The sequence below is a fragment of the Salvelinus alpinus genome, chromosome 12, assembly GCF_045679555.1.
Source record: "Salvelinus alpinus chromosome 12, SLU_Salpinus.1, whole genome shotgun sequence".
NCBI lineage: Eukaryota > Metazoa > Chordata > Actinopteri > Salmoniformes > Salmonidae > Salvelinus > Salvelinus alpinus.
In genome coordinates this window covers 29,677,106-29,917,345 of record NC_092097.1, presented here as the reverse complement: position 1 = coordinate 29,917,345, position 240,240 = coordinate 29,677,106, and the positions used below count along the sequence as shown (strand labels likewise).

General features: G+C 42.3%; 3 protein-coding genes, 1 long non-coding RNA gene and 2 pseudogenes across 5 annotated transcripts; 2 read left to right on the top strand and 4 right to left on the bottom strand.

The window, feature by feature from the left end:
- Positions 1–3,613: 3,613 nt before the first annotated feature.
- On the bottom strand, positions 3,614–151,376 carry LOC139535848 (testis-expressed protein 264-like). Its single transcript, XM_071335688.1, has 4 exons — positions 150,133–151,376; positions 120,325–120,546; positions 24,502–24,694; positions 3,614–7,931 (listed from the first exon to the last, which is right to left on the bottom strand). Exons 1-4 carry the CDS (start codon positions 150,388–150,390, stop codon positions 7,561–7,563), a joined length of 1,044 nt encoding a protein of 347 aa, XP_071191789.1. The 5' UTR covers positions 150,391–151,376; the 3' UTR covers positions 3,614–7,560.
- Positions 151,377–152,016: 640 nt separating this feature from the next.
- On the bottom strand, positions 152,017–165,991 carry LOC139535275 (Fanconi anemia group D2 protein-like; annotated as a pseudogene).
- A 20,184-nt stretch (positions 165,992–186,175) lies between these two features.
- Positions 186,176–187,943, top strand: LOC139535850 (glutathione peroxidase 2-like; annotated as a pseudogene).
- A 3,448-nt stretch (positions 187,944–191,391) lies between these two features.
- On the bottom strand, positions 191,392–224,199 carry LOC139535847 (ubiquitin carboxyl-terminal hydrolase 4-like). The gene is made up of 22 exons (XM_071335687.1): positions 224,004–224,199; positions 217,206–217,333; positions 216,832–216,962; positions 216,630–216,756; positions 216,360–216,505; positions 214,799–214,860; positions 212,500–212,646; positions 210,718–210,835; positions 209,012–209,185; positions 208,605–208,763; positions 208,250–208,474; positions 206,166–206,249; positions 204,479–204,573; positions 202,680–202,862; positions 202,285–202,508; positions 201,848–202,060; positions 201,576–201,646; positions 201,322–201,437; positions 201,042–201,191; positions 198,385–198,488; positions 196,966–197,054; positions 191,392–191,911 (listed from the first exon to the last, which is right to left on the bottom strand). Exons 1-22 carry the CDS (start codon positions 224,153–224,155, stop codon positions 191,786–191,788), a joined length of 3,024 nt encoding a protein of 1,007 aa, XP_071191788.1. The 5' UTR covers positions 224,156–224,199; the 3' UTR covers positions 191,392–191,785.
- A 458-nt stretch (positions 224,200–224,657) lies between these two features.
- LOC139535849 (ER membrane protein complex subunit 3) lies at positions 224,658–228,492 on the bottom strand. The gene is made up of 9 exons (XM_071335689.1): positions 228,300–228,492; positions 227,436–227,592; positions 227,237–227,294; positions 227,023–227,116; positions 226,721–226,825; positions 226,356–226,437; positions 226,145–226,224; positions 225,644–225,726; positions 224,658–225,534 (listed from the first exon to the last, which is right to left on the bottom strand). Exons 2-9 carry the CDS (start codon positions 227,588–227,590, stop codon positions 225,406–225,408), a joined length of 786 nt encoding a protein of 261 aa, XP_071191790.1. The 5' UTR covers positions 227,591–227,592; positions 228,300–228,492; the 3' UTR covers positions 224,658–225,405.
- LOC139535851 (uncharacterized) lies at positions 228,445–239,946 on the top strand. Of its 2 annotated transcripts, XR_011667206.1 has the most exons (4): positions 228,445–228,572; positions 229,384–229,526; positions 239,049–239,122; positions 239,213–239,946. It is a non-coding gene; the product is annotated as an uncharacterized lncRNA (long non-coding RNA). The 2 variants fall into 2 exon arrangements; XR_011667205.1 differs by having other exon boundaries at positions 239,049–239,946.
- Positions 239,947–240,240: the final 294 nt, after the last annotated feature.

The window sequence follows — 240,240 nt, the reverse complement described above, 5'->3', positions numbered from 1 at the left end:
CCACTGCTTGGTAAACAGCATCACACATATCCCTATAGACCACAAAGTGGATGCCCAGAGACCAGGGGATGACTACCTACTTGAGTTTAAAATGTAAATATCCCAGACTCCAACATCACGAAAATGACAATGATAATTCCCACGGGGGGACCAGGATGAATATGTATGAACTTTCCAATTTGTAAGTCGCTCTGGATAAGAGCGTCTGCTAAATGACTTAAATGTAAATGTAATAATAGTAAACCCTCCCTTAGTCAGGGCTTTTAGTTGCCTCTCTGGCATATTTAACCTCTGAAATTGAACAAAATATTATAAATGAGTCTCAGATGTTTGGTGATTACATGCATGCTTAAAGCGCCAATCCATGTGGAAGCAAATCCACATTGATGCACCAAGTGATTGGAGCGGGACTGGACTCTGGATGGTTCTAAATGTGGCCCATAAAGGATGGAAAGCGAAGTGATTGAAACAAAGCCCAGTAATATAAAAGCGATGAGACTGATATCGAGAATTTCTTAATGATGACAGTTTCTTGGGATGGAATTCAATTATTGATTCCAGAATTGCACACCGCACTTTAAGAAATGCTGTGCATTTTCTGCATGAAGGGATTTGACAGTGTGAATTTTGGTTTGACAATAAGACTATAGACTCCAGAATTTCCAGATGTTATTTTTTGTTCAATAGAGATACGTACATGTCATATACCTTTATGTGCACTAACTAATATAATAGGCACATTCATTTGGGGTTCAACACCTGAGGAAGTGGAAACTCAAAACACATGAACTAGATTGCTAACTCTAAATATAATACCCAATGCTAGTAGCCATGTATTTATCCAACAGTAAATGTATTGTCCTAAAAAACTTAGCAGTTGTAGGCTACTTGTCACACCCTGATCTGTTTCACCTGTCCTTGTGATTGTCTCCACCCTCTCCAGGTGTCGCTTATTTTCCCCAGTGTATTTATCCCAGTGTTTCCTGTCTCTCTGTGCCAGTTCGTCTTGTATGTTTCCAAGTCAACCAGCGGTTTTTCCCGTTCTCCTGCTTTTTGTATTCTCCTTTTTCTCATCCTCCCAGTTTTGACCCTTGCCTGTTTCTGGACTTTGTACCCGCCTGCCTGACCATTCTGCCTGCCTTGACCACGAGCCTGTCTGCCACTCTGTACCTCCTGGACTCCGATCTGGTTTTGACCTTTTGCCTGTCCACGACCATTCTCTTGCCTACCCCTTTGGATTTATAAACATTGTAAGACCTCAACCATCTGCCTCCTGTGTCTGCATTTGGGTCTCGCCTTGTGCCTTGATACTACTACTACTACCCATGAGACCTATGTCCTCGCAATGGCCGGTGCACTGCTCCATATTTCAAAGCCATATCAAATATCTTGGTAAAAAAGTTGCTATTGAGATCAATAATGAGAGTTGAGAAATACAAATTATACCTACAGAGAGCTGAGACCCTCCTCTGTTCCACAGGGACAAGGGGACGAAGTTTCCAAAGCTGTGTCTTTCCCGCAATTTCATATGGACATGTTATATGTTCAGAACACATTTTTCTGTTGAGCGCATGGGGGAGAGTGGCTCGCTCATCACAGCAGCAGGCCCCAGGCACAGGGCAGACACTTTCAAGCAGGAATCCTGAAGAGATTGCACTTTACTGTTTGACCAAATCATGGTTTTAGCCGCCTAAAATAAGTTGAGTGAGGTAACAATGTTTATAGGCACCCATTCCGTTTTTTGCTGATGCAGCTTTTGACTTTGAATGTGAAATCTCAGCTCAGCCCATCAGAAAACCGGTCCATCTTGGTAGGGGGGCTGGCAGTTTCCCACTGATCAGCCAAAGGCTCATTATAGATTAGTATGAGAGTAATTGCCCCAAAATATTTACAAAAATATCTTAACAGGACCATGGGCTGCCGGCCATGTAATCTTAGATTTTTTTTGGTATAAAAAAAAATGGTCCAGCCCATCTGACATCCGCCCGTGATGGATACACTGTTGGACACACCCTGATTGAATGCATAGGTTAGCCTAATGATACAATTGTAGTTGAATGTGCAACAAGCTCTCACGCAGAATTAGAAGTTCATCCACATTCTCCAAACGTCAAATTTCGAAGTTGCTCCAAAAGTCGAATTTTGAAGTGTTTTTGTTACTGCTCTGTATTTTTTCAAATTTAGAAATTAAAGGTTAAGTATAGGCACTCATTCTGAATGGTTAAGGTAAGGGATAAGGTTTGGGATAGGGTTAAAACGAAAGATAAAAAACCAGTGTCCACAACTGGGATCAAACACACAACCTTCTCTCGAGTCAAGGGTTAAGGTTTGGGATAGGTTTAACCCCCCCCCCCCCCCCTCCACAACTGAGATGTAACACAAACTTCTGATCCAGAGTCATGGGATTACTAAAGCCTACTTGATGGTAGTGCTCACTGTTAGCCCTAGTGGCTGGTTTTGAAGACATTTCCCGATGTTCTCAGGACATGGATAGACATCCAATTTCTACTTCAATCTTGAACACTTGGCTGTAATGTGACAACTGATTCTCTGTTAATGAGACAATCAATAGTGATGATTGGCCAAGAATGTCTGCATCAGATTAAGTGTTTTAAAGAAATTAACAACAGTATTTATTTATGGCTGTGTAAAAGCTCTATTAAATGCTCTGAGGAAGTTAGGCATGCTTTCCACACAAAGCCGATATAACTAGCAGTAAACTTCCAAGACATTAGTCCCTCACCACAGACTCAGAGGGTCCTATAGACTAATGTTAAAGTGAATGTTCCAATTTCATATAATCATTAGAGTGGAAAAGGGTTTTAAGATAAGCCTTAACAGCTAATTAACTTCAGAAATTTAATTGTTAAGTTGAAATCCCACTCAATACAGAAGGCTTACTCTACATATCATAAAGGCTAAAGGGCAAAGTTTTTCCCCATAGTCACCTTAGGTCTGGCCAATTCCTGATGTGCTGACGTGTAGCACTTTGCTGCCTCTTCCCTCAGACAGAGAATGACCTGAGAAGCACTGACCATGTGGAGCTGTGAATGTAAACTTCCAAATATGGCTATGAACAGAGGCACTGGGATAATAGCTGCTAATAACTGCTCTTCACACACAGATTGTGCATATTGATTTCCTCCTCTGTCCTAAACATCTATTCCTTCAAGAGATTGCTAAGAGACATTTTTCCTTCACAAAGGGGTTGCATGGCGGTGCAAGTTATATCGCGGATATATTATACCATTAGAGATGCCATTTATTCATACTCCCTCTTTTATTCAGTCTTTTGAAATCTATTCACCAAGCCCATCTCTGAGCCTCCTTATAAAAAAAGAGAGGAAATGGTAGTCAATACAGGCCTCCAAGAAATTACAGAAAAGTATGAATGGTCATGAAAGCTGGTTGTATAAAAGAAAGTGTTAAGTTAATAGGTGCTTTGGGTCCATCTGTAATTTCCTCATATAATACCCCTCAATACTTATGTGAGGCAAGGTCTTCTTCAGAAAAGAGACAATGATAGAGACTTTCATCAATGAAAAAGCCACAAAGTCTGACATGGTGAGGTTGGACCCAGGTGCGATTAAGAGACCAGACAAGGAATCAGTGGTTAAGGATAAACATAATACTTTACTAGAAACAGTAGGCGCAGGATCACAGTACACTAGAAAAAACAACAACCACTAAGTCTCAAACTCACTCAGGAAACAAACACACACGGTAAACAATTCAAGCTTCTGCAAAGAGAAATAGAAAACACACCTCTTTTAAAGTGAAAATCATAATGAGTAATGGAACACACCTGAGTGTCATAATTGTCTCTAGGGTGGTCTCTCTGCCGCCTTCTGGTGACAGGTGGAACCATGACACAGAGGATGAGTTTTCAGAGCTGTAGCGTGAGCAATAGGGATAGAAGAATATAATTTCACTGTCTGAATTCTACAGGTATACAAACATAACATGCATACAGTATTGATTGTCTGTATAGATACAGAAAAAAAGAAAATTGCATATGATCTTTTATTGCAGACAGAAAAACACCCATGGCATTGTACATTATCTCCATCACTCAAATCCCAAGACGAGAGACCCAACAGAATAACATGTGACAACAGCAAATGGAGTGAGCCCAATGTCTAGATCATAGGATTATCATGCTATAAAGGAAGTTGTTATATCTAAAATAAGGGAAGAACTCAGTATATCCCTGATTCAAGTCAAAAAGTAAAGATTATATTGGTACACATGACAGACCAGAGTAGTTGAACAAGTTTCTACACCGGAAACACCTAGGCCAAAGGAATAGAACAGATCATCTGAAAGGTGAAGACTTCAAATATGTTCTATTGATTGGCTATATGCTTAAACTATAAGTCTTACAGATGAATACAAAATACTGTTTTAGACTGTTTCCATCTCATAGTTGCATTGTAAATCCTAGCCCTTGATGACTTTGAGTCTGAACTGACTTTCACCTAAAGCCCCTCTTACAGTTCTATGGATTAGTCTTCAACACTCCGTTTAAGCCTTGCTTTTCCCAGGCTTTTAAACCCATTTCAAATTGAGGGCAACAGCAAAATAACCTTGTTAGGCTGTTATTCATGTCAAAATGAATAAGGCAGATATTGCTTTAGATACCCTATTGTACAATACTTGCTCTGGATTTTTCTGGTCACTACGTTATGTGAAAAGTCATCATAAGAGTATTCAGAAAATATTGTAACCAAAGCAAGTAGGTAGCATCTCAATTGTTATGATATGTAGGTTGATAAAATTACAAATCCTTCACAACTAAATGCATACAATTCTTTCATATAATGGTTGTTCAACTTAATCCAGTGGTCACCAACCTTTGAGTCAAGATCACTTTCGCAGTCAAAAAGCAAGCAGCAATCTACCGCTCAGATTTCTTTTTAAACATGACTTAAAAAATGTAACGTTAACCTAATAAAAACAGTTCTGTAGGAATGAGGTTTGTGCAGTAGGCCTAATACAGTGAACTGCCAATATTGTTCTTCTCAGACCATATAGTGGCTTGCGAAAGTATTCACCCCCCTTGGCATTTTTTCTATTTTGTTGCCTTACAACCTGGAATTAAAATAGATTTTTGGGGGGGTTTGTATCATTTGATTTACACAACATGCCTACTACTTTGAAGATGCAAAATACAATAAATAAAAAAACAAGAAATAAGATAAGAAACCAGAAAACATGAGCGTGCATAACTACCCATCCAAGACATTTAAATGTTTCCCCTTAAACCACTCGAATGTTGCTTTAGCAGTAGGCTTAGGGTCATTGTCCTGCTGGAAGGTGAACCTCCATCCCAGTCTCAAATCTCTGGAAGAGTGAAACAGGTTTCCCTCAAGAATTTCCCTGTATTTAGCGCCATCCGTCATTCCTTCAATTCTGACCAGTTTCCCAGTCCCTGCCGATGAAAAACATCCCCACAGCATGATGCTGCCACCACCATGCTTCACTTTGGGGATGGTGTTCTCGGGGTGATGAGAGGTGTTGGGTTTGTGCCAGACATAGCGTTTTCCTTGATGGCCAAAAAGCTACATTTTAGTCTCATCTGACCAGAGTACCTTCTTCCATATGTTTGGGGAGTCTCCCACATGCCTTTTGGCGAACACCAAAGTGTTTTCTTTTTTTTCTTCTTTAAGCAATGGCTTTTTTCTGGCCACTCTTCCATTAAGCCCGGCTCTGTGGAGTGCACGGCTTAAAGTGGACATATACTCCCATCCCCGATGTGGAGCTTTGCAGCTCCTACAGGGTTATTTTTGGTCTCTTTGTTGCCCCCCTCATTAAAGCCCTCCTTGCCTGGTCCGTGAGTTTTGGTGGGCGGCCCTCTCTTGGCAGGTTTGTTGTGGTGCCATATTCTTTCAATTTTTTTATAATGGGTTTAATAGTGCTCTGTGGGATGTTCAAAGTTTCGGATATTTTTTTATAACCCAACCCTGATCTGTACTTCTCCACAACTTTGTCCCTGACCTGTTTGGAGAGCTCCTTGGTCTTCGTGGCGCCGCTTGCTTGGTGGTGCGCCTTGCTTAGTGGTGTTGCAGACTCTGGGGCCTTTCAGAACAGTTGTATATATACTGAGATTATGTGACAGATCATGTGATACTTAAATAAAGTCCACCTGTGTGCAATCTAACTAATTATGTGACTTCTGAAGGTAATTGGTTGCACCAGATCTTATTTAGGGGCTTCATAGCAAAGGGGGTGAATACATATGCACGCACCACTTATCTTTTTTTTCTTCTTCTTTTTTAAACAAGTTATTTTTTTCATTTAATTTCACCAATTTGGAATATTTTGTATATGTCCATTACATGAAATCGGGAAACGGGAAAACATCTTCCGCCTGATGGCAAAAGTCGAGTCACACTGCATCTGCCTCATGCACAAACTCATGTTGTTCCTATGACCAGAGAAAGTTAAATATTCCTTGATATTAAAATAGACATGATGAGATGCAAATAATAATAAAAACACAGAGCTATTGATACACTTGGCTACTCATTCATTCACTCATTCAGCTGCATTGAGAATGGAAGCAGGGAGAAGCGTGTTTTATGTTTTGTAATAGCGTTGAATAAAAACAGTGTTGACAGTGCTGAATACAAACTTGGACATGAACTCACTCATAAAAGCATCAGCTATTTGCTGTATTATTTGACAGTCTCTCTATGGTCATTGTTTTAAATTATATGAAATCTCATATAGGCTAGTATAAAACTTTACTGTGGCCGGGGTCCTGGAAGCTGTATGCACATGATTTGAGCTATCCGATTGGTCAGTCAGTAGGCACACTTGATTTAGCCACAGATCTCACGGTCCACAGGGTAGGCGGAGTTAGTCTTTTCAGACAAATGAAATGGTTAAAAATGGGAACACTTCTCCTCCCCGGTGCACAGGGCTTCTGAATCAAGTGCACCTACAGTACCACCAACAGCACAACACAAATAATAAAAAAGGAGAGGCAGCCTATGTCATAGCCTTTATCGTTGGCTTTTCAGTTAGGTGATCGACTAGGAATGCATCGATCGACCGGTTGGTGACCACTGTCTTAAACTATACTGTATTCGATTATATACAGTATATTCAATTATATATATATAAACAAATGATCTTACATAAAATGTGTGCCTACTATGATGGGAGATGATTAAACATATTGGACACAATGTTACTAATTTAAATACTTCAATCAAAAGAAATATTGACTTTCATAAGTCCCACAAGTATATTGCAACAACATTTTTGTCCACTCAAAGAGTGTATCACTTTCTACTGGTGAATCTATCATGTCCTACAACAGTTCTGTTTAATGTTGATCAACCAATCTTTGTTTTGTCATTATCTCTCACAGACATTACAGTTTAACATACAGGAAAGTTCAAAAGGTCCAGAAATAGATGGCATGTCTGTCATGATAAATAGTATGGCTACAGATCCACCAACAAGTTGACATAAAAGACAAGATTAGCTGAAGAAATATCGCTCCCACCTTAAAAGGATCAAACCCGAGGAGTTTGCTCCATCCATCCTCTTCTACTCCTCTCCATCCCCTACGGGCTCCCTCTCCTCAGCTACAGCCTCTACTGGGGCTTCCCTGGCTTCTTCCTTCACTGTGGGGCCTTCCTCCTCCCTCCCCAACTCTATCTCCAGCTCCTCCACCATCTCTTCCACCAAGTCCAGTTCCTCAAAGGAGGAGCCGCTGCCCACTGACTCGCTGGAGCCCCTGTCCCCGTGCCCCTTTTCACTTGACTCCCTGTGCTCTCCACCCGGCCCCTGTTCGACCCCGTCCCCCTGGTCCCTGTGCGACAGAGAGGAGGCGGAGGACGGGGCCAGAGACGTCTCTGTGCTCTTTGACTGCGCCTGGCTGCTCAGCTTGCTGCTGACATCACTGTGGGACTCTGCACCTGCAACCACAGGAAGAGAGGTGTTAGGTAAAACAGCGAATAGATGTCAGTTCAAAACTAACCATCTACAGAGCCAGAACGTCATGAACAAATGTGTAAGGGCTGTATTCAATCTGTATAGCTGAAGCATTACAGATTGCATGATAGAAATGTAAAGGTAATTTCCAATTAACCCATACAGTGAACGCAGTCTCCGCTAACACGTGAACATTGCCTATAAATTTCAATCACACTGGAATGCTGAACTTCCGTGATACGGATTGAATAGGGCCCTAAGTCCACACTCATTAACTGTTGTGTTTTGTGTCTTCCTACTTATTGTAATTGAAGACAAGTACACAAGAGCAACAAAGAGACAAAGAGTAAAAGAGAGAGTGAGAGAGAGAGAAAAGCTAGAGAGGGTAAATGTTAAGGAGAAAGTGAGAGCAGACAGAGGCACAGAGTTGGCATCCGGACAAGGTACTCTCCTTAATCTATCTGGTTGGGATCTTTCCAGCTTCAAACTCATGAATTACTTCAACAACTTCACAAAAAGGGAAACAGACAAAAGATACAATTTGGGTAAGCAAGCTACAGTACAAGTACAAACTTTACCCTGTAAATTGAGACAAGCTGACTACATATATTCCCACATCACTCAACAGCTCATATAGGAGTTGACTAGCTCCATTACACACAGAGACTTCATTGGTGTCAATGCCAGATCTGCCATTGTTGTCATTTTTAAAAGAGGCTGAGAAAATTGAGCCAGTTTGAACGTGGGCAGCAACAAACGACAATAACATTGTTCTCACTCACATCCTTCCAGTTGGATAGTTTTTTAAACTAATGAGTATATGCAAGACCGCATTACAGATTTCACCTCCTAAGAAGACTAGAGGATCTTAGTGGGTGGGGGAATATTTGATATGCTGCCGTGCTTCTGTACTCTACCCCTGTTCTGTGCATGGATACTGTGTGTGTGTGTGTGTGTGTGTGTGGTGTGTGGTGTGTGTGTGTGTGTGTGTGTGTGTGTGTGTGTGTATGCGTGTTGGGCCAGTTCCTTTATTCATAAACCCAGTCACTGAGATGTACTCCTCTTCTGGAATTTAAGGTGAGTAACTCATAGTAATAGTGTCACGTTCCTGACCTGTTTTCTGTTAGTTTTTGTATGTGTTAGTTGGTCAGGACGTGAGTTTGGGTGGGCAGTCTATGTTTTCTTTTTCTATGTTGGTTTTGGGTACCTGATATGGTTCTCAATTAGAGGCAGGTGGTGTTCATCTCCTCTGATTGAGAATCATATTAAGGTAGGTGTTTTCACTTTGTTTGTCGTGGGTGGTTGTCTCCTGTGTCTGTGTTTGTTTGCACCATACGGGACTGTTTCGTTCGTTCGTTGTTTTGTGTAGTCATTTTCCTGTTCGTGAGTTCTTCGTGTTATGTAAGTTCTTATGTTCAGGTTCGTCTACTCCGTTTGTTGTTTTGTTTAGTTTCAAGTGAAGTTCGTGTTTTCGTCTTTACTTAAAATAAATCATGTCATATCAAGACGCTGCATTTTGGTTTAATCCCTGCTCCTCCTCTTCGGATGAAGAGGAAGAGGAACGCTGTTACAAATAGGTTATTCTGTATGGGTCATTACAGAAAATTCTACTCCTCTCCCGAATCCTATTAAGCAATGATGAGACTGATATTATTGGTCATAAAGACAAGGCCCCATGTCGTGGAAAATTGCAAGATTATGTTATAGTGCTTGTAAGATTATATTATAATCTTTGTATTGCATTAGAATGGTTGTTTTATTCGACAGAATAGAGTATTCTGTCGACTATTGTGTGTGTGTGTTCCACTGAGGATGGGGCTCTATGATATAGCACTGACAGAGGAGATTTACGATGTCTTTGGGTAATAAAGCCTAAAGAGCATTCCAGATAGTAAAGGTAATGTTTTTGTGCTATACCGTACCAGGGTGAGACGGGTTCCAGTTTGGAGTAGGAGGGGGCAAGACACTGGTTTTTACAATGAGAACTGTTGACACAGCAGTAACTGTCTGCTATGTTTTATAGATATCTTTCATACAAATCTTAACCTTTGTGAACTGTTCCTAAGATCTGTGATTCGTCATGTAAGTTGAGAGGGGTGTATCTTGGCTATAGAATATCTTTGTATTCTTCTGTAGGGACTCTCAAAATTCATTATAGATAGTGAATTGTTGAAAGTCAAAGGCTAAAGCTTAAAGCTCATTAAAGATGAAGTTTAAGTATAACTCTGACTGGTGTGTAGTTTGTAACTCTCCTCATTTGGTAATACAGGAAAATGCCATCACACCCATTCCTACACAGCAATATAAGTCAGTCACATGATATATAATGATAGCATCCTGCTTGGTTGCTCATTTAGTATTTCTCCAACTCACTCCTTTACCAGAGGAAATAAACAATATGTGCACTCATCACCAGGATGGACTATTAACGTAATGCTTCAGAGTAATTAAGATGTGCCAAACGCGGAGCCTGATTAGTCTATGATTGCTAGTCCTTTCTGATGGAGGAATATCCACCAGTGTCTTATCATAATATCCTCCTCAGCTTGTCATGATCCAAGACATATTGGATTGGAGTGGTTTGTGTGAATGTGTGCATTTGCGTGTGTGCGCATGTGTGTAGTTATAACGGCCCTGGAATGAAGATGAATGAATAATCTTAATCTCTTTCATGGAGAGAAGCTAGCATGACCTCTGCCATCTCCCTGTCTGTATCGTTTTGGGACCGGAGAAAATAATTCCTGCCTATTGTGACTGCAATTAGCACTGTCATCTCAATTAGGCCCCAGCTCTGTGGTCATTGTGCAGAAATGGACAGGCTGAAAATAGGCACACAAATGAGACCTTTTCAGCATTGATTAATGTAAGAAAGAGACAAAGAAAGCAGTCTACAGGACACCAGTCAGTCACCTCTATCATGTGATCTCATTATGTAAACCCATGAATCCAAAGCATGTGCATCGTCCTATTGTGACAGGTGTGTGATGTAGGAGATCATTCCAGGTTATATATAGGCTACTGCTTTCACATTGGATTTACATATTTAGCCTGTAAAAAAGTGGGCAATGTTTATATGATCCTCTTACAACAGGCCCATTTTTACCACATTCTTGCCAGCATACACCTTTATACCTCCTGTTTGCAAGCCGGAGACGAGTGGTAGTAGTGATGTGCAGATGTGGGTGGGCTCTATTTTAATAAATCCATTGAGAATATACACCACCATCAAATCAGTTAGTTATTTGTTTAGGCAGATCCTAAGAAACATAAGCCTAATAAAATGTATTTTCAAAAGAATAGCATATATTTTTGTTTAACTTTTACTTGGTACTCATCCCGGATCCGGGAGCACCCCCCACAGTAAAAAAGCTGACTAGCATAGCCTAGCATAGCGTCACAAGTAAATACTAGCATCTAAATATCATTAAATCACAAGTCCAAGACACCAGATGAAAGATACAGATCTTGTGAATCCAGCCATCATTTCTGATTTTTAAAATGTTTTACAGGGAAGACACAATATGTAAATCTATTAGCTAACCACGATAGCAAAAGACAAAACTTTTTTTTCTCCACCATTTTTTTCCTGCATGGGCAGCTATCACAATTTCGACTAAATAAAGATATATATAGCCACTAACCAAGAAACAACTTCATAAGATGACAGTCTGATAACATATTTATGGTATAGCATATGTTTTTTTAGAAAAATGTGCATATTTCAGGTATAAATCACTGTTCTACATTGCAGCTGCAATCTGAAATAGCGTTGGAAGCAGCCGGAATAATTACAGAGACCGACGTCAATTACCAAAATACTCATCCTAAAACATTTCTGAAAAATACACAGCATACAGCAAATGAAAGCCCAACATCTTGTGAATCCAGCCATCATTTCTGATTTTTAAAATGTTTTACAGGGAAGACACAATATGTAAATCTATTAGCTAACCACGTTAGCAAAAGACACCACTTTTTTTACTCCACCAGTTTTTTACTCCATCAGTAGCTATCACTAATTCGACTAAATAAAGATATATATAGCCACTAACCAAGAAACAACTTCATAAGATAACAGTCTGATAACATATTTATGGTATAGCATATGTTTTTTTAGAAAAATGTGAATTTTTCAGGTATAAATCACAGTTTACCATTGCAGCCACTATCACAAAACTCACCCAAAGCGACTAGAATAACTACAGAGAGCAACGTGTATTACCTAATTACTCATCTTAAAACATTTCTGAAAAATACACAGCGTACAGCAAATGAAAGCCCAACATCTTGTGAATCCAGACAATATTTAAGATTTTCTAAGTGTTTTACAGCGAAAACACAATATATCATTATATTAGCATACCACATGAGCTAACATCACCCCAGCATTGATTCAAGGCAAAAAGCGCGATAACGTTATCACCACCAAAATATATTAATTTTTTCACTAACCTTCTCAGAATTCTTCAGATGACAGTCCTGTAACATCATATTACACAATGCATATAGAGTTTGTTCGAAAATGTGCATATTTAGCATCACAAATCGTGGTTACGCTATGTAATCAGTCAAAACATGGCATGCATTCTGGCCGGCGCCATCTTGGAAGGGCACCTAAGTTTACGATTATTTATCGATTAGATTGACTAAAAAAATACAGGTTGGACAGCTAATGAAAGATGCATTGGTTATTAATGCAACCGCTGATTTAGATTTTTAAAATTAACGTTACTAGACATACAGTGTGCGTTGCAGCCAGACTAGTGCCGCAATAATGGCCGAAAAATGCGTTTACATTTTTCCACATAAATACGGAATAAAATCATAAATAGCTCTTACTTTTGGACGAGCTTCCATCAGAATCTTGGGCAAGGTGTCCTTTTGTCCAAAATAATCGTTGCTTTGTTGTAAAACGTCCACTTCAACTTCGGAACTAGCAGCTAACAGTAGCTACGTGGCACACACATGTCCAAATCCTCAAACGCAATACTACGAAAATAGCAATATACTCGCATAAACTGATATAAATCGGTTTCAAATAACTTCGTTATGATGTTTCTAACACCTATACCGAATTAAATTACAGACGGACATATCTAAGGCCGATAACTGAGCGTTTCAAAATGCTATCCTGGGGTCTTGCGTTGCGTAATGGCGGAAGTCGAAAAGAGAGCGCACCTCGTTCCTTGCCCTTTTATAAGCTCTGAAAAATACGTAGAAACACCATTCCACTTCTCATTGGTTACTGACATCCAGGGGAAGGCGGGTGCAGTTCATTTCGATCCATAGGGCACACACAGAGCTTTAAACTGATCTGAGATCAGAGCCTAGTTCAGACCTTCGCATGTCCTGTCATGATTTTCGCTGTAGAAAGAGTTCTGGTTCACCCACAGACATAATTCAAACGGTTTTAGAAACTAGAGATTGTTTTCTATCCAATAGTAATAATAATATGCATATTGTACGAGCAAGAATTGAGTATGAGGCAGTTTAATTTGGAGACGATATTTTCCAAAGTGGAAACAGCACCCCCTGTATTGAGAAAAGGTTAATTAGGTCTATGTTAAGGGTCTGTGCTGCCATGGAGTTTAGAGTATAGTGCGTGCCAATGCCGCCTCAGCATTATGGCTGCCTTTCATACTAAGCCATAGGCAGAACTTAACAGAACTTAACCTAAATGATTACTAAGTCGTTAGGCGGACATAAAAATGTCAGCTTTGATATCGGCGATACCTTTCAGATATAAGGAAAAGGCGGGAAAAAGTTAGCGGTATGGTAAAGTTGGCGGAAAAACGTCTTGGTATGAAAGGAATAGTCACCTACATTGATGAACCAGCAAAAACTTCCACTTCCGGCGCCGACAGAGTTGGCCGCCTCGCTTCGCGTTCCTAGGAAACTATGCAGTATTTTGGTTTTTTACGTGTTATTTCTTACATTGGTACCCCAGGTATTCTTAGGTTTTATTACATACAGTCGGGAGTAACTACTGAATATAAGAGCAACGTCAACTCACCATCATTACGACCAGGAATATGACTTTCCCGAAGCGGATCCTGTGTTTTGCCTTCCACCCAGGACAATGGATCTGATCCCAGCCGGCGAACCTAAACAACACCGTAAAAGGGGCAAACGAAGCGGTCTTCTGGTCAGGCTCCGGAGACGGGCACATCGCGCACCACTCCCTAGCATACTACTCGCCAATGTCCAGTCTCTTGACAACAAGGTTGATGAAATCCGAGCAAGGGTTGCCTTCCAGAAAGACATCAGAGACTGTAACGTTCTTTGCTTCACGGAAACATGGCTCACTCGAGAGACGCTATCGGAGTCGGTGTAGACAGCTGGTTTCTTCACGCATCGCACCGATAGAAACAAGCATCTTTCTGGTAAGAAGAGGGGCGGGGGGGTATGCCTTATGATTAACGAGACGTGGTGTGATCATAACAACATACAGGAACTCAAGTCCTTCTGCTCACCTGACTTAGAATTCCTCACAATCAAATGTCGACCGCATTATCTACCAAGGGAATTCTCTTCGATTATAATCACAGCCATATATATTCCCCCCCAAGCAGACACATCGATGGCCCTGAACAAACTTTATTTGACTCTATGTAAACTGGAAACCACATATCCTGAGGCTGCTAGGGGGCAGAATTTTTATGTTTGGAAAAATAACGTTCCCATTGTAAGCTGCCTATTTCTCAGGTGCAGATGCTAGAATATGCATATAATTGACAGAGTAAGATAGAAAACACTCTAAAGTTTCCAAAACTGTCAAAATATTGTCTGTGAGTATAACAGAACTGATTTTGCAGGCGAAAACCTGAGGAAATCCAACCCGGAAGTGACTTCTATTTTGAAAGATCACTGTTCCATTGCCTGCCTTTCGTCCATTTAAAGGGATATCAACCAGATTCCCTTTCCTGTGGCTTCCTCAGGGTGTGAACAGTCTTTAGACATAGTTTCAAGCTTTTATTTTGAAAAATGAGTGACATTTATCAAAACGCGAATTTGGCGCTCTGAAATTCAGCGGTTGTTTACGAAAATGATCCCGCTAAAGGGATCCGTGTGTCAAGAAGTTAACAAGGCTAATCTGAAAACAAGACTCCCTAAATTCTATCAGCATATCGATTGCGCAACCAGGGCTGGTAAAACCCTGGATCATTGTTATTCTAACCAGGATGTCGCATATAAGGCCCTCCCCCGCCCTCCTTTCGGAAAAGCTGACCACGACTCCATTTTGTTGATTCCAGCCTACAAACAGAAACTAAAACAAGAAGCTCCCGCAGTCAGGTCTGTTCAACGCTGGTCCGACCAATCTGATTCCATGCTTCAAGACTGCTTCGATCACGTGGATTGGGATCTGTTCCGCATTGCGTCCAACAACAACATTGACGAATACGCTGATTCGGTGAGCGAGTTCATTAGAAAGTGCATCGGCGATGTCGTACCCACAACAACTATTAAAACATTCCCAAACCAGAAACCGTGGATAGATGGCAGCATTCGCGCGAAATTGAATGCGCGAACCACTGCTTTTAACCAGGGCAAGGTGACCGGAAACATGACCAAATACAAACAGTGTAGCTATTCCCTCCGCAAGGCAATCAAACAAGCTAAGCATCAGTATAGAGACAAAGTAGAGTTGCAATTCAACGGCTCAGACACAAGAGGTATGTGGCAGGGTCTACAGTCAATCACGGATTACAAAAAGAAAACCAGCCCCGTCGCAGACCAGGATGTCTTGCTCCCAGACAGACTAAATAACTTCTTTGCTCGCTTTGAGGACTATACAGTGCCACTGACACGGACCGCTACCAAAACCTGCGGACTCTCCTTCATTGCAGCCGACGTGAGTAAAACATTTAAACGTGTTAACCCTCGCAAGGCTGCAGGCCCAGAAGGCATCCCCAGCCGCGTCCTCAGAGCATGCGCAGACCAGCTGGCTGGTGTGTTTACGGACATATTCAATCAAACCTTATCTCAGTCTGCTGTTCCCACATGCTTCAAGAGGGCCACCATTGTTCCTGTTCCCAAGAAAGCTAAGGTAACTGAGCTAAACGACTACCGCCCCGTAGCACTCACTTCCGTCATCATGAAGTGCTTTGAGAGACTAGTCAAGGACCATATCACCTCCACTCTACCTGACACCCTAGACCCACTCCAATTTGCTTACCGCCCCAATAGGTCCACAGACGACGCAATCGCAACCACACTGCACACTGCCCTAACTGATCTGGACAAGAGGAATACCTATGTGAGAATGCTGTTCATCGACTACAGATCAGCATTTAACACCATAGTACCCTCCAAACTCGTCATCAAGCTCGAGACCCTGGGTCTCGACCCCGCCCTGTGCAACTGGGTACTGGACTTCCTGACGGGCCGCCCCCCAGGTGGTGAGGGTAGGTAACAACATCTCCACCCCGCTGATCCTCAACACTGGGGCCCCACAAGGGTGCGTTCTGAGCCCTCTCCTGTACTCCCTGTTCACCCACGACTGCGTGGCCATGCACGCCTCCAACTCAATCATCAAGTTTGCGGACGACACTACAGTGGTAGACTTGATTACCAACAACGACGAGACGGCCTACAGGGAGGAGGTGAGGGCCCTTGGAGTGTGGTGTCAGGAAAATAACCTCACACTCAACGTCAACAAAACAAAGGAGATGATTGTGGACTTCAGGAAACAGCAGAGGGAGCACCCCCCTATCCACATCGACGGGACAGTAGTGGAGAGGGTAGTAAGTTTTAAGTTCCTCGGCGTACACATCACGGACAAACTGAATTGGTCCACCCACACAGACAGCGTTGTGAAGAAGGCGCAGCAGCGCCTCTTCAACCTCAGGAGGCTGAAGAAATTCACTCACAAACTTCTACAGATGCACAATCGAGAGCATCCTGTCGGGCTGTATCACCGCCTGGTACGGCAACTGCTCCGCCCACAACCGTAAGGCTCTCCAGAGGGTAGTGAGGTCTGCACAACGCATCACTGGGGGCAAACTACTTGCCCTCCAGGACACCTACACCACCCGATGTCACAGGAAGGCCATAAAGATCATCAAGGACAACAACCACCCGAGCCACTGCCTGTTCACCCCGCTATCATCCAGAAGGCAAAGTCAGTACAGGTGCATCAAAGCAGGGACCGAGAGACTGAAAAACAGCTTCTATCTCAAGGCCATCAGACTGTTAAACAGCCACCACTAACATCGAGTGGCTGCTGCCAACATACTGACTCAACTCCAGCTCACTTTAATAATGGAAATTGATAAAAAAATGTATCACTAGCCACTTTAAACAATGCCACTTAATATAATGTATATGTATATACTGTGTATAAGGTAGTAGTTGTGGAATTGTTAGGTTAGATTACTCGTTGGTTATTACGGCATCGTTGGAACTAGAAGCACAAGCATTTCGCTACACTCGCATTAACATCTGCTAACCATGTGTATGTGACAAATAAAGTTTGATTTGATTTGATTTGAAAAAGTTATCTCTTGTATGGAATAATTTTCCAACAGCCTTGGAGAGGTTAATTCATTAAGGAACAATGGAGGATTAATCTCCTGTCAGTGTCCCAGGAGGGTAACAGGACACCCTGGTCCAGCCTCTCATCTCCCCTGCTGGGTTCACACCCCAAACAAACCCCATCTACACATCACACTGAGTTATGGACCATCTTATCACAGGGGACCACAGTGCAATAAACACACATGGTCTCTGAGCCCCTCACACAAGTCCCACATCCTTCAGATCTGTCCATCTCTTACCAAGCTCATTATCAGGTCCAGTGTATCTGAGCCTGTCTGTAATATGCAGAGAGACCATTTCTATATGAGAGGTGTTCTGACTCTGGGGTTCTTTACGACATTAATAAGCTGACAAACATCCCATTTACCAGCCAGCAAGTCCATACACAGCAAACCCATCATTTCTAAAAAGGGCATATTGGGCTGTGATATTCATTATGCCTGAGTTTTTCTATGAAAGGGGTAATCCTAAACCTTCTCAATGAGAGGGAGAAGATGAGGATCAGTGGGTCCATGGAGGTATTATATATGTGTTGTACAGGTAGAGTGGTTATGTTCTACCAGTTGCTGAACTAAGAAATAATTGGTCTATTTAGTATACCCCCCAGGAAGACACTTCCGACAAAACATGACTACGTTCACCCGCAAACACCTGGTAATAAGTAATGACAAAGCTCTCAAATTGAAGCAGACCATGCTTTGGAAAGTGTTTTAGATAACATTTGCCTATATTAGTTGCTAAATTGGGCCAACTGTGATTATTAGCTATAGAATCAAGGTCTTGTTCTTAAAATGGTTTCAGATCGAAGAGAGGAAAAGAGAGGAGAAGAGAGGAGAGGAAACAAGAGGAGAGGAGTGTTTAAAAGAGTAACTATCATGATTCTGGCCGCCATTTTGACAGTTTTCTAGCTCTTTTTGCCCCTAGCGGTTCAACTCTACCATTGAAATCGTGATGTAGAGGCACTTTGAGAAGGTGCCTCTATGTCCTCTCAAGGGAGGGGTTCGGCATGAAATACACTCCCTTCTAGATGTGCTGGTTAGTACCACCTCCAAGCTTACTATAAAAGCAGGTGACAGCACGCCTTATTTGGCAATGGTCTTGGTAAGTGGAGTTTGTCAATATGTGACAGACCGGCTCAAATTGGTCTTATGTAGCAAAATGCGAAATTAATTCTGTTTTGAAAGTTGATAAACTTGTAAACTCACTTTTGAGAAAATGGCCTTTGAATAGTTTGATACCTAGTGAAGAGTTCTTCTTTGTCTACACCCATTCAGCATCGTTCACATCCTCTTAAACGTCAGACCCACCCATCTCGTTTCGCTCTTGGAGCGTTCAGAGCGCACACTTGACGCTCTGGCCGATGATTTGTTTACCTCTGGATAACATGAAAACAGCCTAACCAGCTCTGTTGGCAACAATTTCATTACGCTTTTTTGCCAACATTTACTGACACCAGCCATATTCAATGAGTGTTGTGTGTTTGTAAATTCATCAGTTATTCTTCGCTCTGGCACACTCAGACTGAATTTACGAACGCACCCGAAATGGTTACTTGTATAGTGGAGTCTTTTGTTAAGACTAAAAAATTTACCTAGCTAGGTAAACAACGTGTAAGATCACATACGTCACGCAACGTTAGCTAGCAAGCCAGCCAGCTAATGTTAGCTAGTTAAACAACAATGAAGATAGTGCCAAATCATGTCGTTACTAACCTGCATGAATCTGCTGGGAGCTAACCAACCAGGTTCAATGTTAGCTAGCTAACATTAGGCTCTAACTAGCCAAGCAAACGGCTCTGGGATACGAATAATAACATCATACATGTAACGTTAGCTAGGGAGCCAGACAGCTAAAGTTAGCTAGCTAACAGTACACTTTAGCTTAAGACATGTAGCTAGCTAGCTAGGTAAACAATGAACCTAGCTCGGTAAACAACGTGTAAGATCATACAAGTCACGTAACGTTAACTAGTTAAACAACAATGAACATTGTGCCAACTCAAGACGTTACTACGCCTCGCATGAATCTGCTGGTAGTGGTAGCTAACCAACCGGGTCCATTGTTAGCTAGCTAACATTAGGCTCTAACTAGTCAAGCAAACGGCTCTGAGATACGAATAATAACATCATACACGTAACACTAGATAGCGAGCCAGTCAGCTAACCTCAGCTAGCTAGCTAACAGTACGCTTTAGCTTGAAATGAAACCACTTTGTCAAAATTAGAAATATGTTACATCTGAAAACGTAGCTAGCTAGACTATCTTACCCGTATACATCATCATGCACCATGGTTGCCCTTAGTTTGAAGATGTAATCCGTAGACAGGTGTTTTCGCCATCTCTTTAGCTATCATACTATAATTCCACTGATTTCAAAACTTGATCCTCCAGAAAGTGGAGATCAACATGTATGCAGCTCCACGACACGATACATATTTTTTTTAAAGTCACGTTGGACAGGATTACCAACACAGACTGACCAGCTCAAATAGACAGAAGCCCTCTGTATGGAAGACCAATCAGAACTCCTCTCTCGGCATGTCACCCAATCATGGCTAGTGGGAAAGTTGCTGACCAACTAGGCTCGTAATTTAACAATTGTATTCTTATTTACAGATGGCATACAAGTTTGTTATTAAGGCACATGAAAGTTCACATGTTCCAGAAGGAATTTCTGTGAAAAAACATATATTTAAAAAAAAGTTTTTTTGTTGTAGAATTTTACCCCCTTTTTCTCCCCAATTTCGTGGCATCCAATTGTTAGTAGTTACTATCTTGTCTCATCGCTACAACTCCCGTACGGGCTCGGGAGAGACGAAGGTCGAGAGCCATGCGTCCTCCGAAACACAAACCAACCAAGCCGCACTGCTTCTTAACACAACGCGCATCCAACCCGGAAGCCAGCCGTCGGAGTAAACACCGTGCACCTAGCCCGGCCAGCCCAAAAAACACTTTTTGATTTAAAAAAAAGTTTACATTCAAATGGCTCTCCTGTGAAGTAGTGACCCACGACATACGCCTAGTTTCTTGAAACGAGTCACATATATTTTGCATGATGCTTCCTTGACTCGACTACTGACATTACACACAATTCTAAAGGCAATAAGGCACAATAAGGCACATTATGACCAAACTCAACGTTTTTGCTTACCGTTTCATACACATCTATGTGCTTTTACGAAAGAAAAAAAAACATGTAGGCTATGAGGATCATACCTTTAGATTCATAGCTACCTCTATCATAACAAGAAATAGATGACAATGGTAGTCATGTCAATTTACTGTATTTTTTACCAACCACTATGACTGATTGGTGGCGCAGTCTGCTAAGATAGTTCAATGGTTGTGAATTCTAACACCACATGGGGTAGATATATTTATTTTTCAAATCCTTTATTTACAATATTCATCCCATGCCCACACACTTCTAATTCTGAAAAGTGATAGCATACCTGTGAGTGGGGTTTCCCTGGTAGTAGTTGTAGGTTATATAGCACCCATATAGTACCCAAGACCAATCTGTGAGTTCATTTTAACCATTGGAAAAAGAGCTACTGCGTAAATACTGCAATGCGGGTTCCCAACACAATACCGTAATAAATGTGAATTCACATTTCAAAGATTTTTCTTGTGCAGCATAGGAGATTCAAATTTACAGCGCAAGTGGCAATAGAGTCAGAGTCGTATTTGCTCCTGATGCACATAGATATATTATCAGAGCATGCCAGTCGACTTCTGGTAACTATACTATAGTGAGAAAGTGTTGGGATCAGGAATAACTACATTTATCCACCCCCAAAATGAATAGTTATGAGCAATTCCCCCCACCCACAACTTTAACAGTTGAAGGGGTTGGGCAAAGGCTAAATAAGAGGTTGAGAGTTACACTATAAAGAATGAGAGCAGAAGATAATTAGAGACAGACAAGACTGAGGCAAGCTGGGAGTTTGGAGAGGGGTTATAACAACACAATCATATGTAGGCCTAATTGTATAACAATTACATAGAAAATGTAGCAATTGTTCTGTAATTATACAGCAATTATAAATAAATTACATTCAGTAGGACTAAATTATACTGTAGCCATTTCTGTAATACTTCTGGAGGGTAATGATGATGTCATATAGACCCAGACCTCAGTTCAGCTCAACAAGCTCTCTGAGAACAGACTATTGTTCATCAAAGACAGATTAAGCTTATTTGGTGCTCTTCACTGCATGATCCCATAGTTTCGAAGTTGGAGCTAGGAATAGGAGGAAAACGTAATGTTCCATAACTACCCTCGACATGGTAAATATTATCTCCTGAGTTTGTGCTCTAAAATTAAACACCCAGTTGGGCTAACAATTTCTCACAATCTATCTTCTGTGAATAAGCATGCACAGTCTGCAATGTTCACGGTGTTAAAATAAATACCTTACTCGCGCAATGAAACGAATGGAGGACATGCAAAAGCACATCCTCCTCACACGGGCACACTTGGTGAAACATTTCCCCTGAGGTACAGTAGTAAGACCTGCAGAGAATACTAATCATCTCATTGGGGTGGCAGGTAGCCTAGTGGTTAGAGCGTTGGGCCAGTAACAGAAAGGTTGCTAGATCGAATCCCAGAGCTGCCAAGGTAAATATCTGTCATTCAGCCCCTGAACAAGGCAGTTAAACCCACTGTTCCTAGGCTGTCAATGTAAATAATAATTTGTTCTTAATTGACTTGCCTAGTTAAATAAAAAAATAACAATTGACAAAGAGATTTTAAAAAACAACACCTATTGTGTCTACTTGTATCCTTATTTATGTCCCTTGTGATTTATGAAATAAGCAGTTATTTACATAGCAGTGATCGTCAGATCATCATCATATGTAAAGAGCACATGATTTGTATTGTCATTTCTCTAGAGGGAGGTTGAGCACACAGTACTGCAGTGATGTGTGTACAGTACAGTACAGTACAAGTACAGCCACCCCTCAAGCCCACCCATCCAAGGCAGTGTGTTTGAGTCATAGGCTGGCTGGCCACACACAGGAAGGTCTGTGTGGAGTTTGATTTCCAGGGCTGGTCTGTCAGACACAGGAAGGTCTGTGTGGAGTTTGATTTCCAGGGCTGGTCTGTCAGACACAGGAAGGTCTGTGTGGAGTTTGATTTCCAGGGCTGGTCTGTCAGACACAGGAAGGTCTGTGTGGAGTTTGATTTCCAGGGCTGGTCTGTCAGACACAGGAAGGTCTGTGTGGAGTTTGATTTCCAGGGCTGGTCTGTCAGACACAGGAAGGTCTGTGTGGAGTTTGATTTCCAGGGCTGGTCTGTCAGACACAGGAAGGTCTGTGTGGAGTTTGATTTCCAGGGCTGGTCTGTCAGACACAGGAAGGTCTGTGTGGAGTTTGATTTCCAGGGCTGGTCTATCAGACACGGCTCAGCACCACTGATTGAGCCGTCTCTCATTATGAGAACAAACAACAAGCCAGTCTGGATCTCTCTCTAAAGAGGAGGATGAATTTCTGCTTTACTGGTGAATCCAGAGTGATTATTATCCCAAATATAGGAGCATAATGTGCAGCATCTGTAAACCACCCCCCAAAACACACACACACCTTCTGTATTACAGAACTGTGCTGACCCACTGTGTAAACTGTTTGATATAGAAAGTGCATGCTTCAACAAGATCTGCTGGGGGACTGACAGATTGATTATTGAAGCAATTTAGATTTAGTGTTTAAGTGAAAAATACTCAGGTCATGATGTCATAACAGAGTACACCAGACAAACTCCCACACCACCAGAAGTCCACACTATTTGACTGGGCCAAGCAAAGAGAGAAAGAAAGAGAGCGAGAAAAAGAGAGCGAGAGAGAGCGAGAGAGAGAGAGAGAGAGAGAGAGAAAGACAGATGAAGAGAGATGAGGGGGCAGGGAGAGAGAGAGGTGAAGGAGGAAGGAGAGAGGGAGAGTAAACTCAGAGTAAACTGTTAGTGAACTGAACTCAGTTGGGTTTTCTGAAGTCTATTGATTGAACAAATCCAAAATATTTTGTCATCCACATATTCAATTCTACCAATGAACACCATTTTGTCTCAATTCGGGGGGGGGTACAAATAAATTCAAAGCTGTGAACAACACTAACTGTCTATGTCATCAACAGACTGGCACTGCACTCCTCAGTGACCGATGGCAGAGACTAAACATGGTAATCAGTTCTGAACCCACCCAGACATCATTACATGAATGGACAGAACAAAGGAAAGATAATAACCCCCATAATACAGGGCATCTGATAAACGAAAGGTGTGTACTTTATGAGGAAGAGCGGTTAGAGACACAGCCTCTGTGAGCCCTTGTTTCCTCATACCCTCTGTGTCTCCTCCTCTCAGACGAGCCATCTCAGTCTACACCTACACCTCCAGCCCACACAGTCTTATCCGCACGCACGCACGCACGCACGCACGCACGCACACACACACACACACACCCCACTGCTTCTCTTAAAAGTATTTGTGAAAAGACAAAGTCAATATCACCGCTGTGCTAACCTAAAGGCCCTGTCAAGTTTAAAAGAGTAATGGCGGGTCTAAAAAAACATCTCACTTGAAGAAACATACTCACAGTGACAGAACAATTCCAGGGGCTGTTGGGTGGGATCAACACGGTGGGGCACAAAATATCTGCCGCCACATCCTGGCTGTCTGTTGGTTCTTTATATCTCACACACAGCCTTACCTTTGGATAGACTAGAGCTGTAGAGCTAAATCTCTACAAACTCAATCTAGCTGAAGTAATTCAAACAAACCTCTTAGTGGAACAAGCTGTTCAATGCTTTTGTCTCTCTTTCCTTTACTGGCCATCCACTGTCTTATTTTCTTGCTATGAATGAAACTAGCTAAAACGCATCTGTGGTTGGGTAGGTTGAATGAGAACTTAAAAGATATTTGGTGTTAGTGAAACTAGCCCATTACATCCCATACGGGGGAGAACACACCTGGTTGGTCAATGTCAGGGGTTGTATGGAAGGAAGAGGGGCTTAGAGTACCTGAAATATCCGTCCCTCTGTCCTGATCCAAGGACTCCTCTGTCACCGGTGTCTTGGCCGCTATCTGTGTGACGAGCTCGGGCACAACGAAGCCAGTGTGGTGGAAGCCGCTCTGGGAGGACAGCGGAGCAATGTAGTGCGTTAGGTCCCCTGTATTGATCTCAATGAATGGCCAGGCATGGAGTTGCCTCTCCTGTGGGTGAGAGAGAGCGAGACAGAGAGACAGAGAAAGAGAGTTCAAACTGCATGTTTCATTCCCATTGGCAAGAGGCAGTCTATTTTGTCAGATCTGCCCTCCACTCCTGAGCTTTTCTAAGGCTCAGCCGTTCTGTATCCAAAAAGCACTTCTCAACAATGTAGGGTGAGTTATTCTAAAGAAAGACTACGTACTTCTCTAAAGACGGCTGCTGTTGAACAGAAAGACTTGTCAGCTTGACCATGTACCACATCACTAAGCCCTGCGTTTCTCCCATAACAATAAACAGAGCTGTGAACCATTAAACTGATTTTAAGCTAATTTCTCTCCTCTCCCACTCTAGAGTGCAACACAAAACAGTCTTGAAAGAGACTCTTTCCAGGAGTAGAAGATTGCCCCCTCCTTTAAACATTTACTTCACTCTCTGCTCATTAATGTTTAAAGCTAGGCAGTTTGCTTATCCAGCACACCCTGATTAGAACAAGGCTGTGTGAGAGATGAGCGCACATGCACGCACACACACTACATTTAATGAGCCAATCTCTTTTGTCTGGAACAAAGACATCAGGAAGACACCCTTTTTTTTAAATTACAGGACTAATAAAAAAACAAAAACAAGTTACACAGCATCAATATGCTGTATAACCTCATACACTGTAGTGAGGTAGTCAACATGAGGATTGATATATACCGATATTCCACAAGTGCTATGATCCATACTGTATAGCAGCACATATTGACCTTTGATGGAGGATAAGTCTCAGCAAATGGAATCATCCTTAGAGCAGGGGCAAATTGCTGCCTTAGAGTGACAACCTCTAGACAAATTTAGAAGAACTTTACCCTTCCAAAGAAAGCAGCACATTAGGTTTCTCAAGGCAACCTATTTTGTTGTCCTTGAATTCCTAAAACCCAATGATCACCATGTTTCTGCAGGTTTAAAATCAGAGCCGTTAGCTTCTCACATTCCCACTACTGCTACATCGGGGCTCAACTATACTGTTATGTGAAAGAGTCCATTCCAATGAGAAGCTAAGTGTGTTATGCAGATGGGCAGAAGGCATCAGACAAGAAGAGAAGATCAGAGAGGAGTGACATGATGAAACGCTCCCAGTGTGCTGACATAACACTATTATACTGTATACAGTATGTGTGGTGCGTGAATAGGAATTCATGGCATGTGTGATATGTTCCTCCACATGCGAGGCACTAACATTCCATTTATATAGAGCCATATGTCTACATAGTCACTTTCCTAGGGTGAAGGGAGGCAGATCTGTGATGAAAGAGGAGTTTATACATTTAATTCCAAAACGCTATGTATGAAAATTGATATATATTAATAAATTTGCTTTTTTTTGTTTAAAGAACTTCTGAAATAGATTGGTGTGTTTTTTAAGTATCTAATTATGCCATGGGGTTGTTTAACGACAGACATGTATTTGTTTGAAACCTACCACTAGATGGTTTAATTTCAGAGAGAAACAATCACATTTCAATTTATATCCACCTCACTCTTAAAGAAAAAAGTAGCACTGCAAGGTTTTACACAGTTAAATGTGACAAATAATACAATTTGTAATGAAGAACTGTACAAATGATACATTTATTTTTTATAACAATATTTTAACAAATATATATTCAAGAGATGGAGGCAGTGGGTTGTGGAGGTGTGCTGTCCCTTCACTTTAGGAGACAAGAGGGAGAGAGAGGGGTGAAGGAGAGGGCTGGTGATACATAATTTTTTATTGGGCGAGGGTGGCAGTGTGAACGAGGGGATTGATTGGTTTTAAATTAGGGATGCACGATATTTCGGTGAACATATTGGAATCGGCCGATATTAGCTAAAAATGCCAACATCGGTATCGACCGATGTCTATTTTAACGCCGATGTGCAAAACCGATGTCAAAGCTGATGTGCATACCTATATAACGTAGGTACATGACGTAATGACGCCACGTAAAATGTTGCCCTACACGTGCAACACAGAATTCATAGCCTAGCCCACAATGTCTGCTGTGTGGATCGAGCAGTCAACAAGTCGAGCAGTCATTTGAAAGAACATTTCAGCGAGACAACTCAAAGGCGAAATCCGTTAAAGCCAAGATAATGGAATTCATTGCCCTTGACAATCAACCGTTCTCTGTCGTGGGTGATGTTGGCTTTCGCCGACTGGTCAAGCACCGGTACACACTAGCAAGTGCGCTATTTTTCAGATGTTGACCTACCGGAGTTACACAGTAATAGTGTCACTGCTATTAGCTTCAAGACATACATACTACGGAACGCCGTTTGGGTCTTTGCGTGTCAAAAAAGATACAGCAGCACTGTCAAATATGTACAAAAAAGTCTGCAAACAAGCAAACACCGGCCACGAACGATGTGTTTACAATTCCGCGTTGGAAATAAAGCCTCATTTCTTCAACCGCAACTTCTGGGGTAGCTAGCTTTAACTTGGTACCTAGCTAGCACCAATACAACCAGGCTGAAAACAATGACCAGTAGAAACTGCAGTCATTTGCATTATTCTTAGCAATGATTTAGGAATCCTTGTGAGTAAGTATTAGCTAGGTTGCCACTTGTTGTTCGCCTATTGAAATTGAACTTTAGTTCATGAAAATAATAGCTAGCCAGTTACTTAACTCTGTTGCCCAAAGATAACGTTATAAGCAGCCAGCTAGCTTAATCTGGCTAGTGACCCTCGACTGGACATGGTTATGTGATGTAAAGCTAGCCTCACACAATAATGCACTTTGGCACAATAATGGACTTTGCGGTTTGCCTTCAAAATAAAAGATGTCATTGACAGTGATGCAAAGGAATACAAATAGTAGAATTATGACATACTTTTATTAAAGTCCACTATTGTGGCTAATCCTTATTGTGGCTAGATTCACATAGATGGGTCCGAACACCATTAATCAAATAAAAACTGTCTTATAAATTAGGGTTATTTTAGATGATGACACCTAGCTATATAGTTAGCTAGCTAACTATAGCTACTGAAACAGATGTCATTTTGCTATGTTTTTGGGGAAAAACATTGTTTGCATCCATGAGCTAACTAGGATGTTTTTTTTAATGTCCAGCACTGTAGGTGCGCGAGACAACTTTACCAGCATCAATGAATCGTTGTAACATAAAATACAAGTAATAGTGTAATCAATATGTAATAACTACATAAAAAATGTATGAGCGCGTTAAATTATTATGTGACGTGCAGTCATATTCAGGTCCTGATTGGTCAACAAGCTTATTTGACACGTCAAATAGTGTTATCTACTGTTCATTGTTTTATTTTTTGACAAGCAAAGACCCAAACGGCGTTCCATAGAAATCCTGGTTGAGAATGAAATGACTGAACAAATGAACAACGAAACAGCACAGCAAGTAAGTGAAAGAAATAGGTTTTGATTATGTTTTTACTGGTAATGGGGACATACGTAAATGCCACCAAAATAACTTTTTGGTAAGTGTGGTGTGTGTGTAACCTTTATTTAACTAGGCAAGTCAGTTAATAACAAATTCTTATTTACAATGACGGCCTACCCCAGACGACGCTGGGCCAATTGTGCGTCACCCTATGGCGACGCATAGCCGGATGTGATACAGCCTGGATTCGAACCAGGGACTGTAGTGACGCCTCTTGCACTGAGATGCCATGCCTTTGACCGCTGCGTCCGTGTGTGTGTTAACTATTTAACTGTACTAGAATGATTAAAAGGCCGCAAAATGTTTTAATATCGGTTATCGGTATAGTTTTTTTTTGTTGGCAAGGAAAATATCGGATATCAGTACTGTAGGTGCTCGAGACAACTTTACCAGCATCAATGAATCGTTGTAACATAAAATACAAGTGATAGTGTAATCAAAAACTATACCAAGAATGTCATATCAGTGCATCACTAGTTTTAATCTTATCCTGGGTAAAGTACGTATGTAGTTAGCTAGTTCTGCTCCTCATGGTATGAATCACCTGCTATACATAAACCCCCCCAGCCCCCAGGGCTACTGCCAAATGCAAACTTTTATAGCGTGGGTCGGGTGAGGACACAAGGAGAAATGAGGGGCATTTCTCTTCAAACTTCAGCAACAGTCCTGTGGTATATGATAGATACTGTGGCATCACTGTAACAGGCAGAGGGAAGCGTTTACTAAGATTGATTTGACAGATAAAATAACATACTAGATAATACATATTAGCTACATTAGTGGTCTCTGATATCTCTAATAGCATTGCTCTGATAGAACAATCAAGAAGATTTCTTTCCCCAGGATGACATTAGTGTGCAGCTCAACAGCTCATTGAAACACACACTAGCAAAGCCAGTCACTGAAACACACAGCGGAGAAGCCAGTCACTGAAACACACACTAGCAAAGCCAGTCACTGAAACACACAGCGGAGAAGCCAGTCACTGAAACACACAGCGGAGAATCCAGTCACTGAAACACACACTAGCAAAGCCAGTCACTGAAACACACACCGGAGAAGCCAGTCACTGAAACACACACTAGCAAAGCCAGTCACTGAAACACACACTAGCAAAGCCAGTCACTGAAACACACACTAGCAAAGCCAGTCACTGAAACACACACTAGCAAAGCCAGTCACTGAAACACACACTAGCAAAGCCAGTCACTGAAACACACACCGGAGAAGCCAGTCACTGAAACACACACCGGAGAAGCCAGTCACTGAAACACACACCGGAGAAGCCAGTCACTGAAACACACACCGGAGAAGCCAGTCACTGAAACACACATCAGAGAAGCCAGTCCCTGTAAAATACTTGGGGATACAGTGGATTATGTTGATTACAATCTGATGGCATAATAATTTTTGACTCAACAAGTGATTATTTCCTGTGAATATAACCAGTAGAGAAGAATTTGCCACTATTGCAGGAGGTAATGGTTTGCTGAGACTCTCTGTTACAAACCGCTCTGCCGCTAGCATTATCCCGAGCCCGGTTATTGTCAAGCGGCTATTTAAAGCCTGATATGAATTACAGTCCATCTCACAAAAGTAGAAGTCATTCAAAAATCAAGGTGAATACAAATAAGGATGAATTCCATTGGTTTACCAATGGCAGGGACCAACACAGAGCAGAGGTGATTTGTAAAACCCTTAGAGGCATTTCGCAGATGTCACTACAAATCCTCTCTAAAGGCACCAATAGTGTTCAAATTATAGGACATATTTCCTGGACATATCAGGACTTGCTGTAGTGTCTGTGTGCTGGTGTTGTTGTGACTGATAAAGATGACATGAAAGCTGAGAGATATCTTCTATTGAGAAAGTAATTAACCTCCTAGACCTCCACAGCTTCAGGACACAACAGATGATCACACTAGCACACACACTGCCTTAACGGATGAACAGCTCCAATGGAATGCATCCATGAGAGAGACTGTGGATGGAAACGTGGTTTATGCTAGTAAAGTCATAACGTATAAAAAGAGATATCATGATAGCTGTGATGGAAACAGGAAGTTTCGGTACAATTCTATAAACGGTGACAGATAATATGTTCGTTCAACATAGTGGGATCTGTCGTTCCGCCCTTGCACAAGGCAGTTAACCCACTATTACCCGGTAGGCAGTCATTGTAAATAAATAAAATAAATAGGGGAGGGTCACGTAATTTGTAATTTATGATATTTCTATATTTCTCAGTGTTTTATAATGAGTTGCTTATTAGGCTATGCACTGAGTATACAAAACAATTACCTTTGTTTATGCTGCTCCATTCTATAGACTCAAATCTGCTCTTTCCATGAGAGGCTGACTAGGTGCATACAGGTGAAAGCTATGATCCCTTATTGATGTCACCTGTTAAATCCACTTCAAATCAGTGTAGATGAAGGGGAGGAGACAGGTTAATATTAGGAAGGTGTTCCTAATGTTTGGTATACTCAGTGTATATCCATGTGTGCCCGATGCTGCCCCTCATCTCTGATTCTCTGCTGGGCGTACAACATCAAGTGTACCTAAAAGGCCACATTATGGTTATGAATGTGTTTCTTCCTGTCATTTAGACAATGACTAGCCCAGTTAGCTCTAGTGTATGCTAACTTGCTACCTAGAAACTTCACTAACAGTAAATGCTACTTTATAGCCTTTTAGCTATTTTACACAGCATTCTACATTTTAAGAGAGAGCTTTTCAATTGTCATTTCTCCCCCTGTTTTCAGTCACAGGTGGGGACTGGATTAGGTGCGAGCAGTGGAGGTGGTGGGCTAATTTTACTGGGGATAGCTTTATGTGACTTACAGGTACAAATTAGAATTGTGCAATAGCATAGCATAAGAGAGTTGCCACATCAATGTTACACTGAGTTTTAACATGTTCTCAGCTATCCACTTTGTTTTAATTATTATTATGGGTATAGGGGAAGGTCACTTGTTTTTTTCTTCTTCAACAGTTCAGGGAGGGTTTAGGTAAAAATAGATTTGCTGAAGTGAGGGCCATCCATTTTCATTTCAGAGAGGTCAGATTTCCTCCATGTAACCGTTATTTTAAATAACGTTCACCCCCTAACCACTTAATCATTAAGAAAGAGCTTGTGAATAATGGATGGTAAACAGTGGCCGTTAGATTTACGGCTCATCGGCGCCCCGCCTGTTCCATTTGTCACCCACACTGATCCTGCCCTCTGCCACACCATAATTACTCCCTGATTTAACACCCACACTGATCCTGCCCTCTGCCACACCATAATTACTCCCTGATTTGTCACTCACACTGATCCTGCCCTCTGCCACACCATAATTACTCCCTGATTTAACACCCACACTGATCCTGCCCTCTGCCACACCATAATTACTCCCTGATTTAACACCCACACTGATCCTGCCCTCTGCCACACCATAATTACTCCCTGATTTGACAGCCACACTGATCCTGCCACACCATAATTACTCCCTGATTTGTCACTCACACTGATCCTGCCCTCTGCCACACCATAATTACTCCCTGATTTAACACCCACACTGATCCTGCCCTCTGCCACACCATAATTACTCCCTGATTTAACACTCACACTGATCCTGCCCTCTGCCACACCATAATTACTCCCTGATTTGACACCCACACTGATCCTGCCCTCTGCCACACCATAATTACTCCCTGATTTGACACCCACACTGATCCTGCCCTCTGCCACACCATAATTACTCCCTGATATAACACCCACACTGATCCTGCCCTCTGCCACACCATAATTACTCCCTGATTTAACACCCACACTGATCCTGCCCTCTGCCACACCATAATTACTCCCTGATTTAACACCCACACTGATCCTGCCCTCTGCCACACCATAATTACTCCCTGATTTGACACCCACACTGATCCTGCCCTCTGCCACACAATAATTACTCCCTGATTTGACACTCACACTGATCCTGCCCTCTGCCACACCATAATTACTCCCTGATTTGACACTCACACTGATCCTGCCCTCTGCCACACCATAATTACTCCCTGATTTGACACTCACACTGATCCTGCCCTCTGCCACACCATAATTACTCCCTGATTTGACACTCACACTGATCCTGCCCTCTGCCACACCATAATTACTCCCTGATTTGTCACTCACACTGATCCTGCCCTCTGCCACACCATAATTACTCCCTGATTTGTCACTCACACTGATCCTGCCCTCTGCCACACCATAATTACTCCCTGATTTGACACTCACACTGATCCTGCCCTCTGCCACACCATAATTACTCCCTGATTTGTCACCCACACTGATCCTGCCCTCTGCCACACCATAATTACTCCCTGATTTGACACTCACACTGATCCTGCCCTCTGCCACACCATAATTACTCCCTGATTTGACACTCACACTGATCCTGCCCTCTGCCACACCATAATTACTCCCTGATTTGACCCTCACACTGATCCTGCCCTCTGCCACACCCTAATTACTCCCTGATTTGACACTCACACTGATCCTGCCCTCTGCCACACCATAATTACTCCCTGATTTGACACTCACACTGATCCTGCCCTCTGCCACACCATAATTACTCCCTGATTTAACACCCACACTGATCCTGCCCTCTGCCACACCATAATTACTCCCTGATTTAACACCCACACTGATCCTGCCCTCTGCCACACCATAATTACTCCCTGATTTGACAGCCACACTGATCCTGCCCTCTGCCACGCCATAATTACTTCCTGATTTAACACCCACACTGATCCTGCCCTCTGCCACACCATAATTACTCCCTGATTTGACAGCCACACTGATCCTGCCCTCTGCCACACCATAATTACTCCCTGATTTAATACCCACACTGATCCTGCCCTCTGCCACACCATAATTACTCCCTGATTTAACACCCACACTGATCCTGCCCTCTGCCACACCATAATTACTCCCTGATTTGACACTCACACTGATCCTGCCCTCTGCCACACCATAATTACTCCCTGATTTGACACTCACACTGATCCTGCCCTCTGCCACACCATAATTACTCCCTGATTTGACAGCCACACTGATCCTGCCCTCTGCCACACCATAATTACTCCCTGATTTGTCACCCACACTGATCCTGCCCTCTGCCACACCATAATTACTCCCTGATTTGACACTCACACTGATCCTGCCCTCTGCCACACCATAATTACTCCCTGATTTGACAGCCACACTGATCCTGCCCTCTGCCACACCATAATTACTCCCTGATTTGTCACTCACACTGATCCTGCCCTCTGCCACACCATAATTACTCCCTGATTTGACAGCCACACTGATCCTGCCCTCTGCCACACCATAATTACTCCCTGATTTGTCACTCACACTGATCCTGCCCTCTGCCACACCATAATTACTCCCTGATTTGACACTCACACTGATCCTGCCCTCTGCCACACCATAATTACTCCCTGATTTAACACTCACACTGATCCTGCCCTCTGCCACACCATAATTACTCCCTGATTTGACACCCACACTGATCCTGCCCTCTGCCACACCATAATTACTCCCTGATTTGACACCCACACTGATCCTGCCCTCTGCCACACCATAATTACTCCCTGATTTAACACCCACACTGATCCTGCCCTCTGCCACACCATAATTACTCCCTGATTTAACACCCACACTGATCCTGCCCTCTGCCACACCATAATTACTCCCTGATTTGACACCCACACTGATCCTGCCCTCTGCCACACCATAATTACTCCCTGATTTGACACCCACACTGATCCTGCCCTCTGCCACACAATAATTACTCCCTGATTTGACACTCACACTGATCCTGCCCTCTGCCACACCATAATTACTCCCTGATTTGACACTCACACTGATCCTGCCCTCTGCCACACCATAATTACTCCCTGATTTGACACTCACACTGATCCTGCCCTCTGCCACACCATAATTACTCCCTGATTTGTCACTCACACTGATCCTGCCCTCTGCCACACCATAATTACTCCCTGATTTGTCACTCACACTGATCCTGCCCTCTGCCACACCATAATTACTCCCTGATTTGTCACTCACACTGATCCTGCCCTCTGCCACACCATAATTACTCCCTGATTTGACACTCACACTGATCCTGCCCTCTGCCACACCATAATTACTCCCTGATTTGTCACCCACACTGATCCTGCCCTCTGCCACACCATAATTACTCCCTGATTTGACACTCACACTGATCCTGCCCTCTGCCACACCATAATTACTCCCTGATTTGACACTCACACTGATCCTGCCCTCTGCCACACCATAATTACTCCCTGATTTGACCCTCACACTGATCCTGCCCTCTGCCACACCCTAATTACTCCCTGATTTGACACTCACACTGATCCTGCCCTCTGCCACACCATAATTACTCCCTGATTTGACACTCACACTGATCCTGCCCTCTGCCACACCATAATTACTCCCTGATTTAACACCCACACTGATCCTGCCCTCTGCCACACCATAATTACTCCCTGATTTAACACCCACACTGATCCTGCCCTCTGCCACACCATAATTACTCCCTGATTTGACACCCACACTGATCCTGCCCTCTGCCACACCATAATTACTCCCTGATTTGACACCCACACTGATCCTGCCCTCTGCCACACCATAATTACTCCCTGATTTGACACCCACACTGATCCTGCCCTCTGCCACACAATAATTACTCCCTGATTTGACACTCACACTGATCCTGCCCTCTGCCACACCATAATTACTCCCTGATTTGACACTCACACTGATCCTGCCCTCTGCCACACCATAATTACTCCCTGATTTGACACTCACACTGATCCTGCCCTCTGCCACACCATAATTACTCCCTGATTTGACACTCACACTGATCCTGCCCTCTGCCACACCATAATTACTCCCTGATTTGACAGCCAAACATAAATAAAAGTTACCACCCACATGCATTATTAATTAATGATGAATAGATTAGTACATTCTTTGTCTCCTGGTAGCTCATTTTCTCCTCGGATGCCATCCGATATCTCCCTCCCACCGCAGAGGAAATTTAAAAAAGAGATAGATTAACTGGCCTGTCATAATCAAAATGGCACTCCTGGCGTGAACGTTTTTAATTCCAATGGGAGGATGTGGGATTTCCTTCCTCCTCCCCCTGCCCTTTTCTCCACATCGCAATCCTGCATCGCTGTGTTCCTGGTTGGAGGAGATCCATTTCCATGGTCAGGAGTAAACATGCTTCCAGTTAACCTGCTCAGTCTGGGGCTGGAGGTTTAAACAGGGGCTGCTGGGACGGAGATGGGCTCTGCTCTCATATGGAGGACAGAGTGGACCTCTCTGAATCTATACAGCACAGCACAGTATAGCTTAGCATAGAACAGCACAGCACAGGAGAGCTTAGCATAGAACAGCACAGCACAGGAGAGCATAGCATAAAACAGCACAGTAGAGCACGTCTGCCTAACTGTTAACTCCTCTGTGGAGCATTGGCTAAGAATAGCCCTAACCACATGCAAAGAAGAGACTAAAAACCATTAGACAAGGATACAAGTTGGTTATCACAATTATACAATACATGTTTATTGGGTTTCTATGTATATTTCTCTGTAAATAGGCAGCCAGTGAACAGCATATTATGATGAGCAGTATGCTGATGTTGGTTACTGTATTTGGCAGTAGTAACAAAGCCTTTATAATCCTTCCAAAATAGTGCACGTGGTTGTGTTACTTTTCTCCCTGTTACATGACCCGCTCCTCAATAATTCAGGAGCTTTATAAAGCATTGATAAAAATGTAGTGTTTTTCTGAGTTAAAGACGCATTTAAGTGGCTCCTGTGCTGCACAATAATTGGTCTTATTACTTCATCAAATTATTTCATCTTGTTTCCTCATGTAAAAAGCATATGGGTCTGGGGTTAGTATAAAGTGTGGCTTTTTGCAGAGCTAAAGACACAAAGCTGATCTCAGGCTATAGAGCTAAAGACACAGAGCTGATCTCAGGCTATAGAGCTAAAGACACAAAGCTGATCTCAGGCTATAGAGCTAAAGACACAGCTGATCTCAGGCTATAGAGCTAAAGACACAAAGCTGATCTCAGGCTATAGAGCTAAAGACACAGAGCTGATCTCAGGCTATAGAGCTAAAGACACAGAGCTGATCTCAGGCTATAGAGCTAAAGACACAGAGCTGATCTCAGGCTATAGAGCTAAAGACACAGAGCTGATCTCAGGCTATAGAGCTAAAGACACAGAGCTGATCTCAGGCTATAGAGCTAAAGACAGAGCTGATCTCAGGCTATAGAGCTAAAGACACAAAGCTGATCTCAGGCTATAGAGCTAAAGACACAGCTGATCTCAGGCTATAGAGCTAAAGACACAGCTGATCTCAGGCTATAGAGCTAAAGACACAAAGCTGATCTCAGGCTATAGAGCTAAAGACACAGAGCTGATCTCAGGCTATAGAGCTAAAGACACAGAGCTGATCTCAGGCTATAGAGCTAAAGACACAGAGCTGATCTCAGGCTATAGAGCTAAAGACACAGAGCTGATCTCAGGCTATAGAGCTAAAGACAGAGCTGATCTCAGGCTATAGAGCTAAAGACAGAGCTGATCTCAGGCTATAGAGCTAAAGACACAGCTGATCTCAGGCTATAGAGCTAAAGACACAGCTGATCTCAGGCTATAGAGCTAAAGACACAGCTGATCTCAGGCTATAGAGCTAAAGACACAAAGCTGATCTCAGGCTATAGAGCTAAAGACACAGAGCTGATCTCAGGCTATAGAGCTAAAGACACAGAGCTGATCTCAGGCTATAGAGCTAAAGACACAGAGCTGATCTCAGGCTATAGAGCTAAAGACAGAGCTGATCTCAGGCTATAGAGCTAAAGACACAGCTGATCTCAGGCTATAGAGCTAAAGACACAGCTGATCTCAGGCTATAGAGCTAAAGACACAGCTGATCTCAGGCTATAGAGCTAAAGACACAAAGCTGATCTCAGGCTATAGAGCTAAAGACACAAAGCTGATCTCAGGCTATAGAGCTAAAGACACAAAGCTGATCTCAGGCTATAGAGCTAAAGACACAGCTGATCTCAGGCTATAGAGCTAAAGACACAAAGCTGATCTCGGGCTATAGAGCTAAAGACACAGCTGATCTCAGGCTATAGAGCTAAAGACACAAAGCTGATCTCAGGCTATAGAGCTAAAGACACAAAGCTGATCTCAGGCTATAGAGCTAAAGACACAGAGTTGTGTATAGGAACACAGGCTATTTGAAGATCAAACTAGGCTTTAGCTTCTAGATACACAAATCTTAATAGGAGGAAAGCTCTCTTCATATCGAGCTGTGAAGTCTGATAAGAAAATATATACTCTTCCCACACTGTGCTTATCTACCCAGCCATTCCCACTACAATTCACCCATGCGCCTTTCCGTTCTTATCTCGTCCTATGTATTATAATGAAGGAATGCTTTATAGCTTATTTAACCAACATGCTATGGTTGATATATAGGACTGACATCAACAACAACAGCCATTCAACTGAACCTGAGGCCAGAACTACCTCCCTGACAGAATACGCAGGCTACTGTACAAACCAAAGACTGGTATGCTTAGTGTGAAAACTTCCTAGTCTGGACAATGAGCCTGATCTCAAGGTGCAGTGTATCAGTGATAACTACTAACTAGTGATGCACCGATATGACATTTTTGGCCGATACAGATATTATCCTTGCCAAAACAAAAATGATACCGATGTTTATTTTTACCGGCCTTTTAACCAATTTAGTCTAAAGCACTGCATCTCAGTGCAAGAGGCGTCACTACAGTCCCTGGTTCGAATCCAGGCTGTATCACATCTGGCCATGATTGGGAGTCCCATAGGGCAGCATACAATTGGCCCAGTGTCGTCCGGGGAGTCATTGTAAATAAAAATTTGTTCTTAACTGACTTGCATAGTTAAATAAAGGTTACACACAAGAGTTATTTTGTTGGCATTTACGTATGTCCCCATCACCAGTAAAACATAATCAAAACCTATTTATTTTACTTACTTGCTGTGCTGTTTCGTTGTTCAGCAGTTTCATTCTAAACCAGGATTTCTACGGAATGCCGTTTGTCAAAAAAGATACACGACAAATAACACTATTTGACGTGTCAAATAAGCCTGTTGACCAATCAGGACCTGAAAATGACCGCACGTCACATAATAATTTAACGTGTTCATACATTATTTACGTAGTTATTACACTATCACTCATATTTTATATGTCACAATGACTCATCGATACGTATGCTATGATGCCTGTAAAGTTGTCTCGCGCACCTACAGTGCTGGTCATTAAAAAAAAGAAGCTAGCTAGTTCATGGATGCAAACAATGTTCTTCCCAAAAAACATAGCAAAACGACAATCTGTTTCAGTAGCTACAGTTAGCTAGCTAACTATATAGCTAGGTGTCATCATCTAAAATAACCCTAATTTATAAGAGTTCTTATTTGATTAATGGTGGTCGGAGCCATCTACGTGAAGCTAGCCACAATAAGGATTAGCCACAATAGTGTGCTTTTGTGGTTAGCCTTAAAAATTTAAGTATGTCATAATTGTAATATTTGTATTGATTTGCATCACTGTCAATGACATATTTTATTTTGAAGGAAAACCACAAATTCCACTATTGTGCCTAATCCTTATTGTGGCTAGCTTTACAACACATAACCCGGTACAGTCGAGTCGCACTAGCCAAGTGGCAACCTAGCAAATACTTACTCACAAGGATTCCTAAATCATTGCTAAGAATAATGAAAATGACTGCAGTTTCTACTCGTCATTGTTTTCAGGCTGGTTGTACTGATGCTAGCTAGGTACCAAGCTAAAGCTAGCTACCCCAGAAGTTGCGGTTGAACAAATGATGCTCTATTACCAACGTGTTATTGTAAACACATCGTTCGTGGCCGGTGTTTGCTTGTTTGCAGACTTTTTTGTACAGCTTTGACAGTGCTAATGTATCTTTTTTTACACTCAAGGACCAAAATGGCATTCCATAGTATGTATATCGTGAAGCTAATAGCAGTGACGCTATTACTATGTAACTCTGGTAGGGCAACATCTGAAAAATAGCGCACTTGGTAGTGTGTAGTGCTCGACCAGTCGGCAAAAGCCAACATCACCCACGACAGAGAACGGTTGTTTGTCAAGGGCAATAAATTCCATTATCGTGGCTTTAATAGATTTCGCCTTTGAGTTGTCTCACTGAAATTTTCTTACTCTTTAAAATGACTGCTCGACTTGTTGACTGCTCGATCCACACAGCAGACATTGTGGGCTAGGTTAGGAATGCTGTGTTGCACGTGTAGTGCAACATTTTATGTGGCGTCATTACGTCATGTACCTACGTTATATAGGTATGCACGGTAGCTTTGACATCGGTTTTTAACGTTGCCGTTAAACTAGACATCAGTCCATAACGGATGTTGGCATTTTTAGCTAATATCGTCCGATTCCAATATGTTCACCGATACATCGTGCATCTAACCACATGCAAACCCAGCAGCACTCACAGAGAGTGAGGAACACTTGGTTCCAACCTGTAAACTTTCTCAGATTTGATATCATTACTTCTCACTGAGTGTGCTGTATGGTGTAATAAAATAGATAATTGTGCTGGAAGCCTTCTAGACAGAGACAGACCGACATGAGAAGGGACAAGGAAGTTATCAGAGATAAAAAGACTGTGCTTTAACTATACTTCTTTTCTCCATAGTTATCTGCATCAAAACAGAGCAGAAATATCCCTGAAACACGTCAACTACATGACACACAGCCATTAGCTAGAAAGGGAAAAAAACTCACACACATCCAGCACACTGGTGATCTTGGATGCTCCACTAACAATGTAATGGATCTCACACCAACACCAACGTTTCAGTGAAAATACTATTAATCAGAGCATCCATTAGCTGCTATTGCAACAGATAATAAAAACTATCCCTACTACTGGAGAGAGAGTGAAGGTTTGGAGGATGGAGCATTTGGACACAGAGCACCACACTTGAAAACTGTCCTGCGACATTAATTAACAAGCGATTGCTTACAATGAAGGCAGATTATCATGAGAGAGCCTCAGCCTCCTCCTGGATCGATGGTGAAATCCCTGACTAATTAATTCAATCAGACCAAGACAAGACAAAGAAACCCAGAGATAGAAGAGCGAAGCAGCGGAGACAAAAAAATGGAGCAAGCACAAATTGATCGAGCAACCGCAGTCAATTGGTATACAAGGACAAGGTTCAAATCCCTCAATACAAACTGCCTAATTAGATTTTCTGTCCTCGAAAGCAAACATTTTTAAGGAAAGTGTTAGCGTCATTAAGGATAATTTGTTTAATTGGGAAGTTCATTAAGTGTTGGTGTGACTGACTGGAGGAAAGACAGGGAAAATTAGGAGGAGAGAGAGAGCGACAGAGAGCGAGAGAGAAGGGAGGGTCTCGTGGGGGTTTGTCGTGACTTTGCTCTCTCTGGCAGCTGCTCTGAGAGTAGACAGCCTCCCTCTTCATAGACACTATAGGAGTGAAGGAAACACAGGTACTGTAACACCACCCTTGGAGCATTCAAGCCACAGAAACGGTTAGCCGTAGAAGCAGTAGAGGTTGCCTATTCAACATTTATCAATAACTGTAGAGCACTGTGCAGTACAGTACATAGTCCTTACACAAACCACTGGTAATAAACTGAAAAGCAACACTACTTCTGAGTCTTTAAGACACCTTTCTCCCTCTTTCAATCACTTAGGCTAGACGCCAATACAGAAGCAGCCTTTTAATTTCCAGATGTGTGTGATGGTAGCCTTGTTTGTCCTTCACACAGGGGAGAGCGTTTCAAAAGGTCTCTGTGATAGGCTCATCATTCATTCTGCTCATTTTCATCTGCCATCTCTCTATCCTCTCTGTGACTAGCCCAGTGACAGCAGCAGAGTGAGGGAGGAAAGGAGAGAGGCGAGAGGAGGGAAAGCGGAGCAGCAGGTCACGTCTCTCAGGGGGGTCTATAGGGCCAGAACACATCAAATGTTCACAGCTCTGACTGGAGATCATCCGCTATATAGTTTAGCTGGACATTCAAACACTGGAGCAATACAGCAGGAATGTACTACAGTAACACTCAATGAATAAACCTACTGTAGCATGTAGAGGTCTTTGAACTGAATGGCTGTGCACGTCAGGAACATACAGTTCTTTGAAAGTAAAGTGCTCTAGTTTTTCAGATAAAGAAAACTGTGCAGGGTCTTCAGTACACAAGCAGCATAGTAGAAACCCAAGCACAATACTGTTATCAGAGTAAAAGACTATGAAGTTAATCCCATAGAGTTTATATTTGCTCAGCCTTTAGTGAAGGATCACCTTCTCATTCTCCCTGATCCATCTGTAGAGAACCCATCATATCCTCCTAAAGCTCTTCAGTCCCTCCCTTACACCTAATCTCCTCATTGGCTAATGAGATGTCGCCAAAGCCCACTTTTCCCTCTGTCCAAAAAAAGGTTAGGGGTCATATATGGATTGTGAAGAGGAGCTGCTGCAATACGACAACAAATACAAAATCCGTCATCCTCTCAGCTAAGGCGTGGAGAAGAGTTTATCATTCCAAATGTTAGCCAGATAGAAGACATGACAAAGATGAATGCACAAATCAAAACAAGATAAATTGGGTTTAATGGACTGCATTCTATAAATGCCCGTTCAGATAGAAAGCAGAATTTGTAACAGGTGAAAAACATAAAAAGTTGTCACACAATGTGTAAATCCCTCTCTGTCGGTCTCGGTTATGTCTCTGTGTGACCCCCCCCCCCCCCCCCGGCCCTCCCCCCAAAATGATGAGATCCCTCTCTACTCAGTCTCTGTCCCACTTTCTCTATCTAAAGTTATTAAAAATAATATCTTCATGATTCCAACTGGGTAATTATATAGAATGATCATTAGCATTAAAAGAAGTGGATTCTCAGTGTATCGTCTGCTCATCCACTGAGCTGGGGAGGTTTGGGTTCCCAGGATACTTGATGCTGTTAGATATGTGGTGGAGATGGGCTGTTCCTGTTCTGGTGGAGCTGCCAGAACAGTGTGTGTGAGGTAACAGTGTGTGTGTGTGAGGTAACAGTGTGTATGAGTGAGATATCAAGGAGACAAAACACAACAAAATACAGTAGACAGAGACGATCAAAGACCACTAGACCAGACATGGCTTTCACTAAAGAACTACACATGCTTCGGAAGACCCTGCTGCCGTGCTAGTGGAATAAGACAGGATACCACTATGGGGCAGTAGTTACAAGTTCAAGGTTTATTAGTCATATATACAGGATACAGATGGTATACACCGTCCAATGAAATGCTTACTTGCAGGTTAATTCTCGACAATGCAACAATAAGAAATAACAAAAGATAAGAATACGAACATAAAGTAAATGGCTCAGTAGAATAGAATAAACATTTCAGCATTAGTATAATACAGGAAGGCACAACTTGTAGTCCAATATTTACATGTGTTTTGGGGAAGGGGGGAGTGGGGGGGCAAGTGTTTAAATTGTGCTGCATTTAGCAATCCTAATAAGAGTCTGGTAGCAGATGTGATGTGTGCGTGTGCATCTGTGCTAAAGTGGAGAGAATCCGAGCAGGTGGTCAGTCCAGTTCAAGTGTTCAGTCTGATGGCTTGTAGATAGAAACTGTCTCTGAGCCAGTTGGTATATCTGCACAACGGTAAGGGAGTGGAACAGCTTGTGGTTGGGGTGTGTGGGGTCCTTGATGATGCTGCAGGCCATCCTCAGGCAGCGTTTCGAGTAGATGTTCTGGATGGGTGTGAGCATAGTCCCAGTGATGTACTGGGCTGTCTTCACCACCAGCTGGAGGGCCTTGCGGTCGTGGATGGCGCAATCCCGTTTCAGGCCGTGATGCAACCGGTCAGGACACTCTCAATGGTGCAGCAGTAGCATTTGGAGAAGACCCGGGGTGGCATGCCCAATTTCTTCTGCCACCTTAGGAAGTAAAGACGGGGTTGCGCCCACTTGGTGTTGTTGGTCCATGTCAAGTTCTCGGTGGATGCCGAGGAACTTAAACCTGCTGACTCTCTCTACTGCAGTCCCATTGATGTGGATCAGGACATGTTCCCTCCTCTGCTTCCTGAAGTCAACAATCAACTCCTTTGTTTTGCTGACATTCAGGGAGAGGTTGTCATCATGTCACCACAATGCCAGTTCACTGACCTCCATCTTATAGGTTGACTCGTCGTTGTTGGTTATCAGGCCAACCACCGTGGGGTTGTCAACAAACTTGATGATGGTGAGTGAACAGGGAGTACAGCAGAGGGATGAGGACACACCCCTGGGGGGGGGGGGGGCTGTGTTAAGAGTCTGTGTGGAGGAGGTGTTGTTGCCAATCCTCATAGCCTACGATCTGCCCGTCAGGAAGTCCAGGATCCAGTTGCAGAAGGTGGTGTACAGACACTCCCCAACGAATGCAGCAAATGAGAGCTGGCTAAGAAGCAGTTTGTGAATAACAGAAGAGAGATAGGAGAGAGCAGGGCCATCACCGTCCCACATTCACAGTGACCGAGTGCAGCCTAGTTAGGCCCCAAACTGTGGACAAGGGGCTGCTCATTACAGTCCATACAGAAACACACACACAGAGCTGATCAGTCTATTTATAGCTGGTCCCCGGGCAGACAGAGGAAAATTAATACAAATGCAAGGCAGGGTGACAATTGCTGAGTCCCCTGAGTCCCCTCTCTCCCCTGGCCTATTTACTCCCTTAGTACCATTAGAAAGCCAGAGTCCTTCCTCCTTATAACCCATCCACTCCCTCCTTCTCCCGCTCTCTTTCTTCTCTCTCAGTGAGGACGGACAAAAACTCTTTCACACCTCTATAGAGGTGTTCAATTGTGACTGTCCCTGCCGGTCACACACTTCCTCTGCACAGAGTATTTCTGTCCTCCTTGTGTTGCCTCTATTTTCCGCATCCTTCCAGACAAGCCCAGACAGTCACAGGGAGGACATCTGCTATCTGTGTCCTCCACCCCAGTGTGGCCAACAGCAGCCAGGCAGAGAAGCACGGAGCTGGGCATCAAGCTATGGTTCAGCTAGAGGAGGGTGGAGGATGGAGGCTGGCTGTTGGGTTCAACCTCTAGTTGCACCCAGCGATCGATGAGCAGGAAGACTTGATGAGCTGTAGTGACTGTCAGCAGCCGCTGTGGTCCTCCCAGCTCCCCCAGAATCGATGAGGCAGGCTGGGGGGAGAGGAGAGGCAATCAGGCCTGTTGCACTGACCATGGATTATTCCTCTGCCTCTCATCTCTTACTCTCTTCTCTAGGGATCAGCTCGACACTTCTTTACTCCAAACCCAATTCAGATCCAGCGAATAACAAGGCACTTAACAGAGAGACAATAACAGGAGTTTTTCTTTGCTGAGCCCAAACCTGGTCTCACTCCAATGACTCTACTGACTGACAAACCAATGACAAATTGTAGGTTCAGAACAAAACACATAGTGGGGCAAATTAGACATTTTGATTCTCTGTAAGAGCAGGTGTGTGTGTGTGTGTGTGTGTGTAAGGAGACCATACACGTGTATATGTTTAAAATGGGGTCCATATCTCATATAGGACCCCATTTTAAACAAACAATAAAAACAAATACTAGCATCAACCTTGGCTGTAAGAAATCAGCTCAGTGCACAAATTTAGCAGAAACACAGGCCATTTAGAGAGCCATTAGTGTGATTTGGGTTCAATTAGTCTTGGCCATTAAAGCTCCCTTAATCATGCAAGCATTGAATGAAAAACCAGAGAACCTCCAGAAATACATTCATATAAATGGTGAATAATTCTCAAATCGCCAACCCAACTCCCAGTTTGATTGATCTGATGTTAATCTGTGAATAATATCAGACGTATTCACATTTGTATTGTACTGAAATACAATTAGAGCGGACAATGATGGTGAAATGGGACAGGGAGACTGGTGTAGAACTGGTTTAATGAACAGGTTCAATATACAGTATGTCCTAGCCTTTATAGGTCTAATCCATACATGTCCTCTTCATCAGTTGGTTAAAGATAGCAGCAGTAGAGGTTAGGTAAAGGCAGAAAGCAGTCATTGGTGAAGGGACTCTGGCCTGGGTTGATCTAGGAAGAGTTGAAATGTAGCCTCGGTAGACAGGATTTTCTACCAGCTCAGATGTATGAAGGAGGCCTCCTCATAAAAGTGAGCTTGAGGAGAATCAACATAGTGGTACGGTATGGATGGATAAGTTATCACATCTCTCCCAGGTTTTTTTTGTGGAGAGACAAAAACGAACACGCATTTCCACTCCCTACAAACTTCTGTTCTCTGAGAGACAGATTCCATGTATGTATGCATGTGCCTTCAGAAAGTATTCACACCACTCAACTCTTTCCACATTTTGTTGTATTACAGCCTGAATTTAAAATGGATGAAATTGTCACTGGCCTACGCACAATAACCTGTCATGTCAAAGTGGAATTTTTAGAAATGTTTACAAATATTAAAAAAAATGCAATAAGTGTTCAACCCCTTTGTTATGGCAAGTCTAAATAAGTTCAGGAGTAGAAATGTGCTGAACAAGTCACATAAATTTGCATGGACTCATTGTGTGTGCAATAATAGTGTTTAACATGATTTTTAAACGACTACCTCATCTCTGTACACCACACATACAAAAATCTGGAAGGTTCCTCAGTCGAGCAGTGCATTTCAAACAGATTCAACCACAAAGACCAGGGATGTTTTCCAATGCCTCGCAAAGGGCACCGATTGGTAGATGGGTAAAAATAAAAAGATTGAATATATCTGTTTGAGCATGGTGAAGTTATTATTACACTTTGGATGGTGTGTCAATACACCCAGTCACTACAAAGATACAGGCGTCCTTCCTAACTCAGTTGCCAGAAAGGAAGGAAACTGCTCAGGGATTTCCCCATGAGGCCAGTGGTGACTTTATAACAGTTACTGAGTTTAATGGCTGTGATAGGAGAAAACTGAGGATGGATCAACAACATTGTAGTTACTCTACAATACTAGCCTAAATGACAGAGCGAAAAGAATGAAGATTGTACAGAATAAAAATATTCCAAAACATGCATCCTGTTTGCAATAAGGCACTAAAGGAAAACTGCAAAAAATGTGGCAAAGAAAATAACTTTATGTCCTGAATACAAAGCGTTATGTTTGGGGCAAATCCAACACAACACATCACTGAGTACCACTCTTCATATTTTCAAACATGAAGGTGTCTGCATCATGTTATGGGTATGCTTGTCATCAGCAAGGACTAGGGAGTTTTTTAGGATAAACTGAATTGAGCTACGCACAGGCAAAAACCTAGATGAAAACCTGGTTCAGTATGTTCTCCAACAGACACTGGGAGACAAATTCACCTTTCAGCAGGACAATAACCTAAAACACAAGGCCAGAACTACACTGGAGTTGCTTACCAAGACAACACCGTAACTAGGCCATTCAGGAACATTCAGTTTTGACTTAAATCTACTTGAAAATCAATGGCAAGACCTGAAAATGGCTGTCTAGCAATGATCAACAACCAACTTGACAGAGCATGAAGAATTTAAATAAGAATAATGTGCAAATATTGTACAATCCAGGTGTGCAAAGCTCTTAGAGAGAGACTTACCCAGAAAGACTCACAGCTGCAATCACTGCCAAAGGTGATTCTAACATGTATTGACTCAGGGGTGTAAATAGTTCTGTAAATGATACATTTCTGTATTTCATTTTCAATACATTTGCATAAATTCCTAAAAACATGTTTTCACTTTGTCATTATGGGGTATTGTGTGTAGATAGGTGAGATTTTGTTTTAATTTAATACATTTTGAATTCAGGCTGTAACAAGAAAATGTGGAATAAGTCAAGGGGTATGAATACTTTCTGAAGGCACTCCGTGTGTGGACTGTCTGTCTAAAATTGATTAAATAATTTTTTCCCCTCAACAATCTAAACACAATACCCCATAATGACAAAGCGAAAACAGGTTTTTAGAAAGAAAAAAAAAGTAGAAAAAAAAAAGACCTAATCTACTAAATAATTCAGACCCTTTGCTACGAGACTCGAAATTGAGCATCCTGTTTTCATTGATCATCCAAGATGTTTCTACAACTTGATTGGAGTCCATCTGTGGTAAATTCAATTAATTGGACAGGATTTGGAAAGGCACACACCTGTCTACATAAGGCCCCACAGTTGACAGTGCATGTCAGAGCAAAAACCAAGTCATGAGGTCGAAGGAATTGTCCGTAGAGCTCCGAGACAGGATTGTGTCGAGGCAAAGATCTGTGGAGGGTACCAAAACATTTCTGCAGCTTTGAAGGTCCCCAAGAACACAGTAGCCTCCATCATTCTTAAATAGAAGAAGTTTGGAACCACCAAGACTCTTCCTAGAGCTGGCTACCCAGACAAACTGAGCAACCGGGGGAGAAGGGCCTTGGTCAGGGAGGTGACCAAGAACCCGATGGTCACTAACAGAGCTCTAGAGTTCCTCTGTGGAGATGGGAGAACCTTCCAGAAGGATAAACATCCCTGCAGCACTCCACCAATCAGGCATTTATGGTAGAATGACCAGATGGAAACCACTCCTGAGTAAAAGGCACATGGCAGCCCGCTTGGAGTTTGCCAAAAGGCACCTAAAGGACTCTCAGACCATGAGAAACACGATTCTCTGGTCTGATGAAACCAAGATTGTCACATCTGGATGAAACATGGCCCCATCCCTACAGTGAAGCATGGTGGTGGCAGCATCATGCTGTGGGGGTGTTTTTCAGCGACAGGGACTTGCAGACTAGTCAGGATCGAGGGAAAGATGAACGGAGCAAAGTACAGAGATCCTTGATGAAAACCTGCTTCAGAGCGCTAAGGACCTCAGACTGGGGTGAAGGTTCACCTTCCAACAGGACAGCGACCCTAAGCACATAGCCAAGACAACGCAGCAGTGGCTTCGGGACAAGTCTCTGAATGTCATTGAGTGGCCCTGCCAGAGCCCGGACTTGAACTTGATCGAACATCTCTGGAGAGACCTGAAAATAGCTGTGCAGCGATGCTCCCCATCCAACCTGACAGAGCTTGAGAGGATCTGCAGAGAAGAATGGGAGAAACTCCCCAAATACAGGTCTGTCAAGCTTGTAGCGTCATAACAAAGAAGATTCGAGGCTGTAATAGCTGCCAAAGGTGCTTCAACAAAGTACTGAGTAAAGGGTCTGAATACTTTCAGTTTTCATTTTCTAAAAACCTGCTTTGCTTTGTCATTATGGTGTACTGTGTGTAGATTGATGAGTAAACAACGTTTTTTCATCGATGTAAGAATAAGGCTGTAACAGAACAAAATGTGGAAAAAGTTAAAGGGTCTGAATTTCCGAATGCACTGTACGCCATGGTCGTCTCAGTCACCAGATGCCAACCACCAAATTGAAAATGTATGGGAGATTCTGGAGCGGAATCTGAGAGCGTTTTCCATCACCATCAATAATACACCAAATTATGGATTTTCACGTGAAATAATGATGTCGCATCACTCCAATAGAGTTCCAGACACTTGTAGAATCTATGCCAAGGTGCATTGAAGCTGTTCTGGCTCATGGTGGCCCAACTCCCTATTAAGACAATACGTTGGTGTTTCCTTAATTTTGGCAGTTGTGTGTGTGTGTGCGTGTGTGTGTGTCTTCTTGCCCCTCTACACCACTCCCTCTCGACCGATATGGCACATGAAATGTCATACACTACCGGTCAAAGCTATCATCAAGGCAAAGGGTGGCTATTTGAAGAATCTCAAATATAAAATATATTTGGATTTGTTAAACACTTTTTTGATTACTACATGATTGCATATGTTATTTCATAGTTTTTATGTCTTCACTATTATTCGACAATGTAGAAAATAGTAAAAATAAAGAAAAGCCCTTGAATGATTAGGGGTTCTTAACCTTTTGAATGGCAGTGTATATTTGGGTAGAATGGCTTTTTCCAGGGCTTCCTGAGTGGCACAGTGGTCAGTGCTCTGTCGCAGCTGGCCGCAACCAGGAGACCCATGGGGCGGCGCACAATTGGCCCAGCGTCGTCCGGGTTAGGGGGGGGGATTTGGCCGGCAGGGATGTCCTTGTCACATCGCGCTCTAGCGACACCTGTGGCGGGCCGGGCGTGGCTCTGCTTGTGATTGTATTGGGGACAGCTTTGGCGTCCTGCATCCCATTTCTTCTTCTTCCTCCTCCTCCTCCACTTCCTTCTCCTCTTGTCATCTCTCCTCCAGACTGTCTGGGACTGAGCCTTGGGATAAGGAGCAGTGGGTCTCCTAGAAACCTCGAAGAGGCTATGAATGAAACTCTGCTCCATATATCCAGAAGGAGCAGCATGGTAAATACATGGATTTACATTGTGGCTCTAGAAGCCAATGTTCCCAATCGAGAAGAAGGATGATGAGGAGTGATGGAACGTGACGTTGACCTTCTGGATGCTACAGACAGCAGAGATCAGCCATCTCAGAGAGAAAAAAGCTAAAGCAGGAAACATCGACTGACTCACAAAGTAATCACACATATTTAGAAGGTACCAAATACACACATTTTCCCCAGCAACACCCCCAGGTCCTCGCCCCCGCCATCCAGCCTCTGTGACTGAGTGAGGGAGGATGTTGCTGTGTCTAGCCCTCACAGAGCCTCCTGGTGCTGGGGAAAGAGACACCAGAGCTGGGCTGACACCATGCTGCCTCCCAACCACAGGACTTTGGGCCATGGTTGAGGCCCAGATGAGCCACCCACTACTAAAGAACAGAGCTAATGGTTAGAATTAACATTCCCTTCTGCTGACAGAGTGCCTAATCTCCTTGTCCCTTCACTGCTCCTCACCCCCACTTCCCTGTTCCTGTTCAGCCTATAATGACTGTGATTGTGGGAAAGAGAGGCAATGAGGGAGAAAGAGAAACTGTGAGATAAGGCAAGAAGTAATAAAGAGAGAACAGAGGGATAGAAAAAGGAAGATCGAGAGAGGTTGAGAGAAAGAGAAGGAGATAATATGAAGAGATGAGGAGACGAGAGACAGTGAAAGAGAGAGTTTCTATAACACACTCTAGGGTCCACTAGAGTCTTCAGTGCAGTACATTATGTGATGATAATTGGGAGGTGATAGATGGATTCTATCCGAGTGTGGGCGTGGGCCCCATGGCCCCTGTACATGAGTAGGTTCAACCTTGGCCTTCTCTTATTATTCTACTAAGAAAAGTTCTGAGCCTCCACAGCTAATGTAGCTAACACTCCTAACTACATCCCTGCCCTTACCTTACCACACTCATTTTAGGAGGTTGTCAACAATGCAATGCTGGGCATGGCTGCGAAAAAGGAAATGAGTTGCCTTATGAGTGATGATAAACATGTTCAACTTCACTGCACTGTCAGTCAGATACCTTGGTCAAAGTCAGGTGAAAGTTTCCCTCAAATACATCCAGATACTGTCCAACACAGTTAGCTATACAGCCGTCTCTCTAAAGTACATATCACCTGGTCCCAGAGGGCACTTAAATCTGACCTGTCCTTCTGCCACTATAAAGCCCCATTCCAGTCTGGCCATACCTCACTGGCTCCAAATGACTCTGTGAATAGCATAGAAATCCTCATCAGATAAAGCCTGTGACGGTCTGTTAAAGAAAGTCCTTCCATTAGCATGCCATCCCTACCTAGAAGATGAGCAGGCTATTTCTGGCCATCAGGCCAAGGTGTCCGTCAGTCAGTCTAACTCCTGACACAAAGAGTGAGGTCTCTGATAGAGGAAATCATTATGGTCTGTCCTTGGGGATAACCCTCTAACAGCCCTCCTCAGTCTCCCAGGCTCTTTAGAACTCAGCATCCATCTTCATTTAACTACCTAGTGGGTTTTTTCAAAACCTCCCCACATAACGAAAACCAACCGGTGCTTTGTATTAAGAGTACACTGGTACGGCTCTCCTTCAAATTCAACTGACTTTCTGAAAGGATATGGAGAGGTTTCAAAACAGAATTTCTTATTCATATGGTAATTATGCTGCAGTACACAATGATAATTGTCCTTGGTAACAACGGGCATCTCTTGACACCCGGGCACTTTTTGTCAGCGAAGCCCCAGAGGGGGAATTAACACAAATGCCAGCCACAGCGACACAAGGGGAGTTTGCATTACTTTGTTTCTCTAGTGGTTGTTATTATCTAAAGTGCTGTGTTGTTGTGCTCAGGCAGAGGGTTTTTTGTTCTTTTTTTTTCTCCACTTGTCCCCGTTTCATGTTGCAAGTTTTGGACAGTTTGCCAACAAATTACTAATTGGGTCGCAGGCTCCCTGAGGAAAGTGTGGAGCACTGTGTCAGCAAAGAAGACTGTTTATAAAAAAAACACACCAGCCTCTGGTCGTAACAAAATGTAGATCTCTCTCCCTCTCTCCTTCTGAGAGAGCCTGACTTATTAGGGCAAACACTGCATGCCCTGGGGTCACAAGTGAAGATGCTGTCACAGAACAACACTAAAGTACACATACTTTAGATTCTGAGCCAGCAAGACTGGAGGTCCAGCTCCAAACAGAGGGGAATCAATAGGAGTTGTCTCTAAGGGGAGGTGGATTATACAGTGTGTCAGGTAAATGTCAGGCTTGCCCACTCTGGTTGAGATATCAAGTCTCCACTGAGCTAGGTAAATCTGCTTTTAGTTTTAATACAAAAAACATTTCAATCTTAATGTTCTGGTGCCGTTCGGGAAGTTTAGAGTATTGATTGGGGAATAATTTGTGGAGGAATGTAACTGTTTTTCTGGGTGATTTGTGATATTTTACTTGTGCTTCTCATGACTATTTTTTTATTTTAATGTGTATACTGTATATACATATTTTGTGTATAATCTGTATATTTGTGTTGTATTGTGAAGGGCACATTTGAAAAAGAGACCTACATCTCAATGTCTTCCCTGGTAAAATAACTGTAGAATTAAATAAGAAGATGGCTTCTCTGTTTAATAACTGCTAATCTTTCAATTGTGTCAATCAGACCAGTAAAAAGAGGTTTATGTGGTCATGATTGCACCGACCGGATGGCCTATCGCATTTGTCCTGAAAGCTAACCATTTCCAAATGTTTATGACAGGGAGGCAGTACACTACCTTGGCATATAAAGAGGAGAGTGGGTTGTTATAGAACGCCCCTTTGGCCTGAGCCCAAACACAGGGGGAGATGTGACTGTGGAGGCAGCTAAGCTATAGCTCCAGCCAGCCACAGTGAGCTCCAGCACCAGTTTTTCAGCAGGACAACCAGGCAGGATCACACAGCCAGTAGAGATGTAGACTCTACCCACCTCTCTCAATGAAGCCCACAGCACAGCTCAACCAGACAGCTCAGCTCAAATCCAAAACAAGCCTGCCTGTCTGTCTGCCAGACTGAAGAGCAGACTGAAGCATTCTGCAGCTACAGCAATCCAAACAGCTTGCCACAAAATATGTTGACTGACACAAGAGAAACGCATATGTCAGTACAGACAACAAAAATGAGAATATACGCTATTAGTTAGAATTGTTATGTCTTGTTCTTTAACAGGGTTGTCAAAAGTTCCATAGTGCATGTTGAACATTCCCAGCTTTTTTTTATTTTTAAGATGAAATTAAACCCAACACATCTGATACCACAGCTATGCGCCGGTCACAGAGCAGAACAGTCTCAGAGTAACTTTGAGGAGAGGGAGACTGACTTTCTAACTTCGTCCCTGACTAGGTTTGCAAAGGGTGGGTATATTACTGGAAACCTTCTATGTTTACCGGTAAAACTACCAGAATTTTGGTCACTTTCAAGGAATAATACACTACATGACAAAAAGTATGTGGACACCTGCTCGTCAAACATCTCATTCCAAAATCATGGGCATTAATATGGAGTTGGTCCCCCCTTTGCTTCTATTACAGCCTCCACTTTTCTGGGAAGATCCAACACCACTAGATGTTGGAACATTGTTACAGGACTTGCTTCCATTCAGCCACAAGAGCATTAGTGAGGTCAGGCACTGATGTTGGGCGATTAGGCCTGGCTCGCAGTCGGCGTTCCAATTCATCCCAAAGGTATTCGATGGCGTTGAGGTCAGGGCTCTGTGCAGGCCAGTCAATTTCTTCCACACCGATATCGACAAAACATTTCTGTATAGACCTTGCTTTGTGCACAGGGGTATTGTCATGCTTAAAAACGAAAAGGGCCTTCCCCAAACTGTTGCACAATGTTGGAAGTACAGAATCGTCTAGAATGTCATTGTATGCTGTAGCGTTAAGATCTCCCTTCACTGGAACTAAGGGGCCTAGCCTAAACCATGAAAAACATCCCCAGACCATTATTCCTCCTCCAGCAAACATTACAGTTGGCACTATGCATTGGGGCAGGTAGCGTTCTCCTGGCATCCGCCAAACTCCGACTCGTCTCTCGGACTCCCAGATGGTGAAGCGTGATTCATCACTCCAGAGAACGCGTTTCCACTGCTCCAGAGTCCAATGGCAGCGAGCTTTACACCACTCCACCCAAAGCTTGGCATTGAGCATGGTGATCTTAGGCTTGTGTACGGCTGCTCGGCCATGGAAACCCATTTCATGAAGCTCCCGACAAACAGTTCTTGTGCTGTTTGGTAGTGAGTGTTGTAATCGAGGACAGACAGGTTTTTACGCTCAATGCACATCAGCACTCGGTGAGATTGTGTGGCTGAGCTGTTGTTGCTTTCCACTTGACAATAACAGCACTTAGAGTTGACTGGGGCAGCTCTAGCAGGGCAGAAATTTGATGAACAGACTTGTTGGAAAGGTGGCATCTTATGACGGTGCCACGTTGAAAGTCACTAAGCTCTTCAGTAAGGCCATTCTACTGCCAATGTTTGTCTATGGAGAGCGCATGGCTGTGCGGTCAATTTTATACACCGGTCAGCAACGGGTGTGGCTGAAATAGCCAAATCCACTCATTTGAAGGGGCGTCCACATACTTTATATATGTGTGACTCGTTTCAGGAAACTAGGCTTATGTCGCACGTCACTACTTCACAGGAGCGCCATTTAAACATGTGAACTTTCATGTGCCTTAATAACAAACGTGTATGCCATCTGTAAATATGCAGAAAAAAAAAATAATTACAAGCCTAGTTGGTTTAGCCATGGAAAAAGTCAGCAACCTTCCCACTAGCCATGATAGGCTGAGATAATGAGTGGGCTGGACAAGCCGAGAGATGAGTTCAGATTGGTCTGCCATGTAGCGCGCTTCTGTCTATAATATGAGCTGGTCAGTATGTGTAGGTAATCCTTTCTAACGCAGCTTTAAAAATATATATATATACATAACGTAGAATAACTGCATAAGTGTTGCTCTCCACTTTCTGGAGGACCAAGTTTTGAAATCAGTGGAATGCCCGGTGGAATTCAAGTATTATAGCTAAGGAGATGGAGAACATTCTGGCGTTTGATTGTAAATATGCAGGGGGAGTTGAAAAGAGAACACACAGAAGTCAGTTGTATTCAGATTACATCTTCAAACTAAGGGCAACCATGGCAGAGAGGGAGAAGCGTCCATCCATCTATACGTGTAAGAGAATCTAGCTACCTACATTTGCAGATATTACACGTTTCTAATTTTGTCAGAAAGTTGCTTTTATTTCAAATTAAAAGTGTACTGTTAGCTAGCTAACGTTACGTGTATGATCTGTGTAGTAATATTATGCATATCTCAGTGCCATTTGCATTGCTAGTTACATCCTAATGTTGGCTAGCTAACATTGAACCTGGTCGGTTAACCTGTCTAGGCCAGGAGTTCCGCTAGCGGAACTCCTCCCACATTCCACTGAAAAGGAAGAGCGGCAAATTCAAAAAAAAAAAAAAATTGAAATATTTAACTTTCACACATTAACAAGTCCAATACAGCATTTGAAAGATAAACATCTTGTGAATTCAGCCAACATGTCCGATTTTTAAAATGTTTTACAGAGAAAACACCACATATATTTATGTTAGCTCACCACCAAATACAAAAGACAGACAGACAGTTTTTCACAGCAACGGTAGCATGCAGGTAGCATGCACAAGCCAACCTAACTAACCTAGAACCAACCTAAATAACCTAGAAAAAACTACCTCAGATGACAGTCCTATAACATGTTACACAATAAATCTATGTTTTGTTCGAAAAATGTGCATATTTTAGCTATAAATCAGTTTTACATTACTGCTACCATCATAGCTACCATCATAGCTACAGTCAGAAATCGCATGGGAGTAGCCAGAGTAAATACAGACACCAACGTCAACTACCTAATTACTCATCATAAAACATTTCAGAAAAATATATGGTGGATAGCTAATGAAAGACAAATATCTTGCGAATACAGCCAATATTTCCGATTTTTGAAGTGTTTTACAGCGAAAACACAATATATCGTTATATTAGCTTACTACAATAGCTAACACACAGCAGCATTGATTCTAGTCAAACGCTAGCGATAGCACAGTTCGACAGATATATGAAATAGTATCCCAAATTGGGTCCTTATCTTTGTTGATCTTCCATCAGAATGTTCTCCAAGGGGTCCTTTGTTCAGAACCGTCTTTATTTGGAACCAGAACGAACGATTTCCCTCTTGAATTAGCAAGCACACTGGCCGTGCTGTGCTAACCTCTCCGTCTTGACAAAATTCTTGCGTCGCATCACGTCTAAAGTCCAGAATACATTTCAATAATATAATTAAAGTATATTGAAAAAACATACTTTAGGATGATATTGTGACATGTATCAAATAAAATCGAAGCCAGAGATCATATTCACCTATAACGACGGTTTTCCAGGAGGCTACTCCAGATCCAACTTCGCGCCTTCCAAAAAAAATAAAGTGCGCACTTCTCACTCCAAGAGGTTGTATACAAGCCCTGAACGAGATAATCAACTCATTTCTGCTCTCACTTCCGCATGACACCCAGGGGAAGGTGTATGACGTGTTTCTACAGTCATAAGTGACATGCCCTTTTATAGACAAGGTCTTAAAGAGAGACTTCGCATTTGGAAATCTCACTTCCGGATAGGAAAATGTCTGTAAAAAGAGTTCTGTTTCACTTAGAGAAATAATTCAAACGCTTTTAGAAACTAGAGACTGTTTTCTATCCAATAGTAATAATAATATGCATATTGTACGAGCAAGAATTGAGTACGAGGCCGTTTAAATATCATACGATTTTCTCCAAAAGTGAAAACAGCACCCCCTTGTCCTCAACAGGTTAACTACCTGCATATTCATGCAGGGTAGTACTGTTATGAGTTGGGATTATGGTTCATTGTTTAGCTAGCTAGCTAAATGTCTAAACAAAAGACTCCATTATGCAAGTAACTATCTCAAAAGAATGTTTATGATAACACTGCGATGACTGTCAATAGACGTAGCTGGTAAATTCGCTCTGGCTAACTACTCTGATATCAGAGCACTCTCGTCTGAGTGTGCCAAAGCACAGAATAACTGACGAATTTATGAATGCTTAACACCAGTTGAATATGGCCAGTGTCAGTAAACATCAAAAAAGTGTAATTAAATTGTTGCCAGCAGCACAGTTGCAGTCACCAACGCTCTGGATAACATAAAAACAGCCTAACCAGCTCTGCTTTGGCGAGTAAAATGGTCAGAGTGAGCTGTTCTCTCATTTGTGTCTGGAAGTAGCTAGCAAGCTAGCCAACGTTAGCCAGTTAGCTTGGATGCTTGACTGCTGTTGTTGGGTCAGAACGCTCGGACCAACCCTCCTTTTCGGCCAGAGCGTCCAGTGTGCTCTCTGAACACTCAGAGAGCGAAACACTCTGAATTTACGAACGGCCAATCTGACAACGCTCTGAGGTTACGAATGCCCAGAGCACACTCTGGCACTCAAGATTAAATTCACAAACACACCCGTAGTATAAGCCATCCTTTAGTCTTGAAACTCTTTGGTTGTTTAGTACATAGTCTCACATGTGAATCCTTAAAGAGATGGGTGGGTCTAAAGCTTAAAAGGGTGTGAACGATGCTGAATGGGTGTAGACAAAGAAGTGCTCTCCAGTAGGTACCAAAACATTCAAGGGCCATTTTCTCAAAAGTGAGTTTATCAACTTTAAAAGCACAATTACTTTCCCATTGTTCCCCAACTGTAGTGGATGATATACAATTATCTAGCTCTGAGTCTCTACTTTTATCCTATGTAAAATACACAATTTAAAATTTTGCTAGATAAGACCAAATCGTGCTGGTCGGTCACATATAGTGTATATGGATTTTTTAAATATTTATATACGATGACAAAGCTGTAAAACATTACCTTAAATATAAACCATCAACTTAGTGAATACCATGGTTTTTAAAATGAGGATTTCAGCATGAAATATCCTTTATACACTGCTCAAAAAAATAAAGGGAACACTTAAACAACACAATGTAACTCCAAGTCAATCACACTTCTGTGAAATCAAACTGTCCACTTAGGAAGCACATTTGTGACCTGCTGGAGGTCATTTTGCAGGGCTCTGGCAGTGCTCCTCCTGCTCAAAGGCGGAGGTAGCGGTCCTGCTGCTGGGTTGTTGCCCTCCTACGGCCTCCTCCACGTCTCCTGATGTACTGGCCTGTCTCCTGGTAGCGCCTCCATGCTCTGGACACTACGCTGACAGACACAGCAAACCTTCTTGCCACAGCTCGCATTGATGTGCCATCCTGGATGAGCTGCACTACCTGAGCCACTTGTGTGGGTTGTAGACTCCGTCTCATGCTACCACTAGAGTGAGAGCACCACCAGCATTCAAAAGTGACCAAAACATCAGCCAGGAAGCATAGGAACTGAGAAGTGGTCTGTGGTCACCACCTGCAGAATCACTCCTTTATTGGGGGTGTCTTGCTAATTGCCTATAATTTCCACCTTTTGTCTATTCCATTTGCACAACAGCATGTGAAATTTATTGTCAATCAGTGTTGCTTCCTAAATGGACAGTTTGATTTCACAGAAGTGTGATTGACTTGGAGTTACATTGTGTTGTTTAAGTGTTCCCTTTATTTTTTTGAGCAGTGTATTTTGTTTACATACTTAAATGTATTTTACTATGTCAATATGTGTTTGTTGCAAATATTTAGGGACCAAACTTGTGGCAGTTGTGAAAAAAATCTATAGTTGTAAGAGTTGCAGAGTTAATTGAAAATAACGCCATTGTTAATTAGATGCTTTTTAAATTAATTAGGTTATTTTATCTTAAACCATATGGACTATCCACTACAAACTCATGGACACAGATATAAAAAAAATTATACACTATATTATATATTTTTTTTTATTCAAGTAGAAATTACCAAAATTACCATTACCAATTACCATTACCTGTTAATTACGTACATTTCAGAAGATTCTGGTAAATTACATGTGGCTTTGCAACCCTATCCCTGACTGAAGTGTTGTAAGAGGCAGACAGCCGTTTGCAACTAAGCAGCCATAAAGTTTCAGCACCAGTGGAACTCTCCATCTCAGCAGACACTACAACAGATCTCATGTTATGGGCTGCTCTAACACTACAGTTAGTATTGAGACTTCTCAGACCAGGAGACAACTGAGAGTCGTTCCAGTCTGTATCACACTAAAGTGCATACTAACTCCTGGTCCTCTGGTTTGTCAGTTGTGTTTTACTTCTCTCCAGGCGGCAGGCTTAAATGAGCTTGTTGTCAGGGAAACTGTCTCTGCCAAAGATCCCCCTCTCCTCTTTTCCATGGAGACGGGATACTTTGATAATCCCAGGGATTGAAATAGAGGAGGGGTGGTTGGAGTGAGGAGGGGTGGTGGGAGTGAGGAGAGCCTGGCTGGGGATCTGAAGCCCTGGGCTAAACCAGGAGACTGTCATCATGATGTGCATACAGTCACACTTACACACAGCATGCACACTCACACACTTACACACAAAGCTTTTTTCATGAAGCTCCTGGCAAACAGTTCTTATTCTGACGTTGCTTCCAGAGGCAGTTTGGAACTCAGTAGTCCAATTATGTGAGCTTGTGTGGCTTACCACTTTGCGGCTGAGCCGTTGTTGCTCCTAGACGCTTCCACTTCACAATAACAGAACTTACAGTTGACCAGGGCAGCCCTAGCAGGGCAGAAATTTGACGAACTGACTTGCTGGAAAGGTGGAATCCTATGACGGTGCCACGTTGAAAGTCACTGAGCTCTGCAGTAAGGTCATTCTACTGCCAATGTTTGTCTATGGAGATTGCATGGCTGTGTTCAATTTTATACACCTGTCAGCAACGGGTGTGGCTGAAATAGACAAATCCACTAATTTGAAGGGATGTCCACAAACCTCTCTACATATATTGTACTTCAATTAATCACAATGCTAGAGAGCAATGCAAAATTAGTTTTCCATTCTTATCAACACAATGTCACACACATTAAACTCAAGCAAAAGACAACCATTCTATTCAGTTGCTCACAGGTACAAAATATTGAAAATCTGAACAAAGGATAAGATGTAAATTCCTTCCCTGCTCTCAAAGCAAGACAAATAAACAATTTAATTTTGAACAGAATATAAAAAAGTGATCCAGGCATGAAAATCTGGAGTACAATAACATGCCAACAGGTCTCTAGGGAGGGAGTATCCATATGAAAGTATTCCTCCTATCTCAGGCTGTGCCAGTGACAGGAGAGAGAGATTAATAGCCCAACATTGGAGTGTTCTGCTTTCGCTGGCTGCAGATTGACAGCATTATCACACATTATTTATGTACAAAAGACAATGAGCAGCCCGGACTGTCAACCAACGCCTTGTTAAATCTGTCTGTGTGAGTGAGTGAGTGAGTGAGTGAGTGAGTACAAACACCTACCTGGAGGTGACAGTATTCCCTCCCAAATATGCCCCCCTAGACACAACTATGACAAAACAACCAACAAAAATGGTTCACAACTCCTGTCTCACGCTGGGTCTGTACATAGTCAATGATAGGCTTCGAGGAGACTCCTATGGTAGGTACACATACAGCTCATCCCTTGGCAGTAGTACTGTAGTTTATTTTATCACTGACCTCAACCTAGTCTCTCAGTGTTCACAGTCATCCCACTAACACCCCTATCAGATCACAGCAAAATCACAGTCTACCTGAACAGAGCAATGCTCAAATCATGAGGCTTCAAAGCCAAAGGAACTGCACAATATTAAGAAATGCTATAGATGAAAGGGAAGTAGTGTTGAAACCTACCAAATAACAATTAGGCAACAAAAACAACTTTCTGGACAAAACATTGTACTGTAATAGTGAAGGGGTAAACTTGGCAGTAGAAAGCCTAACCAGTATATTTTACATTTCAGCTTCCCTATGAAATCTACAAATTTTAAGCAGACAACCTAAGAAAATTAACAACAATGACAAATAGTTTGATGAAGAATGAAAACAGAAAGAAATTGAGAAACCTATCCAACCAAAAACATAGAGAAGTCTACGCCTTCACTATGGCGAATCACTAAAACAATACAGAAATACACTATAGAAAAAGAAGGAACAGTATGTCAGAAATCAGCTCAATGTAATTGAAGAATCCATAAAATCTAAGCACTTCTGTGAAAATTTAAACACAGTAAATAAACAACAACACGAAGAGTTATCTATCAAAACAGATGTGTGGATAAACCACTTCTCTAATCTTTTTGGCTCTATAAGAAAGAACAGCAAAAACATATACGTGATCAATTACAAATCTTAGAATCAGCTAATAAAAGACTATCAGAACCCACTGGATTCTTCAATTACATTGAATGAACTACAGGACAAAATACAAACACTCAAAGGCCTGTGGTGTTGATGGTGTTCTACATGATATAATATACAGACCACAAATTCCAATTGACTATAGTTAAACTCTTTAACATCATCCTCAGCTCTGGCATCTTCCACAATATTTGGAACCAAGGACTGATAACCCCAATCCACAAAAGTGGAGACAAATTTGACACCAATAACTACCGTGAGATATGCGTCAACAGCAACCATGGGGAAATCCTCTGCATTATCATTAACAGCATACTTGTACATTTCCTCAGTGAAAACAATGTACTGAGCAAATGTCAAATGGGCTTTTTACCAAATTACCGTAAAAGACAAACCATGTATTCACCCTGCACACTCTAATTGACAAACAAACAAACCAAAACAAAGGCAAAGTCTTCTCATGCTTTGTTGACTTCAAAAAAGCTTTTGACTCAATTTGGCATGAGGGTCTGCTAAACAAATTGAAGGAAAGTGGTGTTGAGGGAAAAACATAAATTATAAAATCCATGTACACAAACAACAAGTGTGCAGTTAAAATAGGCAAAACACACACCATTTTCCCCCTCGGGGCCGTGGGGTGAGACAGGGATGCAGCTTAAGACCCAGACATTTCAACATATATGTCAATGGATTGACAAGGGCACTAGAACAGTCTGCAGCACCCAGCTTCACCCTACTAGAATCTGAAGTCAAATGTCTTAGTGATGATCTGGTGCTTCTGTCCCCAATCTACAGCAGCACCTAGATCTTCTGCACAGATTCTGTCAGACCTGGGCACTGACAGTAAATCTCAGTAAGACAAAAATAATGATGTTCCAAAAAAGGTCCAGTTGCCAGGACCACAAATACAAATTCCATCTAGACACTTTTTCCCTAGAGCACACAAAATGTATACATACCTCGGCCTAAACATCAGCACCACGGGTAACTTCCACAAAGCTGTGAACAATCAGAAAGACAAGACAAGAAGGGCTTTCTATGCCATCAAAAGGAACATATAATGTGAAATACCTATTAGGATCTGGCTAAAAAATAGAACCCATTGCCCTTCATGGTTGTGAGGTCTGGGGTCCGCTCACCAACCAAGAACTCACAAAATGGGACAGACACCAAATTGAAAAAATATCCGGTGTACAATGTAAAACACCAAATAATACACGCAGAGCAGAATTAGGCCGATACCCGATAATTATCAAAATCCAGAAAAGAGCCATTCAATTCTACAACCACTTGAAAGGAAGCGATTCCCAAACCTTCCATAACAAAGCCATCACCTACAGAGAGATTAACCTGGAGAAGAGTCCCCTAAGCAAGCTGGTCCTGGGGCTCTGTTCACAAACAGACCCCACAGAGCCCCAGGACAGCAACACAATTAGACCCAACCAAATCATGAGAAAACAAAAAATATTATTATTTCCAATGTGTCAAGTAATTAACGAAAAAACAGAGCAAACTAGAATGCTATTTGGCCCTAAACAGACAGTACACAGTGGCAGATTACCTGACCACTGTGACTGACCCAAAATTAAGGAAAGCGTTGACTATGTACAGATTTAGTGAGCACAGCCTTGCTATTGAGAAAGGTCACCATGGGCAGACCTGGCTCTCAAGAGAAGACAGGCTATGTGCACACTGCCCAAAAAATGAGGTGGAACTCACTTCCTAAGCTCCTGCCAAATGTATGACCATATTAGAGACACATATTTCCCTCAGGTTACACAGAACTACAAAAAAACGAATCCAATTTTGATAAACTCCCATATATATTGGGTGAAATACCACAGTGTGCAATCCCAGCAGCAAGATTTGTGACCTATTGCCAGAAGAAAAGGACAACCAGTGAAGAACAAACACCATTGTAAACACAACCCATATTTCTGTTTATTTATTTTCCCTTTTGTACTTTGTATTTGTACATCGTTACAACACTGTATATAGACATAATGACATTTGAAATGTCTCTATTATTTTGGAACTTGTGTGAGTGTTATATTTACTGTTCACTTTTTACTATTTATTTTATCCATTTCACTTGCTTTGGCAATCTAAACATATATTTCCCATGCCAATAAAGCCCCTTGAATTGAATTGAGAGAAACAGGTGAGAGAGGGGGGAGAGTGGGAGGGTGAGAGGTAAAAAAACAGGAGTGGAGAGAGACAGAGACAGAAGGGGAGAGTGATGAGAGATGCACACAAGGACAAAAACACACTCCCTACTGTCCATCTGATTCACTGTCACCATGAACATGTACTGGCTCATTTACCATAATGGAAATGCGAGGAAATAGACACATATTAAATAAACCATCAATGTGATAAGATACATTACCATCAATACAGGAGAGCTAACGTGTGATTCAATTAGCTTATTACTTTATTACTTCCACATAACAAACAGGGCAATTAGTAAGCTTGAGGGAATTAGTCACTAGTACATCTTAGCGGGGGGCTAATTAAAACTGCTAGTTTAATCTTTAAAATAATGGCTATTTTAAGTTAATCCATGGGTCCTGCTAATGCACACCTCCCCTCACAGTCTCTGTCCTGCTAACCAGTGTCCTTATCTCTGGGTGTAACCTAACTAGAGAGAATAGGGACAGTCTCCTGTCAGTGTGCTAGCTCTGTCTCTCACCGTCTGTCACCACATCTCCCTCCCTCCCCATCTCTCTCCAGAGTGTCTGCCAATCTCTCGCTCTTTCTGTGTAGAACTCATTCATGCGATATACTGGTTGTCTGCTCTTTTAGGATTGAGCCGAGTCAGTCAGTCACAGTGAAGGCTGAAGAGCTGTGTACATGCTATGCACGGAGAGCTGGAGAGGACACTAACAAGTATTTGTTGTAGGTGTCCGGCAGCCCAACCATCCTCCCTTCCCACCCCTCCCTACTCCACACCCAGCCCGTGTGTTTCTGTTCATTGCACTTGGGTACACCGCTGTCATCCTCTCCTCTCCTGCTCAGTGCCACAAAAAAAAAAATCTTTAGGAACGGAGATGCTCATCGCTCACTTGGCGGTCATCAGGAAGCTTCATTACATATGGTCATTATCAAGAGCAGGGATTCAGAAACTTTTTCCACTCGGGCCACCCTTCCAGCAGTGGGGAACACCCCCCGCAGAGTGTTTTGTTGGTGAAAAATAATTTGCAGATTTAAAGAAAATTATTTTGCAATTCTATACATTTTGCCACATCTAATGTGTATTCATGTGATATTTGAGCAACTAAAAAATCACAACAATACCTATGGGCTACAAAACAAACAAACAAAAAAACATTAGCTGACATGGGCTAGTTGATCTGGACATTTCTGACAAGTTATAAATAGCTCTCTAAGATACACAGTGACTAAGATAAAAAGATAACTGATGATGCACTACTCAGTTTTGAAATTGCACTTTGTGCCTTTAACAACTTTCAAGAGTTTAACTTCTTTGGGATAGGGGGGGCGCTGTTTTCACTTTGGGATAAAATCGTGCCCAATTTAAACGGCCTCGTACTCTATTCTTGCTCGTACAATATGCATATTATTATTACTATTGGATAGAAAACACTCTCTAGTTTCTAAAACCGTTTGAATTATATCTGTGAGTAAAACAGAACTCATTTTGCAGCAAACTTCCTGTTAGGAAGTGAGAAATCTGAAATCGAGGCTCTGTTCCAGGGCCTTCCTATTCATTTGCTTGAAATCTATGGATATACATGCACTTCATACGCCTTCCACTAGATGTCAACAGGCAGTGAGAGGTGAAATGGGGTGTCTAGCTAGATCTGAGGTCGAATAAGAGCTCTTGGAATGACGTGACCCCAAATTTCCTTTGTTCAGCAAGGCGCGGGAAGGAACCCTGGATTGCCTTCTGAAAAGCTTTCGTTATAGACGGCTAATATCTCAGGCTTTGATTTTATTTGATACATGTGATAATATCATCGTAAAGTATGTTTTTTCAATATAGTTTTATCAGATTATTGAAAGTTTATCGGGAGTTTTGGCGTTTTCCGTTCTCTGCGTTTGGTGAAGATGGACAGCTTCGCGCCACTTGGCTAGCTTTGGTTGCTAATTCGACAGGAGAAAAGGACATTCTAAAACCAAACAACGATTGTTCTGGACAAAGGACCCCTTGTACAAGATTCTGATGGAAGCTCAGCAAAAGTAGGAACCATTTATGATGTTATTTCGTATTTCTGTGAAAAATGTTTAGTACTATTTTCCGCCCTCATTGCAGGCGCTGTCTCGCTATAACGTAAGCTGTATGTCGTACTAAAGTTATTTTTAGAATTCTAACACGGCGATTGCATTAAGAACTAGTGTATCTTTCATTTGCTGTACAACATGTCTTTTTTAGTAAAGTTTATGATGAGTTATTTGGTCAGATTAGGTGAGTGTCAGAAATATATCCGGAGATTCTGGGAAAAAGTTGCTACGTTTTCACAATGTATAACCACGGATTTCAGCTCTACATATGCACATTTTCGAACAAAACATAAGTGTATTGTATAACCTGATGTTATAGGACTGTCATCTGATGAAGTTTGTCAAGGTTAGTGAAAAATTATATATCTTTTGCTGTTTTTTTGCGATCGCTAACTTTTGCTGCTGATAAATGGGTTGTGTTTTTGGCTATTGTGGTAAGCTAATATAATGCTATATTGTGTTTTCGCTGTAAAACACTTAAAAGATCTGAAATATTGGCTGGATTCACAAGATGTTTATCTTTCATTTGCTGTACACCATGTATTTTTCATAAATGTTTTATGATGAGTAATTAGGTATTTCACGTTGGTCTCTGTAATTGTTCTAGCTGCTTTGGTGATATTTGTGATTGTAGCTGCAATGTAAAACTATGATTTATACCTGAAATATGCACATTTTTCAAACAAAACATAGATTTATTGTATAACATGTTATAAGACTGTCATCTGATGAAGTTGTTTCTTGGTTAGTGACTAATTCTATCTCTATTTGGGGGTTTTGTGCAAGCTACCTGTGCTGTGAAAGAAATGTCTGTGCTTTTTTGTATTTGGTGGTGAGCTAACATAAATATACGTGGTGTTTTCGCTGTAAAACATTTTAAAAAATCGGACATGTTGGCTGGATTCACAAGATGTTTATCTTTCATTTGCTGTATTGGACTTGTTAATGTGTGAAAGTTAAATATTTCAAAAAAATATTTTTTGAATTTCGCGCGCTGCCTTTTCAGTGGAATGTGGGGGGGGTTCCACGGGGCTAGACAGGTTAAAGCAAGACTGAGTTCCTTTAAAAAATTATAAAAATAAGATTTTATAATAATACATATATACAGACAGACGTGTGTATACACACACACACATATATATATATATATATAAACATATACACACACACACACACACAGTTTAAGTCGGCTACCCGGGCTGGCAAAACCCTGGATCATTGTTACTCTAACTTCCGCAACGCATATAAAGCCCTCCTTTCGGAAAATCTGACCACGACTCCATTTTGTTGCTCCCAGCCTATAGACAGAAACTAAAACAGGAAGCGCCTGTGCTTAGGTCTGTTCCACGCTGGTCCGACCAATCGGATTCCACGCTTCAAGACTGCTTCGATCACATGGACTGTGACCTGTTCCGCATAGCGGCAGACAACAACATTGATGAACACGCTGATTCGGTGAGCGAGTTAATTAGCAAGTGCATCGGTGATGTTGTACCCACAGCGTCTATTAAAACATTCCCCAACCAGAAACCGTGGATTGATGGCAGCATTCGCGCAAAACTGAAAGCGCGAGCCACTGCTTATAATCAGGGCAAGGTGACCGGAAACATGACTGAAACCAAACAGTGTAGCTATTCCCTCCGCAAGGCAATCAAACAAGCTAAGCTTCAGTATAGAGACAAAGTAGAGTCGCAATTCAACGGCTCAGACACGAAAGGTACAGTGGGGCAAAAAAGTATTTAGACAGCCACCAATTGTGCAAGTTCTCCCACTTAAAAAGATGAGAGAGGCCTGTAATTGTCATCATAGGTACACTTCAACTATGACAGACAAAATGAGAAGAAAAAAAATCCAGAAAATCCCATTGTAGGATTTTTTATGAATTTATTTGCAAATTATGGTGGAAAATAAGTATTTGGTCACCTACAAACAAGCAAGATTTCTGGCTCTCACAGACCTGTAACTCCTTCTTTAAGAGGCTCCTCTGTCCTCCACTCGTTACCTGTATTAATGGCACCTGTTTGAACTTGTTATCAGTATAAAAGACACGTGTCCACAACCTCAAACAGTCACACTCCAAACTCCACTATGGCCAAGACCAAAGAGCTGTCAAAGGACACCAGAAACAAAATTGTAGACCTGCACCAGGCTGGGAAGACTGAATCTGCAATAGGTAAGCAGCTTGGTTTGAAGAAATCAACTGTGGGAGCAATTATTAGGAAATGGAAGACATACAAGACCACTGATAATCTCCCTCGATCTGGGGCTCCATGCAAGATCTCACCCCGTGGGGTCAAAATGATCACAAGAACGGTGCGCAAAAATCCCAGAACCACACGGGGGGACCTAGTGAATGACCTGCAGAGAGCTGGGACCAAAGTAACAAAGCCTACCATCAGTAACACACTACGCCGCCAGGGACTCAAATCCTGCAGTGCCAGACGTGTCCCCCTGCGTAAGCCAGTACATGTCCAGGCCCGTCTGAAGTTTGCTAGAGAGCATTTGGATGATCCAGAAGAAGATTGGGAGAATGTCATATGGTCAGATGAAACCAAAATAGAACCTTTTGGTAAAAACTCAACTCGTCGTGTTTGGAGGACAAAGAATGCTGAGTTGCATCCAAAGAACACCATACCTACTGTGAAGCATGGGGGTGGAAACATCATGCTTTGGGGCTGTTTTTCTGCAAAGGGACCAGGACGAATGATCCGTGTAAAGGAAAGAATGAATGGGGCCATGTGTCGTGAGATTTTGAGTGAAAACCTCCTTCCATCAGCAAGGGCATTGAAGATGAAACGTGGCTGGGTCTTTCAGCATGACAATGATCCCAAACACATCGCCCGGGTAACGAAGGAGTGGCTTCGTAAGAAGCATTTCAAGGTCCTGGAGTGGCCTATCCAGTCTCCAGATCTCAACCCCATAGAAATTCTTTGGAGGGAGTTGAAAGTCCGTGTTGCCCAGCAACAGCCCCAAAACATCACTGCTCTAGAGGAGATCTGCATGGAGGAATGGGCCAAAATACCAGCAACAGTGTGTGAAAACCTTGTGAAGACTTACAGAAAATGTTTGACCTCTGTCATTGCCAACAAAGGGAATATAACAAAGTATTGAGATAAACTTTTGTGATTTACCAAATACTTATTTTCCACCATAATTTGCAAATAAATTCATTAAAAATCCTACAACGTGATTTTCTGGATTTTTTTCCCTCATTTTGTCTGTCATCATTGAAGTGTACCTATGATGAAAATTACAGGCCTCTCTCATCTTTTTAAGTGAGAGAACTTGCACAATTGGTGGCTGACTAAATACTTTTTTGCCCCACTGTATGTGGCAGGGTCTACAGTCAATCACGAACTACAAATGGAAAACCAGCACCGTCACGGACCAAGATGTCTTGCTCCCAGACTACTTTGCTCACTAAGAGGACAACACAGTGCCACTGACACGGCCCGCTACCAAAACCTGCGGGCTCTCCTTCACTGCAGCCAACGTGAGTAAAACATTTAAACGTGTTAAACGTGCTGGCCCAGACGCCAGCCGCGTCCTCAGAGCATGCGCAGACCAGCTGGCTGGTGTGTTTACGAACATATGCAATCAATCCTTATCCCAGTCTGCTGTTCCCACATGCTTCAAGAGGGCCATCATTGTTCCTGTTCCCAAGAAAGCTAAGGTAACTGAGCTAAATGACTATCGCCCCGTAGCACTCACTTCCGTCATCATGAAGTGCTTTGAGAGACTAGTCAAGGACCGTATCACCTCCACCCTACCTGACACCCTACACCCACTCCAATTTGCTTACCGCCCCAATAGATCCACAGACGACTCAATCGCAATCACACTGCTCTAACCCATCTGGACAAGTGGAATACCTATGTAAGAAAGCTGTTCATAGACTGCAGCTCAGCATTTAACACCATAGTACCCTCCAAACTCGTCATTATGCTCGAGACCCTGGGTCTCGACCCCTCCCTGTGCAACTGGGTCCTGGACTTCCTGACGGGCCGCCCCCAGGTGGTGAGGGTAGGTAACAACATCTCCACCCCGCTGATCCTCAACACTGGGGCCCCACAAGGGTGCGTTCTCAGCCCTCTCCTGTACTCCCTGTTCACCCACGACTGCGTGACCATGCACGCCTCCAACTCAATCATCAAGTTTGCAGACGACACTACAGTGGTAGGCTTGATTACCAACAACGACGAGATGGCCTACAGGGAGGAGGTGAGGGCCCTCGGAGTGTGGTGTCAGGAAAATAACCTCACACTCAATGTCAACAAAACAAAAGACATGATCGTGGACTTCAGGAAACAGCAGAGGGAGCAGCCCCCTACCCACATCGACGGGACAGTAGTGGAGAAGGGGGAAAGTTTTAAGTTTCTCGGCGTACACATCACGGACAAACTGAAATGGTCCACCCACACAGACAGCGTGGTGAAGAAGGTGCAGCAGCGCCTCTTCAATCTCAGGAGGCTGAAGGAATTTGGCTTGTCACCGAAAACACTCAAACTTTTACAGATGCACAATCGAGTGCATCCTGTCGGGCTGTATCAACGCCTGGTACGGCAACTGCTCCGCCCACAACCGTAAGGCTCTCCAGAGGGTAGTGAGGTCTGCACAACGCATCACCGGGGCAAACTACCAACCCTCCAGGACACCTACACCACCCGATGTTACAGGAACGCCAAAAAGATCATCAAGGACAACAACCACCCGAGCCACTGCCTGTTCACCCCGCTATCATCCAGAAGGCGAGGTCAGTACAGGTACATCAAAGCTGGGACCGAGAGACTGAAAAACAGCTTCTCTCTCAAGGCCATCAGACTGTTAAACAGCAATCACTAACATTGAGTGGCTGCTGCCAACATACTGACTCATCTCTAGCCACTTTAAAAATGGAAAAATTGATGTAATAAATGTATCACTAGCCACTTTAAACAATGCCACTTTATATAGTGTTTACATACCCTACATTACTCATCTCATATGTATATACTGTATTCTATACCATCTACTGCATCTTGCATTTGCCGTTCGGCCATCGCTCATTCATATAATTTTTATGTACATATTCTTATTCATTCCTTTACACTTGTGTGTATAAGGTAGTTGTTGTGAAATTGTTAGGTTAGATTACTTGTTGGATATTACTGCATGGTCGGAACTAGAAGCACAAGCATTTCGCTACTCGCATTAACATCTGCTAACCATGTGTATGTGACAAATAAAAATGTATTTGATTTGTTTACATACACCTCAGCCAAATACATTTAAACTCAATTTTTCACAATTTCTGACATTTAATCCTAGCAAAAATCCCTGTCCTAGGTCAGTTAGGATCACCACTTTATTTTAAGAGTGTGAAATGTCAGAATAATAGTAGAGAGAATAATTTATTTCAGCTTTTATTTCTTTAAATCACATTCCCAGTGGGTCAGAAGTTAACATACACTCAATTAGTATTGGGTAGTATTGCCTTGAAATTGTTTAACATGTGTCAAACGTTTCAGGTAGCCTTCCACAAGCTACCCACAATAAGTTGGGTGAATTTTGGCCCATTCCTCCTGACAGAGCTGGTGTAACTGAGTCAGGTTTGTAGGCCTCCTTGCTCACACAAGCTTTTTCAGTTCTGCCCACACATTTTCGATAGGATTAAGGTTAGGGCTTTGTGATGGCCACTCCAATACCTTGACTTTGTTGTCCTTAAGCCATTTTGACACAACTTTGGAAGTATCCGGTTTTTATCCGGGGGTAGGGGGTGCATTGAATCCATTTTAGAATAAGGCTGTAACAAAATGTGGAAAAAGCCAAGGGGTCTGAATACTTAATGCACAGAGCCAGTCCTAGCCTTTTGAGGGCCCTAAGCTAAATTTTTGTCTGTCTCCCGTTACTGCTCTCCCCAGACAGCCTCCGACACGCTCACCCCATTACGCTCTACTTCATTCTCATGCTCTCTCCCTCTCATCAACCCTCTCCTTCTCAGTCAGAGCATCCCCACTGTCCACTACTACCCATGATTCACCTACAACTCTCAATGGCGTTCTTTATCCTGACCTGGACCAATTAATATGACCACAAACACAACCCCAGATAAGCCTATCTAATAACAGTCATTTCACTGCTGGTGATTGGTCCTGCTCTAAACTTTATAATGATAAGGCCCCCCCAAGACAGTACAGTAGGTGCTGGCTAGCTGACTCAGGGCTGCTGGATGGGCTCAGACACATACATGCCTCTTTTTTGTCCCCTGTCTCAAACATGAACCTTTACCTCCTGGCTGTAACGTCTCACCCCCAGTGGAGCAGCTCATTAGGAGTGCGCAGAGGAGGGGGACTGCTGGGTCAATGAGGGTCAGGGGTAATGGCTCTCACTCAGGTCTGCTCTGTTCTGGATTGGAGGAGAGGTGTGGAGGGAGGAAGACGGAGGGGGAGCACTCAGATGGGTCTCTGACTGCCGATCCATAACCATGCTGTGAGTTAAAATACCAAATCCACACCTTCCGATCTGCCAGATCAACCCACCGCCAACCTACCTCCTGTCTTCCCTGCCTACCACAGCCTCCTGACGAAACAAGGAGTCCACAGGCAAGTGCTGCTTAATGTAGGGCTCCTATTCTCCTCAGCCTCAGGCTTTTAGGATCCACTGGGGGGGGAGTGCAACATTTCAATGGGAAAAGGACTTGCCACTCTCTCCCACCTGTGTGTTATTTGTGGTCTTCTCTTGCTCGGGGAGGCTGAGAGAGCTGGAGGAGGAGAGGAGGAAAGCAGGCTGGCAGGCTCACACCACTGGCTGAACAGCCACTAATGTAAGTCTGACCCAAGACCCTCTAATGCTTCTACACAGTCAGAGACTTGCCTGTCTTCACATTTACACACAGCTAGTCATGGCCTCGAAGTCCTATACTAAGGAAACACAAGCAGAGTTGGCAACTCAATCTGTCATAGCTGATACATTTGGTTCAGAGTCACCAATGTAATGTGACCATTTCATTGGTTCAGAGTCACCAATGTAATGTGACCATTTCCAATCAGTGCTTAGATCATAACGGTTAAATAATTACAGAGGATCCCTCTAAGAAACAGACAACACTGTCCACACTACTCGAACCAAGTAGCCTGATCTACTGGTAACTGCCAAAATAAAGGAAACGCCAACATAAAGTGTCTTAAATTGGGCGTTGGGCCACCACGAGCCGCCAGTACAGCTTTAATGCGCCTGGATGCGACACCATTCTACCACAAGAAATTCCATAATTTGTTGTTTTGTTGATGGTGGTGGAAAACACCGTCTCAGGCACCGCTCCAATATCTCCCATAAGCGTTCAATTGGGATGAGATCTGGTGACTGAGACAACCACACACATGTTTCCAGCAGCATTTTAAAATCACCGGACATTTAAGAAATGTAATGGTTGTGTAACGTGATTAGGGCATCCATCCACAGTTCTCAGAATGACATAAATTACATTTAGTTTATGGTAATTCATCTCGACATAACATGCAACTCGGATGCAATGGCGTGCGTCATTCTTACCAAATTCTGGTGAGCAATTTGAAGATGTTATAATACATAGGTGGCACGTTCATAAGGCTAGAGGAAGCCTTCCCTAAATGACATTTGATTGAATTGCCAATATTATATAGCCTAATTAGCTTACTCCTACACAGAAATAAATACAATCATTCAAAATACACTGAGTCTACAAAGCATTAGGAACACCTTCCTAATATTGAGTTGCACCCCTTTTGCTCTCAGAACAGCCTCAATTCGTTGGGGCATGGAATATACAAGGTGTCAAAAGCTTTCCACAGGGATGCTGACCCATGTTGACTCCATTGATACACAAGGGAAACTGTTGAATGTGAAAATCCCAAGTCGGGATAAAACAGTTTGGAAAACAAATGGCTATTGCTGTAAAGAGAAGACAATGAAAAGACTCCAACCTGTCTTTTAGTTATCAAAATGCTCTACTTAATTGAGTGAAAATTGGCTTACATCGGCGTACATCCAGTGGAGAACATCGGCCATATCCCTGGTGAGTGTGCATACTGGTCTTTATCATCAGCGCAACTTTTGTTTGTTTTTGGACAATAATTTCCTTCTCCAGGTTAGATGGACTTCATATTGTATGTGTCTCCCCTTTTCATAGGCCTAATATATAGATCAGACAACATCATTTTTATTGATCCGTTTGTCAGTGTCTTACATAAGTCTGCAAATGCAAATGCAGGGATAAGCTTCTCCAAACTTGAAACCCACGTGCTGACTATAATAGAATAACTGCCCACGAGTAACGAACAGCAAAATCACTAACCTATGTCAATCTACTATCCCTCATAATAGAAAAGTTGACCTATTCTATTGCTCAGCTTGTCGTTCTGTGCGAGAAAGAAATAGCCTATTCCAAACAGACTCTGGGACAGAAGTGGGACGATAGAGCCCAAATTCATACAACCAGTAGGCCTAGGCTACATCCACTTTTTTTATGTTTAGCATAAAATGTTGATAAACTATTATTTCTTTACTTTATAAAGGAAGCAATGCTCACAGGGAAGTAGGCTACTCGCGAATTTTCATTCCCTAATGCAATTAGCACAAAAACACCTTTGAAATTTAGAGACCTAAATACGCATCAACTAGCATGGGATGCTAATATGACTAGGATTGTGCCTTTGGCTAATGGACAAAGAAAAAAAAGTTGATTTGAAAACCAATAGAACATGAGAGAAAAGGCTACTGGTTTCAATGACATAAGGAAGTCTTTATAAAATAATTGCATGCATGTTTGGTTGGATTTTGGCTATACTACTTTGAAGCAAGGTAAGACATGCCTCATAATATGTAGTAACATTTTAAAGTTTCAAACAAGTATATGTTTCAAATAAGTATATGTTTTCAAAATGCATAATAACTCCAGCTCATTGCAAAGTGGTGTGTGACGCGATGAAGCCTGCCTAGCTGCCTACGCACTTGAACGGCGAATGGGAAGTGTGATTTAATTACCAGTTGAGAAATAAAAATAGTAGCTCTTTAAATCGTGGCCATTTTTTTTTTTTTATTACACAATTGCCTTTGGAATTGTTACGCAATGATTGGGCTTATTAATTATTTAGAGTCTAAAACATTGAGGAGTGGGTGCTAAGCTGACATATGGAATTGTTTTAAGACTATTGATCATTTAGCTACAGTATTTGAGTTTTAGGAACCCTTTAGGTTAAAAAAAAGTGGCCTTTACTACTAAAGCCCATAGACACACATTGAATAACACATTCATAAATGGCAAAAGGACGGTCAAAAAATGAATCATAAGAAACAAGGTTTTGAAGTGTCGGTCCTAAATCTAGCAGACATAAGAAAACTCAGGAAAAATATATGATTTTTTTTTACACATATTTAATCCCTTTTTTTGGGTAGGCACAAAACTACCTTCATACTTCCTTGATTATTTTTTATTTTTTTACCAGTACCGGTTACCTTCAGACATGTCCCGTGACACTTGTGGGGGTTGTAGAGCAAAACGGAGAACACCATCGTTTTCGTGACAATCTCCCCTTTCCACATTGGGGTCCCATTAGTAGCACAAATGGTTCGGACGCTACCAAACAGAAGTTGGCACATCGGCCGTACCGACTTCAGACGAGTCCTGACACTTGTTGGGGTCGGAGAGGAAAACAGAGACTACAATCGTGTTTGTGAGAGTCTCTCCTTTCCATAGAGGAGAGTTTGTATGTTCGGATGCAACAGACATTTTGTGGGAAGACCGATTTTTGGGATGTCTCATGGTCTGACAAACTCTGCTCTAGGTCTGCCACTTTTCACTGCAGATGCGGAAGTGCGGCTGATGCAGTGGATTGAGACGCATCCAATGCAAAAAAACATTTCTCTAGCTTAAAAAGACTGAATTTGATGGGGATCTTTTTTATTATGTAAATTAGATTGACACACTGGTGCGTCAAATCGACTCTAGGGGGTTAAAGCACATTTCACTCCAGCAGCAACAAACAGCTGTTTGAGCTTTGACAGCAGCTCTCATGCTACATCGATTGATATTTCAAATCAATTCATATTTTTTACTCCGGGACAAATTTTATTTATTGGCTTTTCATACATTTTTGGGGGGCCAAAAGCCAGCTATTAACAGCTTACAAACCCTGACACACACACACACACTTTAAACTCCTTATGCTCCTTTGAGACCCCTCTTCCAAAATGTCGCTGAAATCTCTTCTTCTAGCCAAGGTAGCCAAAATAATGGGCAACTGGGCAATTATATACATGACCCTAAGCATAATAGGATGTTAATTGCTTAAAAAATTCAGGAATCACACCTGTGTGGAAGTACCTGCTTTCAATATACTTTGTATTTCTCATTTACTCAAGTGTTTCCTTTATTTTGGCAGTTACCTGTAGATACCTGCTGTGGGTAGCAGAGGCCCTAAGGACCAAATAAACAGAATTTTCACACTGTTGAAAATTGGTTGATTTGGGGCTAGGAACAGAGAGATACGTCATCAGAGCGCGCAACAGAACATTGTACTGTCTACACTCGGTATGTTGTTTATATTAGAACATTTTCATGAAATCGATTTTAAGTCAGAACTAAAGTTTCGTTGCTAAGGATTCCACGATGCGGTTAGCCTTTACGGCTGGTACTGCAAGTTTGTGTTCCTTTTTTTGCGTGGATTCCGCAAGTGCTAGCTGGCTGTACTAGACACCTGTCGACGTCGTGAGAAAGACTCATTGTTATCTTTTCGTAAAACAACTGGTTGCAGTAAAGAGCCAACCTGGATACTAAGGAGATCCTGAGGGAAATCAACGAGTACCAACAGCTTTACGCTATGGAGGAACAACATACTCCATCATGGAAAGATCTGACTACCTCACAAAATAACTTTAACCCGACAAAAAAAAAAAGAAAAACAGATTTATCTCCAGACACGGACGATTTACTTACCGTTGAAGTAGAGGCTAATGCTCTGGCTGGAATCCATGTAACACTGGAAAAGTTGTGTGACGAGGTAGCAGAGCTGAGGGGGATTTTGGAGTTCAGCCAGAGTGAAATTCTCACTCTCCAAAGAGAAAACAAGACACTCTCAGCCAAGGTAAAAATTCCCGATTCCAACATGGATTGTCTACTCAGGGAAAACAGGGTGATGAAGGAGTCGCTACTAGACATACAAAGCTGTAGCATGCGTGAAAATAATTTTTTTCTTCTGGGATTCCTGAGGACGCATCCAATAATCCAGAAGGCCCGATCAGAGAATTCACGCAATCTGCCATGAAACGTCCTATAGAGACTGTAAACAAGGTAGCTTTCCACCGAGTACACAGACTTGGAGCGACAAGACCAAGGGTCCCCGACCAATCATTGCAAAATTTGAACACTACCAACAAAAGGAGCTGATCAAAAGCAGGGGAAGAGAGCTTAAAGGGACCAAATTCGGTCTCAATTACCAATTTCCAAGGGAGATAAACGAATGTCGTAAGAGACTGTATCCGGTACAAAGACAACAAAGGGAGAAGGGTAAGCGTGCCTTTCTCATTGTGGACAAACTCTTTATAGATGGACAGCTATTCCGAGACAGCTCCATAACACCATGGCTGTACTAAATTCTACAGGGACTTCAGGTTACAAAAAAAAGAAGTTACCGGAACTGTAAAAATATCTGAACATTATGAAGTGGATATGAACACACACGTACTCAATTACATGCCTGCTTACACATACGAACTTATATACACACACACACACACCTCTGATCTCGCTATCTTCTCTTCCTTTCTATTGTCGAGAACTGTTTTATAATTTAATGTGTATTGTTTGTCTATCTTTTTTATGTATTTGTCTACAAGTTTAAATATGTTAACAACAAGCAAGGGGAAGATATCAGAATAGGGGCATTGGGGAATAATAACATATTCTACAAAATACATTTGTACTGTAGTGAAGCCGTCTCTAGAGTAATGCAAGTTCTCTTTCATGATCATGTGAAACATCAAATGCTATGGAAATTCTGGGATGTGTTTCTCAATTATGTTAAAGGTAATTATGATGCAACTATGATGGTGATATATGGATTCCAATTATCATCATGAATATACGCACTACATGTTACACACAGACACTCAACCATGCAAATTGGCAGAGTTATTATTTATTTGGACATCACACATTATAGTCTTACTCTTGTACAGACATTGTACACACTCACTTAATCACATCCAATATCATACACTCAACCTACTCAGATTTACTACACACATAATATCTTCTCTCAATTTTCTAACATCTGTGGCATTGGCTCACAGGCAAACAGGCAAGGAAATAAAACAAATATTGCTAGAACCTATTTCTTGAATTCTGAATATCAGACATTTGAAAGCTCTAGTTTTGACTGTCATAATACCTCTGATGGTAGTAACTTTACAAGCACTAATTATGGTCAATTTAGACTACGAATAGTATCTAGTTATGGTAAGGGGTGAAATAAGTATAGCCAGTTATAATTGTAACGGTTTAGCAGATAATAAAAAAAGATCAGTCTTTACATGGCTAAAAGAAAAGGAATATAACATATACTGTTTACAGTAAACTCACTCTACATCCTTAGATGAAGTTGCGTGGAAAAAGGAATGGGGTGGTGAAATAATTTTCTGTCATGGACAAAGGAACTCATATGGTGTGATGATATTAACAAACATTTCGATCTGAATGTGCAAATAGTCAGGAATGATTCGCAAGGAAGGTGGATCCTTATGAATATGAAAGTGGACAAAAAAAGATATGGTTCATTAATCTATATTTTTTTATATTTTTTTATTTTACCGTTATTTTACCAGGTAAGTTGACTGAGAACACATTCTCATTTGCAGCAACGACCTGGGGAATAGTTACAGGGGAGAGGAGGGGGATGAATGAGCCAATTGTAAACTGGGGATTATTAGGTGACCATGATGGTTTGAGGGCCAGATTGGGAATATATGGTCCAAATCAGGATGATCCATGCTTCTTTGAAAACATTTATACCAATTTATTGAACTTACAGGTAACAAATGATCTAATCATTATGGTAGGAGACTATAACACAGTGTTAAGTACCTCAATGGACCGTAAAGGTAATCACTCTACAAACTTTCATCACCGTGCCCTTAAGGAAATCACAAATATAATGGACACATTAGAAATAGTGGATATTTGGAGACTAAAAAACCCTGACCTAGTGAGATATACATGGAGGAGACTTAATCAAGCTAGTCGTCTTGACAACTTTCTTATCTCTTTCATCAAAGGTTAAAAAAAGTTTTAATATGAGACAGAATGCGATCGGATCATGATCTAATTGGCATTCACATAACTCATAGATTTTCAACACGGATGGTGATATTGGAAATGTAATACAAGTTTACTGGAGGATAACTTATTTTTTAACTAAGACAAAATCATTTATAACTGAATTTTTCCAGTATAATATAGGTTCAGCAAATTCCCTTATTGTTTGGGATACCTTTAAAATGTAACTTCAGGGGTCGTTCAATTCAATATTCATCAATAATAAAAAAGCAGTTTCTGGCTAAAGAAACAAGACTAACAAGGGAAATACATGAACTAATAGTACAGGTAGATAGCAATAAAAACAATACTACAGAGACACAAAATAATTTAGAGGAAAAATTAAAAGAAGTTAAGGAACTTATTGAAGAACGATCTAATGTAATCTATTACAAAAATAAAGCAAACTGGATGGAATATGGAGAAAAATGCACAAAATTCTTCCTGAATCTCCAATACAGGAACGCTAACAAAAAGAATTTGCAGAAACTCGTTACTGAAGACGGAGTCATCTATGATTCTCCTAATGTTATTTTAAAACAGGAAGATAATTATTTTAGGCAGATGTTCTCTTTTCCGTCTCATCCTCTCCCACTGAATGAAGATTATGGTAAGGAATTCTTTCCAAATAATATAAAAAAAGGAAAATTAACAAATGTACAGAAAGACCAGGGTGAAGGCCAAATTACAGAGGAATAACTTTGAGGCTATTAAATCCATTCAGTCTTGAAAAACCCCCAGGGCTTGATGGCATACCGGTAGAGGTATATCAAGATTTTTTTTTATATATTAAAAGCTCCATTGTCTGATTGTTTTAACTACTCCTATAGAAATGGTAGTCTGTGAGGTACTCAGCAGGAAGGTCTGATGTCTCTATTATTAAAACAAGACCCAGATGGCAAATATAAAAGTCCCAGTCTATCTAAAAACCAGGAGGCCCCTTACACTTCAATATTGTGATGCAAAAATACTAGCTAAATGCATAGCACTCAGAATTAAAAGGGTTTTTACCAGGTATTGTTCATCCTGATCAGACAGGTTTTATACATGGACAATACATTGGAGATAATATACAACAACTACTAGAAATAATAGAACATCATGAAACATCTAAGAAGCCAGTATTGGTATTTATAGCAGATTTGGAAAAGGCATTTGAGAGAGTAAGACTGGATTTTATTTATAAATGCATGGATTTGATCAATTTCGGTAATTCTCTTATAAAATGGGTAAAAAAATTATGTATAGCAACCCCAGGTGTAAAATAGTAAATAACGGCTACTTCTCAAAGTTTTGAATTGTCAAGAGGAGTTAAAACAAGAGTCTCTGCTGTCACCATATCTATTCGTTATGGCCATCGAAATGCTACCTATTAAAATCAGATCCAATAACAACATTAGAGGATTAGAAATCCAAGGCTTAAAAACAAAGGTGTCCATGTATGCCGATGACTCAAGTTTTATAGTCCGCAAGCTAGATCCCTGCAATGTCTCATTGAAGATCTAGATAACTTTTCGGCACTAAAACCTACTTATAATAAGTGTACAATATTAGGTATTGAATCTTTAAAAAAATACAACTTTTACATTAGCGTGCAGTTTACCTATAAAATGGGCTGATGGTGAAGTAGACATACTCGGTATTCATATCACAAAAGATAAAAATAAGCTCTCCACAATGAATTTCAATAGAAAACTTGTAAAAATAGACAAGATCCTGCAACCATGGAGAGGTCTATTTGTCTATTTATGGAAGAATTGCCCTGATTAACTCCTTAGTCATATCTCAGTTTATTCACTTACTTATGGCGCTGCCTACTCCTGATGATTTGTTTTACGCTAAACCAGATAAGATAAAATAAAACGTGCCTATCTATATAATGAATATGAATTGGGTGGATTGAGATTATTAAATATAAAAGCACTAAACCTCTCTCTGAAAGCTTCACTCATTCAAAAGTTTTATTTGAACCCTAAATGGTTCTCAAGTAGATTACTAAGAAAAGCTCATCCACTGTTTAAAAATGGCCTTTTTGCCTTTGTGCAGATTGCCATGTCTCATTTTCGATTAATTGAAAATGATACTTTTTTCAAAGTATCTCTCTTTTTCAAACAAGCATTGCAGAGCTGGCTACAATTTCAATTTCCTCCCCCTGAAAAGATAGAAATATTACAACAAATATTATGGCTGAACTCAAATTTGCTGGTTGATAAAATACCTGTATTTATGGGAAAGATGTTTGAAAAGGGTATATTGTTCTTAAATTATATTGTAAATTGGAATGGTAGAGTTATGTCCTTCATGGAGTTATCAGAATTGTACGGGAAGGTCTGCTCAATCCAAGAGTACAACCAATTGATTACAGCATTACCCCAAAAAATGGAGGAGGCGGGTGGCAGCGGGAGGAGGTAGGGAACTGGTCTGTCTGCCCAATATAAAGGATCAAAACTGGCGGAGGAATAAAAATAGCATAAATAGGAAAGTATACCAGTTTCATTTGAGGACCAGGATGTTGACAACTGTGGCATACAGATGGCAAAATAGTTGGAATCGGTACATCAAAGATCTCTTCCCATGGTACAGGAGGGTGTATGAGTTGATATATAAAACAACGCAAGATTCAAGACTTCGTGCTTTTCAGCTAAATGTATTATATAGAATTCTTGCCACCAACAAAATGTTGAATATTTGGGGCATAGGATACAGATTCAATAGACCATTTATTTTGGTATTGCCCTCAGGTAGCCTGTTTCTGGTCTCAGGTTCAGGAATGGCTGAAAACACATAGCATTGATCTAAAATTAACCCTAGAAATAGTACTGTTAGGAGATCTGGAGAGACCGGGTCAGTCAATTACTAATACTCTTAGTAAATGTATTTATCATCTTCAACTCGCAATCTGTGGATTCTATTCGATTAGATAGATTGAAATTGTACGTTAAACATCACAGCATAGATGAAAGATATATGTGTTGCGTAGAAACCCGAAGTGGGTGGCCAGCAGAGATAGATGGGATGGACTGAGGGAAGCTGAGGGTTGGCATGTGGAATTGGAGACAAGTGGGAGTGGAGTTGCTGTGTGGGAGATAGAATGATGGTCAAAGATAAAAGTACATATATTTTTTTTAAAGGCAAAATAAAACATAATAAAAAGTACATTTGAATGACACTGAGGGGCAGTGTTTTTACAACTAATGCCGGTTTGCCTGAGGCTGATTTTATTTATTTATTTTATTTTATTTAACCTTTATTTAACCAGGTAGGCAAATTGAGAACACGTTCTCATTTACAATTGCGACCTGGCCAAGATAAAGCAAAGCAGTTCGACACATACAACAACACATAGTTACACATGGAGTAAAACAAACATATAGTCAATGATACAGTGAAAAAAAATAAGTCTATATACAATGTGAGCAAGTGAGGTGAGATAAGGGAGGTGAAGGCAAACAAATATATGTATAAATAAATAAAAATATAAAAAGGCCATGGTGGCGAAGTAAATACAACACAGCAAGTAAAATAAAACTAAAAACACTGGAATGGTTGGTTTGCAGTGGAAGAAAGCGCAAAGTAGAGACAGAAATAATGGGGTGCAAAGGAGCAAAATAAATAAATAAATACAGTAGGTAAAGAGGTAGTTGTTTGGGCTAAATTATAGATGGGCTATGTACAGGTGCAGTAATCTATGAGCTGCTCTGACAGCTGGTGCTTAAAGCTAGTGAGGGAGATAAGTGTTTCCAGTTTCAGAGATTTTTGTAGTTCGTTCCAGTCATTGGCAGCAGAGAACTGGAAGGAGAGGCGGCCAAAGGAAGAATTGGTTTTGGGGGTGACCAGAGAGATAAACCTGCTGGAGCGCGTGCTACAGGTAGGTGTTGCTATGGTGACCAGCGAGCTGAGATAAGGGGGGACTTTACCTAGCAGGGTCTTGTAGATGACCTGGAACCAGTGGGTTTGGCGACGAGTATGAAGCGAGGGCCAGCCAACGAGAGTGTACAGGTCGCAGTGGTGGGTAGTATATGGGGCTTTGGTGACAAAACGGATGGCACTGTGATAGACTGCATCCAATTTATTGAGTAGGGTTTTGGAGGCTATTTTGTAAATGACATCACCGAAGTCGAGGATTGGTAGGATGGTCAGTTTTACAAGGGTATGTTTGGCAGCATGAGTGAAGGATGCTTTGTTGCGGAATAGGAAGCCAATTCTAGATTTAACTTTGGATTGGAGATGTTTGATGTGAGTCTGGAAGGAGAGTTTACAGTCTAACCAGACACCTAGGTATTTGTAGTTGTCCACATATTCTAAGTCAGAGCCGTCCAGAGTAGTGATGTTGGACAGGCGGGCAGGTGCAGGCAGCGATCGGTTGAAGAGCATGCATTTAGTTTTACTTGTATTTAAGAGCAATTGGAGGCCACGGAAGGAGAGTTGTATGGCATTGAAGCTCGCCTGGAGGGTTGTTAACACAGTGTCAAAAGAAGGGCCAGAAGTATACAGAATAGTGTCGTCTGCGTAGAGGTGGATCAGAGAATCACCAGCAGCAAGAGTGACATCATTGATGTATACAGAGAAGAGAGTCGGTACAAGAATTGAACCCTGTGGCACCCCCATGGAGACTGCCAGAGGCCCGGACAACAGACCCTCCGATTTGACACACTGAACTCGATCAGAGAAGTAGTTGGTGAACCAGGCGAGGCAATCATTAGAGAAACCAAGGCTGTCGAGTCTGCCGATGAGGATGTGGTGATTGACAGAGTCAAAAGCCTTGGCCAGGTCAATGAATACGGCTGCACAGTATTGTTTCCTATCGATGGCGGTTAAGATATCGTTTATGACCTTGAGCGTGGCTGAGGTGCACCCATGACCAGCTCTGAAACCAGATTGCATAGCGGAGAAGGTATGGTGGGATTCGAAATGGTCGGTAATCTGTTTGTTGACTTGGCTTTCGAAGACCTTAGAAAGGCAGGGTAGGATAGATATAGGTCTGTAGCTGTTAGGGTCAAGAGTGTCCCCCCCTTTGAAGAGGGGGATAACCGCAGCTGCTTTCCAATCTTTGGGAATCTCAGACGACACGAAAGAGAGGTTGAAATGGCTAGTAATAGGGGTGGCAACAATTTCAGCAGATAGTTTTAGAAAGAAAGGGTCCAGATTATCTAGCCCGGCTGATTTGTAAGGGTCCAGATTTTGCAGCTCTTTTAGAACATCAGCTGACTGTATTTGGGAGAAAGAGAAATGGGGAAGGCTTGGGCGAGTAGCAGAGGGGAGGGCAGTGCTGTTGTCCGGGGTAGGGGTAGCCAGGTGGAAAGCATGGCCAGCCGTAGAAAAATGCTTATTGAAATTCTCAATTATAGTGGATTTGTCGGTGGTGACAGTGTTTCCTATCTTCAGAGCAGTTGGAAGCTGGGAGGAGGTGTTCTTATTCTCCATGGACTTTACAGTGTCCCAGAACTTTTTTGAATTTGTGTTGCAGGAAGCAAATGTCTGCTTGAAAAAGCTAGCCTTGGCTTTTCTAACTGCCTGTGTATACTGGTTTCTAGCTTCCCTGAAAAGTTGCATATCACGGGGGCTGTTCGATGCTAATGCAGAACGCCATAGGATGTTTTTCTGTTGGTTAAGGGCAGTCAGGTCAGGAGAGAACCAAGGGCTATATCTGTTCCTGGTTCTAAATTTCTTGAATGGGGCATGCTTATTCAAGATGGTGAGGAAGGCATTTTTAAAAAATGTCCCGGCATCCTCTACTGACGGGATGAGATCAATATCCTTCCAGGATACCTCGGCCAGGTCGATTAGAAAGGCCTGCTCGCTGAAGTGTTTCAGGGAGCGTTTGACAGTGATGAGTGGAGGTCGTTTGACCGCTGACCCATTACGGATGCAGGCAATGAGGCAGTGATCGCTGAGATCTTGGTTGAAAACAGCAGAGGTGTATTTGGAGGGCAAGTTTGTTAGGATGATATCTATGAGGGTACCCGTGTTTACAGAATTGGGGTGGTACCTGGTAGGTTCATTGATAATTTGTGTGAGATTGAGGGCATCAAGCTTAGATTGTAGGGTGGCTGGGGTGTTAAGCATGTTAAAATTTAGGTCGCCTAGCAGCACGAGCTCTGAAGATAGATGGGGGGCAATCAGTTCACATATAGTGTCCAGAGCACAGCTGGGGGCAGAGGGTGGTCTATAGCAGGCGGCAACGGTGAGAGACTTGTTTTTAGAGAGGTGGATTTTTAAAAGTAGAAGTTCAAATTGTTTGGGAACAGACCTGGATAGTAAAACAGAACTCTGCAGGCAATCTTTGCAATAGATTGCAACACCGCCCCCTTTGGCCGTTCTATCTTGTCTGAAAATCTTGTAGTTGGGGATGAAAATGTCAGAATTTTTGGTGGTCTTTCTAAGCCAGGATTCAGACACGGCTAAAACATCCGGGTTGGCAGAGTGTGCTAAAGCAGTGAACAAAACAAACTTAGGGAGGAGGCTTCTAATGTTAACATGCATGAAGCCAAGGCTATTACGGTTACAGAAGTCATCAAAAGAGAGCGCCTGGGGAATAGGAGTGGAGCTAGGTACTGCAGGGCCTGGATTCACCTCTACATCACCAGAGGAACAGAGGAGGAGTAGGATAAGGGTACGGCTAAAAGCTATGAGAATTGGTCGTCTAGAACTTCTAGAGCAGAGAGTAAAAGGAAGTTTCTGGGGGCGATAAAATAGCTTAAAGGAATAATGTACAGACAAAGGTATGGTAGGATGTGACTACAGTGGAGGTAAACCTAGGTATTGAGTGATGATGAGAGAGATATTGTCTCTAGAAACATCATTGAAACCAGGTGATGTCATCGCATATGTGGGTGGTGGAACTGTGAGGTTGGATATGGTATAGTGAGCAGGGCTAGAGGCTCTACAGTGAAATAAGCCAATAAACACTAACCAGAACAGCAATGGACAAGGCATATTTACATTAAGGAGAGGCATGCTTAATCGAGTGATCAATAAGGGTCCAGTGAGTAGAGGTTGGTTGGGGTCACGGCGATCCAGACAGCTGGCCGGGTAGATGGCTATCGGTAGCAAGATAGCATAGTATGGAAGTCTATTTGTAGATACCTCGTGCGTTTCCGTCGGTAGGTTAGTGGGGTTCCGTGTGGTAGAGGGGATCAATCCAAATTGGCAAAATAGATATAGTGACCCAAGAAGAAAAGAAAATAAATAAATAATAATAATAATTGTCCGATATACTTATTCAGATAGCAGCCGATAAGACAGCTAACGGTTAGCGGGCCCCAGATGAGCGTTCAGGTAACGTCGGGACGGAGGTGCCAGTTGGATAACTCCCTCGGGCAGATAACGTCGGCAGACAGTCGTGAAGGCCCGGTGGGGCTCCGTATCTGCAGCAACAACAAAACAAAAAAAAACGGGTCCGGATAGGTGACTGTAGCCCAGGAATGGCTGATGGAACTCCTCAGCTGGCTAGCTCCGGAATGATTTGAGTTTGCTCCGGGATCGACGTAAGCCAATAGTCCCAATCAGAGCGACACATAGAAGCATCCAGGGTCAATGCCCTGATCAAGGGCACGTTGACAGATCTACCACCAGGCTAAAAAACGTGAACCCGAACCCTCCAAGATCCCCCCCACAGTTCCCCAATAGCTGTCCCTTAACCATTCGAGACCCCTCCCACAGTCCCCCCCAAGAAGAAAAATAAAAAATACAATTAATTCCATTCCCCATCCTCAAGAACCCCCAATGCACCAACAACCAAGAGAATGAACTAAAGAAAAAAGGAAAAGACAGAAGAAAACAGCAAACAACAGGTGTTTGTAAACATGCATATACACACACTCTCATTCAATTAAACACATACAGGAACACACACATACATGTAATAGTTCCAGACATGCACAAAAACATATACAGTTGGCATTGCTGTTATGATTTTAGTTGTCCTTGATGTCCTTTGTTTTTAATTTATTATTTCGTTTAATTTTAAAAGATTGCATTGTTGTTTGCTGTTTTCTTCTGTCTTTTCCTTTTTTCTTTAGTTCATTCTCTTGGTTGTTGGTGCATTGGGGGTTCTTGAGGATGGGGAATGGAATTAATTGTATTTTTTATTTTTCTTCTTGGGGGGGACTGTGGGAGGGGTCTCGAATGGTTGAGGGACAGCTATTGGGGAACTGTGGGGGGGATCTTGGAGGGTTCGGGTTCACGTTTTTTAGCCTGGTGGTAGATCTGTCAACGTGCCCTTGATCAGGGCATTGACCCTGGATGCTTCTATGTGTCGCTCTGATTGGGAATCTGTTGGATGACTGGTATGATGTAGTTGTTGAGCGGCTTCACTGCAAGTATATTGTATGTTTCGGATATTCAATAAAACATGTTTAAAAAAAATAACTGGTGGAGAAATGTATATCTGGCAGGCAAATGATCTCAGCACAATGACTTGCCTTAAAAAATGGTCTGAATGTACAGGGTTGACTTTAAACCATTGTTGTGTAAGGGTACTGTAGGCTTAGAGCTGGAAAAGTCACATTACCATATTTATCCATGACAGAGGTTGCATTCCAAATGGCACCTTATTCCTTTTGTAGTGCACTACATTTGACCAGGGCCCATAATAATTAGTGCACAGTGTAGGGAATAGGGTGCCATTTGGGATACAAACCAGTGTGTCAGGTCCATAGAGACGGGCTCCCATCCCCAGCCGAGTGATACTGTTGACCGCGACACGCCAGGCCTTTGATAGCACCACGGCACCAGTGAAAGGTGGAGGATGAACCAGGGCCAGCTTTGTCCACACGGAAACAAAGGGGGTCTTTGCAGGCCGGTGCATATTGTGCCCCACTACAATAGCACTCAGCATCAAAAGCCTGCCTCCCTCTGACCGGTCTCTCTCACTCTTTTCCTTTCTCCTTTTCTCCCTATTTCTTTCTCTAAGGGGTGCTTCCGTAAAGGTCAACTCTATTATACCTCATATCTGATAAGTCACATTGAAATGTAACATTTATCCCTTGTAAATATCCCTGAATTCCCCCAGCACCAGAAAGAGAAAATGCATATCATTCTGAGCAGCGACGGTCGCAAGCAGAGGGCTTATCTTCCCTCTCTACCTGCCATCAAACACCCTCACCACCACTTATTTCAGTCAAAACCTCACATCTCAAATAGCTGTCTTCAAACAGAGCGCCCTTTTCTACCACAATCCCAATCTAACACATGCCTATTCACATCACAGCCATTTCAAATCCCCACAAAGAACCAGGGAATGCATAAACCATGATATGATAAAGAAAAACCCTGCTGGTCTGAATAGAAGTGTCTCTGGTCTGGTGTGAGGAGGGAGGGCTGGTGGCTGTATGAGACCACAGTGGGACGGGGACATGTTAATGTGACATTTGGGGCTATATGGGACTGTGACAGGAGATAATAGAAGAGGACAGGAGGCAGGGCTCATCTCTATGTGATAACCCTGTAATAATAAATAACACCCTCTCTATGACCCACTAATATTAGGCTAAATCAACCTGCATACTACCACAGAAAATAATAAAATCAATCCACACATGTCCATCATACACTGATTCAATTAGGTTTGATATCATTGAGTGGAGCAGGATTAAAGAGGAGCTACCGCAAACATACTTTTAGTGTGGAGATGGCTGTAATAGAAAAACTGCCTAGGGGAATTTGCGCTATTGGTGATACATGGTTTAAATAATGATTGACTACCAACTGATACATGATACATGTACTGTATCAACGTCTTGATTATGTGTATGAACACTAAAGCTGAATGGAACACCACTGGCACTGAGGGCGCTAAGGTTCCTGCTCCTATCTCCCCATAACAATCACAGGGCTGTGGAGCAGCTCTAGCCATCCCCCCTAACTAGCTGCTTCTCCCTTCCAGCTCGGCCCATTGGCACATTAATCGCAATTGCACTGACTGCCGTAACACAGATTGCATTAGCAGCTGAGTGATCAAATTAGGCGCCATCACGCTCACCCGCCCCCACAAATCAGTGGCACTTTCCGATGTAGACGGATGCGCTATGCTCAATCAATTTGCTTCCTTAATTTAATCGAGTGGCTCACACACAGCTCCATGCCCTGTTTTCATTCCCGGCACACGCAACATGGAAAACATGAGCTCTCTTGAGCTATCTGTGACACATACGGAGTGACACACACACACACACATAGAGCGAGACATTCATTCAAATGCATACACAAACCCATGCAAACACACACAAACACCATCCGTAAATCGAATAACAAGCTTGCCTTTTCTCAGGCTGTCAGTGGTTTCTTGTTATCAGTTAGTTCAGGTACAGATCAGCAGCAGAGAGGCAAAGAGAGTAGGAGTTGATGTTGTCATCGTCTAGTCTTCAACATCATTCATCTCCTCAGCATGCCTAGCCTGTCACAGCCTCACAAACACACATGTGAGGAGTCCTCTTCCTGAGAGAGAATACCTAGACTGAGACTGATAGAGAATGAGTCATACCCAAGTCTGTCTGTTCAGACACTGTTAGATTTGAATGAAAAATCTGGTTTTTAAGTTTTTTAGTATTCAGACCCTTTACTCAGTACTTTGTTGAAGCACCTTTGGCAGCAATTACAGTCTCGAGTCTTCTTGGGTAAGACGCTACAAGCTTGGCACACCTGTATTTGGGAAGTTTCTCTGCAGAGATGGTTGTCCTTCTGGAAGGTTCTCCCATCTCAACAGAGAAACGCTGGAGCTCTTTGAGTACCCATCGGGTTCTTGGTCACCTCCCTGACCAAGACCCTCCTCCCCCGATTTCTCAGTTTGGCCTGGGCGGCCAGCTATAGGAAGAGTCTTGCTGGTTCCAAACTTCTTCCATTTGTTAGTGAGCAAAATGTGCAGTTTTGTCACACAACACAGATGTCTCAAGTTGAGGGAGCGCGCAATTGGCATGCTGACTGCAGCAAATGTCTACCAGAGCTGTTCATTTCTCTACAATAAGCCACCTCTGTCGTTTTCAAGAATTTGGCAGTACATTCAACCGGCCTCACAACCGCAGACAACGTGTAACCACGCTAGCCAAGGACCTCTACATCCAGCTTCTTCACCTGCGGGATCGTCTGAAACCAGCAACCTGGACAGCTGATGAAATTGTGGGTTTGCACAAGTGAAGAATTTCTGAACAAACTGTCAGAAACTATCTCAGGGAAGCTCATCTGCATGTTTGTTGTCCTCACGGAAGCTCATCTGCATGTTTGTTGTCCTCACTGGGGTCTTGACCTGAATGCAGTTTGGCGTCGTAACGTACTCCAGTGGTCAAATGCTCAACTTCGATGGACACCGGCACACTGAAGAAGTTCTGTCTTCATGGATGAATCCCGGGTTCAACTGTACCGGGCAGATGGCAGACAGTGTATATGGCGTTATGTGGGCGAGTGGTTTGCTTATGTCAATGTTGTGAACAGAGTGCCCCTTGGTGGCGGTGGAGATATGGTATGGGCATGCATAAGCTACGGACAATGAACACAATTGCATTTTGAATGCGCATAGACACCTCAACGAGATGCTGATTCTAATTGTCATGCCATTCATCCCCCACCATCACCTCATGTTTCAGCATGATAATGCAGGGCACCATGTCACAATTCATGGAAACATTTCCCAGTTCTTCCATGGCCTGCACACCAGACATGTCACCCATCGAGCATGTATGGGATGCTCTGTATTGATGTGCACGACACAGTGTTCCAGTTGCCAATATCCAGAAACTTCGCACAGCCATTGAAGTGGAGTGGGACAACTAGGGCTGTGGCAATCATGAAATTTCGTCAGCCGGTGACTGTCAAGCAAATAACTGTTGGTCTCACGGTAGTTGCCCGTTAATTAACATAAACGCATTTACCATCTCCTGGCTTCCACACATAGCATAACGCCACTGATGTAGACCTTAGGAACATGTCAATTTTAAAAAGTCTTAAAAAACCATGTAATATAGCCTACACCTTCACAATAAATCCATTATTTATTTTAGACAGTCCATTCGTAGTCCATTTCAGAAGAACAGAATAGCATACTCTGAGTTGTCCTTATGTTAGGCCCTGATCTGGCTATGCCAAATGGCTGTGGGCTACACTAGTGCGTTTAGCAGACAAGAGTTCCGAGGCATTATTTTATAGTATGAAAATACAATTGGACAAAGCTGAATGAAATAGAAAGGATATTTTCTCCAAACGATTTGAGGGAGTGCGCACATACGGCTATTCTGTATTGAGTGGTTAACAAAGAAATAGGTATTCCTATGTGCTCAATTTAGAGTTACTAAGGTAACTTTAGTTCTACAAACGTTGGGCTATATGTTTCGATGTTTAAAACATTGTAAGGCTGCATCATGATAATTTGAAAAAAGTTGCTTGAAAAGGCATGAGCTCTGCTTTGTTTCTTTGCGCAGGCTGTACACCCTACATCGGTCACTCATTCATAATTTGACAAGATCTTTTATTTTTTTTCCCAATTTCGTGGTATCAAATTGGTAGTTTTACAGTCTTTTCCTGCAACTCCCATACGGACTCGGGAGAGGCGAAGGTCGAGAGCCGTGCACCCTCCAAAACACAACCCAGCCAAGCTGCACTGCTTCTTGACACAATGCCCGCTTAACCCGGAAGCCAGCCACACCAATGTGTTGGAGGAAACACCGTACACCTGGTGACCGTGTCAGCGTGAATTGCGCCCGGCCTGCCACAGGAGTTGCTAGTGCGCGATGGGACAAGAACACCCCTGCTAGCCAACCCTCCCCTGCCTTCGATCACTGTGCCATTCGGGAGGCCCTAACAAGCACTTGTTAATGCCTAGAATTTCATGGCGGCAACCCCTTTGTGTGGCCGTAGTGCACCCTAAAAATATCCATGCCAGTGGCCGTTGTGCCCTTCTCCCTGAGCGCTCCGAATCACCTCTCACTCACATGGCTCTCCATCTCGTGATCGGGTCTTTCACAGGTTACAAGTGAAGACAGACATAACCAGGGACGCAACTGAGCATGTCCTTATCCAATTCTGAGGTGCATATTGAAGATATTGGAAGAATGGTCTACATTTACTTTTCTTCAGCCAACAAGATGAGTAGGCCTAACAAACAGCAAAAGCACTAGCCTATGTCAATCTACTATCCCCCATAGTACAGATCCATTCAATTCTGTGCGAGAAATAAATATTCAAAACATAATCTGGGACAGTTGTGGGATGCGATAGATCCTAAATTAATACAACCACCAGTATCAAAAAAAACTTTATACGCAACAGATCAGAATGTTTAGCTTACAAATGTTGATAAACTATTAGCCTATTTCCTCACATTATAAGCACAGCAATGCGCACATGGTAGTAGGCTATAAGCGCGAATGTTCCATTAGTGGAAAAAACCCATTATAAAAAGTTACCGCAAATGCAATTATGCATGTAATGCTTTTATTATAAAGGTGCATTTTTAACGATGAAAATGATCCTCCCTAAACTTGAAACTCACACGCTGCTTATGTATGCCAGTTAGGCTCTACACCCCTTGTACTTAATTTTAACAAGTTATTTAGCCTCTTTGGTTGTGATACAAATCTTATCATGAAGTGTGCGACAAAGTCGCAAAAAAAAAGCATTGTTTCTTATGCTGGGCATCATTCACAAGTGATATGCGAATATTGTCACCCATCAGACTATTCTTGATTTAATCTTTACATATACTAAATAATAAGCGTGAAATTTGCTTTGATTTGGAATGGACCATTAGCATGCACCTGTATCAAAACAGTGGCAGCTGGGAAAAATACATGTCATCTATGTAGTTAAAAAGCGAATGGAGGACGCTTTTCGCATGGTTAATTTTCATGCCTGCCAGGTAGGCTATACTCCTGTTGTAAATATAAGCAATGTGCTTAATATTAGGAAAGTTGAGAACATAGTAGGCCTAGCCTATAGACAGCTGATAGGATCCTCCTCTTTTTAGTAGAGGCCATCACTCTGTTTTCCCGCACAATTGCAAAGCCTGTAGAAATGTTGTGCAACATGAGCTCATGGGCTCTCATTAAGTGTTTTATTAGATTTTCGAAAACATTTGCATTGATGTCAAAGTGATTAGAAGGACAAGAGTGCTGAGTACCAGGCAGTTAGCACGTTTGGTAGGCTACTAATGACCAGCAGCAGCATCAGAGCTTAGAGAAGCCTAATTACCGTGACTAAACGGCCTTCATGACTTGTGACCACCGGTGTGGTGGTAATACTTTCACCACAACAGCCCTAGGGACAACATTCCACAATCAACAGCCTGATTAACTTCTTTTTTTTTTGAACGTACACTACCGTTCAAAAGTTTGGGTTCAATGTCTACAATGTATTTCTGATCAATTTGATGTTATTTTAAAATGGACAAAAAAAAATGTTTTCTTTCAAAAACAAGGACATTTCTAAGTGACCTCAAACTTTTGAACGGTAGTGTATCTGTGACCAACAAATGCATATCTGTATTCCCAGTCATATGAAATTCAAAATGTAGGGCCTAATGAATTTATTTTATTTTACAGATTTTCTTATATGAACTTACTCAGTAGAATCTTTGAAATTGTTGCAGTTAAATTTTTGTTCAGTGTAACAATGGCACATTACTGAACATGGCCTGCTGGCTGCTTCTGAATCAGAAAGCTCCCTAGTCCCTATCAAAAGAGAACAGTACTTATGATTCCAAACAGCCCTCCATGGAGCATTCCTCATGTGCTCCACTGCATGCCTTAAGCAAATGCCTGCTCCGGAATGCCCAACCTGAAGCCACTCTACTCCCATTATGGCATATGTGAGCACAAGGGCAACTCTATTGAGGCCATCTCCATTTTGAAGTAGTCCATTTTCTTTTTCTACTACTTCTACGAGTTGGCATACAAAATGAAAGGGTGCATACTGCCAGTTAGCGTGAGTTCTTTGAACAGGTATAAAGCCAATATCCACCATATATTTCTTGGGTACGTACACCAAAAAATATATGGTGGATTGGAAATGATGCAGACAATTACATTGATGGAAGCAACAATCTTTCCGAAATATTAAAGCTGATCCACCCCTTAAAATTAAATAATAATTCCATAACTGAAGACAAAATAGCATACATACATACATACAGTGGGGAGAACAAGTATTTGATACACTGCCGATTTTGCAGGTTTTCCTACTTACAAAGCATGTAGAGGTCTGTAATTTTTATCATAGGTACACTTCAACTGTGAGAGACAGAATCTAAAACAAAAATCCAGAAAATCACATTGTATGATTTTTAAGTAATTAATTTGCATTTTATTGCATGACATAAGTATTTGATCACCTACCAACCAGTAAGAATTCCGGCTCTCACAGACCTGTTCGTTTTTCTTTAAGAAGCCCTCCTGTTCGACACTCATTACCTGTATTAACTGCACCTGTTTGAACTTGTTACCTGTATAAAAGACACCTGTCCACACACTCAATCAAACAGACTCCAACCTCTCCACAATGGCTAAGACCAGAGAGCTGTGTAATGACATCAGGGATAGACCTGCACAAGGCTGGGATGGGCTACAGGACAATAGGCAAGCAGCTTGGTGAGCAGGCAACAACTGTTGGCGCAATTATTAGAAAATGGAAGAAGTTCAAGATGACGGTCAATCACCCTCGGTCTGGGGCTCCATGCAAGATCTCACCTCGTGGGGCATCAATGATCATGAGGAAGGTGAGGGATCAGGGCAGGACCTGGTCAATGACCTGAAGAGAGCTGGGACCACAGTCTCAAAGAAAACCATTAGTAACACACTATGCCGTCATGGATTAAAATCCTGTAGCGCACGCAAGGTCCCCCTGCTCAAGCCAGCGCATGTCCAGGCCCGTCTGAAGTTTGCCAATGACCATCTGGATGATCCAGAGGAGGAATGGGAGAAAGTCATGTGGTCTGATGAGACAAAAATAGAGCTTTTTGGTCTAAACTCCACTCGCTGTGTTTGGAGGAAGAAGAAGGATGAGTACAACCCCAAGAACACCATCCCAACCATGACACATGGAGGTGGAAACATCATTCTTTGGGGATGCTTTTCTGCAAAGGGGACAGGACGACTGCACCGTATTGAGGGGAGGATGGATGGGGCCATGTATCGCGAGATCTTGGCCAACAACCTCCTTCCCTCAGTAAGAGCATTGAAGATGGGTCGTGGCTGGGTCTTCCAGCATGACAACGACCCGAAACACACAGCCAGGGCAACTAAGGTGTGGCTCCGTAAGAAGCATCTCAAGGTCCTGGAGTGGCCTAGCCAGTCTCCAGACCTGAACCCAATAGAAAATCTTTGGAGGGAGCTGAAAGTCTGTATTGCCCAGCGACAGCCCCGAAACCTGAAGGATCTGGAGAAGGTCTGTATGGAGGAGTGGGCCAAAATCCCTGCTGCAGTGTGTGCAAACCTGGTCAAGAACTACAGGAAACGTATGATCTCTGTAATTGCAAACAAAGGTTTCTGTACCAAATATTAAGTTCTGCTTTATCAAATACTTATGTCATGCAATAAAATGCAAATGAATTACTTAAAAATCATACAATGTGATTTTCTGGATTTTTGTTTTAGATTCCGTCTCTCACAGTTGAAGTGGAGCTATGATAAAAAATTACAGACCTCTACATGCTTTGTAAGTAGGAAAACCTGCAAAATCGGCAGTGTTTCAAATACTTGTTCTCCCCACTGTACATACATACTTACTTTAGAATATACCTTTATTATTCCCTGCAAACCCTACCACCCCTCCCCCAATTGGAGTAAACTAATAAACAATAACACTTTTCACAGACACAATCGATTTTACAATAGTTCTATTTTTTTGTTTTTAGTCTTTCCTCTATTTCTGATGTCATTCCAGTTTGATTTCTATTTGTAACTGTGCTATTTCACAAAATTTCTGAACCTATATTCATTTTACAGACCCCGTATGTTTTACATTGGGTTATCTTGTTATTAGTCCCCCTCCCATCTATCTCTTAACACAATTCATTTTGGATTTCTGTTTGCCATATATTTTTCAACTGTGCAGTGATGCTTCAAAAAAGTACTGAACCTTTCTATTCTCATAGCTTCTACAGATTGTAAATTAAAGATAACATTTTTTGCAAAAATAATTATTATATTATTGATTGATTATGACTTTTCAAATCACCCAGTATTGCTATCTGCTAGCGTTAGTTCTAGGCAAATGTTGCAATTCTTCAGCCATTCCTGGACCTGTGACCAAAAACGAGCTACATATGGACAGCACCAAAATAAATTATCTAATTACTCTGCCTCCTCACAGCAAAATCTGCAGAGCTGGGAAGATTGATTGATTGAATGATTGATTGAATGATTGATTGATTGAATGAATGATTGAATGATTAAATGAATGAATGTATGTATGTATGTATGGATGTATGGATGCATACATACATATATACACACATATTAGTTTTCTTGGCAAGCTTAACTATTATATAAGACATACAGTTGAAGTCGGAAGTTTAAATACACTTAGGTTGGAGTCATTAACACTCGTTTTTCAACCACTTGGCCATCACAAAGCCCTGACCTCAATCCCAAAGAAAATGTGTGGGCAGAACTGAAAAAGTGTGTGCGAGCAAGGAGGCCTACAACCTGACTCAGTTACACCAGCTCTGTCAGGAGGAATGGGCCAAAATTCACCCAACTTATTGTGGGAAGCTTGTGGAAGGCTACGTGAAATGTTTGACCTAAGTTAAACAATTTAAAGGCAATGCTACCAAATACTAATTGAGTGTATGTAAACTTCTGACCTACTGGGAATGTGATGAAATAAATAAAAGATGAAATAAATCACTCTACTGTTATTCTGACGTTTCACATTCTTAAAATAAAGTGGTGATCCTAACTGACCTAAGAAAGGGAATTTTTACTAGGATTAAATGTCAGTAATTGTGAAAAACTGAGTTTAAATGTATTTGGCTAAGGTGTATGCAAACTTCCGACTTCAACTGTACATATAGGTGTCCAAGTGATATACACCCCCCCCCCCTCTTCAATGTACAGTCATGACCAAAAGTCTTGAGAATGACACAAATATTAATTTTCACAAAGTCTGCTGCCTCAGTTTGTATGATGGTAATTTGCATATACTCCAGAATGTTATGAAGAGTGATCAGATGAATTCCAATTAATTGCAAAGTCCCTCTTTGACATGCAAATGAACTGAATCCCCCCCCAAAAATTCCACTACATTTCAGCCCTGCCACAAAAGGACCAGCTGACATCATGTCAGTGATTCTCTCGTTAACACAGGTGTGAGTGTTGACGAGGACAAAGCTGGAGATTACTCTGTCATGCTGATTGAGTTCGATTAACAGACTGGAAGCTTCAAAAGGAGGCTTGAAATCATTGTTCTTCCTCTGTCAACCATGATTACCTGCAAGGAAACACGTGCCGTCATCATTGCGTTACACAAAAAGGGCTTCACAGGCAAGGATATTGCTGCCAGTAGGATTGCACCTAAAGCAACCATTTATCGGATCATCAAGAACTTCAAGGAGAGCGGTTCAATTGTTGTGAAGAAGGCTTCATGGCGCCCAAGAAAGTCCAGCAAGCGCCAGGACCATCTCCTCAAATTGATTCAGCTGCGGGATCGGGGCACCACCAGTACAGAGCTTGCTCAGGAATGGCAGCAGGCAGGTGTGCGTGCCTCACGCACAGTGAGGCAAAGACTTTTGGAGGATGGCCTGGTGTCAAGAAGGGCCGCAAAGAAGCCACTTCTCTCCAGGAAAACATCAGGGACAGACGGATATTCTGCAAAAGGTACAGGGATTGGAATGCTGAGGACTGGGGTAAAGTCATTTTGTCTGATGAATCCCCTTTCTGATTGTTTGGGGCATCCAGAAAAAAGCTTGTCCGGAGAAGACAAGGTGAGCGCTACCATCAGTCCTGTGTCATGCCAACAGTAAAGCATCCTGAGACCATTCATGTGTGGGGTTGCTTCTTAGCCAAGGTAGTGGGCTCACTCACAATTTTCATGAACACAGCCATGAATAAAGAATGGTCCATCCTCCGAGAGCAACTTCTTCCAACCATTCAGGAACAGTTTGGTGACAAACAATGCCTTTTCCAGCATGATGGAGCACCTTGCCATAAGTCAAAAGTGATAACTAAGTGGCTCGGGGAACAAAACATTGATATTTTGGGTCCATGGCCAGGAAACTCCCCAGACCTTAATCCCATTGAGAACTTGTGGTCAATCCTCAAGAGGTGGGTAGACAAACAAAACCCCACATATTCTGACAAACTCCAAGCATTGCTTATGCAAGAATGGGCTGCCATCAATCAGGATGTGGCCCAGAAGTTAACTGACAGCATACCAGGGCGGATTGCAGAGGTCTTGAAAAAGAAGGGTCAACACTGCAAATATTGACTCTCTGCATCAACTTCATGTAATTATCAATAAAAGGCTTTGACACTTATGAAATGCTTGTAATTATACTTCACTATTCCATTATAACAATTGACAAAAATATCTAAAGACACTGAAGCAGCAAACTTTGTGGAAATTAATATTTGTGTCATTCTCAAAACTTTTGGCCACGACTGTATAACATGTGGGATTGCCTCATTTCATACTCCCCTTCCTCAAATCCAGATTTGTCCGGTTCTAGTTCAACTTGGATAATAGCTTTAAAGAACACCATATAGTTGTCTAACACAATTGTCATTAAGCTTACATTTTCCTCAACAGCCTCAATGGCAATGTTCATGCGAAAATGGGTTTTATTCATCTAGTGTCCTCTATCCCACTTGGTTACGAACACAGCATTAGGCTTGGAAAAAAATCAGAGCAGGGGACCCAATTACAGAAGTCAATAAAAAAGTTTAAGTGAATCGGACATTAAAAGTTGGAAGGGGGAGTTTCCTTTCCTTTAGCCCGGTTTGATTCTCATCCTCCATGCTTATATCCACTGATGATGCTCAGAGCCAAAATGCACTGGGAAACAAACACACACTGGGCACTGAGCTAAATAAAGGTCTGGTTAATTGAAGGGTGTTGGGCCAACTGATTACCTGCCTGTTCCCTCTGTACTTCACTCCCCACATCAGTGGTCATCATGAAGCCTCAACTAAGAGTGCGCCCCACTGAGCACAATTGCTGCTGGAAATACCACTACATGGGGGGGTGGGCGCACCATAGCAATCTAAAAGGCCTTAGGTAGGAGGAACTTACCAAAACCACACACTCAGAAAGTGACCTTTGGGCTTGTTTGGAGCTAGCAGTTCTACTCCAAGCATAATTGACTAGCTTGCTGATTCAATTCAACCATTAGTGAGGCTTGACCGCTGTTACATATCTAATCTATCTGGTTTGCATTGTGGACAATAACCAAGTCAATCTAGTCCATCTCATTGTTCTCTCAAAACAGTTCCAACAGAGACATGAGGAGAGGATGCCTCTAACAAAACACAGTGCTAGAGGTGTTTTATCTTCTACTTCACCCACAATGCACTTCTATTCCCCAATAATGTACATTTATACAATAACGCTTGTCTTTCACCCCGTCAGTGGGTGATGGCCCCTGAGGTGCAAGATGCGGCGTGTGGGTCTGTGTGGGGCCGGTCCCCGTATTCCCAACCAACACACACAGCAACCCAACCCACCACACAGCACAGACCCACTATGGCTCCCTGCCTCGGCCTTAATAGCAAACCTGACAACACGCTGTCAACTGACTTGTCTGCAATTGTCAAACATGACACTTTGTAATGTCACACACTCCAACACACACTTTCCCAGGCAAAGTGGTTATCAGAACCCCACTGCCTCCCATTTCCCTTCCCCTCCTATCGGAAAAACCTGGGGAATGTGAAAGTAAAGCCTAGTGTCTGAGAAGAAATGTCAACAGCAGATTAGTCTCAACACCTCTGATCCTGGTTATGTCTGTGTATCTCCAGTACAGACACAGGGTACTGGATTATCAGCCTTCTGCCTGCTTCACCCAGAAGGGTCCTCCTGACTAATATTCACTCACCCACCGTTCCTCTGCCAGACAGACCGGTCTTTACACTGAGGCTGGAGACCAGAACCATCTGGTCCAGAGGAGAGGGCTGCCTGACTGACATGTGAGATCCAGGTACATGTTGGTATCACCCAACCCTAACCCAACCTTAACCATTAGGGGGATTGGAAACATCTGATCCTATATCAGTGGTTAAAGGAAACGTTTACTTACTCGGACTTGGGAATCAGGGTTTGGCCATTCATAGGATATCCAGCACAAACCTCCAATAGAACAGGAACTACTTTATGAGGCAGTTAGGGACAGTAAAAAAACAACTAACCACAGCACAGACAGCGCAGCGAAGACAGCCTTTATTATGGGGTGCAGACAGTAGAATCAGGGATCTTAAAAAGCACAGAGGATAAGCCAACATTCCACTGGTTAAACACCAGAGTGCTAGAATTACTAAAACAATTCTTAGTAAGACAGCCTTGAATTGTTTATCAAGGTGTCGGCTGAGGCTGTGGAGGAAATGAGTAGAAAGAGAAGGGAGAGAACAAGCCAACCTTAGAGCCTCATCAGAGATGCTATGAGGGCTACACACCAGGGGTCTGGGTAGGGCTGTGTGAGAGGTGTGTGCTCACACCTGGACCAACGAATGGATACCCTGAGGTTTAGGACATTCACTCAATCTATGTCTCTAGCTAAAGACCCTGGGACTATAACATTGCCTGATAATGCAGAATATACCTCAGTTAAGCTGCATTTTGTTTTTTCTTGTGCCAAAATGTGTAAATACACATACGTCGTGCCTACAGTACACACGCGGAAGATTGGACTTATCCTCTCGGAGATGGATGGAGTGGGTAAATAGCTCTTGTGTTCTCAGAAAGATACCGGCACACAGAGACAAACACAGGCCCACTCTGTCTTTGTAGATCACAGGATCAAACACTAACTCCAGCAGCCGCTAATGATAGAGAGAGAAGAGAGGGAGAGAGCGATGGAGAGAGACCATGAGAAAGCTTTAGAGCGGGAAGCCATCTGTTTTATGTAGCCTTCTGATTTGATTAGATTTTTGGAGAACGCCGTGGATGACTTTGGTCATGTTGTTTGATGTTTTCTATCCTTGTTCTCCTGTAGGGTCACTGGGGCAGGTTATATGCTGTTGCTGTAGTTGTTGCTGTCCAGCTCTCACACACAACATGTTGTCGTTTCATGCATCACTGGAGGTGTTCTCGTTTCATGCAACCCTATTGCTTCCATTTCAAGCAGAAGCAAATCTGGGCCCAAGGTTATTCTGAACTTCTCCTTTAAATGCCATGACCTTCAGTTTAAAGGCCAAGATGAATCTGCTCATTTGGCCGGATGGAATAAGCAAGTCGATGGATCTCACGGAGGTGTCGGATGATGGCTGGACCCACACACACACCATGATGCTCAGTCTGTGTGGGAGAGTTTAGCCCAGCGGGGCTTTAAGTACATGTGTGTGTGTGTGTGTGTTTATGCGTGCGTGTGTGCACGTGCATGTCCATGTATGTGTTAGTGTCAGTATAGGGCAGGGCTACACCCTGGAGTCTGTATCCCTGCCTGCCACGCAGCACTCCTTCTGGGTCAGTTCCACCCTCCTACCGCCTGCAGCCCCCACACAGACCCTCTACAACCTCCCACACGGGGGTTTCTCAGCAGCAGGAGGGCTATAGAGAGTGGGGAGGTGACTGGGAGTAGGCGGGCAAAGCAATAACATTCAACATTCATTTCAAGTATGATAACAGGTAATAGAGTATGATCTTGTCCATCTTAATTATCATTCTCTATTATTGGATTGATGAGACCAGGATAAAGTCAAATGCCACGGTGGCATTATAATTTTGTTTTACTTCCCCGCCTCTCTCGTTTTCTTGTTGGTGAGATTGGATTGTTGTTTTCTCTGCAGAGATAGAAGACAGACAGGAAGAGAAGAGAAGCGGAGTCTTGACATCTGGGAGGGAAGAGAGGTATTGAGAGGAGACTGGCACTAAACAATAGTCAGACTGATCAACATAACAGAGAATCCGTGTGTGAGTGTTATGAGGACTCCCATCCAAAAGGTTAACATCATTTGGCGAGCATCCAAAAGTATCTACTGACTAATGGCCTTCAAATGAAGTCAAACGGCCATAACATCAATGTGCCAGAGGATAGGGGAGGACACTGCATCGGTCTCACAGAACAATGATTCATGCCTTAGCGTGACTATATCAAAAGCAATATTACCATGGCAACCTTTACTCACGGATCACACATTAAGGAGATGGTGACTGTGTCAAAGTGAATGTGGGAGGCAGATTTGACCTGCAGCTCAATTGGAAAAGCATTGCAGGGAAGATGGCGCCGACAGAGAGGGTCACCTCGCTTCAAGTCCTTAGGAAACTATGCAGTATTAGTTTTTTTTATGTACTATTTCTTACATTGTTACAAAACTTGTGGCAGGGTCTACAGGCAATCACGGACTTCAAAAAGAAAATCAGCCAACGTCACAGACACCAACGTCTTGCTTCCAGACAAACTAAACACCTTTGCCCGCTTTAAGGATAATATACTATCACCCTGACTACCGATTGCATTACTCATCTTATATGTATATACTGTATTTTATACCATCTATTGTATCTTGCCTATGCCGCTCGGTCATCACTCATCCATATATTTCTATGTATATAGTCTTATTCCATCCCTATACTTAGATTTGTGTGTATTAGGTAGTTGTTGTGGAATTGTTAGATTACTTGTTAGATATTACTGCACTGTCGGAACTAGAAGCAGAAGCATTTCGCAACACTCGCAATAACATCTGCTAACCATGTGTATGTGACCAATACAATTTGGGAACAGCAGCCCAGAGCTGTCTACACACACACACAGACTACCTATAAGGCTATGCTCACAGGAAGGGAGTCTAATTGTCAGCAGGGTGTGTGATCCACAGCAGGGGCATCAGACTGGAAGAGTAGCTGAGAGACTGAGGAAACAAGGAATCAATGAGCACATCACAAACAAAACGACCTGCATCAACCTCCACTGGCCCCCATAGACTGTCTCTGGAAATAAGAGCTTCAAGGTCTACCAGAGTACCACATTAACCAGCATATTGATATGACCTCAACTTCAGTTCAGGTCTATTTTGTATAAGAGTTAAAAAGAAGACTAGTTTAAATGTTGGTCCCACACCAATCAAACTGTACCTTGCTCCTCAAATGCCAATGCAGCAGTATTGGTACTGGGCCAGTCAGTGCTGGGTGAGAGAACACATTCAGATAGGGGAGGACCTGTACACTATGTCAGGAATCAGGACTAATAAACTGCCTGTTTAACAAGTAATACCACATGGATGGCCATTTATACAATTTCATTGTGACACTGTAGACTATTCTAGTTTTGCGGGGATAGGAGGCCGGCAATTTATTTTGTCTCGCCTAGAACGGCAGAATGGCCAGGACCGGGCCTGCATCAGCATCATATCAGTCTTAACATAGCCGTGATGCTCATCCATAACTTTGGGCTGCAAAATTCCGGTAACCTTGCCAAAAATCCCATGTTTTCCAGAAATCCTGGTTGGCGGTTTCTGGATTTCCTGCTTTTATTCCTTCCTGATTTCTGGAAAATCTGTGAATTTTGCGAAAGTTACTGGAATTTTGCAACCCTATCCATAACCAACCTTTCCCTAAATAGGAAGACGCATCATAAAACACCAGACACAGGACACCGCAGTGCATACTGCATATTCTATACTGTATTTAGAAACTGTAAGGTCCGGTGCTGGTTCTAGACAGGGTGGAGTCTTAGAAAGGCCATAAGCTCTGAGTCACCCTAGAGACGCAGGCCTTGTGTTAGCCAATATAAGTGTAATAGAAAGATTGACAGCATTAATAATGAAGGAAGCCCATCTACAGTTGAGGTCAGAAGTTTACATACACCTTAGCCAAATACATTTAAACTCAGTTTTTCACAATTCCTGACATTTAATCTTAGTAAAATGTCCCCGTCTTAGGTCCGTTAGGATCACCACTTTATTTTAAGAATGTGAAATGTCAGAATAATAGTAGAGAGAATGATTTATTTCAGCCTTTATTTCTTTCATCACATTCCCAGTGGGTCAGAAGTTTACATACACTCAATTAGTATTTGGTAGCATTGCCTTTAAATTGTTTAACTTGGGTCAAACATTTCTGGTAGCCTTCCACAAGCTTCCCACAATAAGTTGGGTGAATTTTGGCCCATTCCTCCTGATAGAGCTGGTGTAACTGAGTCAGGTTTGTAGGCCTCCTTGCTCGCACACACTTTTTCAGTTCTGCCCACACATTTTCTATTAGTTTGAGGTCAGGGCTTTGTGATGGTCACTCCAATACCTTGACTTTGTTGTCCTTAAGCCTTTTTGTAACAACTTTGGAAGTATGCTTGGTGTCATTGTCCATTTGGAAGACCCATTTGCGACCAAGCTTTAACTTCCTGACTGATGTCTTGAGATGTTGCTTCAATATATCCACATAATCTTCGCTCCTCATGATGCCATCTATTTTGTGAAGTGCACCAGTCCCTCCTGCAGCAAAGCACCCCCACAACATGATGCTGTCACCCCCATGCTTCACGGTTGGGCTGGTGTTCGTCGGCTTGCAAGCCTCCCCCTTTTCCCTTAAACATAACGATGGTCATTATGGCAAAACAGTTCTATTTTTGTTTCATCAGACCAGAGGACATTTCTCAAAAAAGTACGATCTTTGTCCCCATGTGCAGTTGCAAACCGTAGTCTGTCTTTTTTATGGCGGCTTTGAAGCAGTGGCTTCTTCCTTGCTGAGCGGCCTTTCAGGTTATGTTGATATAGGACTCATTTTACTGTGGATATAGATACTTTTGTACCCGTTTCCTCCAGCATCTTTACAAGCTCCTTTGCTGTTGTTCTGGGATTGATTTGCACTTTTCACATCAAAGTACGTTCATCTCTAGGAGACAGAACGCGTCTCCTTCCTGAGCCGTATGACGGCTGCGTGGTCCCATGGTGTTTATACTTGCGTACTATTGTTTGTACAGATGAACGTGGTACCTTCAGGCGTTTGGAAATTGCTCCCAAGGATGAACGAGACTGAAAGCAAATCTACAATTGTTTTCTTAGGTCTTGGCTGATTTGTTTTTCCCATGATTTCAAGCAAAGAGGCACTGAGTTTGAAGGTAGGCCTTGTAATACATCCACACCTCCAATTGACTCAAATTATGTCAATTAGCCTATCAGCTTCTAAAGCCATGACATAATTTTCTGGAATTTTCCAAGCTGTTTAACTTCTCTAGGGTAGGTGAGACGCTAACGTCCCACCAGGCCAACATCCGGTAAAACTGCAGAGAGCTAACATTTAAAAAATACACCATTCGTTGTATTAAACATTCTTGTAAATACATGTATCTTACATCATTTAAAAGATGAACGTCTTATTAATCCAGCCGCTGTGTCAGATTTCAAAAAGGTTTACTGCAAAAGCAAACATGCGATTTTCTGAGGACGGCGCCCCACACACACAAGTATTACTAGCATTTTCCAACCAAGCATTAGCGTCACGAAAGTCAGAAATAACAATAAAATAAATCGCTTACCATTGAAGATCTTCCTCTGGTGGCAATGCCAAGTGTCCTAACTACACAGTGAATGTTCGTTTTGTTTGATAAAATCATTTTTTATAGCCTAACACGAAACATTTGTAAACCGGTTGCGTCGTGATTTCCGAAGCGTTCGTGGTAATTACACACACTAAATAAACGTTTATCCAGTCATGGTTGGTTTCATTGCAATCCTCTGGTTGTTACTAATACAACCATACATGATGGTTCTTTTCCCGGGACGTATTGACCGAAACAAACCGATTTGAAGACACCAATCAATGACCTCATTGCGCACCAATGGTAGGACCGGTCTATCGTTGATTGACTGTATTTTGGCCCAATGACCACTGATCATCTTGAAATCTAGCTTGGAAGATAGCCAATGAGCTGAGGTAAACGGCAATATGTAATGGTTATACGTTCGAAGACCAGCCTTTGTCGTAAACTCTGGCGTAAAAGAGGTTCATTCGCCATTGCAAATCCTACTTGACGGAGCCACGAGTGTTACGCATAGCAGTACATATTCAATAGCATTTTCAACAAGTTTATATATTTAAATTATGGCGAATAAATCAGGAAGAGCTAAAACAAAGTCTAGGTATACAGATTTAACCCAAATTATAGAGGAAATTGATAGAGACAGCGAGACCGAGTTTCTTCAGGAAGATTAATCTTTCAGCGAAGCTAGTTTCGACTCCCAGGCGGAATAAATGTTTCTGCACGGCGAGGATGCCATGCTGGATTGGTAAGTTCTAATGCTAATGTAATTGTTTGAAATTAATATGAAATATTATTCATTTGAGATTTTTTTTTCATTTTCTTATTTTATTTGCAATATATAAAAATATCATCTGTAATGAAATGTGTAAAGTACATATTGGCAATACTGTGTGTGTGTGATATATTTTTTACATTTATTTTACATAAACATGGAATGGAACAGCACTTCACCATAGTGATTATGTTCCCTGTACTCTATATATATCTGTTTATTTTATGTGTTGATACAGAACTCATACGTGAAAGTATTGTTGCTGATTTTTTAAATCTTTCACAGTGGCAGTGATTCTGATTATGAGCAGCCAATGTCTAGGTGTCCATCTCCCTCTGAAGCTGGTTCATCCAGCCGGACCCCCGCTGTCTCCGGCTCCACACCTACCCGGCCATCTAGAGTTGTGAAGTCAGTGACAAAGAAGAGGAGGTAGGGAAGAGAGAAACCTGCAGACAGAGGACCAGAGGGTTGTTGGCACTCTGTGTTAGAAGATGATGTGGAACCAAATCCACCAGACCCAGAAGGCAGCCAGGACCTCAACTAGACATGACTGCAAAGTACATCCCCCTTCAACTTTCTCAACTGTTTTTCACCTCGTCAGTTGTTGATTCCCTGGTGGCGAACACCAATAAGTACGGGGCTAAGAAGCAGGCAGGTAAGAAAGAGGCATGGAAGACCATTTCCATGTCAGACCTTTTCTGCTACTTTTCAATGGTCATTTACATGGGGCTGGTGAAGTTGGAAACTCTAAGGGACTACTGGAAAACGTCAGCTCTCTATCAACTGCCTTTCCCCATGACTGTCATGTCTTCTAAAAGGTTTCTGACTATCTCACGGGCGCTTCACATCAGTGACCCAGAAGTTGATGGGGAGAATGACAAGAAGAGAGGCACACCAAGGTTTGATAAGCTCTGTAAAATAAAACCTCTCTACCCCAGCATCGTTGATGCCTGCAAGATACTTATTTTCAGCCCGCCCAGAACCTGTCCATCGATGAGAGGATGGTAGCCTCAAAGGCCAGAATCAGCCTCAAACAATACATGCGTAACAAACCAACCAAATGGGGTTACAAACTGTTTGTTTTGGCTGATTCTGTGTGTGCCTACACTTGCAATTTTTTTGTTTATGAGGGGAAAAACAGTTTTGCTACCGGTAATGGACTGAGTTATGATTCCGTTATGGAGTTATTGGATTGTCAACTGCTGGGGAAGGGCTACAAACTGTTTGTGGACAACTTCTACACAAGCCCTACCCTGTTTACAGAGCTGAGGAAGCGGGAGGTGTGGGCTTGTGGCACCGTTTGTACCAACAGGGTGGGATTTCCAAAGACCAAGGTGAACGACATGCCTAAGCGGGCTGAGCGGGGTACCATGCGATGGATCCGTGAAGATGGCCTGCTGTTTGTGAAGTGGATGGATACCAGAGAGGTGGTCATGTGCTCCAGTATCCACAAGTCCTTCAGTGTAGATCACATCGTCAGGCGTGTAAAGGACGGTGCCGGTGCATGGACCACAAAAAAAGGTCCCCATTCCAGCTGCTGTGAAGGACTACAACAAGAGCATGGGAGGTGTGGACCTGTCAGATGCGCTGATAGGATACTACAATGTTCTCCACAAGACCATGAAATGGTACAAAACATTTTTCTATCATTTCATTGACATTGCTGTGGTGAATTCCTTCATCCTCCAGAAGGAAATGGCCAAGAGCTGTGGACAGCCCCCCCATCTCACAGCTAGCCTTCATCCAGGAGCTTGCTAGCTACAGCAAGTCCACTGCAGCACCTTCTGCTCCAACCAGTGGTGTTCACCTGCCCAGATTCATCTCTGCAGGCATGAATGTGCCTCAGGGCAAAAAGAGCACAGTAGGGAGACGTCGTTGTGCCCTTTGTCACAGGAAATGCCCCATCACCTGCACCACCTGTTCAGTAAGCCTCTGCTTTACAGCAGAAAGAGACTGCTATGGGCCATGGCACCAGCAGCACAATATTGTGTAGAGGACTGAGGGTCTTCACAATATTGTAAATAAAAAATGTGTAAATAGTTACCCTTGTTATTTGTTTATTATTATTTATTTTTTAAATATTTTTTTTCATATATATATTTATTTTGGGGGGGTGTGTTAGAATAGCATTTATGTATTTTGTATATAGTTCTTTCCTTCAAAATGTATCACTGTACCAATTCGGCCACTTGGGTACATTTGTGTGGGACACCTGTGTGACTTCATGCTCAATGTCATGTAGCTCGCTCATTTTTGAAGTTATCTGTCTAAAACTTTGCTCAGCTATTGTGTGCCATCTTATGTTCTTCATTCAAATCATCCACAGCATCCTATCTGTATGTTTGGCTGTTCTTGGTCATTTGAAAGATGATGCAGCAACAATAAAAAACAGAAAACGTATGTTTATTTCCTTGTATTTTCTTCTACCAGATCTATTGTGTTATATTCTCCTACATTCCAATTCACATTTCCACAAAATTCAGAGTGTTTCCTTTCAAATGATACCAAGAATATGCATATCCTTGCTTCTGTGCCTGAGCTACAGGCAGTTAGATTAGGGTATGTCTTTAGGCGGAAATTGAGAAGAAGGGGGGGTCCCCCAAAGAAGTTAAAGGCGCAGTCAACTTAGTGTATGTAAACTTCTGACCCACTGGAATTGTGATACAGTGAAATATAAGTGAAATAATCTGTCTGTAAACAATTGTTGGAAAAATGACTTGTGTCATGCACAAAGTAGATGTCCTAACCGACTTGCCAAAATTATAGTTTGTTAAACAAGAAATTTGTGGAGTGGTTGAAAAACGAGTTTTAAATCACTCCAACCGAAGTGCATGTAAACTTCCGACTTCAACTGTAGTTCTGGCCAAACTGCATGCCAACACACTCGCGCACACACATGTACACATGCATACACACATATACACACAGCTACTAATGTTAGGGCTGTCACAAGAGACTACCTATCGTATTGTCATTGAGTACAATGGGTCAGCCGGTTGCACACTGAGTGTACATCCCTCCTTTGGGGCCTAAACATCCTGAGAGCCTTACAGGAGATATGTATGACCACAGACGGTCCCAGAAATTACTGTTTTTTTTTGTAACAAAGGGAGGAGGACAACTAAAACATAAATAGGTAGGCCTATGTCTTTCCAAATGGAGCCCTGTCTTTGAGAGATCATTCTTATTACTCAGTCAATAACAGTCTGGTTATCAACAAATATGACTCTTCTAATATGAGGTGAGGTATTCAGGGCCCATGTTGTCATCCATGAAAATCAGTAGAAAGTAGGATACAGAGAGGCAACTCTTCATCTATAAGAGCATATGGACTGGGAGATGTCATTCACTGGAGCAAGTTCTATGGCTTTCTATGTAAGTATTTCATATAGTGTGGACACGTGTGCATGCGTGTGTGTGTCAGAGTTTGAGAATGTGTGTTAGTGGGTACATATGACGGGTGCAGAGCATTGCTGATGCTATCCTTGCTCTAAACCTATCATGCATGTAATAACTTTGATGGTAAAGGGGTATCTGTAAATGCAAAACACTAGAGTCCCCCCAAACAGGCTCTTAGCTGGCACAGTGGTGAGACAGACAGACATGTAATAGTAGGAAGGAGAATACAGTAGCAATGTAAGAACAACTGTGACAATATCATACCCCACACCCATTCCTGACAATCACTACAGAGGGATGTCTCAACACCCTGAGGAATACAAACACTTGCCGAAACATACTTTGAAATCCATTTGGCTGATCATTACGGCATCAGCGAACAACCTCACTTCAGTAAAAGGATAGGTATCACACATGAACACGTTCAAAACACGCTTCCTCACAGCGCTGGATAGCTGGCTGGAAGTGAACTTCACAGTGAGTGGTGGCTGATTTGGTTGTTGTGGTTTTCTAGGTGAATACACCTGAAATCCTCTCGGTTCCAGCTCCTGCTACACTCATCAGGCCAGGACATTAAATATGGATGCTGTGGACAAGCAGAAGCAATTTTCTATGTTTAATTCAACAAATAATAACATCAAAAGAATATGAAGAAGAGCAGCAGGTGAATAAACCATGACAGGACTGGAGCTCTCAGGGTGCCACCATTCAGGAGAGAACAGAGAAGACGGGTCACCTCTATATCATCTATTAATGCAACTATCCACCAAACTAAACGCTAGGGCCACGAGTTGTGTCATGATCAGGAGAAACTCTGGACCCTACCTATGTTATTGACTAAACTACACTGCGACATCATGGCCATGGGGTACAGTCGTATAGTGAATTAGCCTGGGTGCCAACTTGTTGCTGTCTTGGCGAGCCAATGACGCAGGAACAGTCTGTCATCCAGGAAAGTATTGCATAAATTCACATACACGCTGGAGCTTCAATATTGCGTACATTCTTGGCTGTAATTTCCCATGTTTCCCATTCTGTTGCTCCTCCACTAATATAGTGTAGAGATGCATGATCTTAAATTTGACCAGTTTCTCACAACAGGAAATATGAATTATTGTGTTGATTATAATTCATGGGACATTTTGTAGGGGTTACTACATCTTTTAGGGAAAATTAAGTCTGACATTTTAAAGTGAAAATTACACACTTTAGAAGCCTTTATAACCGTGAATATACTACAAGTGTGCATATCATGCTGTGCAGGAAATTTCCTGCTACAACAAGGTGATACAATGAATATCCTACAGTTCCATGTAGAAGGTAAAACAAAGCCGTAAAAGCAGCAGACCACTTTGATTGATGTCACGGTTGTTTCTACTCAGCTCTGGCAGTTCCAGTAACACCTTACAAAACGTGTATCCATTTCCTTAAAAGGTCAAGGCCAATAGCAACCACTTGAATCCACAAGATAAGAACACATATTGACAAAATGTGTCATGTCATCTAAGCCAAGGCAAAACAGAGATCAAAGATCAGGCAGAGCCCACTGCAATCCCCTTAATATAGTATGCCTGTTTTTGCTTTTTCCCCTAATGTATTTCCTTTCACCATCAAGCTCTGCTCACACAGTCCACATACACACCCACATACGCACACTGCCGCTGTTTTTACATTGAATGCTGCAAAGGCACACACACCAAAACAGTGACAGAAACGCATACACATGCCCCCACAGTAAATAATCCATTTGTCTTTGTAAAATCATTGAATAAATCAAAAATGTGAAATGTAAGGAGTTTGACTGTGTTGTCTGACGTGCTGTTGTGTATTTCAGAGTGTCTGTGAGGCAGCTTGCTTGCTGCCAGAGTAGGTGGGGCAGAGATTAGGAGGGCTACACTAGAGAACAGGGGGGCTATTGGACTGTGGAGTGGGAGAGCTCCAGGGAGAGATGGGCGCAGCTCTGTAATTAACCGGGCTTTTCTGACAGCCTGTAGCCTGGTCTCTGGGAGCCTGGAGCCGATAGAGCCTAGAGTGGGGCCAGGGCCCTAGGAGACAGGCAGGCTGAGCATATGGCCAGTGGGACAAAACACATGTACTTGAGTGTGGCAGAATGCATGAAACCCACTTTGCCAGACCACCCACTTAACCCTTCTGTTTCATTGTCAGACTTGCTAATGCCAGGAAGCCTCTCACTGGCTCTTGTGCTAAAACTCCACTGATTTCACCTGCCTTTAAGAGATATGACGGGGCCGTAAAGAAGCTAGGCTCCCACCACCAGCCTGCCTCCTGGCAGTAAAGACTGTAGCAGAGTGGGACAGAGTGTAGTACTATAGTAAGAACTGTCACTGGAGGCTCCCCCCTCTCTCCTCCCCACCATGCTCAATTATTCATATGCCCAGTCACAGCCCTACTCCTAATCTAAACTCCAGCCCTCTCAACATTACCCTCCATTATTCATTAGCCTAGCTGTGGCCCCCATGCATACCACTGACTGCACTAACCCCAATAACACACAGCCCAGACCTCACTCACATTGACTCCTCAGGCTAAGGATGTTAACAGTAGTGCGTTCATGGACAGACAGAGATGGGAACAGGGGGTTTAATGATCTGTCACAGCACCCAGGTCAAGTCATTGTCAGCTGATGGACTCGGACACACATTATGGGCCTTTCTCTGCCCGGAGTAGGACATGATGCTGTTTTCACTGCCCTGACATCAGCTATAGGCAGGCTAGCAGACACATAGCCTGCCCATGGTTATGTAACAGAAGACAGGCGTAATGTGGTGTGAGATTATTACTTGGTTTGATGGCTAGATCATTTTTGCTGATCTGCTTCCACTTGATGTAGTAGGTCCCTTAGTCATGGAACACCAAGGCGAAAGGCTACCGTTAGCATTCAACAGACGTCATAATGTAATTCTGAGTTAAGGTTTTATTGTGGTCTTGCATGGTGCTGAATGCAATCCATAATGCCATGTCAACAGTCAAACCCACTCAAGCTTTTCAGTAATTGTCTGCATGTGCTGACAGGGCTGTATCAGGGCAGTGAGCAGTGGGCAGAGACTCAGTTGTGTGCTGCTCTCTTGCCGCCTCCTCTGTGCCCGCCAACACACCTCTACAACAGATGGAGGGCTCAACAGACCAAAGTGCCACTCCCATGCCACACTGGCACTGTTGGCAGTACCTAAGCAACTGTCAGCACAAACATGGTCAGCGTCAGCCTAAAAATACTTCTCAACTACTAAACAGTTTATAGAGAAATCCACACAACCAGATGTATATTGTATAGCCTGGTCCCAGATCTGTACGTGCTTGAGCCAACTTCTCTGACTTTTGCATTCGTGATTCCATCAAATAAAATGTTTATTGGTCGCATACACATACAGTATTTTGCAAATATTACCACAGGTGCAGCAAAATGCTTATGATAATTTGTATTACAATACACACAAATCCCAAAAATAAGAAGAAATTAAGAAATATCAGAACGAACAATGTCAGAGTGCGGAATATAAATATATATGTCTAGAATGGTGTGCATAGTATGGACAGTATGTGAATAGAAAAGGTGTGTACAGCTGTAGTTATATAGGATTAGTCTTGACTAGAATACAGTATATACAGTGGGGAGAACAAGTATTTGATACACTGCCGATTTTGCAGGTTTTCCTACTTACAAAGCATGTAGAGGTCTGTAATTTTTATCATAGGTACACTTCAACTGTGAGAGACGGAATCTAAAACAAAAATCCAGAAAATCACATTGTATGATTTTTAAATAATTAATTTGCATTTTATTGCATGACATAAGTATTTGATCACCTACCAACTAGTAAGAATTCCGGCTCTCACAGACCTGTTAGTTTTTCTTTAAGAAGCCCTCCTGTTCTCCACTCATTACCTGTATTAACTGCACCTGTTTGAACTCGTTACCTGTATAAAAGACACCAGTCCACACACAATCAAACAGATTCCAACCTCTCCACAATGGCCAAGACCAGAGAGCTGTGTAAGGACATCAGGGATAAAATTGTAGACCTGCACAAGGCTGGGATGGGCTACAGGACAATAGGCAAGCAGCTTGGTGAGAAGGAAACAACTGTTGGCGCAATTATTAGAAAATGGAAGAAGTTCAAGATGACGGTCAATCACCCTCGGTCTGGGGCTCCATGCAAGATTTCACCTCGTGGGGCATCAATGATCATGAGGAAGGTGAGGGATCAGCCCAGAACTACACGGCAGGACCTGGTCAATGACCTGAAGAGAGCTGGGACCACAGTCTCAAAGAAAACCATTAGTAACACACTACGCCGTCATGGATTAAAATCCTGCAGCGCACGCAAGGTCCCCCTGCTTAAGCCAGTGCATGTCCAGGCCTGTCTGAAGTTTGCCAATGACCATCTGGATGATCCAGAGGAGGAATGGGAGAAGGTCATGTGGTCTGATGAGACAAAAATAGAGCTTTTTGGTCTAACTCCACTCGCCGTGTTTGGAGGAAGAAGAAGTATGAGTACAACCCCAAGAACACCATCCCAACCGTGAAGCATGGAGGTGGAAACGTCATTCTTTGGGGATGCTTTTCTGCAAAGGGGACAGGACGACTGCACCGTATTGAGGGGAGGATGGATGGGGCCATGTATCGCGAGATCTTGGCCAACAACCTCCTTCCCTCAGTAAGAGCATTGAAGATGGGTCGTGGCTGGGTCTTCCAGCATGACAACGACACGAAGCACACAGCCATGGCAACTAAGGAGTGGCTCCGTAAGAAGCATCTCAAGGTCCTGGAGTGGCCTAGCCAGTCTCCAGACCTGAACCCAATAGAAAATCTTTGGAGGGAGCTGAAAGTCCGTATTGCCCAGCGACAGCCCCGAAACCTGAAGGATCTGGAGAAGATCTGTAGGGAGGAGTGGGCCAAAATCCCTGCTGCAGTGTGTGCAAACCTAGTCAAGAACTACAGGAAACGTATGATCTCTGTAATTGCAAACAAAGGTTTCTGTACCAAATATTAAGTTCTGCTTTTCTGATGTATCAAATACTTATGTCATGCAATAAAATGCAAATTAATTACTTAAAAATCATACAATGTGATTTTCTGGATTTTTGTTTTAGATTCCGTCTCTCATAGTTGAAGTGTACCTATGATAAAAATTACAGACCTCTACATGCTTTGTAAGTAGGAAAACCTGCAAAATCGGCAGTGTATCAAATACTTGTTCTCCCCACTGTACATATGAAGTGGGTAAAAAAGTTTGTAAAGATTATTAGTGACCAATGTTCAATTACTATGTACATAGGACAGCAGTCTCTAAGGTGCAGGGAATAGTACCAGGTTGTAGCCAGCTAGTAACAGTGACAAAATTCAGGGCAGGGTACTGGGCAGAGGCTGGCTAGTGGTGACTATTTAACAATCTGATGGCATGGAGATAGAAGCTGTTTTCAGTCCCTCGGTCCCTGTACTGTCTCCGGCTTCTAGATCGTAGTGGGGTAAACAGGCCATGGCTCGGGTGGCTGAGGTCCTTGATGATCTTCTTGGTCTTCCTGTGACACCGGGTGCTCTAGATGTCCTGGGAGGGCAGGCAGGGTTGGGCTGACCCTCTGGAGAGCCTTGCGGTTGTGGACGGTGGAATTTCAGTACCAGGCGGTGATACAGCGTCGGTGCATCTGTAGAAGTCTGTGAGGGTCTTCGGAGACAAGCCAAATTTCTTCAGCCTCCTGAGGTTGAAGAGGCGCTGTTGTGGATTGACCATTTCAGGTTGTCAGTGATGTGCACGATGATAAACATTAATATTTTCACCCTCTCCACTGCGGCCCCATCGATGTGGATGGGGGTATGCTCGCTCTGCTGTCTCCTGAAGTCCACAATCAGCTCCTTCGTTTGGTTGACGTTGAGGAACAGGTTATTTTCTTGGCACCACTCTGTCAGGGCCCTCACCTCCTCCCTGTAGGCTGTCTCGTCATTGTTGGTAATCAGGCCTACCACTGTTGTATCATTTGCAAACTTGATGATTGCGTTGGAGATGTGCGTTACCACTCATGACTGAACAGGGACTACAAGAGGGGGCTGAGCACACACCCCTGTGGAGCCTCTGTGTTGAGGATCAGCGTAGCGGATGTGTTGTTGCCTAACTTCACCACTTGGATTTGCCCTGTCAGGCAGTCCAGGACCAAGTTGCACAGGTTGGGGTTCAGACCCAGGGCCCTGAGCTTAGTAATGAACTTGGAGGGTACTATGGTGTTGAAGGCTGAGCTGTAGTAAATGAACAGCATTCTTACATTAGGTATTTCTCTTGTCCAGACGAGATAGGGCAGTGTGCAGTGCGATGGCGATTGCATCATCCGTGGATCTGTTGGGACTGTATGCAAATTGTAATGTGTCTAGAGTGTCAGGTAAGGTCCAGGTAATATGATCCTTAACTAGCCTCTCAAAGCACTTCATGATGACAGAAGTGAGTGATACGGGGCGATAGTCATTTAGTTCAGTTACCTTCACTTTCTTAGGTACAGGAACAATGGTGGACATCTTGAAGCAAGTGGGAATAACAGACTGTGATAGGGAGAGATTACATTTGTCCGTAAACACTCCAGCCAGCTGGTCTGCACATACTCTGAGGACGCGGCTTGGGATGCCGTCTGGGCCGGCAGCCTTGCGAGGGTTAACACACTTAAATGTCTTACTCACGTCGCCCACTGAGAACGAGAGGTCACAGTCCTCGTTTGCGGAGGTGGCCAGTGATGGCGGCACTATAGTTTCCTTGAAGTGGGTGAAGGTGTTTAGCTTGTAGGAGAGCAAGGCGCCGGTGACACACATACAGATGGTGCCGGTGGGCCACTCTACCTTCATATAATCCTAAATCAAAAGACCCTGCAATTCATTATTTTTTTTTTTACATATTTGACCCTATAGATCCCTTTATCAAGTAAGACAGACAGACAGACAGGACAGACAGGACAGACAGACTCCAATCATATCACATCCAGGGCATTATGCATGCAGGGGGATGCCCCTGAATGAATCCATGTGTGTAAATGTCATCAGTAAATGTCAATAGCTTTTCTGGAGCCAGGCCTGAGGACATGGAGGCTCAGCATATGGGCCCAGGGACCCACCCCTACCTTAAATACATTCTTAATCAACTATAAAGTGCTCCTCTGTTTAGCGTGATGAATTAAACAACATAACATCCAGCGCCGACAGAGATGGTCGCCTCGCTTCGCGTTCTTAGGAAACTATGCAGTATTTTATTTTTTTATGTATCATTTCTTACACTGTTACCCCAGGAAATCTTAAGTCTTATTACATACAGTCGGAAGGTACTATTGGACATAAGAGCAACGTCAACTTACCAACATTACGACCAGGAAAACTTTCCAGAAGCGGATCCTCTGTTTGGTCCACCACCCAGGACAATGGATTGGATCCCAGCAGGCGACCCAAAACAACGGCGCCGCAGAAGGGGCAGAAGGAGGGGTCTTCTGGTCAGGCTCCGTAGACGGGCACATCGCCCACTGCTCCCGAGTATACTACTAGCCAATGTCCAGTCTCGTGACAACAAGGTAGACGAAATCCGAGCAAGGGTTGCCTTCCAGAGAGACATCAGAGACTAACATTCTCTGTTTCACAGAAACATGGCTCAATCGGGATACGTTATCAGAGTCGGTTTCTTCACGCAACAAACATCTCTCTGGTAAGAAGAAGGGCGGGGGTGTATGCCTTATGATTAATGAGTCGTGGTGTGATCATAACAACATACAGGAACTCAAGTCCTTTTGTTCACCTGACCTAGAATTCCTTACAATCAAATGCCGACCGCATTATCTACCAAGAGAATTCCCTTCGATTATAATCATAGTCGTGTAATCCCCCCCCCCTGAAAGAACTTCATTGGACTCTATGTAAACTGGAAACCACATATTTTAACAAGGCTAATCTGAAAACAAGGCTCCCTTTTATCAGCATATCGAATGTGCGACCCGGGATGGAAAAATTCTGGAACATTGTTACTCTAACTTCCGCGATGCATACAAAGCCTTCCCTCGCCCTCCTTGCGGCAAATCTGACCACAACTCCATTTGTTGCTCCCAGTCTATAGACAGAAACTAAAACAGGAAACGCCTGTGCTCAGGTCTGTTCAACGCTGGTCCGACCAATCTGATTCCACACTTCAAGATTGCTTTGATCACGTGGACTGGGATCTGTTCCGGATAGAGTCGAACAACAACATTGATGTATACGCTGATTCGGTGAGCTAATTAGCAAGTGCATCGGTGATGTTGTACCCACGGCAACAATTAAAACCTTTCCCAACCAGAAACCGTGGATTGATGACAGCATTCGCGCAAAACTGAAAGCGCGATCCACTGCTTTTAATCAGGGCAAGGCGACCGTAAACATGACCGAATACAAACAGTGTAGTTATTCCCTCCGCAAGGCAATCAAACTAGCTAAGCTTCAGTATAGAGACAAAGTAGAGTCGCAATTCAACGGCTCAGACATGAGAGGTATGTGGCAGGGTCTACAGTCAATTACGGACTACAAAAATAAAACCAGCCCCGTCACGGACCCTGATGTTTTGCTCCCAGACAAACTAAACAACTTCTTTGCTTGCATTAAGGACAATACAGTGCCACTGACACGGCCCGCTACCAAAACCTGCGGACTCTCCTTCACTGCAGCCGACGTGAGTAAAACATTTAAACGTGTTAACCCTCGCAAGGCTGCAGGCCCAGAAGGCATCCCCAGCCGCGTCCTCAGAGCATGCGCAGACCAGCTGGCTGGTGTGTTTACGGACATATTCAATCAATCCTTATCTCAGTCTGCTGTTCCCACATGCTTCAAGAGGGCCACCATTGTTCATGTTCCCAAGAAAGCTAAGGTAACTGAGCTAAACGACTATCGCCCCATAGCACTCACTTCCGTCATCATGAAGTGCTTTGAGAGACTAGTCAAGGATCATATCACCTCCACCCTACCTGACACCCAAGACCCACTCCAATTTGCTTACCGCCCCAATAGGTCCACAGACGACTCAATCGCAATCACACTGCACACTGCCCTAACCCAACTGGACAAAAGGAACACCTATGTAAGAATGCTGTTCATAGACTACAGTTCAGCATTTAACACCATAATACCCTCCAAACTCGTCATTAAGCTCGAGACCCTGGTTCTCGACCCCGCCCTGTGCAACTGGGTCCTGGACTTACTGACGGGCCACCCCCAGGTGGTGAGGATAGGAAACAACATCTCCACCCTGCTGATCCTCAACACTGGGGCCCCACAAGGGTGCGTTCTCAGCCCTCTCCTGTACTCCCTGTTCACTCATGACTGCGTGGCCATGCACGCCTCCAACTCAATCATCAAGTTTGCAGACAACACTACAGTGGTAGGCTTGATTACCAACAACGACGAGACGACCTACAGGGAGGTGGTGAGGGCCCTCGGAGTGTGGTGTCAGGAAAATAACCTCACACTCAATGTTAACAAAACAAAGGAGATGATCGTGGACTTCAGGAAACAGCAGAGGGAGCAGCCCCCTTTCCACATCGACGGGACAGTAGTGGAGAAGGTGGAAAGTTTTAAGTTCCTCGGAGTACACATCACGGACAAACTGAAATGGTCCACCCACACAGACAGCGTGGTGAAGAAGGCGCAACAGCGCCTCTTCAACCTCAGGAGGCTGAAGAAATTTGGCTTGTCACCAAAAACACACTTTTACAGATGCACAATTGAGAGCATCCTGTCGGGCTGCATCACCGCCTGGTACGGGAACTGCTCTGCCCACAACCGTAAGGCTCTCCAGAGGGTAGTGAAGTCTGCACTAGGCATCACCGGAGGCAAACTACCTGCCCTCAAGGACACCTACACCACCCGATGTCACAGGAAGGCTAAAAAGAAGGAAGGCTAAAAAAAGATCATCAAGGACAATATCCACCCGAGCCACTGCCTGTTCACCCCGCTATCATCCAAAAGGCAAGGTCAGTACAGGTGCATCAAAGCTGGGACCGAGAGACTGAAAAACAGCTTCTATCTCAAGGCCATCAGACTGTTAAACAGCCATCACTAACATTGAGTGGCTGCTGCCAACATACTGACTCAAATCTCTAGCCACTTTAATAATAAAAAATTGGATGTAATAAATGTTTCACTAATCACTTTAAACAATGCCACTTTATATCACGTTTATATACCCTACATTACTCATCTCATATGTATATACTGTACTCTATACCATCTACTGCATCTTGCCTATGCCGTTCGGCCATCGCTCATCCATATATTTATATGTACATATTCTTATTCATTCCTTTACACTTGTGTGTATAAGGTAGTTGTTGTGAAATTGTTAGATCACTTGTTAGATATTACTACATGGTCGGAACTAAAAGAACAAGCATTTCGCTACACTCGCATTAACATCTGCTAACCATGTGTATGTGACCAATAAAATTTGATTTTGAACATATACAGCACAAACATGGAGGACTTTTGACAAACACAGAATAGAGGACGACAGTTTGTGACAACAGCCTAATCGGATGTAAGCCTTATGTACCACCACAGATTATGCATTATATTGACCAGATACTCCACCACCCGCTCAAACAATGAAAATAAATGTCTTCAAAAATGGAAAGCAGTCATGAGGTGGCAAGATCAGGTGGCACCCTTGAGAGGGCATATACGACTGTGATAACAGGCACAACTGTTAGATTGCCGGGATCTCACGTGTCCTACTTTTAAATATTAGTATACTCGTAACAACCTAAGCATTACGAAACTTCTAACCGATCAAATAAGCCACATGTAGCAAATAAACACATTCGACAAGCTCTCATTGACCTCTGTACAAAAACACCTCTTTTGGTGAGCAAACAACTACAACAAAAACATCACCTGCTGGAGAAAACAAATTTTGGGCCCAGTTTCCCCTCTCGCTTCACCTCATCCTCTCTGGTACCACATAGGAATAGAGGACTAGGTAACCTCCAATGATGTATGGTACATACCATGATGTAGTTGCGGAGTTCGGGGTAGACTCTGTAGGGTGCCAGCCAGTGGGACAGGGGGGTGGTGGAGGGGAAGGTGGTGGTCACAGCCAGGGACACCTCGGGGAAGGACAGCACATTGAAGCCAAACTTCTCATACAGCTTCTGGAGCTCTTCGTCAGGCTTCTCATCTCCCTCGCTCAGGATACTGCCAATGATGTAGCGACACTGGTCATCGGGCACCTGTGTGTGTGTGTGTGTGTGTGTGTGTGTGTGTGTGTGTGTGTGAGACATTGAGATGAACAGGGGGGGGGGGGGGCACAGACGGATACCAAAATGAGACCAAAACACATGTCAAATATTAAGTTCAGTACATATACACTGTGTGAACAAAACATTTTGCTGGCCTATGTTGACTCAAATGCTTCCCACAGTTGTGTCGAGTTGGCTGGATGTCCTTTGGTTGGTGGACCATTATTGATGCACACAGGAAACTGTTGAGCCTGAAAAACCCAGCAGTGTTGCAGTTCTTGACACACTCAAACTGGTGCACCTGGCACCTACTACAGATGTAAGATCTTAACTGAATCACTTTTTTATTGGTTAATATTTTCCTACAATGAAAACTTGTGTATTTTAGGTTTTAAAAGGTTGTAATTTCCACTTGAAATGTCAAACATGATTTGCCCTAACGAAAAATGTATCAACCCCTACATAAATGTCCATTAATTATAATCAACATAATAATTCACATTTCCTGTTGCTGCAGGATTATTTTCCTGCTGAAGCAAACTGGCTCAAATTAAGATCCTACATCTGTACCATACCTGGTTCAAAAGGCACTTAAAAGTAAATATTTTGTCTTGCCCATTCACCCTAATGGTACACAAACACAATACATGTCTTAATTTTCTCAAGGCTTAAAAATCCTTCGTTAACCTGTCTTCTCCCCTTTATCTACAATGATTGAAGTGGATTTAACAAGTGACATCAATAAGGGATCATAGCTTTCACCTGGATTCACCTGGCCAGTCTATGTTATGGAAAGAGCACCTGTTCCTAATGTTTTGTACACAGTGGAAATCCCTATCCATCCTCCCAGTCCTCCAATCAGACCAGCTAGTACAAGAGAACAACAGAAGGCAGAAGGAATGGTAGAATCTTTCAACATCAGTACGTGTGGACATCAGACAGCGAGCTGTCAATCACACTGGGCTCCAGTCTTGCTGCAGTCTGTCTGGTAGCTGGTGATAGTGACATAAGAATGGCACGAGGTCAGATCTCAGAGACATGGCTTCTGGGCTGGGCGCTGTTCCTGTAGGCCTGTGACAGTCTTCCTTGGTGTGACTGGTCCCGCCTGTGGATGCTGGCATGGCGCGGGGGCACAGATGGTATCTAGCGCTCTTCATCAACATCCCTGACAGCCCCACACACACATCTTATAATTTAACCATCCACAATTCCTTTCTCTTGCTCCTTTCTTTCTCCCCACTACAGTTTTTGGAATAAACATTTTGATACCATTAAGTAGCCAGGCCTTGGTACAGGGGAATACAATATCAAAAAATGGTGAAGAAATTCACAAGTGTCTCTAGGTATGGGCTATAGTCTACTCCCCAACCAACAACACATCCCTTTAATTGCCTTCCTGACCAGTGGCTGGGCCATGCAAGTATTAGAATTAATCACAATGGCTGTGTTCCTAGCGGCTTAGTACACAATCAACACTAAAAACGGCCCATGTGGATGCTGCTTTTGTCCAGGCTGTCGATGTACAAGTTATATTGTCTTGGCTGCGTGTATCGCCCACCTTCCTACATGAGCATGATAAAAGGTGTTGGTTGTCAACAGGGCTTGTGTATAATGACTGGATCCTGTCAATACTGCCAGGCTATGATAAGAAACAGCTACATCCATTTAAATAAAAGGAGAGATGGCCGCTGCCCTCCCACGGCTTCGTCCCACTATCTAACCATCTCTCCCTTTTTCGCTTAGTCTCGAAAACCCGACCCTGGGCAACAGTGACTAGGGTCTGGTTTCAATGACGGTCTCTTTTGGCAACTTCGATAAGGGGCCCTCTTCAGACAGACAACTCTCCAAACAAATCACAAGGCAGAACATCGCGATTGGAAACCAACCAACCAGGCAAAAAGTTTGCAGTCATTAAGAATAACCTCTGTGTTCTCCATCTTGCTAGCTACTGCTTTATTTAAGCGGATAAGGTAATGGCAGTGACGTAGTTCTTGTATACCAAAATAGTTTGCCACTGAAACCAGACCCTAGTCACTGTTGCCTAGGTTTTTGATACTACCTACCTACTTTCCCTAGGCTCATAGACGAGAGGCTTGTTACCAAAATGTAGCGCTCGCTTGCTAATTATATCATTTAGAGCTCCTGCTATCACTCGCAGCCCACACACCCACCAGTGGAGGCTCCTCAGAGGAGGAGCATCCTCAGTGAATTTTTATTTTAAATAGTGAAACATTTTTTTTAAGTTATCCTTTTTAGATAAAACTATACTAAATATATTCACGTCACCAAATAATTAAAACACACTGTTTTGACGAAGGTCTACAGTTGCAGTGGCAATGAAGGTCTACAGTAGCCTCAACAGCACTCTCCAGGATAGCACCATTGTTTAGCCAGAAGACAGTTTCCGTCCTCCTCTGGGTACATTGACTTATACAAAACCTAGGAGTCTCATGGTTCTCACCCCCTTCCATAGACAGAGTAATTATGACAACTTCTAGAGGACATCCTCCAACCTATCAGAGCTCTTGCAGCATAAATTCACATGTCTACCAAATCAAAGGAAGAGAGAATTAATCTAGTACTGAAAGCATAAGCTACAGCTAGCTAGCACTGCAGTGAAGACAATGTGGTGAGTAGTTGACTCAAAGAGAGAAAGACAATAGTTGAACAGTTTTGAACAAATACATTTCTACAAACAAAAAAGCAAGAGAGATTTTTTTAATTTTCTTTACTTTCACAGTGACAATGATGTAGGCTGAGTGTAGCAGTTATGGTACGAAGGTTTGGCTTGGAAAGGTTTTTTCGCCTGGTCAAAGACAGCTGTTTTGTTGTGCAATGAAGTCCACAGGTGAAGGGATAAGGTGAGAGGAGGAGAGCACGTAGATGCGAGAAGGAATTATACAACGAGCAAAGTGATCATACTGTTTGTATGTGGCTGCTATGAAAATTAACTGTGTTTGCGGGTGATAAGGGGTGTATTCATTACAGCGATTCAATTGAAAAACGTTTCTTAAAATGGAAGCAAACGGAACGAAATAAGGAAAAACATACCTGCATTTGTCCAATAGAAATTAGTTCATTTGCAACTGTTGGAGTAATGATTACATCCTATATCAGCTAGATGCAGGCAAAAGTGTGCAAGGCGGTATAGAATGTATCACTGTCACCTTGATTATTCTAATTTTGCACCTACGTTGAAAACCTTCATTCGTAGGCTAGGTCGTTGCAACCGCATGATGGGTATAGGGACAATTCTAGTATCATGTAGTATCCTAAACCTATCCATGTTACATTGAGCTGGGTGAATGGAGTATGAACGACAGTCATCCAATATGCTGTAATAGAAATAAGGCCATGCTTATTAAAAAAAAACAACGTCTTCCCTCATCTTAAAACGGCACAGACCGCAACTGACACACACATACAAACACACTTGTGCACGCATGCACAGACAACACACACGCAGACACACAGTGGCAGACACAAACACAATCAGCAACACTTGATTTCATCTCTCCTCCACTACAGATAACACACCCCAGAGAGACTACAGGCAATTAGGAGATTTTGTAGTATCCTTCTTGCTCTCTCCTCTTCTTCTAGCTGTATATATAAAAGTTAGGTTTATGTCTGAGAAATGTAACGCACTAGGAGAATTATGCCAGTCAGTTTGTCCGATGCAGAGAGCTGTATTCTCAAAGCCAACCACAGCTCCTTAAAAAAAGTTGCTCTGAAACACAGAGCTGGCTTCACTGGGCTCTTGAGCTAGGCGTCAATCCAAAGAAGAGGCTGAGGAGAGTTGACAATGCCCTTATATTGGCCCAGGCGAACAACTGGCTCGTTGGTTAATGGGAAGACAGTGGAGCTATCCGCGCCGTAATTGGACGGTGTAGTTGTCAAGCTGCATCGCCAAGCCTCAGAAAACTAATTCAGCACATCACCACGTGTAAGCTCCATCACATCAACACCACCAAAAACATAGCTAGAGTTTACACAAACTGCCAGAGGTCCCTCAATTTTCCCTCCAGTCAACTTTAACAATCGTTGTTTATGTTCCTGCCCATGCTTTAGAATGCTCATTATTTCCTAATGCAGACGCATCCTCTCACAAATGGTGCGATTCTCCTTCTCTTTCCACCCCAGTTCCTCTCTAAACCAGGTCTCCTGAGAGCTGTTGGTAAGAAAAGTAATTTCAAAAGCAATTCTTAGCTTGGAGGTGCGAGGGCCTTTTCTGACAGATGAGGACTCTCCAACAATAAAAAGGTATGGCTGGCAGAGGTAATTCATTATTAGCAGACATGTAATGAGGATTTACACTCATCTTCCCCGCTCCCAGTCTCTCTGCTGCTCTTCCCTCCCGGGTATCACTTCTAGGAATTAATTATTCTCAAAATCAGCTTATTTTCCAATGGCTCATCGCTAAAGCATTAGCGCTTTAGGGAGGACAGTGTGAGGTACAGACACATACTTGTTTTTCAGCTAGGAGGAGAGAAGCCTAACCTTTGTATTACAGTCCAAGAATAGAAGAGATGTACATAATGATGGAGCCCCATAACCTCTGCTTAGCCAAGTATCACACATGACAATTTAACAGCCAGGCAGGACTACAAATCTAAATATTAGTCTGGATTGGCAATGTGGCGTGGGGTCATTTAGTCTCCTGATGAATCCTTGGTTTACAGGCCGGTTAAAGAACGGATCATCAGCTCACTGTCTATGGGTAGCCTACATGATGTCCACTCAACACCACAGTTTGGGCCAGTTTCCCAGACCCAGATTAAGCCTAGTCCCGGACAACAACAAAAAATCACATTGAAGATTCTTCATTTAGAAATATTGATAATCCAGGACTAGGCATAATCTGGCTATGGGAAACCGGCACCTCTTGACTGATGCTGAAGTAGCACACAGGGTAGGTATACACAGTTGGGTTTCTCTCAGCCTACCACACAGTAGGGTGGGTTTCTCTCCTCTACGGGTTCTGGTGGCAGGATTCACCACCCATCCTGTCACAGTAGTGGGGACACGGTTAGTGTCCTCATTCTAGGTTGATTTAGCACTGCTGGTTTCAAACTACAGCAATGCCCTCTCAATTTCATCTTTCTTGGTTAGTTTGTGTAGTCCAACACATGTAAAAGTTCCACAGAAACAGGATGACGTGGGACATCATCTAGGGAGTAGAGTATAAAACATTGCTTGTTCGCTCATATTTTGAAAGTTGCTGCCCCCTTAAATCTCGTGTGATCAGGCTCCAGTACAGTGCAGTATTTGTGTTGACTGACTGTTGTGATGGGATGGATGGAGCTTAGAGGCTGTGTGATTGTGAACCAAAGCTGCACTGCACTACAGTTGATAGACCCTTACAATCATGGCATGTAGTATAGCCTATGTGAAGTCCGACTCTCTCCATGTGTTAGCCTAATAAGAATTGGGCTATGGAGTAGACTAGATATCCATCCACATAGAGCAAATCAAAGTCAAATGACACTGACAGTGAGGAGAGGAGATTGAGAGAATAGGAAGGACAAAGTCAGTCAAAGAGACCCAGACATCAAGTCTTTCTCCCCACCATTTTGTGTGAGATGAGAGACGGCCTGTCGGTTGCAATTGTTGTTAAGGTAGCTGATTGGAAGCAATTAATCCAACTCCCCGCCCCAATAGGCCCACGACAAAGACAAGAGATTCCCAGGCTGACTGAAATTGAAACTAAAAGGAGTTCACAGTGGAAAGACTGCAGATATCTTATGACGTTGGGCTGTTTCAGGCCGAATTAAAAGGGGCAGCAAAAAGTAGTTCGGAAAACAACTGGCTAAAAATTGAGGCCGAGATGGTCAATTTATTAAAGTGCATTCAGAAAGTATTCAGACCCCTTGACTTTTTCCACATTTTGTTATGTTACAGCCTTATTCTAAAATGTATTAAATCTGGGGGTTCTCATCAATCTACACACAATACCCCATAATGACAAAGCAAAAACAGGTTTTTAGAAATTTTGCAAATGTATAACAATTTAAAACAGAAATATTACATCTACATAAGTATTCAGACCCTTTACTCAGTACTTTGTTGAAGCACCTTTGGCAGCGATAACAGCCTCGAGTCTTATTGATATGACGCTACAAGCGTGGCACACTTGTATTTGGGGAGTTTCTCCCATGCTGGATGGGGAGTGTCGCTGCACAGCTATTTTCAGGTCTCTCCAGAGATGTTCGATCGGGTTCAAGTCCGGCTCTGGCTGCGCCACTCAAGGACATTCAGAGTAATGTCCCAAAGTAACTCCTGCGTTGTCTTGGCTGTGTGCTTAGGGTTGTTGTCCTGTTGTAAGGTGAACCTTCGCCCCCAGTCTGAGGTCCTGAGCGCTCTGGAGCATGTTTTCATCAAGGATCTCTGTACTTTCCTCCGTTCATCTTTCGCTCAATCCTGACTAGTCTTCCAGTCCCTACTGCTGAAAAACATCCCCACAGCATGATGCTGCAGCCACCACCATGCTTCACCGTAGGGATGGTGCCAGGTTTCCTCCAGACGTGACGCTTGGCTTTCAGGCCAAAGAGCTCAATCTTGGTTTCATCAGACCAGAGAATCTTGTTTCTCATGGTCTGAGAGTCCTTTAGGTGCCTTTTGGCAAACTCGGGCTGTCATGTGCCTTTCACTGAGGAGTGGCTTCTGTCTGGCCACTCTACCATAAAGGCCTGATTGGTGGAGTGCTGCAGAGATGGTTGTCCTTCTGGAAGGTTCTGCCATCTCCACAGAGGAACTCGGGTTCTTGGTCACCTCCCTGACCAAGGCCCTTCCCCCCTCAGATTGCTCAGTTTGGCCCGGGTGGCCAGCTCTAGGAAGAGTCTTGGTGGTTCCGAACTTCTTCCATGTAAGAATGATGGAGGCCACTGTGTTCTTGGGGACCTTCAATGCTGCAGAAATGTTTTGGTACCCTTCCCCAGATCTGTACCTTGACACAATCTTGTATCGGTGCTATACGGACAATTCCTTCGACCTCATGGCTTGGTTTTTGCTCTGACATGCACTGTCAACTGTGGGACCTTATACAGACAGGTGTGCCTTTCCGAATCATATCTAATCAATTTAAATTTACCACAGGTGGACTCCAATCAAGTTGTAAAAACATCTCAAGGATGATCAATGGAAACAGGATGCACCAGAGCTCAATTTCAAGTCTCATAGAAAAGGGTCTCAATAATTATGTAAATAAGGTATTTTAGATTTTTTCTTTGTCATTATGGGGGTATTGTGTGTAGATTGCTAAGGATTTTTTTTAAATCCATTTTAAAATAAGGCTGTAATGTTACAAAATGTGGAAAAAGTCAAGGGGTCTTAACACTTTCCCAAGGCACTGTATGGATCTGTGCCATTCACTTTGAACTGGACTGTGTTTACAGCATGAGGGGTTGCGAGTAGATGCACTTGTTTTGAGATCAAAGCGAAAGCTGCATGTAGCCATCTTTGCACATGTTTTCATATTATTTGCTCGATAGTTAGTTATTTTCCCAGTTATAGGCAATTTCTAGTCAACAATGGGGGAGTGGTTGCTTCCTACAAGAGCACAAAATGTTTGCATTTCTAGCCATCTTTGAAAAGCATGTCAGGTAAAGAGCTTTGTTTATGTCTTAAAGGGGCAGTGTTGTATTTTGAGATGGTCTTGATTAAGCTAAGTAGCCAATAGGCAGAGCGTAGCATAATTTGTCTGATTCTCTGTAATAATGGTTTTGCAATAATAATGAATTTTCATTTTTAAAGTGGTTTCTTGTATCAAACAAACCAAAAACATTGAGTCACCTCCTTGTCTGAAGGACAAGTTTATAAACAGGTTCATGTCAAGCCCTGCATGTTTTTTTTTTCAAAAGTCTCATGGAATGTAGGCCTACATTGAACACCACCCATTTGCTGCTACTGTAGGCTTAATGATAGAACAGTTATTTCCATGTTAAAATGTTATGGGATACATTTTTCTCTGTTGTTTTTGATGGCAAGCCACAGTGGCAGAATTTTCACAACTTTCAAGAATCCATTCAGCAGATCTAAAACTTGCTCAGTGCCAGAAAACATTTGAAGGAACATTGGCTCTAACTAGCAATGCAAATGGATTTCTGAGATACAAATAATATTACTAAACAGATCATACATGTAACGTTACCTAGTGAGCCAGCCAGCTAACTTTAGCTAGCTAACAGTACGCTTTAACTTGCAATGAAAACGGCTGACAAAATTAGAAACGTACACTACCGTTCAAAAGTTTGGGGTCACTTAGTCTTTGTTTTTGAAAGAAAAGCACATTTCATTTTCTGTCCATTAAAATAACATCAGATTGATCAGAAATACAGTGTATAGACATTGTTAATGTTGTAAATGACTATTGTAGCTGGAAACGGATGATGCTCCAGATACTCATCTAGTCTAAAGGCCAGTTTTATTGCTTCTTTAAATCAGGACAACAGTTTTCAGCTGTGCTAACATAATTGCAAAAGGGTTTTCTAATGATCAATTAGCCTTTTAAAATGATAAACTTGGATTAGCTAACAACGTGCCATTGGAACACAGGAGTGATGGTTGCTGACAATGGGCCTCTGTAGATATTCCATTAAAAATCAGCCGTTTCCAGCTACAAGTCATTTACAGCATCAACAATGTCTTCATTGTATTTCTGATCAATTTGATGTTACTTAAAATAAACCAACAAAAAAAACGTGCTTTTCTTTCAAAAACAAGGACATTTCTAAGTGACCCCAAACTTGAAATGTCTGAAAAAGGCAGTTAACCCACTGTTCCTAGGCTGTCATTGAAAATAAGAATTTGTTCTTAACTGACTTGCCTAGTTAAATTACTGTTATTTTATTGTTGCTCTTTAACTATGAGTTATTTTTCTGATAAAATATTTACTAAAATAAACTGAAGTTTAACACTTACTTCTGCATTGTTGGCTTGTAAGTAATTTCACTAATGTGCAGACCCCTTAACTTTTTCCACATTTTGTTACGTTAGTCTTTTTTCTGAATTGATTAAGTTGTTTTTTTGTACTTTTTGCAACAAAAATGTACTCAAATAAATATCTAATCAAATTGTATTTGTCAAATGCGCTAAATACAACAGGTGTATTGTTGGCTTGTAAGTAATGTTGTATTTAGCGCATGTGACAAATACAATTTGATTCGATTTTTATTTGAATACATTTTTTTGTTGTTGCAAAAAGTACAAAAAAACAACTTAATCAATTTAGAATAAGGCTGTAACGTAACAAAATGTGGAAAAAGTAAGGGGTCTGAATACTTTCTGAATGCACTGTATATTCTTGCTACCAGACACTTTTCAGCCCTATTTACTGATGGAGGGATTGTGCGTTCCTGGTGTAACTCGGACAGTTGTTGTTGCCATCCTGTACAAGGACCCTGGGCATCTTTCTTTTGGTGTTTTTCAGAGTCAGTAGAAAGGCCTCTTTAGTGTCCTAAGTTTTTATAACTGTGAACTTAATTGCCTACCGTCTGTAAGTGTCTTAACGACCATTCAACAGATGCATGTTCATTAATTGTTTATGGTTCATTGAACAAGCATTCACTTACAATGAAGATCTGTGAAGTTATTTGGATTTTTCGAATTATCTTTGAAAGACAGGGTCCTGAAAAAGGGACGTTTATTTTTTTGCTGAGTTTATATATTACCTACACTGAACAAAAAATATACGCAACAATTTTAAAAGATTTTACTCAGTTACTGCTCATAAGGAAATCAGTCAATTTAAATAAATTCATTAGGCCCTAATCTATGGACTTCACATGACTGGGAATACAGATATGCATCTGTTGGTCTCAAATTCCTTTAAAAAAAAACAATTTAAGTAGTGGAGTGGATCAGAAAACCAGTCAGTATCTAGTGTGACCACCATTTGCCTCATGCAGCATGACACATCTCCTTCACATAGAGTTGATCAGGCTGGTAATTTTGGCCTGTGGAATGTTGTCCCACTACTCTTCAATGGCTGTGTGAAGCTGCTGGATATTGGCGGAACTGGAACACACTGTCGTACACGTTGATCCAGAGCATCCCAAAACGTGCTCAATGGGTGACATGTCTGGTGAGTATGCAGGCCATGGAAGAACGAAGACATTTTCAGCTTCCAGGAATTGAGTACAGATCCTTGAGACATGGGGTTGTGCATTATCATGCTGAAACATGAGGTGATGGCGGCGGATGAATGGCACGACAATGGGCCTCAGGATCTCTGTCAATGGGTCACGGTATCTCTGTCAATTTGAATGCACATCGATAAAATACAATTGTGTTCGTTGTCAATAGCTTATGCCTGCCCATACCATAACCACACCGCCACCATGGGGCACTCTGTTCACAACGTTGACATCAGCAAACTGCTCACCCACACAACGCCATACACGTTTTCTGCTATCTGCCCGGTACAGTTGAAACCGGGATTCATCCATGAAGAGCACATTTCTCCACCATCCCAGTGACATCGAAGGTAAGCCTTATCCCACTGAAGTTGGTTACAACATCAAACTGCAGTCAGGTCAAGACCTTGGTGATGACGACGAGCACGCAGATGAGTTTCCCTGAGACAGTTTGTGTAGAAATTCTTAATTTGTGCAAACCCAGTTTCATCAGCTGTCCTGGTGGCTGGTCTCAGACAATCCCGCTGGTGGAGGCCCTGGTTTACATGTGGTCTGCGGTTGTGAGGCCGGTTGGACATACTGTCAAATTCTCAAAAACGACATTGGCTTATGGTAGAGAAATTAACATTAAATTCTCTGGCAACAGCTCTGGTGGATTTCCGGCAGTCAGCATGCCAATTTCATGCTACCTCAAAACTTGAGACATCTGTGGCATTGTGTTGTTTGACAGGTGGATTTATCTTGGTAAAGGAGAAATGCTCACTAACAGGGATGTTAACAAATTTGTGCACAAAATTTGAGAGAAGGTTTTTGTGAATATGGAACATTTCTGGAATCTTTTATTTAAACTCATGAAACATGGGACCAACACTTTCCATGTTGTGTTTATATTTTTGTTCAGTGTATATTATTATTACTACTACTACTACTATCAATGCATTGTTTGGAAAAGGCTCTCAAGGTAAGAATTTCACTGTACAGTTTTACACCGGTTGTATCCTGTGCACGTAGCGAATAAACTTTAAAACAAGCTTTTAATTCCAGGCCATTTCCCATGTAGGCTTAATGCTTCTGGCCAATCGAATCAGACAGGTAGACTCTGGCTGCTTTCCGCTGGCCCTCTCCCTATTACCACACTAAAGAGCACCATTGACGTGCTGTGTCTCCACTCAAGCAGTCTAATAAGCGGAGGAAACGATGACGTCACTGTGGTCTACATATCTACCTGTCCACTCTGCTATGAGGTAGACTGACCTGAGACCTGACCCGTGACTGTCAGCAACCCTGTTAGGACACCCATGCCTTTGTGGTAATGAGATCAGAGCATTAAGCCAATTAAAGCAAACACACACACACACACACACACAGACCAGCCGCCTGTCCGTCCGCCCAACACTGGGCAGCCAGGACAAAGAGCCAGCCAGGCCTAAAGATAATTGGCTGTCTGGGTGCTGTCTGTGACGCCCCAACCTAGAGAGGTGTGGATGCCAGTCACCGCAGAGTGACCACAGCAGATTAATATTGGACACACTGGCTATAGACCTAGGTCAAATTAAGATGCTTAACCTAATATCAAAATGACATGCAATGCATATATGCAACCGGAATCCTGTTAGTTATGCTAATAGTGTGTGTGTGTGTGTGTGTGTGTTTGTGTCCTCCAGAAAAGATCCCTCTGCTACAGGCATGCCATCACTGCCATCTAGTGGTAAACGATAGGCCATTACATGAACAGCCATAATAAACACATCTTTAACCTTTCAAACATTGCTCTTAAAATCTTCCAATACATAAGGACTGAAATACTTCTAAACAGTAGGCCTATGCACTGGTTGACGAGGGGTCAACTAAGAGTTTAAGATAGCCTATATTATGACTGACAGCATATGAGTGTATGATAACCTCTCTTCAGCTGCTGCATTACATTGGAGCAGTTAAGGAATGTCTCTAACCAAAAGAGCCATTGACAAACATCCTCAGTTAAGTGGCAGTTCGTTGGCAGACCTGTAAGACATGGTGTTGAAACTGTAACATAAGCAAAAGAGAGAGTTTGAGGCGTTAGAAGATAATTCCAGCTCTGTCTGCATCCATCAGGCATCTTTTCCCCAAGGGAAGGCAGAGAGGACTGAGACTCCATTCCCCTGCTGGTGGGGTTGAAACATACTTTTTTCTCTCGCTCTTCTCATCCGTTCTGCTTGTGAGGAGACATTAATTGCACAGCCCACATGCATACTAAAACAGCTCTGTTGGAAAGCCTGTCAAAACACACTCACTAAAATATTAATGCACAAGGGAAACAGACAGCGAGCAGCATGTCACTCTTCCCCCCTTTTCAAATATTGCTTTTCCCCTTCTGGAACTCCTCACGCACAATTTGAATTGTTCCTTATTTGGATGAAGGAATATGGTGAAGTGGCATTGGCAGCCCAAGGATAGAAAGCAAACAGTAAACAGTATAACAGTATAACAGTATAACTCAGAAGTAGTACTGGGCATTTCCATGGAAAAGGACCCATGAGCACCAACATGTGACGTTCATAGGAGCAGACGATTTATCGTGACAAAAGGCCACCATTACATCAGTGTTTGAATTAGCCTACAGTCATTACATGGAAATAAATGTAAAGAACAGCTATAATCACATTCATCAAGTCAGCTACCAAATATCAACTCATGGGAAGGTGACTCTAGGCTAGTGTGCTGCTGCTGCATAATGCCTTGTGTTCAGTAGTAATGATAGCTATGCTGTGCTTTAGATCTGGTACTGGCATCTCTCCCTCCCTCTGCCCTGCAGATGCAGATACACCAGTCGGTATCAACCAGGACTGAGGCTTTTCCATTTCTCCATAGAGGCCCTCACCACAAAGTTCCTCTACAATGACTCACTGTCAGAGTTTACACAACCTGCACTTTCATATTCACAGACAGAGACAACAGGAGAGAGAGAGAGAGAGAGAGAGCAAGCGAGAGAGAGAGAGAGAGCAAGCGAGAGAGAGAGAGAGAGCAAGCGAGAGAGAGAGAGAGAGCAAGCGAGAGAGAGAGAGAGCGAGAGAGAGAGAGAGAGAGAGAGAGAAAGCGAGAGAGAGAGAGAGAGAGAGAGCGAGAGAGAGCAAGAGAGAGAGAGAGAGAGAGAGAGAGAGAGCGAGAGAGAGAGAGAGAGAGAGAGAGCGAGAGAGAGAGCAAGCGAGAGAGAGAGAGAGAGAGAGCAAGCGAGAGAGCGAGAGCGAGAGCGAGAGCGAGAGCGACAGAATGACAAGGAAATAGACCGGCAGGTTAATGTGTTACACACCAGTTGCCTAAATGAATAACTTTGACAGAATTTCTTCAGAAAGTATTCCTTACCCCTTGACTTATTCCACATTTTGTTGTGTAACAGCCTGAATTCAACATGGATTAAATATTTTTTTTTTCCCTCACCAATCTACACACAATACCCCGTAATGACAAAGTGAAAACATGTTTGTAGAAAATGTTACACATTTATTGAAAATGAAATACAGAAATATCTAACTGACATAAGTATTTACACCCCTGAGTCAATACATGTCAGAGTCACCTTTGGAAGCGATTACAGCGATGAGTCTTTCTGGGTAAGTCTCAAAGAGATTTGCACACCTGTATTGTACAGTCGTGGCCAAACGTTTTGAGAATGACACAAATATTAATTTCCACAAAGTTTGCTGCTTCAGTGTCTTTAGATATTTTTGTCAGATGTTACTATGGAATACTGAAGTATAATTACAAGCATTTCATAAGTGTCAAAGGCTTTTATTGACAATTACATGAAATTGATGCAAATAATCAATATTTGCAGTGTTGACACTTCTTTTTCAAGAACTCTGCAATCCGCCCTGGCATGCTGTCAATTAACTTCTGGGCCACATCCTGACTGATAGCAGCCCATTCTTGCATAATCAATGTTTGGAGTTTGTCAGAATTTGTGGGGTTTTGTTTGTCCACCTGCCTCTTGAGGATTGACCACAAGTTCTCAATGGGATTAAGGTCTGGGGAGTTTCCTGGCCATGGACCCAAAATATCGATGTTTTGTTCCGAGCCACTTAGTTTTGCCTTACGGCAAGGTGCAAATTGTTCCTGGATGGTTGGGAGAAGTTGCTCTCGGAGGACGTGTTGGTACCGTTCTTTATTCATGGCTGTGTTCTTAGGCAAAATTGTGAGTGAACCCACCCCTTTGGCTGAGAAGCAACCCCACACATGAATGGTCTCAGGATGCTTTACTGTTGGCATGACACAGGACTGATGGTAGCGCTCACCTTTTTTCCGGATGCGGAAAGGCGATTCATCAGAGAAAATGACTTTACCCCAGTCCTCAGCTGTCCAATCCCTATACCTTTTGCAGAATATCAGTCTGTCCCTGATGTTTTTCCTGGAGAGAAGTGGCTTCTTTGCTGCCCTTCTTGACACCAGGCCATCCTCAAAGTCTTCGCCTCACTGTGCGTGCAGATGCACTCACACCTGCCTGCTGCCATTCCTGAGCAAGCTCTGTACTGGTTGTGCCCCGATCCCACAGCTGAATGTATTTTAGGAGACGGTCCTGGCGCTTGCTGGACTTTCTTGGGCGCCCTGAAGCCTTCTTCACAACAATTGAACCGCTCTCCTTGAAGTTCTTGATGATCCGATAAATGATTGCTTTAGGTGCAATCTTACTGGCAGCAATATCCTTGCCTGTGAAGCCCTTTTTGTGCAAAGCAATGATGACGGCACCTGTTTCCTTGCAGGTAACCATGATTGACAGAGGAAGAACAATGATTCCAAGCACCACCCTCCTTTTGAAGCTTCCAGTATGTTATTCGAACTCAATCAGCATGACAGAGTGATCTCCAGCCTTGTCCTCTTCAACACTCACACCTGTGTTAACGAGAGAATCACTGACATGATGTCAGCTGGTCCTTTTGTGGCAGGGCTGAAATGCAGTGGAAATGTTTTTGGGGGATTCAGTTCATTTGCATGGCAAAGAGGGACTTTGCAATTCATTGCAATCATCTGATCACGCTTCATAACATTCTGGAGTATATGCAAATTGCCGTCATACAAACTGAGGCAGCAGACTTTGCGAAAATTAATATTTGTGTCATTCTCAAAACGTTTGGCCACAACTACAATATTTGCACATTATTATTTTTTTTATTCTTCAAGCTCTATCAAGTTGGTTTTGTTAAGTTCATGTTTTAAGTATCCCTATACTTCTGTTATTACGGGGCTATCACTCAGTCAAGAGTGTGCCTGCGCAGGGAGGGAGTCGTTGATGAACCTAGCCTTGAGTGTAATGGCTACCTTGTAGTGTGTTCATATAGTATAGTAAACTTTGTTAAACTGGAACTTTGTCGTTGTGTCATTTCGAGTTAACAGGTTGTTGATCATTCCTAGACAGTCATTTTCAAGTCTTGCCATAGATTTTCAGGCCGATTAAAGTCAAAACTGTAACTAGAACACTCAGGAACATTCCATGTTGTCTTGGAAAGCACCTCCAGTGTATATTTGGCCTTATGTTTCAGGCTATTGTCCTGCTGAAAGGTGAATGTCACCCAGTGTCTGTGGGAAAGCAGCCTGAACCAGGTTTTCCTCTAGGATTTTGCATGTGCTTAGCTCTATTCAATTTTATCCTAAAAGAAAACTCCCTAGTCCTTGCCGATGACAAGCATACATATAACATGATGCAGCCACCACCACGCTTGAAAATATGAAGTGGTACTCAGTGATGTGTTGTGTTCGTTTTGCCCCAAACATAATGTTTGTATTCAGGAAATAAACATATTCTTCGACACATTTTTAGTAGTTTTACTTTAGTGCCTTATTCCAAACAGGATGCATGTTTTGGAATATGTGTTATTCTGTACAGGCTTCCTTCTTTCCACTCTGTCATTTAGGTTAGTATTATGGAGTAACTACAATGTTGTTGATCCAGCCTCACTTTTCTTCCATCACAGCCATTAAACTCAGTAACTGTTTTAAAGTCACCATTGGCCTCATGGTGAAATCCCTGAGCGGTTTCCTTTCTCTCTGGCAACTGAGTTAGGAAGGACGCCTGTATCTTTTAGTGTATTGATACACCATCCAGAGTGTAATTAATAACTTCACCATGCTCAAAGGGATATTCAATGTCTGCTTTTTATTTTTACCCATCTACCAATAGGTGACCTTCTTTGTCGAGGCATTGGAAAACCTCCCTGGTCTTCGTGGTTGAATCTGTGTTTGAAATTCACTGCTCAACTGAGGAACCTTACAGATAATTCTATGTGTGGGGTACAGAGATGAGGTAGTCATTCCAAAATAATGCTAAACACCATTATGGCACCAGAGTCCATGTAGCTTATTATGTGACTTAAGTACATTTTTACTCCTGAACTTATTTAGGCTTGCCATAACAGAAGGGGTTGAATACTTTTTGACTGAATACATTTTAGCTTTTCATTTTTTAATTAATTTGTAAAACTGTCCCCCAAAAATAATTCCACTTTAGCATGATGGGGTATTGTGTGCAGGCTAGTGACAACATCTAAATGTAATCAATTTTAAAATTCAGACTAACACAACAAAATGTGGAAAAGGTCAAGGGGTGTGAATACTTTCTGAAGGCACTGTAGTAGCTTGTCAGGGCACTAGGCCCGTCCCCGACAAAAATACATCTCTGTCAACCGAGTCGCCTGTTCTTTCGACCAATCGGTAGGTCGACATTGTCAAACTTATATTTTTCCATACATAGATACATCCTATCAACTATATGCAGTGAGCTTGTCTGATGTTCTAAGCGCACTGTTTGATGAAATAATTAACACACACAAATGACTAGAGGGAGTCCGACCTTAATTGATTTGATTGTGCCAACCGGGCCCAGACTTGCTATGCTATGACAACGAATGACTGTCTGACTAGCAACTATTGGCTCGCTCTCCTCCCTGCTGCAGCGACCACCACAGAACATTAATAGTGTTTATCACGCTGCCCGTGTTGGTGAAGCGGCAACATAATTAGGTTACAGCCATTACTGACTGAAAAGTTTGACTGAAGATCCCTCATTTATTTAGGAAAAACATTCCCTATTCCCGCAACCCTTGCTCTCTTTAAGTGACACATGTATGCATCGCATGCATGTGACCAATTGGGCCTGACCTATAGAATATCATAATCACATCAATAAATTGGTTATAACAAACTCAAAACACATGTGACAGCGAAATGGATGCAGAGGACGTGACAAATAAACTTGAAATGGGGGAATGTTTATTTGCTGCTCAATAGGTAAAGGGGAAGTCAGATGTATGAAATAAATTTGACTAGTTGCGGAAAATGCTGGAGATCAAGAAAAATAAGGTACGGAGCAAGCGCTGTGTGAATATTATGTGTGCCAAACAGGTGCTGGTAGATTACAATATCATTTCTCTGACCATTTGGAACAATGTAAACACTAAATAAATGATAAACGTACAAGAGAGTCTGTTGTAACGTGCTTTTTATTGTACTTATTCTTTTTAAAGCATTTATTGCTGCAAAGACTAAAACCAGTCGCATTCATTCGTGAATGCAATTTCCAAAATGGAACGGTTTATTTATGATTTACGCTAATTATTCAAGGGTCGCTTTGTTATGTTATTTTAAAACTAAAATGCTTGATTGCATTGCAAATCATGAATGACTCGTATGCTGTGTGATGACATGAACAAATTAATGATTGATTGATACAGTACAGCAGCTTATAAGTATTTAAATAAAGGCCTAAGTAAATTACGGTATTAAGACTAAACGCTCTTAGGCCTACAGCTCGATTGTGGTTATACAAGGCTACTATTGTAAGCCTACTAATGATAATGACATTACTTATTCTAATAATGATGATCATAACAATAATAGTAAAAATAACAATAAGGAGATCAAGAAAAAGGGGGGGTTATTATTATATTTTGGACAATTTGGAACACTAAATTAATTATAAATAATAGAAGAGAGGCTGTTCTAATTTAAAAAAGTGTAAAGCCCTTATTACAGCATAGCAAAGATTAAAAACAGCCAAATTTTCGAAATTGTTTATCCGACAAACAATTTGTGGTTGGTGCTCACAGAGGACTGTTGCTCATAGAATGAGTTGGCTATTAAACAAACACTCAAACAGGCAACAGAATTCAGACTAGTAATATGACATTTTTGGCCGATACCGATATTATATATTTTCGTTGCCCAAAAAAAACGATACCGATATTTAAAATTTTAATGGCCTTTTAAGCATTCTAGTACAGTTAAATAGTTAACACACACACATCAGTCTAAGGCACTGCATCTCTGTGCAAGAGGCGGCGCTACAGTCCCTGGTTCGAATCCAGGCTGTATCACATCCAGCCATTATTGGGAGTCCCATAGGGCGGTGCATAATTGGCCCAGCGTCGTCCGGGGAAGGCCGTCATTGTAAATAAGAATTTGTTCTTAACTGAAATGCCTAGTTAAATAAAGGTTACAGACACACACGCAAAAGTTATTTTGTTGGCATTTATGCATGTCCCCATTACCAGGAAAACATAATCAAAACCTTTCACTTACTTGCATAATTCTTTCACTTACTTGCTGTGCTATTTCGTTGTTCATTTGTTCAGTCGTTTCATTCTCAATCAGGATTTCTATGGAACGCCGTTTAAGTCTTTGCGTGTCAAAAAAGAAAACAATGACCAGTAGATAACCTTATTTGATGTCTCAAATAAGCTTGTTGACCAATCAGGACCTGAATGACTGCACGTCACATAATAATTGAAGACATTCATACATATTTTACGTAGTTATTACACATTGATTACACTATCACTTGTATTTCATGTTACAATGATTCATCGATACGTATGCTATGATGCTGGTAAAGTTGTCTCGCGCACCTACAGTGCTGGTCATAAAAAAAGCTAGCTCATGGATGCAAACAATGTTCTTCCCTAAAGACATAGCAAAAGGACATTGTTTCAGCTAGCTAACTGTTTTAGCTAGCTAACAATATAGATGGTGTCATCATCTAAAATAACCCTAATTTATGAGACCGTTTTTATCTATGTGAAGCTAGCCACAATAAGGATTAGCCACAATAGAGGACATTGAGGTTAGCGTTCAAAATAAACATATGGCATAATTCTACTTGTATTCATTTGCATCACGGTCAATGACATACTTTTATTTTGTTGCACGTGTAGTGCAACATTTTACGTGGGGTCATTACAGCATGTACCTACGTTATATTGGTATGCACGTCAGCTTTGACATCGGATTTGCACATCGGCATTAAACTAGACATCAGTCCATAACGGATGTTAGCATTTTTAACTAATATCGGCCGATTCCGATATGTTCACCGAAATATCGTGCATCCCTAATTCAGACCCCTTCACTTTTTCCACGTTTTGTTACGTTACAGCCTTATTCTAAAATGTATTAAATTACATTTCTCCCTCATCAATCTACACACAATCTACCATAATGACAAAGCAAAAACAGGTTTTTAGAAATGTTTGATCATTTATTTATTTTTTCTTATTTACATAAGTATTCATACCCTTTGCTATGAGACTCAAAGTTGAGCCCAGGTGCATTTCCATTGATAATCCTTGAGATGTTTCTACAACTTGATTGGAGTCCACCTGTGATAAATTCAAATGATTGGACATGATTTGGAAAGGCACACACCTGTCTATATAAGGTCCCACAGTTGACAGTGCATGTCAGAGCAAAAAACCAAGCCATGAGGTCGAAGGAATTGTGTCGAGGCACAGATCTGGGGAAGGGTACCAACAAAATTCTGCAGCATTGAAGGTCCCCAAGAACACATTGGCCTCCATCATTCTTAAATGGAAGAAGTTTGGAAGTACCAAGTCTCTTCATAGAGCTGGACGCCCGGCCAAACTGAGAAATCAGGGAAGAAGGGCCTTGGTCAGGGACGTGACCAAGTGCCCCCCTTTGGACTCCTGTTGTTGAAACTGCCATTTCCTGCAATCTAGAGCAAAAATACTCTATTATGGTGTGGTGCCTGGACAATGATTACATAGTGGCGCAGCCAGTCCACAAGATGGTGCAGCGCCCCTCTTACATTCTTTACCACAAAGACAGTTTGATGTCACACATCAGAGAAGGTTGACTTGAATGGGAATATCTGCTGTTTTAATCCTCCATAGGAAACCTATTGAAATATAGATCATAGAATAGACATGATCATTTAAGTTGATATTCGATGGTAGGGGAACCGGAGGCCATCTTTGTGGTAGTAATTAGAAGTTAAAATTTCAATCCAATAAAAATGTAAATGTGTACCAGCTAAATTGCAGTGGTTGAAACCGGTTCAGGGAACAGAACCGAATACCAGAAATTAACAAAAAATGTTGAGGAACAGAATCAGAATGAAAGTAACCTATACCGTTTCGGAACAGAACCGTTATTTTAAAAGCATGTGAACCGGTTAATAATGTTCAGGACATTTTTTTCTAGTCCCACAAGAGCCCTCACTCTGTCACTCAGAAACTTATTCCAGTGTCTGCCTGCCTGCTGAAAATATTTGCCAGTGCTTCTGTGTGTAGGCTACCTGCCCCTCCCCCTCCCTCCCTCCGAAACACAGGCTACTGTAGCCTACTGAAGTTACAAGCGTGATTCAGAAATTAGAGATTTTCTATATTAGAGAAGACTGGAGTAACCTTTTCAATGCTACTTAAAAAGGTACTATAGTTCACGTTTCAAATTGGATTTATAAAGTACAAAAAGGTAAATTGTTTTTATTTTAATTCTGGTGCCACTTTGCACACAGAAGCTTGTTAGCTAGCTAACCAACTTTTTGAAGTTCAGACATTATAAATTCCTTCATAGAAGTCGCTCCTCAGTTGGTATAATTCTGTGGGCCTAATTCAGATAATGCATGTCATAACAACAAGATTACCAGTGCTTCAAGCAAAGCCTCCTCCATCGTCTCTCGCCCTCTCCAGAAAATGTATGTTGCATCTTGTGCCCTACACTCATCTGTCCAATAGCTTGCCTGCTCCATAGCAAGATACTCTAGCCGCACTGATTGGTGAAGTAATTTAATGTTGAGCTAAATGTAAATACAAATCTTAGGTTTAAAATGGAACGATATAAAACGTAACTTTTTGTGGGTTCGAACCGGTTCAGAACAAAACTTCAGGTCGGACCTGTGTAACGGAACGGGGGGGGGGGGGGATGATGGTTCTGTTCAGAATGAACATGCATTTATTTTGGGATAGGTCCATTCTATGATTGGTTAAAAGAAATTGATAATATGAAGATTGTGGGAGCTGTACTTTCAGATTTCATTGCAGCCTTTGATATTATTGACCAAGTTGTATTTTCGATCAAAAGTTTGAATTGAGGTGAGTTCCTGCCTCCTCATTAATTCACATACATTTTCTGTCTGGTGCTCGCATTGCCGTCCCTGTTGTTTTCCTTACAAATAATAACTTTGGACATGTGTACGTTCCTATAAAAGTAAGTTCCTTATTTTCTGTAAAACGTGTTGTCGTTTCTACTGTAGGCACATACAGTAAGTATGGAGCATAATGTATTTACAGTTTAAATCACATTTTCAAGTACTGTTGACAAATAATGCATTCTGAATATTGCATAGATTGTAATGGACACCTAATACTTTTTTGAAGGTTGTACTGATTATAATGAGCTAATGATAAGCTATTTGCCAGCTATGTGTGGCGCCATGTTTGTTGACATTATACAATGCATTCTGGGTGTCACATAAACGTCTCTCAGACCAAAGATGTTATAACAAAAGGAGGTGAAGGAATGGTTCACTCATCTTTCGGGTAAACTTCCGGAAGTGAATAAAGGGAAGTGAATGATCGTAGACGACACACCCCCTTCAACATGCATACTATAAACAGTCCAAACTCATCGTCTCCTCTTATTATCATCTTTGGGTGATGCGAAAAAACAAACATGGCAGCGCGCACAAACTATCCATTGTCGAAGGACTTTAGATTTCTTGAAAGCGTTTTTTTCTATCAATTATTTCGATCAATGGTGAGCTCACCTGTTATGTGATTAATTATAAATAGTAATTGCTATTAACTAATTCAAATTGTAGTTTCTGTCTGTTATGACCATAATTTTATAACTCTCGGCTGACAGAAACTACAATTTGAATTAGTAAATAGCAATTACTATTTATAATTAATCACATAACAGGTGAGCTCACCATTGATAGAAATAATTGATAGAAAAAAACGCTTTCTAGAAATCTAAAGTCCTTCGACAATGAGTAGTTTGTGCGCGCTGCCATGTTTGTTTTTACGTCAATCTTTCCTCAGTTATCGCTATGACAAATGTAGCCTACATTTTCCGGTTTGTAAGATTGTGTTATGCTGTAGCTACTTCTGTGAATGTCTGAACATTGCATCCAAAAATAATATTGTGGCTGTTGAACAAGTTGAGGAGACTAAAATACTTGGTGTTAAACTGTCGTGGTCAAAACATAAAGATTCAATGGTTGTAAAGATGGGGAGAGGCCTGTCCATAATAAAGAGATGCTCTGTTTTTTTGACAACACACTCCACAAAGCAAGACCAAGTTTTATCTAATTTTGATTATTGTCTAGTCATATGGTCAGGTGCTGCAAAGAAAGACCTAGTTAAGCTGCAGCTGGCCCAGAACAGAGCGGGCTAATATTAATACTGCGCATGCCAGTCTCTCTTGGCTGAGAGTTGAGGAAAGACTGACAGCGTCACTTCTTGTTTTTATAAGAAACATGAATGTGTTGGAAATTCCAAAATGTTTGCATAGTCAACTTACAAACAGCACGGACACACACACACTTACCCCACCAGACATGCCGCCATGGGATTTTTTCACAGTTCCCAAGAACAAATCCAACGAAACGCACAATATTATTCAGAGCCATGAGTGCATGGAACTCCCTTCCATCTTATATAGCGCAAGTGAACAGCAAACCTTGTTTTAAAAAAACGAATAAAGCAACACCTGACGGCACAAGCCCTCTCCCCAATGTGACCTACTTGTTGTGTGTATGTACTGACACGGATGTTTAACTGATAGATGCACACACACTACGTTTTTAAATTGGAAATTATTTTGTCTTTAATATATTTTTCACTGTTTCAGATACCAGTAAGACTAGCTATCGCTATTGGCATCCGCTAATAGGGATCATAATAAATCAAATAAAAATGTGAGGTAGGGCTGGGCGATATTGCAAAAATATTATATCACGGTATTTTTTTTTAAAAATTGGACGGTATGACGATATTTTTAGTTTTTGAATAATTAAGGTTCTACATTTGTTTTATGAGTACTGAGTAATCCTAGGGTGGCAACACATACAGTTGAAGTCGGAAGTTTACATAGACTTAGGTTGGAGTCATTAAAACTTGTTTTTCAACCACTCCACAAATTTCTTGTTAAACTATAGTTTTGGCAAGTCGGTTAGGACATCTACCTTGTGCATGACACATTTTCCCAACAATTGTTTACAGACAGATAATTTCACTTCAAACTCAGTGCCTCTTTGCATGGGGAAATCAAAATAAATCTCAGAAAAAGACCTCAGAAAAAAAGATTGTAGACCTCCACAAGTCTGGTTCATCCTTGGGAGCAATTTCCTAACACCTGGTGTTACCACATTCATCTGTACAAACAATAGTACGCAAGAATAAACACCATGGGACCACGCAGCTGTCATACTGCTCAGGAAGGAGACGCGTTCTGTCTCCTAGAGATTAACGTAATTTGGTACGAAAAGTGCAAATCAATCCCAGAACAACAGCAAAGGACCTTGTGAAGAAGCTGGAGGAAACAGGTGCAAAAGTATCTATATCCACAGTAAAAACGAGTCCTATTTAGACATAACCTGAAAGGCCACTCAGCAAGGAAGAAGCCACTGCTCCAAAACCGCCATAAAAAAGCCAGACTACGGTTTGCAACTGCACATGGGGACAAAGATCGTACTTATTTGAGAAATGTCCTCTGGTCTGATGAAACAAAAATAGAACTGTTTGGCCATAATGACCATTGTTATGTTTGGAGGAAAAAGGGGGACGCTTGCAAGCCGAAGAACAACATCCCAACCATGAAGCACGGGGGTGGCAGCATCATGTTGTGGGGGTGCTTTGCTGCAGGAGGGACTGGGGCACTTCACAAAATAGATGGCATCATGAGGACGGAAAATTTGGTGGATATATTGAAGCAACATCTCAAGACATCAGCCAGGAAGTTAAAGCTTTGTCGCAAATGGGTATTCCAAATGGACAATGACCCCTAGCATACTTCCAAAGTTATGGCAAAATAGCTTAAGGACAAAAAAGTCAAGGTATTGGAGTGGCCATCACAAAGCCCTGACCTCAATCCCATATAAAATTGGTGGGCAGAACTGAAAAAGTGTGTGCGAGCAAGGAGGCCTACAAACCTGACTCAGTTACACCAGGTCTATCAGGAGGAATGGGCCAAAATTCACCCAACTTATTGTGGGAAGCTTGTGGAAGGCTACCAGAAACATTTGACCCAAGTTAAACAATTTAAAGGCAATGCTACCAAATACTAATTGAGTGTATGTAAACTTCTGACCCACTGGGAATGTGATAGGATTAAATGTCAGGAATTGCGAAAAACTGAGTGGCTAAGGTAAACCTCCGACTTCAACTGTACATTCTAAGTGATTTCAATGAGTCTTCCGCCATTCTGATTTTTGAATACTGTTCAATTCAACTAAAACAAATTTCAGCACTTTTATTATTTCTGCATTTCCTGCACTCAATTGCAGTGGTGGAAAAAGTACCCAATTGTCATACTTGAGTAAAAGTAAAGATAAGTTAATAGAAAATTACTAAATTAAAAGTGAAAGTCACACAGTAAAATACTACTTGAGTAAAAGTCTAAAAGTATTTGGTTAAAAATATACTAAAGTATCAAAAGTAAATGTAATTGATAAAATGTACGTAAGTATCAAACAATTTCAAATTCCTAATATTAAGCAAACCAGATGGCACCATTTTCTTTTTTTTGTTTTGTATTTACGGATAGCCAGGGGCACACTCCAACACTCAGACATAATTTACAGACAAAGCATTTGTGTTTCGTGAGTCCTCCAGATCAGAGGCAGTAGATGACCAGGGATGTTCTCTTGACAAATGCTTGAATTTGACCATTTTCCTGTCCTGCTAAGCATTCAAAATGTAACGAGTACTTTTGGGTGTCAGGGAAAATGGAGTAAAAAGTACAGTATTTTCTTTAGGAATGTAGTGTAGTTGTCAAAAATAAAAATAGTAAAGTAAAGTAGATGCTAAAAAAATAAGTAATACTTGAAAGTATTTTTACTTAAGTACTTTACACCACTGCTCAATTGAGAATTTCCACACTGTCACGTAGGGCTGCACGATATGGGCAAATAATCCAGAACTTATTTTTAACCATATGTTGCAATTACGATTTGACTTGCGAATTACAGCAAAACTGTTGGAATCATGGAAATAGAATGACTATTCTAATTCTATAGTTAGAATATAATAGTGGGCACTTTGAAAACAGTGTTGTTTCCGATGACAACGAATTAAAATTCCAGGGAGGAGTTATTGTGACAGGGTAGGAACTAAAGTGTTGATAAGTGTTTCCTAGGGGACCCTATAAGCTTTGGCTACGTTGCATGTTTTCTCATAGCTACTTCATGTAACTAACATATTCTTGCTTTGCATATTCCCCTTTGATTTAGAAGATACGGTGGCACAAACAACATGCTGATTTAGGTCTATACCATCACTGATATTATCAGGCTGTATTAGCTAGCTATGTTTGCTCTTACTCAGTATATTTACAAGCTAGCAATTAGCATCTCACAAGATTTAGTGTAACTTGCTAACAAAAGACAAACTAGCTGTTTGCTGATGTAAGAAACACAAACTAATAGTGTCATTATATAACGCTAGTGGATTTATATTATGAAGCAAAGTGAAAACAGCATTATTGTCATCAACATTGTTGCATGTGCTGCATTGACCATGCAGACTGAAAGCAAGTGTCATGGTTGAGGAACATCAAATGCGCTCCTTGAGTGACAGGGGGCGTGGCTAGTTCTGTGTGGAAAGTAGCACGCGAGAAAGAGCGGAGAGAGATGACTCAAGTAGCGAAGTACACTACAAAAATTGACATTACACATGGCATATCACATTTAACAAACTAAATATTCAAATACCGGTATAGAAGGTAGAGTAAAAACCCAAACCGGTCCCTGCATCAATACCGGAATATCATAAAATACAGTATACCGCCCAGCCCTAATGTGAGGCCTACAGTCAGTGTCCAGACTTCAGTTAGTCTACTACTCCAACTACTAGGCTACTACACTCAAATAATTCTGCCAAAGAGACATCCCTTTCAAAACACCAAAAAGTGTTTTGAATGAAATTTGTTGATTGTTATTCATTAGGCCTACTACACAAGTCTTGTAACCTGAAATGATGCGTACACTTCTGTCCGCGGGCAACTGTCTCGGCCACTCATCTTTGCCTTGACAAAATTTCAGTGTCATCATTGAACGCATTTTTGGAACATATTCCACAAGTTTAAGTCTATTCGCTCATTTTTCATCCGACTGACATGCGGTAATGATAAATAGTGTAATAGCCTACAGTTCTTGGAATATACACCAAGTGTACAAAACATTAAGAACACCTTCCTAATATTGAGTTCCACCCCTCCCTTTTGCCCTCAGAACAACCTCAATTAATCGGAGCATGGACTCTACAAGGTGTCGAAAGCATTCCATAGGGATGCTGGCCCATGTTGACTCCAATGCTTTCCACAGTTGTGTCAAGTTGGCTGGATGTCCTTTGGGTGGTGGACCATTCTTGATAGACACGAGAAACTGTACGCTACGGTCACAAGACGCAGGCCTCCTAATTGTCCCTAGAATTTCTAAGCAAACAGCTGGAGGCAGGGCTTTCTCCTATAGATCTCCATTTTATGGAATGGTCTGCCTACCCATGTGAGAGACGCAGACTCGGTCTCAACCTTTAAGTCTTTACTGAAGACTTATCTCTTCAGTGGGTCATATGATTGAGTGTAGTCTGGACCAGGAGTGTGAAGGTGAACGGAAAGGCTCTGGAGCAACGAACCGCCCTTGCTGTCTCTGCCTGGCCGGTTCCCCTCTCTCCACTGGGATTCTCTGCCTCTAACCCTATTACAGGGGCTGAGTCACTGGCTTACTGGTGCTCTTTCATGCCGTCCCTGGGAGGGGTGCGTCACTTGAGTGGGTTGAGTCACTGACGTGATCTTCCTGTCTGGGTTGGCGCCCCCCCCCCCTTGGGTTGTGCCGTGGTGGAGATCTTTGTGGGCTATACGCGGCCTTGTCTCAGGATGGTAAGTTGGTGGTTGAAGTTATCCCTCAGGTGGGGTGGGGGCTGTGCTTTGGCAAAGTGGATGGGGTTATATCCTTCCTGTTTGGCCCTGTCCGGGGGTATCATCGGATGGGGCCACAGTGTCTCCTGACCCCTCCTGTCTCAGCCTCCAGTATTTATGCTGCAGTAGTTTATGTGTCGGGGGGCTAGGGTCAGTTTGTTATATCTGGAGTACTTCTCCTGTCTTATCTGGTGTCCTGTGTGAATTTAAGTATGCCCTCTCTAATTCTCTCTTTCTTTCTTTCTCTCTCTCGGAGGACCTGAGCCCTAGGACCATGCCTCAGGACGACCAGGGATGATGACTCCTTGCTATCCCCAGTCCACCTGGCTGTGCTGCTGCTCCAGTTTCAACTGTTCTGCCTGACCTGACCTGTTCACCGGACGTGCTACCTGTCCCAGACCTGCTGTTTTCAACTCTCTAGAGACTGCAGGAGCGGTAGAGATACTCTTAATGATCGGCTATGAAAAGCCAACTGACATTTACTCCTGAGGTGCTGACTTGCTGGACCCTCGACAACTACTGTGATTATTATTATCTGACCATGCTGGTCATTTATGAACATTTGAACATCTTGGCCATGTTCTGTTATCTCCACCCGGCGCAGCCAGAAGAGGACTGGCCACCCCTCATAGCCTGGTTCCTCTCTAGGTTTCTTCCTAGGTTTTGGCCTTTCTAGGGAGTTTTTCCTAGCCACCGTGCTTCTACACCTGCATTGCTTGCTGTTTGGGGTTTTAGGCTGGGTTTTTGTACAGCACTTTGAGATATCAGCTGATGTACGAAGGGCTATATAAATACATTTGATTTGTTGAATGTGAAAGACCCAGCAGCGTTGCAGTTCTTGACACACTCAAACCAGTGCGCCTGGCACCTACTACCATACCCTGTTCAAACGCACTTACATATTTTGTCTTGCCCATTCACCCTCTGATTGGCACACATACACAATCCATGTCTCAATTGTCTCAAGGCTTCTCAAAATCCTTCTTCAAATCCATCTCCACCCCTTTATCTACACTGATTGAAGTGGATTTGACAAGAGACATCAATAAGGGATCATAGCTTTTACCTTGATTCGCCTGGTCAGTTCTTGCTCTTTTCATGACATATTCATAATGTTTTGTACACTCAGTGTATGTTTTAATTATTGTGATAGGCTCATGTTTTACGGTACGCCTTACCGTTCTGGCTTACTTTCACTCCTGGTCTTGCAGGAATTTCACATCACAAATGTAATCTTCAACCTGTTTCTCTTGTAGCCTGTCTGCTCCTATTACAATTGGGTCACATGAGCGTATCCAGCCCGCCCCACTCGCCACCCAGCCTGTGTTCAGCCCTTATCATCAGTTATGATCTCAGTACACATCTAGGCTATCTAACAGGCAGCTGTTGTGTGGCTGCCACAGTTTGTTGACTAAACACCCAGGCTCATGTAAGGACTGAATCCATAAAAATAGAGTTCGCAGCTGTATATTTATAGGTGGTGCATTACAGTACAGGTATAGTAAAATATTAACAAGGATGTAACAATGATACTCCACGAACTGTTGCAGTGTAAAATTACTAAACAGTGGGGCATCGAGAAGGAGGCCTGACACTGGCCTAGGAACAACCCTCAAGACAGTTTGTTCTTACAGCCACTGTGTCAGAAGAAGTTCCCCGCAAGCACTATAAATGAAAATGAACAGAACTGCATAAATACTAGTCAGGGTGTACTTACTAGACTATATTTAGTGTCATAAGTTCAGTTCTCATCTGACCCATGGGAGGGAGGATTTGCCCATCTCGTTGACATTTATGAGTCAGTTGTATGCTAATGCCAAAGTAAACTGACACCACAATAGGGGGGAAATCATCAGCTGTGCAACATGGCATTGTACAGCTGACTTTATTAATGCTCCCAAATCAGAATTCACATTCAGCTCTCTGGATTCAAGGCATGTCCCTTTGAAAAGAGTGGCCAGTGAGAAAACATCTGAAAGTGAGGACAGTTTATTTATATGAGTTACTTATTCTCACACACACACACACACTTCAGGTGCCTTACCTCTGTGGAGTCATCGTAGGACACACGGATGGTATTGAGCTTTGGCCCAATACTGACAGTCTCTGTGAAGGCTCCACCACAATCTTTATAAGGTCCTTTATGGAGTTTGTAGGCAATAGTAACGTTTTTGATATAAGGCGACCCTGTCTTGATATTGACCTCAGTGAACAGCCCAGAGTACACAACAGCTGCAACCACCGTTACAATCAAACACAACATGAGAAACACTATCAGTGCTAAAATAATAGAGTCAGACATTTTCTACACTAACACTGGTGCCACTGATGCAACTCAACCTCTTCCAAGTGAAACGTTCTGTTTTGACAATGTCAAGCTCTATATGAAGTGTCAAGAAGAGCCTCCTCGGAATGTACAAATTTGCGGACAGTCTACAAACTACAAAGCGCAAACGTCATGAATAAGATATCCCAGACATTTGAAAAGAAGATACATATGAATTGCTTGTGATGTAAAAACGAGAATCATCCGTACAACTGTTGTTTGCATTCATACGATTTTCCGTGATAACTGAAGGTAGGACGAAAGATTTTTATAACTAACCCAAGATAGACCAGAGCCTGTCGTTTCCAATGGAACAAATTAATCATAGTCTGCAGCACAAGCACGGAGGTGGGCAGAGCCAAGCACAAGCTAGTGAGATCCTATTGGCGCGTTTTATAATTTATTTGCATATTTTCGTTAGGGAACGCCTACTCTGAAGTGCGCATGTGCAGTAACTCACCCCGCCCTTGCACTCCTTTTATACGTCGCAATTTTTAGAAACTTTGGCAAAGGGTACATTATACGAAACGCAGACCACTCTGTTTGTTACCAATTTTAGTTTTGGAAACAGAAAACTATATGCGGATCAAATGTTTCATCGATGAGAAAATTTGCAGAATCTTGGCCAAAATCCATCTCGCTCCATCTTCTCCCACTGCCGGCCACTGGGCTTCCGCTCATCATATTTGGTAGTGAGTTGAAACGCCAACAGGATGCTTCACATGTATACATCCGGTGAGATATCTGGCTCATTGCTCATCTGTGGTAGGACGGTAGCCTTATATAGCCTAACACAGTTTATTTCCCTAAACACAGGAACATGCTTCCCGGATAAACCATCTAGCCTCGTATGAAGGGGTGTCCCTTTTCGACGAAGCTATAATCATAAAAATAACATAACATTTGTGCATTATTATTACACTATCAATCGGCTGGTTGGCTAGTCCAGGTGCCATTTATTTTAAAGTAGCTAAAATATATTACCACGAGACTACAACCGCATCCTGTTACACTATGGTTGTGTAAACTTCGTAGGTTCCCTGACCAAAGAGATGCGTACATGGGGCGTGTTGAGCGGATTACTTTTGTCATTGTAGGTCACCGCCTTTCAAAATGTTGCATTATGGGGATAAAATTGCCAGATTTGCACCTACATTCAACCCTACCGATAGTTTAGTCACAAAACTGATGAGTTAAATAGCAAATGTGCCTACTATGGTTTTGGCACATGCGCTGTAGCCAACAGCTCGCAGATAGCCTACCCGCACTATGATGAGATTATTATGGATAAGAGCCAGAATATTTAAGCATTGATCATCATGTAACCAGAATAAGACCCTCGATATTTATTGTAATGGAGCATAAAGATCACTGTGCACATTCACCACCCTGTGAAGTTCATCATACATAATTTCATCTGTAGCCTTATAAACTACTTGGTTTCCTGAGTCGTAGTGGGAGGACCACACACCATATCGTGTGACTAAGTTTACTTCAATATGATGGTTATTATATTAATATTTGCGCATAAAGGAGTTTCCACCGACATTTCTCACAATATTAATTTTAGACACAAAAAGATCCCACCATATCGAGCAAACAAATTTTCTGTTGGCATTTATCCAATTCTACCGAAACTTATTTTTTCCATCACAGCTGTCATAATTTGTTTTACACGGTATGACTTTACTCGCAAAACTGTGGGTGGAAATGTGGTTAGTGTACTACTTTCAGTTGTCACAGATACACCTCCCCCAACTTCACTCCTCAACTTTCATTTACAGTTGGTTGTTTTCGCCTTACCACTCAAATGAGTCCATTGCATTATCTACTACAGTTTCAGGTAATCAATCAAGCTTGTGAGACTGGAAACATGACTAACTTGTAAATTGTATGTATTTGAATGATACAGTACGTCACATTATATATGATAACTATTTGGTTTCAATAGCATCACCTCTTGAAAAGCGTAATCAGAACGACACATTTCTGATTATTCATGCAAAACAATTGCGCACATTTAGCTCTATCATCAGAGTTGTAGCCAGGCCTGCTGCAACCTGGTCTCAGAGCATTTTGTATTATTCTGTACGTAAATCGAGACACTCCATACAGCATATGATATGTTTCATAATGTATGTATTAATTTGTGATTGTCCTTCCCCCATTTCGTATTATATGTTACGAATTACAATTCGTATTATGTTACAAATTTGCATAACGTATGATATGTTACAAATTCTAGGTAGGTGGATAACGTTAGGTTAGCTAGGCTAGGACTTAGGCACTAGGGTTAAGGTTAGGGTTAAGTTTAGGAGTGTGGTTAAAGGGTTATGGTCAGGGGATGGAGGGGTTAGCTAAAGGGCTAAGTTTAGGGGAAGATAACATGCTAAATCATTTCAATGTAGCTAAAAAGTATTAAGTAGTTGAAAAGTTGCTAAAAAGCTAAAGATGTATGTGATGAGATTCAAACTCGCAACCTTTGGGTTGCTAGACATTTGTGTTATGTCCCTACCCACCCACCCCATTTTTTAACCATACCAAACGTAACATATCATACTAATTGGAGCGTTCCGGATTTACGTTTACTATGTTATGTCTAGTCTACGTTACCAGGCTGGTATACCGTACCAGTCATTAAAAAAATATTAGTAGAGTGCTGATTGGCCAGCTCATCCTCAGGGAGATGACATATTCTATGAGGAAATAACATGCATTTTTTAAACGGTCTGTTTGAGATGTGTTGTTTTTTTTAAGTGTTTCTTCTCCAATTGATGCTTTGGCCACAAATACGAGTATATGACGAGTCAACAACATTATTTGGATATGAGTTAACAGAATGTTAACTTTTAAGTGAGATTTTAACTAGGCATGCAAAACTTGATTAACATATTTAAAGAGAAAATCTGTAAAATATTTAAAGAGAGTCATATACATGAATAATAATATTTACAATTGAAGTATTTCGTTGCAACATACTGTATCTTCAAAGTAAATATAAATTTTCTGCATTCAACAGCTTTCCGAAACGTCATAATTTCATAAGATACCCTTTCTCAGCCATTAGTGTTTAAAAAAAATGCAGCACTCTAATGCTGTTTGCAGTGTTTTGAACATCCACTAACATAGTGACCCCTCCTTCCACAGTAATCCCCTAATTGTCCATTTTCTCAATGGCAGCAATGCACTAGGAATCCTCTCTTGGTTCTCCCTGACCTATTCCTATCTGAGGGGGCAAAGGGATATGCAAGGTTAGTTTGTTGACACAAAGGTCAAGAGTTCACAGAGTCGACAGTATTCATACACATTGTCCTAATTATCCGAGTCATCTGCAATTTCATCGTTATCCCCCCTCTTCCTTCCTGTTGCCATGCTTCCTCTCCTCAGTGTCACTCTCCTGGGCCTGAAATAAACAGTAAAACATTTGTTTGAGCTCTAATTTTGCCACAGCAGGGCATTAGACAGGAAAACATCTCACTTTGCAAGCAGAGGAAGCTGGGGAAGCAGCTATGTGTGATAAACAAACTGAGCAGTGTTTTAGAAGGATGCTGTATTTTACAGCAAATCCCCCCTAGTGTAGAATAGAAGGCTACTGTCTAACAACATGGCTCAGTGCGACTGAACGTGCCTCACTGTTGTTTTCTGGATCTAGCCAGTAATGATTAGCTAGGAACAAAAACATTACAACGTATCTTATCAGCCCAGTGTTCCACACACAGCTTCCCATTTGAGGTTTACAGACAGCTTTAAGGGAATATTCACTACATAATGATCCTCTACAAATCGAACTGTTCTTGAGATTACCGGAGCGCCAAGAGGCTTCTAAACAGCTTCTACCCTCAAGCCATAAGACTCCTGAACAGCTAATCAAATGGCTACCCACTTTTTGCCCCCCCCACGCTGCTGCTACTCTCTGATATTATCTATGCATAGCCACTTTAATAACTCTACCTATATGTACATAATTACCTCGACACCAGTGCCCCCGCACATTGACCAATTGACTCTGTACCGGTACCCCCTGTATATAGCCCCACTATTGTTATTTACTGCTGCTCTTTAATTATTTGTTATTCTTATCCTCTACTTTTTTTGTTGGTATTTTCTAAAAACAGCATTGTTGGTTAAGGGCTTGTAAGTATGCATTTCACTGTAAGGTGAATTCGACGCATGTGACAAATATAATTTGATTACAATAGACAGAAAGCTTGCAGAAAATTAAAGACTATAAAATGCCACATAAAAGCTTTTGTCTGTTTTCCTTATGGGAATTTAGAATAGTGTTTCAATCAAATATGTAACAAAGAGAGAAATTTTAGAAATTACATTTAACTCAGTAGCTTCAAAAGTTCATTATGGCCAGTACCTCATCTTCTGACTGCTCCTGAGGCAGCAGGGAGCCTTACTCCTCTTCATAACCCCTTTGAGCGTTGAGAAGATCTCCTCACCCTGCAACACAAAGGCATCTATTTGATTTATTAGGATCCCCATTAGCCAACACCAATGGCGACATCTAGTCTTACTGGGGTCCGACACAAAGAAAGACATTAGACTTTGCAATTTACATACTACATGTTAATATTTTTAAATGTGTGTGCACGTCTATCAGTTACACATACAGTACCAGTCAAAAGTTTGGACACCTACTCATTCAAGGGTTTTTCTTTATTTTAACTATTTTCTACAATGTAGAATAATAGTGAAGACATCAAAACTATGAAATAACCCATATGAAATCATGTAGTAACGAAAAAAAGTGTTTTATTGCTTCTTTAATCAGAACAGTTTTCAGCTGTGCTAACATAATTGCCAAATGGTTTTCTAATGATTAATTAGCCTTTTAAAATGATACACTTGGATTAGCTAACACAACGTGCCATTGGAACACAGGAGTGATGGTTGCTGATAACGGGCCTCTGTAGATATTCCTTCTTTTTTTTAATCTGCCGTTTCCAGCTACAATAGTAATTTACAACATTATGTCTACACTGTATTTCTGATGTTATTTTAATGGACAAAAAAATGGGCTTTTCTTTCAAAAACAAACTTTTGAACGGTAGTGTAGATTTTATTGTGTATTATGTATTGATGACTATTGTAAATTGTGTCAAATAATTCAGCATTAGGTGCTATTAACACCATGTAATGTTGCCTTATTGAATTTTAAATAAACCATTCTCTAGTATTTTTGCCCTCAGTATTTTGTATTGTATCTTGTGCTTTTTAAAACTGAAATCCAACAATGGCATCCCCAGGTTCAGGAAAGACTCCAGGAAAAGACAGCCATACTAGCAACAACATAAAAGACTGGTAATATAATAGTTATGGAATCTGTCTGACACTGTGGCAGCGAGAGCCAGTGTCAATGTACTGAGACTCACCTTCAGGCACACATTGAGCACGGGTCTGTTGTCAAACACCTGGCAAGGAGAAGATGGAGGTGACACAATACACAGACTACCTCTAGCTTCAACACCCAAACCCAGCCAGCAGAGAGCCCATCCACATGCACAAACACAAACCACTGCACTGGAGCCAGTAGAGCATGACAGATGGCTTGATCTCCCTCCAGCCAGAGTGTGTGTTGGAGAGGCAGAACACCCGGGGGAATACATGTTTACATGCTTCTCGTTTGGCGTGGGCACAGTCATTTAAATGCTATTTCCAGCAATACATCTTCCATAGGGAACTGAACAACCATTACACATACTAGACACATCATGTGTTTGAATAAGGGTTAACCCACTCATGACAAGCTTCTAGTGCAAACAGACTCAGTACTTTGACCACGTTGACCAGGATGTGGAAGTCTCTGACAGCCAGGTTCCATGACAGCAGCTTCTCACTTCACCTGGACACAGAAATGGGTAAATGTCCCATTATAAAATCACACCGAGTACGCACTAATGCTTGCTGAATGTATGCAGTCACACACAAGCGTATCATAGTCACTGCACAACGTCTACTAGCGCTCACTAGCTTGCATCTGCTCTACTGGCAGTTCCTCTGTGCCTGTCTGTGTGTGTGTCCATTTGTGTAACTGGTGTACCTCAGTGCTGTCACTGTGCCTGACAGGGTGAATCTTCCTCACAGCCTTCTCAAGCTCTCCCATCATCCCCTTATAGAACAACAGGAATGAGAAGGGAACAAACACACCATGAACACAGAATAGTATTATTCACCTTACAGCCAGGGGAGCATGGCAACCACAATAGCAGGAGAAGAGTTACAATAAATGAGGTTACAAGATGGTTGGGTCTCCCCTATAAAGTAAATTCCCCTTTCCAATGTCTGTGGTATACTGACACCCAATGGCCACCTTAATTCATTAACTGCTTTACATCAGTGAATACATGTGAGACACAGCTGAGGAGAGTCCCGTTGTCTTTGGTTCTCTCTGTCTCCGCTCGAAGTCACCCACTCCTGGCACAGGAACTGCCGGGCTAGTTGCTAGAGGCAGAGACTGTTATATACTGAACAGATCCTCATTGAAAATAAATGCAACTTTTCAGGATATCATTACATCTTCAGAATTGACTGAATTGAAATTGATCCTGATACAGTCCATTTTACTGTTGCATCAATCCTATAGACATTGATTTAGTGTGTGTCTTACTAGTCTGCTCCCTGTTTGTAGCCTGGTGCCCTCCTCTCAGCCACCGTGGTGAGCAGCTGGGAGAGACAGAGCTATGCTGAGGCTGGGCACTGTGGAAGTTCAGCAGGTACTTAAAGCTGTGTCTGAAGACCAGAGAGATAGGGGAGAACCGCTTCACCATACTTGTCACACACAACACTGGCTGTGATCTGATAGGGAATGTTTCACCTCTCAATTGATGCGCTAGTCCAAGGTCAGTTCAGGCCCTCCCTCTTTCAAACGGTCAGCCAGCAGTCCCAGAGCGCTCTTCAGCAGGCCATGGTGCTCTGGTTGGGAAAAACCAGACCTAACACACAATAGCTGCAGGCTTTTGTTGCAGATCACTAACACACCTGATTCCCATTTGTTGAATCAGGTGTGTTAGAGCTGAGCTGAAACAAAAGAAGCCAACACCAACCTCTCCAGGACCACAGTTGCCAAACCCTGAGTAATTGTCATTTCCTGGAAGGTGCGGCCCTGTGATGATATTGTCCTGAAAGGCAGGAGTGTGCAGGTGGTGTTGTGTTAAAGTGTGACTGACCAGCTGAAGGTGGTGTGTAGGACCTGTAGGAGGAGCTGGTAGGCTGAGGACAGTAGCTGGTGCTCCTTCACATCAAGACCTGGGGAGTCCACCACCCCCTGGTTTTTAGACAGCAGAGTCTGCACACAGCAGGAAAGACAGTCACAAAGGGGGACTACAACAATGAACTAAATGTGTGCCGAGACAGAAAGTACCTGGAAGTGATTGTGGCAGTTCTCCAGGTGAGTGCAGAGGGTAGGCAGCAGCTGGACACAGCGATGTCCTTAGGGCTCTTCTGTTGCAGGTGAGAGCCCTAAGGGCCTATGTTTGAGGTTGTGGACAGGTGTCTTTTATACTGATAACAAGTTCAAACAGGTGCCATTAATACAGGTAACGAGTGGAGGACAGAGGAGCCTCTTAAAGAAGAAGTTACAGGTGTGTGAGAGCCAGAAATCTTGCTTGTTGGTAGGTGACCAAATACTTATTTTCTTAAAAATCCTACAATGTGATTTTCTGGATTTTTTTTTCTCATTTTGTCTGTCATAGTTGAAGTGTACCTATGATGAAAATTACAGGCCTCTCTCATCTTTTTAAGTGGGAGAACTTGCACAATTGGTGACTGACTAAATACTTTTTTGCCCCACTGTATACAGGCTACAAGGTTGCAGACAATTTGGCGTTAACTGAGTCAATTCAGAGAATGTGATAAATGCCTAACACTTATTATGATTGTTTAATTCAGTAATTTTATTTAATTGGTAGAGTTCAAATGGAATAAGAGCACAACCTTGAGGGAGTATTGTGTGTGATATGTCCAGGCTCTGGGCTGCGTGGTGTCCTACCTTGCTGTGGAGCTCACTGTCCAGCAGAGAGCCGGGAGAGCAGGCCACACTACAGCACCTCCATGTCCAGCTCCCTGAAGAAGGGACGGTAGGACACAAGACTGACCCCTGGCCTGCTGGCCTCCTGAACCTTCTCCTTCTCTGGATAGAGGGAACAGGGGTAGAGGGAAGACAATAAAATATCATTTAATTACTCCCCTGGAAAAGAGAGTACTGTATGTAAAAGTCACATCCTGTGACAAAGGTGAGAGGTCAGAGGTGAGTGTGTTAACCTGCTGGGTCTCCTCTGCCTCCGTGCCCTCCTCCAGCTGAGAGCTGTCTGCTGCTGAGTTCTTAGCAGGGGCTTTCCTCTTATTACCAGTACCCTCTGCAAGATAACCACCACAATAAGTGTTGAATCTCATCTCAGGAAAAGCTTTAAAAATATATATTTTCTTTCCCTTCTTTGGAACAACAGTGGAGCTAGACGCTGGAGCTCCCTCTGTACTCTCCCCATCAAAGTTGGCTAGAGGAGGAGCATAGCCAGGTATTTCTGAAACCCAAAAGCTGGAATGGTCAAATTAACAGTCCATGGGAATTCTCACATTTTCAAAGCATGTAATATTTAAACATTTTGATCAGAGAAATGTTGATAAAATGCATTTGACATTTTAATTTCCTGTCCGTTATTATAGTATTGTTTCAGTGCAGTATTATACCTGCCAAAGTCCTGTCCAATAGAGTCTGGAGGTAGGTGATGTTCTGAAGACGAGTCACCACCTTCATTTTCATCTCAGGTTCTTTCTGACTGCAGAATGCATTCACAACCTGTGAATACACACACATACACACACACACACAAGCAGGTGAGTTGAGTAAACACAGACAAATACATTGGTAAAACAGATGAGATCAGACTGAGCTAATTTGATTCGTGAGTCAAGTGTCGATAGATACAGTTGAAGTCGGAAGTTTATATACACTTAGGTTGGAGTCTCCCCAAAATTCTTGTTAACAAACTATAGTTTTGGAAAGTCGGTTAGGACATCTACTTTGTGTCATTTTTCCAACAATTGTTTACAGACAGATTATTTCACTTATAATTCACTGTATCACAATTCCAGTGGGTCAGAAGTTTACATACACTAAGTTGACTGTGCCTTTAAACAGCTTGGAAAATTCCAGAAAATGATGTTATGGCTTTAGAAGCTTCTGATAGGCTAATTGACATAATTTGAGTCAATTGGAGGTGTACCTGTGGATGTATTTCAAGGCCTACCTTGAGGGACTGGTGCACTTAACAAAATAGATGGCTTCATGAGGAGGGAAAATTATGTAGATATATTGAAGCAACATCTCAAGACATCAGTCAGGAAGTTAAAGCTTGGTCGCAAATGGGTCTTCCAAATGAACAATGAGCACAAGCATACTTCCGAAGATGTTGCAAAATGGCTTAAGGACAACAAAGTCACGGTATTGGAGTGGTCATCACAAAGCCCTGACCTCAATCCCATATAAAATTGGTGGGCAGAACTGAAAAAGTGTGTGCGAGCAAGGAGGCCTACAACCTGACTCAGTTACACCAGCTCTGTCAGGAGGAATGGGCCAAAATTCACCCAACTTATTGTGGGAAGCTTGTGGAAGGCTACCCGTAAACGTTTGATCCAAGTTAAACAATTTAAAGGCAACACTACCAAATACTAATTGAGTGTATGTAAACTTCTGATCCACTGGGAATGTGATGAAATAAATAAAAGCTGAAATCAATCAGTCTCTCTACTACTATTCTGAAAGGTCATATTCTTAAAATAAAGTGGTGATCCTAACTGACCTAAGACAGGGAATTTTTACTAGGATTAAATGTCAGGAATTGTGAAAAACTGAGTTTAAATGTATTTGGCTAAGGTGTATGTAAACTTCCGACTTCAACTGTAGATACAGGTGACATAAACATGAAAACACAGATACGGGCGGGAGAGGTGTGTAACATGAACATGGGAAACATAAAGAGTGAATTATAGGTGTGACATGCAAGATAAGACAGATCCACAAATATGCCATATGAATGGAGTCCACACCTTGCTATAGACCATAAATCCCTTGTCTAAGACATCCCATTACCCCATTGTCTAAGAAAGAGCTGTAGTGACCTCTCTAAACCAGTTGATGGTGTGGAAGAGCAGGCCAAAGAGGAACTCTCTACTAGGCTTGGACAGGCTCTCTGACTTCTCCACCACATCCATGTCAGTCAGGATCAGAGGGCAGCCTGCAAACACACACACACACACACACACACACATACACAAACTCCCATTAGAAAGGCAAGAACCATAGCATGTCTACTCCATTCCCAGCACAGAAGGCTGAGTTGAAACATGCAGGTGTCTGCTGCAGTGTTACTAGCCGTACATGATCTACTTGAAGTGTTTTCATTTTCAAAAAGTACTTGTACTTATGCATATAGCTGGGCCGATAAAAAAAAATTATCGTCAACGACCGTACCAACCATTATCAAGGACATTTACCGTCCTTGATAAGGTAGGTCTGTAGGTCTGTGCCGTCAGAAAAGTATTCACCCCTTGTTACAGCCTGAATTTAAAATGGATCACATTGAGATTTTTTTGTCACAGACCTACACACAATGCATTAGCATCTAACAGCCCCCGTGATATGCAACTTTTCAGGGAAGTTAGAAACCAATATACACAGGCAGTTAGAAAAGCCAAGGCTAGCTTTTTCAAGCAGAAATTTGCTTCCTGCAACACAAACTCAAAAAAGTTCTGGAACACTGTAAAGTCCTTGGAGAATAAGAACACCTCCTCCCAGCTGCCCACTGCACTGAGGAAAGGAAACTGTCACCACCGATAAATCCACTATAATTGAAAATTTCAATAAGCATTTTTCCACGGCTGGCCATGCTTTCCACCTGGCTACCCCTACCCCGGTCAACAGCACTGCACCCCCCACAGCTACTCGCCCAAGCCTTCCCCATTTCTCCTTCTCCCAAATCCAGTCAGCTGATGTTCTGAAAGAGCTGCAAAATCTGGACCCCTACAAATCAGCCGGGCTAGATAATCTGGACCCTTTCTTTCTAAAATTATCTGCTGAAATTGTTGCCACCCCTATTACTATCCTGTTCAACCTCTCTTTCGTGTTGTCTGAGATTCCCAAAGATTGGAAAGCAGCTGCGGTCATCCCCCTCTTCAAAGGGGGGGACACTCTTGACCCAAACTGCTACAAACCTATATCTATCCTACACTGCCTTTCAAAGGTCTTCGAAAGCCAAGTCAACAAACAGATTACCGACCATTTCGAATCCCACCATACCTTCTCCGCAATGCAATCTGGTTTCAGAGCTGGTCATGGGTGCACCTCAGCCACGCTCAAGGTCCTAAACGATATCTTAACCGCCATCGATAAGAAACAATACTGTGCAGCCGTATTCATTGACCTGGCCAAGGCTTTTGACTCTGTCAATCACCACATCCTCATCGGCAGATTCGATAGCCTTGGCTTCTCAAATGATTGCCTCGCCTGGTTTACCAACTACTTCTCAGATAGAGTTCAGTGTGTCAAATCGGAGGGTCTGTTGTCCGGGCCTCTGGCAGTCTCTATGGGGGTGCCACAGGGGTCAATTATTGGACCGACTCTCTTCTCTGTTTACATCAATGATGTCGCTCTTGCTGCTGGTGAGTCTCTGATCCACCTCTACACAGACGACACCATTCTGTATACTTCTGGCCCTTCTTTGGACACTGTGTTAACAACCCTCCAGGCGAGCTTCAATGCCATACAACTCTCCTTCTGTGGCCTCCAATTGCTCTTAAATACAAGTAAAACTAAATGCATGCTCTTCAACCGATCGCTGCCTGCACCTGCCCGCCTGTCCAACATCACTACTCTGGACGGCTCTGACTTAGAATATGTGGACAACTACAAATACCTAGGTGTCTGGCTAGACTGTAAACTCTACTACCAGACTCACATTAAGCATCTCCAATCCAAAATTAAATCTAGAATCGGCTTCCAATTTCGCAACAAAGCATCCTTCACTCATGCTGCCAAACATACCCACGTAAAACTGTCTGTCCTACCGATCCTTGACTTCGGCGATGTCATTTACAAAATAGCCTCCAACACTCTACTCAGCAAATTGGATGTAGTCTATCACAGTGCCATCCATTTTGTCACCAAAGCCCCATATACTACCCACCACTGCAACCTGTATGCTCTCGTTGGCTGGCCCTCGCTACATATTCGTCGCCAAACCCACTGGCTCCAGGTCATCCATAAGTCTTTGCTAGGTAAAGCCCCACCTTATCTCAGCTAACTGGTCACCATAGCAGCACCCACCCGTAGCACGCGCTCCAGCAGGTATATTTCACTGGTCACCCCCAAAGCCAACTCCTGCTTTGGCCGCCTTTCCTTCCAGTTCTCTGCTGCCAATAACTGGAACAAATTTCAAAAATCACTGAAGCTGGAGTCTTACATCTCCCTCACTTACTTTAAGCATCAGCTGTCAGAGCAGCTTACCGATCATTGCACCTGTACATAGCCCATCTGTAAATAGCCCACCCAACTACCTCATCCCCATATTGTTATTTTTGTTCTCCTTTGCACCCCAGTATTTCTACTTGCACATTAATCTTCTGCACATCTATCACTCTAGTGTTTAATTGCTAAATTGTAATTATTTCGCCACTATGGCCTATTTATTGCCTCCCTAATCTTACTACATTTGCACACACTGTATATAGATTTTTCAATTGTGTTATTGACTGTACGTTTGTTTATCCCATGTGTAACTCTGTGTTGTTTGTGTCGCACTGCTTTGCTCTATCTTGGCCAGGTCGCAGTTGTAATTGAGAACTTGTTCTCAACTGGCCTACCTGGTTAAATAAAGGTGAAAAAAAAAAAAAAAAAAAAAAACTTGATGCCTTCCAACACTGTCCTGATTGCTGCTGGATGCTGAGGTGTTGCAGGACCTTGTGGCAAAATGAGACCAGAAACTAAGACAAGTGGCCTTGCCGTTTTGAATAATTGTAAATGTAAAATCCGAGTGAAGGTCGAGTGTTCTGTGGATTCATAATAGTATACACTGGTGCTCTGAGGTGATGGGAGTGTGTTGGTGTTTCAGTTTGTTAGAGCAGCCCCTTTGTCCCTTGTTCTTCATGCGGATCTGAGAGGCCTGCAGCACAGGAGGGAGAACACACAGCTCCAGATCCAGCTTCTTACGCAGGTCACACACCACCTGATACCTCACAGAGAACCCCGCACCACTCAGCGAGACAAACACATCATGATCATCATCATAAAGCAGATTGTGGTCTGTCATGGGGGAAAATGTTGTGTGGTGGTAACAAAAAAACTATTTGTGAGGCACTTTCATAGGTGTAGTCTTTGTTTTTGTTATTAGAAAGAAAAGTGCAAGACTACATGTAGTGACAGTGATGCCACTGTGTGTGACCTCTGACCTCTAGGGCATCTAAGGAGGAGATGGAGTGCAGGATGAACTTGACCACCACAGCAGGTCCTCCAGCTGGACAGCAGACAGGGTGGCCATGACAGCCACACGCACCTGACACACAGGACCACAGAGACACCACACATTTAAGTCAAATGAACATTATGGGGTGTGAAATATTCTATGTATTGTTGTAATGTATTGATTTTTGGAATATCTTTGAAGTAAAGGAGCAGTTTGTCGATATAAAGCAAATGTACATGTATGTTTAAATAGAGGAAAAACCACCTTCAACGGCCAGAAAGTACTCTAGCTCTAAAGGCAGCTATCAGTCAACAAGCCATTTGATCTCATTTGTTAAGAGCCTCAGAATAACTGTAAGTACAGAGGCAATCAGCCAATAGCATAATTGTTACAGGGATTCTGTAACATTCTGTCAGTGTTGTGAGTGAAGTACACCTTTGTGTCAACAAGCCCTGAGCTGTGAACATCCCATTACTTATTGAACAGATCCAACACAGAGTGTAATTCTAGCCTTATTGAATCACCAATGAGAGCTTTAGCCAGAAACAACAATAAATGGACTTCAGACTCTGTGTGTGTGTGTGTGTGTGTGTGTGTGTGTGTGTGTGTGTGTGTGTGTGTGTGTGTGTGTGTGTGTGTGTGTGTGTGTTTGTGTGTCTGCTACCTCAGCTATCAGAGTGGAGCTCAGATTCAATCTAGAGAGGGCATAGTCAGCTGAGTGTTTTCCTGGAGTAAGGAGCTACAGAGGAGAGGAGAGAGAGAATAGGAGGGAGATATAACTGATAGTCAAAGTGATTTTTCATGAGTCATGACATCACATATCCCCACAAAAAACACTAGACTAACAGGGCTCCACCCACTTGAGCTCGCTGGCGATGTCACTGTGCTGAGAGTCCTCCAGGATCTCTGGCAGACTGTTGATGATGTCACGCTGAATCTCCACTGGCGCCATGGAAACCAGCTGCATCAGCTTACCTGCTAACTCCTTGTCACGCCCTGATCTGTTTCACCTGTCCTTGTGATTGTCTCCACCCCCTCCAGGTCTCGCTTATTTTCCCCAGTGTATTTATCCCTGTGTTTCCTGTCTCTCTGTGCCAGTTCGTCTTGTATGTTTCCAAGTCAACCAGCGGTTTTCCCATTCTCCTGCTTTTTGCATTATCCTTTTTCTAGTCCTCCCAGTTTTGACCCTTGCCTGTTTCTGTACTTTGTACCCGCTTGCCTGACCATTCTGCCTGCCTTGACCACGAGCCTGTCTGCCACTCTGTACCTCCTGGACTCTGATTTGGTTTTGACCTTTTTGCCTGTCCACGACCATTCTCTTGCCTACCCCTTTGGATTAATAAACATTGTAAGACTCCAACCATCTGCCTCCTGTGTCTGCATTTGGGTCTCGCCTTGTACCTTGATAGTGACAGGTTACAGTGAGGTTTGAGGAAAGTCAGTCTAGCCTTGCTACTTAGTGGGAATATACAGATGGAATTAGTGTAGAGTATAGGTTAGATCTGCTGTCATAGTGTTAATGACCAAAGTCTACAACAAAAAGAAAAAAGGAAAGGCTTTACAAAATTGTGGTCATATTTGAATTTCACATCCAGTGGCCGATGACAGATAAAGACCCCAACACTACTTAGACCAATGTGTTTTTGCATAGAGAGAGGCTGTCAAACCGGCAACATCTCGATCCCCAGCAGCATGCACAGCACTCTCCTAAAATGAGCTGACAGAGCTGGACCACAGACAAGACACAAAGTGATGTTTCCATGTAACAATTTTCTAATTCTCTACCGCCACTGATCAAACATTTCAGAGAATTTGAGAGAGCCAGGTGCCCTGCTCCCCTTGGGGCTGTGTGATCTGTGGCGTTACCTGCAGGTCCCATCGGCCAGGCATGGTACACAGGGAGGAGACAGTCCCTGAACCTCTCAGGATCCTCAATGTGAGACTCCAGTCCTTTGATGAACTCCTGGACAATCTGTTAGACATCAAGGTCAGAAGATCAGGCATCACGCTTTATAGAATGTGCAATACCAAAGACAGTTTGGAAACATTATACTCACACCGGGGTATCTGGGACTCTTATTCAGTCGTTGCTGGAGTCTCTTTTGGAAAACCATTTGTTCTACAGCTTACAAAGCAATATAATGATGCATTATCCACCAATTGCCAGTTAAGAACAATAATTTGTCAATATGTTGATGAATGACTATTGAGGGTGTGTGTCTTTCTTACCAATTTCATTGGATATACTGCCTTTTCTCAAGATGATACCAGCCCGCGCATAGAAATTGACCAAAGACAGAGTCATTATTGGTGTCCTCCTGAGTAGTGGCCTTGGACTGATGCCCAGTGGTCTTACTCTGAATGAGATGGGGATGGATCCCTAATGAACTGACTGACACTAGCTGACTGACACTAGCTAGTTTGTGTATTTCTCATGAGACATACAAAGTCAATAGACACAGTCTGGTTTCCTTGTTTGTTTGAGCGCCTGAAAGACTTAAATTACTTACTTGACACATCTGGTGGAGCAGCACTTTCGCTTTTTTCCACAGAGGGGCGTCTCTTCTTGCGCATCATTTTCTGGAAAATGGAATGAGACAAATGAAGAGGTCATCCACAGGCAGGCCCGGTTCCACAAGGGGGCTAAAGAGGGCTTAGCCCTTCAGTTAAAACTTTATCCCCCACAGTTTTAGTTGTATGTCTCTATATAAAAATAGCAAAAAAGTTTCAATGATTGAGTGACAGGTTGGTGCAAAATCTGTATCTCCGCTGCGCCATGTCAGCGCAATGAACAGGGTGCACCGCAGTGTGTGTAGGGGGGCTATAGAAAGCCACTGGGCGGTTAGGTATGACTCCTTTGGGTTTCCATAAAAAGCGGGGGAAAACGCATGTGTTTGTACAACACAGAAGTAAGAGTGGAGGCAATAGGGCTTCTGAAGGCAGTGACGGTCCCCAGCTTTAAGTTTACAGCCACCATGCTCCACAGAATCCTTAGTCTTCACAATCCTCCAAACCAATTACTCCAGGCATAAGCAACGGATCTTTACACTGGAGTCAAAGTGGTCCGCAGTGCATTGGAGTTTGTCGAGATTTGGAGGTGCAACTGTCACGTTCCTGACCTGTTTTCCTTTGTCTTGTATTTATTTTAGTTGGTCAGGGCGTGAGTTGGGTGGGTTGGTCTATGGTTGATTTTCTATGTTGGGATTTGGTGTTCGGCCTGGTATGATTCTCAATCAGAGACAGCTGTCAATCGTTGTCCCTGATTGAGAATCATACTTAGGCAGCCTGGGTTTCACTTGTGTTTTGTGGGTGTTTGTTCCTGTGACTGTGTTTGGGCCACACAGGACTGTTTCGGGTTTGTCACGTTTGTTGGTTTTGTATTTTGAAGTGTTTTGTTGATTTTTCATTAAAATATGAACACTAACTACTCTGCATCTTGGTCCGATCCATGCTCCTCCTCGTCTGAGGAGGAGAACGACTACGACAGCCGTTACAGAAACACCCACCTTAAAAGGACCAAGCGGAGTGGAGAAGGACGGCAAGAACAACAGCAATGGGGAAAAGAGGAATGGACATGGGAGGAAATCCTAGACGGAAAAGGACCCTGGGCAGAGCCAGAGGAGTGTCGCCGCCCCAAAGCGGAGAGGAGGTATTATGAGGCGAAAGCAAGGCAGAGCGGCTGGAAGCCCGAGAGGCTCACCCAAAAATTTCTTTGGGGGGGGGTGTGGCGAAGCCGGGTAGGATACCTGAGCCAACTCCCCGGGCTTACCGTGGAGTGAGAGGGCGTCGTACTGGTCAGACACCGTGTTATGCGGTAAAGCGCACGGTGTCCCCAGTACGCGTGCTTAGCCCAGTGCGGGCTATTCCACCTTGCCGCACTGGTAGGGCTAGGTTGGGCATCGAGCCGGGTGCCATGAAGCTGGCCCAACATATCTGGCCTCCAGTACGTCTCCTCGGGCCGGCGTACATGGCACATGCCTCCCCAACCTTACAGAGGGTGTCCCCGGTTCGCCAGCATAGCCCAGTGCGGGCTATTCCACCTCGCCGCACTGGCAGGGCTACGGGGACCATTTAACCTGGTAAGGTTGGGGAGGCTCGGTGCTTAAGAGCGCGTGTCCTCCTTCACGGTCCGGTATATCCGGCGCCACCTTCCCACCCCAGCCCAGTACCATCAGTGCCGACACCACGCACCAGGCTTCCAGTGCGTTTCCAGAGCCCTGTTCCTCCTCCACGCACTCTCCCTGTGGTGCGTGTCTCCAGCCCAGTGCCTCCAGTTCCGGCACCACGCACCAGGCCTACTGTGCGCCTCAGCAGGTCAGTCGGTCGTCTGCCCAACGCCGCCTGCGCTGCTTGCCTGCTCAGCGCTGCCTGAACTGTCTGCCTGCCCAGCGCTGCCCCTCTGTCCCAAGCCGTCAGAGCTGCCCGTCTGTCCTGAGCTGCCCGTCTGTCCCGAGCCTTCAGAGCCGTCCAGCCAGGACCAGCCGGAGCCGTCCGGCCAGGACCAGCCGGAGCCGTCCGGCCAGGACCAGCCGGAGCCGTCCGGCCAGGATCAGCCGGAGCCGTCCGGCCAGGATCAGCCGGAGCCGTCCGGCCAGGATCAGCCGGAGCCGTCCGGCCAGGATCCGCCGGAGCCGTCCGGCCAGGATCCGCCGGAGCCTTCCGCCAGCCAGAATCCGCCGGAGCCTTCCGCCAGCCAGGATCCGCCGGAGCCTTCCGCCAGCCAGGATCCGCCGGAGCCTTCCGCCAGCCAGGATCCGCCGGAGCCTTCCGCCAGCCAGGATCCGCCGGAGCCTTCCGCCAGCCAGGATCCGCCGGAGCCTTCCGCCAGCCAGGATCCGCCAGAGCCAGCCAGCCAGGATCCGCCCCTCAGTCCGGTGCTGCCCCTCAGTCAGGTGCTGCCCCTCAGTCCGGTGCTGCCCCTCAGTCAGGTGCTACCCCTCAGTCTGTTACTGCCCTTTGGAATAGTGGGATTGACATGGAGGGTGGATATTGGGAGGAGTACACGGAAGCAGGGGTTGACTATGGTGGGGTGGGGACCACGACCAGCGCCAGAGCCGCCACCGTGGACAGACGCCCACCCAGACCCTCCCCTAGACTTTGTACTGGTGCGCCCGGAGTTCGCACCTTAAGGGGGGGGTTCTGTCACGTTCCTGACCTGTTTTCCTTTGTCTTGTATTTATTTTAGTTGGTCAGGGCGTGAGTTGGGTGGGTTGGTCTATGGTTGATTTTCTATGTTGGGATTTGGTGTTCGGCCTGGTATGATTCTCAATCAGAGACAGCTGTCAATCGTTGTCCCTGATTGAGAATCATACTTAGGCAGCCTGGGTTTCACATGTGTTTTGTGGGTGTTTGTTCCTGTGACTGTGTTTGGGCCACACAGAACTGTTTCGGGTTTGTCACGTTTGTTGGTTTTGTATTTTGAAGTGTTTTGTTGATTTTTCATTAAAATATGAACACTAACTACTCTGCATCTTGGTCCGATCCTCAGACGAGGAGGAGCAGAACGACTACGACAGCCGTTACAGCAACAGTGAGTTTGAAGCCATTTGGGCACAATGCAGTGCCAGTGACGCACCACCAGCTCCAAGCAAACGACAATGTTATGTACGTACAAATTTCCAGCAATACGTGGTGGACAGTACAGTAGGCCAGCAGGACAGAGGAGAAGAAACTGAGTGTATAAGACTGTTCTTCAGCACGTTGGATGCTGTCATTGGTGAAATGTCTGAACGATTCAGTGAATGCGACAGCCAACTGGTGGAGGCCCTTTGTGCCCTTGACCCAGAGAGCCATTACTTTCTAGATATGAAAAAGGTGAAACCACTTCTGGATCTATGCAAAACAGTTCAAATCAAAACAAATTGTATTTGTCACATGTGCCGAATACAACCTTACAGTGAAATGCTTACTTACAAGCCCTTAACCAACAATGCAGTTTTAAGAAAAATAAGTGTTATGTAAAAAATTTAAGCAGCAGTAAAATAACAGTAGCAAGGATATAAAACAGGGGGTACCGGTACATTGTCAATGTGCGGGGGCACAGCTTAGTAGAGGTAATTGAGGTAGTATTTACAAATAGGTAGAGTTAAAGTGACTATGCATAGATAATAAACAGAGAGTAGCAGCAGCATAACAGGGACACACACACACACACACAATGCAATTAGTCTGGGTAGCCATTTGATTAGCTGTTCAGGAGACTTATTGCTTGGGGGTAGAAGCTGTTAAGAAGCCTTTTGGACCTAGACTTGGCATTCTGGTACCGCTTGCCATGCGGTAGTAGAGAGAACAGTTTATGACTAGGGTGGCTGGAGTCTTTGACAATTTTGTATTTTATTTTATTTATTTAACCTTTATTTAACCAGGTAGGCAAATTGAGAACACGTTCTCATTTACAATTGCGACCTGGCCAAGATAAAGCAAAGCAGTTCGACACATACAACAACACATAGTTACACATGGAGTAAAACAAACATATAGTCAATGATACAGTGAAAAAAAATAAGTCTATATACAATGTGAGCAAGTGAGGTGAGATAAGGGAGGTGAAGGCAAACAAATATATGTATAAATAAATAAAAATATAAAAAGGCCATGGTGGCGAAGTAAATACAACACAGCAAGTAAAATAAAAAATAAAAACACTGGAATGGTTGGTTTGCAGTGGAAGAAAGCGCAAAGTAGAGACAGAAATAATGGGGTGCAAAGGAGCAAAATAAATAAATAAATACAGTAGGTAAAGAGGTAGTTGTTTGGGCTAAATTATAGATGGGCTATGTACAGGTGCAGTAATCTATGAGCTGCTCTTACAGCTGGTGCTTAAAGCTAGTGAGGGAGATAAGTGTTTCCAGTTTCAGAGATTTTTGTAGTTCGTTCCAGTCATTGGCAGCAGAGAACTGGAAGGAGAGGCGGCCAAAGGAAGAATTGGTTTTGGGGGTGACCAGAGAGATAAACCTGCTGGAGCGCGTGCTACAGGTAGGTGTTGCTATGGTGACCAGCGAGCTGAGATAAGGGGGGACTTTACCTAGCAGGGTCTTGTAGATGACCTGGAACCAGTGGGTTTGGCGACGAGTATGAAGCGAGGGCCAGCCAACGAGAGTGTACAGGTCGCAGTGGTGGGTAGTATATGGGGCTTTGGTGACAAAACGGATGGCACTGTGATAGACTGCATCCAATTTATTGAGTAGGGTTTTGGAGGCTATTTTGTAAATGACATCACCGAAGTCGAGGATTGGTAGGATGGTCAGTTTTACAAGGGTATGTTTGGCAGCATGAGTGAAGGATGCTTTGTTGCGGAATAGGACGCCAATTCTAGATTTAACTTTGGATTGGAGATGTTTGATGTGAGTCTGGAAGGAGAGTTTACAGTCTAACCAGACACCTAGGTATTTGTAGTTGTCCACATATTCTAAGTCAGAGCCGTCCAGAGTAGTGATGTTGGACAGGCGGGCAGGTGCAGGCAGCGATCGGTTGAAGAGCATGCATTTAGTTTTACTTGTATTTAAGAGCAATTGGAGGCCACGGAAGGAGAGTTGTATGGCATTGAAGCTCGCCTGGAGGGTTGTTAACACGGTGTCAAAAGAAGGGCCAGAAGTATACAGAATAGTGTCGTCTGCGTAGAGGTGGATCAGAGAATCACCAGCAGCAAGAGCGACATCATTGATGTATACAGAGAAGAGAGTCGGTCCAAGAATTGAACCCTGTGGCACCCCCATGGAGACTGCCAGAGGCCCGGACAACAGACCCTCCGATTTGACAAGAAGTAGTTGGTGAACCAGGCGAGGCAATCATTAGAGAAACCAAGGCTGTCGAGTCTGCCGATGAGGATGTGGTGATTGACAGAGTCAAAAGCCTTGGCCAGGTCAATGAATACGGCTGCACAGTATTGTTTCCTATCGATGGCGGTTAAGATATCGTTTATGACCTTGAGCGTGGCTGAGGTGCACCCATGACCAGCTCTGAAACCAGATTGCATAGCGGAGAAGGTATGGTGGGATTCGAAATGGTCGGTAATCTGTTTGTTGACTTGGCTTTCGAAGACCTTAGAAAGGCAGGGTAGGATAGATATAGGTCTGTAGCTGTTAGGGTCAAGAGTGTCCCCCCCTTTGAAGAGGGGGATAACCGCAGCTGCTTTCCAATCTTTGGGAATCTCAGACGACACGAAAGAGAGGTTGAAAAGGCTAGTAATAGGGGTGGCAACAATTTCAGCAGATAGTTTTAGAAAGAAAGGGTCCAGATTATCTAGCCCGGCTGATTTGTAAGGGTCCAGATTTTGCAGCTCTTTTAGAACATCAGCTGACTGTATTTGGGAGAAAGAGAAATGGGGAATGCTTGGGCGAGTAGCAGAGGGGAGGGCAGTGCTGTTGTCCGGGGTAGGGGTAGCCAGGTGGAAAGCATGGCCAGCCGTAGAAAAATGCTTATTGAAATTCTCAATTATAGTGGATTTGTCGGTGGTGACAGTGTTTCCTATCTTCAGAGCAGTTGAAAGCTGGGAGGAGGTGTTCTTATTCTCCATGGACTTTACAGTGTCCCAGAACTTTTTTGAATTTGTGTTGCAGGAAGCAAATTTCTGCTTGAAAAAGCTAGCCTTGGCTTTTCTAACTGCCTGTGTATACTGGTTTCTAGCTTCCCTGAAAAGTTGCATATCACGGGGGCTGTTCGATGCTAATGCAGAACGCCATAGGATGTTTTTCTGTTGGTTAAGGGCAGTCAGGTCAGGAGAGAACCAAGGGCTATATCTGTTCCTGGTTCTAAATTTCTTGAATGGGGCATGCTTATTCAAGATGGTGAGGAAGGCATTTTTAAAAAATGTCCAGGCATCCTCTACTGACGGGATGAGATCAATATCCTTCCAGGATACCTCGGCCAGGTCGATTAGAAAGGCCTGCTCGCTGAAGTGTTTCAGGGAGCGTTTGACAGTGATGAGTGGAGGTCATTTGACCGCTGACCCATTACGGATGCAGGCAATGAGGCAGTGATCGCTGAGATCTTGGTTGAAAACAGCAGAGGTGTATTTGGAGGGCAAGTTTGTTAGGATGATATCTATGAGGGTACCCGTGTTTACGGAATTGGGGTGGTACCTGGTAGGTTCATTGATAATTTGTGTGAGATTGAGGGCATCAAGCTTAGATTGTAGGGTGGCTGGGGTGTTAAGCATGTTAAAATTTAGGTCGCCTAGCAGCACGAGCTCTGAAGATAGATGGGGGGCAATCAGTTCACATATAGTGTCCAGAGCACAGCTGGGGGCAGAGGGTGGTCTATAGCAGGCGGCAACGGTGAGAGACTTGTTTTTAGAGAGGTGGATTTTTAAAAGTAGAAGTTCAAATTGTTTGGGAACAGACCTGGATAGTAAAACAGAACTCTGCAGGCAATCTTTGCAATAGATTGCAACACCGCCCCCTTTGGCCGTTCTATCTTGTCTGAAAATCTTGTAGTTGGGGATGAAAATGTCAGAATTTTTGGTGGTCTTTCTAAGCCAGGATTCAGACACGGCTAAAACATCCGGGTTGGCAGAGTGTGCTAAAGCAGTGAACAAAACAAACTTAGGGAGGAGGCTTCTAATGTTAACATGCATGAAGCCAAGGCTATTACGGTTACAGAAGTCATCAAAAGAGAGCGCCTGGGGAATAGGAGTGGAGCTAGGTACTGCAGGGCCTGGATTCACCTCTACATCACCAGAGGAACAGAGGAGGAGTAGGATAAGGGTACGGCTAAAAGCTATGAGAATTGGTCGTCTAGAACTTCTAGAGCAGAGAGTAAAAGGAAGTTTCTGGGGGCGATAAAATAGCTTAAAGGAATAATGTACAGACAAAGGTATGGTAGGATGTGAATACAGTGGAGGTAAACCTAGGTATTGAGTGATGATGAGAGAGATATTGTCTCTAGAAACATCATTGAAACCAGGTGATGTCATCGCATATGTGGGTGGTGGAACTGTGAGGTTGGATATGGTATAGTGAGCAGGGCTAGAGGCTCTACAGTGAAATAAGCCAATAAACACTAACCAGAACAGCAATGGACAAGGCATATTTACATAAAGGAGAGGCATGCTTAATCGAGTGATCAATAAGGGTCCAGTGAGTAGAGGTTGGTTGGGGTCACGGCGATCCAGACAGCTGGCCGGGTAGATGGCTATCGGTAGCGAGATAGCATAGTATGGAAGTCTATTTGTAGATACCTCGTGCGTTTCCGTCGGTAGGTTAGTGGGGTTCCGTGTAGTAGAGGGGATCAATCCAAATTGGCAAAATAGATATAGTGACCCAAGAAAAAAATAAAATAAATAAATAATAATAATAATTGTCCGATATACTTATTCAGATAGCAGCCGATAAGACAGCTAACGGTTAGCGGGCCCCAGATGAGCGTTCAGGTAACGTCGGGACGGAGGTGCCAGTTGGATAACTCCCTCGGGCAGATAACGTCGGCAGTCAGTCGTGAAGGCCCGGTGGGGCTCCGTATCTGCAGCAAAAAAAAAAAAAAAAAAAAAAAACGGGTCCGGATAGGTGACTGTAGCCCAGGAATGGCTGATGGAACTCCTCAGCTGGCTAGCTCCGGAATGATTTGAGTTTGCTCCGGGATCGACGTAAGCCAATAGTCACACGGTTTGCAGCTAGCTAGCTGCAAATGTCCAGAGCCTGCGGCTGAAATCCGGGGAAACTGAGAGAAAAAAAAGTCCCGGAATGCTCCGGTCCGAGTCGCGTTGCACAAAAGTGCCGGTAGATTATCGAGCTAAAGGAATAGCTGATGACCACAAAACGTGGGCAGCTGAGACACCAACGCTAGCCAGCAGACCGGCTAATTTCTGGGCAGCTACAGATTAGCTTCTGGCTAGCTATCGGATAGCTTCTGGTTAGCTTTCTGGCTAGCTTCTGAATTAGCCCCTGGCTAGCTTCCACGGTGGATTTTCAGATTTGAGGTAAATAATACCTTTTTGTAATTGGTGAAGCGGGTTGCAGGAAAGCTTTTGCAGGAAAGCTTTTGTAGTTGAGTTCTTGGATAATAAAATATATAAAAGATATGCGAAGAAAGGTGTAAATATATATATATACAGGACACGACAATACGAAACAGAAATGACGTCTGAACTGCTAAGCCATCTTGATTTACAGGGCCTTCCTCTGACACCGCCTGGTATAGAGGTCTTGGGTGGCAGGAAGCTTGGCCCCAGCAATGTACTGGGCCATACGCTCTACCCTCTGTAGTGCCTTGAGGTAGGAGGCAGAGCAGTTGCCATATCAGGCAGTGATGCAACCAGTCAGGATGCTCTCGATGGTGCAGCTGTAGAACTTTTTGAGGATCTGAGGACACATGCCAAATCTTTTCAGTCTTCTGAGGGGGAATACGTTTTGTTGAGCCCTCTTCATGACTTTCCTGGTGTGTTTTGGTGGAAGCTGAGTTTAGTGTTGCTCGCCAGTTCTTGCAGACCGAAGTCGCCCGCTCTGGATCCAATGAGGACAAATGGACCCCACTTGATATCCTGCAATGATTTTCTGGGCCTCTCTTCGCTATCCCGATCATGCTTACTGCACTGAAACATGGACTGACTTTTGGGGAGTCCACAGCTAAATGAGAGAACAAATTATCCACTTCGACAAACATTTTCAGTCAGCAGAGAAGAGGCGTAATACACCCAAAGAAAGCTCAACTAACCCAACTGGTATTTGAGGGGGATCTTACAAGAAAATTTAGGGGAGAATGGAATAATCGATTACTCAGGACGTTCCACGGAGAATTTAGAAAGCTGCAACTCTTCTGAAAAGTTATGATTGAAACAATCTAGCTGGTTGGTTTTTATAAAAATCTTGCTTTTGTGTGTAGGCCACTCTCCATGGTCCTGATAGAGTGCAGTGAGATTTCATTCCATTAAACCTGTCACTTCTTGGTCAAAAGCATTTTTTTAAGTTTGTTTTTTATTGTGGTATACGCAGAATTTAATATAATTCCAATGCAAAAACCCAAATGACGCCCCTGGGTATAGCTACAGTACATACATTATATATAAATAGATAGGCTACGTTCTATTATGGTCTTCTTGGTAGCCTATTGGTTTTCTTTGCTTTAAATGGAACTGTATGTTTTGGAAACATGTTTATGGTAGGCTGGCATTGCTTAATTGATTACGTGGGTCGAATTTGATTCACAAAAATGTACCATATCACTGCGTGTTGCTGAACTGTTTGCATGCATGAATAACTAGGCTACTACTTTCAGCATTTAGTTTGCATTATTTTGGTAAGACAGCTGTGTGTACTGCTGCATTCACATAGGTTGTTTGTAATGTGAATTGCCATAACTTGTAGCCTATATTCGTTACCAAAACGGCCTAGCTGTATGGCGCTGTCCATTGTGCTGATACAGAGCAGCAGAGGCTACATATTTCAAAAGCACTCAATGATCTCGGAGTCTCTGCATTTGAACTTTATGTTTATTGTGGTCTAGCGTGATTATATAAGCGTAATTCAATATAATTCCACTGCAAGAACCCAAAAAATGTTTGCCACCTTGTCAATTTCAACTGCCCCCTTAGTAACTTTATCCTGGGGCTGGGTCTGCCCACAGGGCAATAGTTTGGTTAGCTGAGAAACGCTCAACTCCATTCTCTTATATCGAGGCTAAACTGAGTTTTGATAGCTGGTCGTGGGATTTGCAAGCAACAACACCTTCAGTCGATTCTTGTAAAAATGTAAATTCTGAAAACGCTTACCTGTAGCTACCTATGTTTTTCCTGTACAACAGCGGTCCTTCGCATGATGCTGAAATTCATACTTTTAATAAAACTTTCAGCGAATACAACCACTGACCTTTTCCTAATTTGTGTTGCTAGTACTACTTACAATGTAAGCTGAGATTCAATTGGCACATGCACATTCATGCACATTCGTGCTGAGTCGAGCAACACAAATGGTGAAAAAGTTGGTGGTTGTATTAGATAAACGTTTTTATCAAAATATGAATTTCAGCACCCCGCGGAAGGACCGCAGTTGTACGGGACAAACATAGGTACAGGTACGCGTTTTCAGAATTGGCACATTTACAAGAATCATCTGATGGTGACTCAATGTTGTTGCAAGCAAATTTCGCGACCAGTTCTCAAAACTCAACTCTGCCTCGATATAAGAGAACGGAGTTGAGCGTTCTTCAAATATGGTTTGGTTTGACTGTAACTTGCTACATGTTCACACAGGCTCAGGCTGAAAGAAACTGGATGCAGTGCTTCATTTGAGCCAGATGTTTTTCGCAACATTGTAACCTATGTTTGAGATCAACGGTGGCCGTGTGGCTCCTGATGAAAAGAGAAGACTAATCTTTCTGCTGTAGGATATACAAATACTTGATAAACTTCCAAACGTTGTTTTACAAAGTAAAACAAGAGAGATATAGGCTTTTGGCACAAACACATTAGCCATAACCGGCGAGTGAGTTGCGCATCATTGGGTGAAGCCTCATTCACATTATGCCCCATACACATTGTGACGTATTTCATTACACCTTATGTCATCTTCACGGAGTCTTGTCCCACTCCTGAACGGACAAGTGTAGCACAGATAAAACAATGATCCAGATATTTCACCGGATGTATAAATGTGAGGTTGGCTTTTCCACTCACTACCAAATATCACGATGAGAGGAAGCCCAGCTGTGGGAGAAGATGGAGTGAGATGGATTTTAGCCGACATTCTGCAAATTTTCTCATCAATGAATTATTGGATCTCCTTACAGTTATCTGTTTCCAGAACTAGAATCGGTAACAAACAGAGTAGATTGCGTTTTGTAGACTGTACCCTTTGCCAAAGTTTTAAAGAAGTGCGTTGTTTAGGAGTGCAAGGGTGAACTGAATAATTGCACATTGCACTTCACAGAGTTAAGCGTTCCCAAATGAAAATATGCAAATCATTTATAGAAAGCGCCAACAGGATCGCATTAGCTCCTTCTTGGCTTTGCCCACATCCTTGCATATTCTGCAATAAACCATGTTTTGTTAAGTTACTTATTCCTCAACTTGTTTCTCTAACCTCATATCAAGTCAAGCTAGTTTGCACTGCAGAGCAGCTAGCAAGCTAAAAGCTAGGCTAGGTTGAAGAAACTAGTAGCGAGCAACTATCATCATTACCATCACAATAAAATTAAACTGTAGGCAACACTCATATAATTGGCTTAACACATTGTATTACTTAACATTACTATTAAAATAGTACTCACTTATAGGAATGTGTAATGGTTTACAATTTGAAAGCTATCCCTTAAAGACATCAGTGAAAACCACATATTTTCATCTTCTTCTGTGGTTTGATAAATTCATGTTCTTCGATAGACTCTGGCTGGACTGAAGACGATGCAAAGTTTGGAAAATGTCAAAATATGCAGTGTCCGTCTCGCAACAGAGCCTTCAACCGTAAGGGGGTGTTGCGATTCCACTCTGTTGTCGACGTCCCCATTGAAATGCATGACATCTGGCGCAAAATAATGGTGCTTATGGGAAATGTAAACGACGCTTTAAAACTAATTTCCACCAGATGCATCAAACTCTTTGCGTTCTGACAGAAGTCATTAATTGTCAATGGAGCAGTCCGCAAAGCTGCGTTGGGGCTCATCTGCGTGCTTGTTGTCCTCACCAGGCTCTTGACCTGACTGCAGTTCAGGGTCATTACCGACTTCAGTAGGCAAATGCTCACCTTTGATGGCCACTGGCAGGCTGGAGAAGTGTGTTCTTCACAGATGAATCCTGATTTCAACTGTACAGGGCAGATGGCAGACACTTTACATGTTGCGTTTATATTTTTGTTCAGTATAGATAGCTTAGCTAAGAAATTGCCAGCACCTAGCTTCCACTTTAAAGCTAATTATTTCACATTCAACTGAGCAGGTAATCCAATCATTTTGGCATTGTGTCTCCATGCAGCATTTTTAGTATGGAGGTCAAGGTAGAAATTGGTCGAACGTGCCAGGGAACCCAGAGACAGCTAAAATGACCTTCTCCATGTTGCAAACCTTTCTGCAGCCTTACGAATCACATGTGCATCAAGTACAGAAAATGTTAGTCCAGAAAAAACAACATACTGCAAAACTCATGCCATTTGGTGGACATAAGGCGTTACCCATAAGCACTATGTTAAGTTGCACCGGATGTCATGCATTTCAATGGGGACCTCCACAATGGAATGTAAACGCAACGCCCCCTTGCGGTTGAAGGCTCCATTGTGAGATGGACTCCACACACTTGGACATTTTTCTAACTTTGCATCTTGTTCAGTCCAGGACCGAAGAGGATTGAAATGACGTTTGTTTTTTATGATAATTATTAGGTGGAGGTTGCTAGCTACAACGGGACATTTTTAGGACTATAATTTCCTCCTCATATTGTAGCCTACAATATGTGTTTCCACACACCTTGCCTTTAGATTCTCCGCTATGCAATCTGGTTTCCGAGCTGGTCATGAGTGCACCTCAGCCATGCTCAAGGTCCTAAACGATATCATAACTGCCATCGATAAAAGAAAATACTGTTTAGCTGTATTCATTGACCTGGCCAAGGCTTTCGACTCTGTCAATCACTGCGTTCTTATCGGCAGACTCAACAGCCTTGGTTTCTCAAATGACTGCCTCGTCTGGTTCACCAACTACTTCTCAGATAGAGTTCAGTGTGTCAAATCGGAGGGCCTGTTGTCTTGACCTCTGGCAGTCTCTATGGGGGTGCCACAGGGTTCAATTCTCGGGCCGACTCTTTTCTCTGTATACATCAATGATGTTGCTCTTGCTGCTGGTGATTCTCTGATCCACCTCTACGCAGACGACACCATTCTGTATACTTCTGGCCCTGCTTTGGACACTGTGTTAACTAACCTCCAGACGAGCTTCAATGCCATAAAACTCTCCACAGTGAAACATGGTGGTGGCAGCATCATGCTGTGGGGATGTTTTTCATCGGCAGGTACTGGGAAACTGATAAGAATTGAAGGAATGATGGATGGCGCTAAATACAGGGAAATTCTTGAGGGAAACCTGTTTCAGCATTCCAGAGATTTGAGACTGAGACGTAGGTTCACCTTCTAGCAGGAAAATGACTTTAAGCATACTGCTAAATCAACACTCGAGTGGTTTAAGGGGAAACATTTAAATGTCTTGAAATGGCCTAGTCAATGCCCAGATCTCAATCCAATTGACAATCTGTGGTATGACTTAAAGATTGCTGTACACTAGCAGGAACCCATCCAACTTGAAGGAGCTGGAGCAGTTTTGCTTTGAAGAATGGGCAAAAATCCCAGTGGCTAGATGTGCCAAGCTTATAGAGACATATCCCAAGAGACTTGCAGCTGTAATTGATGCAAAAGGTGGCTCTACAAAGTACTGACTTTGTGGGGGTGAATAGTTATGCACGCTCAAGTTTTCAGTTTTTTTGTCTTATTTATGGTTTGTTTCACAATAAAAAATATTTTGCATCTTCAAAGTGGTAGGCATGTTGTGTAAATCAAATGATACAAACCCCCAAAAAATCTATTTTAATTCCAGGTTGTAAGGCAACAAAATAGGAAAAATGCCAAGGGGGGTAAATACTTTCGGCAAGGGACTGTACTATGATTAACATCTTATGGTTATCATATATCATATCATCTGCAGCCTTGAAAGGCAGACATCAACATGGCCGAACGAGAGGCTACCAGCGAAGTATAGAAATCGCTTTCTACGGATACAAGCTTTTTTTCTTCGACTACAAATCGCTTTCTACGCATGAGAACTTTTTGTATTTTCTTGTCGTCAAATCCCTGCCAAAAGTCAGGTGACCTAAGCGCTTCCAAATATGGAGTTGCAGGTTTGCCATATCTGCCATGTTTGCGCATATCTCTCATATGTGCAAATCTTTATGGCAATCATTTCACTTAAGGCCCTTGGAAATGACCTGCATATCTGCAGTTCTTTAAAAAATGCAATATATTGATTTACAAATACAAATAAAAGGTGTTTGTTTGTGGATAATGAATTGCATTTGTGGATAGTGATTTATAATTGTGGAAAGTGATTTACATTTGTGGAAAGTGATTTACATTTGTGGAAAGTGATTTACATTTGTGGAAAGTGATTTACATTTGTGGATTGTGATTTATAATTGTGGAAAGTTATTTACATTTGTGGAAAGTGATTTACATTTGTGGATTGGTGATTTACATTTGTGGATTGGTACTTATTTGTACAGATCATAATACACAAATGCAAAATGCATGCTGTGTGTTCACAATACATTTGGCATGATATTGATCCTATACCTCTTGCGCTCACTTTTTTGTTTCCTGCACCTTCCCTTTTACAAAAAAGAGAAATGATTGGATGATGATATGATAAAGTTCATGGTTAGTTAGCCATTTTATAGTCCGCAATGTTATTGACCCAATTTGTTCTTGTAAGTACATAGATGGAACTAGCTAGCTAGCCACACTGCTATTGTTGGGTTGAGAAATTGTCTAGTGACTAAATTAGTTAAAACCTCTTAAGGATCCGACCCTTTAAAAAATGTTTTTGCCTAAAATGACATACCCAATTCTAACTGCCTGTAGCTCAGGACCTGAAGCAAGGATTTGCATATTCTTGATACCATTTGAAAGGAAACACTTTGAAATTTGTGGAAATTAATGTAGGAGAATATAACACATTAGATCTGGTAAAAGATAATACAAAGAAAGAAACATGCGCTTTTTGTTTGTTTTTTGTACCATCATCTTTGAAATGCAAGAGAAAGGCCATAATGTATTATTCCAGCCCAGGCACAATTTCGATTTTAGCCACTTGATTGGAGCGGTGTTTGTGCAAAGTTTTAGACTGATCCAATGAACCATTGCATATCTGTTCAAAATGTTGTATCAGACTGTCCAAATGTGCCTAATTGGTTAATTAATACATTTTCAAGTTCATAATTGTGCACTCTCCTCAAACAATGGCATGGCATTCTTTCACTGTAATAGCTACTGTAAATTGGACAGTGCAGTTAGATTAACAAGAATTTAAGCTTTATGCCGATATCAGATATGTCTATGTCCTGGGATTAAAAAATATATACTTACAACCTCATGCTAATCACATTAGCCTACGTTAACTCAACCGTCCCGCTGGGGGGGACGGGGACGGGGACGGGGGACGACGACGACGACGACACTAATCACGTAGAGGTTGAGTAGCCGCAAGTATAAGACTAGTCTAGTGTTACTCAATTATTCATTGGCTAACGTTAGCTAACTCTCGAAACTGATAGATTGTAAATTAGACAGATGTTTCACGGAAGCGTGGCCTGCAATAATTTGTTCATTTTACTTACTGAGGAAGGATTATAGAGAATGAAACGTAGTGTAACACCCTGGGTTTATAAACGCGGAAATCGACTGTGCCGCAAAAATCGACTCTGCCGCACGAGCATGCTTTTGCGGCACAGTCGATAGCGCGCTGGACTTCGGGCTAGAAGGTCGAGGGTTCGAGCCCTGCTCCCTGCTGTTTCATTACAGTACTGTAGGAATTGGTGAGAGCAACTCTTCAAAGTACAGGGCAGATTCCCACCAGTGTTTTGCAATGCAGTGAGGGACCTTGTATAAAGTCAAGACAGTAGCAATATTGTGAAACCAGTGAAACTCTAGCCGTCTACTAGGTCTCTAACACGAGCACGGGTAGCATTCCAGAGAGACATCAGGGATTGCAACGTGCTCTGCTTCACGGAAACATGGCTAACTCAAGGGACGCTAACGGAGTCGGTGCAGCCAGCTGGTTTCTCCATGCATCGCGCCGACAGAAACAAACATCTTTCCGGTAAGAAGAGGGGCGGGGGGGTATGCCTTATGATTAACGAGAAGTGGTGTGATCATCATAACAACACACAAGAACTCAAGTCGTTCTGTTCACCTGATCTAGAACTCCTCACAATCAAATGTCGACCGCATTATCTACCAAGGGAATTCTCGTCAATCATAATCACAGCCGTATACATTCCCCCCCAAGCAGACACATCGATGGCCCTGAACGAACTTTATCTGACTCTTTGTAAACTGGAAACCACACACCCTGAGGCTGCATTCATCGTAGCTGGGGATTTTAACAAGGCTAATCTAAAAACAAAACTCCCTAAATTCTATCAGCATATCGATTGTGCTACCAGGGCTGGAAAAACACTAGACCATTGTTACACTAATTTCCGCGACGCTTATAAGGCCCTCCCCCGCCCCCCTTTCGGAAAAGCTGACCACGACTCCATTTTGTTGATTCCAGCCTACAAACAAAAACTCAAACAACAAGCTCCCGCGCTCAGGTCTGTTCAACGCTGGTCCGACCAATCTGAATCCACGCTTCAAGACTGCTTCGATCACGCAGATTGGAATATGTTCCGCATGGCGTCCAACAACAATATTGACGAATATGCTGATTCGGTGAGCGAGTTCATTAGGAAGTGCATTGACGATGTCGTACCCACAGCAACGATAAAAACATTCCCAAACCAGAAACCGTGGATTGACGGCAGCATTCGCGTGAAACTGAAAGCGCGAACCACTGCTTTTAACCAGGGCAAGGTGACCGGAAGCATGACCGAATACAAACAGTGTAGCTATTCTCTCCGCAAGGCAATCAAACAGGCCAAGTCTCAGTACAGAGACAAAATCGAGTCGAAATTCAACAGCTCAGACACAAGAGGTATGTGGCAGGGTCTACAGTCAATCACGGATTACAAAAAGAAAACCAGCCCCGTCGAGGACCAGGATGTCTTGCTCCCAGACAGGCTAAACAACTTTTTTGCCCGCTTTGAGGACAATACAGTGCCACTGACACGGCCCCCTACCAAAACCTGCGGGCTCTCCTTCACTGCAGCCGAGGTGAGTAAAACATTTAAACGTGTTAACCCTCGCAAGGCTGCAGGCCCAGACGGCATTCCCAGCCGCGTCCTCAGAGCATGCGCAGACCAGCTGGCTGGTGTGTTTACGGACATATTCAATCAATCCTTATCCCAGTCTGCTGTTCCCACATGCTTCAAGAGGGCCACCATTGTTCCTGTTCCCAAGAAAGCTAAGGTAACTGAGCTAAACGACTACCGCCCCGTAGCACTCACTTCCGTCATCATGAAGTGCTTTGAGAGACTAGTCAAGGACCATATCACCTCCACCCTACCGGACACCCTAGACCCACTCCAATTTGCTTACCGACCCAATAGGTCCACAGACGACGCAATCGCAACCACACTGCACACTGCCCTAACCCATCTGGACAAGAGGAATACCCATGTGAGAATGCTGTTCATCGATTACAGCTCAGCATTTAACACCATAGTACCCTCCAAACTCGTCATCAAGCTCGAGACCCTGGGTCTCGACCCCGCCCTGTGCAACTGGGTCCTGGACTTCCTGACGGGCCGCCCCCAGGTGGTGAGGGTAGGTAACAACATCTCCACCCCGCTGATCCTCAACACTGGGGCCCCACAAGGGTGCGTTCTGAGCCCTCTCCTGTACTCCCTGTTCACCCACGACTGCGTGGCCATGCACGCCTCCAACTCAATCATCAAGTTTGCGGATGACACTACAGTGGTAGGCTTGATCACCAACAACGACGAGACGGCCTACAGGGAGGAGGTGAGGGCCCTCGGAGTGTGGTGTCAGGAAAATAACCTCATACTCAACGTCAACAAAACAAAGGAGATGATTGTGGACTTCAGGAAACAGCAGAGGGAGCACCCCCCTATCCACATCGACGGGTCAGTAGTGGAGAAGGTGGAAAGTTTTAAGTTCCTCGGTGTACACATCACGGACAAACTGAACTGGTCCACACACACAGACAGCGTTGTGAAGAAGGCGCAGCAGCGCCTCTTCAACCTCAGGAGGCTGAAGAAATTCGGCTTGTCACCAAAAGCACTCACAAACTTCTACAGATGCACAATCGAGAGCATCCTGTCGGGCTGTATCACCGCCTGGTACGGCAACTGCTCCGCCCACAACCGTAAGGCTCTCCAGAGGGTAGTGAGGTCTGCAGAACGCATCACCAGGGGCAAACTACCTGCCCTCCAGGACACCTACACCACCCGATGTCACAGGAAGGCCATAAAGATCATCAAGGACAACAACCACCCAAGCCACTGCCTGTTCACCCCGCTATCATCCAGAAGGCGAGGTCAGTACAGGTGCATCAAAGCAGGGACCGAGAGACTGAAAAACAGCTTCTATCTCAAGGCCATCAGACTGTTAAACAGCCACCACTAACATTTAGCGGCCGCTGCCAACATACTGACTCAACTCCAGCCACTTTAAAAATGGGAATTGATGGAAATTATGTAAAAATGTACCACTAGCCACTTTAAGCAATGCCACTTAATACAATGTTTACATACCCTACATTACCCATCTCATATGTATATATACTGTGCTCTGTGTCATCTACTGCATCTTGCCATCTTTGTGCGATACATGTACCACTAGCCACTTTAAACTATGCCACTTCATGTTTACATACCCTACAGTACTCATCTCATATGTATATACCGTACTCTATACCATCTACTGCATCTGCCATGCCGTTCTGTACCACCACTCATCCATATATCTTTATGTACATATTCTTTATCCCTTACACTTGTGTGTGTGTGTAAGGTAGTAGTGTGGAATTGTTAGGTTAGATTACTGTTGGTTATTACTGCATTGTCGGAACTAGAAGCACAAGCATTTCGCTACACTCGCATTAACATCTGCTAACCATGTGTATGTGACTAATAAAATTTGATTTGATTTGATTTGATTTGATTTGAAAGAACAATGATACAGATTTTGACTGGATGTGTAAATGTGAAGCATCCGGTTGGCATTTCAACTCACTACCAAATATGGTAGTGAGAGGAAGCCCACTGGGGGCTGTGGGAGAAGATGGAACAGATGGATTTTGTCCGACATTCTGCAAATCTGCTCATCAATTAAACATTTTATCTCAATACAGTTTTCTGTTCGCAAAACTAGAATATGTTATGAACAGAACTGACTAAGTTTTGTAGACTAAAATCGAGCTGTTTAGGAGTGCAAAGGCGAATGAGTTATTGCACATGCGCACATCACATCGTAGGCGTTCCCTAACGGAAATATGCAGATATATACTAGAACGCGCCAATAGGATATCGCTTGCGCGTGCTTGGCTCTGCCCACCTCCTTGCTTGTTCTGCCCACTATGACTCATTTGTTCCCATTGGAAACGACAAGCAGTGGTCTATCTTGGTTTAGTTATAAAAATCTTTGTCTCTACTTTAGACGTTCAAGGGGTGTCATTATAATTTCTATCGTATTGTATTCTTCAAGTGTACATAGTTGTTTGTCCTGGATAACGCATACTCGTGCGATTTTAATACAAAATATCCAAATATTTCTAGACCGTCCCTAAAATGTTCATGAAGTACCTCCCATTTCCGTGTTGATACCTTGTATAAAAAGTCCAACAGAGCATTTTCGCAGACAGAAGCGGGGAGTGACATTTACCAGGTTAATGGCTGTATGTAAGAGGTTCTACGACCTGACAGCAAAGCTCCTTACAGGAGAATTGTTTAATTTCTCGTCTCTTCAGGGTAAAGTGGTGCTGATCGAGAATGTGGCGTCTCTCTGAGGCACGACCACCAGGGATTACACCCAGATGAATGAGCTCCATGAACGGTACGCCGACAAGGGGCTAGTGATTCTGGGGGTGCCCTGCAATCAGTTCGGACATCAGGTAAGAGGGGATGCATTTTCTTATAATTCTAAATATGGGCTAATGTCACTGTATTCTTTCTCATCATAGCCCCCCTATCCAGTTTTAGAAAATGTAAGCTAATTTAGGACTAATCCATTTCTATACAATTAAAAAAAACTCAAGTTTTGAGAACAGCAAAAACAAGTAAAAATGACCCAGTCATTATCACTTTGGTTGCTGTAGTAAAGTAATTTTAAGTAATTTCACACAATTCTACTCATTTTGCCATCGGTTGGGAAAAACTCGGCAGGATGAATATGTATGAACTTTCCAATTTGTAAGTCGCTCTGGATAAGAGCGTCTGCTAAATGACTTAAATGTAAATGTAAAAAATACCAAGGTTGGGCTTCAGTGTCCTTATATATAGCTATAGGCCTGGTCTTAATTCCTAATGAAGGGGAAAGGGCACTATCAATGATGAAATTAGATGGTGTCCATCCAATTTATTGAGGGTTCTAGCTATGGCTTTTGACAATGGACTCACCTTGATATTAGGCCACTTTTGAGATCAAACATCTAACACTTTTTTTCTGTACATGTTACATATTCTTCCCATCTACTCCTGCAGGAGAACTGCAAGAACGAAGAGATCCTGATGTCCTTAAAGTATGTCCGTCCGGGAAATGGCTTTGAGCCGAAGTTCCAGCTCCTTGAGAAAGTGGATGTGAATGGGAAGGACGCCCACCCCCTGTTTGTGTACCTCAAGGAGAAGCTGCCATTCCCAAGCGACGAGCCCATGGCCTTAATGAATGACCCCAACTGCATCATCTGGAGTCCCGTCTGCAGGACTGACATCGCCTGGAACTTTGAGAAGTTCCTCATTGGGTCAGCCGGGGAGCCATTCAAGCGTTATGGCAGGAGATTCCTTACCAGCAGCATTGAGGGTGACATCAAGGAGCTTCTCAATACGGCTAACTAAACCGTCCCAGTGTTGGTCACACAGAAGCAATGGTGGGGAGTGGAAATCATGTCAATGAGTTGTAATGGCTTTTCAAATTATAAACTATTGTCACACTTTGGGAAAAGTGCTTGGCTATAACTAAAAAATAAACAACTTTCAACAGCTCCCCATTCAACAAATACTTCCTCCTCCTTACAAGATTAGCTTCTGTGTGACAGCAGCACACCCATTATCTTTTCAAATCATGTGCTGTGCTCTCATATGCAAAATGCTGCTGTGTTCTGAACTTTTATTAAATGAAGGCATCCATTGAAACCAAGCCTTTTGTGAGAGGGATGTCTGATGAAATGTAAAAGACTTAACATAACAGTTGCCTTTGGCCCATGTAAAGCACAACTGTGTTTCAAGAAGTGTAAGAAGTTGCCCAAATAAATTATTTTCCCCTTTGTGTTGTCTGTCTTAGTCTTTAACAGGAGTTTCATGTGATTAATGCTCAGGTCAAATGTGAAAGTGTGGCATGAGCAAAAAGTTGCTTTAGTTGCCCTTAGATGCTGATCCTTGGTCAGTTCACATTTCCCCCACTTATGGTTAAGGTAAGGATTGAGGGAGGGGAAGCTGCTGATTCTAGATGTGCACCTGAGCCAAAAAGGCTGAAAGAGAAGGGATTTTTTTTCTTCTCAGAATAGCCAGGCGAGGAAGTGCTAGTCATTCTGACAGGCAAAATTTGGCTACTCAGGTTCTCCGGTGAATGACATTCTGAATCATTGAGGCTGACCTATAAGTAGGTCAATGAATCATAGCAGGATTACCTTGCCAGTTCCCATCTGGAACACAACCAAAAAAGGCTACCAGTGTGTCTGTGTGAACAGGCAGATTTTTAATTTGATTTTTTAGAATTTATAGCACCGTTTGAGTGGGGAGGGGATTTAAATGATCTGAGGGAGGAAATATCCTGATATATACATTTTTGTCATTTAACAGATGCTCTTACCATGTGCAACTTACAGTTAGCACATTCATCTTAAGATAGCAAGGTGAGACTATCACAGTAAGGAAACATTTCTGAAAGATGTTTATTTGCTTAGATGCTTTGAATGCCATTTGTTTAGTTCATTCAACGACTCCAGGAAGTTACTCTGTAAAAAAAAACACCAAGGAAATGGATGCAATTTCAGGTTGCATCACATTATTGCCTAAGGATATGGTGAATAACCGTATGTACTTACGCAATACACTAGTAATTTAAGCAAGAATGTCTGTGATGCAATAGCTCTTGTTTTTTCCAATTCTTACTTTTCTGAAAAGCAACTAGTCCAAACAAGACACTCTTTTAGGCTTCCAGTCTTTATTGTATTTTCATTCCAAATAATTCTCCATTAAAAATGTATATTGCAGATATTGGCAATATGATTAATATTAGAACAGTTATGTACCTATTTTTGAAATAGTGTGATTATTACAGTGGCCACTAGCCAGTACCCTGCCCTGAACCTTAGTAACTGTTACTAGCTGGCTACAACCCGGTACTCTACCCTGCACCTTAGAGACTGCTGCCCTAAGTACATAGTAATTTAAAACTGGTCACTTTAATAATATTTACATACTGTATTATAGTCATGGCCCATTCTATATAACTACTGCTGTACACACCTTTTCTATTCATATACTGTTGATACTGTCTATACACCATTATATAATATCATAGATTTATATTCCGGACTCATTGCTCGTTATATTTCTTAATTTTACTTTTTGGGATTATGTGTATTTTTTTGCTTGGCATTACTGCACTGTTGGAGCAAGAAACATAATCATTTTGCTGCACATTTGTGTATGGGAACAAACTTTGATTTAATATTTAGATCTATTCAAGATATTTGACAGCAAATTGAAGCTCAAATGCCTAAGTTTCTCATGATTGTAAAGAAAAGAAACTTTAAAATCAAATCTGTTTTGGACAGCTGTTTTGGATGTCTTTTTCATTTGATATAGAATAATAATTACAGATATTTATGCCAATGAATAGATAATCTTTATATATGGTTATATTAATAATGTAATCATTTTAGGAAGGCATATTCAGAAATGGACTGACCAGCAAGTATGACATCTGCAGTCCCAAAGACATTTACATGCTGTTGTGCCACATGGAAAAAGAACAAGACAAATGCCACAGAGCTAGAATTTATCTTACGGGAAATTGATCCATGAAGTAGTTACTGGCAGAGCCATATACTGTACAGCTCCGGTTACTGGTGTCTTGTACGAACCTTTACAAGACACTTGGCGACGTAGAGAAATATTACGGTAAGGTCAGGGTGTTGAATCTGGGGTAAGTGGTATCAGAGACACTGGTTCCTGCCATCATGTATTGTGTTGCCACCACTAGCCCTCACAAGCTGAACAGCTTTTACTGAAGACTACTACTATTCAATGGGACACATTTAAGTGTCAGTTAAGAATATTGAGCTACGTAGCAACAGTCCAACAACATACAAGCAGACCGATTTGTAGGAGTCCTTGTTCCATCCATTGATGAGCAAGCTGTCATGTCACCAACATATTTTATTTAACAGCTGATTGGTTGTCTGAAAGTCCATTGGTGGGAGAACACAGATGCCTGCAGTCCTAAACACAGAGGACGCCTTTAAGTTATTGCTGTCCAAATTCTATTTAACGGATAAGAGCCTTGTGAATAGCAACAATTTCAAGTTCCATAAATTTAGCACCTTTCATACACATCACATTTTGCATCACGCAGTGTGCTTTTAAGAAAAAACAAAAGCAATTTCAATGCAGGACTGTAATACCATACAGGACAGGTAGCCTAAGGATAAGTCATAGCGGGGCAGTCGAGGGGGTCCATTCAGTCAGCAATCAAATTTTCTTCGAAAGTACAGCAATATTTTCCAGAAATGTACAAATGGTCAGGGCCTCGCCACGTCGTACATATTTAAAATTCCAGATGTGACTTAAGTAAAACTAAAAGTGCCTCCTTTTTAAACAGGTTGAAGGATTAAAAGGCCTTTTGTGTGACGAGGGAGAGCAGCACACCTTTATCAGGATAAGACTTATCGCAGAGAGAAAGGGGTACACTTCCCACAATATTCATTTGGACAGTGAAGCAAACATTTGTACATTTGGCTCTCTACTGCAGTAAATACTACACTTTTGACTACTTTAACACCCTATAAGTGAATTTGTGCACTTGTGGGAAAAAAACTAGACTCAAGTGCTTTCATTTCTAAATGATAAAACAGATGTACGAAAAATCACTCAGTGTCATTCTGTACCGTCGCCTCATGAAACATTTGATCTCAAATCCAAAATAATGGAAAACAGAGCAAAATGACATGTTTTAGCTTCACTGTCCAAATAAATACAGAGGGCAGTGTATGAATGAGAGAGTTAGCATGCTGGGCTTCATAAAGAGCAGGCGCTAAGGTCTGACTGAACTCTATGTCTATGAAAATAAATGGCCTCTGCCACAGCTTAGATCAAGGCCCAGTAAACAGGACCGTTGATCAATTAAACACTATCTACTGTGGACACAGGCCCTGCAAGCCAACCCAGAGGAAGACTAAAATGAGAGGGCCTGAGTGTGTATGTTTCTGTGAGTGTGTAGAGGGAACACATCCAGTGTGACTTTCTAACTGGATCCATTCACAGGAGGTAGAAGGTCACAGGATCCATCGGTGTCATGTGTTGAATTGTGTGCATATCTCAATGTTAAATACAACTTTGCATAAATTCCCCCCTGCACTGGAGGGTTATCACCACAGATACCACTCAGAAACAACTCAAGGACAGGTTTCTCTTTCCCCCAGTCCGTCAGTGAAGTTGGTACAGTTCTTTACGATGTACAATTTGGAACACTTTGGTAAAAACAAGATGCTCATTTGGCTTTTTTTATTTTGTACTTTTCTAGTGGGTAACAGAAAAGTTTGTGTTAATAATACCTATGCATTTTAGGGTACATCTAACATTCTGTTTGTCCAGTGAGAGGATTCTTTGCCTTCTATTCCCCTTATTTTTTCCAAACGAGTAAACTAGGTTTCATACATCAGCAGGCCACCAGCTCCGGGAGGAAGTCTCGCGGGTCACGCATCCAAGGCTTTTGGCTCTTTGTGACGATGTATGAGCAAAATAAAATAAAACACAGGGCTGGGGGGAGTTAATAATATCGACTGAGAAGTCTTATGTCACTGAAGTAGCTTGGTGTGTGCATCAAAGTATCTCTTTTGTCATTATTTTTGCTTCAGTGCTTGTCCCTGAGCATCAGCGCTGCTCAGTTGGTATCCATGTGATCAGCTGCTTCAGCGGTGGCACCCCCCAGAGAGGCTGAGGGCGGAGGCTTGGCAGGGACGTCGCCCGCGTCTCTGAGTTGGTAAAATAGCACGTAGGCTGCTTTTGTCTGTGGAGGGGAGAGGTGTGGATAGTGTTACACTGCAGCAACACTGACAACACCAAAGGACAGGAAGTCAATGGGAGCTTTCATCACTGCTGACATTATTAATTAATAAACACTGGACACATGGAACAACAGACTGAGTATAACAAACATTAGGAACACATTTCTAATATTGAGATGTGTCAAGTTGGCTGGATGTCCATTGGGTGGTGGACCATTCTTGATACACACGGGAAACTGTTAACTTCTTATGGCAGGGGGCAGTATTGAGTAGCTTGGATGAATAAGGTCCCCAGAGTAAACTGCCCGCTCCTCAGTCCCAGTTGCTAATATATGCATATTATGAGTATATTTGGATAGAAAACACTCTGAAGTTTCTAAAACTGTTTGAATGATGTCTGAGTATAACATAACTCATATGGCAGGCTAAAACCTGAGAAAAAATCCAACCAGGAAGTGGGAAATCTGAGGTTGGTCAATTTTCAACTCAGCCCCTATTGCAGATACAGTGGGATATTGGTTATGTTGCACTTCCTAAGGCTTCCACTAGATGTCAACCGTCTTTAGAAAGTTGTTTGAGGCTTCTACTGTAAAGGGGGGCTGAATGAGAGGGGATTGAGTCAGAGGTCTGGCAGAGTGCCAGGAGCTGGTCACGCGCATTCACATGAGAGGTAGCTCCCGTTCCATTTGCTTTTTCTGAAGACAAAGGAATTCTCCGGTTGGAACATTATTGAAGATTTATGTTAAAAACATCCTAAAGATTGATTCTATACATCGTTTGACATGTTTCTACGGACTGTAACGGAACTTTTTGACATTTCATCTGCAACTAGTGACGCGCGTCGTGAGTTTTGATTTGTTTACCAAACGTGCTAACAAAAGTAGCTATTTGGACATAAATGATGGACAAATCAAACATTTGTGGAACTGGGATTCCTGGGAGTGCATTCTGATGAAGATCATCAAAGGTAAGTTAATATTTATTTCTGACTTCTGTTGACTGCACAATATGGCGGATATCTTTTTGTCTTGATTGGGCTCTGAGCGCCGACCTCAGATTATTGCATGGTTTGCTTTTTCTGTAAAGCTTTTTTGAAATCTGACACAGCGGTTGCATTAACTTGTTATGGCTGAAGGGGCAGTATTGAGTAGCTTGGATGAAAGGTGCACAGAGGTGCCCATATTAAATGACCTGCTCCTCATTCCCAGTTGCTAATATATGCATATTATTATTCATATATTGGATAGAAACCACTCTGAAGTTTCTAAAACTGTTTGAATTATGTCTGTGAGTATAACAGAACTCACATGGCAGGCAAAAACCTGAGAAGTTCTACTTCCTGTTTAAAACATTTCTGGGGGTGCCAATTTTCAACCAAGCTCTCATTGAAATCACAGACAGATATTGATGAGTTTTCACTTCCTACGGCTTCCACTAGATGTCAACAGTCAATAGAACTTTGTCTGATGAATCTAATGTGAAGGGGAGCCGAAGGAGACAGGAATGAGTAATCACTTCCACGGGCTGATCACGCATTCACCATGCGCCTTCACATGAGGAGGACCTCCGTTCCACCACTCTTCTGAAGTCAATTTAATTTTCCGGTTGGAACGTTATTCAAGATGTATGTGAAGGAGAAGTGGATCTAAAATGTTATGTATAAATAACACTTGTATCTTTGATCAACGTTTATTATGAGTATTTCTGGAAATTTATGTGGCTCTCTGCAAAATCACCGGATGTTTTTGGAACTACTGAACATAACGCGCCAATGTATACTGAGATTTTTATATAAATATGAACTTTACCGAACAAAACATACATGTATTGTGTAACATGAAGTCCTATGAGTGTCATCTGATGAAGATAATTAAAGGTTAGTGATTCATTTTATCTCTATTTCTGCTTTTTGTGACTTCTGTCTTTGGCTGGAAAAATGGCTGTGTTTTTCTGTGATTTGGCGGTGACCTAACAATTGTGTGGTGCTTTCGCTGTAAAGCCTTTTTTGAAATCGGACACTGTGGTGGGATTAACAACAAGATTACCTTTAAAATGGTATAAGATACTTGTATGTTTGAGGAATTTTAATTATGAGATTTCTGTTTGAATTTGGCGCACTGCACTTTTACTGGCTGTTGTCATATCGATCCCGTTAGCCATAAGATGTTTTAAGCATGAAAAACCCAGCAGAATTGCAGCTCTTGAAAAACCGGTGTGCCAGGCACCTACTACCACACCCTGTTCCTCTTTCGATGGCATTGAGGAGTACACCACATCAGTCATTGGCTTTATCAATAAGTGCATCGAGGACGTCGTCCCCACAGAGACTGTACGTACATACCCCAACCAGAAGCCATGGATTACAGGCAACATTCGCACTGAGCTAAAGGGTAGAGCTGCCGCTTTCAAGGTGCGAGACTCTAATCCGGAAGCATATAAGAAATCCTGCTATGCCCTCCGACGAACCATCAAACAGGCAAAGAATCAATACAGGGCTAAGATTGAATCGTACTACACCGGCTCTGACGCTCGTCTTATGTGGCAGGGCTTGCAAACTATTACAGACTACAAAGAGAAGCACAGTCGCGAGCTGCCCAGTGACACGAGCCTACCAGACAAGCTAAATAACTTCTATGCATGCTTCGAGGCAAGTAACACTGAAACATGCATGAGAGCATTAGCTGTTCCGGCTGACTGTGTGATTACGCTCTCCGTAGCTGACGTGAGTAAGACCTTTAAACAGGTCAACATACACAAGGCTGCAGGGCCAGACGGATTACCAGGACACGTGCTCCGGGCATGTGCTGACCAACTGGCAGGTGTCTGTTTCAGTATGATAGGTTGGATAAAAGAATAAAGACAGACACCAATGTCAAGTTCAACAGCCTTGTTAAGCATTGTACAAATCCCTACGCCTGGAGTCTGGGGAACAGTCCAGCTAGTCGATTACCTATCAACTAGACTCCGTAACAGTGTCTTCACTGACATTTTCAACATGTCCCTGATTGAGTCTGTAATACCAACCTGTTTCAAAGCAGACCACCATAGTCCCTGTGCCCAAGAACACGAAGGCAACCTGCCTAAATCACTATAGACCTGTAGCACTCACATCCATGAAGTGCTTTGAAAGGCTGGTAATGGCTCACATCAACACTATTAACCCAGAAACCCTAGACCCACTCCAATTTGCATACCGCCCAAACAGATCCACAGATGATGCAATCTCTATTGCACTCCACACTGCCCTTTCCCACCTGGACAAAAGGAACACCTACGTGAGAATGCTATTCATTGACTACAGCTCAGCATTCAACACCATAGTGCCCTCAAAGCTCATCACTAAGCCAAGGATCCTGGGTCTAAACACCTCCCACTGCAACTGGATCCTGGACTTCCTGACGGGCCGCCCCCAGGTGGTGAGGGTAGGTAGCAACACATCTGCCACGCTGATCCTCAACACTGGAGCTCCTCAGGGGTGCGTGCTCAGTCTGCTCCTGTACTCCCTGTTCACCCACGACTGCATGGCCAGGCACGACTCCAATACCATCATTAAGTTTGCAGACGACAACAGTGGTAGGCCTGATCACCCACAATGACGAGACCGCCTATAGGGAGGAGGTCAGAGACCTGGCCGGTTGGTGCCAGAATAACAACCTATCCCTCAACGTAATCAAGACAAAGGAGATGATTGTGGACTACAGGTAAAGGAGGACCAAGCACGCCCCCATTCTCATCAACGGGGCTGTAGTGGAGCAGGTTGAGAGCTTCAAGTTCCTTGGTGTCTACATCACCAACAAACTAGAATGGTCCAAACACACCAAGACAGTCGTGAAGAGGGCACAGCAAAGCATATTCCCCCTCAGGAAACGTAATTTTTTTTGACATGGGTCCTCAGATCCTCAAAAGATTCTACAGCTGCAACATCAAGAGCATCCTGACTGGTTGCGTCACTGCCTGGTACGGCAACTGCTCGGCCTCTGACAGCAAGGCACTACAGAGGGTAGTGCGTACGGCCGAGTAAAATCACTGGGGCTAAGCTGCCTGCCATCCAGGACCTCTACACCAGGCGGTGTCAGAGGAAGGCCCTAAAAATTGTCAAAGACCCCAGCCACCCCAGTCATAGACTGTTCTCTCTACTACCGCATGCAAGTGGTACAGGAGTGCCAAGTCTAGGACAAAAAGGCTTCCCAACAGATTTTACTACCAAGCCATAAGACTCCTGAACAGGTAATCAAATGGCTACCCGGACTATTTGCATTGTCTGCCCCCCAACAACCCCTCTTTTATGCTGCTGCTACTCTGTTTATCATATATCCATAGTCACTTTAACTATACATTAAACTATCCCAACCAACCAGTGACCCTGCACATTGGCTAACCGGGCTATCTGCATGGTGTCCCGCCACCCACCACCTGCCAAACCACTCTTTTATGCTACTGCTACTCTCTGGTTATCATATATGCAGTCACTTTAACCATATCTACATGTACATACTACCTCAATTAGCACGACTAACCGGTGCCTGTATATAGCCTCGCTACTGTTTATTTTTAACTGTCTTTTTATTTCTTTACATACCTATTGTTCACCTAATACCTTTTATTTTTTTAATTGCACTGTTGGTTGGAGCCTGTAAGTAAGGTCTACACCTGTTGTATTCGGCACACTTGGCAAATAAACTTTGATTAATTTGATTTGATTCAAAGGCACTTAAATATTTTGTCTTACCCATTCGCCCTCAATGGCACACTTACACAACCCATGCCTCAAGGCTTAAAAAAACTTTCTTTAACCTGTCTCCTCCCCTTCATCTACACTGATTAAAGTGGATTTAACAAGTGACATCAATAAGGGAACATAGCTTTCACCTGTATTTACTTGGGCAGTCTGTCATGGAAAGAGAAGCTGTTCTTAATGTTTTGTATACTCAGTGTATAGCTTTCAAACGGGTAATAACGAGTCCCACATCATAGAAATGTATATACATAATCACATTTTCTAAAAAGCCATATACAGAGTTCGACATGAAAGTAAGGGTTGAGGTGGCTCACTCACCACAATCTGATCCTCTGAGGCAGCTGAGACACTGCTGTCATCAAAGTAATGCCACTTCCCATCAGCTTTGTTCTTGCCGTAGGCTGTGTCTGCAGGTACAAGATATTGGAGGAACATTATAAAACTATGGTCATGGCGGACTAAAGTTGAGCTAGGATGAATATCTGATGAACTGGTTTCCACTAGCAGGCCTGGTTAGTCACCAAACAAGAGCTTGGCTAAAACAAACGAAAAGGTTTGAGCATATCGAAATTGACATCAAAGTTGACACTACATGAGTAAGTGGGAACCAACAGTCCAATTAAATACTGCTGATTATAAGCTCAGTTTCCTTAGAGAAAAGGCATAAGCCTTAACCTTATCTGTTAACATACATTCTGCATAGTTGACCTGCTTCAGGTTACCAGGTACTAAAACAAATACCTATGTTAGCAGATAGTAGTATTCAAATAACAGGAACAGAGTGAATATAAAAAGAACAATGGATTCCGATCACCTGCAGTTAAACCTCCCTTTCAGCAAACTGTTCTCTGTTTTCCCAGCAGTGCAGAACTCAAATTTAGGTTATTTTCGATTTAAAAAAAACTAAAAACATTTAATTCATTTTTTTCTTTCTATGAGTTCAATGCACAATTTCTCCAGAGATAAATCAGATCAAGTCCAAACTGTGCGATGTAGTATGGCGTTGTAGTTTCCAACAGGCCAATATTCTACATAGTTTAGCGCAGAAAACATGGTAATTAACCACAATGACCATAATCCATTGCGCGCCTACTTGTTCGTCTGTGGACAGACACAGAGGGAGAGAAGAGACAGAACACATGCGATCGAGAGGGGTAGAAAGCAGTTGCTTTGCGAGGCATCTACCTGGAGATACATTATCTAAGTGATCAATAGATGGTATTCATAAAAGTATGCCTTATTTACTTTGAAGAACTAATAAAATGGTGATTTTTCTCAGGCAGCAGCTCTATAGAGATGAGGCGACTTGGAATTAAATAAAGTCATCAAATAAAATAAATGTAAAATACACAACTGAAATAGAATGTGATAAAATGATGGTTAATAAGTGATAAACAGTAATGGGCAGTCACTACCACCATGGGACTTTTATTAGTTGTTTTATTCTGTGTTACAGCACTTAAATGCACTATGCATTATGTGGGTTAATGTTGAACAAAAATTGAAACAGAAATCCGTGATTTTTTTAAATAATCGAATCTGAACCGACCTCAAAAAGCACTAATCGCTCAGCACTATTTCCCAGGTAAACAGTGATTTGAAATGTAACAAAGTGAGAGCTGATTGTGTCATTAATGTGGGTGGGGTAGGGTGTGTGTACTGTGTATCTCATTATCTAGGTCTGCAATAAGGATGGACCTGACCAGGGTGTTGCTAGCAGAGGCAAACATTACTCACAGTGGCCTCCTCCCATTCCTCCATAGTGGTTGGAGACTGCTATGAGGTCATAAACATAGGGGCCGGCCTTGGGGTCGCACACAAACTCAGACATGTTCAGGTCCCTGTGTGGAGAGAGAAGACATGTCATCAGCAAAACCTGCCTTTTATACCCATAGACAATAACTGACAGCTAGAAACATAAGCACAGGGCTGTACAGAAAGCCATGTTTTATTATATCAAATGTGATTCATATTGGACATGTCATCAGCACTGAACCCAGTGTGGGGGGGATGATGGTCAGCCAGTACTACAGCTGATATGATGGTGAGAGGGGTGAGGTACAACAGATGGCTCTGTCGGTCTCAAACCTCCTCAGTAAGCATGAGTCAAGTTCTTGGACGCAGCAGTGGTTGTCTATGTCAGCAACATTTAGTTCTACTTCTTGCTGGATAATGTGACTCAGTAGAGGTCAGTGAACACAGGGAGGCTCCCAGGCATTCAGCGAGACAACCTCCACACAGGTTGCTTTTATACCACGGCACAGCATTCCACTGGCTTCATGTCACCACCTTGGGAATAACTTGGGTATTCTGCTAATGGAAAATACATAAAAAAAAAAAACTGGTTTAGTTGAAAGGGCTTTTTTGTGATTGTGAAATTTCCTTGTGAGCAGTTATTACCGGATGTAATTATAACCATATATGCTCTTTGTCTGTTGGAGTGTGACGTCAATTTCCCTGACAGTTTAGACACACTTCACAAATATGTGACCATGATTTCCTCAAAATGGACAAAGACCTTTTTCTGACATATCTAGCAAACCAGTACTCTCTAATGTAAAAACTGTCAATACCGTGGGTCCATAAAAGTTGACTACAAAATCAAAAGGATGCTTTCATAATTTCACCTCTCAAAGTACAAAGAATAAAGAGCATGTCCCATCTTAATGTGAATAATTCATGAAAAAGAGTGGTTTAAAAATCAACAAATTATCACTGAATCTAAAACAAACAAATGTTTTACTATCTGGTCCAAAGAACAGAAAATACAAGAGAGACTATATAGGTGTCCATTTTGATAATATACCTGTTGATCCAGCCAATACAACACACATTCTTGGTGTTTTGATTAATGAATTGTCTTGGAAACACAAAGACAACCTCCAAGATCAGCAAAAATGCAGGGATACTTGGCAAAATTAGATATCTCATAAACAGAAGCACTTCTGTCTCTTCCTGTTCATCAGTTACTTAACATTATATGGGCCAGCACACCATACCAAACTACTATCAATCTGTCACCTGCAGAAACACTCTGTAAGAATAATAACATCTGCCGGTTTTAGAGACCATTCTAGGGATGGGCATTTTACCTTTTTTGACTGTTCGAGTACGGGGCAGATTTTTTTATCTGCGTACTTGGAAAAAAACTAAAACACGTATAACAGAATAAAATAGTGCGAAGTGATTCGGATCTCGGGTCTGGAATAGTTTTTCTCAAAGAGTGATCATTTGAAACGGCAAGTTAAAAGACATTTGTCAGGGTTACAAACCAAAATCTGTCTTCTTTTCGATATACAGACATTCAGTTGAGTTTATTATGCCTGTTCCTTGGTATTTCTAAATAGATGAATAATTCTACATTGAACACTGCATGGGAATGAATTATGGCCAGGACATCTGCTTGGTGAGTAGGCCCAGGCTTAATGATTCTGATGAAAATATGCTCAGTCTTTATCAAACTAATGTTTTTAATTATTTTTATTGTGGAACCTTTATTTTTAGGGGGGGTGCAATTATTCCAAAACTGATACAATCATAATTCATCCCCATGTTGGAACACATATTTCCCTACTTCAGTCAACCAGTCCATTTTGAATTTGTGATAAAACTGTCATAATTTAGCAAGGAATGTAGCTTGTGTATCCCATCAGTTAGATACATTTTTGTAGGCATTTATTTCTGTAAGCGCACACAGCACGCATGTGTAGGCAGCATTCGGAACACGATTGAGTGAGTCGGACATGGAGGGGAAAGTGAATTTACTTTTTGTTGTGTCCTGCAAACACACATGTACAAATAGGACACTAGAGTCAAAGCAAATTAAAGTTGTCTTCAAGACAACATTGACCAAATAGGTTCAGTATTTTTTATTTTTTTATTTTTAATATCTGGTAAAAATTGAGTTTTGACTTAGTTCGAATACTCGATTACTTATGCCCCTCCCTAGACCATACTGCACATGACTTTAAAAAAATGAGAACTCCTGAATATTTATAAAATTAATTCTTAAAAGTTGCTCCATTTTTATTTTACAGCTCTTTAAAATCAGTTTTACCCTCTTTCTTCTAATTCACCACCACATATAAATTCAATAAGTACTCAACAAGAAACAGACAACATCTACGTCACACACATTCAAGAACAACCAATTCTGAATTACCTACAGAGGCTCTATGATCCGGCACTCACTCCCAACTGATTTTGCCAAGCTGTCCCTGTCATTGTTTGAAAAAAACTCTAAAAGAGGCACCTACTGTACATCACAGTTCTACATCCCCAGTAGCTGGACTTTTACTGTTATAAACTCTTTCTATGTGTGCAAATAAACTAAACTAAAAGAGGACACGTATCTGTCAGAACAGTTCCACCTCTTGGCATAGTGCTGTCTGTACCTGACAGGGAAGTCCACCACAGTGTCCAGCTTGTCCCTCCAGCAGCGGTTGTAGGAGAAACGCTTTAGGTGGACCACCAGGATGCGAGGCAACGACCACAAGTCAAACTTCTTTGTGGCTTGTTGGTGTTTCTTACAGGTGGGGCAATACCTGTTAGGACAAGGTGAGGCATCGTTGATATCAGTGAAACAGACAAAAACACACAAAACAACAAAGTAGTGGTTTCAATGATTTAGTGAGTAGAGTAATGAAGGCCTGTTTCTCTTGCGCCTGGTCTCACCATGGGTCATGCTCTCCTAGCGTCTCCATGGTGGTGAAGAGCTCCATGCATTCCCTCAGAGCCACTGTGGCTTTCTTCTTCTGGGCCTGCAGCATGCTCTCGTGCTTCTCATAGGCCTACAGTATACACAGAGGATAGAGGACTGAGTCACACAGACAGATACACACTGTATAGACATAGACTGGCATCCAAATTTTGACATTAATAAAAGGGCTTTAGGTCAACCTATTCAAGTCAACTGAAACTGTACTGACCTCTGCTTCCTGATCGTCGTAACACAGTTTCTTTGTGTCCGAGTCCCAGTCAATCGCCACTGTGGAATGTGCTATGAAGGAGATTAGGTTTGGTCAGCCCTCTACACACATCGAAAGCCGGTTTTCTAATGGCAACTCAACCAACATATTTTAACCACCTGACCTTAACTAAAAACATTGCGAAAAAAGTTTAAAACATTTATTTCAAGACATTTTCTCCTCTTGTAACTGGTCAAAACACTGAAAAGCCAGAGGCGAGACTGAATACTAACTATTGAGTTTGAGGAAGTTTCCGTCACATGGCAGTGGACTGATGTTGGCCGTTCCGTAGGAGTTGACCATGCTGAAGGAGAAGAGTTTGGTCGGGGTGCTGGAGCACTGTTTGGTTTTAGGGCCATTCTCCAGGTCTGAGGCTTCCTCTTCCTCCCCCGACTGTCCGTTCTCTGGCTCCGGGCTCACCTGGTGATCCATGGCCTCCTCCTCACCTGGAACCAACACACACACACGTCTGAAATCCCAATATCGGATTCACACAAGCCATGTCAGCCTGTGGCAATGAAGTATTGCACTTCTACATGAATGCAAAACTAAAATGTGCTTAGTACACAATTTATCATGGGATAATAAAGAAACCAATAGGTGTACAAGATGTAAATAACTGTGCTGCCTTTACTGCTGCTGGAGCACTCTAATCCATGTTGTTGCTTACCCTCACACACACCATTCCCGTTGGACCTGTTGGAGGTCCCGGAGTGGTTGCTGCCGTTGCTGGAGCTGCAGGACGCTCCTTCTGACAGGGGGCTACCACTCCCTGCAGTGTTGTGATTGGAGGATGTTGCGGAGCACTCAGCTGCCAGGCTGCAGCTGGCCGAGGAGGCAGAGGCGTTCGCCCTCCCCTCACCGGTGGAGCTCTGAGCGCGATTCACATAGCGCCTGGAACGGGAAAACAGTGGGTAAATATCGCAAGTTAACCTTTTGCCATGTGCTATTCCCACATTTAGCACACTAAGTACATGTTCAATATCTCATGTCTATGTGCTGCATACCGTACATATGAGCAGAAGTGGAAACAAAAGCAGGCCCACAGACAGACAGCGTACCCACCCGATCCTCTCCAGCACCTTCTCGTAGAGCATGTCAGCGGCCAGGTTCTGCCGGGGAACAGTGATGAGGAGGGGCTGGCCGAACAGCATGGTACCCGTGGAGCCGCCTGTGTGTTTGGAGTGGCGCTCTCTGAAGTACACAGGCAGGTTCATCCTCTCCCTGTCCTCCTCCGCCACCTCATACCTGGACCACAAACATGGAGAATGATACAGTAGCACACTTAGGGTGTTCCTTTTTTATGATTTTAACACATTTTGTATCTGTGGTGGATACTGTACAGTGCCTCCAGAAAGTATTCATACCTCTAGACTTATTCCACATTTTGTTGTGTTACAGCCTGAATCCAAAATGGATAAAAACACATTTTCCTCACCCATCTACACACCATACCCCAAAATGACAAAGCACAAATGTTTTGAAAAAATTTGGCAAATTTATTGAAAATGAAATACAGAAATATCTAATTTACTTAAGTATTCACACCTCTGAGTTATTACATGTTAGAATCATATTTGGCAGCGATACCCAGAAAGACTAAAAGCTTTCCACACCTGAATTGTAATAAATATGCACATTATTATTTTTTTTAGCTCTTCAAGGTCTGTCAAGTTAGTTTTTGCTAGACAGACATTTTAAAGTCTTGCCATAGATTTAAGTTAAAACTGTAACTAGGCCACTCAGGAACATGCAATGTCGTCTTGGTAAACAACTCCAGCATATATTTGGCCTTGTGTTTTAGGTTACCGTCGTGCGGAAAGGTGAATTTGTCTCCCAGTTTTCCTCTAGGATTTTGCCTCTGCTTAGCTCTATTCCGTTTCTTTTTATCATAAAGAACTTCCTGACAAGCATACCCATAACATGATGCAGCCACCACCATGCCTGAAAATATAAAAGAGAGTGGTATGCTGTTGTGTATTCAGGCCATCAAGTTAATTTCTTTGCCACATTTTTTACAGTTTTACTTTAGTGCATTATTGAAAACACTTCCTTCTTTTCACACTGTAATTTAGGTTAGTTTTGTGGAGTAATTAAAATGTTGATCCATCCTCAGTTTTCTCCTAATCATAGCCATTCAACTCTGTAACTGTTTTAATTGGCCTCATGGTGAAATCCTTGAGGGGTTTCCTTCCTCTCCGGCAACGAAGTTAGGAAGGACACCTGTATCTTTGTAGTGACTGGGTGTATTGACACACTATCCAAAGCGTAATTAATAACTTCACCATGCTCAAAGGGATATTCAATGTCTGCTTTTTTTACCCATCTACCAATAGGTGACCTTCTTTGTGAGGCATTGGAAAACCTCCTTGGTCTTTGTGGTTGAAATTCACTGCTCGACTGAGGGACCTTACAGACAATTGTATGTGTGGGGTACAGAGATGAGGCAGTCATTCAAAAGTCACGTTAAACACTATTATTGCTCACACAATGAGTCCATGCAAATTTTTACTCCTGAACTTATTTTGGCTTGCCATAACAAAGGGGTTGAATAATTATTCACTCAAGACATTTCAGCATTTAATTAATTTGTAAACATATCTAAAAACAAAATTCCACATTGACATTATTGGGTATTATCTGTGTAGCCCTTAGCGACACATCTCAATTTAATCATTTTTAAATTCAGGCTGTAACAACAAAACGTTAAAAGGTCAAGGGGTGTGAATACTTTAAAGGCACTGTAAGTGGTTATTCTGTAAACTAATTTCCCTGGGACAATAAAGATACTGTTTGACGTCTGCTCATACCCAACCACTGTTCAATATGTTATCTTCCAGTGCAAGATTAGAGACCAGGCTTACACAAATATGTCATCTTTCTCCATGATTTGGTTAAGTCCGTCGTCTCGTCTGTAGATCTTGTGGAACCGGTGATTGTAAACATCAGCCACCACCATCTAGGAAGACAGGAGGGTGCATTTATGGTTTCCTCTCAACTGGAGTCCCTTTATCAGACCCGTCAGTGGCACAAAATGTTATCCTCACAATTGAAAAAAAGGCTACAAAGCATTAACTAATTGTAACCTAATCTACACATTTACTGGCCGATAGGGTTGGGTGGTATCCACATTTTCATACCGTTTCTGTACTATACTGGGGTATACAGTATTACCAGAAGCTATCTTTTTTTTTTTTGGTTGTGAATTTCTTTAGTTTGGGCACCAGTCTTTAGCTAACGTTCCATTCCTTGCCACTCCATGCCATTGCCAAAGAGACTGGCATTTCGGCAATCACAACATTCAATATGCAGCTGGATATACGGCAGAGTTGCTCATTGGTTGTTAGAAATAACATTAATATTTTCCATGGCAACATGTGGAACCTTAAAAATATAATTAGAATTATAACAATGTCAAAAACAAATATTTAGCTGTTAGATAGGCAAGACGTTGTATTTTGAGGCTTTAAATCAATGCAAATAGGTTTTGTGGTTGGAATTGCAATATGTATTTAGATTGTTCGTAAATTCAATCTGGAGTGCTAGAGTGCGCTCTGGGCGTTTGTAAATTTAAGAGTGTTGTCAGATTGTCCATTCGTAAATTCAGAGTGTTTCGCTCTCGGAGCGTTCAGAGCGCACACTGGATGCTCTGGCCGAGGAGAAGGGTTGATAGGGTTGATTGAGAGTTCTGACCCCACAAAGAGAGTCAAGCACCCAAGCTAACTAGCTAATGTTGGCTAGCTACTTCCAAACACCTCACTCTGCCAATTTTACTTGCCCTAGCAGAGCTGGTTAAGCCGTTTTCATGTTATCCATAGCATTGGGGACTGTAGCTGTGGTGCTGCCAACAATTTCATTACGTTTTTTTGCCAACGTTTACTGACACCGGCCATATTCAACAGGTGTTGAGCGTTCGTAAATTCATCAGTTATTCTGCACTCTGACAACTCAGACGAGTGCTCTGAAATCGGAGTAGATAGCCAGAGTGAATTTACGAAAGCACCCTTAGTTTCAGAATTTAGACGTGCTGTGTGGACAAACAAAACACGGTTGCTTAGCAAACCTGATACCTCTGTTCTGTGGAGTAAAAAAAAAAGAAGAAGTGATATAGTCCAAATATTTGGATAATCATTGTGATTGGAGAATAGCTGAGGGTTATCGAATCAGGATCAACTCCTCTGATCTCCTCGAGCTCATTAATGATAGAAGATATTTGAAGATGGTAGAAAGGCCAGTCTCTGTTCGCTAAAGAGACTGGTACTCAGGCTAGAATGTCTCTGCTGTAACCAAGAAGCTTGATCTTGACACGTGGATGCCCCAACTCCCCCTATTTTTATTTTTTTACTGTATTGAAATTTCAAAATATATGCCATAGTATCGCCAAGCCTACTGACCGATAGTTTTAATCCTATCAAGTCACAACAAAAATGTCATCATGAGCACACAACCATAAAGGATGTGTGCAAATGCCAGGCAGGAACTGTAAAAAGAGGGTCTAAAAGTACAATGGCCTTTATTCAGCTAGCAGCACATAAAGGGTAAAGCTCTCACATTCTCAGCAGGTATTCCAGAAAGCCGGGACAAGGCGCTGCACAGGTCTGTCACTAAGCCAAGCTTGGGGACCACCACTCGGTACTGGAGATGAGAAAAAAAAGAGATGCAGAGGAAGAGAAGGATGGAGACAAATATTTTGACTTAAGACACATAGATGGTATGACCTCCGTCGGTGAACCGCGGTCCACTCTGAAATCGAAGGCGTCACGGCAGTATGTACAAAGACCACTCTGTTTCTAGGTCCCCATTAAAAAACTGGTCTGGTTTTGAGAACCACCTCAATGATTCAATGAGTATACGCAAATATCTTATTTATTTTGCAGACCTCATCACGAAAACAGAAACACAATAGGGGCACCTCAGAACATTAACCATACACTAACATTATATTTTAATGAAATTCAACTAGCCCAGGTTTAAACTAATGCATGTTTTGTCTGAGGCTTGCTTAAGAATATTATTATGAAATGTACACTACCGTTCAAAAGTTTGGGGTCACTTAGAAACTATATTGTTGGAGAGAATATGAAACCCTTTCTTCTAAAAATGAAGGACTTTGCTAGATGGTCAAATATATACATTTCATTATGGGGTAAAATGTACTCTATTAACATGATGCTGGCACCTGTAATATATTATCCTCTACCTCATCTCCCTATATATATATCCCAGATTATTACATTGAAGATATTTACAGGCATGTTCTAGATTTTCTTTGGCGTAACTCAGCAGTTTAGGTATAAAACATATATTTTTTTTATATAAGTCAGTCTTCCACCAAAAAAGGTGGACCTGGTCTCCATAACTTCAGGAAGTACTACTGGGCTATCAATGTCAAACATATCAGTATTTGGTTGCCATGTTGGAAGGGAGGGGCTAAACCAGGCTGGTACCAGATTTTGACCTGGCTTGGAATTTTTGGCAAAGTAAGACCACAACTGAACAATCACCCCACTGTTACAAACACTAGAACCTTGTGGGGTAAGATAAAAAGGGACCTTTATAAATCTCCTCTGTGGCACAAAAAGATTATCCTAATTGGATGTAATACATTTTTGAGGTACAGAATAAATGATCTGTTAGATCTATTTGATGAGCATTCTAAGCAACTCTTAAGCTTCACCCAAATTACAGAGAAATATAAACTGCCACATAATGAATATTGGAGACACCTCCAGCTACGAAGGTAATTGTCAAAATGGTTGGGAAGCACCCTTACCTGTCCCATAGCCAGCCCGAAAAAATAAATAATTTATAATCTGCTACAGGAGCAATTGTCTGATCCTTTAAATAAGGCTAAAGTACAAATGGGCAAAATATTTGGCTCTACATATATCCCACGAAGAGTGGAAATCATGCTTGTCTAATTTGAATACTATGTATAAAGAAATGGTAAACACATCTCTTCAATTGGACTCCACAGAGTTAATTCCAGAAGACCGATGTTGGAGATGTAAAGGTGATGATGCCTCTAATACACATATACTCTGGTCATGTCCAGTGCTAAGAGATTGGTGGAATAATATACAAGTTGATTGAGGTTATTAAGAAAGTTCCTGATCACAGTAAAACTGTATATGTTAGTCCTCATCTTCAGCTGTTGAGCCTATGTTTTCACTTCCTTTGAAAAGAGATGGCTTATCCTGGCCATCACAACAGCTAAGCGCTTACTCTTAAGGCATTGGAAGAAACAAGATCCCCCTCCCTTTGATGAACGGGCCAGTACCATAGCACAGCTGGCTAGCTATGAGAGAGTTTCTTACTCGCTTCTGGATAAACTACTTTGAATATACTTGGGGCCCCTTTCATTGCTTGATCAAATGGACCTTAACAGGTGAACTGTATCTAAAGTCAGTATATAATGGGGTATAGCAGTGGTGCTATTATTTATTATCTATTAGTTCTCTCTTGTTTTTGGTGTGTGATATCATTGTCTGGTTTTATATTACTCTGTCTTGTTTTTTTCGTTGTTGTGAAATCCTTAAATAAAAAAAGATTGTTATAATGACAGTGTAACTACATTGAGGGGGAAATGCAGCACCCATCCAGTGTGTGTGTGTGTGTGTGTATATGTATGTTACCTGCGTGGGTCTGGACTGGGGGTCGATGCGGACCAAGAACACCTCCATAGTGCGGTCCTTCTTCATGGGCAGAGGGAGTGTGAGGTAGCAGAATGGGTCAAAAGTCACAGAGATCTTGGCACACTCTGGACACACCAGAGTGGATTTGAACAGGCCATGGAATATGTCCACGATGACTGAGTCATTGCGCAGGCGATGATTAGTCCATGCTTCCTTAGCTACAATCTGTCATTAGGAAAAACATATTTTTTTTAAAGAGATTTGTAGAGAGGTTATCACAAACATAATAGGACTTAATGACAATGCTATGGGAAATCCTCCTTTCTAGCATCACCAAGATTGTGTGTATGTGTACCTCGTCTGGCCGCCCCCCTGCATCTTGTAGGGCCAGGTAAGGCTTCTTTTTAACGCGGTTCAGGTCTTCGTGGAGCCCGTCCATCAGGAAGGCCAGCAACTCCTGAGAGTCCTGCTGCTGGTACCCTGAAAACTGGGGGGCGAAGCGACCCACTTGGGTCTGAGATAGAGGGGGAACACAGGGTGGAGGTTAGCAGACTGTGCAGCTTGTTAATCACACGTGTTAAAGTAATTATGATGCTCATTGCTGTCTGCAATGAGTTGGTAAATTAGTAACTGACTATAGGATAAATCTACTGGTAACTGACTGAATTGGAAAATCTACTGGTCAAAAATAGGATGAGGAAGGTGCACTACATTGCAGTAACCTATAGAAATTCAGTCTCATATATCAATGGTGATGCTCACTTTAAAGGTGCGGGGAGCCACATAGCTGCTGCGGCTAAGCCACATCTGCTTGACCAGGTCTGCATAGGCCTCTGCGATCTCCCCCCTCATTCCTAATGGATTTTCCCGGTTGATCTCCGCCTCATACTGGTCATCCAGGAAGTACTCAGTGAGAGGGCACGCGTTGCTCAGACACTGCAACAAAACAGTGAGGTGAATAAGGGGGAAATATACAGTTCAAACTTTGTTTGGTGTGTGTGTGTGAGTCAAAGAGCCTGTCTAAGCCTGAGTCTGTGGCCTGTTCTTCCACACCATCAACTGATTTAGAGAGGTAAGTACAGCTCGGTCTTAGACAAGGGATAATTGGATGTCTTAGACAAGGTAAATATGCTCTATAGCAAGACATATCCTGAAACTTAAATTAATAGCCAGGCGCTCATTTGCTTAAATCACTCATCCCAATGGGAGCTTATTAGAGACCGGCTTCTATTTGAGCCAGGCGCTCATTTGCATAGTTAACTGAAGAACTGTAATATCCTATGCTTCACGGAGTCGTGGCTGAACGAGGACACGGTTAACATAAATCTAGCTGGTTTTTGTATGCATCGGCAGGACAGAATGGCAGCTTCTCGTAAACTCGAGGGCATGTGTCTCTTTGTTAACAACAGCTGATGTGCAATCTCTAATAATAAGGAAGTCTTGAAGTTCTGCTTGCCTGCTCACACCAACTCATTCAAGGGTTTGTCTTTACATTTACCATTTTCTACATTGTAGAATAATAGTGAAGACAAACTATAAAATAACACATATGGAATCATGTAGTAACCAAAAAAGTTAAAAAAACAAATCAAAATATATTTTATATGAGATTCTTCAATGTAGCCACCGTTTGCCTTGACAGCTTTGCACACTCTTGGCATTCTCTCAACCAGCTTCATGAGGTAGTCACCTGGAGTACATTTCAATTAACAGGTGTGCCTTGTTAAAAGATAATTTGTGGAATTTCTTTCCTTCTGAATGCGTTTGAGCCAATCAGTTGTGTTGTGACAAGGTAGAAGTGATATACAGAAGACAGCCCTATTTGGTAAAAGACCAAGTCCATATTATGGCAAGAACAGCTCAAATAAGCAAAGATAGTCACTGTGTACCTGTTTCTCGTGTGACTATTTATATATTTTTTATTAATCTTTAAATCTGCATTGTTGGAAATGAACCTGTAAGTAAGCACTTCACTGTTAGTCTACGAAGCATGAGACATTTCTTTCTTTCCTGCATTAAATGTGTTAGCATTTACCCACTGTCAGGTTTCGGGGGTGGTGTCTTTACTCCCGAAGACGTTTACTGTTTTTGTGCTTGCCAGTTAGCTAGCCGTTCTCAGCTGTCAGCAGTTTCTTACTGGAGATAATAACGGATGATTGCCATAATTTTTGTGTCATTACGGAATTATTTAATGTAACAAAACAAACATTAAACCAAGTAAACAATTCACGGTAAACTCGTAAACAATTCATTTAGACTGGTGTTTATTTATTTGATAAAGGCTTTTATTTGCTAAATTGCGTGCCATTGCCCAGCTATTAAAAAAAGGCACAGGCGGCTATGGACTGAGTTTAATTTAGTTTTACAGTACCCAATATTTGCTGTGGAGTCCATATGAATTCTTTGTGCAGTATATGCTAATGTGAGTTTGCACACAGACCTTGTGTGTGTGTGTGTGTGTGTGGTACCTGGAGAGCGGAGTTCATGAAACAGGTGTTGCCTAGGTTACTGAGACCACAGAGGCCAGGTTGGGATGGTGACTCTCTGTAGTTGTATGAGGAGCTGCATGAATTATAACCTCCCAATCTGTAGAAACAGTAAGGGTGAGTCCAGTGTTTAACAGGTCAAACATCAATGGATTGTACAAATATTCCAAAACATACACTATCGGTCAAAAGTTTTAGAACACCTACTCATTCGAGGCTTTTATTTTTTACTATTTTCTACATTGTGGAATAATAGTGAAGACATCAAAACTATGAAATAACACATGGATTCATGTAGTAACCCCCCAAAAAGTGTTAAACAAATCAAAATATATTTTATATTTGAGACTCTTCAAAATAGCCACCCTTTGTCTTGCGGACAGCTTTGCACACTCCTGGCATTCTCTCAACCAGCTTCACCTGGAATGCATTTCAATTTAAAAAGATTTTTTGTGCAATTTCTTTCCTTCTTAATGCGTTTGACCCAATCAGTTGTGTTGTGACAAGGAAGATAGCCCTATACAGAAGATAGCCCAATTTGGTAAAAGACCAAGTCCATATTATGGCAAGAACAGCTCAAAAAAAAGAAATAAACAACAGTCCATCATCACCTTAAGACATGAAGGTCAGTCAATACGGAACATTTCAAGAACTTTGAAAGTTTCTTCAAGTACAGTCACAAAAACAATCAAGCGCAATGAAACTGGCTCTCATGAGGACCGCCACAGGAATGGAAGACCCAGAGTTACCTCTGCAGGAGAGGATAAGTTCATTACAGTTACCAGCCTCAGAAATTGAAGCCTAAATAAATGCTTCAGAGTGCAGGCAACAGACACATGTCAACATCAAATGTTCAGAGAAGACTGCGTGAATTAGGCCTTCATGGTCGAATTGCTGCAAAGAAACCACAACTAAAGGACACCAATAAGAAGAAGAGATTTGCTTGTGCCAAGAAACACAAACAATGGAAATTAGACCGGTGGAAATGTGTCCTTTGGTCTGATGAGTCCAAATTTGCGATTTTTGGTTCCAACCGCTGTGTCTTTGTGAGATAAAGAGTAGGTGAATGGATGATCTCCGCATGTGTAGTTCCCACCGTGAAGAATGGAGGAGGTGTGATGGTGCTTTGCTGGTGACACTGTTGGTGACTTATTTGGAATTCAAGGCACACATAACCAGCATGGCTACCACAGCATTCTGCAGCGATACACCATCAAATCTGGTTTGTGCTTAGTGGGACTATAATTTGTTTTTCAACAGGACAATGACCCAAAACACACCTCCAGGCTGTGTAAGGGATATTTGACCTAGAAGGAGAGTCATGGAGTGCTGCATCAGATGACCTGGCCTCCACAATCACCCGACCTCAACCCAACTGAGATGGGTTGGGATGAGTCGGACCGCAGAGTGAAGGAAAAGCAGCCAACAAGTGCTCAGCATATATGTGGGAACTCCAAGACTGTTGGAAAATCCTTCCAGGTGAAGCTGGCTGAGAGAATGCCAAGAGTGTGCAAAGCTGTCATCAAGGCAAAGGGGGGCTATTTGAAGAATCTCAAATATAAAATATGGTTACTACATGATTCCATGTGTTATTTCATACAATGTAGAAAATAGTAAAAAATAAAGAAAAACCCTTGAATGAGTAGGTGTTCTAAAACTTTTCACCGGTAGAGTAAATGGGACTCCATTGACTTGGTCTGACTGGCTAGTGATATCCCATTGACTGCATATTGTGGCATAGTGATAAAAACACAGTTTGCTTGCCTATTGCCAGAGGAGGTGCTGTTGTTCAGTGTATAGCCAGAGTTGCTGCTGCTGTCCCCATTTGTTACTGTTGAGGAGATGGTTGCCGACGAGTTGGAAGAGAGCTTTGGAGAGGTAGTGAAATTCCTGGATGTAGCCGTACTGGATCTGAATAACATGAACATAGACTTACTGGAAAAGTTTCAGACACATTATTTGATATATACTATTTTCTGTACTCAAACATTAGGGTTGGCGGTATCCAGACGCTCATATCGTTTTCCTCTCATCCCAGGAATTACGGTATTACCGCCTTAGAACACAAGGGGGCACCTGAAATGCTAAAAAGCCCATTGGATGTCTTTTACCAGAACGCTAACAAAGTTAGCACAAAAGCTAATTTCCATGGAGGCTGCTAGCTAAATATGCTTACAAGAGCAAACTAAAATAAACAAATGGCAAAGACAGGCAATCCAGCTCTGAATGTAATTTTGGACATTTATTTTACACATTTACAAATGTGAACGAGAGAGACTGTGTGGGGAGCAGTCAGGCCGAGAACAGAGAAAAAAAACACACAGAAAACCAAGATGGCATCACCAGCTGTACAGATAACCCATCCAAAAGGGCGTTGACTTCTGAAACATGGCAGAAAGCTAGCACAATTTGATGCCCCGTCACCTTATTAATTAAGTCACTTACTTTGATAACTAGCAAGTTAAACTTAAGGGAATTCTGTGTTTTTTCCACGAGGGAAAAAATATAAAGTGTATAAGAAATATATTGCGGCATTTTGTAAACATATATCTAAAATGCTTCTAATTGTAATTTCTGCTCAGCATCAGACAAATTTTGTGCTTCCGTTACACTTCTCCACTCAGAAGAAAATTCACGAATGGGCATTGTATTAGCAGACAGCGCTCCTCTGACTGATGTGTTGTTTGGTGTAGTCAGCCTACTTTTCTCTGTCAGCAAAACATTAGGAAATGTAGTCCGCTACATTCTTTCTAATATAAAACATTGGAAATATGATGGTCATGCATAGTTTTTGCAAAAAATACCTTATTTTTTGGGTGGCTGCCAGCCAAATACTGTTGCGCTTCGGTTGTCATCTGATGAAAATGAAGCTACTATCTGCCAAATGTGTTGCCCTAAAGTATTTTCTGCAAAGGAAAACTATAGTTGCGCATACCTGATTAGACTATTGAAGTAAATAAAACACTTTCTCTATAAATAGCAACCCCTGTCAATACACAGCTGGACTCACCTGCTCCCACTTTCTCCCATTGTGCTATTTACAAACAAACAAACATGACTGGCTCAACTGTTCTGGGGAACTATGGCAAGCTTCATGTAAATGTAAAATAATGTGACAGGTAAAATAAAGAACGTGATCTGCTTTATCTCCTAACATATTGCACAAGTTGACTACAGGTATTTACTTCAAAAGTAGCTACAAATATTAACACTTCAAAGAAGGTTTTTCAATACCGTTGAAACTATCTTGTGGCTATTACCAAATACCCTGGTATACAGTATACCGCCCAAGCCTACCAGACAGAGAAAATAGTAAATGTGACAATTTTAGCCATTTTAGTCAACAAGTAGGGTTGCAAAGCTACCGGTAATTTACTAAAGTTACGGGAATCTTCTGTAATTTTTGTAATAAACAGAAAATCTATGACAATCTATCGAAATTTATACTTTTATTTTTTTTATTTTTATGTATTCATATATAGTTTTCATTTTTTTGTCTGATATTTTCCATGAGTTTCTAGTAGACGGTATTTAGTATGGTTCAAGAGAAAATAGCCTAATAATTAAATTATCAACAATGGCATTATTTTCAATAAAATCTGCAACTATTTACTTTTCACACCTGTCACCAGTTTGAGGCCAAAACATTGAAAACAAATACATATTGACATTGTAAAAACAATGTGTGGTAAAAAAAAAAGAGGATATTTTCATGCTGAAACCCCCATATTAAAACACCAATGAGTTTCACTATGTTGATGGTTTATATTTAGGATAATGTTTACAGCTTGGTCATTCTATTCTTTTTTATTTAAATCTTCATTATTTCTTAAATTTTACATGTAATAAGGCTAAAGATAATATTACAGACCCCTGTGATAATCTGAAGTACCCAAAACGTCCACTAGACATCTTGTGCTAGATAACATAAAATCCTTGAAATATAACAAAATTCTAGTAGTTTACTGATGAACTTCGAAAGATCCAGTAATATAGTGTCGCTTTGCAACCTTAGTCAAAGTCCTAGAATAGAGGATGGGTAACCATATAACGATAGACTTACTTTGGATGGGAGGCTTGTCTGGGCCACGTGCCGTCCTCGTTCTTGCATTCAATCACGAGCACCTGTGTGGGCATCACACCAGTGAGAGCCGTGCTGAACCCAGCTGATTTCAACAACTGTGTCATAACATACTCAAATATCAGAGTTAATCGCTGCTGGATAATGTAACAGAGAACAAAACAACCTCTTGGTGCAATTTCAACTGTTGGGAGGAAAAACTGATGCAGGGTTCGTACACAGTGGCAAGTCAAATTTAAGGATTTAAGTACTTTTTCAAGCACTAATATTAATTTCAAAGACCATCAATTTGTAATAGTTCCTATTATGCAATTGTTTCTAGTCGCCACCAGATGTCAGTATGTCGCCACAAACTCATGAAAAATTATAACAACTTACTATTAATCACTACCTTACAAGTTCTACTCAATAATACGTGTTTCACTACATACATGAGTGTTAAGTCAGTACTGATGATGTTGTAATTTGAGTAGTGACGAGCAGAGTTTTGGGACATGCCTACGGGTGAACACATTTCCTATTCCTACACAATTCCAGCTTAATGACTATTGTATTTTCATTGGGAATTTGGAAAAATACTACATAAACGCTATGAAAAACAATCTTGCTTCAGACTGGTAGCTTTAATGTAGCTGGTCAGGAGCAGGGCGGGTGGGCTGTATGAGGAAAATGGCATGTGAACAGCCACCAGAACAGCAGGAGCACGGCTGCTGCTTGATAAAGCGGAATGTCGCGGGCGCCCTTTGAATGAGGCAAAAAAGCTCTGTAGAGAAAAAGTACAATGTCACAATGTAGAACTGGTGCCTACGCAAGATGCAGCGCTGTGTCATTCCACCTTCAGGGCTGATTCACCTATGCTCGCAAAGTCTGACGCATTTTTTGCACCTTACACGGTGTGGGTTGGTTGGGTCCAGTGACGTAGTGGTAAAAAAAAGGTGTAAACTATCCTGAACTAAAGTATAAAAAGCAACATGTAAAGTGTTTGTTCCATGTTTCATAAACTGAAGAAAAAAAAGGTCCCAGAAATTTCCCATAGGCGCAAAAGGCAGAATTGAATGTACATTTGACCGGCATTTTAGCTATGATGTGACGTTTGGGGGCACATAGTCAGTCAGTTATTTGCCTGCCTGACTGAGTGGCAGTGGAATGAGCCTGGCAAGCAGAGCGTGAAAAACACCTGAGGAAATCAAATTTGGCAGTCTGCCTGGAAATGTATTCGTAAAACCAATACATTTTCCTAATATTTTTCAGATTAGATGATTTTCTGTTCTCCTCTCATTTGAATTCAAGTACTTTTAAAGTGTCAAGGTATTCCAGTATTTTAATTTCAAAGTGCCAAATTCAAGTACTTTAAGCACCTCAAGCGAACCCTGCTCATGAGATTATAAGTGACGACACCATTGCAGCTTCCCCTCAAAAAATATTCACGTGTGCGGTGTGTCTAATGAAGAAAGTGCCAGTGGGCAAAGGGTCTAGTTCTAGCTGTGTGTGGCCTAGTAGTGAGTGAGCGGATTTGGGTGTTGGGGTGGAGACAGTACTCTACCTGGCCCTGGAAGAGACCAGCATCCTGTACGGTGCTGTCTGGCTTGTTCAGCTGCTCGTACGTGTTGCTCATGTACTTGTTCCACAGTCGAGTCTCCTTCCCCGTTGGGATCTCAAATAGTGACCGCATCTCCTTCTCTATGGTGTCTGGACAGGGCACACACAATATTTAGTTAATTAAAAAAGTCAGAAGTGGCTGATGATGATATATCTAGTTAGTTCACACGTCAGTTTGCTCTCTGGCTCACAGTACAGTACTGTTCTCTCTTACCTATAGTGTCAGCTTTGCTGAAATGACGTGTGACCACATTGTCCATGTTGTCATTCTCACACAAGTTGAGCTCCAACAGATAGACCTCCACTTTACAGTGCTTGACAAACATGCCGTGTTCAACCACCTAGAGAGAAAGAGCAAGGTTAGAGAGAGAGACTAACGCAAAAGGGTGAAAATATACATTTTTAAATGGCATCACCTTTCTGACGATGGGACGCTGGCCCTCAAGGCAACCATACCAGCTGACAAACTTGTTCCACGCCTCAGTGGGCACAAGGACATAGTCCAGCTCATCTATAAGGTGCTCCTTCAGGATCTGAGTCTCATGGTCTAAGGAGAAAGAGAGAGAGTGTCAAGGTAAGTTTATGACATCAAGTATTTAGACTGCTCGTTTATAACATTTACATTTAAGTCATTTAGCAGACGCTCTTATCCAGAGCGACTTACAAATTAACTAGTTTTGTATTTATTAGAATCATGTTCACAGCAGAGACAAAAGAAAACACACAGGCCTACACACAGATTAAAATACAATGTGACATTTTGTGGAAGTGAATATGATGCCTGCATTACCTGAGAACAGGCCAGAGTTGTCAACAGGGCCGGGATAGAGACTGTGCTCTCCAACATTGTACATATCCCAACTGTCAAATCCCACATATTTCTTCCACTGCTTGAACCACCGACTATCAATCAGAAACCTGCAAAAATAAGTGCTACTGTATTGGGTGGAATGATAACTTGCAGGTTAAAATGTATATCACACAACGGTAAAACAAATGTTTTATATAAACTTGCCTTGCATGCAGACAACCTGTGCCACTAGTTTCTAAATTATGTCTAACAATTGCTAGGTTTCAGTCGGAGACAGATTATCAAGTGAATATTCCAAAATCTGCATAAAAACAATATGCGCATTTTTAAACCAGAGATATTTCCATCAAATTGACATCTTGCAGATAAGTCTGTGAATGATGACGTAGTGCATATTAAAAATAAATTTTGCGGTTAAATTCCCATGTACTAAATTAAAAAATATTACAGGGGGAAAAAATTACATTTCAACACAACATCCAACAATTTCAAAGATTTTACTGAGTTAAAGTTCATATGAAGAAATCAGTCAATTGAAATAAATGTATTAGGCCCTAAGCCTATTTCGCATGACTGGGAATATAGATACACTGCATTCGGAAAGTATTCAGACCCCTTCACTTTTACAACATTGTTACGCTACACCCTTATTCTAAAATGGATAAATAATTAGTTTTCCCTCAATCTACACACAATACCCCATAACGACAAAGCGAAAACAGATTTAGTTTTTTTTTTTTAAACAGAAACACCGTATTTCCATAATTATTCAGACCCTTTGCTAGGAGACTCGAAATTGAGCTCCGGTGTGTCCTGTTTCCATTGATCATCCGTGAGAAGAAGTTTCTACAACTTGATTGGCGTCCACCTGCGGTCAATTCAAATAATTGGTCATGTTTTGGAAAAGCTCACACCAGTCTATTTAAGGTCCCACGGTTGACAGTGCATGACAGAGCAAAAACCAAGCCACGAGGCCGAAGGAATTGTCCGCGTTGCTCCAAGAATCGATTGTGTTGAGGCACAGATCTGGGGAAGGGTACAAAAAAAAATGTCTGCAGCATTGAAGGTCCCCAAACCACAGTGGCCTCCATCATTCTTAAATGGAAGAAGTTAGGAACCTAGACTCTTCCTAGAGTTTGCCGCCCGGCCAAACTGAGCAATCGTGGGAGAAGGGCTTGGTCAGGGAGGTGACCAAGAACCTGATGGTCACTGACAAAGCTCCAGAGTTCCTCTGTGGAGATGGGAGAACCTTCCAGAAGGGCAACCATCTCAGCAGCACTCCACCAAATCAGGCCTTTATGGTAGAGTTGCCAGACGGAAGCCACTACTCAGTAAAGGCACATGACAGCCCGCTTGGAGTTTGCCAAAAGGCACCTAAAGGACTCTGACCATGAAAAACAAGATTCTCTGGTCTGATGAAACCAAGATTGAACTCCTTGGCCTGAATGCCAAGCGTCACGTCTGGAGGAAACCAGGCACCGCTCATCACCTGGCAAATACCATCCCTACGGTGAAGCATGGTGGTGGCAGTATCATGCTGTGGAGATGTTTTTCAGCGGCAGGGACTGGGAGACTAGTCATGATCGAGGGAAAGATGAACGGAGCAAAGTACAGAGAGATCCTTGACGAAAACCTGCTACAGAGCACTCAGGACCTCAGGCTGGGGCAAAGGTTCACCTTCCAAAAGAACATTGACCCTAAGCATACAGCCAAGACAACGCAGGAGTGGCTTCGGGATAAGTCTCTGAATGTCCTTGAGTGGCCCAGCAAGAGCCTGGACTTGAACCCGATCGAACATCTCTGGAGAGACCTGAAAGGTAGGAAACAAGACCTCCGCTACGATGATCCTCAACACTGGGGCTCCTGTACTCCCAGTTCACCAATGACTGCGTGGCCAAGCACGCCACCAACTCAATCATCAAGTTCACAGACTACACAATAGTAGCAGGCTTGATGACCAACAATGACAGCCTACAGGAAGGTGGTGAGGGCTCAGAGTGTGGCGCCAGGAAAATAACCTCTCACTCAATGTCAACAAAACAAAGGAGATGATCGTGGAACTTCAGGAAACAGCAGAGGGAGCACCCCTCTATCCACATCAACGGGATTGCAGTGGAGTAGGTGGAAAGCTTCAAGTTCCTCGGCGTACACATCACTGACAAACTGAAACAGTCCACCCACACAGACAGTGTGGTGAAGGCACAACAGAGCCTTTTCAACCCCAGGAGGCTGAAAAAAAAATGGTTTGGCACCTAAAACCCTCACCAACTTTTACAGACACACAAAGGGTGGTGTGGTATGCCCAACGCATACCACACCGGGGGCAAACTACCTGCCCTCCAGGACACCTACAGCACCCGATGTCACAGGAAGGCCAAAAAGATCATCAAGGATAACAACCACCCGATCCACTGCCTGTTCATCCCATTGTCATCCAGAAGGTGAGGTCAGTACAGGTGCATCAAAGCTGGGACCGAGAGACTGAAAAACAGCTTCTAACTCAAGGTCATTAGACTGTTAAAATAGCCATCACTAGCACAGAGGCTGCAGCCTATATACATAGACTTGATATCACTGGCCACTAATAAATGGAACATTAGTCACTTTAATGTTTAATATTATGCATTACTCATCTCGTATGTATTTACTGTATTCTATTCTACTGTGTCTATGCCGCTCTGATATTGCTCATCCATATATTTGATATATTCTTAATTCCATTCCTTTGCTAAACTTGTGTATGTGACCAATAAAATTTGATTTGAAAATAGCTGTGCAGCGAAGCTCCTCATCCAACCTGACAGAGCTTGAGAGGATCTGCAGAGAAGAATGGGAGAAACTCCCCAAATACAGGTGTGCCAAGCTTGTAGCGTCATACCCAAGAAGACTTGAGGCTGTATTCGCTGCCAAAGGTGCTTCAATAAAGTACTGAGTAAATGGTCTGAATACTTTTGTAAATGAGATTTCAGTTTATTTAATAAATTCACCAACATTTCTAAAAACCTGTTTTGCTTTGTCATTATTAGTAGTGTGTGTAGATAGATTAAATCGTTTTTTCTTTATTTTAGAATAAGGCTGTAACGTAACAAAATGTGTTAAAGGTGAAGGGTTCTGAATATTTCCCGAATGCGCTGTATGCATCGGTTGGTCAGATACCGTCAAGGTATTTCTGTGCATTCAAATTGCCATCGATAAAATGCAATTGTGTTTTTGTCCGTAGCGTATGCCTGCCCATACCATAACTCCACCGCCACCATGGGGCACTCTGTTCACAACGTTGACATTCAGCAAACCGCTCGCCCACATGAAGCCATACATGTGGTCTGCAGTTGAGGCCGGTTGGACATACTGTCAATTTTTTTTAGGCGGCTTATGGTAGAGAAATTACATTCAATCCCGACAACAGCTCTGGTGGACATCCCTGCAGTCAACATGCCAATTGCACACTCCCTCAAAACTTGCCACATCTGTGGCATTGCGTTATTGTCCACAGCACAAGGGGCAAGGGGTGTAATGATCATGTTGTTTAATCAGCTTCTTGATATGCCACACCTGTCAGGTGGATGGATTATCTTGGCAAATGAGAGATGCTCACTAACAGGGACGTAAACAAATTTGTGCACAACATGTGAGAAGCTTTTTTGTGCGTATAGAACATTTCTTGGATCTTTCATTTCAGCTCATGAAACCAAATATGTTGCGTTTATATTTTTGTTCAGTGTAGTTAAAATGGGTTTCGTGACCTCCCGGGTGGCGCAGTGGTCTAGGGCACTGCATCGCAGTGCTAGCTGCGCCACCAGAGTCTCTGGGTTCGCGCCCAGGCTCTGTCGCAGCCGGCCCGCGAATTGGGCTAGCGTCGTCCGGGTTAGGGAGGGTTTGGCCGGTAGGGATATCCTTGTCTCATCGCGCTCCAGCGACTCCTGTGGCGGGCCGGGCGCAGTACGCGCTAACCAAGGGGGCCAGGTGCACGGTGTTTCCTCCGACACATTGGTGCGGCTGGCTTCCGGGTTGGAGGCGTGCTGTGTTAAGAAGCAGTGCGGCTTGGTTGTGTTGTGCTTCGGAGGACGCGTGGCTTTCGACCTTCGTCTCTCCCGAGCCCGTACGGGAGTTGTAGCGATGAGACAAGATAGTAATTACTAGCGATTGGATACCACGAAAATTGGGGAGAAAAGGGGATAAAACTAAAAAAAAAAAATTTAAAAAGGGTTTCGAGCACATTTTCAGCTCCGATGGTTTTCTCACAAAAAAATGTGCTTTATATAGCGAGTGTGCCCACTCTGGTATTGGCACATGCGCTCTAGCCAACAGCTCTTTGTGCGTGCCAATGGATAAAACTCACGTAAAGCCTACATTACTTTTATTGACAAAAGAGCAAGATGTTTTTTTCTTCAAACGGCAGCCAAGCATCATGTCACCAGAATAAGACCCTCGATATTTATTGGAAAAGCCTAGTAGCCTAATAAAGCATCAAGCTCTACACGTTGCACTTTCACCACCCTGAAGTTGATCATTACTTATTTCATCTGTAGCCTAATAAACTGCATGCTTCCCCGAAGAGTCGTAGTGGGAGGACCACAAGGCATTGTGTGACTCAGTTTACTTCGATATGAATGTTATATCAATATTTGTGCATTAAAAAAATACTTTACACCAACATTTCTTGCATCATTGATTTTACTGACACAAAAAGGATGACACCTTGTCTAGCGTATTTAGTTTTTTCGGCATTTGGAAAGTTTACCGAAAAACGTTATTTTTCAAGCAGGCCCGTCATGACATTTATCCGACATGTACTTTACTTGCATAAAAAGGTTGAATGGAAACCTGTTTAGTGTTAGTATTCATCTGTCAACATATTATGCAACTCCAAAACAAACTGTCTTGCGCTCTACGTCACATTCACATATAGTAGCATGTCTTTAATCTCATCTCAAGCAGGATTACACATGGTCCAAAGTCCAGGCAAGGGAAACTTTATTTCTAAAGAACCCTTATTAGATATGAGAACTTAGTGACTAAATTAGCTAGGTGTACTTTAATGCAACTAAAGCCTTTACAATGCCCATCTCAGCTCTGTTTAAAATGAGGTCAGGAGTCAGCATACTAGGCTCTGTTTACACAGCCAGGCCAATTTTGATCTTTCGCGCAATTATTGACAACATTATTGTTTTCTCCTATCATAACCATTAAACTAACTCTTATAAAGTCACCATTGGCCTCATGGTGAAATCCCTGAGTAGTTTCCTTCCTCTCTGGCAACTGAGTTAGGAAGGACTCCGGTATCTTTGTAGTGACTGGGTGTATTGATACACCATCCAAAGTGAAATTAATAACTTCACCATGCTCAAAGGGATATTCAGCATCTACTTTTTTTTGTTTTTAACCCTTCTTTGCGAGGCATTGAAAAAAAACCTCCCTGGTCTTTGTGGTTGAATCTGTGCTTTTAATTCCCTACTCGATTGAGGGACCTTACAGATAATTGTTTGTGTGGAGTACAGAGATGGATTAGTTAATCGAAAATCATGTTAACCACTATTAATCAACACAGAATGAGTCCATGCAACATATGATGCAATTTGTTAATACCAATTTTACCATAACAAAGGGGTAGAATACTTTATTCACCCAAGACATTTCAGCTTTTCATTTTGTATTATTATTAATTCTACAAACAACATTTCAGTGACATTAATGGGTGTTGTGTAGATCAATGAGACAAAATCTAAATTTAATCAATTTTAAACTCAGGCTGTAACAACAAAATGTGGGAAAAGTAAAAGGGTGTGAATACTTTCTGAAGGCACTGTACACCTGCGTTGCTGAAAACACCTACCCAGCTGACATTACCCTGTTTAGAAAGACTCAGAGGCCAAAACAATCGAAGTTGTCTGTAGCCTTGCCCCAAAAGCATATCAAACTTGCCATCGATCCCAACTAAAACGATTGCTTACTTAAGCTAAATAAACATGTTGTGAATTTTGCTAAGTTTATTTAGATGTATGTACCATAACAAACACAACGTTATGACCCGGCAGCTTGCTTGTCTCAAGACAACGTGTTCAGGGATTCAGTGTTTAATAGTCGCATGTACTGGTAGTGCCTGTCTGGTTAGCCTAACTCTACTGAGCCCACATTGGTTGTTTCCCGTCCCTTGTTGTTCAGTATGGATATGGCTAGTTAAAGTTAAAACCTTGCAAAGATCTCAACTGGAAACCTGTGGCCTTGGCAACTGAATATCTGAGAGGGCCAGTCGGTGGGTGTTATCCAGTTTCAATGACAAAGCATTAGCTAGCTTGTAAAATAGCTAACGTTAGCTAGATAACATTACTTCGCAGTCACTCGTTATCGCATTGAACAGGGGCCTTTTGACTACACCTCGTCATGTCGTAACTAGTTAGCCGGCTAGCAAGCTTATGTGAGTAGACAGAGTTAACTTGCGCAATGCCTTCGCTTGGATAGCTTGCCGGTTGGCTAACCTTAGTTATTAACTAAGTACAACTAGCTAGCTAACTAGCTTGCACTAGCTACAGTAACTATCGGGTGAGAAGAAAGGTTAATTTGTTAATCACATGTCTACTCTGGCCCAACTAACTCCATAAAACAAACGATTTCCCGTTCAATGCAATAGGAACCGGTTTACCCGTCTCTGACAGGCCTATGCTACTCGCTAGCTAGCTGGCTAACGTTAGTTCCCCTGAACTGAAAAGTAGCTAGCCTAGCTAACATTACCGTAGCTATTGTCTAGCTGCTAAAGTTACATTCAAAACACTTCCTTACCACTCGTCGCTCTTTCGTAGAGTTGTTTTGAGAAGTGTTCCAATACTCTGTTTTTGACTCTCGGTTGAAGGTGTCGGTATTTGAGCGGCTACAGACTCGGGGTCGGGGTCTGCCGCGCTACCCAACTCGGGTCCGCCTCCCTCGGCCATCATGCAGTGAGTGAGCCGGATTCGTGAACGCGCAGTAGAAGAATCGCGGATGCACGAGCACCACAATGTTGGTGAGACTTGCTGTTTCCGTGATCTGGGGGGGGGTCATCACTAGTTACCACAGCCACAAAGTCATTAACCCTCCTATTTTTTTAATTACATTTCTTAAAATTCATATTTAAACCTAACCCTAACCAATTTTGACTTTGTGGCTGTGATATCTAGTATAAACCGCAGAAAGTTGCTGGAGCTCGACGGTAGAGGGCTCCACTAAAGTAAAGTAGCAGCAACTTCTTAATGTATTGTAACTATCTGTAATTATTATCATCAACTTGGTAGGCAAATACTTTGCTTGCAATTGTCTTAGATTAAAAATTCACGGCAGTCAGATAGCTAAATGATGCCTTCAGTGTTTGCTGTCTTCAGAAAGGTGCCAAGCCATTGCCATGACAACTTGGTTCCTTGTGTCTCTTTGCAATTAAGAGGGAATAAAACTCCACTGCGATTTAGTCAAAACAGTTTTTATACAAAAACACAAGGGAAATGTTAAAAAATAAATTGGAGAAATATGAAAAATAACACATTGCATAAAACTATCACAAACAGTAGTTTTCCAGCACCTAATGTCTAGATTTGCCTCATGTCAGCTATGACAGGATGCTGCTGATGCTGCACACAAACTCAAAGAGGAATGATAAAAGATTGTTAACTGGAATTTAATCATCAGCAATGACCATGTTTAATTGTTGTTGTTTTTACTTCAACACCTAGTTGTCTTATGTTGCTAAGAGCCAACTCTTACAAATGGGTTGAGTTACTAATAATATTAAAACTTTTTTTTTTACGACAAACTCACAAATAACCAACAAGTATGACCAAACAAATGGCAGGTAGGTGGAATCAGACTACATGGTCAAACATGATTCAAAGTGGTGATACAACACATTTTCATTCACCTTTTAAATGTTTTGTTTTTGACAGTACATTGTTTCTAAGTTTTTCCATTACTATTATCCTTTTTTGGAATGAGTTTTACATAGCTGACACTGAATCTTCCAAATAGTTAAAAGTATTAATTGAACTTAGTACTATAATGTTTTCTGTTAATTAATCTCCAATTAAAGTTAAATGGACAATGATGGCACTGAAATTAATGTAGACATCATTCTCTATGTCATTTCCTAAAGTCAGCCACTTTAAGTAAAACTAAAATGTTGTCCAGCGGCAGGTTCCCTGCAGTAATGAACTGGCAATCAGAAGATACCCGTTGGTAACTCCTTACTGAACATTCCATCCAGATCCAGTTCCCTGCTCATCAGCTCCTCCTCAATATTCTCCAGTGCCCACTGGTGGTCAGTTAGCTCAAGTGCTTCCCATTCTGCCTAAAAAGGGGAAATAAACATCTGTCTGTCAGATGATTCTGCTGGGACCTGTAGGAATTTAATTCACCATGGAGAGTAAGTCAATGTTATCAAGAATAGACAAATCTACCTTGAAGGCTTTGTTGGTGTCTGCAGGCATGGCCATGGCAGCACCACTCATCTGCTCCTGCATGATCCTGGACTGGTCTGCACCTGCATGTGTCACATTACACCAGCATCAACACTCTTGTTATTTCATATCGCTTTAGAGTGAGAAAACCAGGACTGTGAAGAATTGGAGGCCTGCCACTTCAACATAGTTGACATTATAGAATCATGTTCCATTTATAACCAGCCTTGCTGCTGACATGACACTGAATGGTTGCAGACATGCCTATTATCAAATCAAGGCAAGACAGCTTGCCTACTAGAAGTCTCATTTCTCCAAATGATTTGTTGTTGCCTCAAATCAGGTCAATGACCTTCTGTCTATTGCTTTTGATAACAAATACTGCTGTAAGTTGGTTACAAACTATGATTCAATAATGTCACATCTAGTTTACAGAAACACATGCATCAATAACCTTTGCAGGAAAAACTAAACTGAATTATGAAGTTGGATGAAAATTACCATTATCTTGTCCTAGAATTAAGGAGTACATGCTTCGCAGCCCAAACACATTCAGGAAATACCACGATGCTGAGCTCACCCTTAAAACATAAATGAGGGTGAGGTTATAATTTATCAATGCTTACACTAGCAAAAGGACTCAGAGGCAATATTACCATATTAACTTCACGGAACTCAGATAATTTAACAAGTATGTATTTCCTCAACTAACCAGGATGCATCAAGTGAGAGTAGCTCGATTCCTTGTTGCAACATGGGTTTGAAGCGCAGGGTGAGAGGAAAAGGAACCTTGGCTGTGAGGAACAAGAAAATAGTTAGAGAACATTGTAAGTTTGGCAATTTACATAAAACCAGTTTGTGCAAATGTTGAACAAACTGCTTATAACAAAGAAACTAACTGAATTATATACTACTGTTATTCATAGGTTATTTCTATGTAATAACAATTTTACCATGCAATTTCTTAGTAAATACCTGGTAATTTCTGTACCATAAAAAAAAGTTGATATTGAAGAGTGACAATCATCATCCAAACAACCCAGTCTCAGTGCAGTGAGCGAGGAGGATGTTACTTACTTGTGACAAAACCTGAGAAGGTCCAGTTAATCCAGCCTCCGATGAGGATCATGGGAAGAACATTGGTCACGTTGCCTTTCATCATGTCTGTCAGCATGCTGGGGTCTGGACAAAAAAACAGTTAGTGTAGCTTTACAGAGTACAATCGCAAACAAACTGAGTTGTAATTGGTGCGCTATTAGAAATAATATGCTCCATATCATGTGTCAGGGTTTAATAGAGATACACGGCCCAATACCTGCCTATCATGGTATGAGAATAGGATTATATGAGAAGGAATGATGTGATTCTCTTATGCTCACCTGTCATTGGGGAGGGAGGAACGACCTTTCTTTTGGTATTTTTGAAGAATCCATCTTCTTGATTATTGAAGTAAAACTTCCTCATCAAAAATGACTGAAGTAAAAGAGAGAATTCTCAAAGTCTGAGCGCAACTAGCCTACACTTTTTTTTTTAAACTTGAAGAGTCAAACAGTGCAAATCAGTGTTTTATGGTCAATCCAACATTGATCTCACCTGTTTTGGAATGTACTTCCCATTCTCTCTGAGGATTCTGCTCCTGATGAGAACCTGGCTGAATATTGGAGAGGACTATGTCAAAAACAAACTTACGGTAAGACATTTCTACTTTAACCCTACATGTTCCGAAAGCCTTTTTATAAACGGTCAATGCACAGAACATCTAGCCAGGGCTCCATGCTTACAATACCATTACCTGTCTGATACCTGCTCTAATGTCAGCTTCTTGTCACTCTGAAGCAAAATGGAGACATAATGTCGAATCACCCCAACAAGAAAAGTGATGAAGACAATGGGCAAGACCACCCAAAGCCTGATATTGGAATCCAGCAGAAGCTCCGGCTCAACCATCTCTATCAAGGTGATAAGACAGAGACAATGTGTAAGAGCAGGTTTCATAGGAATAACTTCTGCTTATGACAAAATCTTGAAAATGGAATTAAGTTAATATCAGCACTATGTTTCGAGAGAACTGGGCCCGGTTTCCCAACGACGAACTTAGCCTTAACTTAAGATACTTTTGGGAAACCGGGCCCTGGTGAATGCATTGCACAAGCATTTTGGCGTCTAACAAACTGGACAGTGCAGCAATATACTCCTGTTTCCCAAAGTTGCTAACGTTAGCTAGCTAGCGAACAATGAATCGCATATTTTAGCTTACTGACTGATTCACTGACACCACCATGTTAGCTAGCTACTACGAGCCAACGTTAGCTAGTTACAGTAGCTAGATCAAATACCTGTCAGTACGTTACTGTCAATTTGGTCGTATAGCAAGCTACTTGTGAATGCACAACTAGTCAGCTAACTACATAACGTATACTGTTTACATGTACCATCTTGGCATTCTTGCCAATTTCCAAAAACAGAGAATAACAGTACTTTAGCTAGCTAGAAGAGCTGCTGGAAAGAGCTGGCTGGCTAGCTAGCTATCTAGCTACTACTGACTGTTAGCTAGCCGAGAGAGAATGAGTAGGTTGAAGGGTGCTACAGCTAGCTAATAATACACGATTCAACCGGTTAGGAAACAAAACGCCGCCGTGTTTGACGTTTATCTTACCGAATGTAGCTATTTCGTTTGGCAAAGACGTGTGTCGTGGTTACATATCTCGGGCGTTGCTATGCTAATTAAAGTGCTGTCTATAGTCCGACACAGTGGACGCGTCATAATACCCATAAAACCTAGCGGTAAAACCCGAAAATGGTTCCAATCGTTTTCCACCATTAATTTTCCTGTAGGGGATTTTAGAACTACCTCATGCAAGGTCTGTGTTTCGTGTAGACTTACCCAGGCGTGACGTTTTGATAGCCGTGCAAATCTCTATGGGACAAGGTAACTTTTATCAATATATTCCCCTGTAATTAACCCTAAAAAATGTACCGCTAATTAAACGCTAATGTGACTTTCATACAGAACTCTCGGTGAATGTGGGAGCAATGTGGAGGTTAAGTCTTGTTATTGTGAGGGGGAACATAGTGCAACATTTTGTGGATGCCAGGTGCAGAGAGAGGCTCAGAGCTACATCATGACTGATTCTATATCGTATGCAAGGGCTGTAAAACAGATTGGTGGAGCTTGTTAGGATTTGTGTTTTTTGCACTATAACCCAATGCTATATCACATGTGATTGAATATTAGCAACTGTTGGCCTGGGCGCCTAGGTGTCTGTGTGTGTGTGTGCTGGAAGTAACAGTTAGCCCCAGATAAGTGTGCTGGGAAGCTGTGGTTAGCCTTGAGCGAGAACAGTGTGCTTTGTATGCAGGTGCAAATAGCTCAGACAATGTTGCAGAGCTGTCTGACCTCAGTCTCTGGGGTGTGGGAGCGTAATCTACACAGCAACAGCGCCGGACACCAAGGAGCGCCAAGAGGCTGGGACTAGCCTGAGCGCCGGCGATAGGCTGAGCAAAGTTTAAACCACGCTCAGCCTCTACTGTGATAGGCCAACAGACGGGTTGGAACTACGTCTGTCACCGTATAAGAACAGCTGTTTACTTACATCCTGCCAGTTCCCTGTTCTACCCTGCGGGGTGGTACAGTGAACCCGTATATACGAAAATTGCATTTACCATTTATCGCTTGAGTTTAATAAGAAATACTTAAAGTATATTCGGTGACTCTGAATCACATTTTGTCCTGATACCAGATTTGAATTGACGCAAATCCCTTATATGGTGACCCCGACGTGATCTGGTGAAGGATTTCGCTGGACATTGGCGTGCCAGCCAATTGACCATTGCTGTCGTCAGATGGGTGTGTCTCACAACTCCAGACTGGTCAACTAAAAAGGTAAGCAGAAACCTATTGTGAAAAACTACATTTCTGCACATTGGCATTATCCAAATTTAGTTTTGTGAGACACCTGTTTGACGTAAGTGACCAAATTATATGATTGATAAAATTTGAAATATAAATAACAATAGCTGTTGAATGTAAGAAGCGTATGTTGTGGTGAATGCAATTTTGATTGGCCAAGTAAACGTAGGTATAACAGCGAATGTACTGTACTAGATACTGGGTATCAAGTTTGATTGTAGTTAATAAGTCGGGGACTATTAACAAGTGTGTGTGTGTAAGCGTAGGTGTAACAGCGAATGTAATGTACTGGATACTCGGTATCAAGTTTGATTGTAGTTAATAAGTCAGGGACTATTAACAAGAGTGAGTGAAGTCCTGGAACTACTGTTGTCAGAACGTATGAGTGATGTACATTAGGTATTAGTCGGAGTACTAATACTGGTTTGAATGATCTGCGGATAACGGTACAGGCGAGGACCTGTGTTATACTGAGATTGGCTTACTGAGTGACTGGCGTACAGTAGGTATTAGTCGGCGTACTAATACTGGTTTGAATGATCTGCGGATAACGGTACAGGCGGGGACCTGTGTTATACTGAGAATGGTTTACTGATTAAAGTTCATTGGGTATTAAGTCAGAGTGCTACTGCAAAGTTTGAATGACCTGTGGGTATTTTTGAAGTTATAACATTTAGCTATTAAGGGTGGTAATAATGCTGATATAGATTAAAGATTTGTTCTAAATGTATACTAGTTATACATTTCCCCATTGCAGGTTACTGTGACTGAGTTGATTGCAAACCGTAGTTCGGTATAAGTAGAGAATAACTGTATCGAGATTGGCCCTGAATTTATACATACCCCATTGTGTGTGACTGCGACTAACTTAAATGTGTATTTGCTAAATAACCCTGTTTTTCAGTTAGTTTTCATACCCTTCCAGTTAAACATTTATTCTGATACAAGTAGTGAGTGATTATATCTGGGGGAAATGTGTATTAAGATAAAATTATAGAAAAATGACAGTGTAATTAATAGAGGGCGAACAAATTTATGCCCTAATTTCTGAACATATATCCCTATTTGAACGCAAACTAGAGACGCGATTTTACATGGTGATTGAACCCGCTGTTTATTAGAACATTTGATGTAAGTTACCAAATTCATATGAATACTATATCTAACAATAACATTGAATTTAACATTGAGTATTGTGGTGGATGCAATTTTGAACTTGATCGATCACTCTTATGATATAACTATGAATGTAATGCACTAAATGGATCAGTTGGTGTAACGCGTATCCCAGTTTGTATGAGGGTGGGTCGGCGAACCTGCCAGTGTGAGTGTGGGTAGGATCGCAGTGTAACAGTGAATGTGATGTACCTTTAGTTTGTATGTGGTAAAGTTGGCGAACTTACTGGTGTGAATGAAGATTTGAAAGACTCGAATCGTGTGAATGAGGTACATCTGATATTAGTCGGCGTACTGAATATCGTTTTGAATGATCTACGGATAAAATAACAGGCCAATAGATTTAAGGGACCTGTGTTACATTGGATGGTTACCGAGTGAATGTAGTGCATTGGATATCAGGTTGGTGTAACGCTGATACCAGGTTTGTCTGATAGGATTAAAGATCCGGGTTATATGGTTAAGAGTTGGGAAAGGACTATAGAGATATAATATTACATTAAAAAAATAAGCCCAAATTTATAATATTATTGAATCCGATTTATACTACAATTGATCAAACTTACCGGTGAAATGGCTAATCAGGAGGTTGAAAACATTGAAGTCAACATTAGAAACTAATAGAGGAGAATTTTTTTTTTTTTTGAGAATGGACTGAGGAGGGCAGCATTGCCTCACATAGCGGGCTCGACGGGGAGCCCGGAAGAATACTGGAGACTCTGAAAACACCAGTGAAATTTAACAGAAAGTTAAGGTATACTAACATGCCGGTGGAGCTGATTTAATGTTAAAGGGACAGTTATAATTACTAGGTTTTGTTTGTAGTAAACGTTTGGGTTAGAGGGGATTTCCATGTTTTCCAGTGAAAAACTATCTTAAAGTTTTGTTTTCTGAGTTTTCATAAATATGTTAATTTTTTGGATAAAGGGTTCTTTATTTTGTCTAATATAGTAAGGAACACTTCTTTGAAGTGGTGGAATGACTTTCCAATTGTGGTCTGATCAGCCACATTGGAAAGCCATTTGAATGGAGAATCTAAGGTCATTGGCGTCTGAGTTTAACCTTTCTGAACCACCCATCCGGGATATTTGTCATCAGAGACACTGACTAGCATAGCGTAGACTAGCACGAACGGTATATAATAGTAAAATATAATTTCATGAAATCACAAGTGCAATATTGCAAAACACAGCTTAGCCTTTTGTTAATCCATCTGTCATCTCTGTTTTTGAAATTATGCTTTACAGCGCAAGCAATACTTGCATTTGTATAAATATATCGATCGCTCGACAAAACAATAAGAACACTTAGCGTCAGGTAACTTGGTCACGAAAATCAGAAAAGCAATCAAATTAATCGTTTACCTTTGATGATCTTCGGATGGTTTTACTCACGAGACTCCGTTAGACAGCAAATGTTCCTTTTGTTCCATAAAGATATTTTTTATATCCAAATACCTCCGTTTGTTTGCTGCGTTATGCCCAGGAATCCACCGGAAAAAGTGTTCGCGACAACGCCGGAAAAAATTCCAAATTATATCCATAATGTCCACAGAAACATGTCAAACATTGTTTATGATCCAACTTCATGGTGTTTTTCAAATATCTATTCGATAATATATCAACCGGGACAGTTGGCTTTTCACTAGGACCGAGAGAAACAATGGCTGCCTTTTACTTTTGCGCAAAAATCACTCGGAGAGCCCCCACCTATCCACTTACGCAATGTGCCCTTTCACGCTCATTCTTCAAAATAAAAGCCTGAAACTATGTCTAAAGGCTGTTGACACCTTAGGGAAGACATAGAAAAATAAGTCTTATTGATATCCCTTTATATGGGCAATAGGAATGCATGGGAACAGAGAGGTCTCAAAAACAGGGCCACTTCCTGGTTGGATTTTCCTCAGGTTTTCGCCTGCAATATCAGTTCTGTTTAACTCACAGACAAAAAAATTTACAGTTTTGGAAACTTCAGAGTGTTTTCTATCCTAATCTGACTATTATATGCATATATGCATATTCTAGTTTCGGGGGCTGAAAAATAGGCAGTTTCAAATGGGTACGCCTTTTTAGCCAAAAGCGAAAACTGCGCCCCCTAGTTCTAAGAGGTTTAAGGTAATTTGATACAAAATTAATATTGTGGATATTGGTGGAGGATGAAAAGTCACTTGAGGGCGCCATTGGTCAACTTATGGAGGTTCATGATATTGTTAGATAAAATACAGTGGACTCCTGAAGGAGATATTTCATTAGTACAGAAAGCATATGATATGGTTAGCATTCTTTTTGGCCTCATTTGATCATAGTATAAAGTGGACGGGGCTATATGACATCTGTGGTGATTCAGGATTATTGATAGGATTGATAGGATTGAAAAATATATGCCTTATAGAAATAGGACATGTTAATCACAAAACATAGCGTGACTGCAGAAAAGCTGTTGTTAATCTAGGGTGTCGACTGTGCTAACCAGAAGGTTGAGACAAGATGGAAAAATGCTGAATAACAAGAAAACAGGAACTGAGCAGTGTAGCCACCGGCAACTTAGCTCAAACTTCACAACAAACACTTCCGGATATCTGGATCCTGTGTGCTGTGAGGCTGGGACCAGCTTGGGCACCACCGATAGGCTAGCAAGTTTAAACCACCCTAAGCCTCTACTGTGACAGGCCAACTCTAAAGTTGGAACTACATCTGTCACAGTATAAAAGAAGATGTCTGTACTATTTCAGTCAGTTCTCTGCTTTACCCTGCGTGGTGATACAGTGAACCCGTATATACGAAAATTGCATTTACCATTTCTGAGCTTATGTTAAATAAAAATACTTAAAGTGTATTCGGTGACTCTGAATCACATTTTATCCTGATACCAGATTCGATTGACGCAAACTTTTACACATTTTATTATCTTAGTAGTGCAGAATTAGGAAGACTGGTATTAATCGCACACTCCAGCACAGTAGGGGGAGGCATGCACCTTAAACTTTGTTTGCAGACCTCCATGATATAACAGAAGAAGAAAAAATCACTTAAGGTGCAGGGTGAGGAAAAACCTCAATTTCTCCATGCAAACTCATCGACAAGTAGCAAGTAACATAGCAGGTAGATATTATAGCCTTTTAAATTTTTCTCATGTAAATAATTGATAGTGTATTTCTTGTGTGTATTCTTGTTTAGCATTTTTCAAAGTACCTAGCTAGCTACCGTTGCAATTTTAAATTGCCCTGGATTTGTAGCTAACCTCGGGTATCTCCGTTGATTAGTAGCAAGGAGGGTTCTGTGCTATGTAGCATGCATTCTTTGTTTTTCGAACTCTGTAAGCAAGGAGCGTCGCTGGAGCTTTGTGATAAGGTAAGCCCTGTTTGCTAGCTGCTCACAAGCTATTTTGTTTAGGTCAAAGAGCTGTGGTTTGGTAGATGTTTTAGAAAATTAACTAGATTGACACTGACTGTAGGTACAGTTGAAGTCAGGAGTTTACATACACCTTAGCCAAATACATTTTAAACTCAATTCCTGACATTTAATCCTAGTAAAAATTCCATGTCTTAGGTCAGTTAGGATCACCACTTTATTTTAAGAATGTGAAATGTCAGAATAAAAGTACAGAATTTATTTCAGCTTTTATTTCTTTCATAACATTCCCAGTGGGTCAGAAGTTTACATACACTCCATTAGTATTTGGTAGCATTGCCTTTAAATTGTTTAACTTGGGTCAAATGTTTCAGCAAACTTAATGATGGTGTTGGAGTCGTGTTTGGCCACGCAGTCGTGGGTGAACAGAGAGTACAGGAGGGGACCAGGTACACACCCCTGAGGGTCCCCAGTGTTGAGGATCAGCGTGGCAGACGTGTTTTTTTGCCTACCCTTACCACCTGGGGGCGGCCCGTCAGGAAGTCCAGGATCCAGTTGCAGAGGGAGGTGTTTAGTCCCAGGGTCCTTAGTTTAGTAATTAGCTTCGTGGGCGCTATGGTGTTGAATGCTGAGCTGTAGTCAATAAGCAGCATTCTCACATAGGTGTTCCTTTTGTCCAGGTGGGAAAGGGCAGTGTGGAGTGCGATTGAGATTGTATCATCTGTTGGGGCGAATTGGAGTGGGTCTAGGGTATCTGGGAGGATGCTGTTGATGTGAGCCATGACCAGCATTTCATGGCTACTGACGTGAGTGCTACGGGGTGGTAATAATTTAGGCAGGTTACCTTCACTTCCTTGGGCACAGGGACTATATTGGTACTACAGGTACCTCTCAGGGAGAGGTTGAAAATGTCAGAGAAAACACTTGCCAGTTGGTCCGCGCATGCTTTGAGTACACGTACTGATAATCTATCTGGCCCTGCGGCTTTGTGAATGTTGACCTGTTTAAAGGTCTTGCTCACATCAGTTACAGAGAGCGTTATCACACAGTCATCCAGATCAGCTGGTGCTCTTGTGCTTGCTACAGTGTTGCTTGCCTCAAAGCGAGCATAAAAAGTATTTAGCTCATCTGGTATGCTGACGTCACTGGGCAGCTCGCGTCTGGGTTTCCCTTTGTAGCCCGTAATAGTTTTCAAGCCCTGCCACATCTGAGCGTCAGAGCCGGTGTAGTAGGATTCAATATTATTCCTCTAATGACGCTTTACTTGTTTGATGGTTCGACTGAGGGCATAGTGGAATTTCTTATAAGCGTCCGGATTAGTCTCCCGCTCCTTGAAAGCGGCAGCTCTAGCCTTTAGCTCGATGTTGCCTGTAATCCATGGCTTCTGGTTGGGGTATGTACGTACGGTCACTGTGGGGGCGACGTTGTTGAAGCACTTATTGATGAAGCCATTGACAGATGTGGTATACTCCTCAATGCCATTGGATGAAACCCGGAACATATTCCAGCCTGTGCCAGCAAAACAGTTCTGTAGCGTAGCATCCGCGTCATCTGACCACTTCCATATTGAGTTAGTCACTGGTTCTTCCTGCTTTTAGTTTTTTCTTGTAAGCAGGAATCAGGAAGATAGAATAATGGTTGGATTTGTCAAATGGAGGGTGGGGGAGAGCTTTGTATGCATCTGAGTGTAGACCACCTTTACTCCAGAGTTTGTTTGTTTTTTCCTCTGGTTCCACATGTGACATGCCTGATTATGTTAGGTCAGTACCTAGTCACAGAAAAACACAGCCATTTTTCCAGCCAAAGAGAGGAGTCACAAAAAGCTGAAATATAGATACAATTAATCACTAACCTTTGATCTTCATCAGATGACACTCATAGGACTTCATGTGACACAATACATGTATGTTTTGTTCGATAAAGTTCATATTTATATCCAAAAATCTCAGTTTACATTGGCGCGTTATGTTCAGTAATGTTTTGCTTCCAAAACATCCAGGGATTTTTGCAGAGAGCCACATCAATTTACAGAAATACTCATAATAGACATTGATAAAAGATACAAGTGTTATGCATGGAACTTTAGATAAACTTCTCAATGCAACCGCTGTGTCAGATTTCAAAAAAGCTCTGCCGAAAAACCACACCATGCTATAATCTGACTACAGCGCTCAGAGACCAAAACAAGCCATACAGATATCCGCCATGTTGTGGAGATGTCAGAAATAGCATTATAAATATTCACTTACCTTTGATGATCTTCATCAAAATGCACTCCCAGGAATCCCAGTTCCACAATAAATGTGTGTTTTGTTCGATAAAGTCCATAATTCATGTCCAAATACCTCCTTTTTAGTTCACAAATCCAAAATCACGACGCGCAGGCCAGGCGAAAAGTCAAAAAATTCCATTACAGTTTGTAGAAACATGTCAAACGATGTATAGAATCAATCTTTAGGATGTTTTTAACATAAATCTTCAATAATGTTTCAACCCGGAGAATTCCTTTGTCTTTAGAAAGGACTGAGCTCATGGCATTCTGCCAGACCTCTTACTCAATCAGCTCTTATTCTCTCCTTCACAGTAGAAGCCTGAAACAAGGTTCTAAAGACGGTTGACATTTAGTGGAAGCCTTAGGAAGTGCAATATGACCCCATAGACACTGTATATTGGATAGGCAAAGACTTGAAAACCTACAAACCTCAGATTTCCCACTTCCTGGTTGGATTTCTTTCTCAGGTTTTTACCTGCCATATGAGTTCTGTTATACTCAGACATCATTCAAACAGTTTTAGAAACTTCAGAGTGTTTTCTATCCAAATGCATATTATTAGTAGATATCTTAGCTTCTGGGCCTGAGTAGCAGGCAGTTTACTCTGGGCACCTTATTCATCCAAGCTACTCAATACTGCCCCAGCCACTGGAAGCGCCGCTCCTGGATGAGCATTTTCTTGTTTGCTTATGGCCTTATAGAGTTGGTTGAGTGCGGTCTTAGTGCCAGCATCAGTCTGTGGTGTAAAATAGATGGCTACGAATAATATAGACGAGAACTCTTGGTAGATAGTGTGGTCTACAGCTTATCATAAGGTACTCTACCTCAGGCAAGCAATACCTCAAGACTTCTTTAATATTAGACATTACGCACCAACTGTTATTGACAAAAAGACACACCTCCACCCCTCGTCTTACCAGACGTAGCATCTCTGTTCTGCCGGTGCATGGAATATCCAGCCAGCTCTATATTATCCGTGTCGTCGTTCAGCAACGACTCGGTGAAACATAAGATATTATAGTTCTTAATGTCCCGTTGGTAGGGTAATCGTAGGTCATCAATTTTATTTTCCAATGATTGCATGTTAGCAAGTAGAACGGAAGGCAGTGGGAGTTCACACGCTCGCCTACGGATTCTCAGAAGGCAGCCCGAACTGCGTCCTCTTTTCCGCCATCTTTTCTTCACGCAAATGACAGGGATTTGGGCCTGTTCCCGGGAGAGCAGTATATCCTTCTCGTCGGACTCATTAAAGGAAAAATCTTTCCCAGTTTGTGGTGAGTTATCGCTGTTCTGATGTCCAGAAGCTCTTTTTGGGCATAAGAGATGGTAGCAGAAACATTATGTACAAAAGAAGTAGAAAAATCTTTTTTTATTTTTTATTGACAAATTACCACAATTGGTTTGGCGCCATCTTAACAATGAATTTGAAGATATATCTGCACAGTATGTTTCTCATGACTTAAGATTGGGTGTTGAGGGACCACATGTCTCATTGTTCAAGGTGGGTTTTTGTAATGATGCCATGCAACTCTCCTTCTGTGGCCTCCAATTGCTCTTAAATAGAAATAAAACTAAATGCATGCTCTTCAACCGATCGCTGCCTGCACCTGCCCGCTGTCCAACATCACTACTCTGGACGGTTCTGACTTAGAATATGTGGACAACTACAAATACCTAGGTGTCTGGTTAGACTGTAAACTCTCCTTCCAGACTCACATCAAACATCTCCAATCCAAAGTTAAATCTAGAATTGGCTTCCTATTTCGCAACAAAGCATCCTTCACTCATGCTGCCAAACATACCCTTGTAAAACTGACCATCCTACCGATCCTCGACTTCGGCGATGTCATTTACAAAATAGCCTCCAATACCCTACTCAATAAATTGGATGCAGTCTATCACAGTGCCATCCGTTTTGTCACCAAAGCCCCATATACTACCCATCACTGCGACCTGTACGCTCTCGTTGGCTGACCCTCGCTTCATACTCGTCGCCAAACCCACTGGCTCCAGGTCATCTACAAGACCCTGCTAGGTAAAGTCCCCGCTTATCTCAGCTCGCTGGTCACCATAGCAGCACCCACCTGTAGCACGCGCTCCAGCAGGTATATCTCACTGGTCACCCCCAAAACCAATTCTTCCTTTGGCCGCCTCCTTCCAGTTCTCTGCTGCCAATGACTGGAACGAACTACAAAAATCTCTGAAACTCGAAACACTTATCTCCCTCACTAGCTTTAAGCACCAGCTGTCAGAGCAGCTCACAGATTACTGCACCTGTACATAGCCCATCTATAATTTAGCCCAAACAACTACCTCTCCCCCTACTGTATTTATTTATTTATTTTGCTCCTTTGCACCCCATTATTTCTATCTTTACTTTGCACATTCTTCCACTGCAAATCTACCATTCCAGTGTTTTACTTGCTATATTGTATTTACTTCGCCACCATGGCCTTGTTTTTGCCTTTACCTCCCTTATCTCACCTCATTTGCTCACATTGTATATACTTATTTTTTCTACTGTATTATTGACTGTATGTTTGTTTTACTCCATGTGTAACTCTGTGTTGTATGTGTCGAACTGCTTTGCTTTATCTTGGCCAGGTCGCAATTGTATATGAGAACTTGTTCTCAACTTGCCTACCTGGTTAAATAAAGGTGGGGGGAAAAAATGGATAAATAATGTTTTCTGTAAAGATATCCTGTGGACATCCTGTGCCAGTGTGATGCGGTTGTGGAGACTACAGCACATCGAGCCTGTGGACGAACAGGTCAGTAACTCATGAAATATGATAAAACATTGAATTTGTAGATGCATCGAAATTGACTTTACATCCCCTTTTCCCCGATTTGGGCATGAGGCATGACATGCGGAACATCAGGCTCACCCCCGAGAAGCAGTGCATGATCAACGCCACCCTCTGCAATGAGATCTGCTGGAAGTGATGTCTCTCACATCCTTAGATGTACTCGCGCTCTCTCTCGTTCTCATTCTTGTTCTCATTAAGCAGTCCAGATTATTTTCTTAGGGTGTGTCCTATCTAACTCTACTACTTATTTGGAGTTCAATGGTAACATTGAAGTTCCAGGCACGAGGGATGATGCCAGATGCCGGGATAGCAGGTAGCCCTTTGCTTTGATGTTGACAGTTAATTTTAAATATAGTCAGTTAAATTTAAATATTGTCAGTAAATCATTCCACTTAAAATTGCTGACTAGTTAGCTAGCAAACAAACATACTGTGCAGATATATCTACAAATTCACCTGGCTAATTGATAGTTTGAGGAGGAGGGACATGAGGGTCCTCAGATCATAGTTGTTGTGCTGTTACATTTGTAAATGACCTGATATAAAAGCAAAATTAGCTAAATGGAAACATCTGCTTACTACTTTCATTGCATTATTGTAAATGTTCAGGCGGTTGCCATTTTCCGTCGGGAAAGAAAAATGGCCCTGCATTTACCAGAAAAGGAAGTTCCACACAACGAAGTGGGTAAGAAATCATTTAAACATCACAGTTATACATTTAAACTGTGCCCATGATAAAATGTAATGTGTTGTACTATTGAATGAAACTGTGAGGAGATGCCCTCAGACCAGCCTTTGACTCAATTTATGTTAACTACTGTGAGCGGACCAAGTAATTGGGCGTCACTCTAAAGCGGGAAGGTGGAACAAACGAGTCAGGAGTAGGTTTTCTTGATTGAACACAGTTCTCTATTGAGGGCATTTGGTCAACACAAACACTCCCAACATAATCAATGAAAATCTCCCAAGGAAAAAACAGACATCTTCTTCTCCAGATCAAACAGGAACACAATACGATTATCTTTAAACTACAACAAAAGTCACGGGCTTGTCACCGTCTTAGTGGTTCTTCATGGATAG

What these genes read in the sequence shown, in the direction of transcription:
- LOC139535848 (XM_071335688.1), bottom strand. Translation starts at nt 150,390, where the DNA reads ATGTCTGACTCTATTATTTTAGCACTGATAGTGTTTCTCATGTTGTGT. An exon ending in CCTACGATGACTCCACAGAG is followed by an intron (nt 120,547 to 150,132) that starts GTAAGGCACCTG and finishes ACACACACACAG; the next exon opens with GTGCCCGATGACCAGTGTCG. An exon ending in AACTCCGCAACTACATCATG is followed by an intron (nt 24,695 to 120,324) that starts GTATGTACCATA and finishes TCTCACCCACAG; the next exon opens with GAGAGGCAACTCCATGCCTG.
- LOC139535847 (XM_071335687.1), bottom strand. Translation starts at nt 224,155, where the DNA reads ATGATGGCCGAGGGAGGCGGACCCGAGTTGGGTAGCGCGGCAGACCCC. An exon ending in CAACTCTGGCCTGTTCTCAG is followed by an intron (nt 216,963 to 217,205) that starts GTAATGCAGGCA and finishes CTTTCTCCTTAG; the next exon opens with ACCATGAGACTCAGATCCTG. An exon ending in ACGACGATCAGGAAGCAGAG is followed by an intron (nt 201,438 to 201,575) that starts GTCAGTACAGTT and finishes TGTATACTGTAG; the next exon opens with GCCTATGAGAAGCACGAGAG.
- LOC139535849 (XM_071335689.1), bottom strand. Translation starts at nt 227,590, where the DNA reads ATGGTTGAGCCGGAGCTTCTGCTGGATTCCAATATCAGGCTTTGGGTG. An exon ending in GGAAGTACATTCCAAAACAG is followed by an intron (nt 227,117 to 227,236) that starts GTGAGATCAATG and finishes CTTTTACTTCAG; the next exon opens with TCATTTTTGATGAGGAAGTT. An exon ending in CTTCTCAGGTTTTGTCACAA is followed by an intron (nt 226,438 to 226,720) that starts GTAAGTAACATC and finishes TGTTCCTCACAG; the next exon opens with CCAAGGTTCCTTTTCCTCTC.